Here is a 231,311-nt window from a genome sequence, read left to right as displayed (position 1 = left end):
CTGGAGAAAGAGGGTCAGGTTCCAGGAGGCACCTCATTCAGCCTGATACCTGAGGACTCAGGAATGCAAGACGAGTCCAAACTTCTAACTCTCAAACTCTAGAGCCCCTGCATATAACATGGGCCACTCAGTCTCATCTTACTTAATAAAGATCTCTTTCCTGCAACTCTGCCTCAGGCCTCTCTGCCACATCATTTATTGCTAGTGAAGATTTCCAGGTATTCTAGCACTCAGGCTAAAACTATCTCTTATTTCTTGCTCTCCTGCACCTTCGTAGGATATACACAAAATACTGGAGTCTCATATCTGAAGTCTGATTCCACCTTAATCCCACCTCGCCATGAGTAGTATCAGGGGTTCGTTCTCAAACTACTGGGGGCTCTTTCATCAGTGTATCCCACCCAGACCCCAAAACTATTGGGAATGGAGCTTAGCTCTAACATCATACCAGCCCTGGTACAGTAGAATTTCGAGTAAAGATAATGTAACTCTGCCTCATGCATTCATGGGGCTGTTTCTTGGGGAGCATGTGAAGAGTTTTGGTACTGGGGGTTGTACCATTGTAATGCTATAGGGGATTCAGGGTTATAGGGGACCCCTTCACACACACATGTTATTATAAAGCTCTGGAATATGAAATAAGTAATATCTAATAGATGTTTCTTATTCAATTAAAATTAAACAGATTCTCCCCCCCAAAGTAACCTTAACATGGAACAATGAACTGTCCAGGTGGGAACAACGAGACGATCCAAATGATGACAATGGAAGAGTCCAGTAGTGATTAGCTCTGTAACCCGAGGCACTCTCCCCCGATTCTGGGATTGGAACATTCAGGTCAGCCCCATGACCCACCTCTTCCACCCCACACTGGCTGCTTTTGTCACAATACTCTTCTGTTCTGCTTCTCCCCATTAGGAGACTCCACCTGAATATGACACTGGCTTCCTCCTGCAGTGAGTTCTGTGTGTTCAGCTGTCCCTCTCTCGTCAGTTTGACCTCACAGACATGAGGGAGGTTTGGATGGGCAGAGAGTGAACAACTCATGTCTCCTACCCCTATGCTGCCTTCTCATATAGACATCCAAGGGAAATTGCCCTTGGCTTACCGACCTCCAACTCAGTGACAGAAGGTTAATGGGGGATTTCAGAGTTCTGATTCTGGGGAGTTATGGTGTTTTCCAAGGAAATATCTGGTTTTGTGGGGAATTTAACAGCAATCTTGAGATGGAGTCAGATTTGAATGAGTGGAGCAGCAAAGGGAGGTGTTGATTGGATAAGCTGGAACCAATGAAAATCCCTTATTAGGAATCAATCAATAACCAAAGAGGAAAATTAACACTCAATATGCACATGAAGGTGAAACACCTTTCTCTGCCCAGATACAATGTGAAAGACCCTCTCTCAGTCCTCTTGCTCGCACGATTATTTGGTATGAGTTCAACTCTAACCTTTCCTGCTATAGTCTTTTGGTGCAGAAGCAGGGTTGAAGACGACTCCAGGAACTTCCTGATGGAGAGATATTTAACCTCTCTGTATGGCCGAGTTTTCTCTGTCTCTGTGGTGATATTTCCTCTGCTTTTCAAAGTGTTTGTCCCGCGCCACAAGTTCCTGTTACTCACAAAAGAGAAAATCAACAGAAAGTTTCTTCTAGTGCTCAGGAATTCACCAATGAACCACCATTTGAGCACCAAACTTAACAGGTTCTAGCAGCTATGGTGAGTAATCATTGGTAGGTGCTCCCTGGGGAATGCTTTGTCGAACCATGCTGTTTCTGAATTTTTCCAGAGCCTATGGCACTGACACAACTTAGACAGGTTTCAAGTGTCCCACTCCTATCACTATGTTTTGCTCTGAATCTAAGGGAAGTTCACTTCGTTGCTAGCATTGATCTGGCCGTCCTTAAATCACTATTGGCACCAGGCTGTAAATTCTTAACCAGAGACTGCCTGAGAATTCCTAGTCACTGATCACACCATCCTGGACATTTTAAATCAAAGAAAGCACTGGCCTTGAAGCTCTTTCCTGGAGACAGTGCAGACTTCAGAGTTCTTAACCAGAGACCACATCGGCATCAAGAGAACACATGACTAATGGGGATTAACCCCTAAAGCAGTTTAACTAGAGGAAGTTTTCAGGGGAGTCAGCCACTGTCACTCAAAAAGACACTTGATCCCCATGCTTGTTACACACAGGGACTAGAAGACCAAAGAGAATTAGCTCAAGGATTTCACTGGTGGTGGGTAGCACCCACTTGAGAAACTCAGCTTGAGTGGTACAACTGGACTGACCCATTGCAGGTGCAGGACTCCAGGCAGAGGAGGCAACGGGCTGCTATTGAACTACATTCCTTCGAGGTTTATAGGAAGAATATCTCAGTATTAATTTTAGTTTGTGCTCCCCATCATCTGTCCCCACAGGGGCCACCCGGCATTCATGATTGTATGGTCACCCTACAGCCCAAAGACAAGGGTCCTATCACCCACTCCCCCTTTTCATCATCTGTTCACTTTCAATTTGAATAGACATGTGAACATTTCCTTCTTTCACACAATCCACTCTCTCCCCCCACCCTCAGCAAAATCTCCCTCCCTCCCCCTCTTCTCTCTCTGGAACTTCCCTGCAGCTGCAGAGCTGGCCAGACAATCGGGTGTTTTACAGAAATACATTTTTGGGCTAATTTGCCATGCATAAGTGTTTCTCTTACCCTTTAAAGGCAGAGAACAAAGAGCACATTCTCCAGGCGCTCTGCCCTGTTGTGAGCAGCCCTGCAGCTGTACAGCGCTGTGCTACCCTCCGCTCTCCTGCTCCATTCTCTACTAGCTTTGTAAGGAGACGGGGCACTGCTTTTACCAGTCCCACCAAAGACCATGCCATCTCCTACCCGCTGTTATGTATTTATTTTTGTTTGGAAAGCCAAACAGACCAGGTGGGGAAGGAAGGAGTGTGGTAGCATCATCTCTCCGCATAGGGTGACCACATAAGCCTTTATTTTAAAGCGAAATCCCTTATTTTAAGAGACATCCTTACTGGTGTCTAATGTCCCACATCCTGTACCAGGTTAATATTAGATGCATTTTGCCTCATGTATGTCAACAACAATCATGCAAAGGATCATATACAGTCATACAAATGGACGATATTATGCTGCATATGATTTTGTATCATCAGTGAGTCATAGTGAGGTACTGACCATTAAAAATAAGCTTTGTCTTATATTTATCAGTATTGCCCTTTATTTCCTTAAAATGCAAGTAGGCGGTCACCCTACCCCCACCTTGTTAGTCTGCAGGGGAGGGGAATTTTTCTTCTTCATGTTAGGATGCTGACTGGTGATAGGAATTGATCCAGCAGATTGGCATATGCAGAAGAAGAACAAGTTCTGGTTTGAGTGCCTCACGATTGGCTTAGCCCACAGGTGGGGAAAGGGAGAAAGTTTGGATTAGTTGGGATCTGAAGGACCAAATTCTAGATCCAAACCTATTGTCAATGTTTTGGGGATTCATTTCAGAACTTCATAGCCCTAGAGAGTGGCTTCTGACAAATGCACTCTGACCCAACAGGGCTGGTTTGATACAAGCCAAAGAGCCCCACTTTCTCCCACATACAGCCAATCCAGCGCAATCCAGTTCAACCTCACTGTCCCCAATCCAACTGTGATCCATTCCAGCCCATTCCAGTCCAACCTATATGCACTCAATCCAACCCAAGCCAGTGCCAATTTCAATTCAATCCAAGCTGACCCAATCCAACCCAGTTTAACCCACCCTGACCAAACTATGTCCAATGCAAGCTGCTCTGATTCCTTTTAAGGGCCTCATCCAAAGCCCATTGAAGTTAAATTATACCAAGTCAACTAGATCAAACCCAGTCTAATCCAGTCCAAAGCAACTATGCCTAAAGTATTCCAACACAGCTCATTGATCCTACCTAGTGTAATGCATTCCAACCCCATCCTATCCAACCAAGTCCAACTCAAAAGTCTAATCCAATAAAAGTATGAACTGTGGTGATTGCCCTGGTTGAAGGACTAACGCCAAGACTGGTTCAAACTCAGAGATGTTTTAATGTATGTTTATTTATTAAAGTAAACACTTCCATCAGAAACAGGATCTGTCCTGCAGGACTGGATCAGCATGACCGTTACAACACAAGATATCTAGAGGCGTTCCTCTCTCCCTGTTATGTTCAAACACAGCAATATGGATCCTCCAACCCCTGCTGGTTACTGCACTGATACAGCACCAACCACTTCATCTGCAATCCTCTCTGATACATTGGCACTATTATTTTTCATGGTTTGCAGAAGAGCTCATAGACTAAAATCAGGAGCAGGGACACATTGTGCTGGGCATCATAGAAACATAGGAAAGTGTGGCCCTTGCTCCAGAAAGTTTACAAACTAATTTAAGAGAAGAGGCAAGCAGTGAGTGAAAGAAACAAACGGAATGAATGGGGGAGGGATGACAAAGGTAACAGCAATAAAACCAGGGACCTACATAGGCTGGCAATCTGCACAACCTGGTGTTTTGTAATTATTTAAAAGGATCAGGGATTTGGGGAGTTGGAGGAAGGAGGGGAGTTGAGTGGTTTTATTTTGCCCCAGTCAAGCCATGGTTAATTGAGAGGTTTCAGGTTGGCATTACAGCAGAAATGGGTCTAGAGGAGGTATCTGGCATTGGAAAGGGTAGTGGGTTTATGGACTAGATCAGAGAGGGTGTGCCATGCATAAGGGGCAGCATGGAAAACAGCACAGAGACAGCTGGACAAATGGACAGTCAGGACTAGCATCAGTAGCAGAGCAGTAAGTGTGCAGGACAATACAATAAGAGACACAAGCGCAATGGGTTGTCAATTCCTCTGTGATAGTCTTGGGCAGAGTACCTTGGAGCCTGCCAAGCTCTCTCCAACCAGCTGTGTCACAATTCCACAGATAGCGTGACCAGATGTCCCAATTTTATAGGGACAGTCCCAATATTTGAGGCTTTGTCTTATATAGGCTCCTATTAAGCCCCACCTGCTGTCCCAATTTTTAACACTTGCTGTCTAGTCACCCTAGCCCCACAGCTCGCTGATCCTTCTCATATCATGTCTCACAGAGTCCCACAGAGCCCTTCTGGCCACTGCCATCAACAATGGCCAAGGGCCCACCAATCACTCTGTGATTAGCTCTGGATCTGAACCATGGCATTGGCCAATTTCTCTGTGATCATCTCTGGTATAATGCTATGGACCTTGCTAATCCTTCTGATCAGCTCCAGCATGGTGACAGGGAGCCTGAGGCACTTTTCCTGACTGGTATAATGGAGCTTACCAACCCTCCCCCATCACTTCTGGCACAGCAGTGTGAGGCCTGACCATCCTCCCTGATTATTTCTTGTATAATACCATGATTTCCAGCATGTTCTCCTTGATTGGTTCTGGCGCAGCATCACAGAGTTTTCCCATTTCGTTCCTATTAGTCTTGGTACATCACAAAGGATCTGTCAATCCCTCTCTGATAGCCTTTAGCACAGAGCCCATCTACCTCTCCCCAATCAGTTGCGGTACACAGCCACAAAGCCCACCAATCCTCCCCAGCTGGTACTGTTACAGCGTAAGGCATCTCATCAATTCCTTCCTTAATGACTCTAGCCTACCCTCATGCCTTGTGCTGTAGACATTAACCCTTTACATTATATATGCATTTGGAAGAGAGCTTTTTTTGAACATAGTTAATAAATGGGAGGTAATCACTTAACTGCCTCTGGTTTTATAGCACATATGGCCTCACTGAGAGTCTGAGGGGGGAGTGTCTGAATCAGAGGGATCTTTCAGGGGAACTGTCACTGGATTGCAACCCAGAAGGTTCATCTGGGTTCAGTTCCCACTCTTCCTCCTCACCCACTGGATGGCTGTATCTGGGCAGCCAGCACTGAATTAAGTCTGTGTGAGACTTTGATCCACCAGAATCTCAGAGTCATGACCTATCCCAATTCCCGCTCCATCAGACTCCCTTCTAGGCCCCCTGCTCCAGAGGGATCCCTCCGCACTGTTCCGTCTGTTAGAAGGTGGTGGATGAATACTGCTCTCCTCTTTCTGGCTGCAGGAGAGGTGAATAGGATAATAACCTGGTCCCCTGTCATGCAACCTCTGTAACCCGTGACTCAAGTCATGTGACTGGGACCAGGAAATAAAGTTCAGCAGCTCCTGTGTGTGTGTCAGACCTTTCCCTCATCTCCAGAGTTCCTTCTGTTCTTCATCTTCTCTTACCCACCTGGTCTCAGTGGCTCCTTCTTCTCCCTTTTACCATCTGACTGTGCCTAATTTCTAGCAGAGGAAGCCAAGTATTGACATACTCTGTCACTGACACAGACAGACCCATGCGTGAGTTGTTGATGCTGGTAGTGGATCCCAAGAGTTCAATGCTGTGTGTGTAGTTCTCAATTCAGACACCTCTGAACTCAGTGGGGTTGCCTGGCCCCATTTTCTAGTGGTCCCTCAGTGGAGACAGTGCTTAAAGTCAGGCAGAATTTTCTCAGTCTTCTGGATGACCTCTGTACATGAAGGGAGCACCATTGTGGGCTTGTCCTGGAACACAGGATCTGGATTTTAGTGATCTGAGGATCCTGCCTTAATCTGCCACTGTGAATGGATTTGATGAGGGGTCTTTGGGCTGCTGGAGATGCACTGGGCCACTACATTTCTTCGTTTCCTAGCCTGGATCCCAGAAGACTGGTGGCACAAAGAGTGGAATTTAGTGGCCTTGTAAGTGACTCAACTAAATGCCTGTCAGGTGTAAACAGGCAGTGCAAAGAGAAGGCTGATCTCTGCAAGGGTCATAGAGGCAATCCCCATCAAACAAAGATTTATCAAATTCAGCATCCAAGATGGGGTACAGTGGACAGGAGCACCTTACATCACTCTCTGACTCACCAGAGCATCGTGGATTTCAAAGAGTCATTGAACAGTGTCCTCTTTGTGGCTGTTGTGTTGACAAGTTCTGAAAGGGAAATTCTGCCTCATCCTCCTAGGGACAGCAGCCAGGAGGCATAACGTAAAATTGTAGGATGGGAGATTTTCAGGGCTTCAACGAGGTTTCCAAGGTGGGAGTGGGGAAGGAAACGATGCAGCCCAGGTGATCAGAGTGGCACAGGTAGGGCTGATGCCAGCTGAGATGTGCCAACAAAAACACCCTAAGGCCCAGTACTAAGTTAGTAAGAGCAGAATGCCATTTCAGCCTTTGTGGTTAGAGTCACAGAAAAAAAGAGAGCGACAAAGCAGATCAAGGGTAGGGCAGGGAGAGGGAGCCTGCATATTTATGTTTCCACATGATTTCCTTGGCTGTTTTCAAAGTGTTACTATAACACGCGCATACAAACACACCAGTTCCATGTGATCTCTCATTTACGAAAGCAAAGTCGTAATGTAGTGCTCAGCCTGCATCCTCTCATCATCCCACCTGACCAACATGTTTCAGGGACACAGACTGCAACGCTACAGTCGACTCTGCTGAGGTTCCCTGCCTGGCCTGTTGCTCTCCTAGAACTGGCAGGGCATAGAGGTTCTGGTAGACAGGAAACTATAGCTCTGCACTGTCATGTGGGAAATTAGGTTTTCTTTCTTGTCTGGTGTCACTTCCTGTAAGGGACAGACAGCCAGGAGTCAGGCTTACCCAGGCTTTCTGAGGGCGCAATGCTCAGCAGTGTCACATGACCCAGGTTGCTCTCCATCTCACTCTCCGGGGCTGGGAGTGCTCTTTCTGGCCCTGTGCTCATGGTCCCAACCACATCTCCCAGTGTCCACATGGGGGCTATCAATACAACTTCAGCTTACTCTGATTTGTTCTTTGAATTGTCGGTCTCCCCTCTAGAACAGCATGCAATCAATAACACCTAATGAAAGAGGAAGCTTTGTTGGAAAGGGGTATTGTGGGGTTAATCCACTAGCCTCTCACTTCTGAAGATCTGGGAGTCACTGGTGAAATAAGTGGTTTTGGCTTTGTCTTGTTCCAATTTATGAATATCACAAAGCCACAACCCTTGTGAAATTGGTCATCTCAGCTAACTAGAGGCCCAGGACATGCATAGCAGAAGGTGCTGTGTGTCAGAACTGAGGAGTGTTGGCAGAACTGTCTGGGAGCCCAGGACTGGAATAATGGAGATTGGAATGGGACAGATTATCATAGAAATGTAGGATTAGTAGGGACCTCGATAAGTCATCTAGAACTAGCACAGTCCCCTGCACTGAGGCAGGACTGAATATTATATAGACCAGTGGTTCTCAAACTTGGTCTGCCACTTGTTTAGGGAAAGCCCCTGGCGGGCTGGGCCGGTTTGTTTACCTGCCGCATCTGCAGGTTCGCTGATTGCAGCTCCCACTGGCTGTGGTTCGCCGCTTCAGGCCAATGGGAGCTGCAGGAAGTTGCGCGGGCCAAGGGACATGCTGGCCACCCTTCCTGCAGCCCCCATTGGCCTAGAGCAGTGAACCGCGGTCAGTGGGAGCTGCAATCAGCGAACCTGCAGACGCGGCAGGTAAACAAACTGGCCCGTCCGCTAGGGGCTTTCCCTGAACAAGCGAGGACCTGAGTTTGAGAACCACTAATATAGACCATCTGTGACAGGTGTTTGTCTAACCTGTTCTTAAAAACCTCCAGCGATGGAGATTCCACAACCTCCCTAGGTAAATTGTTCCAGTGTTTAACTACTGTTACCGTTAGGAAGTTTTTCCTTATGTCTAACCTAAATCTCCCTTGCTGCAGTTTAAGCCCATTGCTTCTTGTCCTGTCCTCAGTGGTTAAGGAGCACAATTTATCACCCTACTCTTTATAACAACCTTTTATGTACTTGAAAATTGTTATCAGGTTCCCTCTCACACTTCTCTTCTCCAGACTAAACAAATCCAATCTTTTCCATGTTTCTTCACAAGTCATGTTTTCTAGACCTTTAATCAATTTTGTTGCTCTTCTTCGGATTTCCTCCAATTTGTCCACATCTTTTGTCTCATTGGCAGAGCTGTTTTTCTCTGAGAAGGTCAGGACTCCATCATCCCCAGAAAGAATATCCCAAGGAGGGAAAGCTGAGACACTCCCCACACTGCCAAGATGTCTCCAGTCACCTTGCCAAGACTTCAGAGGGAAACCTTCCTAAAGAGAATGGCTAGCTCACATTTTTAATCTTGTTGTAGTCAAACCACCAACCTCCTCCCCACCTCCCTTTCTGAGATAACGAATCCTGTCTTTAAAGTGCTGAAAAAATAGCACTGCTGCCATCCTTAAAATTCTCCTCCCTCTTCAATGCCTGTCCTGCACCCTCACTGAGTCACCTTCATGAAGGGTTAATTCAGCCAGGACCTTTCACTCCAAGTTGTTTTCCAAGAGGCTGAGATAATAGTTCTCTTGTTACAAACATGGCTTCTGGGCATTTGGTGATGCTTTCCCTTTTTTCTCTCTAAACCACAAAGGAATCTTTTGTTCCTTTCTGAGTCTCTCTTACTCCCCGAACCCTGCTCCCGCCTTTTCCCCCATTGGCTGCCAAGTGACTAAGGAATGGCAAAAAATGACCATAGCACGGTCATGGAGAATATTTCTCCAGCTCTGATTTGATTGGGACATTAAAGAGCTCTGTGAAGGGCCCTACACCTTCCATTAGGCTTCTTCTAGTGATGAGAGGAGGGCAAAAACCTCAGACACACCAAGGTAGGCGATAGGTTGAGTCAGTCCAACATGCTTACAGGAATTTCAGATATATAGTCATGATGCCTGTCTAAGAAGAATCAACAACGGGGACTAAGAACTGGCAGGAGTCCAGTAGTGGCCACACAGAGTCCAGATTTCTACAGGAACTTTACATTTATTAAAACACACTGAATGCACAGAAAAGTCATTTTCTTTGCTCTATACTTATTGTTCAACTGCTTGGAAACAGGAGCTGCCACTCTTTGTTAAATGGATTTAAATGTCATCTAGTTCTCTCAGAACTCCCATTGGCATCTTTGAATCCCTGGTTGCAAAGCTATTGTGTACAAGAAGTCCCTACAGTGAAACCCTCAGTGGCTCCCCACAGATATATCTTCCTCCTGCCTCAGGGTTAGCCCTTCCATGGCTTCTTATAGATATAGCACCACCCCCAAGTCAATAATCGCTCAGTGACTTCCCAAAGTTATCCTTCCGCATCCCGCATCAATAATACCTCAGTAACTCATCATGGAGATCCCTCCACCTCCCACAGTGATAATGCCTCAGTGACTCCCGAGATATATCCCTCCACATCCGATGGCAATCTCAGTGATTCTGCACAGATATTCCTCTATCTTCCACAGTGATAACACCTCAGGTATTCCTTAGTTATATCCTTCCCCTTTCCTTGGAGATAGTGCCATAGTGACTCTCCATATATATTGTTCCACCTCATATGGTGATCACGTCTTCGTCACTCCACACAGACATCCATCTGCCTCCCACAAAGATAACACCGAAGGGTATGTCCACACTACAGAGTCTATGCTGGCAAAGCTATGCCAGCAAAGCTGCCTAGTGTAAACACAGCTACATTGACAGAAGTTGTTTTTCTGTCGGTGCAGAAACCCCACCTCTCTGAATGACATTAACTATGCAGACAGAAGCACTCTCCTGTTGACACAGGGCTTGGCTGCACTTAAAAGGCAGCAGTGATGAAGCTGTGTCACTGTAGAGCTTCAGTGAAGATGCTACAGGTAGATAATCCATCACCCCAAGAAACGGTAGCTATGTTGGTGGGAGAAGCACTGTCAACATATCATTGTCTACCCCAGGAGTTAGGTCGGTGTCACTGCATTGCTCAGAGGTGTGGATTTTCCACATCCCTGAGTGACATGCTGATAGCAATATAAGTTGCTAGTGTAGACCAAGCCATAGCTGTTGTATTTTGTTGGTATAGTTATGTTGGTCAGGGAATGTTTTTTTCTCTTCACTGTTATTGTCTCCCATATGAAACCCAAATTCCTCATTCTTACCCTAAACTACTTTGCTCCTTTCTACCACACTGCTCCTGTTGCCTTTCCCTCCCCCAGTCGCCCTCTTCACTCATCTGACTCCCCCTTCTCTCATGCCCTCCTCTGTACCTTCTGTCAGGTAGTTAAATCAGTACACAAACTGCATGTCACATCCCTTATTGTAAAGCACCATGCCCGTCTCTACAAGTAATTAATAATGACTAAATAATCATCCTCGTCCTTGATCTGCCTTGATACTTGCTGAGTGAATGGCTTCCCGGACAGAGCTAGAACTCTCTCCATTATGGGGATGCCTCAAGGACCCAGCCCAGCGTGCTGGATGCTGGATGAACATAAACCAAGAGGCAGTCCTTGCCAAGAGCATATCAGCTAATAGATAAAGGCGTATTCTCTCCGTTTTATGGATGGGGAAGAGAGGCACACAAAGATGAAGTCATTTGCCTGAGGTTACACAGGGAGCCTGGGGCAAACCCATCTCTCCTGAGTCCCAGTCTAGTGCCATAACCGTAAGACCATCCATCCTCTCTAAACTATGCCTTTCATCTCCACTGCTTGATTCCTCATTGAATCTTCTGAGCTCTCCCTCTGTCTAGGGATGGTGAAGCAAGGAGAGTATTTTCTCCCTGGTCTAATTCTCCTCTCACTTACACCGGTGTAAACCAGGGGTGACTCAGTGAGAGGCTAATTAGGCCCTCTGTTCAGTGGCAGAAGCACGCTGGAGTGCCAGGACTGTGCTCTATAAGGCTGCTCTCTGCTCCTTATGGAGAGTGATAGGTAGGACTGTTCAAGTCACTTTCAGAAGATAATCTGCCATCATTTAATTTCCAGAGGAGGTGGATTATTGATTCCTATTTAGATAATTTTAGATAAATCAAGAAAGGTGGGGGGCTGCGGGGGCTAAATAAAGCCAATGAGATCACATGGTCCGTCTTTTTATTTGCTGTTCTTATTCTGCTTTCGGATAACAAGGCCTCCTTTCATATAGAATGGGAAGGGGGTAGGGCGGGCGGGGAGAGGGGGTGTCACAGTCACCCCAATGGCCCCCGGTCACTTCTCCACGCTCCTTAATGTGATGTTCCCACTGTTGGAGAGAGAGAGAGAGAGAGAGAGGAAAAAAAACAACAGTGATCTCATGATTCCAAAACTGACTCATGCAAACAACACCAGGGGGATGGGATGAGGGAGACAGGAAAGGAGCATCATGGAGGTTGAGAGGATGAGTGTGCAGGGAAAGGGGCAAAGGGGATAGACGTATAGAGGTGAGAGGGATGGGGGAGGGAAAAGGCAGAGGTGATGGGGGACAGAGGCAGAGAGACTGGAAGGAGCTAGGATGGGGCAGGAGAGACAGGGAGAAGGGGCTGGGAGGACTGGAGTGGATGTGGTTGGAGACAGGGGATCAGAAGATGAGGGAGGAGGTATGGAAGGACGGTGGGGGCAGGGTAAACCAGAAGAAACTGGGAGATGGAGGCAGGGCAGATGAGGCAGACGCACTGTGGGACAGGGTTAGAAATGTCATGTAGAAGAGTTGAGGGCAGGGACAAAGATAAGGAATTGAGTGGTTAGGGATGGAGGGAAGAAGGCGTGGGGATGTGGGAGGCTCAGAAACAAAGGGTAGGAGGAGATAGGATATAGGGATGAGGCATGGCTGAGGTGAGGTGAAGTAGATGTGGAACAGTAGGGACAGGAGCAGAGGGGTAGATTAATGCAGGCTGTTATTTCTTTCTCTCCATTAGCACTACAGCATGTAATTAAAATCTGCAAGAGAACAAATTTGCCTCATTCCCTCAGGGCTGGTGAAGCCTGGGAATATTATGAAGACTAGGACTTATTATTACCTTAAAGGACTTCACATTGTCCTGTGGGGGGCAGGGGTTCTGGATTCCATTCCCACATACACATCTTGCTCTGGCTGGAGGAAATGGTTTGAGCCTCCGTTAGGCACAGACAAGAACTGTGGTGTGTAGGGCCCCCCAACACTCCCACAACTGTCTTCCTTGCGTTTGCAGAGAGAAAATGGGGAAGTGGAGTTGCGTAGAGTCAGCAAGAGATGCCCTGGCTCCAGTACTGACTGTTGCCTTTGCCAGTTCCCATCTGGGAATCTGCCACCCAGCAGAGCTCCTCCTGCGCACTGAGCGATCACAGCAGGGCCTGTGCATTTCATCCCACATTTCAGGGTCAGTGCCTAATGATGCCACTTCACGAGGCCCATTTGGGGACTGTTTCTTTGTCCCCAGAGCTGAGACTGGCTGCACACAGGAATCCACCCCTGAAAACCTGAGAACATCCTACGGATTGTGGGACAGAGGTGAGCCCAGCTTCGCAGGGAACAATGGCTGAAAGAAAACAAGGTCCTGCTGAGCAACTACCTTTGGATCCTGGCATGTCCAGGAAGAGCATTCCCATCTGAGTCTGAACTGGCGGGGAGCACATACACAGGCACCCCACCCGTCGAAGTCGCAGCTGGCCAGGCCTTGGACAGCTTCATTTCTGTCAAGGACAGAGGTGTAGGGGTGAGGAATTACTCTTCAAAAATGAAACTCCCATCAGGGAGGAAATCCCTGAACCTTCCCAGTCGTGCCTTATTAAGGGAATTCATTACACTGCAGCCCTCCACCCCCGCAAGGCAGCTAATAGGTGACCCACTGACAGTCTCTGTCCATCACTCATTTCTGTACACAATGGGGTAATTAAACCCTGACCCTTTGCTCTTTTTATCCGCTTCCTCTGTATGGAGGGGGCTCTGCTAAACCCTCCATCTGTAATGAGGATGTAAAGCTCAGGAAGGAATTGCTTTAAAACAAGAGAGAAGGAGAGCAATGAGGAGAGACTCAGAGCATTGATGGGAATGCGGCAGAGAACAGGCTTCCCAAGCACACAGCTCTGCTGGGGCACCCCAAGCCCAGCCCTTAACCCTCCCTGCTATCCCAGCCCTGGGCTGCCCACCCACACCTCTGCTGATGCGTCTCAGTCCTGGGCCACCAGCACCACTGGTTAGTCTAGTCTTAGTTCCTCCCACCCCCATGCAGTTCTGCCAATGTAGATGATTCCTGTCTAGGCACATTGCACAGCTCTGGCAATGCGCCTAGATCCTGACCTCAAGGACCCCTTTTTCTGCCTCATGAAACCTGGAAAGAGGCAGAGAAGGAGGGAGCTATGAGAGTTCCCTACTGGGACGCTAGGGTGTGTGCGGCCATTTTGACTTGTCTGCACTGGGAAGCTTTAGGTGGTTGGGGTGGTGGAAGGAAGAGGTTCACATTCTGAAGCCCGGATGGGTGAGGATGTCATCTCGACCATAAGTGATGCATGAGATGACAGGAAGTGAGGATTTGGGCCACCCCCCTGAAATCACTAGAAATGTACGAGAAATCTCCACAGCTTGACAAGTGCGCTGAAATGACATGGAAATGAAAGAGACTGGTTTCCTTCCTATCCTGAGTGGAGAAACCACCTCCCTCCCACGCACGAGCCAGAGGGGCCGGGGCCACCAGGAGAAGGGCATGATGGGTAGAGCAATGCCCCTGAACAATTGAGCACTGTCCCCAAGCACTGCACACTCCAGCCATCTGAACAAAAGACTCACACACAAGAGACCTGACTGTGAAGCTTCCATCCGCTTTCATCACTGACCCCCGGGGCAGCCAGGTCATGGGGTCAACCCACTTAAATGCCAAACTCAGCCAGAAATAGAGGCGGGAAGTGGGCAGGGGTGGCCAAGTGCAGGGGTCCCAGGCATTTGTGGGGTTCTTTGACTAAGCCATTTAATTTGCTTTTTGTCAAAGACACATTTCCTCTGTAATAAAAATGGAGGGGAGGTTGCAGTGAATTACGACCCACATTCAACAAGAGTCTTTTACAATCTGGAGGTGAAAAAGGGCTGGAGTAATCAGACAAGTTAGAACCAGACATAAGGAGGGCAAGCACTCTGCATGCTTCCCATCACCCCCCAGCTCTGCCAGGGCATAAGTCCTCACCTGGAATACCCCCACTATTCCAGTTCTGGGATTGACAGACAACTTTGCCAGTGAGCTCATCCCTGTCCCACAGCACTCCCTGCTATCCCAGTCCTGGACTCCCACACAGCTTTGCCAATGCACCTCCATCTTGATCAGCAGATCCTCCAGTCCTGAGTCTTCTCCTGAGCCATGCCATACAGTGCAGCGGTTTTTCTGAGCTATACACATGGAGTGGCTATGTTGACAATCACCAAATTACTTTTGTGACTCAAGCCAGGGCCTGGATTTTCCACCTGCAGGATTTGAGTACCTCCAATTACATTTGGGCCCCTGGTTTCTCAAGGCGATGGGTCAATGTACTAACTTGCTTCATCACGCCCGTCCCTTCTATACCACGTTTTCCTTCTCCCATCTGCCAAAAAAAACCCCAAATACCACCAGAACAATTTGTAATACACAAATCCTTGCCGTTCAGGAGAGAGACAAGTGCTCTATATGTGAAGGAAAACACCAGTGGTTTGGTATGATCATTTAGGTAGCTTCCTTGTTGGTAGATGAGTGTATAGATATCTGTATCTAGCTACACTACTTATGTAGATTTGCTATCCATGTGATAAACTGCAGACATGTAGATAAAATACATCTATCATGCATCCACTTCACCTCCATTCTGCCCATTAAACCATCTCCTCTGGAAAAGCTTCTGACATTCAAAACCCCAGACAGCTTCAGAGAGATGAAACTTAAAACAACAAAAGATCATACTTCCACCAAAATACTCACTTCTCCCTGACAAATGTGAAGTTTGCTTCCCTTCCCCCTACCCCAAAAATTACACTGGTCTGAAGCCCAGGACAGCAATATTAAGTTCTAATTGATCTTGTGACTACAGAAGGCTAGAAATGGGAGCATCACATGGTTGGAAAGGAGGAATTCCTAGCTTGCAAATGGGACACACAAAACTTGCTTCTAACCTTGAGATAGTCTTTGAAGTCACAAGATGTATATGTTTAGGAAAGATTGTTTAGATTCTTTTTAGAGGTGGTTTAAATGTATTTGTTTTATTTGTTTTTCTTCTTTCTGAGGTGGACTCATAAGCCTACATTATACACCCATGAGGGCTCCCCTCCATGTGCCACATTCTGCACTGAACAGGACAATGTCACCTTGTCACTGGCTGATTCTTTTCCACACCTTATAGAGGCTTCTCCATGCATCTGGGGCACACTGGTGGGGCGATGCAGATACTGGGCTGGAGGAATGCCAGGGCCAGGGCCAGAGAGGATGCTAATCGTCCCCTCTCCAGCCCCCGAGAAAATCCCCCAAGAGGATAATACAGCCTCAGAGTTGAGAATTTAAGTGCATAAGTGAGCTCAAATTTGGCCAGGCTGACTTTGAGCTGACAGACTCAAAGACTGAGGTATTAGAGAGGCAAAAAGAAATGTGAGACCCAACAGAGAGGGATGGGTTCACTGCAGAGAGAGAGATTTGGGGGGCTAACTAGTTTAAGGCTAACTAGTTTAAGGATGTGATTTGCTTGCAGAACCCTTATTACTGGTGATTAAGTGCAAGCTGAAAAGAAGCCAGCTTGCATCTCAGAACCCAGTGTGAATTTGCAGAGCTGACAGCATGGGAGTGTGTGGAAACTGCTTTACTTGTAACCTAACCTGAGCCCGTTTGGTCTGGAAGCTATTGAGAGACAATAAAAATGGAGCAGAGCTGCATTTTAAGTCTCTGTCCCTACAGTTAATAATCAGGCCCAACCTTAAGCACAAGCAAAGCAAATGTTCACTTGTTGGGACTCATTATCGCATGCAAATTCTACAACTTGTCTTCCCTCTTAGTAGCAGGACAGTGGAGGAGGGAACCCCACACTGTTACCTTTCCGACCCCCTAGTCTAGCAGCAAAACCAGGGTGGGAGGGAATTTGTGCTCTGATCTCTCCTTCTGTCAGTTTGGTGCCCTGCCAGTCATAAGGCCAGCTGTGCTAAACATCCAGAAATGCCTCACAAAATGATTTTCACCAATGCATTGTGCAAGAGCTATTATTCCTCTTGCAATATAATAACAGTCATATACTCACAATCAGCAAACCGTATTTCTTTGATATTGCACCCTCATTTGTCTTCATGGCACTGGGAGTTCTCAGCAGTGTCCACAAGATGGAACTGTTCCCATAGAAATGAAACACCAACCCCGTCAGTCACCTTTTTCTCTCTGTTATTTGGCTACCTTTCATGGAGCAAGAAGCAACAGGGATCTTGTGTATGTAATATAACTTCTCAGTTCACTTCTCTGTAAACCAGGAAGTGTCAAGAAAAGTTCTGAACCATCTCTCTGAATGCATACTTTTTTTCTTTTTGCAAAAGGTGCAATTCAGATCCCCTCCAGCTTTCCTTGTAGCCCTAAATTTACCTCTAGTCTTCAGATTCCAAAAAAGTTCCCTGCAGTGGGCTTATTGACTAAAGAAAATGGCCTTTACAAAATGGGTTTGCTTAACTAGAAGCTAATCCCATATCCTTGCAAGCTGAGTTCTCTATTATTTTATTATTAAGAAAAATTCAACTTTGCATTTCTGTAGCTCCTTCTATCCTTGTATCTCAAAGCACTTTACAAGCATGATTCAATTAACCCTGCCAATGCCCCGCTGCGGTAAGGAAGTACTGTTTGCCCCATTGTACAAAAGTGAAAAGAAACAGACAAGGAGGTGAAGTGACTTGCTTGGTCGTTGATCTAAGATTGAACAGCAATTCGGTGACAGAGCTGCTAATAGCATCCAGATCTCTTGACTGTTGTAACAGGTGTGATCATACTTACTACTAGGCAGCCAATTCCCTGGGAAAGGTATGATTCAGTGTTTCCGAGGGGGACAGGGAATTACGTGATTCTAATGGTATGAAATAAAGCAGGGTCCAATGGATTGGGCACTGGATTGGGACTCAGAAGATCTGGATTCTATTCCTGTCTCTGCCAATGGCTTGCTATGTGACCTTGCACCTGTCATTTTGCCCCTCTCTTTTCCATTCTCCTGTCTATTTGACTGTAAACTCTTTGGGGTCATTAGGAGGTGTCCCTTCTTATGTATTTCTGCAGTGCCCAGCCAGTGAAACTCGCAGATGGGGTCTCTCTTTGTTACTATAATATAAATAACTACAATAACACAATTAGTCCCACTGGTCTTTACTGGGTAGAATGACCAGATGTCCCAGTTTTATAGGGACAGTCCTGAGTTTGGGGGCTTTTTCTTATATAGGCACCTATTATCACCCACCCCTGTCCTGATTTTTTACACTTGCTTTCTGGTCACCCTATTACTGGGGTTACTTTCAAGTTAAAAAAAAAATCAAGTACATTGTTAAACTTCATCAAACGTGATCAGTTATTTTAACCTAAGAACTGAAAGGAATTTGAGTGGTGAGATTTTAATAAGAAAACACTTTCGCAAGTAGAATAGATTCCTCTTATAGGGTCATAGCTTCAGTTGGAGAACATTGAAATCCATGGAGTTATGCAGCTTATTATCAGTTGAGCATTTCACCTTTAGACTCTAGGGGTGAAATCTTGGACTCATTTCAGTCAATGGTAAAATGCCCATTGATTTCAGTAGGATCAGGATTTCACTCTAGTTATTTCTGAGAGGAGAGGATGTTCTGGTCAGAAGTGTTGAGCATCTGCTCATTCTGGTTAACTTGGAAACCAACTCACTTCTCTTACACCCAGGACAGCAAACTCATTCTTAACCTCCACCTATTGTCACAAATTTACTGCAGCAGTGTGAATGGCTTCACCTTCAGGTGTTTTGATCAGTATGGTTACCATGCTCAAGTAACTGCAAGAAAGACATTATACACTCAGAGAGAGAGAGGTAATTGTTATCAAGTCCTTGTTCCTGGTCAGAGAGGAATTTTCAGATCAAAGACCGTTTCTTCTTTGCTATGTGTCACAAAGTCAGGCTTGGTGTCAGAGTCATTTAGTTCTTCAGAAGTTAGTCAATGGCTGGAAGAAATGACTTATGATGCAACAAGTCACTGTATTCTACAAAATCAAAGAATTCTTTCACTTACTGAACCCTCTTTGCAGAGGTAGGTAACTCATTGAAATATTTGATGGTTAAATCCTTCTGCATCCTAGAGAAGAACCTTGTATGAAAGTTTGACAATTGCCATTCTACACATGACAGTTGCAGTAATTTTCATACAGTTGTACTAACTGGCTTTCAAAACGTTTCTCTCCATAGGTCACTGCTGCACTAGTTTCAAAGATGTCTCTCCCAGGTTTGACTGACTGTGCGGAGATGGCATCTACACTTTCATCTGCAGCATCAATCCAGATTTTGTTCACAATCATGATCATCTTCTGAAAAATCCCTCCCTGTTAAAGAGAACCATTTTAAATTACCTTTATCTGACATGCCTTGCAAGTGAAAATGGCTTGTTCTCTAGCTATTAAAGACCACATCAGAAGTATGGGAAATCATTTGCCACAATGTTCTCACACACTGCGTAGCCCCAATGAATTTCCTTATTGATTTTGGATTCCACAGACACTTTGGTGAAAGTGCAGTCCATTGATAAATAATTGTGTTGAGCAGAAAGAGGCCAGTCCCAGTTCTGCCATAGTCACTCCTTAGTGGAAGAAGACGGGCAAGGGTGGAACCAGTTTAAGGATGGGCTTAAGCACCACCTCTTCCCTTCTTCCAATGGGGAGCAGCAAGGAGGTTAGAGGTGGGAGCTAGGTTCCTTGAGCTCTCAGCAGCCATGCTTGCAGGCTCTGCAGCTGCACTGAGGTTAAGCCCCTGAGTGGTACCTGTGCTGTGTGAGAGATGGTGGCAGAATAGGGCCTACTGGCCAAATCCACCCAGATCAATCTGTCACTGACATACTTGGAAGTATATTTTACTGCAGGCAGAAACATAATGTACCTGATGTTAATTTTGTTATATTTTGAAGGAGTAGGAAGTGACAGAAGTAACTTCTCATGCACAAGGGATATTTTGACATCCCACCAAGATCAGTCAGGGACAAGGGACGTTACTCTAGAATTTGAAACAAAGACAATCCTGCAAAATTTGCAATGGTTGGTGACTCTAGTCTGTATAAAATACAAGGACGTTGTTCCTTCAACTGACTGGCATGGCTAAGACAGACATAGGGAGGAACTGTATTGTATAGCTGAACTTATTTCACTTATTAGACCAGTACTTCCCAAACTTCTGAAAGTTGTCCCTCCGTCAGGAAAGAGAAAACCCCTCTCCACTCTGCAATTCTGACCTCTATTGTTAAAAAGCCCACAAGTCTTAATTTATACATTTTCTGTCCCACTGCAGCTAATCTTTTGTTCTCCCACTCCATACACATGCTTTGGAAAATGCTAATGTAGAGCTTTATGATATTATTTCGTCTTTCGTACATGCTTTGCTGAGCAGTGGAACAGGGTGGAATGTGATTTAAATCACAAAGTGGAAAATCTTGATTTAAATAATGGATTTTAAGCAACTTTTCCATTTGTACTTCAATTATTTTCTAAAGAAAGGTGCATTCTCATTGATTGATATAACCATCAAAACATGTTGATTTACAACTAAGTAGAGCCTTTACACTAGAGTTGGTACATCTTTTTGCTATTTAGAAGGGTACATTATAACTATATACATTTATTTAAGCAATTTTATAGCCTAATATTTTCAGATTCTTAATAATTGTACATTTTTAGTATGCTAGAAAATGGAGAATGATACATCGCTTATTTACTAGATACTTAACTTTTTGCTCATGATTTGTGTCAAGCTGCATTATGAGTGTAACTGGAATGTAACTAAACACACAACAGAATATAAAATGTATTTTTATTAAATAAAACAACCTTATGTGTTTTGGATACATAAACTTCTCTGATCAAAGCAGATTCACATTTACAGCTAAATGATTTATTAAAGCAACAGAGGTATTAGCTGTAGACTGGGAATTAAACTGATCATTTCAGGTCAGCCTGGGAAAAAATTCAAATATCCCTAAGTGAAAGTGACTGGAGCTTACGTTTCTACTTGCGTGAGGCAATGGCTGCACTAGAGTTTACAACAGTGCAGCTGCATCGATGCAGCTGTGTTGCCGTAAGCTCTCTAAAGTAGCCACTCTAAGACGATGAGAGGGTTCTCCCATCGACTTAACTACTCCAGCTCTCATGAGCTGCAGTAGCTATGGCAGCAGGAGAAGCTATCCTGCCGACACAGTGCTGTCCACACCAGCACTTATGTCAATGTAATTTATGTCACTTGGGGGGTGGCTTATTCACACCCCTGAGTGACATAAGTTGTGCCGATATAAACTGCAGTGTAGACATAACCTTAGTCTCTTGAAAACGAGACAAGACTTCCTCCTAAGTTACTGAGGCTGTCCATCAGATTTTTAAAACTAAATAGATCCCATCCCTTCCCTCCTCATTTTTATACATACAAGAAAGACAAGTTTTCCTGCTTTTTCAACTTCCAATTGACTTCTCAACTTTGAATGATTTATTACAAATGTAAAAAATATTCTCTTTGTGCCTGCAGAAGAGGCTACTGATGTCAAAAGCTGGTTTAGCACTTCAACACACTCTGGTTCCAGGTGTTAGCTAGTGACTTCCACCAGTTCAGTGGTGTAACTTTCTTTAAAATATCGTCAGCAAACAAGTACTGATTGAATGGTTCATTTCTAGCCCTGACATTATGTTTGTCTTGACTGATGCGTGATTATTAGTCATAGCAGCATCTTCTTCAGCAGTTAGACATCTACCTTGGTACTTTGGGTTGAGAACAGTGACAAGAAAATGAGGTAGAGTAAATGCTTGATCTATCTGATTCTTCACTGCCTGCAATTTAACTTTGTTGCTGGGTATTTCTTTCTTCAAAGTCTCTTGACATTCTTTCCAAATTTCAACAGCATCAACAATATAGCAGCAATTTTTCTGCAGTTTGTCCAAGGGCTATGGAACTAGGTTTCAGTATATTCAGCATATCTTCTACAGTTCCCTTTAGTCCAATGTTGACTACTTTATCGTTTATTAGCACAGTACAATATGGCAGGCAATCCATAAGAATAGTGCAAAAATAAATGTACTGACCAGCTGATCCAGATTGTTCAGACACGTCCACATCATCATCTTCAAAGTCATTTAATTTCTGAGGAGCATTTTTCATAATGTTGTTTCAACAGTCAGGCCTTGTAAACCACGCAACAAAGAGATCAAGTATCTGGCACAAGTTCCTTTTTTACCCAGAGGTACAGGAATTTCTTGAAAATATTCCCAGGTAGGATCTTTTTTATGACCTGCAGCCACGGTAGTTCTTTTTTTCAGAGCACAGGTGTTGAAATCAACACGAGAGGCTGCACTCTGAAGAATACTGATCCCTTCTTCACACAGTCTCCTGCATTGATTCCAGCATTGCTTTCTGGTTGCACATGCCGCTCCTTCTCCCTTGTTCCATAACTCCCCACCCCTACATCTAGAAAAACAAGAGCCATTTGCACTGCACTATGTTATTTGTTGAGAGAGAGAGAGGCAGGGAGGCAGTTGAGAAATTAATGGATTTCTTATTTTGTATTGTCTGTGCACATGCAAGGAAACAGAGCTAGGCCATTTACTTGAAGTGCTCACAACCATCGAGAAGCAAGGGCGGGTAGATTCTGGGCAGATCAGTGTTTTTTTCCATGAACTGCAGAGTAAATTTCCATGGTGGTGGGGTCATAAATATTCATAATTTGAGAACTGAGACAAAGAGAGCTCAGACAGGGAGAAGCTATAAAACAGGAGTATGAGACCACCAAGGAGGCTCAGTGGATGATCCTGATGAGATATATCAGTTGTTCCCAAACTTTTTTCCACCAAGGACCCCATTGCCATCTAAGTGTCCCAGAGCACTTTCATTTTCTGTACATAAATTTCCTGTTGTTGTTGTTCTAGGGCATATACAATTTACTTTATCTGTAGTTCTTTTCCCCCTAAATGAAGGTACTACTTTCCTACCTTGTAGAAGTGTTGTAATTCTTGACATATGTGGCAGAAAAAGTACTTCTAAACCTTCACAGGGAGGGTGTAGTCCTGAATGGGCATCACTGGTTCTAAGAAAACATTCCCACCAGTGTGGGAACACCTCCATCAGCATGACCTCTCATCAGTGCACGAGGTCATGCTGTGTGGAGGACGTCATTTTGAGAACAGCAACAAAGAGTCCTGTGGCACCTTAAAGACTAACAGATGTATTGAGGCATAAGCTTTCGTGGGTGAATACTCACAAACGGGTGTCCATCATGCAGCAAAAGTGCAGGAAAGCTGTTCCAACATGTTCTGGTCCTGGCTTAAGGGATGGACCCTGGCACAAAGGTCTGGGGACCCCACATTGGAAACCACTGAGGTACATGGTGGTGTCTCCTGGAGTCCGAGGCTGGATCCCAATGCTTGTGATGACTTTGTCAGTTTCTTGCACTCAGTAGCACAGGCTCTGGGTAACCCACAGAATCAAGCCCTTAATATAGTACACGTGCCATATTTATAAAGCTTGACCTCAAAAGTTAGAATCAGGGGGAAAGCATATTTCTTTACATAAAAAAGCAGCCTTTAACTCAACTTTTTTTAGTACAGGCTCATGGATTCAGCATATTTTTTACTGAAAAGTTTTGAGATAGGTTTTGTATAAATTTGGATTTCATTTTAAACAGGTTTATTTTTCAAAAGAAAAATATAATTTAAAACAAATAAAAAAACTGATTAAAACATTTTTTTAAATAATCAATTTTTATCCACCCTGCAGCGAAATAATCAACAATGTTGAAATTAACAGTCTAATCACGGGCATCTGAGTTAGCAACATTGAAATGGTTCACACTTCAAAGCTATTGTTTCACAATCTCTGAAAACTGCATCACACTTTGAAGGTTTTCTTTGCAAATATAACAGCTAGAGCGGAGGTTCTCAAACTGTAGTCCGTGGACCCTCAGTGGTCCACAAGCTCCATTCTGGTGGTCCGCAGACAGTTCCCTTTAAGGTGTGCGTCTGGGCAGCTTCACATGAGAGAATGAAGGGCCACTCACCTAATTAGTAGAGTTGTGCAGGCATGGCTCCACTAATTAGGTGCCTGGACCCTGGAGAAGATGCACATGTAAGGTGAGCTGGTGGCCTTGGGGGGAACAGGTGGAGGGGCAGTGGAATGAGAAGAGGAGGTGGGGGGAATTTGGGACATGCAGGGCTGTGGCAGCCAGAGAAAGAGGTGACTTTTCACAGCTCCAGGGCTGCAGCTGCTGGGGAGAGATGGCCCTCCTTCCCAGCCCAAGCTTGGGGACTGCTGAAGCAGGGTGGAGACCCCCACTCAAAGATTCATAGATTCAAGGGTCAGAAGGGACCAATGTGATCATCTAGTCCGACCCCCTGCACAAAGCAGGCCACAGAACCCTACCCATCCACTTCTATAACAAACCCCTAACCTATGCCTGAGTTATTGAAGTCTTCAAATTGTGGTCTGAAGACCTCAAGCTGCAGAGAATCCACCAGCAAGTGACCCAGGCCCCATGCTGCAGGGGAAGGCAAAAAACCTCCAGGGCCTCTGCCAATCTGCCCTGGAGGAAAATTCCTTCCCAACTCCAAATATGGCCATCAGCTAAACCCTGAGCATGTGGGCAAGACTCACCAGCCAGCACTCAGGAAAGAATTCTCTGCAGTAACTCAGATCCCATCCCATCACCAACCACTGGGCATACTTATCTGGCGATAATCAAAGATCACTTGCCAAAATAAGGCTCTCCCATAATACCATCCCTTCCATAAACTTATCAAGCTTAATCTTCCCAGCCCCAGCTCGAGGGCTGCCGTGGCGAGGGAAAGAGGACATATCCATCGCATTAGAAAGGTAAAACTACTAACATTAAAATGAGTTGTGTGCTTTTATTTGTAGAACAAAAAAAGTTTATTAAGGTTTTTTTTTAATACCAAGTGAGGGAGATTGGCTATTTTAGACATTTCTGATGAGGCTGAGAGTGGATTCTGCTTAAGGGAGGGGCTATTTTTTTTGTTGTCACCAATACCAATCCCATACTTAATTTAAGATGCTGTTGGATGGCTCGGCCAACCTCACTCTTTGCTATTTAATTGTAGGCACTTCTGTGGTTGTCATCAGTGTGGGAGCCGAGAGCCTTGCAACCTAGCTTCACAACCAGGCATGGAGAGGTGGGGAACCCCCCGCCCCGTCACAGCCGGATTGACTTGCCCATGACCGCACAGGCCGCCCAGGGTTGCGGAGTGACTTGCCCCTGGTTGCACGGCCCGTGGCAGGGCTGGGAAAAGAGCCCAGACCTCCCAAGGCGCCGCCATGCCGCCCTTCCTCTCTCCACTGCACAGGACGAGACGGGCGCGCTGTGGCCCCAGCCGCTCTAGTCGGGCTGGGACCCGAACCCCCCGGGGCTGCTGCCGCGGCCGCGCACCCCCGTCCGGCTGCAGGGCGCAGGCAGAGCATGTGACGCGGGCGGCCCCCCGGGGCGCTTCTCGCTGCTAAGTGACGCGGGGTTTCGGCAGAGGCTCCCAAGCGGCCCCGCTACGGGGCGGGACAAGGAGCAGCGGCCGCGACCCTCCCGCCCCTTCCCCTCCACCAGAAACCGCTGCTCCCCGCAACATGGCGCGGCAAGGGGCGAGCCAGAGTTAAGCCCCGCCCCGCCCCTTCCTCTATTGGTTGTCTCGAGAGCCGCCGAGCGCTCTCCGTCTCCATGGCAGCCCACTCTCCTTTCCCCCTCTGTCTCCGGGTTCCGGCCCGTCTTATCGCGAGAGGAGAGCGTGGGGGCAGCGGGCGGGTCTCTAGACACGTGCTTCCCCCCTGCACGCGAAGCGGGGGTGAGGGGGAAGAGGGATTAGGTAGGAGGCTTCCGGTCCGGAAGTGACGTGAAGGAGTGGTGTTCTGACAGGTAGAGGCGGCAGGTGGATGCAGGTACCCAGCTCGAGCCAGCTGTTTCCGGTGAGTGACTAACCCCTCCCCCATTCCAGCTTGCCAGACCCCAAAGGGGGGGCGCCTCAGGGGTCCCCATTAGCTCCTGCCCCCCCCCCCCCGAGTCCCGGGCATAGCCTGGGTCCGCTCTCCCCGCCCCCGCCGGGAGCTGTTCCCTCCAGAGCCCCCCCCCCCCCCCCGTGCTAGCCTGGCTCCCTGTGCCTCGTCTGCTGTGTCACCTCACCCCGAGCAGCAGAGAGGGATCCCCCAGTGGCTGGCAGCCATGTCGAGGCCCCACCAACCCCGCTTGGCCCCTTGGCAGCACGGAACCTGGCCGGTCGCCGCACAGCATGGGCATCTTCTCACAGACCCACCCTAGCGCGCAGGCAGGCTCCCCGTATCCAGTGCCAGCCACCCCAACAACGTGACAGAAACTGGGAGACTCCGAACATAGTGCAAACCCAGAGAAGAACCACTGTGCGGTTACTGTGACAGAGGAGAGGGCGAAGCAGAGAGACATTTACTACACTCCTGTCTGAAATATGAGGGAGCTGGAGAAAGCTACTTCCTCAAACTGTCAGAAATTAGACGAATTCCTGTGAAAAAGCAGTGAGGGAAGACTGTGCGTAGCCCCTGGAGGATGGAAGCAGAGGACAGTGTGATACGTATCGACTTGCCCCAGAATGAAGAAGAAACTGAAATAGTAAATGGATGAAGGGGATAAGACTCAAGATACCATTTAAAAGCATTGTGCAAGCAGATACAACACACAAAGAATCAGCTTCCAAAATGGACTGTTTTCTGTCCTAAGCATTGCCAGGACTTGTATAGCTTGTGAAACAATAAAAAAAAAGCATTATTATCTCCATCCCCAACCCAGAGTGGAGAATCAGAAAGGTCTGAAATATCTTTCTTCCCCAAGGCAGGAGAGGGACTGACAGCTCCATCCCCCACTGGAAGAGAGAGAGAAAGGGGCTGACAGAGGGCACAGTTTGAGTCTTCAGTTTTAGTTGCTGAGCATAGATGAATTCAGATAACGATGTTTACTGGGTTTTGTTCTTTTTTTCTCTTCCCAGGCACTTTGGTGTAAACGGAATCTCAGGTCAAAAGACTCCAGCCAGCCAGAGCGATGTTTGGAGACTTGGACTATGACATTGAGGAGGATAAGCTGTGAGAGCTTCACTTCCCTTTCCCAACAACTGACCATCGCTAAGAATATGTCTGCACTACACTGGGACAGCTGCAGTGCTGCTGCTATGCTGTGGTAGTCTAGACACATATTACAGCTATGGCAGGATTTTTTCATCACTGTAGTAAATCAACTCCTTTAAGAGGCAGAAGATAAAGTTGATGGAAGAATTCTTCTGTCAACCTAACTGTCTACAGTGGGGATTAGGTTGACCTGATTGTATTGCATGGGACCTGAAATTTTTCATAGCTCTGAGCAGTATAGCTAGGTCAACCTAAGTTTTAAGTGTAGACGATGCCTAAAGAGCTGCAACCAGGACCTGCTCAAAGCAGGCAGAGTTGTTCACTCCTGGTGATGTGTGTTGGAGATTTAGGTTAATTGTTCAGTCTTGATCTCTTGCTCCCCATGACTAGGGGGAATGAAGCCTTGCAGTGGTGGTGAGCAGAGGGAAGAGCTTTCTATTGCTCTACAATAACTCTTCCTAATTTGCTGATTGCACAGAAGTATTAATATGTTCTAAAGGGGCGCACTCTACTGAAATGGTAGGGAAGGATGTAGGAAGAAATGGCAGGAGAATGTATAGTCCTTAAGGCTTCGAGTTTGTCACGGAGATCAGGGAAGTCACAGATTCCATGACTTTTGCAGCATCCGGTGCACCTGGCAGCCGCTGTGCCAGGCGCATCGGCTGCTGCTGAGGTAATCATGAGCCCCCGCGCACCCACAGCAGCAGAGTTTGGGTGTGAGAGGGGTAGGGGGTTGGAGCACTGGACAGGGTGACGTGGGCTCTGGGCAGTCCTTACCTGGGGGGCTCCCTGGAAGCAGGGACATCCCCCTCGCTCAGTTGATAGACAGAGGTGTGGCCAGGTAGCTCTGTGGGCTGCCTCCGCCCAGAGCACTGTCTTCGCAGCTCCCATTGGCCAGAGGGAGCTGCGGGGGTAGTGCCTGCAAGCAGAGGTAGCAAGCAGAGCTGCCTGGCAATGCCTCCGCCTAGCAACTGAGTGAAGGGGATGTCCCCACTTCTGGGGAGCCCCACAGGTAAGAGCCGCCCAGAGCCCACCTCACCCTGTCCTGTGCCCCAACCCCCCTACCCCTCCCACACCTGAGTTTGATTCACTGGTATATTTAGTTAAAGTCATGGACAGGTCACGGGCCATGAATTTTTGTTTATTGCCCATGACCTGTCCGTGACTTTTTTACTAAATATAGCTGTGACTAAAATGTAATAATATTAATAATCCATAGATCTATGACAGTCATGTGGAGCTCCCACAGCATGACAGCACTAGAATTTTATTTGGAAATAAAAGGGTTTTTGCGGAGTAAATAGAGGGACTCTGTTTTGAGAGTAGTCCTCACTGTCAGTCCTATTTCATCTCGCATATTTGTGTTGTGCATTTATTCACCTAAGTCTTGCACAGAGATTTGAAAAAAATAGCCACCAAAATATTTGAGGGTCTTAAGTATGCTTCACAGTGCATCATGGAGTGTGTTTTCTATCTCTATTCCTCACATACACTCTGAAAAAGATATCTCTCTCTCCATTTCCAGTGACAGAAGACAGGGGCCTGGTTTTGACTGCAGCACTGGATTTGCTCACTAGACTACTTCCATTATCACATATGTAATCATTAGCCTCTTGTTCAACTTAGTGATTTCAAATAAACATGTCTAAATCATGTCTGGGCAAGGTCCTTCCAGTCTGGGCTGGAAGGCTAAACAGCAGCAGTAAGATGATTAGCTCAGATGAGAAGCATCTGGTATATTTTCAGATTACACATTTTAGCTCTTTCACGCAGATACTGCTATACCAATCTGTGTCAGTGATTATTTCTCTCTCTATATTGTTCTAGTGGGATCCCCACCGTTCCTGGGACAGTAACCTTGAAGAAGGATGCTCAGAATCTGATTGGGATTAGCATTGGGGGAGGAGCACAGTGCTGTCCCTGTCTCTATATTGTTCAGGTGGGCACTCATGGAAGAGGAGAGTATTATGATTGTCCTTGTGAAGCAATGTTAAACTTGACAGATGGAAGCTGAGGGGGGACATGGAGAATCTTATATTATCTGCTCTTGTCAGAGTGCGAAGCGTCCTCTTTCTTTGCTATCAAATGGAAGTTTCTCACCATAGCTGGGAATAGTTCTGGAAGGATAGGGTTAAGACTTCTGAATTCACACATCCACCTGAGAATCAGCAGAGTGCTGGAAGCATATTAAAATTCAAAGGGGTCTGAGCGGGGAATGCCATATGTGATGTACTAGATCAGTGGTTCTCAACCAGGGGTACATAGAGGCCTTCCAGGGGGTACGTCAGCTCGTCTAGATATTTGCCTACTTTTACAACAGGCTACATACAAAGCACTAGTGAAGTCAGTACAAACTAAAATTTCACACAGACAATGACTTGTTTATACTGCTTTATATGCTAATCCACTGAAATGTAAGTACAACATTTATATTCCAATTGATTTATTTTATAATTATATGGTGAAAATGAGAACGTAAGCAATTTTTCAGTAATAGTGGCTGTCACACTTTTGTATTATGTCTGATTTTTGTAAGCAAGTAGTTTTTAAATGAGGTGAAACTTGGGGGTACACTAGGCAAATCAGACTCTTGAAAGGGGCACAGTAGTCTGGAAAGTTGAGAACCACTGTATTAGACTTCAAGAAATCCTGCTGTAGATGATGCACAAAGTGGAGATGACAAGCCCCAGAAGGAACTGTGTGCTCAACTCTCCTCGGATCCTTGTGGGGTGTCTAAATGTTATGGGTTGGGAAGGGAAGCGAAGTAGAGGCTGGCCTATAAATAAGACTAATTGCACTCCTTTTTGGCTCCATATTTCTTCTGCTGTTCCTCTTCTCTCCTAGGTGTTTGATAACACTCCGGCAGCCCTAGATGGAACTGTGGCGGCTGGCGATGAAATCACAGGAGTGAATGGGAAGTCAGTAAAAGGGAAAACCAAAGTCGAGGTAGCCAAAATGATACAGGTGGTAAAGGTAAGGAGTAGGAACAGTCCAATGGAGCAGGCTGGGTCACAGTTTATAAACTCTTGTCCTTCAGTAGAGGAGGCCCCTGCTACTCAGTTCCAGAACAACAGCTCTGGCTTTGCTATTCCATCCAGGAAGAAGTGACGATTCACTACAACAAACTCCAAGCCGACCCAAAGCAGGGCAAGTCCTTGGATATTGGTAAGACATGCTGGTTTCTCTCTCTCCCTTGATATGCAGAGTAGGAGGAGGGTGGTGAGGAGATCCCAGCCAAAATCAAAATCAGATTTTGTTTCAGTATTTGCTGTTATTTTATCTCCTTTAAATGGACACAAGCTAAAACTTGGGTGGTTGTTTTTTTTAAGTCCTTCCCTGTGTTACTAATAATACCTGACTATTTAAAATTAATTTAATTTTAATCAGTTTTGCTGTTGCTTGCTTTCTGTATTGTGTTCAGTTTGGACAGTGAAACTCAACAAGTCAGTTTCACATGCTGTCTTTCATTCAGTCTGCCCTTGCTAATGTTTTTGGATTTCTAACAGTGCATGGAAAAATTCCAGTCCAAAACTCCTGTCTTCAGTTAATCTTATTTTAGATAATCATTAGGACATTTCTCTCCATACTGGGTTTTGTAAACATTTTTTTAAACAAAAGCTATATTTTGAGTTTAACCTACCTGAGTGTCGTCTTTAAACGTGACCACGTTCCTGGCACTCTAGAAAAGCTGCACAGGGCATATAGTAAAGGGCAGCCCCTCTTATTTATTTCTTTGGATTTTCTTTTGTTTTCATTCTCCCTTGTCAGTGAAGATGCTGACAAACTAAAGGAAAGTCAGACAAGAGCAGCCAAAAATGCACAGGGGCTGGGAAATGGATTTCTGAGAAAAAATTAGAGCAAAGGGCCTGATTTATCAGAGGTACCAAGTATCCACAACTTCAACTGGCATCACTGGGAGCTGCAGGCACTCAGCACTTCTGAAAAATCATGCCCTAAATACATGTATAGTGGTCATAGGATTACGAAAAGAGCATAATTATCTTCAGGAATCTGAAAGGAATGATCTCCAAACAGGGAAAGGAAATGTTAAGGATGGTACAAATACTTTTAACTAAGGGTATGTCTACAGTAAGAAATTAATTCAGACTTATTCTATTCAAATTTTTGGAAGCGATTATATACATTCGGTGTTGTGTATCCCCACTAAAGCATGTGAATTCGGCGGAGTATGTCCACAGTACCGAGGCTAGCATCGAATGTTGGAGTCCCTGCCACCCATTGAAATTGTGGGTTAAGCTCCCAGTGCATGATGGGGCAAAAATATTCTCGTGGGTGTTTCTGGGTGTGTATTGTCACTCGATCCTCCCTCTGTGAAAGCTATAGCAGACGCCATACTGCCAGCAGATGGTGCAATACGGTGCACCACCTCTCTCATAGACTCATAGACTTTAGGGTCAGAAGGGACCAATATGATCATCTAGTCTGACCTCCTGCACAAAGCAGGCCACAGAACCCTACCCATCCACTTCTATAACAAACCCCTAACCTATGTCCGAGTTATTGAAGTCTTCAAATTATGGTTTGAAGACCTCAAGCTGCAGAGAATCCACCAGCAACTGGTACTATGAATCAACCTCGCATGCCCTCTCGTCTTTCTATCTACTCTTTTATCTAACCATTTCCCACCTTTTTTCGGCTACCGTGAACTGAGCAGCACAGCTTCCGCCGCAAACTCTGCTCTCCTGCTCTTGCATCGCTAGCTAATTTTTCCATGTTGTCTGTCCTGGGCTTGCGTGCAAACTACAGAAGGCAACAATTCCCCGCTGTTTTTCGGCCATCGTGAACTGAGCCACACAGCTTCCGCTGCAGACTCTGCTCACGCTTCCACCGCAAATTCTGCTCTCCCGCTCTTGCAGCTCTAGCGAGCTTCCCAACTCCATGCATCTCACGGTAGAAGCGGAATGTATGGAGCTGTGACCCAGAGCGCCCATTAGTCTCCCTGGCTTTTTGGTACGCTTACCTGAGCTCCTTGGGTTTTGTACGACACTGCTCTGTGTCCCTGGAGTAGCCTCTTTCCGTCATGGCCCTGGAGATTTTAGTGTACGTATTTGCATTCCTTTTTTTGGAATGTAATTCTGCCATAACAGACTTGTCTGTTGCCATAACCAACATGCAATGAGATCCAGTGCCTCCCGTTCGGACCATGCTGGAGCTCGTCTGCGAATCTGGGACTGTGTGATCTCCTGTGATGGTGGACTCTGCATGGTTGCCTGTGATGGTGGACTGTGCGGATGGTCACCTGTGCTGATGGTTACTAAACAGGAAATGAAATTCAAAAGTTCCCAGGGCTTTTCCTGCTTACCTGGCTAGTGCATTGGAGTTGAGAGTGTTGTCCAGAGCAGTCACAAGAGAGAATTCTGGAATAGCTCCCGGAGGGCAATAACGTCAAATTGTGTCAAAAATACCTTTAACCCGGGATTGCTATCTCGATTTAAGCGCTACTCCACTTGCCGAGGTGGAGTACAGAAATCGGATTAAAGAGCCCTTTAAATCAGAAAAAACTGTTTGATTGTGTGGACGGAATCTTTTTTTTTCCGAATTAACTCGTCTAATTCCAAAATAACAGACTAGTGTAGACCAGGCCTAAGAGTCATGAGATAAAATTAAGCTAAGGGAAAATTTTGGCTGAGTACTCAATCCTACTTGCCTTATTCTCACACTATTCTGTTAACTTAATTGGAATTAATCAGTTGAGTAAAGTAAGCAAGATGTGGTCTTGAATGTCAAGACATATTTCCTATGGTGAGATCTATTAGGCTGTGTCTTCCAAAGGAAGTTGTGGAAGCCCCATTGCCTGGGGTATATAGGACTTGAATAGAGAACATATTGTAGGGAACATACCTGCATTGGCCCAGGTTCAGATCTTCCCTGCATCTAATTTCTGTGGCATTCTCTTTCTGTTCAGTCTCCTCTGAGCTCTGCTAAGGTAGGCTCAATCTAGCCAGTTTGGTACCTGAAACCTGAGTTTTGTTAACTATGTTCTTTGTTGCTGTGGAAATTACCCTGATCCTGAGTTTTGACACTTTCTGCTGGGTGTAGTGTTGAAGAAAGTGAAGCACCGATTGGTGGAGAACATGAGCTCGGGTACAGCAGATGCCTTGGGACTAAGCCGAGCCATCCTCTGCAACGGTAAGCAGCCACACAGAAAGACACCTTCTTGTTTGGCTACTGGCAATGTCAGTTAAGCAGGTATCCAATCCATCCATCCTATCCATGGGGGGTAGTGTTTGTTAAGCTGGTGCCCAGTAGTACTGTGGGGCAAGGGGTCTGATTAGGGCAGGCACCTCTCCTGATACTTGTGTGAGACACAGTCTCATGTACTTAGATCACAGGCCAGTGAGCGATTCCTGTGTGTTTTTTGTTGTGCAGCATTGCAGTGTTATGACTGCATGGCAATGCAACCTTGCAGCATTTTGATTCTGTGGCCACAACAGTCATTTTGCAAGGTCAAAATAATTATACCAACAAGCAACAGCCCTCATATCTGCTAGTGTCTTTTCTATCATTTCTTTAACTGTATTCTGACTACAGGCATTTGTTTCAGTTTTGTTGTGTCATGTCACACCTTATAGTAATCCTTGTGAAACACGCTGCCTGCAAGTGTCTCGTGCATAATAAACCTGGATTCAAAAAAGTCTCCCTGACTGAATGGATATGTCCCTCATAATGGTGTCAGTCACACCTAAAAAATGCAAAACTGAAGTTCCCTCTGCAGTCCCAAATGGATATGGCAGTTCTGTACTTCTGTGCTGTTATACAGCTGCCACCTTCAGTCTGGATGTGGCTGCATTTCAGTGGTGAATGAAGTGATTCTCCATTAAGCTTTTCAAGTGTGTTAAGAATGCCTAAATTATTGTGAGATTGGGGCTATAGGTCAAATTTTAAACCTGGTTCCAAGTGTAGGGAGAACAACTTTGCCAATTACTTGTGGCCCAGACTTCAACTTCTAATAGTCAAGGAGTTCATGACTGTTCATATGTTCAAGCCCCAAATAATAAATGAATATGTCAGGCACTGTGGGGTGTCTGGATAAAAAACGTCGTATTAATGGCTGTCAGGCATTTCTTCATGTACAACCTCTTCTGTCTTAGTATAGTGGTAGGTTATGCATGAACCTGGGCATTTCTTGAGAGATTCATTCAGCTTTCTCATCTAAGGGGTGCAGTAATTATCTAGCAGTTACCCCATCCCTCCTTCTAATTTGTCATAGTTAAACACAAACTCTGCTTTCTTCCCTCAGGATTGTGCCTTCTTGTCATTTATTACTGTTGTAAATAGGGCTGCTCCCCTCTGGGAAATCCGCTGTGTCACTGTATATCATGATTGCATCCACAGCCCTTGACATAATGTTGCTGGGGCTCTTTAACTGGTAGCTGGATTGACAGGACAACAGAACAGTGAAAATCAGGGACCCATCCGGTGAATTTCAAATAGGTGATGAGTCAAATTATACAACTCTGAATCCAGTTTGGATTAATTTTTTAAGTTTTACCTGTTGGGTAAGGAGCCAGACTTTTGAGGAGTGGGAAGAGGGTGTTTTCAACCATTCATATACAATAAATGCCTTCTCCTTTCAGCCACTCACATCCCTATGTTCCCCTGGACTTCAGCATCATAACCATGTGTTCTCTGGTTCTTTGCTCCCCTCTAGATGGACTGGTGAAGAGGCTGGAGGAGCTGGAGAGAACCGCAGAGCTGTATAAAGGTAAATTGCCATCTTCTGTCAGACATCTCGATTGGGATTGGAGGAGGGAGGATAATGTGTCAGTGGGATGATTTGTATGTTCTTTCTCTCTTCTCCCACCACAGGCATGACAGAGCACACCAAGAGTCTCCTTAGAGCTTTCTTTGAACTCTCCCAGACACACAGAGGTAAATAGACTGGAAGGAATTCAGTCCTCAAACTTGTAGCAGGCTGACCACCCTAGGATGGGGGAGTAGATGTCTATGATATTATCAGATCTCAGAAGCATCAGGCCTAATCAGTACTTGAACCGTGAGCCGCAACGAAAACTAGGAATGAGTGAGAAAATGGTGCACTTTCTTCTGAGTCAGTTCAGAAACAATTCCCTAGCATGGTGTTAATGGGCACTGTGCTGCCATAGGTACCATCTTTCGCATAAGACATAAAAGTGAGTCACTGACTATTTGTGGTCTTTAAGGAACCTCTGGCATTCTGCAAGAATAGGATTGTTACACTGCTCCTGGCCAAATTCTAACTTGTGGGAATGGTTGTTAATATCAGACATGGAGGTTTCTCTCCAGATAAACCCCTTCTCTGTTTGTATGTATTTTATTAATTTGCTCAGCGTTTGGAGATGTTTTCTCGGTCATTGGTGTACGGGAACCACAGCCAGCTGCCAGTGAAGCCTTTGTGAAATTTGCAGATGCCCATCGCAGCATCGAGAAATTTGGGATCCGCCTACTGAAAACTATCAAACCGGTAAAGAATCAAAGCACAGGAGAGGGGATTGGCATCAGCATACAGGAGAAAAGAGGGGAATTGTGGGAGAGGAGACCAGAAATGGAGGAGTCTGTCTTTGAGGGTATAGTCTTAAAAATTGTGATGGGAAGAATTAGAAATAACACTATAGAAACTTTCTTTAAAGGAACTTTATAGACAGTTAAGACAGAGTAGATGTTGTAAATGTATCTATGGTTTGCAGAGTTATTTGAACATGGTTGTTCAAACTTTCCCCTCTGGCCACCCACCAACTAGACTGTCACACTTACACGCACACTCTCCAGTGCGCCTATCCTCCTCTTGGAGGCTCCACATCTGTTGATAATGTACTTACATCTACATAGTCCCTTCCGTCCTTGAGCTCTCTGCTAAGACTGTCAACAAAAGGGAACAATTAGTACCAATCATGCTGTGACTTCTGTGACATGGACACCTGCCCCGCTGTGAACGAGACTGAGGATGTGCCCTAGCTCATTGCAGCAGGCCATCAAGTCTTTTTAGCTCCCTTTTAATGCTCCTTTTCCTCCTTAGCCCTGCAACTTTACTAACATGTTTTCTCTGCAGATGCTGACTGACCTGAACACGTACCTCAACAAAGCCATTCCCGACACAAGACTGACCATCAAAAAATACCTGGATGTCAAGTTTGAGTACTTGGTGAGCTGTTCTCTCTCTCTTAACATCTGGGAGAGATTAGATTTCAGAGAATCATAGCACGTGAGCACAGAGAAGACCTATTCATTCACATGTACTCCATTTCCCGGTCAAGAGTATTCCAAATCTTATCTTCTTTAGCACTTTCTCTGGTCTCCAGGACCCAAGAAACATCCTTCAGCTACTTCCCTTGAGAGACTATTCTGCAGCCTAATAGACATCACAATTAAGATACATTTCCTGATATCTGCATGACATATTGCTTAGTTAAATTTAACATCCTTATTTGTAAGGGTGCTGCTACACAATTTACTGTCTTGGAATCTCCTAAACACTTCCTCTCTCTCCTCAGCATTAATATCCTTCAGATACTTATAGTTGGCCATTATTTAGCCAAGCTAGACAATTGACAATCTTTCCTCTTAAATCAATCCTTTCAGTCCTTTAATCGTTTCATTGCTTTCTTATTTATTCCTGGTGACATTTTGCTATGGTAGTGCCCAAACAGCACAGAGATTTTTAGTAGATTGTAAGTTCTTTAGAGAGGGACAGAATCTTCCTGTATGTCTGTCCAGGTTCCTATACGTTTTGGGTGCTCCTGTAGTATAAATAACAAGCCCCTTCCTCTTCCTGCCTGCATGCTTCCTAGGAGGGGCATGCTTACCCTCCTTCCCCTTCCTCAAAACAGGGTTCATTCTTCTTCTGAGATATTGCATCTGGTTCAGCTGGGCTTTTCCCAGTGTCCATGGGCGCACCATTTGACAAGGTCTTGAGAAGCAGGGACAACCCCCTACACGTCTGATTGCCTGGAAACTCGGTCACACAGTACTTTGTGTGGAAATGATAGTTTTTTTCTTTTTTTTAACCTTCGGTGTTTTCTGTTCTTTAATCCTTCCTTTGTAGTCTTACTGCCTGAAAGTGAAGGAGATGGATGATGAGGAATACAGCTGCACTGTGAGTACAGATTGCAGGTTGTATTTCTATAGCATTTTGTCCTCCCTCACATGCAACCCACAAAAACACACATGTGCCTGCATACAGCCATACATTAGGCCTGCTAATAATACATTAAAATTGTTAAAGTGTTCAAACATGAAGGTCTTTGAGTGGTATGCAGAAAATATAACTGATACTATTTATGAAACACATCCCATCATCACAAACCATTGAGACCAGTCATCATCTCTATTGCATGCTCACTGAATTGTGTCTCCTACTCTTCTAGTAATACTAGTGTGTGTTACGGATTACTATACAGTATTATCCTAATGGATTTCACTTGAGTATAAGGTGCAGTTTATCTAAAGTCCTGTATTAGATACTCTGCATCCCACACTAATGCAAATTTGTTTGTAAGTTGCATTTGTAGTTGTTTAAGGAAAATTGATTTCAGGAGAATCTCTCCTAGTGACAATGTATTTCAACAAATATTCATAATTATAATTGGAAGACTTCCAAAAATCCAGTAAAATCCTCAAATTAGCATGGAAAATAATTCCTAGCATTGAATATAGCCTTATGAATCTTCAAAGTGCTGTACAAATCTTAATCCTTACCAACAACTTGTAAGGTAAATAAAGATGCCCTGTGGATGCCCCGTTTCCCCAGCTATAAAAGGGGGATGTTGACTTGTCCAGGGTCAGAGCTGGACTCAGGATCAGAGCTGAGATTAGAACTGTGTATTCCTCGGTACCCAGTTCTTTGCTCAGAGGACCAGACAGTGGTGCCTCCTTAGTAACTAGTAAAACTTGAGTAACCCAACACCTAATGATGATGATATACATCCTGCTAAATGGGAAAAGAAAATCTCTCCCTCTGGCCCAGCAGGGTGCCATTGTTGGGCTTTGGCACACATGAATTACGGGTACATTCCAGACCCACAGGCAGAAGCAAATATGTGTGTAGGGAAGAAGCACTATCTGCTGTGCCCTGTGCTGACAGACCCCATTGCTTTTCTCTCAAATATGTGCTGTTGGACAATCAGTAGTTCCACCCTTACTGACTTCCAGTGTCATGACTAGAGGCAGGCAACACACGGACGCCTGGATAGACTTGCCCTATATATTCAACAGGGCTTTAGAGCTGTGCTCCGGCTCTACTCAGCTCCAGGCAAAAACTTGCAGCTCCACTGCTCCAGGAGGGATAGCTCAGTGGTTTGAGCATTGGCCTGCTAAACCCAGGGTTGTGAGTTCGATCCTTGAGGGGGCTATTTAGGGATCTGGGCACTGATCCTGCTTTGAGCAGGGGATTGGACTAGATGACCTCCTGAAGTCCCTTCCAACCCTGATATTCTATGTACAATAGTTAGGCCTCTGGCACCAGTCTTGTTGGGTACTGGTGCCTCTCTCAATAACTCAGCTAAGAACTCCAGTACCAGCTGGCTATCTGTTCTCACCTTTCCAGGTTGAAAGGGACTATAAGTCCCATTCCCTTGTGTCACGGTAATGCTCATTTCATCATCCCTGCTATTATGTGTTTGGCCAGTAGATTTGGATGCCCAGAGCTCTGGACTCCAGCTCGTAGCTTGCCTAGGACAAGCTCCATGTTCCTAGTCATCAGTGGTTCCTGTGCTGTGTTTCAATGGTCCCAAGAAGGCTGCAGCAGGATCCCATGGTGACCTGAGGTTCAGGGGATCACATCAGCAAGCCTCTGGCACTGTGAACTTTTTGGGAGTCTCTAAAATGGTGTGGTGTTCTTGGCAGGCACTGGGTGAGCCCCTCTACAGGGTCAGCACTGGGAACTATGAGTATCGCTTAGTCCTACGCTGCCGCCAGGAGGCACGCACGCGCTTTGCCAGGATGAGGAAGGATGTGCTGGAGAAGATTGAACTGCTGGACCAGAAACATGGTGAGTGTCACTGGCCTCCTTCATGGCCCTTGTGGGCTTCATCCAGACAGGAGTTCTTTTGCCCTTGTGGTCCCTCCTCATCTTAGCCCAGAAACCCCTGCTGCCAGCATCTCACTGACCTCATCCAGTCTGGGTGTCTGGTCCTCACGGACCCTTCTGTTACAGTGCTTGGGAGACAGCTGTGCACAGAGCATGGATGTGACTGCTGCATAGGAATATTTGGCTAATCTCAGGGAGAGAGACTTGGACACAGGCTTGATGGTGAGGGGAGAGATACTCCTGTGGGTTCTGAAAACCCTGGGGAACAGATTAGTTGCAATTAGCTTAATCACATTCTGGGATACACGCACCCCACAAATCCAGGATAACGGGGGGTATGGACATGGTGGTTGGTCACTGAAAAAGCAAGAGTGCATGTGAGAGGGAGAACACTATCTGCAATATTCCCCACTGACACACTCCCAACCCATCCCCTCTGCAGTGCAGGACATCGTGTTCCAGCTCCAGCGCTTTGTCTCCACCATGTCCAAGTACAATGATGACTGCTACGCCGTGCTCCGGGACGCAGATGTCTTTCCCATCGAAGTGGATCTAGCACGCACCACCCTGAGCTATGGTCTGAAGGACGTCTTCTCAGATGGGGCAGAGGAGGAAGAGGAAGCAGGAGAGCGAGAGGCCAGGAGGAAGGAGGAAGCAAATGGTGAAAAACTTATTGATGATGCCTGAATATGCTGACACAGTGGGCAGGAAAGACATTAGAGACTGATAAAATCTATTTCACATGGTGATTCGTCCTCAGTGATTTTCTGTATAAGCTCAGCAAGGGATTCCTCCTCTGCTTCGGATGGGGACAGTTGGGATGACTTGGGCGCAAAGTCCACACTCTTTCCAGCCTCCACTTTTTCCTTCCCTCTCTCTTTGCCTGGATGGCTTTCCCCAGCGTTCCATTGCCCAACTCAGAGGCTGAGGTAGGGGGTTACTGTGGGAAACCCTTTGAGGAATTCCCTCCCTGCACCATATGATTCCACCTGCGGAGGGGACCCTTCTGAGTGTGAAGGGTACATCCCTCCTCTTCTGCTGCCTGCATCTGCTAAAAATAGCACCTGAAGAGGGATGGCTATGGACAGCGAGAACAGCTCCTCCTGATCTGCCCTCACTAGATAGAAGTCAGCAGGATCACTCGCTTCACTGCTGACTACCCTGGGACCAGAAGGTTTTGCCTCTCTACTTTCCCACTTCAAATGTTGTTTACAATTCTACTGCCCCTGCTGGCACTAGGTATATGTGAGGATGCTAGAGGAATCTGCCCCCTCTCCACCTGCTTTGGCTGCTGTTTCCTATGGAAGAGAAAGAGAACCCAGGCAAGCTGAGGTGTAGAACTAGTGGTAGATGTAAACAAGTCATCAACCAACAAGGGACTGATGAAATCCTTCAAGGAAAGGGCTGCCTGGATCCCTTCCCATGTGTAGCATCACCCTCCCCAAAGAAAGAGAAGGGAACTGGCCTTTATCAGAGAGGAACCATCTTCAGCAGGACATGGGCAAAAGGTGAACCTTCTACTAGTCAAAAGGAGGAGGTTTGTGAAATTCACACTGGCTCAGGGGACTCTGGTCCATGTGTTTCTTTGGTCATTTCCCCTCTCACATTTTGCTCCTGGTTGGCCTTAACTAGATTTGCTCCTTGAGGATGCACAGCTTATCACGTGCACCCCTCCCTGTGCATAGGTGCCAAGATGTGTGATCATTATAAAACTTGGGAGGAGGTGCTACAGCCTTCTATCAGAGAACGTGTTGAACAGCACACAGTCTTATGGGGAGGGGAAAACAGTGCCTGCAGATGGAGATTATTTTAGACACGTGATGTAAGGAGCATGGAGTGTTAAATCACCCACCTCCACCCTACAGCTTGCCCTGTAGCTACATGACCATTCAGTTCCCCATTTTGTGCTGTCCTTGGGCTGGAAAGCCCAGCTGGAACTCATAGCTAAGGCTCCTCACCCCCAACACAAGGCAAGGGGAAAAAGAAAAATCAGGGGAAGAAAGGATTCCTCCCAATCCCCTTCCCTTTCTCTCTCCTTTTTGGAGTCCCAGTTCCATAGAGTGGCTTTCTGTTTGTGGCAGTGATCTGTTGGGGGTGAAGGTTTTGACTTCTCCCCACTCTCTAAGGATAACACGTACGAGCTGGCAGTGAGCAAGGCTATTAAGGGCATTAATTTATGATTTATATGTTTTTTACTTGTTTTGTTTCTGGACTCTGTTGTCATCTTCTCTGTGGGTGCCTCAAGAAGGCCAGCTAGGGCTAGGCTCCTCTAGAAGACTTGAATGGGCTTTAATATGCTGATGGATGCCTCTAATAAAGAAAAACATAACATTTCTATTTTCCTTCCCCTTTTCACTGGCTTTTTCGTGATCTGTTCGCTTCTCCTCATCCCTCTGGGACCTGAGGTGGGACATGAAGGTTGTGCATAAGGCTATGTTCCTTTTGTCTTAAGGGGAATATTAACTCCTTGAACAGAATTATGGTGGCCATCACTGTACCGTGCTTTGTGATGTACATGCTACATAAGGCTATTTACACAGGGAGTCCTATGTTCCTAAGTGTGCTATGGCTTGGCTTAGAGGGTGAACACATCCTTGCAGAACACAGTAGTCCACCTCAATCGTGTCCTGCAGCATCCCTTGCTATTCCAGTGGTAGGTTCTAACCACAGACTCAGCTGCCACCCCTCAAGCCTGAGCTAGCAATAAGTCCTGACCTTGTGAGCAGAAGCTGCCAGCTGTGTCAAAGAGAGAGCTTATAGGAATGGAAAATGTCACTGATGGAGCTCCAGCAAACCACATTTCACCAGCTCTGGCCACACACTCTCTCCCTAAGCTCTGAATTCTGACTGGCAGAGATCACAGGGCAGGCTTCTTAGCATCCCATTTGGAGTGTTACAGTGCAATATGATGGCACCAACTTTTCTTTTAAAAAGCACTCCTCATGCTTTGTCCTCCTGAGGGGTTCTAGCGGCCAGGGTGACACTGTTTGAATGGGAGTTGGACAAGAGCAACCACAGTAATCAAGGACCTTGAGGGACCAAATGTATATAGGAAAACGCTGTTGGAGAAGAAGTATTGAGTGCAGTCCAGGTCCTGAGCTATGATAAGCCATATTCAGTGCATCTTGGAAGGGAACGTGGCAGAGGTAGCTTTATACCATCTTCGTGGCCCCTGGGGGGGTCGGGGAAACTGCTCTGCTCCTGGGACTTAGAGTAGCCTGAAGGCTGTTGTAAGTTACAACAAGCTGCCCATATCCCCCGGAGATGCTCTAGTGGCAACCTTTTTCCCTGGCCAGTCCCCTATGCTGAGGCCAGTGTGGAGTAGCTCTCCCTCCTGCTGAGTTCCCATTACAAAAGAGGCCTGCCCAGCTACAGCTTTGTGCTGCCTATGTTGGGAGACAGACTCTGACCACCGCGTTATATAACTAGACTTCATGAGATGAAACTGAATAAAGGAAAATGTTGCCTGGATAGTTGGAATCCTTTACTACTAGTGAGGTCCCTGTAGACTGGATTAGTTTCCCAGAAGATGTGGTGGAGGCTCCATCTCTCGAGTCACTTAAAAGTACAAGATTGAACAAAGCCACAGAGAATATACTCTAAGGAACTAACTAATCTTGATGCTCCAAAAATGGTCAGATTTATTTGGGAGTTCAGATAAATTTTAATGTGAATACAGTGCTGGTTGCAAGTTACAAGCGGAGCCTCCTACAAAGACAGAGGGGGGTTGCTACAGTGCTCTTTGCTCCCTCACCTCCGCCTCCTCTGTCTCAGCTGAGTCCTGGATGGAGGGGCCACATCTTGGTTGCAAGCCCCCTGGCTCATTGAGGTCTTGTCTCATTTTAAAAACTGTCCTTATTGCAGCAAATCAATACCACTTGTGTAGTAGCAGCTGGAGTGCGACCTTCTCTCTCCCCGCCCCCCCCCCCCACCAAATTCCATTTAGCTGGGCTATCAGTAATGTCTCTAATGACTAGTCCCTAGTTCATATTCAAGCCAGTGACCTGAAGTGAAATGCCTGTTCTGCAGCCCTTGCGATCCCTGCCGTACAGCCCTCTGGATTCTGATCCCTTGGTGTTGTAATAGGTCCCTTGAGGTGTTGGCACGGGGTGTTTGAGGTGAAGTAATTCAGGAAACTGGAAGGAAGGGCTTTGGCTAGGAGTGTCATAGTAGACCCAGTTCTAAAGCGGATTAAGTGTGGTTTCAGCATGCGAGGGAAGGTTGTTCTCTTAGAATCCAGAAATCCATCTCTTAAGCCTGATTTACTGCTTGCCCAAACCCCCTCATTCATTGCATCCTGTGGCTGCTGCTTGTTCTGCCTGAACATTGATTCCTTTATATAAGGGGTTTTCTTTTAGTTAACTAACACACACACCATTGCTGCCACATGGATAATCCCTTGGGACATGGTATGTTTTTTAGTGTTAGGGCAGTTGTTAGCTAATGGCATTTAGTTGGACTGTTTCTTTGCTTTGTGCCCTTAACTAGAGCTTTCCCCCCAGTTCCTCCTCCTTGCCCATGAAGCATCACAACCACCTTGCTTTTGGCCTGCCACTCCCTCAGATAATCTCAAGCTGGGGTCAGAATGAAGTCTCTTCCCCTCACTTTTAGTATTGCCTAGGAAGGGGAAGGCCCTACCTTTCTCTAAGGCATTGGTTGTGGTTGGAGGCCAGGTCAGAGAGAGTGACATGAAGTATGGCAATTCCTGTAGCTGCCCTCTAGCTGTTTTTCCCTACACCATCGGCTGCTTCCATGACAGCCTAAACCAACCTCCCTCCAGCCAGGTTCATAGTGTGGCCTCTTCTGCAGTCTATGAAGCGGAGTCTGTCCTGACAGCCGTGGCAGATTAGGAGAGGCATTGAAGACTGAATAAGTAGTAGCAGATATGATCATAGAGAGCCCCTAACTCTCTCTTAGGGTGATAGTGCAGAGGGAAAAGTAAAGTTCTCTGGCTGCCTCTGCTGCTGTTTAAAAATATTTCCCAGGGACAGTTTGTAGGGGAGGCTGGTTTTCAGTGTCTTTGAGCCTGTGTTGAATACATCAGTGTACTTGCAGTATACCGTTACACAGACATTATATATGGAAAAATTCCTTGCAGCTCCCCCCCCCCCCCGCCCACCCAACAGCTTCTTCCCCAGCACACTCTCCCCCTTCAACCCCTATTCCCTCCCCCAAATACTTGTCTCCAAGCCAGGCCAGTCACACACTTTAGCATTGGCTCTTAGTCCTGGCTTTTCACTTGCTAAAATCTCTCTCTCTCCACTGTCTGGCCAGAGTTGCATTCACCTGGGACTAGCACTGCCCCCTCATCCGCAGGCTGCTCAACCCCATCTGCACTATGGTCCTCTGCTATGTGGTTCACCGCATCACTGGTCATGACGACAGCAGTGTTGGTGCTGTGGGACAGGTGGTGGTTGTCAGCAGCATGATCCTCCACTTCCTGCGCATCTGACTCTGCCTCTTCGGTATCACTGCCACCCCCTACCGAAGGGGTCTTCTCTAGCTGGGGTGTCTTCTTCTCTTGATTCAGGCAGCAATAGGTGGCCGTGGCCAGGAAGAGGGAGGAGAGTACAACCTCTGAGCCAGCCAGGTAGAAGATGATTGCATAGTTCTTGAATGCATCCACCAAGCGTCCTGATAGTCAAATGAGAAATAATTAGTGTTAGACTGTCAGCAAGTCTTTTCCAATGACATGGAAGTTGCTGAGATCAGCACCTCAATGAGCTCTCTGTGGCTGGGGAATAATTTCCTAAGGAAAGAGACTGAACCAGGCTTATTGGGATATTCAGAATTACACTTGACAAAACCCTGGACAATATACAACAGAAAGCCATTCTGTGTTGGCTGAGAAAAACAAATGGGATGTGATCCAAGAGGTGAGTCTGTGACACTGCTTGTAGCTACTAATTTGCCTTTGTTCTGTAAGTGTTAAGTAATTGTGACACCATGCTGATGTGGTCTGACACAGCTCCAGTCCATCTTCCCAACATCACTGTATGACGACTCAGAAGAGGCAATGGAATCACATGCAAGGCTGTGGCATAATGCTTGAAACCAATATTGGGGGGTCTTTGAATAGTTCCACAAGTTAGGGCTCATGGCATAACTCTGCAAAAGTCAGGATTGTTCTGTGTGCGTGGTTGGACCCTACATGTGACTGCAGGCTGGGTAAAGAGTAGGGATTAGTAGGGGGTAAATCTTAACACACAGCAAGCCCTGCAGACCAAGCAGCGGCTAAGCAGGGTTATGCCAAGCAAAGTGACACTTACTTTCTTCCCACTCAGCTTCTGCTCCCTTGAGTCAGATCAACTGCGTTTACCAACAGACTCAAGCTTCCCCCACCTTCAGGCCCCTACAGCTGCCAGTCACCATGGGCTAGATTCTGTTCTGCTTGGCATAGGCTGAACACATAAGCTTAGCCACAGTTCCATTCTGCCAAGGTTACGGTGACAGCTATTCCCTGGTTATCCTATTTTACAAACAAACTGCTCTCAACGTATAAAGATGGTCCCAGCTTCATTACTGCAGTATCCCAGGTCCCTCTCTCATGCCTCTATTGTCCTTGTCCCTCTCCACCATTCTGTATTGACTTACCCAAATAACCGTAACCCTCTTCGAATCACGACTGGATGCCTTTCCGGAAGCATATGTTATTGGTCTCAGTTCAGGGGTAACTGGGTGAGGATCTCAAACCAGTGTTATACAGGTCAGATTAGACCTGTCCCTTCTGGCCTTAAACTCTGTGCATAAATGGAGAGGAGACAAAGCATCTCTCCCTCTCCAGGCTGTTCAGATCCCCTCATGGTCTCCTTCTTCCCTTTTCTTTCTGTTGCCATTTCTCCCATGTTCCTTCCTTGAAAGAAGCTGCTCCGGTGTTGCACACAATATTCAGTAAAGGCCTATTTCTCCCCCCTTTGCGTTTTTGGCTGTCATAGCACCAAGCTCTGGATTCTGACAGGCCCACCAGCAATACTGAGCTAATGTCCCCTTCCCCTGCCACCACAGCTGCTTCATGAAGCCCCATGAATCATTACCTCTGTCTCACAAGCTATTTCAGAACTCTCCCTGAAGTGGGCCAGTGTCCGCCTGCTTGGGCCTGCTACTCCCCCTGCGAAGGGAACTAAGCATGTTCCTGTTTGGATCAGCGAAGAGGAGCCAGGTACTGTTGTTGTTAGTGAGGGTTCTCACAGTGACCCAACTTAAGCCATAGGTCTGGTCCTCTCCTCCCTACAATCATAGTGTAGGAGTGGAGGGAACCGCAAGAGGTCATCTAGCCCAGTCCCCTGCTCTGAGGCAGGACTAAGTATTATCTAGACCATCCCTGACAGGTGTTTGTCCAACCTGCTCTTAAAAACCTCCAGTGACAGATTCCACAGCCTCCCTAGGTAATTTGATCCAGTGCTTAACCTTCCTGACAGAAAGCTTTTCCTAATGTCCAACCTAAATCTCCCTTGCTTATGCCTTCAGAGGCTGTAGTGCAGTGGTTCCCAAACGACCCCTTTGGCATCTTACTAAGTGTCCTCAACCCCAATCATTCTGGTGTGACTAGAACACCCGGCCAGTTTGAGCGCTCATGCATGGTGTGTAAGAGGTCATGCTGTGTGGAGGATGCCATCTGGAGAACAAAAATGATGTCCTCCGTGCAGCAAAAATGCGGGAATGCTGTTCTGGCATATTCTGACCCTGGCTCAAGGGATGGATCCCCAAGGGCTGGGGACCCCATTTTGGGAGCCTCTGTGCTAGTGGAGGGTTTACTATGGACAAGAAGCTGGATATGAGTCAGCAGTGTGCCCTTGTTGCCAAGAAGGCCAGTGGCATATTAGGCTGCATTAGTAGGATCATTGCCAGCAGATTGAGGGAAGTTACTATTCCCCTCTATTCGTTATTGGTGAGGCCACACCTCGAGTATTGCATTCAGTTTTGGTCCCCCACTACAGAAGGGATGTGGACAAATTGGAGAGAGTCCAGCGGAGGCCAATGGAAATGATTAGGGAGCTGTGGCACATGACTTGTGAGGAGAGGCTCAGGGAACTGGGCTTATTTAGTCCGCAGAAGAGAAGAGCGAGGGGGAATTTGCTAGCAGCCTTCAACTATCTGAACAGGAGTTCTAAAGAGGATGGAGCTCGGCTGTTTTCAGTGGTGGCAGATGACAGAACAAGGAGTAATGGTCTCAAGTTGCAGTGTGGGAGGTCTAGGTTGGATGTAAGGAAACACTATTTCATGAGAAGGGCGGTGAAGCACTGGAATGGACTACCTAGGGAGGTGGTGGAATCTCCATCCTTACAAGTTTTTAAGGCCTGGCTTGACAAAGCCCTAGCTGCGATGCTTTAGTTGGCGTTGGTCCTGCTTTGAGCAGGGGATTGGACTAGATGACCTCCTGAGGTCTCTTCCAAACCTAATCCTCTGTGATTCAGCATGGCATTGGGATGGTTGGCACAGCATGGAGAGGAGCTCATTCATGCTGTGTTTCATGCACTGCCATGTCATGGCTGGAGATATGGGTTCAAATTTTGGCTTAAGGAAAGGAGCAAAGTGAGTGTCAGTCTGGGCCCTGGTAGGCATTTACCTATAATACACCAGAGACACCTCAGCAAATAAATTATTTAATGAATTTGCCCTTGTTTTCCTGTTTGCATGTTATCCACAAATAGACTTTGACAAGAACTGGTCACGTTCTTCAGACACTTTACTCCCTTCGAAGGGAACAAACTATTCACTATTAGTTACATATTATTGCCACTCCATAGATGCTGGAACTAGGGGTGCTGCCCTACCTGCTGGCTTGAAGTGGTTTCCACCATAACCAGGGTTTACTGTTTGGTTCAATGGCTCTTCGCACCCCCACTGTACAAATTGTTCACTGTACACCCCTTCTCCACTCCCTTATTGAATGAAAGACTTTGAATCTTCTCTCTAAAAGAGATTTGGAGATAGCCCTGTGCACGATTCTGGCAGGGATGTATTGCTCCAAACATTCATGAGACTTGTGCTTTCTGCAAACAAAAATAGTCACGCTCATGAATATGCACAGCAACACAGCAGACGGGCTGTGAATACAAATGAGAAGCTGCTGGTTTTAGTCACATTAATGTTCACAAATGCTTTTTGCAGTTTTTGCCAGGCTTTAAAAACAACATAACCTTCTCTTCTTACCCACGCAAAGCAATAGCAGGGGGTGCTGTTGGTCAGGATAAAGGGACGCAGGGGTAGATCCCACTATAGGTAGCCCTAACTAAATGCTCGTAGCTGCTAATTTTTTATGAGCAAAATTACTAGAATTCACAAAAAGAATCTCTCAGCACACCGGTTATATCAGTTTTGTTGTGCATTGGGTTGGACTCAGATTCTTCATTTCAGATGGTCTTTTTTTATAGGGACAATTGAAATGAAAAACCAGCTCAGTGTTTTGTATATTTTGTGAAAAACTGATTTAAAAAAAAAGAGAGAGAGAGAAGTGTATATACCCGCACACACATAATAAAGCAGGGGTACCTTTTCCCCCCACTTGTGCAAACAGAGGCAATGAAATAGTCCCTCATTCATTCCTCTCTAAAAATAGAAGTTGAACTGTTCAACTCCCTTCAGTTCTTCAGTAATCTGCTTAGATGTCCTCTCCCTCAAGGAATTAAAGAGGTGCAGCCTCATGAACCCTTCAGATGCCAGGTACTGATGCCACCTCGCCCCGCCCTGATATCTACGATGCTATTGGATGACTATGGATACCATTCCACCAATCAAAAGTTAGGGCTAGAAATATGCAGTTAAAATGTCTGGATGCTTCCAAATTCTTGAGAGGACTTAACCATTAGTGTTACCCTGTTGGTCAAGAGTCCCAGTGTCAGGCCAGGAGGGCAGCTGGGTGACCGACATTTCTCTCAAGCACAAACATACCTGCTGAGGGTGGCCCAATGAGCACAGCAATGGCTTCAATGAGCAGGACCAGCCCAATGGCACTGGAGAACTTCTGGGATCCAACAATGGCCATGAGCACCTCAAACTGCAATGCACCCACCATGCCATAGGAGATGCCAAAGAAGACACAGAAGATGACCAGTGCCGTGTAGGTGTTAGCGCTGGCGCTGCAGATGTCTGTCAGGCCATTGAAGAGCATAGCAAAGCTGAATAAGTAGGCGACATGGGGACGCATCCACTTCAGCCCGGCTAGCATCCCACAGGAAGGGCGGGCAAAGATGTCTATGAAGCCAATGATGGACAGCAGGAAGGCAGCGTCTGTGTCTGGCACTCCTATGTCTTTGGCATAGTTGACCAGCAATATGGGGGGCACAAAGAGACCCAAGACCATGATGAACTTAGCAATGGAGTAAATGACAAACCCCCGGTTGGAGAAGATAGAAAAATCCAATAGCTTCTTCCCTTTCCTGGGCTGCTGCTGCTTCTTGGTTTTCTTTGACTTTTTGGCTCCATCCATGGTGCTTATGGCCTCCTCTGCCCTTTCCCCAATGGGCAGCATCTCCTTGGCTTCATATTTGTCCTGAACTCTCTCCATCTTCCGCTTCATGCCTGCCTCGAGAGGTCTCATGACTGCTCCACAGGTGCAGCAATTGAGCAGCAAACCCCCCATGATGAGGAATCCCCCTCGCCAGCCAAACTTTTCGAGCAAGACCTGACCCAGCGGAGAGAGGGCAGAGAGGAAAACAGGGCTCCCAGCTGCAGCAAGCCCATTGGCCAGAGGTCTACGTTTGTCAAAGTAGGTGCCCAGCATGATCAGGGAGGGCTGGAAGTTCAGAGCCATACCTAGACCTATGGGCAGGGGTAGGAGAAGGAGGAGATGGAGACAGTAATGGGTGTGAGACAACAAAGACAAGAGGACCACAACAAATGCAAACCTCTCAGAGATTCTGCTTGCACATGCCTAGCCCAAAGATCCTCTCATGTAGTTCAGTTCTCTTCCTGAGTCTTAGACTCTCCCACATGACTTACTGTATGAAACTCATAGGCAGAGGCAGGGCCAGGTCCCAGAGAGCTTACATTGCACTGGGACCCTCCCACTGCCACCTGCCTTTGGCTACCCCGTTCTAACTGGCAGGCCTCTCCTGAGAGCCTGTATCAGGACTGCTCCACTATCACCTTACTTGCGCTATTACCCTTTAAACTCTTGATCAGTCCCACTGTGACCCTCATCTCAGGCTGTTCCATTGTCAGATTGCATCCCAAAGAGAAAATATTAAATGGACCAGGGTTTTTTTTTCTGTTACTATGGGTTCTTCTTCCTCCTAGTGCATGTGTCTCTTCCCACGTGCCCCCTCAGAGCTCAGTGGTTTCCCCCCACCCCATGCCCCAGTGATTCTGCCTCTATGAAGACGGCTGGGTGGAGTTCCCTCTCTAGCCCATCCAATCTTGCTAAATCAATTGATGAGCCAGACCTTAAGGTGTTTCTTCTGCCAATCACTGAGTTCTGAGCAGATCGTCCTCACAGTGCTCTCAGCCTTTGCCAGCCAGAGAACAAGGGTCCTGGACACTGAGATCCCTGGGCCAGCTCTGATTCCATCTCTGCAGCTCCAGATGGAGGCAGGCAGAAGTCTCAGTCACTGCCCGGACCCCTCCTCTTGCCTCCTCCAGCCTCAAGAGCCAGTGCCATAAAGCTGCTGCCATGGCAGGCTGTCCTCCCAACAGCCACGTCAGCTCCCTGAGCACATCCACAGTAAGGAGAAAAATCCTCTTCCCTTAGCAACCAAACTCTGTTTCTCCAGAGCAAAGGGGGGTGTGGGGGGGAAACCATGTCATGAAGCTGTACAGGCTCCACTTCTCTCCCCTATGGCCATGTAATCCTTCCATGGACTTAGACCCCTTTATTTCTCCATCATCCCTGCCAGTGTTCCTCACAACTCCTGGCTCTGCCTTGTTTCCCTCAGGTAGCAGCTTGCAAGCCTAAACTGCATTTAAGCATGTGTCTTGCTCACACAGATCCAGTGGAAGCACAGACAAGGCCTCTCTATGCCCCGCCCCCCCCCAATCTCTCCCTCCCCTATCTGCCTTCATATATACACATCTCCAGTCACTGTGGTAGTTAGACATCATCTATGTCCCTTCTGTCTCTATCTCTGCCTATGTCATCCACCCCCCGGCCTCAAGCTGCTGGGATCCGACAGGTGCACTCCCACAGCTGCAGTGCTCTCCCCTCCGTAAGACTCTCACCTGTCAGCATGCCCGCGGTCAGGTACAGCTCAATAATGTTGGTGGTGAAGGAGGCTAGGATCATACCGGATGACGCCAGGAGCCCACCGACAAGCATCACAGGCCGGCACCCAAACTGGTTCACCATGATGCTGCTCACAGGCCCTGAATGGAAGTCAAGCAGCCAGAGTGAGAACCAGAGAAAACAAGGCATTAGGGCAGCTACAACTGAGAGACTGCTCCACACGCCTGCAGCACGTGAATGCAGAATGCTGAGGCCAAAGGAAAGCGCCCTCCCTCACCATCAGCTCTGCTCTGGAGGTCGACTGTCAGTCAGCTCTAGGGTCCAGACAGAGTAGCCCTGGCTCCACGCTGCCACAAGGGAGACCTGGCTTTGATGCCGTCTCTCCATGGGGCAAAAAGAGATTTGGTGTAATATGGAGACAGCTACGCTCCGTTTCAGTGAGGGCAGCTAAAGGGGAGAGAGGGACACCCCTCCCCCACCCCCGGCGCTCTGGCTGACCAAGGAATGGAGCTGACGAGCAGGCAAAGAGCACTTCAGGATGCCAACAGAGTCATAGGGGGTGTCTGAGGCATGGGGGACATGGGGACATAAACCAGCAACATTACATGCTCATCCCCCTTCTGGAAGGGGTGCTGGGGACAGAGGTCTCTGTCACCCTGCCCCACCTTCCCATTTGGTTTTAGTGCAGAGGAGGGTTGGGAAGCATAAAGAAACAGATAAAGACCACAGGAGGCGTCCACTCAGTGCCGGGTACGTGTCTGAGCAGGGGAGGGCTAAGGTGGGGGATTGTTGGAAGGGGGCCGGGCTCACGCTAGCGTTCTCACCCGTGCCATACAGCATGGCCAGCATGATGGACGAGATCCAAGCTGTGTCGCTGTAGCCCACGTGGAAGTCATGCATGAGCTCCTTGAAGTAGACGCTCACTGCCTTCGGAAAGGCGTAGGAGAAGCCAGTGATCACAAAGCAGCCCAGCAGCACTATCCAGCCCCAGCCACCATCTGGGGGCTTCACTGAAGCCGGCGACTGGCACTCCTCTGGGTCAGACCTCCCCATTTCCTAATTTGGGGGAGGGGACCCAATGCCAAGTGGGAGTTGGGAATGGGGGGGGGGTGCAGTGGACACAGATCTCCAAGAGCTGCAGGAGGAGAAGAGCATACAGGACACATGGTTACAATGGCAGTTCCAGCCTTCTGCCCAGCGCTTCACCATTGCCTGTTGACATTCACTTGTGCCAATATTTACTCCCACTGTCTCTGACCTCTGTCCCCTCGTCACATGGTGCTGCAGCGTGGGCTAGTGGCTAATGCACTGGAGTGGAAGGCAGGAGACCTGAAGCTATTCCAAGCTCTTTGCCACTGACCTGTTGGGTGACCTTGGGCCTGTCCCTTCATCTCTCCTCTATGCCTGGTTCCCCTCCCATTGGTTGGCTGCCTTGTCTAGTTAGGCTAACGCTCTTCAGGGTCTGTCTCTCAAGCTGTGTTTGCACAGTGCCTAGCACAACAGGGCTCTAGTTTGGGTTGGGGCCTAGACATGCTATATAACACCATGCATGCTCCCTGCAAGCACACTGCAGACAATCCGCCCTCAACCCCCGCCACGCACCCTCTTTTTGAGCTGTCGAGGAGACAAATTTTTGAAGGGGTGTGTGCAAGCTAGAGCTGTAGGGTATTTGCATGCCAGAGAGATTAGGGCTCTGTACCTATATGGTATGGCCAGAACAAAGGCGGGGCATTAGGGAGGGGGACGGGGGGGCTGTCTTGTGACTTTCCCTCAAAAGCCTTAAGCTGGCCAAGAATTTTGCTCCCACTGGCCAGTCTGGGTTTGTTTTTCTCACTTCTGCAGTCTGTGCCAGGGCGCCCATCGGGCCCTTCTCAGTGCTGAGCATGATGGACCCCAGGAGCATGTAACATCAGCACGGGGAGGCCACAGCCTCTCTCCTGGTCACCCCATGTCTCTGCAGGAACAGACTCTATGCTTTGGCTATAACTGCTAACACAGCACTCTCTCACTCCTGGCCAGGGCATGGATAGCACATGGTATGACAGGTTCCAGGGAACAGGTGGATTTCCTCAGGCTTAGCTCACAGCTTGCCATGCTGCTTTCCTCTCCTGACAATGCAGGTTTCCCCTCCCGAAACACCTCTCCCCACTCCAGTGTCACTGGCTGCAGTATATTGGATGGACAGTTCACTCTGTGATGATGTCTCCATTCCCTGCCTCAGTCAGTCCTGGGAAGTCCCAGCCTTCATTATGATCTGGGAGTGCCATATGAGCCAACAAGGTTCTCACTTGACAAGGCACAGGACGGGGAAGTAGGAGATCTAAGCTCTATCCCCAGCTCTGGTGCAGACTCTGTTTGGGTGACCTTGAGCTAGTCATCTCCCCTCTCTCTGCATAACAGAGAGTCTCTTTCAGCCCCTTTATCACAAGGGTGTTATCAGTGATCATATTTGTAAGGTTCTTTAAGAGTCCAATTTGGAGAGCAGCCCCTTCTTCTCCAGCTCCAGCACGAACCAGCCTCAGTAGTTTTGTGAGGTTACTAATTCCCCCCAGGGGGCGAAGAGCTGGTGTTACACAACTAAATAGGTTATGGTGTAGGCTGTCAGCAGGTCCATATGGCACAACTAAAAATAGGGCTAGGTGTCTGCAATCACCACTTGAGTAAGGACTATGCATCACACCAGCCGAAATGGCGAGATTGCCTGTGGTCCTATGGTACGGGACACTGCTATACCCACAATGCACTGTAAGACTGATTTGCGTGAGAAGGCACCATTGGCTTTGGGCCAATTGTCACTAATCAGGTTTCTGAGCCAGGCTCAGCACATACAGGTAGGCTCAGGGCTGGTGACCCCAGATGCCCTCAGCAGAGTCTCCCTTCCCCGACCAGGAGGACCCTTGTTCTGGGAAAGCGTGGTCAGTTGTCCTACCACAACACACTGTTATTGGCAAGTGCCTTGGGCCAAGCTCTGTTGAAGCGAAGCTGGAAAGGCTATTTCTGGCACCTCTCCCACAAAGCCTAGCCCAGTGCCCCCTAGTCAACAGTTGTTGGGAACCTGTCGCACAGGAAATTAATGGACAGAGGGATCTTGCTGTGAGGGTGGTTTTAAGCAGCGTCTCCTTTGGACGGTTCTAGCCAAATGCTTTTCATGCACAGAATAATCGTGTGCTGTGAGCTTCCGAAAACGGGCAGGCAAGAGGGCAGCGAGCTCTGCCTGGTGTTTTAACCCATTTATAGAAGGCTCCAGCTCCCCTACACCAGCTCTAGCATTCTCTGCCTGCAGCCAAGCAGCACTGAGAAACTCATTCCAGACATAAGACTTGGCGCTCATACAGCACCTTAAGTGTTCAAAGTGCTGCATGTACATTAGTCCATTAATATTCATCCCTATACACACACACACACACGTGTTACAGATGGGAAAACTCAGGCACAGAGATGATAAATTACTCGCCCAAGGCCACCCAGTGAGCCAGCGGGAGAGTCAGGATTAGAACTCAGGAGCTGTGACTCCCCCAGTGCTGTGTTTATTTATCTAGACCCTACTGCCAAAAAGAATCTGAGCCTTACAACCAAGTCTCCCTGACTCAGTGCAAATGAGTGACAGACAGCAGTAGAAACGGGCTGTTGGAAAGGCATTTCCACACTAAGTATTCACTGCCTGGGGTGAGGGTAAACCCAGATTCTGCTGTCAACCACCAACAGTTCTAACCTTTTACTGCTCCAAATGATCACTTCAAACAGTGGCACCACGGCAGGTTGATTTAGTGACACTCCAGTCTCCGCTCCGCCCACAACCTGTCTCCAACTTACAAGCAAGCAAGTTACTATTGTCTTACAGGGCATGTGCGTTAATGGAACTAAGATTCCCAGATCAGTCTTGGACCTGGACCACTGGCATCATCTGATGCATGCAGCTGTGTTGGAAGAGTGTCTGCTGCCTAACGCACACCCCCACAGGGACACCTGCCCCAGATTGTTGCTGTTAATTCCCTCTGCCCACCCTTATGTTTCTCAATCTTGTTGAAACCTCTGTGCTCCAGCACCATGATCAGCGGGTTATTGGGAAGCAGGCAGGCAGTGTTCATAAACAACACGTCTCCTCGCTCTAAATGTTCAATAGCTTCTAGGCAAGGGCATTGATTTGGCCCTCTGGCATACAACAGCTCATTTGCAAAACATGGTCTGATGTGCCATTTACTCCAGGGTCTGAGACCGGTGTGGGGCGTGTAGGTTTCCCGCTTGGAAGTTCACAACGAATACACTGGCTGTTCTGATCATTGCTATGGGGGTTGTATGCACTGATGTACGCTGTGTCTGGGCCTTGCACACCACTGCTCACTACTATTTTCTCCAGTGCCAGGGAGGTTTGTTTGGATATTTTAAATACTCAATTCCCAGTTCAAACACACACTACAGTAGATGGATCATTGGCAGGCAGAGACTCCGCCCCGAATGCTAACACCCAACACATCACACCTGTCCCCATAGCACCTGGCACCTTTGTAGCTCAGTGCTGATGTCTCAGTTATGCCAGGGTGAGATTCACCACCAGTGCTAGAAAAACCACATGCAAGGACAGTGCACTAATGGTGAGAGTCACACTCTCAGTCTTTGTGTGCGGGATGGGCTACCCTCCGCCCCTGGGGCAGGCACTGAGAATCGCCCTCCATGCACAACAGGATCCCACCACTGGGGAGCCGTCCCAGACCCAACCTCTGAACGGAGTGGATCCACAACTCGAGCTCACTGGCACTGGGAGTCAATGGGATCCACACACTAGTGCCAGCATTCTCCTCTAGTGTCCCAGCTCAGTGGGGTCCCTGCTCCGGGTGGTGGTGCCAGGGTTCACCCTCCAAAAGCAGCAGATCCACATCACAGAGGGCGAGAGGGTGCATGGGGAGAGCATCCAGAAGAGAATTAGATAAGCTTTCCCTGGCACAGGCTGACCTATTAATAGGCTATGCCCTGAGACTGGCATTAGCCTGAGTAGCAACCAGGAGAACATCCTGCACACACCACTAACCTACCAAATGAATCAACGCTCGTCAAAGTGCATCTGGATACAAACCTTGCAGGATGGCGGCTGCCTGTTCACCCTCCGAGGTCCAGGGGGCTGATCTGGGTGGCGTTGCTTGGCTCCTGGAGGGGCACGTTAGCTTAGATGGTGTTTTTCGGGGTTAGCTCCATGACAGATGGCTGGCAGCAGCCTACTTTCTTTTCCAGGACAGCAAAGTCCCCCCTCCAATCTGGATTGCAGAAAATCCTGCACGACTTCCTGTCCTCTCTTGAACTACCTGCTGCTGGTGGAGTCATGCAGTGATCCACAGCTGCTGCAGAGACCACCCCCACCCAAGTCCTCTCCGCTGGGAGTCCGTGGGTTACAGCTTGCAGCTTGAGCCCCAAGGTGTTTACACTGTGGATGTGGGTCAGTAGCTGCTTATGTTTTAAAGTCGGCAAAGCATCAGAGGTGCTGATCTAGCAGAAACCACCTCCATTTTTAAGAAGCTTTCCCAGCCAATGGGAAGGAGCAGCCTGCATGCCTGGGCCAGAATGCCCCGGTAATCCCACGGCTCAGCACAGAGAGACGGCTGGGAGCCTGCCCAAAGATTCCTTATGGCTTCCCCTCTGCACTCACTTTCCTTTGCAGGGAGGCTCTTAACATTTGTCTCTTGGCTTATCAGGATGGAGCAGCCTAGGCAACAACATCAAGGAGCTTTACAAAGCTGGAGCGTGAATGTGCAGTGCAGGCGACGGGGCAGGGAAGGTGCAGTCCTGGAGCAGGGGGAGCAGAAGGATGAGGCAGGGGGTGCAGTGGTTAAGGAGGGGGATCAGGTATGGTGACGGAGCAGGGGATGCATTGACAGGATGCAGGATGGGGGAGTTTGCAGTGAACGGTGCACAGGATGCAGGGACAGAGCAGGGCATTGTTGGGGTGGGGGTGGGGTGCAGTGACAGGACAAGGGTGCCGTGCTGGAGTATGGAGGTGCTGTGGCAGAGACAGGGTGCAATGATGGAGCAAAGGAAGCAGAGCAGAGAGTGGGCCATTCAGGAAATGCTCTGAAGTAGCAAGCAGGTGCTTGGATTCAATGCTGATGAGGGCCACATATGCTAGTAGATAGACGGGAGGAACATGGAGGCCTTCCTGAACAGCCTCCTTACCACCTGCCTGGGGTAAATTCTCCCTTTAAGAAGTGTGGAAAATCTCATGAGTTATTCCCATCTCCTCGTGGCATATGGCTGGAGGGCTGGTTTGGCCAGGGCTCCCTTCTGTTGCAGACACCACAAAAAAGCCAAGTGAATGCAGGGCAGGGCTGGCCGTCTAGCACACTCCAGACAGCACTCACCCAGAGCAGGCAGAGCTGTTGGCATTAGGATGCTGGGGCCACGCTGGGGAGATCGGTGCACGTAGAGCGCCAGGAGGAATGCTACAGTCACCAACCGTTAAAAAAAGCAAAGCCCCAGGGAGGGCAGAATTCAGGCAGCCTCTGCAGCTGATTGGAGGGGGCGTGGGGCTGCTGGGGTGGGAGTGAGGGAGGGTTAAGCCACCATAATAAAATCAGATGTCTGCTTTCTACCTGAAATCACCACTGAGAGCGGCAAGACTCATCCCAGGTGTGGCCAAAGGATTGAAGACATGCACACCCTGGTTCCCAGAAGTGAAAGGCCTATGGTTTAATCCACTAAGCTTCTTAGCTTCCTTCCCCCTCCTCCGTCTCTAAATTCCTGCGGGGGGGGGGGGGGGCTGGGGTAACAGAGTAGGAGGGAGGAGAGCGGGAGGGGCTTTGGGGAGCTGCAGGGGCGGGCGAATTAATATCTATTAATAAGGCTAATTGGCTAAAGCAGCCACAGCAGGTCTCTCCCCAACGCCGGGAGAGCTCAAAACAACAATGCTGTGTTTGTGTGCAGGCCTCGTGAAGCACCGAGCGCGGGGAAGGACACCCCCTGCCCCCTACACACCACAGCGACCCAGCCGGAGACAGGGAGGCCAGGCATATTTTCAGTAAAGCAGGTTTAAAAGGTGACTCTCAAACTCAACACCTGAGCAAGGGGCTGGTGCCACCGATTCTCCCAGGGGAACCAAACTCTGTGCAGGGGTAACGGGGGAAGCGAGGAGAGTGCCACAGTTCAGTGCAGAGAGGTGGATGGGGAGAGGGTTAGTAGGACCCCCATTCCTTCAGATCTAGATACCCCCCGGTGCCGATGGTCTGTACTGGGAGAGCTCACCTCCCTCCCCTTCCCTGCCATTCTCTGGGCACCACTCACTCCACTCTCCAGCCACATCACCCTCCTCAGTAGTGCTCTGACTGGCTTCCCTAGGAAACCCCACCACCCTGCCTCCCAGATACCCCCAGGCCTTCTCTCAGCAGGGCGGTGCCCTGCGCTCAGCTACGGGAAGGGAGCACAGAACTTTGCTGTCCCCTAGTGGCAGGAAATTACAGGTGCTCAGTGTGAGGTTAGGCGCTCACCCACCTCTTACTCTGCTCTTGAGGGCCTGCCTGCAGGGAAGGAGCAGAATAGCCAAGGTGAGTGGGCAAGGAGCATGTACAAGTTAAAAACACAGCTCTAGCAGCTGCAGGCCTGCCTCTCTCTCTCTCTCACACAAACACTACAGCTTTCCTCTGGGCAGTGGCTTTCACAAGAACCGGACACGGCTCAAAACACGCCACAGCGTTCGGTGCTGCTGTGAAGCTGAATTCAAAGGAAGGAAAGGAGACTTGAGTGAGGTTGCAGCACAGGAGAAGGGAGATTTTAAATGAGATGGAGAGTTGGTGAGGCCAAGTGAAGCAGGCAAGTGGCTCCAGGTAGCAAGAGCTTTGGAGACCTTTCCCACCATTTTACCCAGCACCAAGGGCCATAGCAAGGCTGAGGAGCAAACTCCTGGTCCCTTAGGCAGGTGGAGGCAGCAGACTCAGAGATTTGTCTAGATGGTTCAGCCACTAGAGCCACACGTATTAGCAAGGCTGAGGCACCACGTCTACACAGCCTGCAGCAGCGAGTCTCAGAGCCCAGGTCAACAGCCTTGGGCTCTTGCCACAGCGCTAAAACTAGCCGGGTTGCTATTGCGCCTCGGGCTCTGAAGCCGACCCAGCTTCTTAAGTTTCCACACCAAGCCTGAAGGTCTACACAGCTATTTCTAGAGCCGTAGGGCAAGCCCAAGTCTGTAGATGCAGGCTCTGAGACTGCCGCAGGCTGCCACTTACTGAGTAGACCTACCCAAGGCTAAGCTTTCCCAGGTCTTAGTTTCCGTGGTAGACACCTGCCCCTGGTATCTCTCCAGGGAGGCAGACAGGAAGGACGGTCAGAGGAACCAGGACACACAAGGAGATTGTGTTTTCCATTTTATTTTAAATATATATTATTGTTATGTACAGAACCAAACACAAGGCTGCACAGCTGGGTTTCCCCTCCCATCTTAATACAACCCTGGGACTACCAAACAAGGGGGTGGAGGAGAAGGCACTGTGAACGGGCAGGCATCCTCCCCACAAAGTGCTTTGAAACTCAGTGGCCAGTTGCCAAAAGCTGAAAGGAGAAGACTCCTGCTGTGCAGTTACCTGCTGACCCATCATGCAGGGACCTAACCCCAAACGTAGGTCAGGAATCTGCTCAGTGGCCAAATAACCGTCAGTACTTTACAACAGAGAGTAGGGACTCGGTAGGGTTCTCCTTTTCTCCTGCCAATATCACCCCATGCAGCGCAGGTGCACAGACCAATGAGGGACACTCCTTCCTCCAGCTCCCAGTGCTTAGGTATAAGCAACCCCCTGCCCATACTACCAGCACCAGTATCCTGGAGACGCCTTCCACTCAGCGTGACCAGCATCACACATGCCAATCCACAGAGAACGCTGAAGAAAACCAGGGAATCTATTTACTGCTGGAGTGTGCCAGACACAGGGAGTAAGACTGAGGCGCGGCCTGAGAAACTGCACTAGGTTAGTGCCAACCTGAGGTCACAGTGGCCCAGGAATGGGAAGGGACTGTGTGTTTCTACCACATCTGCTGTTGTCAACCCGCCAGAATCCGCTGCTCTCCACGGCCCCCTTTCACCGGATGATGGGTGCCGACCGGTCATTGGTGACGGTGGGGCGCAGCTTTACCGTGGCAAACGGGTTGGTGCCGCTGGAAGGAGAAAGGGAAGAGGAGAAAGAAAGGCTCAGGAAAGGCTGTTTCAGCACAGCCCGGCCGTAGGGCCCTGGCAGAGGCCCCGTCACAGAGAATGTTGTGGGGGCGCGCAGAAGAGACAGTAGAAAGCTTCCCTGCTGAGAGCGGGAAACGTTCTCATTCGGATGGGGGCCACCAGATGCAAGTTATCAATGCAGTTAATTATAATACATCCCCGTACTCTCTCCTGGTAACCCACCCCCTGCCCCCTGACAGGGCCACTCCCCTTCCCTCCCTGCATGGGACTTCCACACACCCCCTCCTCCTGACAGGGCCATTTCCTTCCTCTCCCTGAGAGGGACCCTCCTCTTCATCCCCTCCTGGTAGAGCCACTCCCCACCCTCTCCCTGGACAGGAACCCCTCCTCCACTCTGGCACGGCCATTCCCCCCTAGCCTTGACACAGTTCACAAGATGAGCAATTAGCCAGTGATGGAGGAGGAGTTGTGGGAGGGAGGGCGGTGGCAAGGGTTCAAATAAGAGAGAACAGGGAGGTGGCTTGGGCATGTGGCTCCTCCTCTCCCCCTGCCCTTTGGCTGGGGCAGCAAGAGCCCCCCTCCCCGCTGTTGGACAGCATTTCCAAGAGTCGCCTCCTGCCCTGCCAGTCGCCCATCCCATCCCCCACTAGAGAGCCCGCCCCACTTTGTATTCTCTGAAAGGTTCAGAGATGGAGAGGAGATGGTGAAAGCCTGTCAGATCTGCCTTGTCATCTCCCTGGGGCTGGTGCAGCTTGCTCGCTAGGATACATTTGCTAGAACCTGTCCAGAATAGCTCATGATGGGGCTTCCATACTGCTTCCTTGGGAAACTAATTGGCAGTCCAGCAGCTCTCACTGACCTGACTTTCCTGTCCTAATTTGCTCTTAGTTACACCTTCCCTTTGGACCCTTCCAACGGGGCAGTTCTGAGGGACCCAATTCATCATCTCCTCAATCTGGGAGCTCTTACTCCAGTTCCGCCGGGAGAGGCCAGAGAGGGGTCTGGGGGCCTTGCTAGAGACTAAGTGTTTTTTCCCTCCTCTCATTCATTGTTCTATTTTTTAAACAGTGATAGGAGTCAGTCGACAAGGCAGTAATTGTCATGCTCACTGTTCCTTCCTTTTTTGGAAGACTGGTACCACATTTATTTTTCTCCAGGCACCTCCCCAATTCTCCAGGACTTTGCAAACAATGAGATAAAACCACCAGTGATCCCAGACTTCACTTACCGGGGGAAGAGTTCTGGCAGCTGCTCCTGCACAGCTGACTTCTGCAACGAAATGAGACAAAGGGTCAAAAGCTGAGAGCAAGCACATTGTGCAGATTAGAGAGAGGCACAAAGAGAGGAGGAGGGAAAGACAGACACACACACGCACACACACGTACACAGATTTTCAAAAGCACCTGAACAATTAAAGAGCCCCAGTCCCACTAACGGGATGATAGACTCCATATCCCTTTCTCCAATCTCCATTAATTGGACTTAGCTCCTAAGTAGCTTAGGTGCTTTTGCAAAATCCCACTAAAGCAGAATTGCAGAGAACAAATATCCCCCTTTCTATGCAGGGGGAAGAGGGGATTTTGTCCCTCCCCCTACAGGCTCCCAGGCCCCCCTCTCTTTCTCAAGGAGCAGGGTGCATTTCTCATCATGGGAGTTTAGGATCTGCAGAGCACAGCAAAGAGCAAACAAACAAAACTGGCACTAGAATTCACAGGCTAGCATGGCCAGAGATGCCCTCTCTGATCACAGGAGGGCCTGGGATACCATCTCCCGCCCCCTGCATACTTCCTACAGCCTCATATATAGGGGCCTACTAAATTCACAGCTGTGAAAAACACGTCACAGACTGTGAAATCTGGTCCCCCTCACCCGTGAAATCTGGTCTTTTGTGTGCTTTTACCCTGTACTATACAGATTTCACAGGGGAGACCAGCGTCTCTCAAATTGGGGGTCCCGACCCAAAAAGGAGTTGCAGGGGGGTCATGATATTGCCACCTTCACTTCTGCGCTGCCTTCCAAGCTGGGCGGCCAGAGAGCAGTGGCTGTTGGCTGGGTGTTCAGCTCTGATGGAAGCATCCTGCCAACAGTAGCACAGAAGTAAGCGTGGCAATGCCTTACCAGGCCACCCCTACTTCTGTGCTGCTGCCTTCAGAGAATGGCGGCTGCTGACTGAGGGCCCAGCTCTGAAGGCAGCAGTGCAGAAGTAAGGGTGTCAATACCATACCAGGCCACTCTTACTTCTGCGCTGCTGCTGGTGGCGGCGCTGCCTTCAGAGCTGGGTTCCTGGCCAGCAGCCACCACTCTCCAGATGCGCAGCTCAGAAGGCAGTGCCACCACCAGCAGCAGCAGAGAAGTAGGAGTAGCAGTACTGCAACTCACCCCCACCCAATAACCTTGTGACCCCCCACAACTCCTTTTTGGATCAGGACCCCTACAATTACAACACCAGAAATTTCAGATTTAAATAGCTGAAATCATGAAAAATAAAAATTTTTAAATCCTATGACTGTGAAATTAACCAAAATGGACCATGAATTTGGTAGGCCCCTACTCATATAATATACAGATACAGCTTTACAGCAAGATCCCAACATACGCTGCCCCAAATTGTGCCTCTGGGCTGCCCTGGAGGGACCAACCCTGGGAGGAGATGCTACAGCCCATTTCATCCTGGTATCTGCCGAGCCTCCGAAGTGAGTGATAACTGATGATAGTGGGGCTTGTGATGCAAATATCTGCCCCACTAAGTACTGGATTAAGACCCCAACTCATTTCACACAGCTCGCTCCACAGCCATCAGCTGGGAACAACTTTCATTGACTGCTGACCTACGGCTGGGTCAGAGCCAGAGGAGAAAAGCTCCCACTCCTCGATCCCCTGAGGTGTCCAGTTTCTCAGCCTGGAGCTGGATTGGAACTAGTGACTTTTAGGAGGTAGGTTACATGTCCCCATCCCAGTCCCCTGAGCCAGGCAAACTGGGGCTTCACCAGAACTGCCAACCCAGAGGTGAAAAGCTACATATTCCATTTCTCAATCCCTTGAACCATCCAGGGCCCTCCAGCCTGGGACTGGAACCAATCACCTAGAGAGGACAGACTCTGTATCCCATCCCCCAATCCCCTTTGGTATCCAAACACACTTCCGCCCTTCACCCTGCCTTCTTAGCCCATTCTGGGTCCAAACTGGAACCTAAGATCTCAAGTGAAAGCCTCTATTCCCCACCTTGCTGAGACCCGAGTGCAGGCCCTCTACTCCCAGGCTTTTATTCACCCTTCCCCATCCTCAGCTGCCTTTAGCAGAGGCACTCAAAAGAGCTATCCCTAGCCCTTCCAGGGAGAGAAGGATGGCATCTCTGTCAGCTGGTCCCCAGCCCAGCTCCATCACTCATGCTCCTACTTTTAGCAGAAAGAGCTGCTGCCCCGGAGCCACCAGAAATCAGGCTGGGATGTCATAGAGAAGAGAAGTAAACTGAAGGGCCTCTGCTGGGTAATAAAGGGAAGAAGTGAGAGGAGAACGGAGGCCAGGGCTCTCCCACAGGATAGGGCACAGAGTTTGCTAGGGATGGGTGGACAGGAGCTGTGCTGAAAATGACTTCATCCTGCAGGGAGGTTCAAAGGGATGGAGGGGAGCAGCTGTAAAGTAGCCCCTGCCCAGCGGAGTAGCTGAGATCAGCTAGGGTGGATTCATAGATGGCCAGGAGCAGCACTAAAGAGGCCCAGCAGCAGGGCCGTCCTTAGCCATAGGCAGAATAGGCAGCCGCATGGGGCACCACTAGGTCTGGGGGCACCGCTCTGCTGGGAGCCTGGACAGACGGGAAGCAGTGGAGCATGTAAGAGCAGGGCTGCTGGGTCCTAGAGAGAGATGAATGCAGCACAGTCTGAGGGAGGGGATTGGCTGCTGGGGTCTCTGGGAAGGGGTGGGGGAAGGAACTCACCTGTAGGGTGACCAGATGTCCCAATTTTATAAGGACAGTCCCGATTTTTGGGTCTTTTTCTTATATAGGCTCCTATTCCCCCCACCCCCATCCCAGTTTTTCACACTTGCTGTCTGGTCACCCTAGGTACGGGTAATTGGTACCTATGTAAGACAAAGCCCCAAATATCGGGACTGGCTCTATAAAATCAGGACATCTGGATCTGGTCATCCTAGCTGGGGAGCACGTCTCTCCCCCGGGCTGGCAGTGATCCATCTCATCCGAGGGGAGCTGCACAGGGCAGGATGAGCTGCTGTGGCTTCATGGGTGCCCTGTCCCTGAGATCAGATGCTGTGCTAACTTCACCATAGTCAGTTGGGCTGGCGGTGGTGCCCATTGGCGTGTGATCGGACCTGAGGGTTTGCTGCTGCTATTGCCACTCTGCACCCCAAGAGATGGATTTTGGGGTCCTGCAGTTTTCCACCTATCTCCTCCTCTACTGCAGCTGTTGGACCAGCAGGCGACGGGGTGAACCAAGCATGAAAGCAGTACTGTGTTGCCATTTAGACTGTAATTTAACAAATTTGGTCCCCAAAAATGCTTGCTAACAATCCTGAATTCAATTTCAATATATATTTTTTTAAAAAATCAATATCTTAGCCAAAAATAGAAAATTAAGTTGTTGACTATTATTTGTGACAAGTTTGGTATGGGGAAGGGAGTGGGCCAGTTTTCATCAGAGAAACAAAAAATGTTGACTGACTTTCCTATAGCCCTGTTACTGCTAAATAGAGCCCTCCAACAACTGTAATATGCTCATCTCTTTACTAATGTATAGAGAAGGGGTCAAAGAATCCTGTGGCACCTTATAGACTAACAGACGTTTTGGAGCATGAGCTTTCGTGGGTGAATACCCACTTTCTCAGATGAGAAGGGGTCGGCAATCTACGGCACATGTGCCAAAGGTGGCACGCGAGCTGATTTTTGACGGCACGCAGCGGCAGGCTGAGCAGCTGAGCCCACTGCTGTTCTGGGGTTCCGGTGGCTGCCCCATTGCCACCCGGGGTCCTGGCCGCTGGCCCCACTCACCACCCACTGCTGGCCTGGGGACCCCCAAGAAACCCCAGGCTGGCAGCGGGCTGAGCAGGCTGGCGGCTGAGACCCTGGCTGAGCCATTCAACCTGCTGTCGGCCTGGGGTTCCATTCACTCAGCTGGCAGTGGGCTGAGCAGGACTAAATTCAACAAAATAGGAAAACAAGAGCAACTAATGACAAAGTGCAAGAACCTAGAGCAGTGGTCCCCAACCTTTTTCGTCTGGCGCCCATCAGACAAAGGACTGTGGCAGTGGACAAGCATCCGTCAAAATGCCGCCAAAATTCAGCAGCATTTCAGCGGCGACGCCTCTGGATGACGCTGTTTATCGGCAGCAAGCATCATCATCCAGAGGCATCGCCGCCTAAATGCCGCTGAATTTCACTGGCATTTCAGCAGATGCTTGTCCGCTGGCCAGTACGCAGGTGCACTGAGAGGCCCCTGCGGGCGCCATGGCACCCACGGGCACCGCTTTGGGAACCCCTGACCTAGAAAGCCTCCTGAAACACGGCTATCATTTTGATTTAAATGGACTTGAACTGTATGAAGAATTGAGTACACTGTCATCAGTGTTGCCACATGCAAAATCGATGATGGACATTGTACAATTTACTCATACCAGCAAACTTGTTGACATATATCCTAATGTGTACATTGCCACTCATATTCTACTGACAATTCCTGTAACAGTAGCATCAGGAGAACGGAGTTTCTCAAAACTAAAGCTCTCTAAAAACTATCTCCGCTCTACAAGGAGTCAGGAACACTTGATTGGTCTTGCTATTCTTGCAATCGAACAAGACATCACTTTGTCTTTGTCATATGATGACATTATTACTGATTTTGCAGCCAAGAAAGCCAGAAAGATTGCTTTTAATTAAAACAAATCCTTGTTTCAATACCTCTTCATAGAAATTTCCAATAAAATGTTGACAAGTTTAAAAAATTATATTATTTGCATCATTCTGTCAAATCAGAATTTTTTCTACAGTGCTACTTCTTTAGTGCTAGTCCATCAGCATTACAGTGTGCTTAACTGTGTTAAACTGGTTTTAATAACATACATGTGGCAAGTTTTCCGATACTGTAAGCTTATGTTTGTGTTGCTCAGAGCAAGACAGGCACAGGGGCACCAGTTTAATAATCCCGCCTAGGGCACCATAAATCCTAAGGACGGCCCTGTCCAGCAGCATGGGCGAGATGGATGAAATCTGTGATGCAGTGAGGTCAGGATGACCCTTCCCTTCCCACTAAGCCTGGCTGGAGCGGGTGTGTATCATGGCATCACAGAAATGTAGGGCTGGAAGGGACCTCGAGAGGTCACCAAGTCCAGCTCCCTGCGCTGAGGCACCGACTAAACCTTGACCATCCCTGACAGGTGTTTGTCCAGCCTGTTCTTAACAACCTCCAGTGACGGAGATTCCACAACCTCCCTTGGCAACCTGTTAACTATCCTCAATTAGAAAGGATGTGAAAGCGAAGGTCAGTGTTGGTTGAGGGACACACCCTAGCCCGCAGATCCCCTCTCACTGCCTTAGCTCAGGTTAGGATAGTGCTGTGCCCACTCACCTTGGAATCCGAAGGAGCAGCAGTGCTAGCCAAGCTGCTCTGGCGGCTGCCAGCACCAAGCGAGGCTGGAGAAGGGCTTGGTGACTGGGGCGAGGCAGCGTTGTGTCGGTAATTTCCTGCTGACGGGACACTGGGGCAATCCAGGCCATCCATGCTGTGACTGCTCCGCAGCGGGAAGGACCTGAGCAACAGGGGAAAGGAGAGATTCCAAGAAGAAAAGACCCGAATCCAGCTCTGGGGAAGAGTGCTCTGGGATCTCTCCATACAGCACATGTGGTCTGAGACTTCCCCTCCCAGGATCTCTCCAGAGGGAATGTGTCCCCTGGGAATCCCTTCCAAGAGGTTGCCATAGGGCAGGGGTTCTCAAACAGGGGGTCGGGAGGGACCCCCTCAGGAGGTCGCAAGGTTATTACATGGGGGGGTTGCGAGCTGTCAGCCTCCACCCCAAACCCCGCTTTGCCTCCAGCATTTATAATGGTGTTAAATGTATAAAATTGTTGTTTTAATTTATAAGTGGGGGGTCACATTCAGAGGCTTGCTGTGTGAAAGGGGTCACCAGTACAAAAGTTTGAGAACCACTGGCCACAGGGAATATGTACCCCTAGGATTTACCTCCTAGTGATTTAAAGGCCCCTGGAAATATTGTGCCATAATGGGAGCAACACGTCACAGTTTCATTAAGAAAAGCCATGTCCAAGGGTGCCAATGGCCCTCAGACAAGTTTTTGAGCATGCCCAAGAGCCATAGCCTTGATGGGCAGCTCCACACAGGACAGTGCGTCACACAGGCACATGCTTGCATGAACGACATACAGACATGCACTTCAGCAGGTCCCATTACCTGGTGGGTGGTTCCTTCAGGTCTCTTTCTCTCCCCAGGGGCTTTATGAAAGCTTCGGGGAACCAGCCACTCCTAAGGCCCCAGAGACAGAGAGGACAATGAGCCTTTGCAGCAACACGTTTCTTAGCATTCTGCTACCCATCGTGGAATCTGGCCAGGGCGCTGGGGCGAACATGCTCATTGCATGGAGGGCCCTGATGAGATCTTAAAATGGCCACCAGCCACCAAGCCCTTTGCCTTGTGTCTCAGCTGAAAGAACAGCACTTCCAGCAGCACGTGGACCCCCATCTAGCACCAGGACAGGGCCTTCGTTCAGGGACGACTTGGAGGCAAGAGCACCATTTACTAAGCCACCGGCACCTGGGTTTTCCTAGGAGAGCTCCCCCCGCACTGTTGGGAGTGGGCTCATATTGGACACTTCTTTGGACAGAGACAAGGCCGACCCCAGAAAGTGAAGACAGTTTTGGAGAATCCCCTGCGACTCTCTCCTGGAAACTCCCCTGCTCCAAAGGTAGACACAGCTGGGATGAATGAACCTCAAATAGAAAGGCAGCATGTCTGGGTAAGAACTATATGGCAAGCAGGTACCCCACAAATTCCAACCCACACCCTGCCCCACATTGCCAGTAAGCCATGCCCCATGTCAGATACCAGGCCAGGGATGGCACCAGTTGTGCCATTCGGTAACTGTTCCCTGTGGTGCCAAGCACTGTGCCATAGCAGTACCTGCTGCCCGTGTAAGTGAGAAACCCCTCGGCTAGACTGAGACTGGCATTGCTTTTTTAAGCAAGAAGCTTAAGGGCAGGGCATTAACCCTTGGAGTCCAGCTCTTCACAGCTGCTTGCTGCCTTCACCAAGATCCCCCATCCAGCCCAGCACCACGGAGACAGACTGAGTGCACTCACGTGGATGATCCCTCTAGCTTGCCGTACAGCCAGCCGTTCTGCACCTCTGGGATCAGCACCGTGATGACGTCCCCGAAGTTAAACCCTAGCAAGGTGCGGTTGGTGCCAGCAGAGTGGGGCATGATTGCCTGGACTCTCAACACGCTGCTGCCTCCTCCCGCGTGCTCCCCGAAGGAGCTGGAGCGTGAGCGCTGGCCGGCGGAGACCGAGCCTGCCAGGAGTAGCCAAGGTGTGAGAGGATTCAGAGGGCTTCTTTCGACCTTAGACTCCCCTAGCGGCCCACCACTGATGGAGTGAGACACCTCCATTGTCCATTCAGACCTGGGCTTCCCTACCCCACTCACAGAGTTTCCCTAATGGGGCCCTGACCCTGCCTGTTTGGCTCCTTGTTCATTCACTCGTGGGCTTCACCCCCACCCTCCATGTACCCTGTCCTCTCACCCTTGCATAGAACAGGTGCCCAAGTGCACCCTGGGACAAATGAATTATGGGCAGCTTTGTCCCTCCCAAATCCAGCATGTATCTGCTCACATAAGGTACAACCAGCCCCACACCGCTGCCCCCATCTACCCAAACTTACCAGCAGATGAAGTCTTCTGCAAGCCTCTTCTGGTTGGCTCTGGCTGAGGAGGGGGTCTAAGAAGTTCTGCAGGCTCCTGGGGGAAGGGGCTTGAATTACATCCAGTCATGGCTGAGCCAAAATCTCCCAGAGGCTTCTGAGGCTGTTGGAAGGAAATGAAGGTGAGCATGAGCACTACACAGAGGAGATCCCTCTTCAAGAGAAGCCTGGTCCCTAAAGGAGTGTATCCCTCTCCACCCCCAACACTCCTCCACACACACAACCTCTCCCCTCCCGCCTCCCACACCTCGTCTTGGATAGCTAATGCCACCAAGGGAAGACAATCAGGTGAGGCCCTGGAGGTACAGACTAATGGAGTACACATGGGATTGCCTCCCACCCCAAAAAAATAACAGACCCTGGGGAAAAGCTGGGCTGACCCTCTGTTCTGGGATCTCTGCCCTGGGAAGGGAGAGATCATTTGTTGGCATTTTTCTCACCATGTCGAGGTGGCTGGGGGTCAGGCGGCCTGACGGATAACCCTGGCCATGGGAGGCACTGAGCAGGCTCAGGGAGTGTCTGCTGCTTGGATTGCGGATGGCCTCCAATTGCTCCTTCCACTTTGGCACCTTGCTCTGTATGATGCCCCAGGCCTGGGGAGAGATAGAGAAGAGAGATCAGGGGAAGAATGGGAGCAGACCAGCTGTGAGGAGGAAAGCTACAACCTGTACCCAAGTGCAGTGTCCTCATAGCCACCAGCAAGGTGAGGCAGGTGAGACACTCTCGCCACTCTACGAGCCCCTCAATGCTGACTGGCAGAGGACCAACTGTTCTGTAACTCCCATCAGGCCTGACACACTCACTACCCCTGACACACTGCCATCACAGCATTTATCTGTGACGAGTGTTGTGTGAAATATCAGTGGAAAGCTGGCGACACACCAGTCATGAATATCATCGAGTGCTGGACGGTGTGTAAAGAGCTATGTACGTGCGCCAGAAATACGTTTTGGGGGCAGACCTCATAAACAAGTTTGTCCTAGACAAAGGAATGCTGATTAGCCTGTTTGCCTGGGTCTGTGGTGTCAATTGAGCATGATGATGTCAGAGACAGTTTGCCTCTGAGGTAAACACCAGTTATCAGGAGGATGAGGAAATAGCTTGGTGCTGGCACACCGCAGGATACCACAGTCTGAACCCCGGCGGGTCGTCCTAACTCTTAAGAAAAAGACAATGAACTTTGAGGGGTATAAAGAGAAGCAAAAGGGTCGCTTATGAACCATCACTTAGTGGACAAAGAGGCAGTGCTCTCTGTATCTTCGAACGGTGGATCCCGGAAAAGCTGCTTTAGGTAAGAAATTTTTTCTGAGACAAAGATTGTAAAGTACACATCCCCACATAGAATCATTGAATCGTAGGACTGGAAAGGACCTTGAGAGGTCTTCTAGTCCAGTCTCATGCACTCGTGGCAGGACTAAGTGACTATGACTATGTCCCTCCCCGCAACCTCGGGCCACACCCCCTCCTTACCCTGCTGTAGACCTGGAGGAAAGTGCTGGAGAGCAGCTGGTGCTTTTCAGCCAGGAAGCGGTAGCGGCGCTTCTCCTCCAGCTCAGCAGCCCTCTGGCTCTCAGAGACAAATACCTGCATCTCCGAGTGCAAGCGCCTCACCTTCTCCTGGGTGGACAAGAGGAGGAGGGATTGATGTCAATGCAGCACCCTGAGTCTGCTCAGAGCAGTATTTGGGGGAATAAACCCAAGGTTCCCCTCAGCTGGCTGCGTCATCAGCCTTTATAACCCCGTTGCTATGCTGAAGCAGCACACAACATTTATAGGGATCGAGCCCCAAATCTTATTTTAGTCTTTCCACGCAGTTTGCCTCAGAAACATCCTGCAGGAGGGAGTTCCAAAGATTAACGGTACACTGTGCGGAAAAGTATGTCTCCTATCTGTGTGTCAGCTTGCTGCCTTTTGCAATCCAAGGAACAACTCCTTGTGTTCTAAGTAAGGGAGAGACAAGCTATAAACTATCTTGGGCTCTGAAGGCATCATCAGCATCAGCTTGTGATGACCACTCTCCTCACTCCAGACTCTCCTGCGTCTCAGGGCCATCCTTGCTTCCACTTCATTTCCCACCTTCATTTCCCAGACGTTTTTGTCCTGAGTCCTCTCCATCCTCCACAGCTCTGACATGCACTTCTCCAGGTTGGCAGCCCTGTGTCGGTACTCCAGTTCGTAGCGCTGATGGCTATCCTGCCGGGAGCATAGAAGGAGACCAGAGACTATGAGGAACATTTTCTAAAGCATGGAAGGGACTTAGGAGCCTAAATCTCATTGAAAGTTAATGGGCCTAAATCCTTTTTGAAAATGGGACTTAGGAGCCCAGTGAATCCTAGCTACCACAAAGGAGAGCTGGCCAAGTCAGCCCATGAGGACATGGCAGCTAGACAGAAGGAAAGTCTCTCTTTCTCCAATTGGTGAGAGACACTTCCCAACCCCTGCCCCAAGGAAAGCCTGGAATATCCTTGGAAACGCCTCAGGGATGAAACAATGATTTAAACCATCGAGAGGGTGAAAGCCTGAGCTGCGCTGAGACTCAAAGGAGGGAGGGGCGCAGCGAGGGTGTGGGGAGAGAGGTCCAGCACCCTGCTTAGGGGCTGGGGAGAGGGAAGCCTGCAAAGAGCTCAGGAGGGACAGGGAAGGGCTGAGGCTCACGCTGATGAACTGCATGTCCAGCTTGGTGTTTTTCTCCATGTGCTGCAGCAGGTCTCCATGGAATGTCTGAGCCTAGATGAGGCAGAGAAGTCGTTAGAAACTGCCCCTAGCAGCTGGTATTATTGGGCACTGCTGACAGCTGGGAGGTGAGGGGACCCGAAAAGGGAGAGATAGGGAGTGCCAAGAGAAAGCCCCCCGTCCTGACTCCTGATGGACATGCTTGGCCAGGCATCTGCAGACAGAGCCGATACTGTTTTTCCTCCCACCTTTTGTCTTGTCTAATCAGACGGAAAGCTCTCTGGGGCAAAGGCTGTCTCTCCATGTCAGGGGCAAAGGCTCTCTGTCCTCTAGACACTGCTGTCATATCAATAACAACCATACAGCCTGGAAAGGGTTAACATCCTTGTTTTTCACTAGTCCTCTCCTTCTCTACTCCACCCCCAACAGCACTATGGGGGGAGGGGAATGGAAATATTGGCACGTCATAACTGGATGCTGCTTAGATCACACATCCCTCCTAGGGTTGCCAGGTGTCCAGTTTTTGATTGGCACGCCCGTTAAAAGTGCTAAGGCAGGCTCCCTACCTGCTGTGGCTCCACATGGCTCCCCAAAGCAGCGGCATGTCTCCTCTCCAGCTCCTATGCACCGGCTCCGCAGCACCCATTGTCTGGGAACCACAGCCAATGGGAGCAGCACTTGCAGATGGGGCTGCACCTCCACGTAGGAGCTGGAGAGGGGACATGATGCTGCTTCTGGGAGCTGCTTGAGGTAAGTGCTACCCATAGCCTGCACCCTGTTCCCCTCTCATGTCCCAACCCCCTGCCCCAGCCCTGATCCTCCTCCTGCCCCTCAAACCTCTCATTCACAGCCCCATCCCAGAGCCCACACCCCTAGCCGCAGCCTGCACCCCCTCTCACACCCCAGGCCCCTGCCCCAGCCTGGAGATCCCTCCCATCCTCCAAACCCCTCAATCTCATTCTGAAGCACCCTTCTGCACCCCAAATCCCTCAACCCCAGCCTCACCCTGCTCGCACCCTCAGCCTGAGCCCTCACACCCCCGCCCCGCACCCAACCCCCTGCCCCAGCCCAGTGAAAATAAGCAAGTGAGGGTGGGGAGAGTGAGTGATAGGGGGGAGGGGGCGGAAAAGGGGCAGGGCCTCAAAGGAGGGGCAAGGCAAGAGTGTTCAGTTTTGTGCAAGTAGAAAGTTGGCAACCCTAACCCCTCCCCCAGTTCTGCTCACCACAAACTGGGAGCAACCCACCCCAAACTCTTGGTATGGAGACAACATATGGCATCTAGCCACTGCAGCTCCATTAGGTCCAGCATACAGCTACGGGCTGCTCCCAGTAGAGATGGGCCATGGCAAGATACTCACCACTACTTCAAGGTCAGAGTTCATATGCCTGTGGGTGTCAGACATCTGCATCAAAATTTGACCTTCAAGGAAAGAGATCAAAGTATCATAGTCAGACCTTCCTCCTTGCGTTTATCATTCTCCTGCAGCAAGTTAAAACAAAGGGGCCATTAGCACTAATCACCACTGTTACATGACCAGCACAGCGTTATCTTGGTGCAAAAGTCCAACCACTATCTCTATGCATTAGCTGTCTGCTGGGGCTGGGTCCAAGGTGTGAGGAGAAGGTTTCAGCCAATCTGCTTCGTTCTATAATAGCTGCTCAATCCCTTTCTATAGTTTCACTGATTATCATCAGAATATGCATGTTACAAACCACACCTGAGGGCTAGTGGCTTAGAGCACCATGGGAAACTGAGGTACCAACTCCCAGTCTTCCAGTCTCTTGCACAGTGCAGTTAGCAAGCGGTTGGAAGGCTGGGATGTATGTCTCAGGGCAAGCCATTGTGTACATTGACTATCTGCCCCAAGGACCCTGGATTCTGCATGACACTGCGGCAGCAGGCCAAAAATTTGGTGACAGCTTTATCTACATGAAATATCCTTGTCATGGTATAATTCCCCACTCTGAACCTTAGCGTCCAAAAGATGGGATACCAGCATGAATTCCTCTAAACTCAATTACCAGCTTAGTACTTGTAGCGCTGCCACCAACCAGGAATACCAGTGCCTGGTACACTTTGGTCCCCCCAAAACCTTGCCCGGGGACCCCCAAGACCCAGACCCTCTGGATCTTAACACAAGGAAAGTAAACCCTTTCCCTCACCGTTGCCTCTCCCAGGCTTCCCCTCCCTGGGTTACCCTGGAAGATCACTGTGATTCAAACTCCTTGAATCTTAAAACAGAGAGGAAAATCCACCTTCCCCCCTCCTTCTCTCTCCCCCTCCCAGACTCTCCCTGAGAGAGAAAGTAATCCTAACACTGAGAGAAAATTAACCTCTCTCTCCCCCTTCCCTCCTTTCTCCCCACCAATTCCCTGGTGAATCGAGACCCAGTCCCCTGGGGTCTCACCAGAATAAAAAAACAATCAGGTTCTTAAACAAGAAAAGCTTTTAATTAAAGAAAGAAAAAAACAGTAAAAATTATCTTTGTAAATTTAAAATGGAATATGTTACAGGGTCTTTCAGCTATAGACACTGGGAATATCCTCCCAGCCTAAGTATACAAGTACAAATTAGTCAAGTATCAGAGGGGTAGTCGTGTTAGTCTGGATCTGTAAAAGCAGCAAAGAATCCTGTGGCACCTTATAGACTAACAGACGTTTTGGAGCATGAGCTTTCGTGGGTGAATACCCACTTCGTCAGATGCATGTAGTGGAAATTTCCAGGGGCAGGTATATATATGCAGGCAAGCTAGAGATAATGAGGTTAGTTCAATCAGGAAGGATGAGGCCCTGTTCTAGCAGTTGAGGTGTGAAAACCAAGTGAGGAGAAACTGGTTTTGTAGTTGGCAAGCCATTCACAGTCTTTGTTTAATCCTGAGCTGATGGTGTCAAATTTGCAGATGAACTGAAGCTCAGCAGTTTCTCTTTGAAGTCTGGTCCTGAAGTTTTTTTGGCCATCCTATTAACTCTTAACTATCCATTCTATTAACTCTTAACTATCCATTTATGACAATCCTGTTTGTAAAGAATGCAGAATTAAATCATCCTGCACACTTAGAGGTGCCCGCCCTATGTGGCTTATTGTGATATTACATTCCATTTAGTTTACACTGTCCCCATGTTTCTGTTTGAGATGTGCCACAGATTTTTGTATGAATACGTTGCGATGGATGGGGGTAGTTAGAGTGACGGGCTGCTGAGTAGGAAGCAACTGGGGATCTGAGGAAGGTCTGGGAGGCAGTTGGGGAGATAAGCACATTAGCTGGATCTTTTTGCTAACGTGATCAGCAGTGAAATAGTTAAATTGCCATCTTTAGGTTTCAGAGATGGCCCATGTAGGTGAATGGGGGCTGTCTCCCGTCTCTCTGAGTTCTCAATTTAGGCTGGCTGCAGACTCACAAAGGCAGGACAGCATCCGTTACAGTTGGTTCATATATTCAGAGTTTCCTCACTGCCATGACAACACAGAACATCGTTTGTGTGAAATGAAAGCTGGGACACTTGGATCAGAATTCTGCAGCCAGGGCTGGATTCCAGGGCAAAGCCCCTAGCTATGCAATCCCCTGGGCTCCGTGCTCTGCTCTACCACGTACAGCAGGAGGCCTGGGCGTCTGTCTCTGAGGCAAGTGGGATACGGGGAGGCTAAGCCTAGTGCTCTGAGGGGGTTAGTGCTCTGCAAAGCCACATACGAAGCCTGGCTTTCAGGCCTTGGGATCAGTGGGGGCTGGGAGTGTTGCACAGACCAGGCCTAGCACATCTGGGGGTTAGCGACGGGTGTTGTCATGCAGGAGACTCAGGCTCCTTTCCCAGTGCAGTCCTTCGTTCCTCATGCCTCTTGGTGCGATGGGAGCACTGGGGCGGGGAAGGGCTGGGCTGGGCTGGACTGGGCTGGAGAGGAGGTCAACATTTCAAATTGACCCACCTCCCAGAGACAGTCAGTAGGAGAAACTTACCCAGCATTTGTGAGGTGGAGCTCTGCAGGGCTTGCTCCCCAATTTTCTGTATTGCCTTAAAATAGACTTCAGCTGCCTGAGACAGTGCTGCAGAAATATAAGGAGAGAGGGCAGCTGGATTAAAGCTTCCCTAAATGACCCTGCTCCATTCTTGTCCTCTGCCCCCTTTTTCTTCAACTCTTCCCTTCTTTGCCACCTCCCATCCTCATCACCTAGTCTCCTGCTACCCACAAACTCAGAACAGCCCCAGGAGCACAGACTGATGCCCTCCACCTGCCAATCAAGGGTGATGTCCATGGACACAATCCAAGCTGTCCCCCCACTAAGCACAGGCGGAGTCCAGACAGCACTCACCATGGAAAGCGCGTAAGTAGTTATTGCCCAGGTAGACCAGGTTCTCCAGGGCAGGGTTAAACTGCTCCAAGATGCTCTGTCATCCATCCAAGTTGGGGAGAGGGGTGAAAGAACACCACAGGTTAACGCGATCCTCCTCCACACCCCGGGGCCTGGGATGAGGCCTGTGCCCTCCTTATGTGATTCATTTGACAGAGCTGCGGCCTACCCATCCCACCAGTCTCTGGTTTCAGGCTCAGGTACCCTTCTCATTGGGGAGGTCCAGTTCTTGCATCTTCTCTTCCAGCAGAAAGCATACATTGGGGTGAGGTGACCAGGAGATCACCCTTCCCTCTGAACTTCCCCAAGTAGCTACTACCCTCACCCAGAATGTAGTAGGCTTCTTTCTGCCCTCAAGGGTGGGTATTACTTCCTGGCAACTATGTCATGATCATCAGGGCCCCATAGGTTGATAGAGTCAAGGCATGGCGCAGTCTTAACCCAGCCTCATATGTCTATGTACTGTATTAACCAAAGGTGGGCAGTGTGCACAGCACCCCTTATTACATGCCATGCAGGGGCAGCAGTCTGGAAATTCGGACGTGGGATCTAAGCACTGCACAAAATTAAGGAGACGGGCCCAGCACAGAAGGAAGTGCCCTCACTTGTACACTCCAGCCCAGCTGGGCATGGTTGTGTGCAGGATTCTTTTAGAAAGAGCTCCAATCCAGGCAGCATATTTACCAAAAAGGTGCATTGTATAATTTGATCTGTACATCAGAGACCAGTGAGATCAGTCTGGTCACTTGGACAAGGAGCTGCACAGCCACTAATCTACCCTCAACTTGCGGTCAGAGAAACTAGTGCCTAGGCATGTTTGATTCACTTGAGAGTTTTAACTCTTGTCTACATGCACTGGAACTCTCTGCTGTTGAAAGGGGTTTTTCTCTTCCCCCCAAATTCACTACAAGATGCCAATTATAAGCAGGTCTCATGCTGTGTGTGCATGGGCAGATGTACACTTGTAACTAGAAAAACACCTGTAACAACTTGCATTCATGGAGAGACACAGTAATTGGCCTGGACACATAGTGGCACTCACTAATCCTTGGTGTCTCTTCAGACATACACAGATTTTCACACCAGTCATGCAGAGCACACACAAGGGAGCTCTCACATGCCTCCCTCAGACACCTTCAATACAGGTGTTCCCCCCTCCCCCCGAATATAGGTGTTAAGAGATGGGCCTTTCCTATTAGGTAACACGCAATTCACCCCTCCATTACCAAGGCAGAATTACTCCCCACAGGGTATTCTCCAGGGCTTTGATCAGTCTAGTTTTACAGGTTCCAAGCAATGGGGCTTCCACCATTTCCCTGGGAGAATATTCCACAGTCCAGTAGATCCTCACTGTCCGGAAAGGGTTCCTAAGATCAGCCAAAATGCTGCTCAGTTTCAGCCTGTTTCTTTCCTGCTTTATCCTCTTGGCTCACTCCCTCCCTCCTTTCTGGGACAGCCCCCTCAGATGAGCCTCTCTAGCTCTCCCATAGTAGGGATTCACTGGGAAACGTGCTCTGCCTTAATACACCAGAATGCCCAGAGGTTAACCCCAGCACTGCTGGGTTCTGCGCTGAATTACACCACGCACCCTTTTGGCCATCACTCTGTTCTCACACCAGGCCAGGATTCATACAGCCTTGGAATTACACTTTACACCAGCTGAGGATATGGCCCACAGATGTTAAAGCAAATTAAATCAATTAATTAATTTAATCTCCCCCCCAGAACACTCTGTTTCTCTTGTGCTTTTAAATCGTTTATGAAGGATCCCCCAACCCCATGCGTCTCTCACCAATTGGGAACAGTCCTTTCACTCCACAGCCTGCAGAGAGGTAACAGCTCACCTTGTAGATGAAGATTGTGGATCTGTAGGACTGCTCCATCTCACCAGTCTTTTGCAGGGAGGTGAGGGGTTCCCAGAGATCAAGAAGTTGATGGGGAGAGGACGAGTTGTCCTCAAAAATCTCCTGAGAATCCAATTGCAAGGACCTAGATGGCTTGAGACACTCTCTACCCGGCACAGCAGGACACCAGGAAGAAACATGTCCAGTGTGAAGGGATGAGAATGCCACAAGGAGGTTTAATAATTCACCAGTCAGGATGCTAGAACTTGATCCTTGAATGTAACCAGACACCAAGGAGAGAGGAACCTTGTGCCAGCCATGAGGGTCATGTGACTTTCTCCTTTACTTATTTATTGCAGGTTTCGGTATACAGCTCACCCCCCCCCCCATACTATCATGTGCTGGTCCAGACATCTTCATTGTGCCTCACCACTGTGACACAGATGCCAATTGGCGCCAATGGGGAAAGGGTTCACTGTTCTTTACAACCACCTCCTGTCTCAGACCTTACAAACTCACTACACCCAATACACCACTTTCATGGTCATTAGCCACAAAGGGTAGCGTGTGAGGTCTCCACTGAAAGCTTGTAACTTACCAATACTCATAATCATTGTGAGACATGTGTGCGAGGGACGTTTAAGGAATAATGTAGCTAAAATCACGCCCTTATGGCCTTGGAGCGAAAGGTGAATCACCAGGAAATAATGTGTCTCAGTGATGGCCCATTCAAGTGGGAGGAAGTTGTCACCCTGTATTGCTCAGTTGTCCCCCTTTGCACCAATCCAGAAAAGTCAATGAAAAACCAGCGAAGTATAAACACTGAAACCACTTGGCACTGGCAGTGGAAAGGATGGCAGGACAGCCAGGGAATCGCCCTGTCTGTGAATAAGGACAAAAGACTGACTGAGGATATCACAGGGTGGAGAGAGACACTCTGCACCCATTCACTGAGGAGGTACCTTGATGAGCGGGGTGCTTCGTGAAAGACAGGATCCTAGCTCCTTGGGGGCAGCAAATGCCTGAAGGATTTTGTTTTGTATGGAGCCACTTGTTTCCATCACAAACTTGTTTCTATTGAATCTCTATTTGTTCTTAAATAAAATGTCCTTGTTTTACTATAATTGAACACAAGTGCTGTGTGATAGGGGAGCAGTGAGCTAAGGTAAAACTGCTAAACTGGGGTACACTCTTCCCTTGAGAATGGAGAGCCTGGGATTTCTGGGGGTATCCAGTGACAAGGGGCTGGACACCACAGGAGGACACTTTGAAGGCTAGAGGCTGGGGAGCATTTATAGTCAACCTGCAGGTCAAAGGCAGGGCCCATACAGCCCAGAGGAGAGCGCCTGAGTGGCTGCCAGGCTGGTTGTGTTAGGGAACTAACACCCAGCTGGCACAGGCAAAGACTCCCCGCATAGGAAGCTACTGGCAACAGCTCTGTGTGCCCCAAGAAGAGTCACAACCACATCCCTTCCCAAGTCTTAGGGAAACAGAATTTGCTCAACCTTACACCACCAAGCCCCACTAGTGGGCTTCTTTTAACTCCCTCATACATGCAACCTGGTCTGGTTGTCATCCCTACTCCAGGACACCAAACCTCTGCCCACAACATATCAAACAGGCCCCAGGCCCAGCACAGTTCTCCGAGGTGGGGGAAGCCCCTCTCTTTACAGGTGCTCATCTTTTGGATGAGATGCAGAATTAACACCCTGATACCTCATGATCATTAGATTGCAATGCACTTTGGTGTATCCTCTGTTCTCCTGACCCAGTTCCAACTGGGGTGGTACAGACTGCTTGCCCAAAACACCCGCACAGCTGTGTGATGTTGCTATGCATTGTTAATCAGCCATTACATTCCACCTGAGAAGAGGCTGCACTTCACTTGTGACTGATCCCTTCATACAGATAGAGGGCAGGATTCTGCTCATATACACACTGGTGTAAATCAAGAGTGACTTCACTGCAATCAGTGGAATTACACTGGTGTACATGGGATTAGAATCAGACCCAAAGCCCTTTGGGATCTTGCAGGATAGAAGACACTACAGAAATACAAAGCTTATGATGATCAAATGGACTTCAAATTTCCCTTTATTTCACACCTTGTAAGTTTCACACCAAACCCCCTCTTTGCAACACCACTGCACCTGGTTAGTTTGTTTTGCGAGGCAAAAATGTTGTGAGATTTAAAAAACAGAGCACAGGAAAGTGGGAAATGACCTGATGAAACGTGAACTCCAAACAGTTCCTACAGACAAATAAATTCACCTCTATCGAAAACTAAACAAAAAGCAGCACCAATGAGTGCCTTTTAAGAGTGCATCGGAATTCCCAACACAGGAGGAAGAGCTGGGGAGGGGGAGAATGAAATAGCGGAAATCCATCTAACAGCAGGGGTCGGAATCCTCAGTGGGAAATGATCACAGAGAATACAGCATTTAAATCATAGTTATCTTTTTATTCTGTGTTATCAGCCAATATATGGCCCCCAATAAATGTGGTTTAATCTTTGTTCCATGACTGAAGCAAGAATTTTGCTCCTCATCACCTGACCCTTGGAAGGGAAGGAAGGGGGAGGGGTTTCCACTTCTCAGCCCATGAGTGAGGACTATCAGTACAGGCCAGGCAGCAGGATTCATTGGAAACCCGGAAGCCTCATCCCCTTCCCCCCAGGTCTGCTCACACCACCCTAGTGGCCAGAAGCTGTTGGGAACTGGGAGGGACACTGGAAGGAGAGATGGGAGGAGCCACTGAGTGGGGAAAAAGGGGCACTGAAGCAATAGAAAGGGGAGCAGTCACAGGCTGTAACAGATCAAGGGAAGATCTTCCAGCATCCCTCACCCCAAGGCTGATAATGGATCACAAAAGAACAATCACAATACTTTGGATCCAAAACTACTGCAGGGACTTTACCCTCTTCCTGGCCCCTTCTCCGCCCAGACCACATGGGGTATCAACTCCAGTTCCCCACACACACGCTTGCAAGAGTGGATAAATCAGTCCTCAAAAGTTTGTCTGTCTCTCACTTTCAGTGTGCCATCCAGGGTGGGAAGGCCCAGCACCACAGATATTCTAGGGGAAGGGAGATCTGTTCCAAAGGTTACCTTACAGAAGGTCTGCTCAGGAGGTGGGAAGCAGTGTGAGGTCTGCCCTTGCTCTGTCAGAGAGATTCAGGACAGGGTGATTTAGGGACTATGCCCATACCTGGGGGAGTACCAGAGACTGCACTCCGAGTACAGGGGACTCAGGCCTCCAAACCAGTTGTAAATTCCCAGCTGACACCACGTGTGTGTGGGGGGAAGAGGGGAGTACTGCTTCATATTAAATATTTCTGATCCCCGAATTCTTCTCCCCAATGTCTCGGTCTGACGGCAAGGACAACCCCTAGACCAGTCCTTCTACAAAGGCTGTTGCTTGTTGCCCACTTCCTAAGTCACTACTGTCGGGATAGGGCACTGGTGCCTTCGAGTCTCCCAGAGAGTCATCGAGTGAGAAGCTCCTGCACCAGCTGCTTGAACTGCTCCTGCTGTTGGCAGATGTAGAGCTGCGTATCCCAGAGTGCGTTCACTAGGATCGCATCATTCACCTCATCCAGCATCACGTCAGACTGCAGCTGTGGGCTGAACCTGTGGATATCAAGATGTCACCAGATGGGACTAGGGAAGACGGGGGCAGCAACACAAGAAGGGACAGGCAAGGATGAGGACACAAGCATCAAATGCAGCACCACATGATGCCTGGGGATAGGGAGACATGCCACACTCTGGTCTTGAGAGAGGGGGAGAACACTGGGAAGAGAGACGACCAAACAGATGGCCCAGCCCTGAGAGAGGGGAAGGGCACCAGCCAAGAAAAGCTCATACCGGAAATAGCGGGTGTCTGTCATCTCACACCAAGCCCTGGCACGGTCCACGGCCGGGCCATCAGCATCAGTACACTGCAGGGGGAAACATGCCCACTCTTAGGTCACTCAAATCAACCTAAACGCTTTTATTCCTCTGCTTGTAAAGTCAGGCTCCCTTGGCACTGAGTCCCACTGAACAGGCCTCCAAGGGACAGAAAACTACATTTTGGAAACTTACCCACCAAATGATGTAGGGGAGCTTTTCTACAGGCCCTGCTGCAGCTCCCTATGGGGCTGAGCTCACTCTTCTAATCCTTTTGGTGTCCCAGGCCTCCTCAGTTTTGTGTGCAAAAAAGGGGCCTTGGCGGTGATTCTAGTTTGGGGCTCTGGGTTCTGAGCCGTGAAATCTCTCGGATTCTGTTTATAACCTGGCTTCTGCTCCAGGAACATGATGCCAGAAGGGGCTGCATTCACTACGAGCCCTGTGAGTTATGCTGGGGCAGCTTTCAAATGAGACCTGAAATGTAGAGCTCTTGGCAAATACAAACTCTATGGAGGTTTTCTGGTCTGTAGGTATAAGGCTGAGAAGAGCCAAGGACAGGTCAAAGTTAAGGTTATTTGGGGAACCTTAACTCCAAATTTTCTTTTCAAGAATTGTTTTTGTGTACAAAAATATTCTAAGCTTCTTTTTGTTTAAAGTGTGTGTGTGTGAGAGAGTGAGTGAGAGACATATCCAATCTTCTCTCTACTATAATAGTTTTTATTCAGGAATTTCCTTAATTTGTTTGTGTTGATGAACGATCATGATGGAAATACAGAAGATTTTTCTAAAAGCAAAATACCCCGTTTTTCTGGGCTTAGTTTTTAAACCAGGCCTCCAATTCTCCACCTGGAATTTTGCACTCATAAGTAAATTGCACCCATTTTTGCATGCACAAAACTGTGGAGCCCAATTTGAAAATTAGGTCCTCTGTGTCCCATCACTTGGAGAGGCTAACCTGGTGAACCACAAACTTTCTAACACAAGATCACCTCTGCCAAGAGACAGTACATATAAAATTTCTGGCAGAAAGCAGTTTGTTTGACAAGGTTATGGTGGCTGGTGTCAAAAAAATCAGGTTTATAAAGGAGTGTTTTATACCCTCTCAGCTATAGTGTCATTAACAGCTCCATAACCCATCACACCAACGCTCCTCAGGATTAATTGAGACTGTGTTTGATACTTACACTACAATGCCCCCTGCTGGTTATCCTGCCTTCTCATTCGCTCCCAGAGATAATCCACCTAATCCCTTTGCAAATCTACATGTATTTGAAGGATACAAGTGCCAAATAGGAAGGAAGAGCAACAAGAATGATTAAAGGTCTTGAGAACATGACCTATGAAGGAAGGCTGAAGGAATTGGGTTTGTTTAGTTTGGAAAAGAGAAGACTGAGAGGGGACATGATAGCAGTTTTCAGGTATCTAAAAGGGTGTCATCAGGAGGAGGGAGAAAACTTGTTCACCTTAGCCTCCAATGATAGAACAAGAAGCAATGGGCTTAAACTGCAGCAAGGGAGATTTAGGTTGGACATTAGGAAAAAGTTCCTAACTGTCAGGGTAGTTAAACACTGGAATAGATTGCCTAGGGAAGTTGTGGAATCTCCATCTCTGGAGATATTTAAGAGTAGGTTAGATAAATGTCTATTAGGGATGGTCTAGACAGTATTTGGTCCTGCCATGAGGGCAGGGGACTGGACTCGATGACCTCTCGAGGTCCCTTCCAGTCCTAGAGTCTATGAGTCTATGAGGCTGGGCCACCTCAGACCATCTCACCCCTAACATTCCGGCTTTCCTGTGACTCCCTCAATACCAACTGACAGGGGACCACCCATACTGTAACTCCCATTAGGCCTGACATACTCATTGCCCCAGCACACTGTCATAATATGTATCTAAAGGTGTCATGAAAGGTATCATATGTAAACTGGTGACAAGCAGGTCCCGAAAGTCACCATGTGATATATGTACAGGGTGTAAAAGAGTTTAGACACATGCTGGAAATATTAGCTTGAAATGTGTTTGGGCAGCAGTGTATAAACTCGGCATGCCTTATACACCGGAATATGCATTTACCCACATGACAAGCTTGGTTACAGGCAGAGGACAATGCAAGTATCTTTACATATAAGGTAAACAAAGCCATCAAGCTAAACAAGTGAGGAGAAGATCATTTAACAATCATGCTGGGGGACAGAAACCCCAGGAAGCCTTCCTGGCTCTCAAGGCAGAGACAATAGACTTTGAGTAATATAAGGGGAGCAAAGAGACCTTTTTAGTGATCCATCTCCGAGGGGACCTAGGGTACAGCACCCTTCGAAGCTGTAAAAGTTGGGTCCCATAGTGTGGAGGGCGAGGGAGACTGGTAACTTGATGTAAGAAAGAAAATGACATAGGTAAAGATTGCAACTTGTGTGGGTTTTTTTGTTTGGAACCACCCATCTCTTTCTTTTGCTTTGTATCACTTCAACTTGTTCTTTGTTAATGAATCTCTTCTCGTTTTATTTAAAAAACATCTCAGCGCTGTGTGGATTAAAGAGAAGTGTGAGTCTTCAGCTAATCTAACAAGCTGATGTGTGCTCTGTCCCTATGGAAGGAGCAAATTTACTAATGTCTGAAAGCGTCCAGTGACAGGGGCTGGACACTGCAGGGAGATGGCTCTGGGGAACTCGGGTTCACTGATTGTTACCTGCAAGGCAAGGCTTTGACTGAGAGAGTTTAAACTAGTTTGCTGGTCAGGCAGGTGTTTCAGGGAGCTGACGCACACAGGGCTGAGCAGCAGCAAAGCTCTCGCTCTTGCTAAGGCAGAGGGGTAACACAGTGGCTCACAGTTCTGGGTACCACAGGCACGGTGTAACAATTCCCATGTCACTGCTTAACCCACTTTCTAAAGCACGAGAGAGGTTTTTGCTGCAGCAATTTGCATTCTCCAAAGTTTAGAGAACAAGGGATTTAAGGAGGCTCTAAGAGGAGGAATGATGGCAGCTGGGATAGGAAGTGATTGTAGACACCTTGCTAGGGAGTAAGACCCTTGTTATTGAGCTCTGTAGGTTGGGGAGTGGTTCATGGAGCTCTTTGAATAGATGTCACAGGTGATCCCCACATCCTTGCTGGAATTTAAAGGGTAACAGCCTGATAAGACCCAACTGAGCATCTTTTCTTTTTAAAAATAGTACGATTTAGCATCAAAAACCACCTCCAGTGTCCCCCCTGTGCCACTCCACAGCTTCATCCCATCCAGCCCACCCCCCTTTACTCACACAATCCACCACCATCTTGCCCAGCTCTTTGGCCCCAAAGACAGTCTTGGCCAGCTCCCAGGGGTTGGAGGGGCGGAAGACATCCACGGATCTTACCGGGACCTGCGGAGGCCTCCCCGTTCCAAGGGAGACCACCACTCCCAATTTCCGCACCTGCTGGCTCTGCCCCTTTGGAGGATGGAGAAACCAAGTTTTGTTAGCATGAATCCGCAGTATTATCCCCCAAAAATACACAAACAGGATGGGGGGGGGGGAGTTTCATAAGTTGCTGTCTGCATTTCATTGCCCAGATTGAGCTGATAATACTGGGGACCTGTATGGATCAAGAGATTGATTACATAAAATCACCCCACATTCCCCATCCTCCTGCACAGTAATTTAGACACATGCAGCAAAGAATCCTGTGGCACCTTATAGACTAACAGACGTTTTGGAGCATGATCTTTCGTGGGTGAATACCCACTTCTTCACATGCATCTGAAGAAGTGGGTATTCACCCACGAAAGCTCATGCTCCAAAACGTCTGTTAGTCTATAAGGTGCCACAGGATTCTTTGCTGCTTTTACAGATCCAGACTAACACGGCTACCCCTCTGATACTTAGACACATGCCTTGCCCATCCTGAACCAGAACCTTTCCTTTCCCCTCCGCGCGACCCAAGTCTTCACTGCCAATTCAGCTCCATGCCAGAAGTGACTGATAGTCATCAACCTCTGTTGAACGTCCCATGTGAAATAACTGGGGGAGGAATCTTGGCTTTGTGCCTACAGCACAGCCGGCAGCATCACACAAAAAGCCATCGCCACATTAGCATGAACTGGCCCTATCTGTTGCTTCCTCCGAGAGGCTAAGAACTGAAGGAGACACAGACAGAATGAGCTGATCCTCCTACAACAGCCAGGTTGGAGCACTATGCTGAGGAGATCCGGGGAGCTTCCAGTTCCGTTGTTTAGGATGCACTACCTGGTCGGTGGCTAAATACAGGACTCTGGTCTCAGAGAGCCACCAGTTACAGCCCCCTTCCCAGGGAGGAGTCATTTACAACCAAACCCCATTGTAATGTCATGCCGGAGAAATCCTCCAGGTAGTAATTAAAGCCCTAGGATTTACTCTCACCTTCTGGCTTAGGGACTTGTTGTACTCATGGATCTCTGTCATGGCATCCAGGGTGGGGTTATTGGCCAGCAGCCCACCATCCAAAAAACGCCCGATTGGTCGGAAGTACGTTGGGGCGGCACCACTGCAGCGGGCAGCGCGCCACACAAGCTGGTCTGTGAAACATGAGACAGAGCATAGGACTGACTGACTTCTTGTGTCACCATGAACAGACAGACACACTGATGAATGGTGAGGCAAGACAGAGTAGATTTTGGGAGGAGGGAAAAAGGGAGAGATCTGTAATTTCAGAGGCCCCCTCCGCCAGTTAGCTCTGCCCTCTTTCTTCATAACACTGTGCGCTTTGCCTGGATTCACTGGAGAATAATGGCTTGTGTAAATCAATGGTCTCCAAAGTGGGGTGCGCAAGAGGATCCTTGGGGGTGCGTGGCAGGAGGAGGAGTTCGAGCGGCTTTGTTCTCTTTCTTTTTTTTTTTTTTTTCCTTTGGCAGTCTGGGCGGGAGAATGAGGTTAGTTTTTTTTTTTTGCTTCGGTGTGGCAGTGGGTGCATGCTCAAAAAATTTTTTACTCATAAGCGTGCGCGATCAAAAAAGTTTGGAGACCACTAGTGTAAATGATGGCCCTGCAATATCCTTGCACTCATCTCCCCCACCACCACCACTCAAGCCTCTTTTAAAGATACTGGGCCAAATTCATCCCTGCTGGGACTCCGTTGAAGCAGTAGAGTTACGTTGGGGATGAGTTTGCCCATTGTATGTAATGGATCCATTCACTAGCCCAGGAGGGATGGAGACATCCCTTTGGATCCCATCCCCATAGACAGAGGCAATGCATAACTGGGGTGGACCACAATTTAAAGGTTCCGGCAGGGGGAGGCATGTGACTTCCCCATGCATCACCTCTGGATCTACAAGCTGTTTCTAAATGGAAGACAGGGCAAGCCCCACCGCTGTGTGAGGGGCGCAGTTTCCCCTGGGCAGAGCTCTGCTATAGGAGCTAGAGAGTGGCCTCTGCCCTGGGACCAGGCCTGGAGCATTCGGCACAGGGTAGTCTGCAAAGCAGGCACGGGGAAGCACTGGGATTCCAGCAGCAGGGAAGGAGAAATAGCCCCATGTAGTGGGGGGGGGGCAGGGAGGAAGGAAGGGCTCAGCCCACAGCCACACACCCTGCTGCTTCCTCCCTCCCTGCGCTGCACAGACATATGGTGAGTGTTGCCACCAGGGGGAGTCTTTGTCTACTCCCTGCTGGGTGTCCCCGCAAGACACGAGGCAGAGTCTGCAGCAGCCCCTCTGGATGTTGCTAAATGGAAGACAGAAATCTGTGGGGGCTCATGACCCCGCGTGCCTGCACCCCCACACATCACCTCCGTTCACAGATGCAGGAAGCCACGTTGTCCTGACCCCTTTCCAAAAATCTGGCGGTCCTTCTGCACCTCTTCTCCCGCAGAGCCAGGGAGAGTGGCTGCTGAATTTGCAGAGTGGGAGAGCATATCCCGAGGTGGCTAGGCCAGCATGCTACAGCTTATTGCTGCAGGAAAGCAGGAACAGTCAAAGCAGGACAGGTGAGAGGGGAGACTAAGAAACTTCCACTAGGACCAAGCTCTAAGGATTGTTAAAGTAGAGAATAACCCACTGCCGGGATATACCATCCTGCTCTTATGATGGGTAATCCACTATTGGGATGTACCATTCTTCACAGAGAGGAGAGGAAGGGCTCGAATCTCTCTCTCTCTCTCTGATAAGGTCCTCTTCTCTGCCAGTCACTTGGACCAGTGGACTCTGGTGTGTGAAAGCATTTACCTTCTGGCTTGGTCAGTGGTTTGAAGGGTTCTGTTGTCTTGACCTCAGGCTTGTTTTTCGTTGCTGGCGCCTTGTAATTCCGGAAGAGGTGGAGCTCAGCAGGTTGCCGGTCACACAGGGTCCCTGTTACTATGACCCTGTGGGAAATGAAATGAGAAACAAAGATTAGTGTTGAAACAAATTTGGTTAGGCATTATCAGCCTCTGAATCAACCTCTGCTTCCTGATCTGGTCCATGGCCTGGCTGAACGCCTCACCACGGAGCCTGCCGAAAGGAGGGGAGGGAACAATCTCAGCAAGTGCAGCTCCAGCTGTGACCCACTTGGGTTTCTGGACATCTGTCATTTTGGTGTGCTCTCCAAATTCCCTCTTCAGGAACTCATCCAGGGGCTCTGACTCGTATGGCCGTGACCCTCGGAAAACCTCATTCTTCATGCGGAAGTACAAGCAGCGCATGTAGTCCACCGGCTTCCCTGAGACACAGAACGGCATTAGCTGTAACCAGCAGTGGGAGGCAGATGGAAAAGCAGAACCAGCCAGACCCAGGGGATCAGAACTCGAATTCCCCAGGGCATCACACTCAACCTCTGCAGTGTCTACCTGGAGCGGGAGCCATGTGCCTAATCCTCTGCAGTAGGCTCAGTGTATGGGAAAGCCTCTGAGGGAGGAGGGCAAGTTCAGAGCTGACTCCTCAGGATTCTCCAGACAATAACCAAGAGCTAATGAATCTGGTCATAGACCCTTGGTGGGGAGAAGACCAGGAATACCTGGTTGCCAGAACACTGCCTGTTTGCTGTGTGACTTCCCAAATTCCAAACAACAGGTCAAACCATTTCCCAGGAGGAGCAAACACCGATCAGAGTTCTGGCATTTGTTTGTTAATACATCCCACTTCCCCTTCAGCTGATAGCAACTTCCCAGAGTGATGGGCTCACAGAGCTGCACCCCCTGCCTTTCCTGCCTGCCCTGCTCGCCACACACCGAGGAACCATTCTGACTCAGGCTTAGCAATGGCAGTGCCTGTTGATCAGTGCTGCCACCCCAGTCGTCCCTTACCATGTACAATAGCCAGTGCCAGGATCCCTCCTGTGCTGGTCCCTGCGATCCAGTCAAAGAGCTCCCTGATTGGCCGGCCAGCAGCCTTCTCAATAGCAATGAGAAGTTGGATGAGCACCAGGCCCCGGATGCCCCCTCCATCCAAACACAGGAGGCGATCGTACCTAGAGAGGCACCAAGAGAACAGGAAGATGGCGGCTAGGTTATGCATTAGGACATACGTATGCTCAGTGCAGCAGACAGGATGGACGTTCCTCTATAAACTGGCCTCTTCTCAAGCACCCTGAACCCCCTCCCTGATGCCCCAACCTCTCTCCCAGCACCTCCCTGCAGCCCCTCAAGTGTCCCAGCTCTCCTCCCAATTGCTAAACCCTCCTGCACCCCAAAAGCACTCAACTGATTTCTCAGCAGCCAAACCATCCTTAAACATCCTCTTTTGCCTTTCAGGTTCTAAAGCAGCCATCCACCACTATAACCAGCTCCCAGACCTCACCTATCGCCAGTTTCCTAAACACACTCTTTTCAGATACCATCCACTGGGAAATCAGGGGGAGTTGCCCATGCTAAACAAGGTCTTTCCACAAGGTGTGAGATATTGGATCTGAGATCAGCAGCCTCACACAGACAAAAGAAATAACACTGTGGAGAGACGCCTTCCTGTCACCAGATGCAGCACTCTCTTATATCCCAAAAGAACTCATCACTGCCCTGTCAACACTGTGAACAATTTCACGGCTGATCATTTTAGCAGAAACACCCAGCTAATGTGCCTTCCCCACAAACTCAAACATCTCTCAGGCACTAAAATCTCCATCTATCCTAGCCACCAAAACCTCTACCTTCCCCCTGAAACATCCCCCACAATGCAGTTACATGTTGCCATGACAAACCAAAGACAGCAGCACCTTGGTAGAGAAAGGACTGATCTCCAGATGATGTAAACTGGTGTCACCCATCCAGTTCAGTGATCAGCAGTTATGTGTTGTTAGGGACAACAGTGCATTCTTGTAGGGCACGGGATGTCATTCCCTTCAATGGACCTATGCTGATTTACACCAGCTGAGAACCTGGCCCTTTACATTGAGATGCATTGTAAAATAGAGGGAATTTAATATTCAAATGTATTACACTGGGGGCCCAGCGTCTTAATCTCATTCTTAGTTAATTCAACAATCCCTCCCCCCTCACACACTTACCAGAAGCTACCACACAATTCCCAATCTGCTGCCCCAGAGTGCCAGGGAAACCAAGGGCCTTGCTACAGAATTTAGGGCCAGCTCAATGCCAGGGTCCTCGGTGATACCAGATCCATGTACATCTCATAAGAACCAGGAGGAGGAGAAGGCCTTCAGCCCCTCAAGAATGACAGGGATCTGCTCCTCTCCTTGGCCTCTGAGAGGACTGGGCATGCAGTGTAACTTCTCCCGATGCCCTGAGTTATGGCTCTCAAGTTGGGCAGGGCTCTGCTATAACCCATCCACTTGGTGGGAGCTATTTCCCTTGAAGACAGGGATTCATTGATGAAGTCCTTCCTGCCGTGTGTGTTTAATAAAGATTTTGGAACAAATGGGTATAGCTCCCAAGCCTTCCACTGCCCTTCCACCAGGCCCCACCACAGCTGTGACTGTCGCCAGCCATTCAGATTCCTTCTCACCAGTACAGCTTGTTTTAATACAATATTCCTTTCGAAACAACAAAGCATAAGCAGGACTGGACACTCCTTTGATTTGCTGAGGACAGTCTCCTTATTTCCCTCCCCTGCCCAGGACCCTGCTGCTTGCCCTCCAATCACACACCTTCCCCACCCCGGTGCATTGCAGCAAGAGTTTGTTCCACCAACATTCCCCCTGCACTCCATGCCATCTTTGTGCCTCCCCTCCCTACCCCACACAAGATGGATGCATCACATGAATCATGATGCTGCCAAACCAGTGCAGCAATTGGCACAGAGCTTTGCAGCCATCAAGTCAATGTGTCGGGCTGAGCTAAAGCCTGCACTAGCTGCTCAGCAGCATTAAATGGGTGATGGTGGGGGCAGAGGTGGCAGATTTTAATCGCCCAGGTTGGGTTCCATTAGGGGTGTAGGCCAATGCATGGGCACCAGCAGGGGGAGAGGGGTCACACATGGGTGTACTGCGCATGAGACTTTAGTCAATGATAATGAGAGCAGAGAACCTCACAAACGCATGCGCCCCCTGCACGGAACTCTGGCTTGTTCCAGGAATGAGGGCGCCACGCATCACAGGGGGAGGAAAAAGTCATTCCCCTCTGTCCCCGTATTCAAGCCGTGCAGTTGTCTCATGAGCTCCACTCCTCGCTTACGTTCTCTTTGCATCGCTGGCAGAGTCCACAACATCCGGCGTCTTCAGCAAGTGGCCAAGTGCTGTGGAAATATGGATGATGCTCTCATAACCTAGAGAGGCACAGACAGACAGTGGGAGAGAGACACACACATTTAGTGTAGTAGAGGGAGGAGAGGAAGATGCAGGAACAGGGCCTTCACTTCACCTGGGGTGCGAATATTTCCCATGGGGTCTCCTGCATCCCTAGAGCTCCCCCACTGCCCTCTAATCTTCTACCCTATCCCTCTAGTTCCCTTTCCCACCCTTCTGTCCCTTATCTCAGAGCTCGTGGCGGAAAAGACCTTTCATGTCTGTCCCTTCCCTGCCAGGGCAGACCTGCTCCCTGCAGTACAATCTCCAGTGCTTCAACGTCCCAGACAATGAAGCTTCCATCACTTCCCTTGGGAGATTCTTTTGCACTTACACAGACCTCCCCATCAGGAAATACTTCATAACAGCCAGTCAAAGTTTTGCTGTTTCATCCAAGCGACATCTCCCTGCTCTTTAGACCCTTCTAGCACTCCTGTGGGACAGATACTTGTCACATCGCCTCAAGTCACTATTTAGCAAAGTTATAGTTAATGGGCTCTCTACTGCAACAAGCCAAGTCTCTCCTCTTCGTTCTGCCTTTCCGTCCTGTCCCCCGGTAGCTGGTTACTGACACAGACACATTCCACCCCTCCAGCAAAGGCCGTGCATCGCGTTATATCAACACTAAGAGCTTCAAGTTCCCACCCCTACCAAACAAGTTCTTTGCCCCTCCTCCCTCGAGCGGACAAGCCACTGCATGCAGTGCCACCAATTCATCCCTTCCTTAGACTCCAGGCCAAATAGGATCAGAAATCAAATCCCAGAGAGCAGGCAGCCAGAGAGCTTTCAAATAAAGATGCAGAGGAGCAGATGGACCACCAGAGTAAGACAGAGAGGAGGCAGGTCCCAGCAGCTGCAGGAAATGAGAAAGAAACCTAGATTTAAGCCTGGGAGATACCCAGACATGGAGGTTTGGGAGCCTCCTCATTACCCATCTGCAGCTGTATCCCAGGCCACAACATGGGAGGGGACAGGGGGGCAATATGGCCCAGATGAGGTGCCAGCCTGTGAAACCAAACAGAAAACGGGAGGAGAAAAAATACATTATTGCCAGGGGCTAGGAGGAAGCAGAGGATCTTTGGAGGAATCTCAGCACTGGATGAGGTTTCTCAGCACACATTCAGGTCCCTGATAAAAACAGCCCTGTTCTGTCAATATATCAGAAGACTAATCCTGGAAGGACACTCCCAGACCTCCACCACTCCTGAGAGAAGAGGGGAATTCAGCCCTGGATCTCCCTCCTTGTACTACTCCAGCAGTGGAACTCCTGGAGGTACAGATACACCTGCTGGGGTGCCATGAATCCATTTTCTCTAGAGAGACCATACAGGAATGGTGCTAAGCTTGGAGTGAGAATCCAGGGTGGCCATTTCTTCAGAGCAGCAGAATTACAGGTAAGTAATTCCTCCTTTGTCCTTCTACCCACCCATTGCTCCATCCTACCAATGAGACCCTAAACTGGCTTAGAGAGAAGCCCCTCTGCTGGGGTGAGAAGGGAATTCATTTTCCACATTCATCTATCCTGAGACCTCAGCCTTTCCCTCCACTAGCTTTCAGCCTTCAGGATTTGGGCCTCAGACACTCCCATGTCTCATTCCTCCCCACCCCTCCCCCACAGCCAGGATGCCCCATCACCAACAAAGAATGAAAAACTCAAGACAAATTTCAGCTGAGCTTTCTTTTCTGCCTCTCCAGCTGAATGGAGGTGGGTGTCACAGCATATGGGGATGGACGGACATAGGTCCCAGATTTATTCCAAGGGTGTGTGGCCGGTCACCCAAAAATACTCCTCCTCGGGCTGGTGCACTACAGGGATGTATCCAAGAATCCAAACAGACCTATAGATGTTTTCCTGGGCCATATAAGAGAAGGGTAAACCTGATCCTGGGAAGAACGGGAGCAGGCTGACAGCTACTAAAGGCAATGAGAGCTGGGAGAAGGGATGGAGCCACAAAAGTGCAGGACAATCCAGAGAGAAGCGCTCAGAGAAGACTGTGAAGAGAGAGAAGGAGTGAGAGAGAGACAGGGCCAGGGAGGGCTTTACCTAAACTGTGGCCGTTGTTCCGTGGGAGCTGTGGTCTTTCTGGGGAGGTGGACAGCGATGGTGATGCTGCGGATGCCATGTGGGGGGATTCGGGGCTAGGTGGGTGGCAGCGTTCCGTCCCTACCATTTGCAGCAGGCCTAAGAGCACCTTCCGGTTAGCACCTTGCGAGGTCGGGGAGTCGCACATATTAAAAAGAAAATCAATACACAAATCACAGGGCCATTCCATACACTCTAGCAAGCCAGTCCTGTTCGTACAGTAACTGAGGGATGAGAAGTGAGGTAGGGATATACTTTCTGCATCCTTCCACAACCAGACTTTAGGGCATGTGCTGTGTTGGGATCCCTCACCCTGCATTTCACAGCTGCTTTACAGGGCAGACGCTGCACACTCAGTGTGCTCGAGGACGGGGGGACTGCACCTTGGTGGTTCAGTTGCCCTGCCTTTCCCCATAGCGCCCCTGCAGCATCTGACAGCATGGCTTGGAGAGGGGCAGTATCAGACTTTCCACTTCTACCTCCTGCTCCCTTCTTCCCCTCTTCTGCGCAGGGCTCACCTTTGCTAGTCCTGGCAGCCACCAGCCCTGGGGTCTCTCCAAACTCATTGGGGATCTCAACATCTGCTCCAAACACAATGAGGGCCTTGATTGTCTCCAGGTGGTCTTGCTGTAAGAGGGGAGAAATCTCTTGTCATAGGCAACACTCCCTTTATCCGCCTGCCGCCGCCTACTTTGCTGAGCCCTTTCGCTCTCACTCTCGGGTGCTCCTGCTAATTAAGAACATCCAGATGAATTCACCTCCTTCACATCACTTGAGGGCCAGGGCCTGTGATGTTCCCGGTGTGGGCACCAGCACAGCTGAACCGACTGAACCCAGCTAGAGGCATGGAGAAGAGTAGTTGTGCATACTAACCCCTCTCTCATAAAAAAGAATAGTGGGGCCTGCTCCAGCGTGTTCTTTTCATGCCCTGGCCTGGAAGAAAAGTTCTCCATCAAATCCCCTTGGAAGTGCAGAACCTGCAGCCTGGGAGAAACTCACCTTCATGGCCAGGTGCAGCGGGGTGTTGCCATCCTGCCCCTTGGCATTAGTGAGAGCCCCATGCGTCAGCAGCACCATGGCGCTGTCAAAGCGCCCACGCTTGACCATGATGTGCAAAGCCATGTCTGCAGTCTTGCTGACAGAATTCACGTCACAGCCATATTCAATCAGCATCCGGGTCATCTGTGCCCCAAAGCCATAGAGAGAGAGGGAGAGAAGGCAACAAGGAAGCGTGATAGCTTCAGAGCAACAGCGTGGGTGGGCAAACTACCCTGTTCTTCCTTAGGTAGAACATGCCAGGCAGTGAGTGCTGGAGCAGCTGACAATAGCAGTGGGGAGAAGAAACAGACTAGCGTAGACAAGGTCTAACAGTTACGTGTCAGCTACAAAGCCCTGGGAATCTGTATTATGACAAGGAGGATCTTGTGAGGTTTCTCTAACACTTGATACTAATACAGCTCTTCACTTCAATGACATGCTTCTGAGTGTCTCGCCTGTGTCTTACAATGAAACACAGGAATAGCGTCAAGCAGAATCAGAGCTAAATGAAAAACGTGATCCCATTTAGGCTAAAATCCTTGGCACATCTGAGGGAAGATTCTGTGCAGATTTTGGCAAAATCCCCCTGTTCATTTTCACTGTCCCACCTTATAAGCCAGGCAGTTTCAAGCCTGTTCAGTACTTGACTGGGAGACATCTAAAGAGAATCTAGATGCTGGAGGAAGGAGTGCTGGTAATTCAACAAGAGGCACTCTCCTCACTAAACTATGCCTGAATCAGTGCCCTGGTATGGCATCAGGGGCGCGTTATACCAGCTTGCCTGGCATTTTTCACAAAAAATAAGGGTACTGGTCCCAGTGGGCAGGCCAATTTCCTCTCGGGGTGATTATAATGTGCCTAGCTAAAATTCCCCTGCAGTGAGAAGTTATTCTTCTGTTTCCTGCCTTACAAACTGCTATATAACGTTGATGGCACAGAATGGCTGCCATGTTCCCCACCCCAGAGGTGGCCTTGTTTTAGAGGCAGCACCAGTACTCCATGAGAAAGACAGAGAAGGAGAGCAAGCTGGCAGTCCAATAACCATGGGTACTCAATGCCAGGATCTGCCCACTTCACTATAAGGGTCCACAGCTCTCTCCCTCCACAGTGGATGGCACTGATTCTCCCAACCAGTATCATGGGAAGCAGCCTGGGGAAAGAGGCTGCTCTACCTGAGAATCTGAGTTGTGGGTGACCAGTGTCTGTCTTTTGGGTGGCTTGCTGGGTTACTGTTCTCTAAACGGAGTCACACACGCAGCAACATGCAGGAAGGTGAATGTTTTCAGCTGGAGGAATTAACGGAGGAAGAGGGGAGCAGAATTTCAAATGAGAAGAAGTGATCCAGTGTGACTGTATGGCATGCTGGCATGCCTCTCAGTTTGCCCCTCTGCCTGGTATCAGCTCTGCTTACCTCAGCGTTTTTGGCCCAGTGGAGCACAGCTGCTCCATAGCGGGGATCCTTGAACTGAACCTGATTGACATCCACTTCAAGAAGGGCCCGCACACACCTTCGGGAGGAAACGAGATGGAGGCATGGAAAAGGAACAGTCATGGATGGGGACAAAGACCCCAGCCTGCCAACAGCATGCAGGTGTCGGCACATCCTTGAGAGCTCACGCTGGGGAACTGTGGGTTAACAGCCTTCTCTCCCTCCACCCCACTTGGGATGCTCTGTGACCTGGGCAGGCCCCTGAACAGCAAAGCATCCAGTGCTCCCTGCTCTTAGACAGAGGAGCAGCTAAGAGTCAATGTGCTACTAAGGCCACACTAGCAGAGAGGACAGCAGGCACCGGGAGAAGATACCTGGAATCCAGGCCATTGGATCATGCCCTGCTAGTGAGGCAAATGGACACTGGGAGGGAACAGAGCATTAGTGCTAGTGGGTGACATTCTGGGGCTGGCCCATCCTCAAAGGCAAACCCACAATGGTAGTGGGCACACAGGATCTGAGCATGTGGTGTCTTAAGAGTGCCTATTCTCAGAGGGGCAAGTGAGCACTAGGCAGGGGCACACTAGCCAGGCATCAACCACGGAGTTCCATTCCAAGCAGGGTGAATGGGTACTAGGCGGAGTCTCAGTCAGCGAGCACTATCCTGCTGTCACTCCTATCCCAGCAAGATAGGCAAGCACTGGGAAAAGGCAGGCGAGTCTATGCTAGTCAGTGATGCCCTGACAGCAGGATAAGCAGGCACCCAGGGAAGAGCACATGGGCTCCAAGCCCGCAGGTGGGGCCCTTCCAGTGCTCCGTTTCCAACAAGACAGGTGAACACTTACCCCTTCTGGGAGTATTTCACGGCAGTGTGAATGGGGTAGCCCAGTGTCCCCATGACGTTGCACTTGGCATGGCATTTCAGTAGAGCCAGAACCATATCCTCTTTGCCCAGCTGGCAGGCTAGGTGCAGAGGCGTCTGTCCCTGATTGCTCAGGTGGTTCAAGCCAACAGATGGCTTTTTGCCCAGGAGCTGAAAAGAAATTGAACAGCAAAATCTCTCTCTCTCCAGGCTCTGAGGACTGCTCCTGGGGACAGTATGTGACTCATCATAAATGGCACAGCTTGTCCCCATCCCCTACCCTAGGATCACCCCACAAGTCCATCCTGGTGGTTATTTAAACTCTCCTTGTTTGTCCAACTGGGAAGTCCATTACTCCACCTTGCGCTCTCCCCTTTGGCTCAAGCTTAGGTTAGAGCCTGAATCCAGATCCTGCTCAACGTATAAACAAAATAGAAATGTTTTCAAGACTTTGGTTTTGGAAATGTCAAACAAAACAGTGTTGTCGGTTTGTTTGTTAAACTGACACCCACACCCACACCCTCTCTCTGCAGGAAACAAAAACCCACCAGAGAGGCAGAAAGTGAATCTGGACAGTTTAATTTCCCTGTTCTTGCTGAATCAAAGGGTAAAAAGCATCCTGGGGGAGGTCAATCCAGTTTCAAATCTCAGGGCAAACCCATTAAGCTACTATTATTATAGTAACATGGAGAGGCTGCCCCATTAAATCAGGATTGTTTTAGGGCCCCTGAAAGGTCCAACACCCTAGATGTGGCGAGGCCTCCTCATCCCACCTTCCTTGTCACAAGTCAAGAAAACCCCTATGGTCTGTCCCAAAACTCTCTTGGATTCCTCCAAAGTCCAAGACCGACATCTAGAAAACTACCCAATCCAAAAGCCAAGAAGTAGGAGAAATGGTGAAGTGCTGCAAGGCTATCTGGCTATGGACATAGAAATACCAGCACTGAAGCACCTTCTCTCACCTCACACAGATCACCATTGACCTGCCATAGAAAGAGAAAGCCAGTAGGAAGAAAACTCTAGTGGTGCTGGTCAGATCAGACCAGATGCGATCAGATACAGCCGGACTTGGCCCTGAGGAATTTCTACATACCAAAGTCAGGGCTGTAAAGGAGGCAGAGCTCTTCCCTCTCCTCTGTGACAGAGGCAGCAAAGTCAAGCCCAGCAGAACTTTCTGGACTGCAAATCACAGTGAGAACTCAGTCTAACCCACTCGACTCCAGAACCTCTTCTTGCAAAGAATCAGCCACTTTTCCCAAAACCCACAGCAAAGTAACCACAGACCAGAAACACACACACCTCCACCCAAGGGTTTGGCCACCTATCACTCTGAACCCTGCCCTTCCTAGATGGTATAAGAATAGAGAACAGCCAGCAAAAAAGAGTCTCCAATGCCACCTGTCAGTGTCCAGTCTTCTTCCCCATCAAGATTCAGGCCCGGGCACAATGCAGAGACAGCACTTGTCTATGGACAGCAGGCAGTCATCCCACAGAGTAACAATGGAAGCACATCTGTAGCCCACAGGTCTATACTCAGACCAAATCCAGAGGGTAGTTATGGGCATCACCAAAACCTCAGGACCACAATCCTTAATCTTAGCCTGTGCAGACGCATTTTACTCACTAACCCTTCAGACCAGCAGGAAGGAACCACATTGACTCAGTCCATAAGGATCTAGATTGTCAAGCCTATCTGGCCAACATACCATAGTAACTAAACAAGGACCCACAGGAATCGTGGTTTGGTCTGACTCAGTCCACACACAGCTCTGACTGTCATGTCACCTGACTCAAGGGGAGGCAGGTTTAAGGACGGACTCTGCAGACTCTGAAGAATGAGGGGAATTGGTCAAGCTAGCCTTTGTCCCTCAGTCACAATGAAAGGCCATGAGAAACTTGGTTTGGTCTTCCCTTGCTATAGGCGCCACAGAAGCAAGAAAGAGAACTCTTGGCCTAAGGCCAGAAGTAGATGCAAATAAATATAGGGTTTTTTTGATGCACTTGTTTTGCACCTCATCCTGTTTTACTCCTGTCCCAGAGCACTCTGGGCTTTAGAGTTCAGTCCTGGAGAACTCTGCAGTCACACAGACAGCAACGTCCCTAAAGAGGGAGGAAATGGGGGGGGGGGGCTGAGATCAAGCCAAAGATTTGCACCCTCCTGTCCTCCTGCAGCAGCAGATCTATTTGGCTTTTTCTCCTCCAAGTGCAGAAAGCCTTGCTTCTATCTCCTCCAGACGTAGAGCACTGGGTTCCTTTCTTTCACCCTCACCCCACAGTAGGAAGAGTACTCAGCAGCCAGCTGGAAAGCCCGCTGCTTCCCCCTCACCTTTACGATCTCAGGGTTACTCCCTCGGACAGCATAGTGAAAGACTGTCTCCCCGTTTTTGTCGGTGACATCCAGCCGGGCATGGCACTCCACCAGCTCACACAGACACTCCATGTTTCCCTTCCGGCAGGCGAGCTGCAGTGGGGTACAGCCATCCTCGCACTCTGTGCTGTTCACACAGCTGCAACACAAGAGAGTAAACAGGAGGGTCCCTGCCCTGAGAGAGGACACTCAGTACAACACTCTCCCAGAGGTTTGCATCAGATTCCCTAAATTACTGTGTTAGAACTAATTGTTTCATGTACTTGGTGTTTATGAAAGCAAGGGGCAGAGCATGGGGAAGTGCTGTGCAAGCTTCCTCCACTCACATCCCTGCCAAAGCACTCATTCCTGCCACCTAGTGCCTCCTGCTATTTCAGTACTGGAACCACCACTTAGCACTGCTAACATTCCTTGCTCCTGATGTGCAGCATCCTCTGCTAGATTGTACCCAATGACCAAGAGGAGAAAGCTCCTGTATTAACCCCTCAGCCCCTGAGCTATCCAGTTTCTAATTCCCCTTGCCCACACTGAATGTTTTCCCAGATAAATGCTGAAAGGGAACCGGGCATCTAGGCCAAAGTGATTTCCAGCACTTTATTATCCAGAAAGAGAATTCCTCTCCCTTCTTGTTGCTTATGTAACATGCCTGCACAGTGTACCACAACCCCCTCTAGTGGCTGGTCCACACAGATTATATAAAAGCCTTACTACTGCTACCAGCTAATAGATTGACTCCTTCAGCTCAAATGCAGGAGGTTGGTGCTGAAGGTAATGAGCTTCAAAGTTCACTAGCTACTCCCAAGGTGAGTGTTAGATTTATACCCTTCAATAATGGGCAAGCAGCAGGTTTAAAACATACAAAAGGAAGTATTTCTTCACATAATGCAGAGTCAACCTGTGAAACTCTTTGCCAGAGGATGTTGTGAAGGCCAAGACTATAACAGGGTTCGAAAAAGAACTAGATAAGTTCATGGAGGATAGGTCTATCAATGGCTGTTAGCTAGGATGGGCAGGGATGGTGTCCCTACCCTCTGTTTGCCAGAAGCTGGGAATGGGCGACAGGGGATGGATCACTTGATAAACCTGTTCTATTAATTCTCTCTGGGGCACCTGGCATTGGCCACTGTTGGAAGACAGGATACTGGTCTAGATGGACCTTTGGTCTGACCCAGTATGGCTGTTCTTATGTAAGCAGTTATCACACTCATCATTTGAACAAGCTAGGCATTTAGGCCACTATCTGCCAATGTGAGGTCAATGGAAGTTGCAGGAGCCAAGCTCTTCCAACAAGCAACCTACTTTTATTTATTTAGGGGCTGGAATAGGGATTTAGGAGCTTGACCTTGAAAGCATGGGCCTGAAGTGCACTCCGGGCCTGAGCTAACTCCTAGTGATACTCCTTCAAGAGAGCTCCTCAGCCCTTGCCTTAGGATGCGATTGTGTTGGAAACTCCCCGGAAGCTCTGTCTCCACTGCCACATGTGCCAGGGACCAGTAGGGGTGGTTACGGAAACAGTCACTCAGTTGCTGGAGGACCTCCAGTTGCAGAGGTTGTGGCGAGCTCTCGTAGAAGGGGCGCAGCCGCCTGGCATACTGCTCAAAGCGCTCAATGGCATCCGTCTCATTGTCTAACTGGAAGAGCCTGGAGAAGAGTAAAGGGAATGAGAATGCAGCCCAGCTCCCCTTGATAGAGGCCAAAAGCCAACTCTCCCTAGCACCAGTGAGACATATTGCTTCTCCAGACCCTAGTGCTAGGCATTTCTCCACCCGCTTGCATTCACTCTTAAGGATTCCTCACCCAGTTGGGCATCCTGTCCCCAATGACAGCACCTGCAGCCAGAAAGACGTTTCCATTCCCCAGGCTGCCACTCTCCCTGTTCTCAGAAAATTTCCACTCTGGCTCCAAAACATAACCCGAAGAGGAAAGGGTCATCTGTCACTCACCGAAAGGCGACCAGATGACTCTGGGGGTTCACCAGCAAGCAGTCCCAGGAGCGAGCGTTTTTGTTCTTGTACAAGATCACCCTGTCGTCCTCTCTCAGGCGTGTGTGAGCCACATACTCTGCCAGGGGCACCTCCTTCACCCGGTAAGGGTTTGAAAACAGATTGCTGTAACTGTTGATGGTGTTTACAAGTCGGCCAAAAAACTGCATCTTTTGGGGAAAACAACTGTCCGCTTCCCCTCACCCTGGAAGAAATCAGAGTCCAAATTCAGCCTAGGTCAGTACCTTCTCCCACTGCCCATATCTGGCAAAGCCAAGAGACTTCCATTCAGTGACCGTAACCCCCAGTTTCCCACTCCCTACCCTCAACGCATTGTCTCAATAGGAGTCCATTGACTCTTCATGTATTCCATGAGACAAGATATGCCATCCCTATCCTCCCTCAGAAAGGTGTGCAATGCGGGGTGAAGAGTTGGTCCCCACATATCAGCTGAACAGATTTCTAGCAGGCACTGCCTGGCCCTGAAATTTCAGCCTCAGTCACGGTCAGGGTCCCATTGTGTTGAGTGCTGTACTGTGAGATGGGCCTCATCCCAAAGAGCTTACCATCTACACAGACCAGGAGTGGGAGAAAGGCCAGGCCTAGTATCTCCATTTTACAGATGGAGAACTGAGCTGCAGACAAGTTAAAGTGACTTGCCCAAGGTCACACAGGGTGTCTGCGTCAGAGCCAGGAATCAAATCCAGATCTCCTGAGTCCCAATCCAGTTCCTTTGACATAGTACAACCATAAAAGGTGTTGAAGCTCTTAGCTAAGTCCTCAGCCATCCCTTACAAACTACGGCCATGATTTTGCCTTATTCACATTACCTCACCAACACCACTTCTGTCGCCTTCCTCAACCTCCATACTAAGATCCCAATCCTGCAAACATAAGGGCTTAATTTTACTACCAGTAGAACTAGTCATGGCAGTAAAGTGTTTGCTATCAGAGCCTAAACATGCAATTTTTAACTTGGACCACATGGAGCGGTATGAAACAGATGTCTGGAGTATAAAATTAGTGTTGTACGGAAGTAGATGGCCATGGGCGTGGCCTAGATTTGAAGTTGACAGTTACATTGAGGTGTGTCCTGGTGTATGATTGTTAACGGAGAGAATTATTTGTTTTTTTTAAGTGCAAGCTGTTTGTACAGCATTCATCATTTTGGGAAGTTATTGTCTGACATCTGTAGTAGACTTTAGGTGACGAAATGAGGAAGCCTGTCTGCTAATGTGTTGTAACAGCTGCTTGTGGATGGAGTTAAACGTTGCATATTTTGCGCAGAGGAGGAAGTTGGAAAAGGCAAATACATCATATTGAGGGTGAGGCAGAGGAGAGAAGGTGAAATCATGGTGTAGGTCACATGAGATGACTGAAGACTTAACTAGGGATTGGATGGCTTTTTTATGGTTATATTTGTGAAAATCACTTGAACAACTTTAACTGGTTTTTAAGGAAGTTGCCAGGTTTTTGAAGTCTACATGAATGCTGATAGTCCTACAGACAGCTGTACACCTTGATACATCCCCTTCCAGAGCCCTGATGCCCACAAACCATCCACAGTCAGTTGCCCTAGTGGCCCCCACAGCTGCAGTCCACCATAACCATGTTCCCCATTCTCTCCATGCATGGCCCAGCTACTCTCCCTGCTATACCTAGCCTTGCTCCTCTGCCCACAGCCCTGATTATAAAACATCCTTGGTCCCCACCAAGCTCCCCACTCTTCCACCACACACCACTTTGAAATATTGGTATGTATTGACATGGGCACATAGTGTCTGTTAAATCTTTAATTTAAATCTCTGCAGTAGGGAGGAGAGAGAGTCAGTATGGATCTACTAAGACAGTACATTACATGGACAAAAGCTTCTTCTGTAAGTAAACTTAGGCCAGGTCTACATTACAGATCTGTATCTAACGAATTTGCTCAGGGATGCAAAAAATCCACAGCGCTGAGCGACACTATACCAATCTAACCCCCCTGTGTAGACAGAGCTGTATCAGTGGGAGATCTTGCTACTGCCTCTCAGGGAGACAAATTAACACCACTGAGATAAGCTCTTCCAGAGCATCTCACTAAAGCACTGCAGCTGCACTGCTGTAGATGAAGACGAGCCCTTATTTTTTTCTTTCCGGATCCTGCTTCCTCACACATCCACTTGAAGAGAACTGAGGTGTGCTCCTTACTGAAGGGAGACTGAAACACTCCTCTCCTGTGTGCAGCATTCAATCTGATCACAAATTAGTATCAAGAATATAGCACTTCGAAGAGGTATGAGTCAGGCTCTAGGTAGCAGCCTTCCAGCTCAACCGTCTGCATGTGAGGAACAGATGCTGCAGTAGCGGATGTTAAGTCCTTCAGGAATTCAGCAAGGACATAGCCTAAGAACTGAATCTGGTCTGCTTAGATTGCCTCTAAACTGAAAGGAATGGCCAGCCCGCCGGCCACCCACCCTCAAAGACTTTGCCCTGACAATGAAACAATGTCCTCTCTTCACATCCACCATGTGCAGCCATGCTAAACCCAGAAGGTCACAGGATTTAGGAATAATATTGGCACAGAAACTACCTGATTTAAATAAAAATCAGACCACCACACAAGAGTTTGGGAGGCTGGCTTAGGACTACTTCATCCTTCTGAAAATTTGTATAAGCATGTCATCAAAGTCTGCAGTTCTGTAACTTTCACAGATATTATAGCCATAAAATGATAGATGCAAGAAAAATCAGTTTCTGTGAGGGTCTAAAGGACCTTAGGAGGACAGCGTTCAATCCCATGAATTTTCAAGTTATGATCTGAACATACAGATTCATCAACTCTTTAATATATTGTTCCCTAAAGGATGACAAGGCACCGAGACGGGTTGCACCAGCATGTGGAAAGCAGAGAAAACAGCCAAGTGAATTTTGTTTACATCCCAGGAGAACCTTAAATCAGTCCAGGGCAAAACCAGTTCTAAAATAACTAGCAAGGACAAGATTGGAGTTCCACAGGCCCCTTCTTCTCAGACAAAAAGCATTCTGGATCAGAGAAGGCCTTCTCTCTCTTGCATTATACAGACTGTGGCTATCCACCGCATAATTTGTCAGGGAAGGGATCCCTGAACCCTGACATTTTCCTCCATCTACCAAAGCAGAGGGATGGCTCAGACACAGGTTTGATACAGGAAAAGTTATGTGCAGGAGGTCAGACTAGATGATCATAATGGTCCCTTCTGACCTTAAAGTCTATGATTCTATGATTCTAACTGAATGGTCAGAAAAAATCCAAACCTAAAAGCAAGAAAAAAAGACCAACTAATTTCTATTATGTATATAATTTAGACTAAAGGCATCTTAGCCCCAATACAAATGCCAACTCAGGGAGAAGACTGGGTCCCACAACCTCACAAGATGGCAGAACAGCTGAAGGGAGTGATGGAGGATTTTATGCCCTTGGTTGGAGAATGTCCAGAGCAGGTGGAATTGATAGAGTGCTTAGAGCGGGGGTAGTCCATCTACACTAGGGTTCCTAATGTTGCTAATACGGATGGAGCTAAATGGGTGTTAGCAATGAAGGGACATATTTAAAAACTTTCTTAGCGTACGTAGGGCCCCAGATCTCTGCTGTAACCATTAGATAATGGTCATCCCTTTTTAGCAAGAGGGGGAAGTTAGACAGGTGAGTTCAGATACTGAACAGCTCCTATGCACATACCTTTTGGGGGAAACATAACAGCCTAAAAACAGGATCTACAAAACAAATAGCAGGACAAGGGAAATTTGACACAGGGTATCTAACGCAGCATTTCACCACGCTCCCAAAAGAAATCTCAGACAAACCCCAGCCATTTCCAAGCTGGGGAAAAACCAGAGATAGAGGGGAAGCAGGGGAATTTCTGCTAGTTACAGATCTCTTTTTTGGATTCACTTCTAGAAGAGAGGGAAAATGCTGATTGGAGAGAAGGAAACAGAACATAAGCACAAGATAAACAGCCTGCACAAGGTGGTCTATCTTTTATCTCCACCCATCCAAAAAGGAGATACAGGAAATGAATTATATGCAAAAAGAGGAACAGAAAACCGCCTCAACAAACACACACACCCCAAAGAGGAAAGCAAACATGAAGCTGAGGCTCTTTTGTTCCTTTACTAACAGCTGACTTCAATCTCGTCTGTCAGTCATTTCCAGGAAGGGCATGTGGGGTTTTCGCTGAGCCCCAAAGACACCCACTGGCCTTGCTGCAGTTTGATCCCTTGTGTCGAGGCCCTGCACTGCGCCATCCCTCCAGCTGAGGCTGGAAATCCCCCTTCGCACGGCCACTCGGCCCCACGCCTGCCCTGGGCGGAGCGGGCTCAGCGCTTCATTCCCCTCCGCCAGGCAGGGAAGGAGGCAGCACCACGCGGGGTCGCGGCACGGGCTGGGGTGGGGAGCCGCCTGCCTGGCCGTCCGGCCCCGGAGGGTGCAGTGGGAACGGGGCGGGGGACGCTGAGCCCAGCTCCCTGCACGGCAGCACTGACTGGGCGCGCACCCCCCGCCCGCGGAAGCGACAGACCTCGAGCCCGGATAGCCCGCGTGCTCGGGCGGCTCCTGCGGCCCCCACAATCCTTAGCGGGAAACCCAGGCCCGTGCCCCTCCCCCAGACTCGCTTATCGAGTCACTCACCCACCGCTAGCTGCTACCCGCCGTCCGCAAAATAGACTGCAACGTCACGTGATCCCCTCTTCGCCAACCACAGCGCTCGCTCCTTCACTCTCCTGCCCCGCCCCACCCCCTGGCCAATCACAGGCGCCATTCCATCTGGGCGGGGAAGAGGGCAGGACCTGGGGCCCGGATGACTTTTGTTTTTGAACGCCCTGTCAGAGTAATGGAGTTCCGCTGGCGGCCATGTTTGAGCGGGGCGGATGTAAAGGCAAAGACTGATGGTAGCGTGATAGGCATCTTTGTGAGGGGCAAAGGACTTCCTCACACACATACACCCCCTCCCCATTAAAGAGACAGTGACCTGAAAACGTTCCCCATTTCCACTGAGCCGTCGTGACTTTCCCGTTCAGTGGCAGGGGGAGGGCTCTAGATTCTGTGCTGTGGGGAGACCAACCTCCTGCTCTGGGCCACACCTCATTTCTCTGATGGAACAAGAGTCGCTTCATGGCTCTGGGGGCTGCATAGCGCCCCCGTCCCTGAACCCACGTTGCAAAACGTCCCGGACAAAATTAATTGTCCTTTCCCGCCTACCTCTAAGCATGAAACCAGCCTTGTGGCCGGTCTCATGCTTCGAGCTGGGTGGGGATGGAAAAGGACAATCAGTTCTCACTGGGACATTTTGCAAATCTGATTTTTATTTCCCTACATTTTTCTGTGAAAACGTTTCAGTTTGGGGTAAAAAAAGTCCAGTGTCAGAAAATGTTTCCATCTTAAAACACCCAGAACCTGAAAAATGAACCTTCCTACCACAAACAGACCTTTTTACTGAACGTCTTTCAGGTTTTGTATTTGTCAACCACAATTAAAATGCTCGTGTTGAGCCAAAAGCCCCTGCTCTTTAAAAAGAAAAGGGTGCGGGGGGGTTAACTAAAATATTTCAATTACATTTCCTAAAGTCATAGATTTTAAGGCCAGAAGAGGGATCATTAGATCATCTAGTCCAGGGGTCCCCAATGTGGTGCCTGCGGGCTACTGGCTGGTGGACGAGCATCTGCTGAAATGCTGCTGACAAGCTGCGTCATCCAGAGGCATCGCCGCCAAAATGCTGCCAATTTTCGGCAGTATTTCGGTGGCAACGCCTCTGGATGATGCTGCTTGTGGAGAGCATTTCGGTGGAGCCGCTTGTTGGCAGAATTTTGGTGATGTTCATCCGCCGCCACGGTCCTCTGTGGCTCATTGTCTGGCGCCTGCCAGATAAAAAAGGTTGGGGACCACTGCTCTAGTCTGACCTCTTGTAGATCACAAGCCATAAAATGCCACCCAGTCACCCCTGTACTGAGCCTAGTAACAAGTGTCTGACTAACATATGTTTTCCAGAGAGGCATCCAGTTTTGATCTGAAAATAACAAGAGATGAAGAGCTCTAGTCACTGTGCAACAACGTGATGTCCAGGCTGAAGTCAAAAAGACCCTTTTTACAGTGTTGCCCACTCTCACAATTTTGTCATGAGTCTTATGATAATTACTGTTTTCCTTAACTCCTCAGATCCTGGAGTCACATGGATACGTGATGATTTCAGCCTTCATTCTGAAAGAAAAAGTAAATTTCTAGCCCTCACGGCTGTGGAGAAAGCTTCAAAATGTGACTCCAGTGCCTGCTAAAGCAGTGGTTCTCAACCAGCGATACGGGTACCCCTGGGGATGCACAGACGTCTTCCAGCGGTACATCAATCTTATCTAGATAGTTGCCTAGTTTTACAACAGGCTACATAAAAATCACTAATGAAGTCAGTACAAACTAAAATTTCATACAGTGACTTGTATATACTGCTCTGTACCTATACACTGAAATATAAGTACAATATTTATATTCCAATTGATTTATTCTATAATTATATGGTAAAAATGAGAAAATCAGCACTTTTTCAGTAATAGTGGCTGTGACACTTTTGTATTTTTATATCTGATTTTGTAAGCAAGTAGTTTTTAAGAGAGGTGAAACTTGGGGGTGTGCAAGACAAAGCTGGACCCACATCAGCAGTACAGTAGTCTAGAGAGATTGAGAGCTACTGCCTTAAAGTCTCAAAAAGCGGAAGGGAAGGCAAATAAAAATAACACCAAATCTATTATTTTTACACAATCTCATGATTTCAAAACCAATCTTGTGATTTTTGGTGAGCCTGACTTATGATTTTTGAACATTTGGTGTTGGCAAAACTGGACCCATGAACGGCAGGACTATCCTCTCCACTTTTAATATATACTCATCGAACATTGTAAAAGAAGCTGTTTAAAATTCATTCCTAATCATGAGTGCTTTGAAGTCCTCAGATGCAAGATACTATTAATAACACAGTAATAATACTGCCCACAGCGACAATGCTTTCCACCCAAGGATATCAATGCACTTTGCACAAGTTAATTAATTTAGCCTTACAAGAAGTCTGGGTGGGAGGGGAATGATCAATATCCCCAGTTCACAAAGGGGAAATATGAGAGACTAAACGGTTTGCCCAAGTGCGACAAGATGGGTGAGGTAAATAACGCTGTTAAGTTTTGCTTTCTTTTTCTTCATGTCGTGGAGTTGCCATTTCGGATGGTAACATTCCATATCGTCCATTGTTGTATGCAGTGCAGTTGCAGCCCTGCTGGTCCCAGGATATTAGAGAAACAAGATGGGTGAGGTAATATTGCCCAAGTGACGAAGCCAGGACTACCACCTACACCTTCTGATTCCCAGTGCTATGCTTTAACCACAACAAAATCATCTCTCCCTATAAAAGTACACATATCATTAGTAATGATTAACGCCAAGAGTCACGATGGTTATTAACACATACAAGAACAAACGTACTTGGCCCTTTAAGATTAATGCCCAGCACCAAGATGGCAGCTTCCTGTCGCTTCCAACGCCTGTGCTGTGCCCTTTGCTAAGATGGGGACGGAGGGAGGGGAAACAATGATGTCATCGCATGACTGTGTTTTTATGAATGAAAAGAATCCTGTGAGTGAGTAATTCCAGGAAACTCATATTACAACTCAGCAGATCTCAGCGCAGAGCCCAGCTCCTCTCCAGACAACAACTTCAAACAAGCAGGTTACAGAGAAAAAACATTAAGAAAAAGGTTCTCCAAGGGGATAAAGAAGGGAGGAGAGCAGCAACAAAGACTCGAACCAAGGAACACAGCGCAGTAAGTCAGAATTCTACTTATCTCTTTCCTACCCCTCCATAGGAGGGGTGTTTACAGACTTCAGAGAGCTTGGGGTGGTGTGTTTATGTTGCTGTGTATGTGTGTATCTAACCAGTGTGGGCTTTTTGTTTTCCTTGTGCCCTCCCTACCCAGAGAAGGATAAAAAGGCTGAATGATACAGCTCTTCTCTGTGGCGTGTTTATTTTAGGAGTGCGTGTGTACAGCTAAAGGGAGGGTTGATGTCAGCTGAAATTAAGGCGGGCGAGAGTGTGTCTGGTGATGGTCATGGTTTTATCAGTTTTGGATATTATAAGGGGTTTATCTTCAGAGAAGCATGTGAGGCGAGGAGCAATGGAGAGGATCAAGTGTTCAAAAGCACGGAGTGTCTCTGTGAGTGTGCATTCATGTCTGTTTTATACACACTCATTGCTGAGCTTAGACAGCTGTGAAGGCAGGAAATCTCTCAATAACAGAGAAGTTACTCATGGCACAAATTAACTTTGTGTGGGGCGTGTGTGTATGTGAGTGAAAGAGAGGTACAACTGAGGCCCTGATCTATTGAGAATCCGCTGGCACATTTAATAACACTAGAGATGTTAGCTCTTCTATCCTGGCCAAATCTAGGATTGCCATCTGTCCAGATTTTCTCAAGGTGATCCCTTTTTTAAGGTAAGTATCAGAGGGGTAGCCGTGTTAGTCTGGATCTGTAAAAGCAGCAAAGAATCCTGTGGCACCTTATAGACTAACAGATGTTTTGGAGCATTAAGGTAGTTTTTTAAGGTAGTTGTCCTGGGAAATCTGTATGGGTGCGCAGTATACACTGCCAGCTGTCCAGTTTTATGGGCTCAGGATCATCCCAGATATCCCATGTGTTTGTATCTCAGAGATACACAATCACAGCCAAATGCCACCTGGAGTAAACTATGAGGACCACATCTTGTGTTCATCTTGAGCTCCCATTGACTTCAGTGGTAGTGTTAACTATGCAACAGTTGCAAAATTTAGCCCCTAAATTCCCTCTGAGGTTTCGTTTGGATAAATATTCTTCTTCCTTTACCTTCTGTCCTGAATTATTGTGTAGTATTGCTGTGCACTGTTGAGCAGCTGCTGAGTTTCAGCCCAGAGGTGACTGCATTTCAGTGGCAGATGAAGTAATCCCTGTGTAAACAAACAGCATAACTTGGAAATGATTTTACAGAGCACTTCGAGTTCTAGGGATAAAAGGTGCTAGTTACTTTTGCCAGCAGATGCCATACAAGTACCAGGCTTATTTCTTATTCTAAGGGTATCTAGGGTGGGGGGAATGACACGGTCACACATGTCAACATGTGATGACTTGTGGGGAAATGCTGAATTTGTAATGAGTACCACTGAGTATACATTAAGCATAGATGATACTTGTGAGGAGACGTGTGTACTGTTTCTTTAAATCTATAGCAGGAAGCCAGGCAGGAAGGGCAGGGGAAAGTTCGAGGCAGAAACTCTATTAGGAAAGCAGAGAGAGTAGCTTAGGGTTAATACTTTCTTCATGTTCAATGTTAGAATTAAGCGACTCATTATCACATGACAAATGTTATATCAGATCCCACACAAATACTTGGAGATAAGGTTGCTAAGATGTGAATCCTGCTAATGCAAGCCATAAAAAGCAAGGAAGTAGCAGTTAAGGCATTCACACCCTCCCACTTCACGACACTCATTAGTTCCTCTTCTGAACCTCACATACCCCCTCTACCACCCACAGGTCATACACTGGTATCTTCACCCTCCTCCAGTGTTTGGGACGCTGCTTAACGCTCAACATAATCAGCATTGCTGGGATCTGCCTCTACTGAGCTAGGTTGCGGAGGGATTCCCTTTGGAGTTCTCCCTCTCCCACAACACTGAATGGAGGTTTCTCCAGGCAGATGCCTCCCTTTAGGTGCAGCTATTGCTCACCCTTCAAAACCTGGTGCAGAGGGAGAGGAAAAAGTCCAGTTTTCCCCTACTGGGACAGCCTAACGCACTGTCCCAATGAGGAATTACTGCTAGAATTAGATGCTACTAGCAATAGTTTTACCGCCTCCGCACACACTTGTGACCATTGCTGCCTCCTCCCACTCAGTGTCAACCAGCGTATCTGCCTACTTCTAGCACACCCATCACAATGGTATCGACAGGGCCAGCTCCAGGCACCAGCGAAGGAAGCAGGTGCCTGGGGCGGCCAATAGAAAGGGGCAGCACTTCGTCCGTTATTGGGGTGGCAAGTCCAGGTCTTCGGCGGCAATTAGACGGCGGGTCCTTCACTCCCTCTCTTCCTCTTTGGCGGCAGCTCAATCAGGTTTTTTTTTTCTTCGCCGCTTAGGGTGGCAAAAAAGCTGGAGCCGGCCCTGGGTATCGAGGCACCTTTAGCTGCCAGGCCAGCTCGCTTCTCTCCCCCATCTAATCACAGAATTACAAACCTCCTGCCACCTCCAAATGGTGGTAAGGGAAGAGAAGAAGCTACTTCTCTTCCTCTATTGGGGGAGGGAACCTTTTTTTTTTTTCCTTCCTTAATCTAAGTCCAGTGGAGCTACATGCTACAATGCTGGGCATGAATCAATACAGTGAGCCCAATCCTGTTCCCAGTGGAGTCAATGGAAGTTTTGCCCCTGAGTTCAATAGGAGCAGCGTCCAGCTAAGTGGGATTGCTGTTGGATCCACAAACATTGAAGCATGGGAGTTTGGCAGCTAAGTACCTTGGAGGACTAGGCCTGAATTTCCTATCCCTTGTGTGTGTTAAATCACACTCCTAAAGCAGGGAGGACTGGAGGTAGTTTATAGCCATTCCAACATGTGGGAAAAAACAGGGACTGAAAAACACTGATCAGCTAAACATGGTGTTTAATGTTCTGCGTTAGCATGTGAGGCACAATGTAGCAGAGTTACTGCCACTGGGGGACCCAGATAATTGAATTTCCTGACATTTATGCACAAGGTATCTTAGCTGTAACATCTCACCCACGCTTCTTAAAGTAGCAGAAGACTGACTCTGGTAACCACAGGTGGGAGCCTGCTACCTGTCTCTAATTCCATCTTTGCCAGATCAGAGAAGTCCTACCCCAGTTTCCTGTCTGGGACAGTGGGCATCTCAAGCCATGCTTCTCAAGTGACTATTCTTGTGAAGTTGAATTAAAGTCCTTTCACCTATGACAACGGCAGACTGAGTCTGGGCAAGTGTTTCTGTACTTGGCTGCAATGAACTCAAGTTACATGAGGATCTGATTTTTTTGTCTTAGTTACTGTAACCTCTTAGAGCCATAGAATATTAAGGTTGGAAGAAACCTCAGGAGGTCATCTAGTCCAACCCCCTGCTCAAAGCAGGACCAATCCCCAGACAGACTTTTACCCCAGTTCCCTAAATAGCCCCCTCAAGGATTGAACTCACAATGGTGGGTTTAGCAGGCTAATGCTCAAACCACTGAACTATCCCTCCCCCCAGTTTGGCCTCTCTGCCTCTAACAGCCGTTGCCGCCTTCAGCCAATCAAATATTGAACTGTTCAGGTCATCCACCTCTCCCATTGCTCTGACCATGTCACTCCATCCATGAACCCCATTTTTAGTATCTCTCTTATTGTATCCGATGCCAGCTCCTCACCCACACATCCAGAGCCCTGCATATTCCACCCCATTTCCAACTCTGCTCTCATTTCCTTCTCCTTCACTCCCTATACTTCTCCCGACCCTTTCTTCCCTAGGGCTCTTTCTCATGCTCTTGTATCTCCAGCTTCCCTTGTACTGCTCCCTGCGGTTGGAGCAGTCTGCCTCTTCTCAACCATCAGGCAGCATCCCTCTGCCTTCAAAGCCACCTCTTCCAACACCTCCTCCTCTTTCTCTTATCACTAGCCCTCACACCCTCCCTTACCTGGTCTGTCACCCCTGTCCTGTCTTGCTTACACTGGAAGCTCATTGGGACAGAGAACGCGTCTTGCTGGGTGAATTCACAGCGCTCTATGGCTGCTGTTCCATGATAAGCATGGTCACATTTCAGCCTTGCAACCCTTCCCCACCCTGCCACAGTGGGAGAATTACCGAGAAGGGAGCATGTATAGCCTTGGTGACCTTGCTGCTCTCTGTGCTGAATCACAGTGAGATGGCTTTTCTCCCTCCCACACTCCTGCTACTTCCCTCACTCCTGCTCCTCCTGCTCTGGGACTCTCCAGACATTTGATTCACTCAGCCACAGAGCAGAGGAGTCTTTGCCACCTGCCTGTTCTGCGTCAGCCCCTAGCATGGGAGAGTAGGGCAGAAAGCATGAGGTGTCCGTGAAGTGAGGTGACTCCTGGCACTGACACTGTTTCGTTTCTTTTGGTTCGTGTTTGAATGGGCTTTGTCAGAGCCCCTGGTTTCATGGCTCTGCTCACATTTCACAGGCAGGGCAGGTAGCAAACTTGTGCGTGGTTGTGCAGGTACATCTGGGCACATCCTTGTTGTGTATTAGACCCATGTGCATGTAGGTGGGACAAAAAAAGTGTCCGTATTTCTAGTGCCTTCTGTCCCAATTGGCTTTCTAGACAGTGATCGCTCTGCCCCCTCATGAGATGGAAGGTGGCTGCTCTGCGGCAGTTTAGGGCAGGTAACGAGAACGATACCTCTCAGCCAGGTGGAAGTCTGGGTGGTGTTTCTGCATGCAGGCCTACGTGAGCGCGTTGGCAGGAGTCGCCTGTATTTGTATCCTCACAGGGGGCGTGTGGAGGTGGATGGCAGGAAAGAGATCACTTGATCACTGCCTGTTAGGTTCACTCCCTCTGGGGCACCTGGCATTGGCCACTGGCAGTAGACAGATACTGGGCTAGATGGACATTTGGTCTGACCCAGTACGGCCGTTCTTATGTTCTTATGGTGGGGTGGGTCACAGACTAACTCTGGTCCCCAGAAGAGGGCTCTGCCTGCCACACGGCAGTCAGGTCAGCCCATGAGGGAGCTGCCCCATTCCCGATTTGCTCTGGCAGTTACTCCTAGCTCAGACCAGCCTCCTCCATCCCCTGTGGCATCTACATGAACCCCTGAGGTGACGTCCTGCTTGCTGCCAGGGCTCTGGTTGGGGTTCAGGATTAAAAGAGACGTGCCTCAGTCCCCTTCCGCCTCCAGTGCTGGGCCCTTGTGGAGAGTGTTCTCCGTGAGTCTGGCTTGCCCCAGCTTGTGGGTTCAGTAGGATATCATGTCTGGGTATGTCTCAGCAGAGCAAAGCGAGTGATCCTTCCCTCTGCTGCTGGCCTGTCTGTCCCACATCCCGAGGGAAAGACCCATGGCTCAGCTCTGGCAGCTGAGCCCCGGGGGGCTTTGGGTGGAGAGACGGCTCAGACAGACACGTGAACCCTGAATGGCTTTTGAGAGGGGCAGGGGAGGCCGAAGGAGCCCTTTGCACTGCTTGTGACAGGGACTCCTCTCAAATCCTCTAACTCTAGGGCACAGGACTAGGGTATTTCAGCAAGTTTGTAAGTTTCGAATGGCCACCTGCTCTCCCCTACTCCTCCTGGCCAGGCTCAGACAATGATTTTTGGTCCCTGGCTTGAGCCCCCTTGTGCTTGACCTTTCAGTGGGGCTAGGCCTTGGCAGCTCCCATTGACTTCAGTGAAATCTCCGTTCCCCACCCCTCTAGCCCTGGGCGCCCATCTGTGGTCCCCAGAGAGAGTGGGGGAGGGGGAGCACATCCCCCTGCACATGCAGATGCCCCAGCGGCGTCAGTGCTGAACGCTGCTCCCCTCCCTGCTCTTCGGTTTTGTGGGGGCCTGTGCCACAGCAACATGCGCAGCTACCACAGTGGATCCCTTCTCTTATGCCTGTCCCCCCACCCCCAAAAATTTGCCTGCATCCATCTGCCTCTTGCCCCCAGCCCTCCCTCTCCTACGCTCTGTAATCTGTCAACAAAGCTCTGCTTCCTAACCTGAGATCAAGGGAGGGAGTTTAATCTCTGCCGGGGCCCACTGAGTCAGACAGGGCAGGCCAGGTGCCTGCAGGTGAGAGGGGGGCCTGGAAGAGCAGAGCCCCTGGGCAGTTTCCTGGGTCACGCCGCAGCCCTACCAGCCAAACATCCCTTTCCCTGTCTTCCCTGCTGATCTCTGGTCCTGCTGCTGCCTGTGTTGCTTTTACTTTCCCTTTAGCCATCCTTTCCAGGCACGGACATTTCAGTGACACACACACCAGCGGCCACCCCACCATGTTTCCTCTCAGTCAGGAAAGTTCTTGCCCTCTTGCAGTTCCTGGTGAAGGCAGGGGCTGGGGCCATCTATTTCAGGAGGGACACCATCTATTTCAGGAGGGACAGTGTGGGGCAGCGGGGAACCGTCTATAACCTTCATTGGGGGACAGGTGAGGGGCTCTCAGAGGGAGCCCTGGGTTCTGGCTGCTGCTGGTCATTTGGGGGAAATAAGGGAGGGGAAGGAATTTTGGAATGTTTTGCTTTTAAAATGAAACGACTCATTCATTCAGTGCTGGGTCTCTGCGCTCCCCTGACCCCCATCTCTCTAGCAGGACAGAGGGTGCACCCACACCCCCATGAACATGTCCTTCTTGGGGAAGAGACCAAGTGATTTGTGTTCCAGGCTTATGGGGCTGGGGCAAGAAATGCTGGGGAGCAAAGAAAGGATGTAGGGGGGGAATTTATAGGGCCAGGCTGTCTTGCCCCTTCCCCCCACTAACGGAGCCAGAGGTGTGAAATGAACAGAGATGGAGGGGAATGACATGTTGCCTCTGGCTTGTTTGCAGGGTCCTCGTTTGGGGAGCACGACTGCAGGAGACAATGTCTGCAGACAGCTTATCGAGCAAGGCCCTGAAGGTACGAGTGAGTTCACACCAAAGAACACAGCCAGCATCACCTCCTCTCTCCCTGCTGCCCCATCCTGCCCTTCCCCATTCCTCTCTCCCACCGCTTAGCCCTCCCACTTTTAAAAGTGATAGGACCATGGTCCCCTGGTCCCCCCTCTTCCGGCACCCCTGCCCACCTTGTACTCTCTTTTGTTCCCCCACCCGCCTTCCTCCTCTCTCCAACACACTCTTTGCTCACCCACTGTCCTCTCTTGGCCAGATCAAGCGCGAGCTGGGGGAGAACACGCCCCACCTGTCGGACGAGGAGCTGATGGGGCTGTCAGTGCGGGAACTGAATCACCACCTGCGGGGCCTCTCCAAGGAGGAGGTGGCGCGGCTGAAGCAGCGCCGGCGCACGCTGAAGAACCGTGGCTACGCAGCCAGCTGCCGGGTCAAGCGGGTGTGCCAGAAGGAGGAACTGCAGAAGCAGAAGACGGAGCTGGAACGGGAGGTGGACAAGCTGGCCCGAGAGAATGCTGCCATGCGCCTGGAGCTGGACGCCCTGCGGGGCAAGTACGAGGCGCTGCAGGGCTTTGCCCGTACAGTCGCTGCCCATGGCTCTGCCACCAAGGTGGCCACCGCCAGCGTCATCACCATCGTCAAATCCGGCACCAATCAGGCCACATACTCCTAGTGCCTGCCCAATCCCCCACAAACTGCGTCCTCCCTCCATGGCTGGGCCCAGCTCTTTACCCAGAATGGACAGTGGCTGCCCTGGCTTCTCCCACAACCCCTGCAGGAGACAGAATTGACTTGAAGACCTTAAAACAAGTGGTCCCTCGATTTCTCCCCACTTTGAACCAAGCGGTGGTTCAGCCCTCTATCCACCCCCGCACCCCAACTTGTCAAGCTGGGTGAAAATGTTCCAACAAGAATCTCCTAGCTGAAATATTCCCTCCCCGACCAATTGTGTACTGTATAAAAAGTTTCCTCTTAGATTCTCCTGCCCATCGGTGCCCCTCCCCCTATATTGGTAGGGGTACAGCTCCACTGATGCCAAGATCTGTGAGATAAGGGGGGTGGGGGGGAGAAGAGAATCAGGAGCCAGACCAAGGACCTATTCTGCTTTGTCAAGCACAGAGCAGGGGATGGGATACCTGTCCAGAGAAGACCCAGGAGTTGCCAAAACCTTGCTGCCCTCTCTCCCTAACTCTGGCCTCTCTATTCCAGATTTTCTGTTGTGGCTTCCCCTGAGGCAGATAAACTGCAACCCTCCCTGCCCCCTTGTCAGTTGCATTTCAGGGGTCTTCACTTCCCCAAGCTGCCACACATTTTCAGGAAGGCCCCGAAACAACTGCTATTGAGAGCAAATGGCAGAGGCTCTGCTAGCTGAGTTAAGCCTGTCTTCCAGGGATTGGGCATTAAGGGGAGCCAGGGTAGTGCTAGGGGAAAGAGAGGTTGCAGTTTTATGGAGATGGGGAGAAAAAAGAGAGGACAAGTGTGTGAGTGATGGAGAGATGATAGGCTCTCTGTAGCACGTGTCAGGACTGACTCAGCTCCTGGCTATTATAACGCAGAACTGTGCTAGACATCCAGGTGATGAGCACACTAGAAATGCAAAGACTCAGCTGCAGGGGTGAATTTCAATTTAGCAACGGGGCTACATTTCCAAGATCTCCTGCATGGCAGGGAATTGGTTTTGAGAGAGTGACCAGGATGAGAAAAGAAGAGGGAGAGAGAGAGAAGGAAAGAGAGGGAGAGTAGAGACACTAGAAAGAGGAACAGAGCAAGTGAAGCAGTTGGATAGAGAAGTAGCAGCAGGACTATGTTTGAAATACTGGAGGGAGGAGAGACTGTTTCAATCACGTTTTGTGACCACAGAATTTAGAAGCTCTGAAAAGAACAAAGGAGGCACAGCACGTTTCAGTGCGGCCCTGGTTGCGTAACTGGGAGCTGGCACAATTGCCAGATGAGCTGCAGAGATAAGCCACGCAGAAGGAAGTTGTAGTATCAATCTGGTTTTTGCTGGGCTGGATCCATTCATACAAAAACCAGCACAGCCTAAAAAGGCAGATGGAGCCAGTAACCAGCTGAAATGGGTTGGACGCTCACGTTTGATTCTTTAGCTTTAAAGATGGAATTTTATTTGGGGGGGGGCAGGGGGAGCGGGGGGAAGAGAGCAGTGTCCTTTTATCTCTACTTACACACATGCTCACACCCTTTCCTTCCAATGGTGACATTTCCTCCATGGCATGGTGGGACTCTTCAAAAGGCCAGCAGGAAGGAAACAAATACAGCTGTAGTAGAGATAAAATTACTAGTTACATGACAGTAGCACCTGGACATCCCCACTGAGACTGGCACCCTGTTGTGCTAGGCACTGTACAAAGAGAGGGAGAGCGGGGCATACCTTCTGGGGGGGGAAGGGGGAGAAGCAGAGCCACACAGGTGAAGTGACTAACTCAAGGTTGCCGAGCAGGTTGGGGGTGCAGCTGGGAATTGACAAGCCAGGTCTCCTGACTTCCAGTTCAGTGCCTTTTCCCCTGAACTAGGCTGGCTCAACCCCCTAGCTGAGGGAAAGCGGGAAGGTGGAGAGCCCAGATGGTGGCTCAGGGAGCAGGGGATAGTTCCTCGCTCCCTACCAGTCTCAGGCACCTTTTCTAGTATCATTGAAATAGGAGGTTGGGCACAGGAAGGAGGCGGATCCATAAATAAATACGGACAGTGTAGGGGTCAGTAAAGGTAATACCAGGCAGTCACCATTAGGCATCTGTTAGGTTAGAGAAGTAACCCCTTCGCTTCCCCCACATCTGGTTGGTTGTCCCTGTAGCTTGCCCTGCCACCCACCATAGTGCCGCAGCCAGCTCCAGAGCCAAACTTTCTGCTCCCTCCTCAGTGTACTTTGTGGGAGGTTTCATGGTTAGCCTCTCCCTTCCCCTTCCCCACCTTTGGTTTATTTATTGCACGAATGTAAGTTATTTTCACGTCCTCTTTGCCATTCCACCTCTCGGCACAGCCAGGATGTTGGTACAGAGCCGTACTTTATATTTTATATATGCAAATCACATTTTATCTTATACTTATATAGAGCAAAAAAAAGGTATTTATTTTCTGACGTACAGTAAGTGATCTACCCAACTCCTCTGTATTTTGTAACTTTACAAATAAAGTAAGTTTTTTTCCACAGAGAGGGTGTGTTTATTACGTTGTAAAACAGATCTCTGGGCTTATCAAACTGAATAAGTATTGCCAACTCTTGTGGTGCTCTGTTGGCTATTTTTCTCAAAGCCCCACTTGTTGGAGTCAAGAGCTTGGGTGGAAAATATAATTTTAATTAAAGAAGTAAGTTACTAGCTCCGCCGGTTGGCCAGAAAAGGCTCAGTAAATGAACCGCTGTACCCAAAGTGCTCAGAACCTGGAAGCTGAATAAAAAGAACTTGTGTTCTGTGTAGTCACATGATTTGGGGGTTTGAGGTCTTTTAAAACACTTAGGGTTGTAGATACTAGTGATTCCGGATCCTAGTGGCAGTGGCAGAGTGATAGGCCTCAAGGTGGACTTCACTTTTATACACAGGACAGGTCCAACATGGGAGGCAGCAGCACAAATGTGTACAGTGCCTAGACAAGCTGTCTCAGCCCTCAGGTTACCACCTGGCTGGTATTTAACCAGCCTGGCCATTTTTTTTTAATGGATTTGCAATTTCCCAGAAAAATAATTTAATCTGCCTTTTTTTTTTTTTTTTTTAAATGTGGGTCTACAGATTTGCATTATCATCACAATACACTGGGATAGCTAATGTTTAAAGTTTCTGTGTCTGGCTAAAGATGCTGCAGTGTTCCCACTTCTGCAGTTTAAGTCATAACAGTTCAGTACGGGTGAAACTACAGCAGCTGTCTGCCCATCAACACGCAAGCACACTGCATGTGTGTGCGACAGTGTGTTTGAGTCATGCGAGAATGAGGATACTGGTATGTTATCAATCTCTCTAGACCAGCAGTTCTCAACCTGCGACCCCCATGCGGCCCAATTTGCACAAAGCTGTGGCCCAGCTGCGTGCTCAAGGCCACCATGCTGTGTGGCAGGTGCGGGTTCCCAGCTGCCTGACCGCCCAGCGTGGCGGGGATCTGGGGCTGCCTGCCAGCCCTGTGGGTCCAAGGTCCAGGGCTGCTGCCCAGCCCTGTACAGTTTGGGGTCCAGAGCTGCCAGCCAGCCCCACTGGGTCAGAGGGCTGCCCCATAGCGTTGGAGCTGTTGGCTGGCCCTGTAGGGTCAAGACCCAGGCTGCCACCCAGCCCTGCACAGAGGCTCTGGGTCCCTGCTGCCGTGCCCAGGGCTCCACACCTGGCCCCACTCTGTGGAGGGGTCTCTGGGCAGGAGGCGTTGGACACAGGGGTCCATCTGTGGGGGGAGGGGTGCGCTGTGGTCCTCAACCTGTGGCCCAGCGGCCCACAATGATAAATAGGTTGAGAACCACTGCTTTACACACTGTACATGGCAGTTGAAGTGGGGTGTGGGGGGTGTTGCAGAGTTGCTTTGGGGACTGGGGTTGTGGCAGGCTTGACGTGTGTGTGTGTGTGTGGAGGGAGGGGTGCTTTTTTTTTTTTTTTTTGCCTTTCAAAGGTGGTAACCCTACTCAGCCCTGCCCTGCAGCAGCCACCCCTAGGGGCAAGATGACAATCTGGTCACCCACTAACTGATGAAGGGGGCAATTAGTGCCAAGGGCTGCCAGGGTTCTGGAGCTGGAATGGGCTGGAGCCTGAGTGCAGCTAGATGGCCTCTGGAAAATACAATCAGGTCGTAACAACTTTCAGTGCTTTTTGAGGTGGAAGGATCTGGATACTGAGACCATTGGCTGGTGTACATAAAGTCATGGGGGCTGTAGGGATGGAAACACTGTGGGTCCATTCTGCTGCCTACACAGGAGCCTTGGAGCCAGGAGACCACACCACCTTAGTAATTGACTAAAGGGTGGGGAGGGGGAAGAAGGAGAGGGTCCTTCCTGATGGGGAACCTACAAGGAAACAGGAGGCCCCTGTGGCAGGAATGCAGAGTGCAGCAGGAAAAGCAGGTGTAAGATGGAATTCCAGGAATGTTACCTAGAGGTCAATGACTGTTTGGTAGTTGGTCCCACCCGCTCCACATTCCACAGAGCTGCCATCACCACAGGAAAACAAGGATTCTTTTAACCTACATGGACAAACATGTGAAGACTTCTGCTGCCAGAGCCCAGGTGAGAGGGATTACCACAGAGCTTTGCAATGTGCACAGGTAAGTTCCCAGCCTCCACGCAATGTTGAATCCACAGACCTGTTCTGCATCAGTCTCCATCTGCTTCCCACTGCAGCAGCCTCTAGTGCACTCCTGCCAGAATTTATGTTCTCAGCCTCCACCAGCCTACCAGGATCCCTCCTCTAGCATAGTCTCACTATTGGTTGGGGGCTGGGGGGGGGGGCGCTCCTCCATTCTTTGGGGATGCGTCCATACGAAGTAGAGAGGGGGCCCCTGTAACACAACTACCACATTTATCACCAATTTCATGCTGGCTAGAAGCGCATGGCAAAAATACTACAGAAGCCTATAACCAGAGTGCACTTGGTGTTTTAAACTAAACTCAGTTACCTTACTGTAATACTTTGTAATTATATTTCCCTTTTCCCATAAACAGATAATCTCAAAGCATTTAGCTTTATCATACTATTGTACCAACAGGGAAATGGAGGCATAGAAAGGTTATGGCCTACTTTTCTACATAGAAGTGTAGGACTGGAAGGAAGCTCGAGAGGTCATCTAATCCAGTCCCCTGAACTCATGGCAGGACTAAAAGTATTATCTAGACCATCCCTGACAGGCATTTGTCTAACCTGCTCTTAAAAATCTCCAATGACAGAGATTTCACAATCTCCCTAGGCAATTTATTTCAGTGCTTAACCACCCTGACAGTTAGGAAGTTATTCCTATGTCCAACCTAAACCTCACTTGCTGCAGATTAAACCCATTGCTTCTTGTCCTAACCTCAGAGATTAAGGAGAACAATTTTTCACCCTCCTCCTTGTAACAACCTTTTATGTACTTGAAAACTGTTATCACGTCCCCTCAGTCTTCTCTTCTCCAGACTTAACAAACCCAATTTTTTCAATCTTCCCTCATAGGTCATGTTTTCCTTTAATCATTTTTCTTGCTCTTCTCTGGACTTTCTCCAGAGAAAGGGCTTCTCCAGGACTTTCCTTGGACACAATACTCCAGTTGAAGCCCAATCAGTGTGGAGTACAGCAGAAGAATTACTTCTCGTGTCTTGCTTACAACACTCCTGCTAATACATCCCAGAATGATGTTTACTTTTTTTTGAAATATAGTGTTACACTGTTCACTCATATTTAGCTTGTGATCCACTATGGCCCCCAGATATCTTTCCTAGTACTCCTTCCTAGGCAGTCATTTCCCATTTTGTATGTGTGTAATTGATTGTTCCTTCCTCAATGGAGTATGCTACATTTGTCCTTACTGAATTTCAACCTATTCACTTCAGATCATTTCTCCAGTTGGTCCAGATCAATCTGAATTTTAATCCTAGCCTCCAAAACACTTGCAACCCCACCCAGCTTGGTATTGTCTGCAAACTTTTTAAGTGTACTCTCTCTATGTCACTATCTACATCATTGAAGATACTGAACATAACCGGACCCAGGATCGATCCCTGCAGGACCCCACTTGATATGCCCTTCCAGCTTGACTGTGAACCACGGATAACTACTCCCTGGGAATGGTTGTTCAATCAGTTATGCACCCACCTTATAGTAGCTCCATCTAGGTTGTATTTCCCTTAGTTTATGAGAAGGTCATGCGAGACTGTACCAAAAGCCTTACTAAAATCAAGATATACCACATCTACCACTTCCTCCCTAGCCACAAGGCTCGTTACCCTGTCAAAGCTATGAGGTTGGTTCAACAGGATTTGTTCTTGACAAATCCATGCTGACACGTCCACTAATTTTGGGTGCCAGGCCCTAGCAGCACGATTCTCAGAAGGGCTGACCTCCTGCAGCCCCCAATGCCTTAAATAGGACTTGTGGGTGCTCAGGATCTCTGAAAATCAGATTCCATCTGTCTCACATTGGGAACCCAAAATTAGGGTCCATTTCTGTTCCAAACAATTTGCCCAAGGAACCACCAGTCTCAGTGGCAGAACCAGGAATAGAAAGCAGGTCTTCTGCCATCCAGCCCTGTGCTTAGCTTGCTGAGGTACCACTACTCTTCAGTGCTTGTGTTTAGACACATACACATCGCCATCACATCTGAGTGCTGCCAGGAGGAAGCGGAGATGGATGATACAGACAGTAGTGAAGAGCTTTTGTCTTGCAAAGAAGACTGACAGAATACGAACTACTGACTGAGGCCATGTCTACATCAGAGAGCTTACAGCTGTACCGATGCAGCTGCGCTGCTGTAAGATCGCTTGTGTAGCCACTCTATGCCGGCGGGAGAGTGCTCTCCTGTCAACATAATAAAACTACCTCCACGAGTGGTGGTAGCTATGTCAGTGGGAGCAGCTCTCCTGTCGCCATAGCGCTGTCCACACCAGTGCGTCTATCAGTGTAACTTATGTCGCTCAGTGTGTGTTTTTTTCACAACCCCAGAGTGACAAGTTATACCAACAAAAGCAGTAGCGTAGACATGGCTTGAGGGGCTCGATCTAAGAGAGGTCACAAGATCAGGCCAAGGAATGAAGCGGGGATGGGGGCGGACCCTATACACCATGAGGCAGAGGCAGTTTAAGTACAATCTATATATTTTTATTTGTCATTGTATTTGCTTGTTTCTGCAGAGTATTATAACATCACAAAGACCAAAATAGAGAGCGGCTTGTTGCTGAGCTCACATCAGTTATACACGATAAGTACAAAACTAGGTGACTCTGTCTTATTTATCATACACTTTTTTCCAGTCATTTATATACAAAGAACTACTCTATATGGAAAAATAATAAACAAATTCCATGGGTATGTTACATGGTAAAAAAGGGAAGGGGAGAGAGAGAGCAGGAGAGGGAGAGGACAGCATTGACGGCCTACTGGTGGGACTAGCCTGGGTGCTAGGGTTCTGGGCTACCATTAGCTAGGTATATGTGATCACTGGGCCAATTAGCCTAAACCTCCAGCACTGAGTTTTATTGTTTGTTTCTTATTAGCCAGCCAGTCATCGTCACCTTCCGGCACTTGTCTGTCCTCAAGGAGAGCAGCAAGCTTTGCACAGAGGTTTTCGTATGGTGCTAAAAACAGGTATATGGCAGCTGGCTGTGACGCCGCTCTAGTGTCTATCATATTTCTTTGATTTTCCAAAGGCAGCTAATGCCAAAAAGGTTATACTTTAAACCACTAAGCACAGGAAACTTCAAGAATATCCAGATCCTACACACAGCATATGCAGCATCCGCTTTAAAATAAAACACCACCCATCCTCAAATCTGGAACATCTCAGGGTCAAGGGCACTGCCCCAGGCCACTCCAAACTTCAGCCATCTCCCTTGACCCAAGGGAGGGACATCAAGAGACTCCCCACAAATAAATTAAAATGGGATGGGGGGTTGGGGACACATGGCAGCTGGAAATACTGGGACTGGACAGCCCCGCAGAAACAGAGATGGGGACATGTGCACCCAGAAAAAAGAGTTAATATAAAATCAGTAATGAGAGAGAAGAGGGGTGGTTGTGAAATGAAGGTTGGTGGAAGGAAGGCCCATGTGAACTTCAGCCCTGCGTCACAGTAGGATTGCAGGTGGAGAAAGGCCTGATAATTAGTGGGTGTTTTGTTTCAGTTTAGCAATGACTGATTTAAAAAAAAAAAAAAAAGCAGCACGCTATATTGCATGGGACTAGAAGGTGAGGGGAACCTAGTATTTACAGAAGCCCATTTGCTTTTAGACGTCCTGCTCCCATTTCCCACCCCCCATTGTCCCCAGGCCCTTTGGCAGCTTTGAGGTAGGGGAGCAGGTGGTGTTGCACTGAACGGACCCACCTCTCCTCTAGTATATTCTCAATAGCAAAAAGTGAAGTGCAAAACACCCCGCACTGACATCCCAAGGAGAAATGGGCTCACCTCCAGCCCCCATCCATCCTCCTCCACCAGACAGGCCTCTGAATAGGTAATTTCTGAGGGTGCTGCTGGGATCTTTGCTTGTGAAAATTAAGGCACAGACGAGAAAGGGAAGCCACATGCAAAAGAAGTCAAGCCCTAGCTCCTCCCATCAGTCCTCTCCTGCTGAGGGGCTAGACACACTGTGACAGAGTGGGTGCTTACAGACCCCAACTAGCCAAGGGGCCTTAAGCCATAATAGCAGCTTAGAACTGGTCCTAGTGATGGGGGAAGGAATGAACAGAGGCCCAGCTGGGAGGAAAGCAGCAGCTTAATGTCAACCTCCTGGTTTCCGTTCCCTTTTGGTGGCACATGTAACCACAGCAGCAGGGAAGTCCAGTAAGATGCATTTCTTGGTGCCTGGCAAGATTTTTGGCTCTTCTGGGAGCTTTTTTATCTTCACTCTGCTGGGCCTCTAAGGCCAGATTCACAGCCCACTGAAGTTAATGGAAAGAATCTCATTGACTTCAGTGTCCTTTGGCTCAAGACTTTACTGCATCAGTTACGACAGGGATTATAGCATGTGCAGTGGCAGCTCCACCCTGGGGGGGATCATGGGACAACCCAGATGCATGACAGACTGGCTGCAATGTGTAAACAACTCCAACCAGCCCAGTCAAGCCCTGAACAATAAAGAGGAAGATGAGGAGGGAGTATTTAACATCCCATCCTAGTAGCAACATGCCTTCAATTCACAAGGCAGATCAATGGACAAGATTGGCAGAAGGCTATCTGTAAGAAGAGTGGGGAAGGTGCATGTTCTGAAATGTAACTGGAAGATACCCCATCTATCCCTTCCAGAGCTGTTTCTAAGAGAGAGACTGTTCAGAGTTAAAATGTCCCCACTGCACAGAAATCCAAGAGGAGGAAATGAAGGGCCAGAATTCTGCAAATTAATATATATTAACTTCTAACCACAAGTATTTAACTTCACTAGTAGGGACAGCCAGACACTCCAAGGAGGAATCCTGCTTCTATAATGCAGGAGAGAGATGGGAAGCTGACCATCCATGCGATTGTAAAACCCCTTACCCACAAAGAGAAAAAATGGTTCAAATCAGCCCACCCTGCAGGACTTTACTCTATCACCAGCGGGGGTCAGAAGGAAATCTCTTTCTCTCCACCCACACCTCTAAAAGTACAATATTGCATAATCAGGTGCACTAGGGGATAGGAAGGGTTCCCTTCTGAGGCCTCCAACTGTGGCCACAGAAAACAGAGAAGCTGATAGGACTGATGGTCTCATATGGTCATCAGGAATTCGTACAAGTGTGTCTCTATCGCACTGCCCAAAGGGTACAGAGAAATTAATATTGAGGAGCTAGTAGAGAGGGGAACAAAGGGGCAGACTGTGTCCTCATCAACCACTACAGAAAAATGGAGCACAAAGTAATTTAGTTGTTCAGCTAGAACGCAAGCTTTTTTGGCTACTTCTTATTCCAGCCAATCATGTTCCACAAAACTTGCCTGGTGGTGGGAGGATATGACCTCACACCCCTCCCCCCACTCCACAAAAAAGAAAACGAAAACACCGTCCACTCTTTCCCAGGGCTCCGCCTCCCCTTCACCACGTGTGCTTGATGCTTTTTAAACGGTTATTTGTGAAGGGGAAAAAACCTGGTCCAGTTGATCTTTGCTTTAGAAAATGGTTTGAGAAAATGAAATCCCAGCCAACTCCGCCCTCCCCCCCGCCCGAGTCATGACACTCACACCCACAAAAGCTACTTGGAAGTGCCCAATTCTGCACTGAGCACCAGTCAGGAAGTGACATGACTTCTGATTCAATAAATAAAAAGGAAGGTTCCAGGCTGTGCTGGGGTTGTTCCAGCCAGTGCCCTCAGGGAAGAACTCTGGGGAGGGGGCCTCTATTAGAACTCGTCGTCGGAGCTCAGCAGAAGGGTCTTCTCATTGTCCCGGGCACCCGAGCAGCTGTGGGAGCGTGAAATGATGTGGCTGCCATTGCGCCAGGGTGGGCCATGCTCCAGCGTTGACTGTTGGGTGTACTGCTGGTAGGCGGGGGAGAAGTTGTGGATAGCGTCTTGGACAATGTCATGAGGGTTCATGGTCTCCTTGAGGCTGCTAGAGATGCTCTTCATGGGGGCGCAGCGACCTGCCAGGCAAGATGGGAGAGTGCTTTGAGAAAGACAAAGCCTTAAAACTCAGAGAAGGGAATGTTCACACAGTGACCCACAGCCCTGGACACCCTAGCACCTTTTGCACAGGCTGCCTTCAAGTGTCTTCAAAAGAAGTGCTGTAAAAATGGTACAAGCTTTCAGGGGCACACTCCCAGCAGTTGGAAGAGGATTGGTCACAACTGGCTGAGCAATTGCACTTCAAAACAGCAGACTGGAGACATGCAGTAGGAATGGGCCGCAAATAAATTGCTGACAATCCCACCCTGCATCCTCACCCTGGTTAGTAGAGGGGCGTGATCGCAAGGCACAGATTGAGAAGCATTTCTGTAAGGGATTTGGAGAAGGCACAAAAGAGCAAGAGGAAGGTTCTAGGAATTTAGGGAAAATACGGGGCTTGCATTCATTAGGAAGGACAGTGGCTGCAGACAGGACTGAGGGGTTCACCACTGTGATGGGCGGCAGAAAACGTTTACAAAGAGAAGGGAGATGGGAAGCTAGGAAGGGAGGGAGGGAGAAAGCAACAGAAAAGGGCCCTCTGCATAGGGATAGGGATGTGTGCGTCTCACAGAGCAGCAATGAGGGAAGCTGTAGCTGGGCCAACTCCATATGGGAGTTAGTCAGGCCTGAGGGATGTGGGGAAATTACAGGGTGCCAGAAAGAGAGGTACAAAGTTAAGGTGACTGCCTCCTATCTTGGAATGCTATGAATCCCATTCCTCTCTGAACTGCCAGGGGCATCAGTACCCACATGAGCCTCTGAATTTGCTCCCTGCCCCAAAGGATGAACTCCCCAAACCATCAAAGCATGCTGCTTATTTTTGGGGATAAAAGGGGGACTGTCTCACAGGTGAGACTGATTGCTTCAATATACACGGCCCCACTCCCACCCTTAGACCTGCGTACAGAGCACGTGGCATTGTTCACACAGCCCATGGTTTTAGCTAGACCTAAAACAATTAAGTGTTTCAACGCAACTGATAAGACTCTCAATCTGGTAGCCCCACCAAAGGCACTCCAGGCTATGAAGTTATGCCACTGCCCTGTTAGGCGACCTGCGATATAGGAACTCTGAAGAAGCTGCATTGAGGAAGGCAAGTTCCACCCATGGGATGGCAGCAGGAATCTGCCAGCTAGTGCTTCATAGGGAAGGGTTAGGATATTGGTGGAGAGGGGTGGGAAACCAGTCCGAGCAGTATCTCGTTTAAGAGCGACTGAAGAATACACAGAGAACACAGCACCTACCGTATGGCCCATACGATGGAACAGCTGCGTCAGAAACCAGTAGCCAAAGCAAGAGAGACAAAGAGAGAAAGGAGAGAGAGAGAGAGAAAAAGATAGGAAATAACAGGCTGAACAAGCAAGTTATTCTCAGACCCGCCACCAAAACATCCCCGCAGTGCTGGGCAGCAATTTAACCATCCATTTAACACATGCAGACTCTATGGCTGAGGGTGGGCAGGACCCCTCTAATTTCCACCCTAAAGCCCCCTATTGTTGGAGTGACCTGTCCTTCCAGAGCCTCTAAGCTTTCTGGGATGGAGTGGTCATGCCATGACCTTCGCATGCCATTTGCGCATGATGCGGATCCCAGCTCTAAAGGGAAGGAAGCCACACTCCTTTATTTAGGGAAGGAGGGAAAAACACCATGACAAACTGGTACAGTGATGGACACAAGAACATCCTCTCTTCACTGGCCAGCTTCCAAGTCCCTCTTCTGATGCTTTTCCTTTTCCCAAGAGCAGAGTCTCTGACCCCCCTGTCCTCAGAATGCCTCTGCAGGAAGATCCCCCTCCCTCATGCCAAGGGCACACACCTCCATCTCCCTCAGTTTGAGGAAAACAGGAGCTTCCTCAGACCTCTTCCCCGACTCCCTTGTGTCTGATGCCCAATCTGAACATGTGGTGTTCCCCCATAGAGGAGCACAGGAAAGAGGCCATTAAGCCATCCTCTGACAGGAGACTAATTCTTACAGGTCTGAAGTCTGTAGTGAGCTGTTCTGGGTGGAGTACTGGGAATTGAAAAGGAAACATTGAAAATCAAACTGTGTTCTGCTCTGTAGGGCCCTTGCACATAGTGCCTGTGCAAACGTAACTGGAGAGAGAACACGCTTTCCTGAGTATCCAGATTGGGAGCCTAGGACCCAATAAACCAGCTACACCAAAGCGTACGCATGTCCTCCCACGGAAGCTGACTCCTTTACCTTGTGCGTCAAGACGCTTGTCTGCATAGACCTTATAGGTGAAGGCATGGCGCAGGGCGAGGGCTGCGAAGAACATCTCCACGCAGATGATGAAGTCCTGGTAGCCGGCGGCCACAGTACCTTCACCCACAGACACGTTGGCCGAATGGATCTTGGGAATGGCACCACACTTCTCAAGAATAGCCAACAGCATCCCTGAGCAGGGCAACAGATTCAAAACACAAGTGAGGGGGGAAAAAAGTCTGACCTCACAACTCCCACAGAATGAGCATGGCCAATTGTCTGTGCACATGTCCAGGCAAACTCGTTTAACAAAATGACTGCTACAGGAAGTTAGCTGGATGCTCCCATTCATCCTGTTTTGTAGTACAAGGGAAAAGCAGCACCGTGTGAAATTAAATAGCAACAAATTTGAGCACAGATAGCACTTAAATAGGAACATTTTCCTAATCACAATGTATAAATGAATCGCACACGTATTGCACAAGTACATGAAGTGAGTTTTCTACTCTCTCTGTAGCACGTGACAACGTTGCTAATGCCATAGCAATATAGTGGACTACGCAGACAATTAGTTTGTTCTGATGGAGTAGCTCCTTATTTCTATGTATCTTGCCCTGATCCATTGGGAGTTCTGCAGCTACCTGACACGTGTTTCAGTTGATGTGTCATTTAGCAAAAAAGGTATATGCGCCTGTGACTGAAGATTTGCTGATAATCTTTAAAAGAGACCCATGATTTCAGGTTTGTCACTTTAAACAATACAATTGTAGTATGCAAATAAACTCATGCCAGCAGCATCTTGCCACTGGTGGAGCTGCCCAAGGCCACCATGAAACAAACAGCTGGTTTGTGAGGCAGGTGTGTGTCAAAGACAGTGGGGGAGGAACAAAGATGACAAAGGGGGTGAGAGCTTCTCCTGGGACGAACAACCACGTACTAAAGGATCACAAGAGAGAGACTTGGTGGCTACGTAACACTTGTTCCATCAGCTTTTACTTCCCCGGAGCCTCTCCAAGGAGATCTGCAGGTTAGGGAGAGGAGGTGCCGCACCTTGCCAGAAGGACAGGAAGATGACGGACTTGACCATGAAGAACTTGAGAACGGGGCTGTAGGGGCTGAGCAGCTCGCGTGTGGCAAAGTAGAAGAGGAAGAGGGCGTAGAGCGCCAGGCTGACTGAAATATTGTAGATGATCGTCACATAGAGGTAGCCGCGGGTGACACTGAAATGAGAGGAAACACAAACCCTCTGCAGCTCACACATATCCTCCATCCCTCACCTCTTCGAGACAAGGGTACAGTGTTCCTTTCCCCTCTGGCACCCCCACTCAACCCCTTCCCCGAGGTAACACGAAACCCATCGGCTCCACTCTCACATGCCTCCTTTCCCCGCCACAATGCCCTCTCTCTTCTCATGCACAGCCCAAGAGCCCCCTTTCTCCATATACGCCGTCTCCCAATCAGGACCCTGTGCAGTGACTCAGATCCCAGGCAGCCAGACCCTTTCCTTCACAAATGCATGGAACGTCAGGCCTGTGAGAGGCTTGCCTGCTGGAGAAATCGTATGATGCTAAACAGTTTGCTTACTCGAAGTCACCGTCCCGGTACTTGCCAAAGGCCTGGAGGATGACTGTGCTGATTGCCATAAGGGGCTTCACCACACAGAACTGCAGGGTGGCCTAAGGGAAAGAGGAAAAAGGAATGAGATGGAGAAGGAGAGAACAAGTGCCATATACATACACACAGGCTTTGATCCAGAGGCAACCAATACCATGCATCAGTCACCATCAGAGCAGTTCAACAGCATAGTGTGGTTCCAGTCCTAACAATTACACTGGTCCCACTGTTCTTTAACTGCAGTTCTCTGGGAGTAGAAGATGAGAAAGATTCAGATCGTGTGTGTCCATGTGGCTGCCCCTCCTCCATCACGAGAGGCGAAGCCCACTCCTGAGCTGGAGGTGGCAAGAGACTGCTCACTGACAGAGTCGGTTCAGAGGCTGGGTTGCAGTAGAGGTAGGGAGACCACCCATCCTGTTATTTCAAGTGAAGGTCTTTAACTGGGGCCTAATGTTCTGTGTCCAAGTCCAGTGAGGAGCTACTGAGAAACGTTTGATCAGATAAAATGCACGTTTCCAGGCAATAACCACACATGATCCTACCCTGGGCCATGGTACACACACAATTCTGTAAACCGAACAAAACGTTATGAAATGGAGACCTAGGATATGGGCGAGGAGGGGAAGAAAGGACTCTGGTCCATATTTTTCATCACCATATTCTCAGTCTGCTTGCAATGCAGGTGGTCACCTTACGTGGGAGAAAAGAGGAAACAACTCCAGACTCTTCTTAGAAAGGGATATCTCGGCAAATGAAACCGTGTAAGCTGGTTTTAGATACCACAGTGACGAGTGCTGTCTAAATGCCTAGTTAGCTTAGAGCCGTTCTGCTTTCACTTGCATGAACTTAGAGTCAGTCTGGAAGGGAGAATTGCCCTGGAGGCTCTCTAGGACTTGAGAACAGTTCTGTCTGCTCCATCAAGTGTTCCAGCACTGAGCATGGACTCTGAACCTCCACCCCCTCACGATTCCCTCCCACCCCAAACCTCAGCAGTAAGAAACATTTAACTTCCAGGAGAGAGAAGAAGTTGAACTTCATAAAGATCAGAGGGTGGGGAAGACCTTAAAATTGTCACTGGAGTCTCCCTAAAGCAGATGAAGTAAGAGTTTTGCAAGGTGCTGAGGGAGGTAGAACAAAGGTAAAACCAAAGGGAAGGATGCTGTTGGTAAGACACAATTTGCTTGTGGTCATAAGATTTCAAGGAGATAAAAAACCCAACACAAGTCAGTGGGTGAGTCACCAAGATGAGAATTGAATAAGGTCAAGCTAATTGGTAAACAACAACTCTGAGCTTCCTCCCCCTCCAGTCCAGCAATTGTCTAACTATTTCCCTGCAATCCAAACCACACACTTTTGTTTTAGGCACTTCCTGGGGAAGAAAGCATAAGACATATGGGAAATGCACTGAGGGCTCATGACCCAGACATCATGAAGGTCACTGGAAACAAGTCGGGAAAGAACCTCTGCATAATACCCTGCTGTGGAGATAAGTGCCTGCCCAGGCTTTTAAACCACACCCACCGCTGTGGCCTCTGAGGAGATCTACAATGCAACAGAAAATCCACAGCACCAAGTCTCAGAGGCCAGGTCAATTGACTTAGGGTATGTCTACATCTACAATTTTGCAGCGCTGGTTGTTACAGCTGTATTAGTACAACTGTATAGGGCCAGCGCTGCAGAGAGGCCACACTCACAGCAACCAGCGCTGCAAGTGGTGTTAGATGTGGCCACACTGCAGCGCTGTTGGGCGGCTTCAAGGGGGGTTCGGGGAACGCGAGAGCAAACCGGGAAAGGAGACCAGCTTCGCCGTGGTTTGCTCTCGCGTTCCCCGAACCACCCTGCAAACCGCAGGGAAGGAGACCTGCTTGCTCGGGGGTTCGGGGAACGAGAGAGCAAACCGGGAAAGGAGACCAGCTTCGCCGCGGTTTGCTCTCGCGTTCCCCGAACCACCCTGCAAACCGCAGGGAAGGAGACCTGCTTGCTCGGGGGTTCGGGGAACGCGAGAGCAAACCGCGGCGAAGCTGGTCTCCTTTCCCGGTTTGCTCTCGCGTTCCCCGAACCACCCAGCAAACCGCAGGGAAGGAGACCTGCTTGCTCGGGGGTTCGGGGAACGCGAGAGCAAACCGGGGAAGGAGACCAGCTTCGCCGCGGTTTGCTCTCGCGTTCCACGAACCACCCTGCAAACCGCAGGGAAGGAGACCTGCTTGCTCGGGGTTCGGGGAACGCGAGAGCAAACCGGGAAAGGAGACCAGCTTGATTACCAGAGGCTTCCTCAGGTATGCTGGGATACCTGCTTATTCCACGGAGGTCAAGAAAAGCGCTGGTAAGTGTCTATACTTGATTACCAGCGCTGGATCACCAGCGCTGGATCCTCTACACCCGAGACAAAACGGGAGTACGGCCAGCGCTGCAAACAGGGAGTTGCAGCGCTGGTGGTGCCCTGCAGATGTGTACACCTCCTAAGTTGCAGCGCTGTAACCCCCTCACCAGCGCTGCAACTTTGTGATGTAGACAAGCCCTCAGACTAACAGGACTCAGGCTGCGGCGCTAAAAACTGCAGTGTAGACATTTGGGCTCAGGCTGGAGCCCAGGCTCTGAAACTCCACAAGGGGGGTGGGTCTCAGAGCCTGGGCTCCAGCCCAAATGACTACACTGCAGTTTTTAGCCTCACAGCCCAAGCCCCATGAACCCGAGTCAGCCGCATCTGTGCCACGGGTCTTTCATTGCAGTGTAGATGTACCCTGAGTGCCCAAGCTACACATGGCCAATACAGATGGATACAGCAGATGCCTGTCTGAGAACAGCCCAGTTCAAGAGAGGGGAGGGGAAGAACAGTTGCGTGCTGAACAGGTCTTCAGCACTAACAAGGCTGACAAGACCCGACAGAGTGACACCACTACCAAACAGGCTCAGAGTGGGGCCAAGAATGGCCAAGGTGTTCCTTTTGGGTTTCCCTCAGTGGGTCATCACGGAGATAAACTGGGCAGTCAGGTGGCCCTGGAAGTTTTCGTGCTCCCCAGTGCTGGAATCCCAAGAAGGTCCCAGAGGCTGGGCCTGGTGTCACTGATTGCCCATTGAACTGCTGTCAGGCCAACTTCCATGGAGTGAGAGGGAAGTGCCTCACATCCCTCTGGCAGGCTAGAAAGCGGTGCCAGCAGTTTGCAAAGGGCAGTCACATCTGGAAGAACTGCTACCACGATGTAGGGAAGCAAGGGAGCCTAGAAAAAAAGTATCCATCTAAGACAGAATTGTCAAAGCCTCAGCCCGCTTGATTGATTTGTGGAACCTGCACAACATACTGAGAGTTAACAGAATTTCAGCTTTCATTAAACAAAACAAAAAGTTGCTAGTCCTCCTGGTTGAGATGAAAACCTTCCACATATGAACCGAGTGTTACCCACGTAGTGATGTAGGCATAAGTCTGCAGATGGTCTGAAACAACAGCGCTGAGAGGGGTGATCTACCCTACGCCCTATTAATCTCACTGAGGTGTTACTTGAAAGCCAACTGACGATACTTTAAATGTCAACATTAGCTATTTCATTGCTCATAACCGTAATGGGGGGGACTGGAGAATGGGGTAGGAGTGAAGCCCAGGTGAGGAAGGAATTAGGAGTTCCTTAGGGAAGGAAAAAACAGAGGGAAGAATAGAAATACATTAAGGAGGAAAGAGGGAGAGAAACAAATGAGGATAAGGAAGGATGAAATAGTCACAGTCCTAAAGGTCACTATGCTTCCCAGGGAGTAATGCTGAATGCGATAATCAGGCTGTTTTCACTCTTGATCTTAATGCAAACTTTTCATTGAGCTCAGCTGGAGCTCTGGTGTGGAGTAAGGGCAGCAAATGGGCCTAAATTCATAGCAAGACCCAAAGACTATAATTAAAAATGGAATTCGGCTCTTTTTCAGAGAATGAAAGCAACGCCCCAAGCTAACCAAACCTGTTTCGGTCACGATCTACAGAGAGATCCTGCATGTCACTCTCAGCAGCTTAGCAAATCTCTACCTTTACTGCTACCTTGTGGCAGCCAGCAGTGACAGCCTCCTGGACCCCATGACTGAACACATGACGGATTTGTCGTCATTTAGATTTCTCTCTCTTCCTGACATACCCTCTTCATCATGCACACCCCTGGAGTGAGCAATAGCTGGAGAAGTTCCTCCTGCAAAGTGGTGTGTCATGATGATCAGACTCCATACTCCCACTCCTAACCACACTGGCAAAGCTACACCCTTACACAACTACTGGGGGTGTCTGGGACCCAAGAAGGCACCAAGTTCTCATAGGGGATCTGGGACCTGCCTATCCTAGGAGGGAAAGAGGAAACAAACATCAGTTCTTAGGGACTCCTGGGGCTTGGAGTAGATCCTGTAGAGAACACATGTCATTTCCCTTGCTAACCGCCTTTCTTGTTTTTGGGTGGGCAGAGCAACATGGTATAGCTGCTTCAGCGCTATTACAACATGATGATAACAGATTTATTCTCGCCCACCAAGCTATGTGCCTTTCTCAGCTCAATCTCATAAATCCACTAAACAGAGGTTGGTCCAAAGGAGCCCTCATCTCAGAAACTCCATGGGCCAGGCATTACTGCCTCCTCTCCTGCTCCTTGCACACAAACCAGCTTTCTTCAGCTCGTACCTGTTTGCAGAATCTCAGGAATCCGATGGAATACGTCTTCCCCCACAGGCAGCAAGTCCCATACATGCAGCTGGACCTGAAAACGCAACACAGCAGGACAGCCAGAGAAAGAGGAGTCAGAGGGTAGAGCTCAGGATATGGCAAGCAGTGAGATGCAGGCCCTTGCCTGCTCATCTTCTCCCAATGAAAATATAAGATTCTTGCTTTCACCAGGCCTAATTAGTCATCACCATTGCGACAGCCTTAGTCTCCTTCAGAGATGGAGACAGGAACAGAAGTGTGGTCTTGCACTCCTATCTCTACCCCCCAAAACCAATTTTTGGCAGGGAAGTTGTTAGCTAACATGGTATAGCACTAGAAAGGAGGGCAGGCAGCCACAACCAGCATCGGCTAGGGAAAGGAAACACATACTGGGGGGAGGGGAGAAGAAACTACAGGGGAGCCAGGTGAACATGAAAGCTCTACGCAGGTAGGTTCCGTTCACACGTGATGATCTGAATGGCCTCATCCAGTGTGAGTGGATGCTTGTAAATCCGTTTGAGTCCTGTGTGTAATGAGCTAGGTGGTATCATCCGATCCAGTTCCAGGGTACACTTATTGCATCACACAGTTCCCAGTGGCAGGGGTTAAAACAAATCCTGTGATACAGAAGCATCCAGGGAAGGATGGGCGAGAGTGCTGTAAATAAATAGACTTGGAGTACTCACTCGATAGATTTCCCTCTGATCTCAGACATGATGGAGCTCTCCCCCCCAAGATACTCATAGCAGAGGCTGAGGAAGTTGTAGATTACAAAGGCTGCAAAGACAGATTAACCAGATCAAAATCATGACACCCACTGAACGAGGACAAGCAGCTGGGGTGCAAATAAGAAGCAAAACCAGCAGCAATGACAATCTGCGCAGCGCCTCTCATTCTGAGAATCCCAGACTGTTTTTACAGGGTGCACTCCTCCTCCTGCTGCTGCTTCAGCAGTTACATGTCAATCTGCATTGAAACCCAGCCAGGGCACCAAGGCTAATACCCCTACTCTTCCCAAAAGCGCCATGGGACTTTTAGCCACCACCACTGTGGTCAAGGCCTGTTTTACATCTCCTCTGTAAGATGCCCTTCCCAGACTCACAGCGCTCCCTAGCACTATTCTGGGGCATTAGCCTAGTACTCACTCACCTGGAAAAGCATCCCTAATGAATCATCCATCTCACTTCTTTCCACACCCTCCATTCACCTTTGAGGTCTCTAAACCAAGGCTATGATTTTGTTACAGAAGTCACAGAAATCATGGAATCCGTGACTTCCAAAGCCCTTCATGACTTCAGCCCCCAGTGGCTGAGGAGATCCCCACAGCTTCCTGCCACCATGGGCGGCAGGGGGACTCTGGAGCTCAGAGCCCCCATAAGTGGTGGTGGCCCCCAGAGATCCCAGCCAGCCTCCACAGCTGCCCAGCGGCTTCCCATTTTGTCATGGATATTTTTTAGTACAAGTCAGGGACAAGTCACAGACTCCTTGAATTTTTTTTTTTATTACACGTGACCGATCTGTGATTTTTACTAAAATATCTATGACAAAATCTTAGCCTTACAAATGAGACCCTACCCTGCTTAGCTTAGGACAACTAATGAGCAAACAGTCTCTACTATGTGATCTGACTGCGGGCGCTCCCCCCCCCCACCCCCCACCCCCCCCGCTCCTCACAGGGAGAGCCAAAGAAATGGAGGGGTGATCCAGTGACTGAAACTGTGTTTCACAGTTTATGGCAATCATTACAACCTGCAGCCTGCCTATTATGCTCCATAGAAAATTGTAATATTTTTCAGTAACTGAGGAGATGAGTGAGGGCTTTACATCACCCACCAGGATGCATCCCCCATGCAGTGCATTTGCTCCTTCTTCTGGATCACCTCTTACATGAGGAATGCTCTCCCCTCTTCAAGACTCGCCTCTGCTGACACCTACAGTATATTGACAAGTGAATGGCGGGGGCAGTGCCAGACTCTTCCTTGCCATGAGGTTCCACCTCTCTCTGTGGCTCCGCCCCTTCTCCTCCCACCCCCCACGGCTCCCTCCCTTTCGCCAGACCAGAAGCCAGAGCTGGGCAGTCTGTGGTGCAGGCTGCAAGAGCCTCCCAGGTAGGGAACCAGCTCTGGGGCTGACAGAGCCCTCTGGCACTTGGGGAGCAGCAACTGTGGGGGAAGTGCCCCTGGAGCCTGGACCAGTGCAGGTCATGTGCAGGAGGTCAGACTAGACGATCATAATGGTCCCTTCTGACCTTAAAGTCTATGAGTCTTGGCTGCTGTGGGGAGCTCCAGCCAATCCATCTGCCCTGGGTGGCACCCTTGGCGGGTGGGGACACAGGCTGGGGGCTGCTGTCTGGCACCCCTGCCCCCTTCCCCTGGCTTCATTCTCCTCTGCTGCTAGAGCTGGGTGCCCAGCCAGCAGCCACCAGTCTCTCTGCTCTGCCTTCAGAGCTGGGCAGCTAGAGAGCAGCAGCTGATACGGGGTGGCTACAGGGGGGCTAAGGCAAATGTTGGGGTGGCTATGGCCCCTTCAAGCACCACCCAATGAATGGCTGGTAGGGACTTTCATTTATCATAGATCATGTAATAAATAAATTAATAAATGACAAGCATTTAGCAATGCACATAGCTAGCTTATGTTAACCTGTTCTCACTGCCGTTTCCCTGTTACAGCCACTCTTGTACCCTGATTTAAATTAGACTGTGAGCTCCCTGAGGCAGGGTCTGTCCTACTCTGTTTGTACAGCACCTAACACAACGGGGCCCAGATCCTGATTGTATTACGGTAATATCAACATGCCTTGAGGAAATAATAAACTCAGGGGAGAGACCCCGTACCCAGGGAATTTCAAGATAAGAACAAAACAAAATCAAATGCATAAGGCCAAGAATCTGTCCTCAGCAAGGAGCTGGATACCAGACATCAAAGAGGTTATCCCACTTGAATAAAAGGCATCCATGATCAGACACAGCTCATGGACTTTCACCTCCTCTGGGCCCTTGTAATCACCCAACTATGCCCTTACACAAAAGGGACACAGATCCCAAGAAGAAACACCTCTCAAAAATCTAACAACAGGATTAGACACAATGTAAGTATTTCCAGACATTTTTAGCACAACAGAATAGTACAGTGCATAAATGGCCATGGTCTACCTGCTTCTATTTATATAATAAGGCAAACTTGTATTCCACCTGTAATCCTGGTTATTGAACAGGTCCATTGACTATATTTCTGTAATGATTTGGCGTACTGGTATCGATGAAATAATTAATTAAAAAGACAACATAGAAAACATTTATTTAAAAAACCTGTGGTAAATTACCTGGTCTGTAAACTTCCTGCATCTCCCTTAACTTTAGGCCTATGAAGGCAAATCTCAGCTGCTGGGGGAGGAGAAGCTTAGCTTCTCATATTGTTCTCCAGTGGGGCCCTCCACTACTCTCCAAAGTGGTCACTGCAACACCAGCTGCTCATCCAAAAGCGTTGGGAAGGAGGTGAAATCAGAGGGAGAAGAATGGGGACATTTGCCCCCACTATCCCTCTACAGTCCCCAAAAGAAACAAGTGCTAATTATTAAAGATGGCTGTGCTAGAACAACAGCGCTTCCCCTCCTAGTCCATATTCATCTTTGTCATCAAAATTACTTATCACCACAAAAGAACACAAACTCTTATGTCACAGACTGAGGCCCCAGGGTTTCATGTGTGTAGAGGCAGGATAAAAGAGCAGGACCAAAAAAGTCACCCCACCCACCAAAAGACACACCACAGAGAATCACCCATGATTGGTACAACATAGATTCCAAGTTTAGTGATGGATTTTTTTATTCGTTACTATTTTTATTGTTTTCAAGTGGAGCTATTCCCCAAGAGTAAAAATCTCCACTGAACACGAGAAAGATATCCCTCCCACCCTCTCCAATCTCCTGCCTTTCCTGAGTATAGTTTTGAAACTGTTCAGAGAATACAGAGGGGCAGGGGAGGCACCTCCACACAGCACAACAGGCGGGACAAGCGGGTGAACTTTAGAACGCAGGCCCACCCCTTGAGCAGATGTTGCGATGTTTGCAAACTCCCTAGGCAAGGCGGAGGGGACAATAGCTGTTGCTAGGAGAGGAGTTTCTCAGAGTAGCAGGCTTCCTGCTAGGCCTTTACACACAAACACAGGGACAGAAAAAATGGCCTCTGGATTGTGTTCATGAGTTTGCCATCTGCTATTGCATCTCAGTGCATTGTCACTGGTCCCTTGAGCAGATTAACTTGTTGACACACGAAGGGGCCTCTTCTTGCAACACAGATCTCACCAACAACAAACCCTATAAACAAGGTGAAATTTAGTCAGGACAGACAGACACACAATAATAGTGGTCCAACAGGATATTCTGCCACAGAGTACAGCCTCTCCCAGGATGCTGGTTGGGGGTGGGGGGAGGGCTCCTTTTTTTGAAAGGTGGGAGGGGGTAGAATTTAGAAGAAGTGTTTATTTCAGAGACTGACCATTTCTTTCTCATATGCCTCAAAGGTGAGTTTTCCTTTCCTAGCTGGGTGGGTCACATTCTTAGAAAAGTGCAATAAATAACCGATATTGATCCTCACACCTTTCTGCCCAAAGCACATTACAGCTCTCACACACACACCACTGAACCACAGTGGCTACTGTAGTGGAATGCAGCAGCCATTCTGTGCTGGGGAAACGATGCAAACAGTTACAGGATGGGAAGAGAGTAACAGTGCCAACAGAAACTGTAATGGGGATTTAGGGGCCATGCGAGGAGGGGCAGAATACAATTGCTCAGGTGTTTGGGAGACCTCTGGGATCTTTAACATTGATGGGTGTTCAGACCTTCAGTTTTACACCTCCTCTGAAAGAATGAATACAAGACTGCCATGTGAGAAAATCTCTTCATAAGCTTTGTGTCTTTCTAAAACGTATCCTAGGGGAATCCCAATATACCCTGCCACTCCTACAGCAGCCAGGAGGACAGAAAACATTGTTCCCCAGTCACTAACCAGGCTTCAAACCATGGTTCTAGTTCGATATCAGTACAAATCATAGCCATAGGACAGAAGTACACCCCCTCCACTACACTTCTTGTCCACATGCAGGCCCAGTCCCTGCGCTCCAGCCTGTAACAGAAAACCCCCATGCTCCGCCATCCCCGCCTTACCTTCGTAGCAGTCCCGCACAGTGCCAAAGTAAACATAGTACTGGTCATTGGTGAAGAAAAGGAGGCTGAGCCATGAGTCGAATGCATAAATGGGCACAATGAAGAGGATCCGGACAATGTAGCGCTGCTCATTGGGGCAGCTGTAACAGCGTAGATGCATGTAGATCTGAATGGGGGAAGATGGAGAACAGGATCAGTGACAATCAAACAGAGGAAAGGGTAGGACTGGATGGCCATGGGGGACCGAGAATGGAACACAGAACTCCTCACTGGAGCAGGTGATCTAACACGGCCTTAAAACGGCAGGGATTAAAAAAAAACTGTTCCTTTCTTATGGCTACTTGCAGTGGCCTGTGTGAAGTGAATTGGGGGCTGCAGTCCAGTTTCTAATGAGATGGGATTAAATTCATTTTTATTATTTTTTGCTCTTTATCATTAAGTGTGGCCTCACATTCTCTTGTTCGTATTTAATTCCCAGATAGTCCGTCCCAAGACCCTGCTATCTCCTTTCAGGCACTTAAGATTTCCAACCCTGCAGCCTCCTCTTTTCCTCAGCCATATAGGACTGAGCACATCAGGTTGTCACCATGGTTAAAGCCCTCTTTACCTTTGAGCAGTTTTATACACTTCCCCATGACGTTTCCATGAAAGAACCCCAGAAAATTCCTTCATATGTTTTACGTAGATGGATAAGCCCCAAACCCCACTGCCTGCTGGCAAGAGTCATACTACTGCTTTAACATAAAGCCATAAAATGCCAGCCTCTTGCCCTCCTACCAGAGCAGTACAATTCACAGCTCTGAAATTGGACTCTCTACAGCGCAATAAAGTCATAAAACTTGTGCAGCCTGATAACCAATAGAACTGCAAATTCTCTAGTCACCCAGGAACATGGGTTAAGACAACTATGATGTCAATCCTACCCACTCCCTCCAAAAATCAGGGGGTTCATTAATCCTCAAAATTAAACTGTCACACCCTTAAAAGAATTCTCCCCCAGAATATCCATCTTCTAACAAAGTTCACCTTTGCCAAAAAAATATACACCCAGTATGGCAACACTGAATTTGTCAAGTTGAAATATACAATCAAACTTCCTTAATGGCCAGGACAAGTAAAGGACTCCAGGCAAAAGCCTGCATAAAGAAAAAGGTCTGAAAGCATGTCCTGATGGTCAGTGGACACAGGTTTGGTTGAACCAGCAGGGAATAAGTTCTTCAGAGGCAAAGTCTTTTACACGTAGTTTTAATTTAAACAACAAAAACCAGAACACATACAACCAACTGGTATGATTTTTTCTTCTTACAATCCAATTACACTCCTTCAAATTCCTCTCCTCTCATTCCATATCACACCCTTTCCAACGTGGCTCCCACCTCTTGCACTCAACTGAAACTGATTTCACCAGTCTTTAAAGACCTCTTCCTAGCCAAAGCTCAAAACCAGTACAGCATTCTCATTCTCCTTGACTTGTCAGGCACCTTCAACAGTCAACCACTCTCTTCTTGAAATTGTGTCCCTTCCTTGCCCCCACCCCCGCCAATTCTCCTGCTACCTCTCTAATTGCTCCTTCAGTGTCTCTTCCTTATCCTTCCAGCTTTCTGTGAGGATTCCACAGGACTCTGTCCTTGGTTCTCATATCTTCTCCCTTTACACTTTGTCTATAAGCAATCTCACCTGCAAACTCAAACTGAACGAACAACTTCATGCAGATGATTCATAGTTCTACCTCTCTACTCCAGACCTATCTCCTTCTGTCCAGTCTAGAATCTCAGCTTCCTCTTCGACCTCACCTCATGGATGTCTAACTGCCAGCTCAAACTCAACAGGGCTAAAAGAATTCTTCATCTTCACCCTCAGTCCCTCCTTGCTACCTCCTTTTTGGACGACTACAGACATCACTACCATGCTGCCCATCACTTGGCCCCTTAACCTGGGTGTCCGTCATCTTTGACTCAGACCAACGTCCTCACATCCAGGCTAGGTCTAAATCATGCAGATTCTTTCTGCATAACATCTCAGATACAGCCTTTCTTATCTGTCCACATGGCTAAAACTCCTCCACGTTCTCATCATCATCTCATATCTCAATTACTGCAACATCTTTTCCTCTGGCCTTGACAAATGCAATCTTCCCCTGTTCATCCATTCAGGATGCTGCTGCAAAGATCGTTTTCCTAGCTCGTCACTTGGACCACGTCACCCCTCTCCCTGAATCCCTCCACTGGCTCCCTCTTTTCTACCATATCAAACATAAGCTATTTGTATTCACTTTCGAGGCTCTTTATGACCTATCCCCCCCATCCCCCATCTCACCTCTCAAAAGGTCAGCTCTCGCCTGCCATCAGTCCATGCCGCCAGCCTCCATCCCCCACTTGTTAAATTCTGAACCAAGCACCTTTGTGCACCTCACACTCGGCAGAAGCTGCCTGTGAACATTCACCAAGCTACCTTGTTATCCACCTTCAAATTCTTCCTCAAAACTCTCCTCTGCTAGGATACCTATAAAATACTTGATTGTGAGGCAGCTGGTATGCTAAGACCACAGTCTGTCATACTGACCAACATGGTCTCATTATTTCTTGTACTACCGTTTCACTTCTTATACTTAGATTGTAAGCTCCTTGGGGCAGGGACCATCTTTTTGTGCTGTGTTTGCCCAGCACCTGGCACAGCGGGGTCCTGGTCCAGGGCTGGGGCTCCTAGGCGCTATGATCATACAAATAATACATAATACCCACCCATCCCCAAGGATACTGAGCATCACAGTTCAAGTGACTCCAGGTTTCCCTCTCAGAGTTACAGGGATGTCACTAGAGCCTTTCACTGTGTGCATGATCACAAGAGCATGTCAGGCAGGAAATGCTAAATGTCAGAGGCAGGGGAATGGGTTAAATGTGTCATTGGTCTGTCATATGGCAACAATGGATTCTGAAGAGCAGCATTTCTCAAACTGGGGTCCCTGAAGGTACCCCAGGGGGTCCACAGGCCTCATTGATCAATTCCTTCCCCTCCCTCCACTCCTCCCCCTCCCTCCCAGCACCTCCTGCATGCTAAAAGTCCGGTGGTGCAACAGGGCTATGGCAGGCTCCCTACCTGCCCCAGCTCCGCAATACTCCTGGAAGCAGCCGGCACATTCCTCCAGGGCAAGGGCTCTCTGCGCACTGCCCCTGCCCCTGCCCCGAGTGCCAACTCTGCAGTTCCCATTGGCCAGGAACTGCAGCCAATGGGAGCTGAGGGGGCTGTGCTTGTAGGCAAGGGCAGTGCATGGAGACCCTCTGCCCCCCCACCTACCTAGAAGCCGCTGCCAGAGAGTTGTCCTGGTCTCTTTCAGGAGTTGCCCGAGGTAAGTGCCGCCTCACCCCCCTCCTGCACCCCAAACCCCTTTCTCAGACCAGAGCCCACACCCAAACTCCTGCCCAGAGCCTGCACCCCGAGCCCCCTCCAGCACCCAAACTTTCTCCCAGAGCCCTCACCCCCCCACCCAAACTCCCTCCAGAGCCTGCACCCCCTCCTGCACCCAAACTCCCTCCTAGAGCCCACACCCCCTCCTGTACCCCAACATGGTGAAAGTGAGTGATGGTAGAGGAGAGCAAGTGAGTGATGGAAGGAGGGGGGGATGGAGTGAGCGAGGGCAGGACCCTGAAGAAGGGGTGGGGCCTCAGGGAAGGGGGCATGGCAAGGGCTGAGTGAGGAGGTGGGGTCCACAAAACTATTTACATTAAAATAGGGTTCCTCAGGTTGCTAAAAAGTTTGAGAACCGCTGCAGTAGAGAACAGCAGAAAACCCTACCTGTACCAGGGGAAGAATTTTTCCCTACTCCCAGCAGGTGATCAATGTGCACCCTGAAGCAGTAGGATGATAGCACTTATTGTTACCTAAGCTAGTGGCACTACAGGTGTTACTCTTATTCATCAGTGACTAATCTCTTTTCAAACCTCCCTAGACTATTTGCCTCTACAATACACTGTCATTTTCCAACTCTTACTCAGCTCTCTGGAATCCAACAACACAGAGGTACAGAACACAGGCTGATACATTTCAGGGCATGTATTTCCCACAGTGTTACAGTCCACATGACGACTACATTAGAGAAGAGGATGTTGGATTGGACTTGCGCTGGCACTCAGAGAATACTGGATGAGATAGGGTACCTATTGGGTTCCCGGGAAGTGGGCGGATGAGATAGGGTAGCCAGGCGTTGCCCCAGAAAGAAAAGGAGAAAAACCAAAACAAACATTTCCTGCTACTCCTTTCCGTAGTAGAATTCAGCTAGTGGAATTCACTGGCACGGAAGGTCATCAAGGCAGGCACTGCTGGCTGGATGATTTAAAACAATAAACGGCTGATCATCTAATGAACTAACAGCTGACATAACTACAAAATGGCCAGCTAAGAACAGAGGGTAATTAAGCCTCATAAATCACGGCACAATCTCATCACCTACATATCCTGCCCTGCCATGGGATGTGCACCCCACACTGGCCCTGCAAGAGCTGAGTTGGACCAGATGGGTCCAATCAGCTAATTAGGCAGCAAAGGAGGAGAGAGCTTTAGGCTGGAGGCAGCTAATTAGAGAGATGCTCACCTGCGAGAAACAGCCAGGGTTCCTACAAAAAAGACAGAAAAATGGAGACAAAAGAGGCAACAGGGAGAAGGCTGCATTCGTTTCCTGGGAGATGTCTGAGTAGCTGCAGAGATGAGTTGTCCACAGCTACTCCCTGGGAGGAGGAAGTGAAGAGACTGGCAAACCTAGAGGAGTGCGGAGGGCAAAGAGGTATAGAAGTGGTTCAGGGAATGGACCTTGGCTACTGGGTAGAGGGTCCCTGGGCAGGAACCTGAAGTAGAGGGTTCGCTGGGGTTCCCTGCCAGCCATTGCATTAGTGGTACTGTGAGGCAGTGAAGCAGAAGACTGCCTAAGCCTGCTGGACAGCAGGAACCTTGATACATTTCCTCTGTGGAGGGGAAACCACAATAGTGACTTGACTGAAGGGCTGAGTCAGGAAGATGCCAGCTGTGGCTCCTGGGAGTGAGAGAGGAGCTGCAGAGGAGAAATGGATGGGGGGTAATTGCTGGAAGAGTGTAACTGAACTAATCTCCAGAGATGCCAGGAGGTGGCACTATGCAGTGGTGAGTAGAGCCCCTTATCACATGCCCCCACCTCCACTTATAGCACTACTCCACAGGCCAACTGTATTATTGAAGGGGTGGTGGGTGTTCACATTCTTCTAAAAGAACAGGTGTGATGGATTTGGAGCAGTTCTGTAATAATGCATAAAGACCATATGGTGGTCTGGTAATTGGCATGTTTTCTGTATGATTATATTGGTTTGACACAACAGAGGCTGTCAGGAAAACAGGCAGGAAGGAAAACAGCAGCTCAGGATAAGCCACTTCTCTGCAAACACTTAAGAGGTGTTAAGAGACAATGCCAGGACTACTTGCTTTGAAGATAACCATACAAAACAGGCTTGAACCAGGACAGGAAAAGGCCTGCAAAACACTGAAGGACTCTGGCAGGTTTAAAAAGGTACACTCTCTCAAGAAAGGGGAGGAGTTTTTCAGGGGAAACAGACTCAGATGCCTGACAAACTGCTGTAGGGGTCTGAAGAAGTTAGGCCTGCCTGGATGGCCCTCAGGTGGTGGCAGGCCAGCAGGTAAGAGATGTATGTAGACTGTTTAGTGTTTAAATCCTTGTTCTCTAATTTTGTTGTTAAAATAAACAGTACCTTTGCTTTAAGAAGCTGACTGGTCACAGGCTCCCCAAGTGAAGAACTGCAGGTGCCAGAACTCCATCAGACTTGCCAGGCAATAATGGCAGGAAGAACTGGCCTAAAAGTAGGAACAGGGCTGGCTTTAGGATGTGCGGGGCCCAATTTGGAAGAGCTGCCGCTGAAATGCTGCCAAAGACAGCGGCAGCAATTGAGCTGCTGCCGAAGATAGCAGTGGCAATTCAGCAGCAGCTCAATCAGTTGCTACTGTTTCCGGCGGCATGTTGGCAGAGGGTGTGGGACCTCTCTTCTGGACGCTGCAGGGCCCTCTTAGGCGCAGGGCCTGATTCCCAGGAAGTGGGTGAATCCCCCTAAAGCCAGCTCTGAGTAGGAAAGCTGCAGAATTCCTCCCCAGGAGAAGTAAGGCATGAGGCTTACGACCTGAAGGGGTGCACTCGGAGACCAGAAAGGGGACCGATTTGCAGCTAGCTCAGTAACTGAGACAACGGGTACTAGCTGCTGCTAAAAGCAAGATACCAGACTGAATGGGCTAATGGCCTTACCTGGTATGGCTATCCCCTTGTGGCTCTAATGAGAACCAGGCAGAAAGGTGTTTGATCCTCCACATCCTTTATAATGCCCTCCCTTTCCTCACCTGCCAGTGACCTGGGGCTCCTTGCTAGGCAAAGTTTGATTATTAGAAGTCTGAAGACAAAGGGAAAGACGAGACATTTGTATAGGCAGCTACCTGGCCACTACATTCTTAGTTACAGAATGGTGCCATCTGCACCAAGCCTCAGACTCACATGTTTCTCTTCCCCAAACACACACAAACACTGCTCCTCTCCAGGGAGGTGGAGTTCTGTTTCTCTTGCTGCTTCATCCCTACATATTAGCATACTCCCAGGGAACAGAGCTGATCATTGAGCAATGCAGAGTAGACATCTCCACAACTCACTTAGCCCTTTTACCAAACCCCTGGATCCACCTGAAGCAAAAGAACCCTTCTCAAACATTCCCTTGGTACAGTTTTGTGCAGTACTGAGCACAGTTACCTTTACTGAGTTATAGATAGGGAATAATTTGCTAGCCTAGTCCTGTCGCCAAGATGCAAGATTAGCTCACACAGCGACTCCTCAAAGAGTCATAAGCTGTGCTAGTGACAACAGGAGCAGACCTTAAGGTGGCCATCCTGCAGCAAAAAAACTTCAGGACCAGACTTCAAAGAGAAACTGCTGAGCTTCAGTTCATCTGCAAATTTGACACCATCAGCTCAGGATTGAACAAAGACTGTGAATGGCTTGCCAACTACAGAACCAGTTTCTCCTCTCTTGGTTTTCACACCTCAACTGCTAGAACAGGGCCTCATCCTCCCTGATTGAACTGACCTCGTTATCTCTAGCTTGCTTGCTAGCACACATATATATACCTGCCCCTGGATATTTCCATTACATGCATCTGAGGAAGTGGGTATTCACCCACGAAAGCTCATGCTCCAAAACGTCTGTTAGTCTATAAGGTGCCACAGGATTCTTTGCTGCTTTAACAGGAGGAATGATTCTAACAAACCCCCACAGCTGGCAGAGACACCCCTCACACCATGTGTATTCACCCAGTTTGGGGGGGCAGACAGTTACAGGGATCAAACACTAAGATTCTTACCTGATGGCAGGTGATAAGCAAAGCTGTCCACACAAAGAAACCTGAGATGGCCTGAGCAGCAGTGGTCATTAGGAATATCGGCTGCTCCATAGCAGTGGGGCTGCCGTCATCAGACATCCAGGAGAAGTTTGGGGCTGCAACTGGGGTGGCGGCAGTGGAACCCAGCTCGGGCGCTGACATGATTCCAGTCACCACTATCATTGTGTCTTTTGGGAAGTGGTTCCACCGGGGTTAATACAGAGCCACCTCCAAGCTGAGCCCTGTCAAACCCAAAAGAGAGATACAAAAAGGTAGAGATTAATCTCAGCTGAATGGATGCAAAGATAAGAACATTCTGCATTTATACCATGCTTTTCACATGAGATCTTAGAATGCTGTCGAAATGGAACTCAATTAAGCATTCATAGCACCCTGTGAGATGGTTAGGTAAGGACATATAAGGATCACTCACACCCACCTCTTGGGTGAAACCCAGCAGCTATTTAACAGCACAACCACCAACACCCTCCTCCTACAAAACAGTTTAGGCAGGAAGTGAAGAATACTGTATCCATCTGGCACTACAGAGGAATTCAGGTAGGCAGAATTTAAATTACCCAGACTGGAATGTCGCCAGGACACCCCAGTAAACATCCCCAACTCTTTAGAGATGTCTGAATCCTCTTACTCAATAGCCAGAGCCTTAGAGTATAGCTACACTTGCAGCTGTACAGCGCTGGGAGTTAAAGCTGTCTTCGTACAGCTGTGTAGGGAAAGTGCTGCAGTGTGGCCACACTGACAGCAACCAGCGCTGCATTGTGGCCACATTTGCAGCGCTGTTGGGAGTGGCTGAACAGGCATTCTGGGATACCTCCGAATACCTCTGGAGGCCAATAACTGCGCTTTTGGTGGCCACACTGGCAGTGCAGCGCTGCATCACCAGCGCTGCAATCGTTATACCCCAGGCAGAGCAGGAGTACAGCCAGCGCTGCATCAGGGAGATGCAGTGCTGTATGTGCCTTGCAAGTGTGGACAGTGAGTAAGTTGCAGCGCTGTAAACCCACCACCAGCGCTGCAATTCTCCAGTGTAGCCAAGCTCTTAGACTTACATCTTATCAGAAACAGAACCACAAGCAGCCCAACACACAGTAATACAGAGAGGAACTTGTTCACCACCAACTACAAAGGCAAGTGTCCTTTATTAATTATCAATACCCTTGTTGGGTGGGGGGGGGGTAAACACATGCCAATTGCACATATTCCTAGGGTCACGTTGCTAAGGCCACACTGCTTCCAAATCAGCGACTTGCATGTGTGACCAATAATGTGCCTGATGTTACCTATAGAAATAATTCTACCTGTTTTCTTCTCCCTTTGTAAGGAGAAGGAAAACAAAAAGGTAAATTGGGGGAAATAGCTGGGGGTTCTTTTTAACTAGTTTATTCATGAATATAGGTCACCAATTTGAAGGAACTTAAATTTATTAATCTCTAATGAAATGCACTGAACACTAGCTGAGAAGAAAATGTACATGGATCTGCAGAAGGATTGGAATTTTTTTCTTCTCCCAGTTGCTGCACTTTTTCTGAAACATTCTCCTTTCAGGCTGAAATTTTCTATGCTTGGTCTCTACCCAAGAGTGATATTTTTTTTTTTTAAAAAGTTCAGCTATTTTTGAGCATGAGAACACACTTTTCCCATTTATATAAAAAAAATCCTTGTGACTTTTTATTCAAACAACCCTGCAGGAAAAAATGGCTGAAGGTTTGAACACAAACTTGGATGGAAGCTGTCCTCATTAAGCAGCAGGACCTTTGCTGATTCTGGAGGAAACTGGTTTTGATTTGAGAGCGATCTAAGCCTTTGACAAGCCCATATTAAGACAAGCAATAGATATTTCTACAAAGCTCATAAGGTGGCTATCTAGAAAGGGTTCGTGGCAGCTGCATCCATGGTTAACTCCGTGACAAGTCCTGTCAGCCATGATATTACAAAGCTGTAGGGACAGAGGGGGCTCATAAGAAGTTTTTCTACAGATCTTGTAACATGCAAAGGGGTTGAAAGAGGGCTCCTGCACACCAGCGCAATCTATGCTAAGAAACTTTAATAACCACAAAATTCCCACCCTAGCTAACACTGCAGCTGCACCAGTACTAGCAACACTGGGAATCTTAGTACAGATAGGGTTTTAATTGTGCCCTCCCACCCCATTTTTTTTTTTTTTAAGTCCCATGTCCTCTGCAGGAATCAAGTTTAACCAAAACGGTGCTAAAAACCACATTGGCAGCCTTAACTACATCCATTCTAGGGATTCCAACACTGCTAATGCCGACCCAGCTGAGCTTGTGTTAGCCACAGTGTGGAAGTTCAGACAGATATTCACCTAGTGTAAAAGGACAATTGCAAAATGAATTAGGACCACAATAAGAACCGCTGCCACCCCTGCAGACCTTGTAAGCCATGCAAGTGGCAAGGGAGGGTCTGTGGACTTCATTAGCTGCAAAGTAGGGATCCTTGCTCCAATGCGCTTCAGGGACTCTGCAGATGAGGAAGATGCTAAGCACCTTTCCAAACTACAGTGTTCCTAAAGGGCACGGGACTGGCTCTCTATGGCGGAACTTGTGCAGCATGCAGGAACGGGGGCAGGGGTTTCTATTATCTAACCAAACTATATAAATTCTGTGATCAGCAACATGTCTTACAATTTTTTGCAAGCCAGCAAAATTTCAAAGGCCTAGTAAGTGAAAATTCTCCTCCCCCTCCCCCCCATAAAGGGGAGAAGTCTGCCCCCCCTCAAATTTCCTATTATAACAGAATATAAAGGTTGTATAGTTAAGCACTCAAATCAGGAAAATGCTCAAGTTGAGGCTGTATGTGCAATCTTAATACTGCCCCCTTGTGATTATACATTACTGCACAGTCTAATTATAGGATTAGTTACCATTTTTCAAACTGTATTTTGTAATCTTTTCTCCTACAACCTTAAACACATGTAACATTTTGGAGTAGTGTGTTCTTCTGTGTATACCAGAATCCAGAAAAGTCATTTATATGAAAAGTGTGCAGTAAATTTGAGAAGTGACTACAGAATAAGAAATAGTGCAGTGTTGCTAGCCTATATAGGTCACCAAAATGTGCAGGTAAATTAGCTTCACAGCTAACTTTCTCTCTACTGAAAAGCACCAAAGGAAGGCTGTGCTGCTGGCTGAGGAGAAAACATAGCATATGGCTCTTGCAAAATTAACAGAATACATAATTTAGAGGAAAGAAGTTTACTAAATTAGACAGGATAAAGGTATTGTGAAAGTAGAATGAATTATATTGTGAAAATAGAAAGGATTAAAGAAATGCTGTCTGTACCTTTAAGAAAAACTGTTGGAATGCTGCAATCCAGGTGTCAGGAATACAGACATTCACATAGAACAACTGCACCATTTAAGGGCAATTGGTGAAGTATTAGCCTCAGATCCATAAAGAGTTAGTAAGGAAGTAGGATATGCATGCTGTGCCCCAGGTGAATTTTACAGTTTTGCTTTCTTTGTTCCTTTGTCTGATTCCCGCTCTTTTATCTGTATAAATAAGACTGTTTTGGCCTTGCATGGCCGCTCACATATTCTGAATGTTATTGGCAGAGCGCTGTGCTAATAAAACAGAGTGGTCTGACAAATTGTGAGTCCTGATTCTAACTTTGACAGTATAGAGCAGGGATAGGCAAATTTTTTGGCCTGAGGGCCACATCAGGTTTCGTAAATTGTATGGAGGGCTGGTTAGGGGAGGGGATCGTGGCCACCCCCCACCCCCGGAACTCCTGCCCATCCAACCCCGCTTCCTGTCTGCCCCTGTACCCCGCTGCACTATCTAACCCCTCCTCTCATTCCTGATGCCCCCCCCAAGATCCCTGCCCCATCCAATCATACCTTCTCCCTGTCCCCTGACTGCCCTCCTGCCTTCCCATCCAACTCCCCCTCCTTCCTGACTGCCCCCCCGGGACCCCTGCCCCCATTCAACCCCCTGTTCCTGCCCCAACCCCTATTCACACCCCTGCCCCCTGACCTCCACCTCAAGCTCTCCTGCCCTCTATCCAACCCCTCTGCTCCCTTATTGCACTGCCTGGAGCACCGGTGGCTGGCGGTGCTGGAGCCGGGCCATGCCGCCGCCACCACCACGCAGCACAGAGACTGGGTCGGGCACTGCCCCAGAAGCTCACAGCCCCACCGCCCAGAGCATTGTGTCTGTGGCGAAGCGAGTGAGCTGAGGCTGCGAGGGAAGGGGAACAGCAGGGGAGAGATGAGGGCTAGCCTCCTGGGCCAGGAGCTCAGGGGTCAGGCAGCACAGTCCCGCGGGCTGTAGTTTGCCTATCTCTGGTATAGAGAATTGTTACAATGACACTAGCGTGAATAGAAAAAAAATGAGAAAACCACTATCAGTCCGACACGTAAATCTTTGCTTGCAGCAAGAATTGTTTATTATATTGCGTTATTTGAGAAATAGGAGGTGATGATGTAATTCAAGACTTAATTGTAAACTATACACACGAGGGGGAATCTTAACTTTGGAGCTATTCCCTAAGTCTGCTCAGTCTTCTGCTCCAGTCTTGCCTTCTGTAACTCTCCCTCACTCTGGGGCTAAAGGGGAGCAGATTCGCGCTCTCCAGAATTCTCCCCCATTTCCTGCCTCCGAGTCACTTCCTCTCTTTAAATCTCACCTTAAAACCTTCTCCATTTTCAATTCACAACTACACTCCCTCCCTGGAACGGGTCTTTGCTATACAGTGTGTGAAGAACACGATAGAAAAACCATGCACATTTCCTGGTGAATGGAAAATCCCATTTCTGTAACAAGAATTCATCGAGGTGGGTGCATAGGCCTCTGTCTGCAAGGGATGTACCTAATCTCCAATTCCTAACCCTCATACAGGATTCTTCAGACAACTGCTCTGAGTCTCTCTGCCACATAACAGTACTCAGGGGACATCAAAAGCAGCATAAGGGAGAGGGGGAAGGAGTAGGATGTTATTTCCTGGACACCATTGCCCTCTACTCACTAAGTTATTCTTTACAATGGGATAGGAACCACTTCACTTCTCAGGCACTGGTTTAGATACAAACCATATTGGTAGTGGTTGAAGTTATCATCCAACATCCACATGAATTCAGTTTGGGACTATCTGGCTATGCCTTCACTACAGAAAAAAGTGGGTTTTCATCAAACACTGTAAAATCCTACTGGAAACAATGCAGTGTAGTTTTACCTGCATGCAGCTAACCAAGGTAAAGTGTGTGTGTGTGTGTGTGTGTGTGTGTGAGTGAGTAAATATAGGGGTAGAAGGGATCTTGAGAGGTGATCAAATTCAGCCCCGTGTGCTCAGGTGGAACCAAGTAAACCTAGACCATCCCTGTCAGGTGTTTGTCCAACCTGTTCTTAAAAACCTCCAGTAATGGCAATTCCATGACCTCCCTTGGAAGCATGTTCCAAAGCTTACCTGCCTTGATTATAATTTTTTCCTAATATCTAACCTAAAGCTTTCTTGCTGCAGATTAAGCCCATTTAATTCTGCCTTCAGTAGGCAGAACAATTTATCCCCATGGTATTTATAATATCCCTTAATGTAGTTGAAGACTCATCAGGTGTGTCCCCCTCCACTCTTCTTTTCTCAAGACTACACATGCCCAGTTTTGTTTTGCTTGTTTTAATAGATCTGTTTTTTTAAACCTTTTACCATTTTTGTTGCTCAAGGGTTGACTTTGACTAACTACACTGAGGTAAAACTACCTGTCCCCGACTACACTAGGATTTTACATCACCATAACATGTCAGGGCTTAGGAACATGTACACTTTGCTACAGTCAATCCCATACCATGTCTGGAAACAGGGGGAGCCTTCACTCCAATACCATCAAACTAGCATCTTTCACCAAAAGCAAATTTAGAATTCAAAGCAGTTACACGCAGATACTCCTTTTAGTTATCACACTGCATTCATTACACAAAGCACACTTCCGGTGTAGCAGCCTAGCAAAACAAGTGCAACAGGAAAGGGGAATCTGAGCTCAGAAACACGTCACACAGCAGACTTCCTCAAACCAACCAGGCATGCACAGGGTCCTGCAGAACTTAACTCTGTCCTCCTATGTCCCATTTGCCCTGCTCTGAACTGGACCCAGTTTGTACCAAGAGTAGCTGGAGTCTGATCACCACGGAGAGCTAGCTTTGCCCCTGAAGTCATTAGGAAAAAGAGAACAGGGAATTACATGTGGCTCTTTGCCATCTGCAAATGCAATCTGTGTTTTTAAAATAGATCGTCTCAGCTGAGGTTAAAGCATTTCCCCTCAAAGAGCTGAAGGAGCAAAGAGAGAGACTCCAAGCTAGCCTGAGAAGGGAATCGTACCAGCTAAGCCTCCTTCCGGCAAGTGAAACTTGATCTGACAAGATACTCCCACCCCATCAGTATTATTATCCTGGAAACCCCATATGGGATTCCTTGTGGGTCATATTCCACACTTCAATCTTGCCCATATTATAAATTTGGGCATGTCTGCATATATGCACACATGGCGATGCCCATGGGACAAACAGAACCTCTCATGCACTTCTCACCTGTTCTCTGCCCACTAATCCATCTCCACTGCATTCCAAACTTCTAAGCAGCTTCAAACCATCATCACATTTAATTTGTTTAAATTAACTAGCCACAAAAAAGTTTCCTTCTCTCTCTCCTTCCCCTGCTAGTGGGATTTCTCCCTAAAATTACCCTGGTCAGAGGCCCAGTAGAAACAATACTCTGTCTACCACCAGCAACCAGTCTAAGGTTGGAATTCTTGCAATTAGAAAGCTCTCAGTTTTAGGCTATCACTGGAAAAGGGCACTTTACAGCTTTCCAGTGGGCAGGGTGGATTGATTTACATCAGGGTGATTTAAATCACTGACTTAAAAATTACCAAGTAGAAAGCCTTGACTTAAATCATCAACTTTAATCAACTTTTCCATTTGTACTTCATTACTTTAAAAGGTGCATTCTTATTAGTTGATATAACCATTAAAACATGTTGATTTACAGTTAAATACAGCTTTTACCTAAGAGATAGTACACCTTTCTGCTAGGAGGATACATTAACTATATACATTTGAGCAATTATATAGCTTAATATTTTCAGATTCTTAATTGCACATTTTAGTATGTTAGAAAATGGTGAATGATACATTGCTTATTTACTAGATCATTTTTGCTCGTGATTTGTGTCAAGCTGCATTAGGAAGGTAGCTAGAATTTAAACACACAACAGCATACAAAAAAATTTATTAAACAAAATGAGCCCTTAATACATAGCTTGACCTACTGTGCCAAATTTATAAAGCTTGACCTCAAAAGTTAGTTGCATCCCTCCCCCAATTCCTTCTTTATACAGAAAAACAGCCTTTACCTCAGTTTTTGATGAAGGCTTATGGATTCAACATTTTTTTTTATTTAAATGTTTCAAGAGATTAAGTTTAGCCTTAATGTATTTATATTAAATTCAGATTTCATTTAAAAAAAATACAATTTAAATTTTTTTTTTATCTACCCTGCTAGTGGATCACACAAATCCACTTTTACCTCTGATTGATCCTCCTGAATTTGGACTTTAAAAAGATTTTTATATATATAACTTCTAAAAGTTACCTAATATAGTTATTTTCATTATAGCAGTGCCTAGAGTTGCCCACTAGTTATCAGGGCCTCATTGTGCTACGTATTGTACAAATATATAGTAAATAGCAGCCTTTGGCCCAAACAGCTTACACTTTAAAAAGATATAAGAACGGCTGTATTGGGTCAGACCAAAGGTCCATCTAGCCCAGTATCCTGTCTACCAATGCCAGGTGCCTCAGAGGGAATGAACCTAACAGGCAATGATCAAGTGATCTCTCTCCTGCCATCCATCTCCATCATTCTGACAAACAGAGGCTAGGGACACCATTCCTTACCCATTCTGGCTAATAGCCACCTATGGACTTAACCACCATGAATTTATCCAGTTCTCTTTAAACGCTGTTATAGTCCTAGCCTTCACAACCTCTTCAGATAAGGAGTTCCACAAGTTGACTGTGCGCTGCGTGGGCAATAATATATTCTCAGTCTTATTCTCTATCCCCTTTTTAATGATTCTTAACATCCTGTTTGCTTTTTTGACCACCTCTGCACACTGCGTGGACATCTTCAGAGAACTATCCACGATGACTCCAAGATCTTTATCCTGACTCGTTGTAGCTAAATTAGCCCCCATCGTATTGTATGTATAGTTGGGGTTTTTTTTCCAATGTGCATTACAAGACAAATCAGTGGATCACACAAATGAGCAGACCAGAACAAGGGAGAACAATGTAACAACAAGAGGATGTTTTAATACAAATTAGCTGTGTACATTTCATAGGCGGAGGCCTTGTCGACATGGCAAGTTCCTGTGTTGCTAGCCAAGGTGTGAGTATACTTGCTGGCCACACAGTAACATCCAGGACTTTCACTGTGCTGTAGCAGTGTCCACATGGGATGTTTACTGCAAGGCAAGCTGGTGCATTATAGATTCACCCTCGTAGACTTCAAGGTCAGAAGGGACCATCATGATCATCTAGTCCAGTGGTTCTCAAGAACTTTTTTTACTGGTGCCCCCTTTCACATAGCAAGCCTTTAAGTGCAACCGCCCCATAGATATATAAAAAAGTGTTTTAAACTTATAACACCATTATAAATGCTGGAGGCAAAGCAGGGTTTAGGGTGGAGGTTGATAGCTCACAACCCCCCATGTAAGAACCTTGCGACCCCCAGTTTGAGAACGCCCTGATCTCGTCTGACCTCCTGCATGTTGCAGGCCATAGAACTGCACCCTCCCACTCCTGTAATAGACCTAGGCTGACCAGTTGTCCCATATAGACAAGCCCAGAGTCAGCCAAATAGGTAGCAGCAATCAAAGAAATCAAGAGAGTTTTAAACTTATTACTAGTTTTGATTTTTCTCCCTCCGAGTCCTGTACAATTGGACTCACAAAGGCACCAGGTTTTACAAGTGGTGAGATACAAGACAGTCTCAATAATGTTATTTAAAACTCTCTAAAACAGTGTCAGTTAAATATATGGTCTATGCAGACTACCTGATCGCATGGTACAAAAGTTTGATTGGGATGATCCATGTAACTCACTCACTGATTAACCACTCACAAGAAATAAAGCCATCCTAACCTCTCAGCCAATAAGAGAGTCATACCACATCTATTTCACATACTTAGGAATTCACACGTTTCCGAACATTTACACATATTGAACTCCATCCAAGCAGATGTACTTAAATACATAACTTGCATAAACATATAAGAATTCTGTGGTTCCTAACTGCATAATAAATAGCTGTCCAAATGTGGCTTTTTACATTGTTATCCCTCTAGAGGACTGAACAGTCTGAATTCTCAAGATATTCTGTCCATTCATCATTTCCTTTCTAAACAGCTATCAGTACATGCAGTAAAACAAAAGACAGAAAAAACATGGTTGGAACAGGACCATTTTTTCCTGTAAGGGTGAGACAAATGAGCAAAACCTTAGCAGAGAGAACATACAACTATTCAGTCTAAGTGCACATTCAGAGGATGATCCCATGACTATGCATATAAACAGAGTTCATTGTACACAAACAATTTAATCTTCCACAGAGTGACAATTTCTTTCCTGATTTCAATTAATCAAACTCAGAACAAGCAAATCCTACCTCCCTTCACCTAACACATCAAAGTCCTCTCCCCTTTGCCCATCCTATTGGTCGTACCTCAATTATTCTTTCTTACTAATCAAATACACAAAGTCATGCTGAAAAAAGAACTCCCACTACCCCCACCTCAGAAACTCAGGATCGACAATAAATCCCTTTTATCCGAAGCCGCACTCTCATTCTCCCACGGAGTTCTTTCTGCTCTATTAATTTCTGTTGTCTCTCTCATGCCTTTCTTTTTTTGGTGGACTGACCCACATTATAATAGGTCAGCATCCCACAACCAGTCCCTTTTTTGGAAGGAGACAGGAAACAAGAGAGGAGGAGGAGGAGGAGGAGATATCTCCCCAGCCTTCCAGTCCCTTTTCAAATGGGATAAAAACCACATTTGTGTGGTGGGGATATCCTCCAAACCCACATATACACTCCAGTCCTCAGTCCCCCCTCCACACAAGGAGACAACAAAGTAGAGGTTCCATGATGGCAGGTGGGAAGACAGAATTCAAGAGGGTGGTGTTTGAAATGAGTATTTACAAAACATCACAGGAGGTTTCTGTTCAATTTTCCAAATTCTCACAAACAAAAGATGTGACAGGAACTTAATCCAGATCCCCTTTCACTTGTATCATATCCCCTTCCACATTGCTCCCATTCATTTCTGAGAAGGTAGATGAAGGGACCGTGGAGAGGGTTGAATAAAACGGTCAACAGCATTTAAACAGGCTAGTATGCTATCAAAAGTGAAATAGTTCAGTAGCATGCAACTAGTGGCAGCCACACATCAAGTTGCACAAGGCAGTAACTTCTTCATACTGGAGCAGGTGTTTACTCCAATTGCCACACTGGATCTGCTGTAGGAGATCCAGCCGTCATTTTATCAAACAGCTTCCAATGCCTCAGAACAAGCTAGATACCTCATTATGCACCTAGTCAACTGTGTAGCGATGTACATGGAGGAGAGCAGGGGCAGGAACACCCCTTCCAACTTCTGTGGCATGAGATTCCCTGATGCAAAGGCGCTCAGATACTACAGTGATATGCGCTATAAACATCCCTACAAATAAATTCAAATGCCCTTTTCTTAGCGCACACAGCTACAAACGTTATTACTAATCATAAAATCATCTTGTTCTTGTTATTTTTAATATAGCATTTGAGGTACTTATTCTTGAGGACTTTAGGACAATAGGGCTCAGAGTACATGCCCTCGGTAATTCCTGGGAACACTAGGCTCCACCAATTTCTTCAGTCCTGTCTCTCCCTCACTTGATCAAGAACAATGAAAAAGATCAAACTGTACTATAATTGACGTTAGTTTCTAATAGCAAAATAAGGACCCCCTGGGCTCTTGGATGGGAAATTCTTTCCCCATAGAGATGAACAAGACTAGATGTGTCCCACTTTAAAAGATAAGCCAGTGGCCCGTCACTGTAGGATGTCATCCTTTAAATACTTAAGTTTAGACGTTCAAAAACAGAAGGCAACTCTTGAAAGCAGAAACTATTCTCATAGCTCAACAAGGATAACAGAGAAAGACAACACCAGTGGGCCAATCACAGCCAAACATCCAACAAAAAGTCCTAGGCCCAACCCCTTGTTCTTCCCAGGGCAACTTGCACTGAGTGGCTAGAAGCAATTTAATCTTTCCTGCCAGCCACAGCACGGCAGACTAGAGAGGTTGCAGATCTGTGAAAAAGACAAAGATATTGTTTCTCAAGCTGACAGACACCAATAGATATAGTGATATATTCCAAAGCAATTCTACATCCCCCACTATGCCAGATGTAAGCAATAATAATCCATTTGTTAGCCTCAGAAACTATATACTGGGAAAGTGGGGGGAGTGGGAGATATTTTTTAAAAAAAATTAAGTTCAACATTTTCAAACATGGGTGCTTGATCAGACCCCTTTTGATGTAGGCACCTAAACAGGAATTTAAGCGACTAACTTTAGGCAGTCAAATTTGAAAATTCCATATAAAGTTATTGCCATTTATAGTCTGAGCGAATGTAGCAGGGCAGGTGGCCACAAGTCTAAACTCCTCTCACAATTAGCATTAAGTGATACCCTTGTTGACAAAGGCATATAGAGTCAACAAGGACTGGATAAGCCATGGAGTCAGAAACACCTGCCTCATCTGTCATTGGAGATGGTTCATCCAGAGCCACTTGAGATACACTGGCTGAGGGCAACATGGGTGCAGCTTACATTATCCACAGCACAGGCAGCAGTAAACAGACAACTGCTACTGTAGACGCTTCCACCCCACCATCAACCTCAGCCTGGACCAATCTACACGGGAGGTCCACTTTCTTGACACTACGGTGCAAATAAGTGATGGTCACATTAACACCACCCTATATCGAAAACCTACCAACCGCTATGCCTACCTTCATGCCTCCAGCTTCCATCCCGGACACATCACATGATCCATTGTCTACAGCCAAGCACTGAGGTACAACCACATCTGCTCTAACCCCTCAGACAGAGACCAACACCTACAAAATCTCCACCAAGCATTCTCAAAACTACAATACCCGCACGAGGAAATAAGGAAACAGATCAACAGAGCCAGACGTGTACCCAGAAGCCTCCTACTACAAGACAAATCCAAGAAAGAAACCAACAGGACTCCACTGGCCATCACATACAGTCCCCAGCTAAAACCCCTCCAAAGCATCATCAAGGATCTACAACTCATCCTGGACAATGATCCCACACTTTCACAGGCCTTGGGTGGCAGGCCAGTCCTTGCCCACAGACAACCTGCCAACCTGAAACATATTCTCACCAGTAACTGCACACCGCACCATAATAACTCTAGGTCAGGAATCAATCCATGCAACAAATCTCGATGCCAACTCCGTCCACATATCTACACCAGCGACACCATCACAAGACCTAACCACATCAGCCACACCATCACTGGTTCATTCACCTGCACATCCACCAATGTAATATACGCCATCATATGCCAGCAATGCCCCTCTGCTATGTACATCGGCCAAACTGGACAGTCTCTACGGAAAAGGATAAATGGACACAAATCAGACATTAGGAATGGCAATATACAAAACCTGTAGGAGAGCACTTCAACCTCCCTGGCCACACTATAGCAGACCTTAAGGTGGCCATCCTGCAGCAAAAAAACTTCAGGACCAGACTTCAAAGAGAAACTGCTGAGCCTCAGTTCATCTGCAAATTTGACACCATCAGCTCAGGATTGAACAAAGACTGTGAATGGCTTGCCAACTACAGAACCAGTTCCTCCTCTCTTGTTTTTCACACCTCAGCTGCTAGAACAGGGCCTCATCCTCCCTGATTGAACTGACCTCGTTATCTCTAGCTTGCTTGCTAGCATATATATACCTGCCCCTGGAAATTTCCACTACATGCATCTGAGGAAGTGGGTATTCACCCACGAAAGCTCATGCTCCAAAACGTCTGTTAGTCTATAAGGTGCCACAGGATTCTTTGCTGCATTTACAGATCCAGACTAACATGGTTACCCCTCTGATGTAGACTCCTGAGCAATCAACTCAGCAGCTTCCAATAGTACTAATTTCATGTTTTTAAAACCCCACAAGTGGCATGGGGAGCATCAGCCCTTAGGATGTTGGTCGGCCCCTTCTCCTTCTTAAGGCTTTACTGCAACTCTAGACAACACACTGCAATTATTCATTCATTCCTAAACTGTGGAGACTGCCCTTTGCCATCAAATCCAGGTGGGGATGCTAGAATCACAACATCCGCAGAAGGAGGTGAGTCTCTTTAGGTTGGAATCAGGAAGGCGAGACAATGACACCATCACTCCCTGCTCTTGGTCACCCTCTATTATACAGCAGTTCCTACTGGCTGATCATAGAAAGGGACCCTGAGAGGTCATCTACTCCACTTTCCCCCATCTCACTACCCCATGCTGAGGCAGGACCAAGTAAATCTAGATCAGGGGTCGGCAACCTTTCAGAAGTGCTGTGCCACGTCTTCATTTATTCACTCTGATTTAAGGTTTCATATGCCAGTAATACATATTAACATTTTTAGAAGGTCTCTTTCTATAAGTCTGTAATATGTAACTAAACTATTGTTGTATGTAAAGTAAATAAGGTTTTTTGAATGTTTAAGAAGCTTCATTTAAAATTAAATTAAAATGCACAGTCCCTCGGACCAGTGGCCAGGACCCAGGCAGTTCGAGTGACACTGAAAATCAGCTCACGTGCCGTTTTCAGCACACGTGCCATAGATTGCCTACCCCTGACCTAGACCATCCCTGACAGGTGTTCGTCTAACCTGTTCTTAAACCTCCCGTGACGAAGATTCCACAACCTTCCTTGGTAACCTCTTCCAGTACTTACCTATCCTTACAGTTGGAAACTTTTTCCTAATATTTAACCTACCTCTCCCTTATTGCCATGGTGGATTGATTTAAATCACCAAGAGGCAAGCCTCAAGTTAGTCAATTCTAATAAACTTTTCCATTTGTACTAATTTTCTAAGAAAGGTGCATTTTCACTGGCTGATATAGCCATTAAAACGTTTGATTTACAGTAAATAGAGCCTTTTAACGAGATTTTGTAGATCTGTTTGCTATCTCAAAGGGTTAATTATATATAATTGCTTAAATAAATGTGTAGCTTAATACTTTCAGATTCTTAATGGTACATTTTAGTATGTTAGAAAATAGTGAATGATATTGCTTATTTACTAGATAACTTTTTGCTCATGATTTGTGTCAAGCTGCATTAGGAAGGTAACTGGAATTTAAATATTATATGTTACAGTATTTAATTTGTTTATTAAATGAAACAACCTTAAATGTTTTGGATACATACACTTCTCTTATCAAAACATGTTCCACATTTACAAATAAATGATTTATTAAAAGGAAGAGAGGGATTAACTGTAGTCTGTGAATTAAACTGATTATTCCAGGTCATCATGGGAGAATTGTCATAGAAACTGACTGGAGTTTAAGTTCCTACTTGCCTACGTCTCTTGAAAATGAGACAGTCTCCTAAATTACCTAGGCTATTCTTCAAACTTTTAAAACTAATAGATCTCATTCACTCTCTCCTCATTTTTATTCATTTTAAACAGGTATACTTTTAAAACAGAAAAAAATATAATTTAAACAATAAAAAAATCTGATTTAAATAAAAAGATTGATTTTCATCCATTCTGATGAATATTAAGCCAATTGCTTCTAGTAATACCTTCTGTGGATATGAAGAACAGCTTATCCTGTCCTCTTTATAACAGCTCTTAACATATTTGAAGATTTATCAGGTCCCCCACTTCTTTTCAAGACTAAATGTGTCCATTTTTTTAAACCTTTCCTCATAGGTCAGGTTTTCTAAACCTTTTATCATTTTTGTTGCTCTCCTCTGGATTCTCTGCAATTTGCTCACGTCTTTCCTAAAGTGTGGTGTTCAGAACTGGGCACAGTACTCCACTGAGGCCTCACCAGTGCCAAGCAGAGTGGAACAACTACCTCCCATGTCTTACATACCACACTCCTGATCCCTCAGATATTGCGGCTGTCACTGTTCAGTGACAACCTTGAGTGGGAGGATGGGAGGGAAGAAGGGGGAATAAAAATCCAACACCACCCATTGTGTGGTTTAAAGAATATTTGATGCTGCAGGCAGAATGTGTTAGCTATTTCCCCTTTCAAGTTTCCTGTAAATTATGCACCTCAGGGGTTATAAAGGCATTGTCATGCCCAGCTGCAGTGAGGTTCTCAGGGACTTGTCCGCACAATGCATCATCCCTGGATACAGGTTGCTCCGTTGCCTACTCAGCCACTTCACTTGTATTATAACAACAAACAAAAACACCCTGTTTTTCAAATCGTGAGAGACCAAACAAGATCTTCTGCTTGAGTCTCATTCCAATTGATACTGGTGGGTGTTCTGAAACACTACTCACTTTTCAGAAGTCCCACTATCATCGCTTAAACTGACTGAGTTCATGTTGCAATGACCGTCAGGGGGTGGAACATGCAGCATCTAGATATGGGCCTCAATCTCTCCCTCCCAATTTTTAGACTATATCTGGAAAAGCTTTACTAAGTGATGGTTTTTAGTCACAACTGCTGTTATGTTTTAATGGCTATTTTAGCTAAATATTTTGTTTAAACTATGTTATGACTATAATCTGTTTCAGATTACTTTAATCAAGTCCCAAGTGCTTTGGCAGGAAGCTGCTCTTCTAGCACAGGGGTCATGAGAGAAGAAAGAGGGATGAGATGTGGCACCTAAAATCAACAGAAAAGGTAAAACTGATGGGTGGGCAAAACAGCAGAACACTGTTCCCTAGAACACCCAGACCATCAAGAGGCTGGTATCAGAGTGCAGTCACTGTAGCCATCAAAAGGCAAAGAGGCTTTAGTTTCTAGACCTCTATGTACAATTACACACAGAAGCTTTGTTACAGTCGTGTTGATATGCACGAGGAAAGTTCTATAGCAGGGGTGGCCAAACTGTGGCTCCCAAGACACATGCGACTCTTTTACTGTTAAAGTGAAGCTCACGGAGCACCCCATGTCCCCCACATTCTCCACCTACCAGATGGGGGAGGGGGAGCCTGGGACCTCTGCCTTGCAGCAGGATGGTGAGCAGGGGCCTTTGTCCACCAGGGAGGGGGGTCTCAGGGCTTCTGCCCCATAGGGTGCACCTGCCAGGGATCGGGGCTTCAGCAGGAGCAGGGCTGAAGCCCGGAGTCCTATCAAGCGCCTCCCACGGGGCTGAAGCTCCAAGCCCCAGCAGACGCACCCTGGGTTTCAAACTTCTGAAGACTGTTGCATGCAGCTCGAAGGCTCAGTAAGTTTGGCCACTCCTATTCTATAGCACAGCAGCAAAGTACAATTACTCAGTGAGGTGATGCTATACAATCCATGCTTGCACAGACCAACCTGAAGCTTCAGACAAGAGAAATATGTAGTGCTTCATAGCCTCAGGTTCCTCAATGCTATGGAATATTCATAGCACAGTCAGAAAAGAGGTGAAGGATGGCAGGAATGGAAAAGGAGCATTCACATTTCACTTTTTTTTAAAGGTCATCTTCTTCATGCCGCTTTTCCTGGTGAGGGTCATGGCGACAGCATGGAGAGTAGGAAGGAACAGACCTCCCTTACATCCACACAGGTTCCAGCTCCTCCTGGGGGATTCCCAAGCGTTCCCAGGCCAGCTGGGAGATATAATCCCTCTAGCGTGTCCTGGGTCAGCCTTGGAGCCTTCTCCCAGTGGGACATGCCCTGTAGATTTCCAAAAGAAGCCTCCTTATCAGGTGCCTGAACCACCTCAGTTGGCTCCTCTCAATTTGGAGGAGTACCAGCTCTACTCCAGGCTTTCCCGAATAGCCGAGCCCCTCATCCTGTCTCCGAGAATAAACCCAGCCACCCTGTGAAGAAATCTCATTTCCACTGTTTGTACCTGTAATCTCATCCTTTTGGGCATTACCCAAAGTTCATGACCACAGGTGAGGATGGGGACATAGACTGGCCTGTAAACAGAGAGCTTTGTCCGAGAGCTCTCACTTCACCACCACAGTTCGGTACAGCGCCTGCATCACTGCCGCCACCACACCAATCCGCCAGCCAATCTCCCGCTCCCTCGTGAACGATACACCTCGATACTTGAACTCTTCCACTAAGGGCACCTGCTCCCCACTCACTTGGAGAGAACAGTGCACTTTCTTACAGGAGAGGATCAAGACCTCTGACTTGGAGGTACTGATTCTCATTCCAGCAGCTTCACACTCAGCAGTTAAATGTCCTAACTTTAAGTGAAACAGATTCCTTAAAAATCACAGGAAAAGGCCTATTGTCAGTAGGCCACGTTTTACGCCCCCACGCACACACACATACCTAATTGTTCTGTGCAGCACATTCTCTAGTGCTCAGTCTAGTCTTAATGACTTAGACATTTGAGAAGCAGCCACAGTAGATTCCTGCACGATTGACACGTGATAACGCTCATCTTATCTGACTTCAATATATAACCATTACTAGGATAGGGTTGTGGGTTAAGGCACTGACCAGGGACTTGGGACACCTGAGTTTAATTCTCTGCTCTGCCACAGACTCTCTGTGTGATCCTGGGCAAGTCACTTAGGGCTTCTCTATACAAAGAATTAGTGCACAGCAAGCTGGGGTATAAATCTACCTCACACTAGTCTGTGTGGACCTTGCCACACCATGCACTAAAAGCTCTGGAGTATGCTTTGCTCAACGCCACTTTGAAACGTGCACATGCAGAGGGTGGCTATGGCTAGAGGATGCTCAGCCCTCCACAATCAATATCAGCCTTGTCATTTTCTGAGCCACCCAGGTTGGCTGACGAAGTCCCACATCTGGTGATGCCAGAGCCAGGAAGGGGGCAGAGTGGGATGGAGCAGTGGTTCTCAACTAGGTGTCCGGGGCCCCTTGGGGGGCTGCAAGCAGGGTTCAGGGGGCCCATCAAGCAGGGTCAGCATCATACTCACTGGGGCTCCAGGGGAGAAAGCCGAAGCCCCACTGCATGGAGCTAAAGCCCGAGGCCCTGAGCCCTACCGCCTGGGACTGAAGACAAAGCACGAGCAGCTTAGCTTCCGGGGGCTCACTGTGGTATGGGACCCCAAGCAATCTCCCTGTTTGCTACCCCCTAACATCCGCCCTAGCTTTTATATACAGAAATTAGTTGCTGTGACACAGGTGGGCCACGGAGGTTTTATAGCATGCTGGGGGAGGAGGGGCTCAGAAAGAAAAAGATTGAGAACCCCTGGGATGGAGCACTGCCAAGGGAGGGCCCTGCCTGTGGGCTGGATTGCCAGCAGGTGCAGCTAGATACCTCAGTCCCAACAGGGGGTATTGGCTCCTGGCTCTCAGCAGCACTTCCCTGGAAGGCTGAAGTTTCAAGAGTGCCATTTGCAGAAGGCTCTGCCAGGCAGGGAGGCTCAGGAGCAATGTCTGGAGCAGACCATGGGGAAGAGGAACTGTGGTGTCTAGGAAGCAGCAGCAGGTGAGCCAGAGAGACCTGTCCAATGGGGCTCCTGGCGGGCGGGCGGGGGGGGGGGGAGGGTTCCAAAGAAGAGGAATTGGGGTTGGCATGGAGTAGAGTCTCCTTGTTGAGGATTGGGATGAGGTTTGCTGGGACAAGGCAAGAGTCCCAGGGGAAATCTGAGGCCCTGCATTCACTGACACCAAGATCAGGAAGGGGGCAGGGTGCTGGGGGGGGGAGGATTGGTCCTGCCCACATGCAAATTGCACATCAAGTGACACTGTGTTATGCTCTTTCAAAACTTGCAAGCAGTGAGAGCCAATGGGTTGAAACAGGGAGCTGGACCCAGCCCTGTGGGACAAGGGTTGCTAAGGTGGATGAGTGCAGACAGGAAGCCTCCCCCAAAAAATATTTTCACAGCTGCCTTTGGAAACTGGAGTAGATCAAAGCGAACTAGAAAACTTTTAGCGTTCAGCAGCAGGGTTCATACAGTCAGTCAGTGCATGGCAGGCCAGCATGAGATAGATTTACACCCCAGCTTGCCATGCACTAACTGTTCATATAGACAAGTCCTTACCCTGCTGTATGTTAATTCCCCATCTATAAAATGGGGATACTCACTCTCACCAGTCTTGTTTATTTAGACTGTATTCTCTTCTGGGCAGGGACCCTCTCTCTCTTGCTATGTGTTTGTGTAGCACCTAGCACAGTGGGATCCTGAACTAAGCTAGTGCTAAATAGCAATAAAAATGCTAAATAAAATTCATTTCTCCTACCAGCAATTTCTGTAACTAGCAAGAACTTTGTGACTTCCTTTGAACTGCAGGAAATAGAAACAGACACTTCTACTAAGAGGAGCATGCAGGTAAAGAAAGGGGCCCATCTCCATATCCATCAGTGCAAATATAAACTATTTAAAATGAGGACATGAAATGAAAGAATAAGACCCCAATCACAGAACTCAAAAGGCCATTGGTTTAAGATGAGCATAGCTAGTAAAGTGCTTTACTAAACCAACAACAAAGAACTGGGTACAGAAAGGTAATTCCATTTCACAGAGGACTGGTATCTTGAAATTTGATTTCATTCTGATTAGGAACCAAAAATTTCAAAATTCTCTGCAAAAAGGAAAGAAATCCCAGCCCTGCAGCAGTCTGTGTGGCAGGCAGCTCCAGCGCCACAGACCCTGGAAAGCCCAGGCTCCCCACACTCCTAGGCAAGTTGCAGAGAAGCTGGACAGGCCGACTGGCAGAAAATTTGGTGAAACTGAATCATCTCCACAGAGTGTTTTGATTTTTCCAGCCAGCTCCACACACATCATTTGCATTGCTCCTCTCTGAGCCTCTTCTGTTTTTACTGTGTCCTTTTGTTAGTATTCCATATGATTACATATATGGATTTATACCAGCACTACATTTTCAATGTTTTTCTTAGTTATCCCAGCTCCCCTTCTTCCCACACCTGTTTTGCTGCATACAGACTAGAAGTTTTTATGAAGCTGTCCACAATGCTCAGGTCCTTTTCCTGAGTTACAGTTAACCCATGAGTTTTTCAAATTATTCCTTCCAAAGTACATCACCTTGCATCTGCCAGCACTGAATTTCATCTTACATAGCAACCGAAGTCCTCTAAGAACACAGTAGTGCTCCACTAGATTGGTTAATTTAAACAGGCAATATGAGTACCATTACCATAGGTCCATACTACCGTTTCTCTGGCTGCATGCTATACATCAGATAGCACATATACAATTCATAGTGTCTGTCACATCGTATATCACTCCCATATGTCACAAGCACACATCACACCGTTACATACTTACTGCACATACACAGCCCTCTTATTGTTCTAAATACACACCTTCTAAATCTACAACTCATAGATAAACATAGACCTGACTAATAATACAGTTTACATCGTGTTCCACACACCACTCAGCATTATCATGCCACGCTGCCCTGTACCTCTATATACCACTCAGTGCAATTCAGAACCAAGCTGTGCCACACAGCACCATGCTATGTAATTCAGTGTCACCCCGCCACGGGTCACCTGACCCCATGAGCCAACCCTACCACTCAGGGCCAACCCAGTACCACACACTGTGCCAGCCAGCCAGCATCCGTAGTATCCAGCATCACATTTCGCAACTCAGCACCCTGCGCTATACCAATCAGTACCACACTGTACCCCCCAGCACCACATCACACCGCCAAGCCCCTTAGTGTCCAGCATCACATCATGCCACACAGCACATCACACATACCATTCTGTACCATACCATCCTGCACCGTGCTATCGAGCAACACATCATGCCACCCAGCACCAAGCCAGTCAGTACTATACAGCACACCATGCTATGCCACCCAGCACCACTGCACTGTGCCAATCAGTGCCCACTGTACTACCCAGCAGCTTACAAGCCAGTACCATATTGTGCCACTCAACACTGTGCCAATAACTACCATGCCATAGAACCCATCACCACACCGTGCCATCCAGCACCACACCAATCAGTACTATACTATACCGCGTAGCACCATGCCACAGCGTAGCACCCAGCCAGCACCATGCTATCCAGTGCCATACCATGCCAGCCAGCACCACCATGCACTGGGCTGTTCAGTGCCAGCCAGCATCACTGCACCGTGCTAACCACTACCATCGCTCTGTGGCAGCCAGCACCAGCTTGTGCCATACCAGTGCCACACCAGCTTGTGCCATACCAGTGCCACACCAGCTTGTGCCATCGTGCCATATCGTGCCAGCCAGCACCACTGCTCTGTGCCAACCACTACCACTGCTCTGTGCCAGCCAGCACCATGCTATCCAGTGCCATATCGTGCCAGCCAGCACCACTGCTCTGTGCCAGCCAGCACCGCCGTGCCGTACCAGCCAGCGCCATCGAGCTGTGCCAGCCCCGTGCCCGCCCGCCCGCGCCGCGTCCCGCCCGCAGCCCCCAGTCTCACCGTGCGGCGGGGCCGGGCTCCCCCCGGGGCCGCTCTGTCCCGCTCGCTCAGGGGAGGGGAGGGGAGGGGCGGGGCCCTCACGAGCCCATGCCGCGGCCGCGCGCCCCCGGTGGGTCCCCGGCTGCTCCCGGCGCTGCCCGTGTCTGTGTCTGCGCCGCGATCCGCGAACAGGGTGAGCCGGGTCTCTTGGGGAGTCAACGCGGCGCAAGCGCAGAGAGACCGCGAGACCCCGCCCAGCCGGGGAGGAGGAGCGAAAGGATGACATAACCACTGCGCTCTTAAAGGGGCAGCGCCTCTTTCCCTCGCTCTCTTCCCCCCGCCCTACCCCGGAGCTCTTAAAGGGGTAGCGCCCCCTTTCCCTGCACTACCCCTGCCTTCCCACCCACCCTGAGGGTGGTGAAACGGAGGCAGGAAGGGTTTGTATTCACATTCACAGGACTCCACCTTTATTTATTGCAGCGTTCAACCCCGACCCATGCGCAGCTAGGCCATGTCACCCCTAGCCTGCCACCCAGGGGAGCCTCGCCATGCTTTGCTGCTGGAGCTCCCACCAGGGCTCCTCACAAACAGGCTGCAGATCACTCCCTGAGCCTCCAGCTACAGCCACAGCCTGGTCCAGCTACGGCTGCCAACTTTCTAATTCCAGAAAACCAAACACCTTTGCCCTGCCCACTGCCCCATCCCTTCCCTGAGGCCCCACCCCTGTTTGATGCCCCCCCCCCGAATTCCCCCTCCCTCTGTTGCTTGCTCTCCCCCACCTTCTAGCAGGCGCTTATTTTCACCAAGGGATATTTATTATGTTAACAGATGTATTATGCTAAGTTTAGGTTTGATTTGTTACAGGATGCCAGAGCTGTCAGCAAAATAGTCAAAAAGGGTCCTTTAAAAAAAATTTTTTTTCACAAAGGTTTTTATGATTCGTTCTCTCCCCTCTTCCCATTTTTCATAACCAGCACCGTGGGTTTTGTTCACTAAAGTTATTGCAATTCTGTGTGTGGAATTAGGACTACACATTATCACATCTGCCATGGGTCTATAAAAGACCCACGGCCAAAGCCCAAACACAAACCCACAGAGCACAGCTACAGCAACGCCCACTTGTTCACATACCTCTCGAAATAAAGCTGTAGAACTGACTCCCACACCTACATGCAGATACACACATGTATTCATATGCATGCATCTAGCATGCACTAACACAGATACTTCCACATTCTTTATTATTACACTTGTTGTTTAGTTTAGTGCCTAGAGACCCCAACTAAGATCAAGGCTCCACATTAAAGGAGAGAGTTTCTAACAAAGAGTTTATAATGTGGCTAGACAAAGGTGGGGAAAAAAGGTAGGCTACATTGGCTCTTCTGCAATTACTAGTCAGCAACATTCACTTTAAGAAATAATACATTTCTTTTAGAGTTCCCTACTCTTTTAAAAATTTGTTATGAAAGGAACACACACATTTTATGTCATCCATTTTTTGTGTGCAAGCCAGCAAAAGGAATAAAAGTCAGCAAATTTTATTCACACAGGTATACACACATACATCTCCCTACACAAATATCAGAGGGGTTGCCGTGTTAGTCTGGATCTGTAAAAGCAGCAAAGAAGCCTGTGGCACCTTATAGACTAACAGACGTTTTGGAGCATGAGCTTTCGTGGGTGAATACCCACTTCCTCAGATGCATGTAGTGGAAATTTCCAGGGGCAGGTATATATATGCTAGCAAGCAAGCTAGAGATAATGAGATTAGTTCAATCAGGGAGGATGAGGCCCTGTTCTAGCAGCTGAGGTGTGAAAACCAAGGGAGGAGAAACTGGTTCTGTAGTTGGCAAGCCATTCACAGTCTTTGTTCAATCCTGAGCTGATGGTGTCAAATTTGCAGATGAACTGAAGCTCAGCAGTTTCTCTTTGAAGTCTGGTCCTGAAGCTTTTTTGCAGCAGGATGGCCACCTTAAGGTCTGCTATAGTGTGGCCAGGGAGGCTGAAGTGCTCTCCTACAGGTTTTTGTATATTGCCATTCCTAATGTCTGATTTGTGTCAATTTATCCTTTTCCGTAGAGACTGTCCAGTTTGGCCGATGTACATAGCAGAGGGGCATTGCTGGCATATGATGACGTATATTACATTGGTGGATGTGCAGGTGAATGAACCAGTGATGGTGTGGCTGATCTGGTTAGGTCCTGTGATGGTGTCGCTGGTGTAGATATGTGGGCAGAGTTGGCATCGAGGTTTGTTGCATGGATTGGTTCCTGACCTAGAGTTATTATGGTGCGGTGTGCAGTTACTGGCGAGAATATGTTTCAGGTTGGCAGGTTGTCTGTGGGCAAGGACTGGCCTGCCACCCAAGGCCTGTGAAAGTGTGGGATCATTGTCCAGGATGGGTTGTAGATCCTTGATGATGCGTTGGAGGGGTTTTAGCTGGGGGCTGTATGTGATGGCCAGTGGAGTCCTGTTGATTTCCTTCTTGGGTTTGTCTTGCAGTTGGAGGCTTCTGGGTACACATCTGGCTCTGTTGATCTGTTTCCTTATTTCCTCGTGCGGGTATTGTAGTTTAGAGAATGCTTGGTGGAGATTTTGTAGGTGTTGGTCTCTGTCTGAGGGGTTAGAGCAGATGCGGTTGTACCTCAGTGCTTGGCTGTAGACAATGGATCATGTGATGTGTCTGGGATGGAAGCTAGAGGCATGAAGGTACGCATAGCGGTCGGTAGGTTTTCGATATAGGGTGGTGTTAATGTGACCATCACTTATTTTGTGGGATGTTTGTGTAGAGAGCCTCTACGTCCATGGTGGCTAGGATGGTGTTTTCTGGGAGGTGATCAATGCATTGTAGTTTCCTCAGGAAATCAATGGTGTCACGGAGATAGCTGGGAGTGCTAGTGGCATAGGGTCTGAGTAGAGAGTCCATATATCCAGACAGTCCTTCAGTGAGAGTGCCAATGCCTGAGATGATGGGGCGTCCAGGATTTCCGGGTTTGTGGGTCTTGGGTAGTAGATAGAATAACCCTGGTCGGGGCTCTAGGGGTATGTTGATTTCTTCTGGTGTTAGTGTAGGGAATGTCCTGAGTAGATGCTGTAGTTTCTTAGTGTATTCCTCAGTGGGATCTGAGGGAAGTGGCCTGTAGAATTTGGTATTGGAGAGTTGTCTGGCGGCCTCCTTTTGGTAGTCAGACCTGTTCATGATGACAACGGCACCTTCCTACACAAAGTCTCTTACCAGGGCCGTCCCTAGCCATTTGGGTGCCCTATGCAGCCCCAGGCCTCCCAACCCCCAGTCTGGGAGACAGGAGCTATAGGGGGGAGGCAGTTTTGGGGCCCCACAGGCCCAGAGGATTAGCGGGGGTCCAGGAGCAGCCTGCTCTGCTTCCCTCACCCCAGGTCCAGCCATGTCACTCCAGGGAGGGGGTTTGGGGGAAGGAATCTCCCGCACTCACCGGCAGTGGCGGGAAGCGGAGCAGCCCGGCCCCGGCCCGCTCTACTCCATCAGCTCCCAGCCGTGGCGCTCCGCTTCCCGCTGCCGGTGAGAGCTGGGGGTGGTCCTTTCCCCAACCCGACCAACATGGCTGGGGCTGGGGCAAGGGAAATGGAGCAGACTGGGGCTGCGTCTCTCCGCTTCCTGCCAGCGGTGAATGCGGGGAGCGAGTCTTTCCCCGCACTCACCGGCGGAGGGAAGCGGCACTCCTGGGCTGGGAGCTGGCAGAGTAGAGTGGGCTGGGGCCGGGTTGCGCCACTTCCCGCCGCTGCTGGTGAGGGTGGGGTCACTGGGGATGAGCCGGAATTGGGGCGGGCCAAGGGCAGGTCAGGGTGGAAGGCAGGGCCGTAGCAACAAAGAACGTGGCCCCCTCCGAACATATGTCCGGGGCCCCTTACAATGCAGAAACTGGAATGCGGTATTTATTTTATACAATATACAGGGTTCATATTATGTATACATAGGCCTACAGTGTACATGTATTCCGTATTTACGCAAAGCGCTTCTTTCGAGCCTTGTTCTCTGCAAATTGGTTTATCAATGCGTCATAGTCCAGAGACCTGGCAATCTTGCTTTCGATTGAGATAACTGCAAGCGCAGAAAGCCTGTCATCTGTCATGGTTGAGCGCAGGATATTCTTGATCAGTTTCATTCTGCTGAAGCTCCTTTCAGCACCAGCGACAGTCACTGGTGTGGTCAGAAGAACTCTGATGCAAATGCAAAGATTCGGATATATCTCCTGAAGGCTGTTCTTGTATATGTACGTTAAAAAATTGTTTGCCGTGACAAGTCCTCTCTCTTTCTTGATTATATAAATAAAACAATTCAATTCCATTATGAGTTCGTTGGCATCAATGTCTCCCATTTTTCTTTTAAAATTTTTGCTGTGATTCTCCAGTTCATTTTCTCTGTGACACTGCTTCAGGCTTTTAGCGTTCTACAGAAATCCAAACAACTTATACCACTCCACGAGTTGGTCAAATCACGATGAAACAGAAGATATGGCCTGATCAGTGAGAAGAAGAAAGAACTGCAATTTGAATTTTTCTTCAGCAGAAAGACGACTCGAATCATCAGCACATTCGTAATCAAACATTCTCTTCTTATTCGAAGGATCACCGAGCTTTTCATTACTTCCTCGAAATGCCAAGTTTCTTTCGGACAAGAAAATAAACCACATCAACCATGCGTTTGACAACATTTCTCCAGAAATCTCTCTTTCAGAAAAGCCTGCAATTCGAGTTGGTCAATAGATGTACGGTTTACTATGCCTGACCAAAGGTCAAACCATTTCACCATACAGTCTCGATGACCTTTGCTTGTTTCATGCTGCTGAAGTCTTTTTGACAGTGCTTTCCAAGCAGATGTTCCACGACGTAGTGGTATGTCGCCAGTGCCAAATAATTTACAACAAAAACAAAAAATGGCATCTTTCTGAACTGAGTACATTAACCATGAACGTCTTATTTTCTCGCCATTTGCCATGGTTCGATAGAAATGAGTACTTGTGAACCTCCGTCTTTCCTCGTTAAATGGAAATTCTTAACTTTCATTCTGCTGCGGTGGGCCACGTGCAACAATGTCACACACCTGCCTGTCCGATATTATAGACGGCCAGTCTCCTGGATCATCAGTCAGTGGTTCAGATTCAGATACTTCTTTCCTGGCAGCAGCTGGAATATCTGTCACAGTTTGTTTGGTAGAACAACTGGCTTCACCTTCGACCTCACTTGAAGCACTTCTGGATACGATTTGTCGCTGCTAGCGCTGTCTGTTTCATGTGCCTGTACCTGTACGTTGGATTGCAGCGCAAAACATGTTGACAACTTTGGAATTTTCTCAAGTTCCTTCTCGGCATCTTTTGCTGCCTTTCGTTTACTAGCTCCGCTCTTATACATTCTCTTAGACATCACAAAGCACGCTTCTGCGTTGGAAATGATAAAAAACTAAACAACTAAATTAATAACATTTATCCGCCGACCGCCATTATGAACTCAAATACACATTCTTTGAATGGGTCCAACTAAAATTCGAAACTGACCGACAGACAACTGATGTAGCCAATAGCATTATGACTTCACGGTTTTGTCAGTAAAACCGACATGGATTGTGCAATAGCGTCAATAAATGTCACTTACCTAGTTATACCTTACATTTTTTTTGCCACTTTTAGGGGCCCCCTTCCTTGCGGGGTCCCCTCCAGTCGGAGGGTATGGAGGGCGCTCGCTACACCTCTGGTGGAAGGGGAAGATGCAGGGCTGAGGGAGTTGTCCAGGGACCCACCCCAACTAGGGTTCGTGGGGGGGGGGCGGCCGAGGGGTAGGGCTGGTCACCGGGGCTGGTGCTGTTGCGTATGCAGCACGCAACTGCCTAGGGCACCATGAAATTTGGGGCAATTTGGTGCCCCAAATTTCATGGCGCCCTAGGCAGCTGCGTATGTTGCATATGCCTAAGGATGGCCCAATCTCTTACACACATACATGTATGCACACATTTGCCTGCACACATTTTTTTCATACACTTTTTCAAGGGGCTGCCTACATCACCCAGCCAGGAAGGGAGAAGAGGTGGGCTGGAGGGGAGAGGATGGGGAGGAAGAGAAGCTAAGGACAAGAGCAGGGTGAGGATGTGGGGAGTAAATGAGGATGCTGGGGGATGCAAAAGGCTACAGGTGCATGAGGATGTGGGTTGGCACAGGGGTGTATAGGGACATAATGGGAGTGCAGCAGTGTATGGAGGTGAATGGGGTGCAGAGGATGTGTGGGGGAGTGCTGTAAGGTGTGGGGGGCAGGATGGGATGGATACAATGATGGGGGATGGAAGGGCAGGGGGTGGGACAGCAAGGGATGCAATGACAGGAGGGATGGGAGTGCATGGCGGGTTTGGGACAGGGAGGGATGCAGTGAGGGGGATGGGGTGCAGCCCCATTACCAGCACTCAGAGACAGGGATACACATACCTCCAACTACTGGGTGCTGGCGATGGGGCAACAGACTGCGGTTCACAGCAGGGTGTGCCCCGCAGCTCGAGCCCAGCCCCACGAGGAGCATGAGGAGAAGAGGGCTGGGCAGCAGTGGGAGATGCACATTCCACACGACCTCTCAATAGCTGCCTGCTGTGTGCTCGCAACTGGCGCTAGTTCCTCCCTTGCCCTGACCCAGACAATGGGAGCTGCGCCTGAGGGCAAGGCAGCATGCGGGCCCCCGGCAGTCCCTAAGGCTAGGAGCCAGACATGCCAGCTGCTTCCGGACCTGGGAGCCATGGCACAGCACTAGTAGGGAGCCTGCCAGTCCTGTTGTGGCACCATGAATTGGACATTCAGTGGCCTGGTCAGCAGTGCTGACCAGAGCCATCAGGATTCCTTTTCAATGGGGTGTTCTAGTCCAACACCAGACACCTGGTCACCCTAGGGCCAGCAGCCCTGATCCCAGCAGCCTATCTGCAAACCACCAGTCACATACAGGTTTCCAGCCACCTTGGTTGCAGGGTTATTTCAACGTACTCCCACTACTGGATTTTCCCCAGCCCTCTCCTGGACAGTCTGGATATATTAGATCTGTTACCCCTAACGGAGTCAATATACAACAGTCTGTTACCCTAAATGGAGTTACCCACACAGTTCACAACACTGGATTAATTTTGATTCAAGACTAAAACACGTATATTTATCTACAAAGAAATAGATTTTAAGTGAATACAAATATAAGGAATTAAAGAGAAAAAGAGAGTTAAGTGCTAAATACTTAAACTAGACTTTTTCCAAGATAAAATTCCTGCCACAGATTTCCAGCAATATTACTGATCAAGTTTCAACTCCCATAGCCCATGCTCTTCTTAGGTAAAGGAAATAGAGAGATGGCTAGGGAGACATAAAAGACGGTTACTCACCTTTGTAACTGTTGTTCTTCGAGATGTGTTGCTCATATCCATTCCAGTTAGGTGTGTGCGCCGCGCGTGCACATTCGTCGGAAAACTTCTACCCTAGCAACTCAGTGGGCCGGCAGGTCGCCCTCTAGAGTGGCACCGTCATGGTGCTCGATATATACCCCTGCCGGCCCACCCGCTCCTCAGTTCCTTCTTGCCGGCTACTCTGACAGTGGGGAAGGAGGGTGGGTGTGGAATGGATATGAGCAACACATCTCGAAGAACAACAGTTACAAAGGTGAGTAACCGTCTTTTCTTCTTCGAGTGATTGCTCATATCCATTCCAGTTAGGTGAATCCCAAGCCTTACATAGGCGGTGGGGTCGGAGTGAAATGTGGCAGAATGAAAACTGCTGAGCCAGAGGCTACAGCATCTCTTGACTGTTGAACCAGGGCATACTGCGAAGCAAAGGTATGGACCGTGGCCCAATGGAGCTGCGCGACAGATCTCGTGGGTAGGAACACGAGCCAGCAAGGCGGCAGATGAAGCCTGAGCCCTGGTAGAATGCACGGTGATGTGGCTTGCGGAAATATGAGCCAAATCATAACAAGTGCGGATGTACGCCATCACCCAAGATGAGATCCTCTAAGAGGAAAACAAGCAAGCCTTCCCTTTGGTCTGCTACCGTGACAGAGCTGGGGCACCTTATGAAATGGTTCTGTCAGCGCAATATAAATGCGAGCACTCTACAGATGTCCAGGGAGTGCAATTGTTGCGCCCATTGCGTTGAGCTGTGGGTAACATGAAAGGCCGAAACCACCTTAGGGAGGAAAGCCGGGTGCGGTCATAACTGCATCTTGTCTTTGTGAAACCTAGTGTACGGCAGAACCACCGTAAGAGGTCTGAGCTCGGAGACTCGTCTGGCCGATGTAACAGCTACGAGGAAAGTTGTCGTCCAAGACAGGTATAGCAGAGGGCCGGTCGTGAACGGCTCGAATGGGGGAGACATAAGTCTGGTTAAAACTAGGTTGAGGTCCCAGGTTGGGGCTGGGTGGCGCACCCGAGGGTGCAAGCGCTCCAAGCCCTTGAGGGACCTCGAACCCATAGAGTGTGAGAACACGGAACGTCCACCTTAGCCTGGCTGGAAGGTAGAGATGGCTGCCGAGTGTACCCTCAGCGATGATACCGCCAGGTCCTGCCGCTGAAGGCCAGAGGCAGGCCAAATAGAGGGGATCGAGACCTCAGTAGGAGCAAGATCGAGCGTATTGCACCTGTAGAAGAAACGCTTCCACTCGGCCTGGTACGTTGACCAGGTGGAAGGCTTCCTGTCACCCTGGCTCAGTTACGCAGCAGCCACACCGTGAGGAGAAGAGGCTGCAGGACCGGGTGACGAAGCCTGTCGTGGCCCTGAGTGATGAGGTCTGGGTGGGGTGGCAGGGTAATTGGGTCGGTTATTGACAGGCCGAGCAACGTGGTATATCCGTGCTGCCTGGACCACGCTGGAGTGATCATGATGATGCGCGCTCTGCCCCTGCGGAGTTTGAGTAGGACCTAATGAACCAGTGGGAACAGTGGGAAGGCATAAAGGAGTTGGCCTTTCCACGGCATCAGGAATGCGTCCAAGATCGATCCCGAGGAGAGACCTTGGAAGGAGCAGAACATCTGGCATTTTCTGCTCTCGCGGTGAGCGAACAGGTCTATGTGAGGAAAAATCTCCACTTCTGGAAAGCAGAACGCCTCACATGGGGCAGAGTGACCACTCGTAAGACAGGAAAGACCTGCTGAGTCAAAGCGCCAAGGCGTTCCGAACGCCTGGGAGAAAGGACGTCACCAGCTCCATCGAGTGGGCCATGCAAAAGTCCCAGAAATGGATGGCCTCCTGACAAAAGGGGGGGAGGACCATGTCCCTCCCTGGTTATTTATGAAGCACATGGCCGTTGTGTTGGCTGTAAACACCGAGATACCATGGCCTCGCAGCTGCCGCTGGAACCCCTGGCACGCCAGGCGGACTACTCTCATTTTTGGGGCATTGATGTGGAATGCCAGCTCCCGAGAAGACCAAAGGCCTTAAGCTCGGAGGTGACCATGAGCACTCGAGCAGAGAGATGACGCATCCGCTGTCAGGGGCAGTGAGGGCTGGGGCGGATGGAACCGCATCCCTGCCCACACCAGGGAGGGAGTTAGCCACCACTCTAGGGAGCCTAAGGTGCTCGAGGGAACGGTGACTACCATGACCATTGGCTCCCTGTCCGGGTGGTACGCCGAGGTGAGCCGGACTTGGAGAGGACGGAGGCGGAGCTTGGCGTGTTTGGTTACAAACTTGCGGGCAGCCATGGACCCAGGAGACTGAGACAAGTGCGAGCCGAGGTCGTTGGGAAAGTCTGCGGACCTCGGATGATTGTTGCCATCGCCTAAAACCGCAGTTGTGATAAGCAGGCTCCGGCTAGGTCGGAGACCAGGATAGCCCCTAGGAAGTCCAACCTCTGCGTGGGAACCAGAGTGGATTGCTCTATAGTAATCATCAGGCCTAGACCTGTGAATAAGACCGTGACGATGCCCACGTGCTGAGTGGTTTGTGTCTCGGAGTCTCCTCGGATAAGCGAATCGTCCAGATACAGAAAAATGCATATCCGACATCAGCGAAGGTAGGCGGCGACTATGGCCATAAACCAGAAGTACTGACGGTTGGCTAGAAAGCGGAGGTATCTCCTGTGCGGAGGGAAGATGGCGTTGCAAAAGTACGCGTCCTTCATATCGAGGGCGGCATAGTAGCCCCCAGGAGGCGAGGACGGGATAATGGTTCCCAGGGATACCATGCGGAACTTCAACTTTATCCTAAACTGGTTGAGTCCGTGCAGGACTAGGAAGGTCTGAGACCTCTGTTTGAGTGGGGGACTAGGGCATAACGGGAGTAGACCCCCTTGCCCCTTTCGTCAGTCAGCGTCTGCACCTCTTGTACGAGGAATTGCTCGTGAGAGGGGTCCCTGAAGGGGGACAGGGCTGGAACAAATTAGAGGTGGTACCTATGCTCCACCGTGAGCAGGACCCAGCGATCTGAAATTAACTGGGGCCACGCCAGGAGAAAGCAGGATTGGGATCCCGGCCTGTGATTGGTACACCGCCCTCAGGCGCACCTTGGAAGGTTCGTCTTTGGTCCCAGTGGTAATTGCAAGGGACCTTGACCTTGGCTCTTTAGGGGTCCTGACGTTCGTCTGCGACCACCTTGGCCTCGCCGTTTGCCAAAGTCCTGTCTCTGGCTAGGCACAGAGTATGGCGGCTGGGGACAGAAAGTCCTGCGTTTGGTCGCTGGCATATGCATGCTGAGAGAGCGCATTAGGACCCTATTGTCCATCAGGCTTCGCAGCCTGGGGCTGTCTTTGCCGCAAAGAGGCCTTTACCAACAAAGGGTAAATCTTGAATGGCATACTGCAGCTCCGGCCGGAGGTTTGAAACCTGAAGCCATGAGATGCACCTCATGGAGACACCAAAGACCAGAGTCCTGGCTGCTGAGTCTGCTGCGTCCAACGAGGCCTGGAGGGACGCTCTGGGTACCTTTTTCCCCCGTCCTCCAAGACGGCAGCGAACTCTTGGCGGGAGTTTTGAGGGAAAAACTCCATAAACTAAACTACCTTCACCCAGGTGCTATAATTATAGCAGCTAAGCAAGGCTTGTTGCTTTGCTACCCAGAGCTGCAGGGCCTCTGCAGAGTACACCTGGCGGCCAAGTAGGTTCATTCGCCAAGCCTCCTTCGGTTTCGGGGCTGGCGCCCGCTGGCCATGCCAATACCTCTCCTTAACAGACTGAAAGACTAGTGAGCAGAGAGGAGAGTGGACAGACGAGTAGTCGTATCCCTTAGAGGGCCCCATACCGGGTCCTCTACCTCTGGGACCTCTTCCACCTCAGGTTGTCGGGGGGCATATCAGAATCGTGGTCCTGAGCATAAGATCTGCGCATGTGGGATGACACGGATGCGTGTCTGGATGGCCATGGAGGTACTAAAAAAAGGCATGGGCAGAGTCTCTGACTCTATCGGACCTTGCCCAACTCGGCACCGGGGACTGGCACTGGGAGGCGTACCGGTACCTGGAACGAGATTCAGACCTGCAACCAGAACGGTGCCGGGAGGTCGACTGAGATCTCGAGGCTCGGGGAGAGGCTACGGGAGTCACGGTACCTGTCGCGGTGCCGGGAGTTGGAACGGTGCCGATAGTAGCGGGTCAGCGAATGGGATACCGACCGGTGCGGCGAGTGCGACCAGTACCGATGAGGAAAACAGCACCGGGACTGCAAGTGGTGTCGGGTGTGCCGACGGGACCTGGAGCGTCTGCAGGACCGTGATCATGAACGATGCCGCTCTGCTGTGCTGACAGAGGATGGTCATATGAAGAGACTGTATTACCCGCACCGGCGGTGCCGGGGTCAGGCAGCATCGACTCCATCATGGCAATGAGATCCCTCGCTGTTGGTAATGTCTCCGGCGTGGAGGGAACAGCAGGCTCAACCACAGTGCATACTGGGGAGCTGTCAGGCACCGGATTCGACGGCCCTCGTGGGACCGGGATCGACGGTACCGAGGTCGTCAGAGCTTCGGTAGATGTTGGTGCCGGGCGATCCGACTTAGACGAGCTCTCTGGCTGTGGTGCAGTTGGCACGGAAGCAGCAGGAGCAGTAAGCTCAACCATGGCGTGTGCCGGGGAGCCGTCAGGCACCGGATTCGACGGCCCTTGTGGGACCGGGATCGACGGTGCCGACGTCGTCGGTGCCTCTGCAGGTGTCGGTGCCGGGCAATCCGACTTAGACGAGCTCTCTGGCTGCGATGCAGGTGGCACGGAAGCAGCAGGAGCAGGGGGCTCAACCACGGCACGTGCCGGGGAGCCGTCAGGCACCAGCAGGAATTGTAGGCTCTCTCGACCTCGGAGGAAGGGAGCAGTGCCAAGTCGACTTCGGTGCCGGCGACGGCCAGTGCCAAAAGGCCTTGGCAGTACCGGCGGGGTCCGGTGCCGAGGAGGCGCTTCTGCCAGCCGCTTGATCATCGCTCGGTGCCAAAGGTGGAGGGGTAAGTGAAAGTCCCGCTCCTTTTTGTTCTCGGCTTAAAAGCCTTGCAAATGGGGCACTTAGCTGTCAAGTGTGATTCCCTGAGGCACTTCAAACAGGAGTCGTGTATATCTCCCTTTGGCATCGGCTTCTGGCAGGCTGTGCCCATTTTAAAACCCGGTGAGCCGTGCATGGGCTCCGGCACCGGGTGCAGGGAAGGGGCTACTTCCTGAACCCCGCTAACTATTACTAAACTAACTATGTTTGCAAAGAAAAAACGTATAACTATACAAATATATATATAAAAGGATTATAACTGTGTAACTATATACGAGAACTACGAGTAGCTAGGGAAGTGGAGGTCAGCTAAGCCGCGCTCCACTGTTCCAACGACCGACACGGGCGGTAAGAAAGAACAGAGGAGCGGGTGGGCTGGCAGGGGTATATATGGAGCACCATGACGGCGCCACTCTAGGGGGCGACCTGCCAGCCCACTGAGTTGCTAGGGTAGAAGTTTTCCAACGAATGTGCACGTGCGGCGCACACACCTAACTGGAATGGATATGAGCAATCACTCGAAGAAGAACTGGGAGTGTTTTACCCCTCATTTAACTTCAGTCACCCTCTGAAATGCATTTTTCTGAGGGTTACCCCTAGATAAAGTTCATTCTTGCTGTGGAGCTAGAGACCAGGAGTCAGGCGATGAAAGATTCCACGCTGCTGTTTGCGAAGATGCAGATGTTTGTTGCTGCCCCCCTTCCTTGCCAACGACTGACCATTTGATAGGTGATTGCACATCAGTTTCAATGACAGCTGGCTAGAGGCACCAGCTTGTCATTTGTCTCTGCAAAACAGGTTTACCCCCTCCCCAGACTTGTCTGGTAAACTGAAATCACGACTGAAGTGTGTTTATATCTATAACTTTACATACAGTGCTGCCACATACATTTCACCATGATATTATTAACCAGCAAGTTATTAGTCTTCAGATACCTCTCACAGCATATTTTCTACAACGATTACAATGGTGTATAGAGAGTGTGAATATAGGGGTGAATTGGCCCACATTTAAGAAAATAATGAGTGTAGGAGGTGGTCTGGGCTGTTTTTTCCTGGAGCACCTGTGGACATTCCCCCCAGAATGTGCCGTAGGACCCCTCATTCCATCCCAGAGGGGCTGAGCCTTTGACAACTTCCTTCCCTCACACTGTTAGTTACTACCATTAAATGAGTTTCTAATATATATATTAGAGAGAGATCTCCTGGTAATGCTCCACACATAACGGCAAAGTGGCCTTCCTCAGCCATTGCATGCCTAGCTGCACAGGATGCAGAGAGAGGAAACATTAGAACTGAGAATCCATTTACCATACCTTGGCTTTCTTTGCTGCTACCCATCGGATGCCTCCATCAACAGATACTGCTGCCTACTTATTTACACTGTCACCTGAAAGTGAGAACACGCGTTCACATGGCACTGTTGTACCCAGCATCACAAGATATTTACATGACACATGCGCTAAAGAGTCATGTGTCCCTTCATGCTTCAATCACCATTCCAGAGGACGCTGATAACGGTCCAAAGCAGTGCAGACCGATGCATGTTCATTTTCATCATCTGAGTCAGATGCCACCAGCAGAGGGTTGGTTTAGTTTTTTGGTGGTCTGGGTTCTGTAGTGTCCACATCTGAGTGTTGTTCTGTTAAGACTTCGGAAAGCATGTCCCATATCTAGTTCCTCTCAGATTTTGGACAGCACTTCAGATTCTTAAACCTTGGGTGGAGTACTGTAGCTGTTTTTAGATGTCTCATATTGGTACCTTCTTTGTGTTTTGTCAAATCTGCAGTGAAAGTGTTCTTAAAACGAACAACATGTGCTGGGTCATCATCTGAGATTGCCAAATATTTAATGTTCTAGCAAAGTGTGTAAAACAGAGGAGGAGACATATAATTCTCCTCCAAGAAGTTCAGTCACAAATTTAATTCATGCATTATTTTTTTAATGAGTATCATCCGCATGAAAGAGTGTCCTTTGGAATGGTGGCTGAAGCATGAAGGGGCATACTAATGTTTAGCATATCTGGCACATAAATACCTTGAAATGCCAGCTACAAAAGTGCCATGCGAACGCCTGTTCTCACTTTCAGGTGACATTGTAAACAAGAAGTGGGCAGCATTATCTCCTGCAAATGTCAACAAACTTGTTTGTTTGAGTGATTGGCTGAACAAGAAGTAGGACTGAGTGGACTTGTAAGCTCTAAAGTTTTACATTGTTTTGGTTTTGAATGCAGTTATTTTTTGTACATAATTCTACATTTGTAAATTCAAACTTTCATGACAGAGATTGCACTACAGTACTTGTATTAGGTGAATTAAAAATACTTTCTTTTGGGTTTTTTATAGTGCAAATATTTGTAATAAAAATAAAGTGAGCACTGTACACTTTGTATTCTGTGTTGTAACTGAAATTGATACATTTGAAAATGTAGAAAACATCCAAAAATATTTAAATAAATGGTATTCTATTATTGTTTAAACAGGACGATTAATCGAGATTAATTTTTAAAAATTGCTTGACAGCCCTAATTTAGATACAAGTTAATACAAAAATGCCAAGAATTTCAAGCAGTCTAAGATTCCCTACCTCTCATCATAGCTGTTTTAACTCCTAAAATATCACTGCACTACTTCTGTCAAGTTAATCGTCCAGGCTAACCAGGACCTGAATTTCTAATATAAAACAAGCAATCAATAAATTAAAAACCCTTCTAATGTCAATATTTCATAAAGTACAAGCCCAACTTTTGTATGTTTTATCTTTAAAGAGGCAGTGTCCCCTCATGCCCTGAGCATCCAGATGACCACCACGGCTGCTTAAGAGGGACATCCCCCTAATTTCCCCCTTGCATCCAGATGTCACCAGTGGCTTCACTATAAAAGGAAGTTACCCCAATAACACTCTCTCCCCAGAACCAACCAACCTATTATTTGACTACACCTTGGTACCTTTCTCCCTGCAAAAGCAGGCAAGCACTACTTAAAGAGACAGTTCACCACTTCCTATTTTAAAAGGTGCCCTTCATAATCCATTCAGCAGTAAACAGGCACTTCTTAGAAGAATACCATACCCTTCCCTAGAGCTATTTTGTCCAAACTTGTCCAGATATAGCCACCATCCTCCACCTGCTGAAAACATGTTTGGTCCCTTGTCTATTTCTGTTCATCTCTCTCTCCCTTTGACAAAGTATTTTGAGATACTTGAACTCCTTACGATTTTTATATATATAAAAAACAGCTGTTTCTCAAGAGACAATAGGTTCCCCACTAACCAAATACTCCCCCTAATCCATGCACACATAACTAGCTGATCTTTAAGACAGTGCGCACACCTATATATATAATTTTTTCATATTCACCAACCAGAGAAGGAATGTACAAGGAATACCTAAGAGAAACTCAGTCATGCTGAACACAAGAGCAAGAATGCAGCAGTCTCCCAAACACTACAGCATCACAGGCAGAGGGAACACGCAGAGCACAAGATGCTAGGCCTGCAGATTTTGGGAGAGGAATATTTAGCTTCATGGTCTGAAATCAGCATTAGTTATAGCATGTGCAACTGAATGAAGCATCACCTAGATGACGGATTCTTTTGAGATGTGTGTGTTTTAATGTCTAGGAAGTGTGTTAAGGGTTTTGGGATTCTGCAAAGAGACTGGATTTCCAATACCTCATGCCCAAGCTCTTAGCATATAGATCCTGCCTTTTCCCTTCCCACCCTGTCTGATAAAGATTTACTTCCAGAATAATCCAGCTGGATTACTGGTATAGCACAGGCATCAAAATACACAAACAGGAAGGATGTGACTGTGTATATAAATTTCTATAAAGGATGTAAATGGTGTGTGTGTGTGTGTGTGTGTGTGTGTGTGTGTGTGTGTGTGTGTGTGTGTGTGTGTGTGTGTGTGTGTGTATATACACGCACGCACACACACTTCAGATGCTCATCATTAAGTAATAGAATTACTTCATGGAACTTCTTAGTAGCCTATAATAAACCTGTGGAACTCACCACCACATGAAATTATTGAAGTAAGATTCTAACAACGATTAGTTGTTTCTTTGACTAAGAATAGCATTGGCAATGACACGTGCCAGGATAGCAATTACACAGGCTATTAATCCACCCATTCCTTGGCATACACTGATGAGCATTTGATGTCAAGAAGACACTCACCTCCTTCACTTCAGCAATATAACATTGCCCTTTTAGGTGTGTTGAAACTGGAAGTAATTTTCCTCTGAAGCAATCTGCATTGTCATAGTCAGAGACAGGCCAGTGGACTAGAAAGATCATTGGTTTGGTCTCATGTGGTGTTCCCTACGTTCCTAATAAATTTAAAAATGTATTAAAGCTAATGTTTAAAATCAAATTAACACAAGTTAAGACGGAAGGTACTATATATCCGGGGTCAGGCATGAGCTGTAAGAGATTACAAGTATCGGTTACAAGGTTCACAAGATACATACATAGTATATAACCAGCATAGACCCAGCTTGGGAGTGCTGGAGTTTTTTTTGCTACACAAATTGGAGACAATTTGCCTGTCTCGCCATCTTAGCCTTCCTCTGCCACCTTCAATTGTTTTTACCCTTTATTCTTTTTCTTTATTATGTATTAAGGCTGCCTCACCACTCAGCCCCGCTCCTCCTGATGTCCCTGCACACGTGAATTTTTAGTTAGAAATAGCAGGTCTTCCCTTCTTGTTTGCTGGAGGACCTTGGGGATATTATTGGGAGGACCTAGATTGTGAGGAGGCTGCAATGCAACCACAGCTCTCTCGGACTACAACCAGAGACTCACCATCTGCTCTGCCCTCAGCTAGGAGTGGCAGCTCCACTCCAGGGGCCAACCACTATTCTCGTCCTCCAAGGATCTGACCAAGGTCCTTCCAGCAAAGAGCGATACAAGAACCCCACTGCGGAATCCTACATCTTTACAGAAACAGTAAGAGGAAACATTTCTTTGCATTTCACCTTTAACACTGTCAGCAAGTTCCACTAAAAGAGAGAACCAAACCCAGCCCAGCTGTTCCCTTCCACCAAAGGGCAGGACAAAAGCCAAAGCTGATTAGCTGTGCTTTATTGCTGGTGAGAGCAAACAAACCCATTTCCAACCTATTCCTCTAACAAGGATGATAGATCCCTAAGCAAATATTGTGGCTGCATTTATTTGTGATTTTAAATTGGTACCCAATTCATGGCAGCAGCTGGCCTGCAGCTCCTTACTGTCACAGAGCTCTCTCAGCTCTTTTGCACAGTGGGTGAATACTATGGACATCTAGGTAATTTTAATTAAACATCTGTAAAATGTACTAGCACTTATTACACTGCTCTAAACTTCAATTACATTAAAACCTGCAACCTCCGAGTGAGACATTTCCATTTGTGTCAGATGAATTCCTCCCATGAGCAGGTGGGAGTGGGCATATCTGAAAGACAAAGTTACAGAAGAACAGTAGAAAAAGAGGATCCTCTGCCCAAGCGATAAAGTATAAATAGATTTTGATCCATCCTTTTGGGACAAAAAAAAAATAAAGTGTTGCTGAGCCCCAGGACTGGACTAGCAAGAGGCGCTCCATGTCAGGACAGAGGTGCAGTGACGGTGCTTTCTGCTGTTGATGCTGCTTTTAGAGACTGGTCCTTGTCACTAGCAAGGAAGAGGTGAACTTTACAGATATAGTCTTATTATCCAAATAATTATATGAAAATTGGAAGTGCCCCCCAGAATGGGAATTGTGATTATCCAAGCTGTGGCACTGCCCTCTGAGCCATTCAGACAAGATGTACCACCACAAGTCTAGATAATGCTTTTCATCCGTAGATCAAGGGACTTCACTGAGGGAGGTAAGTATCTTTATCCCCACACATCCCAAGTTTACAGGAATAGAGAACATGCAGAAAGGCAGCAGTGAGGGGCTAAATTATCTCTGAGCCCCCACCAGGCCTTCCACAGGAAACAAACGTTAGAAAAGGAAGGAGTCAAGTTTCACTCCATTACCTTAAAAAGCACAGGGAGGGGCGCTACGGAGGTTCCAAAACATACCTGTGAGTCTCCTGATTTTGGGGATGGTTTCTAATGCTCCATGGCTACCACGCACAGAAGCTGTCAGAGCGAGCTACTAAAATGGTCCAACAAATCAGGCTTTTAAGTTGAAGGTGCAGCTGCAGGAGCGGTGCCAGGGTTTTTGGAGCCCTAGGCAGGGGTCCTTCCGCACTCCCAGTCGGCGGCGGCAATTCTGCGGCAGGGGGCTCCTTCCACGCTCCTGGTCTTCGGGCACTTCAGCGGCGGGTCCCGGAGCGCGGAAGGACCCCCCGCTGCAGAATTGCCGCCGAGAGCCGCAAAATGCTGCCCTCCCAAATCCTGGCACCCTAGGCGACTGCCTAGGTCGCCTAAATGGAAGCGCCGTCCCTGTGCAGCTGTCTTCACATGGCTAACAGATGAAGCTGGAAGGATTCATGAGCTGACAGTCATTTAGTCCCAGGTTTTTGTTTTAAAATCAATTTTAAAAGTTTGATGACTATCAGGAAATTGAACTCTCATCCAGTTGTTTATTTAGAATGGTGTAACTGTAGGATTCAGTACTTAGAAATAAAATATTTCAAAATTAAAATTGACTCCCGGGCAGACGAGACAGCAAGATCGCCACAGGGACCAGATGCAGACTTGGAAGAATGAACTTCAAGAGCAGTTAGTCCCACTTACACCAGGTCCAAATTTGGATCTCAGTTGTCTGGAACTACAACATGGACTTTCCCCTTCCCCGTACAGTACATTTATATTCATGACAACATTTTTCAGGCTAGAGGGAGAAACTGAAATTATCTATAGCAGGATTTGATTTTGATCGATCAAAGCCTTGACAGAGACAAATCATGTTTAACAGGGGACAACAGTGTGTACATAAATTCACAAGGTGGAAACCTCACTATCATTCTTTCCTGGAATCTAAAACACACTAAACTTCTCCAGTCCAGGTATCAAAAGACCCCTGAATCATATTTCTCACAGCTTTCCCCACACCAAGGCCACAGAGCTGGCTGCACCATGACTCTGAAGACCAGATGAGCTTTATTTTTAGGTGCTCTGGCCATGTGCTTTTTTTCCAGTAATTCTAATCAAACATGTTCCTGGAACTTGGGAACATAACCAGCAGCAAGATGACACCTCCTGCCTGTATATCACATCACCAGAACAGCGGTGGGGAGGAGAGAAGAAAGGACAGATACTTGCGTCACTTTATCATTTTCTACTTTATTACTTCAAATTAACAACCACGATAAAGCTCAAAAAAGTCCAATATTTACACAGGAAAAAAGTACAAAATCCCCCCCACCCCCAAAGTTCTTCAGGTTTTTTTTTTTTTTCTTCAGTTTTTTTAAATTACAAAGTAATAAAAAGTTTTGCTCTTTAATTAAAAAAAAAAAGAGAGAGTAAGGGGGTAAATAAATTAGGGAAAAAAAAACCAGTGTTAAATAGAAAGGAATAAAACCAAAACCAAATCCCCTCCCTCCCCCACCCACACCCCCATCGGCTCCACACTAGTGTCAATGCGCCAGCTAGAGGCCATATGTCACAGCGGTGATCATTGCATTTTAAAACCCAAGAACCATGTGGTGTCTTGAGCATTCCTAAAATACATTTAAAACAACTAAAGTGGGGGAAGAAGGAGGCGGTCAGGGATAGTGCATATGCACCGGGATATCTGATCTTTTATTTGGGGTGGGGGGGGTGGAGCTGAAAGAGGAAAACCATCCCCCAAGTTTCTGCACATCCCTCTCTTCTCCTCGGATCCCACACTTTTCCCTCAGTAATTAAAACAAAACAAAAAACAAAACCTAACATCACGTGCAGCCTGATGTAAAAGACCCCACCCCCGGTATGGGAAGCGGGTTACAATCTCCCTGTCCTTCAGCTTCACTTTCACCTCCTCCACTCAACTGCTCACCCCCTCTGGAAAGAAACCCTTGGCGTGCCAGGACCATTTGTCTTATTTATACATGCCTGGTGCTTCCGCTTACTCCCCACATGGTGCAGAGGTGCCACTGGGGAAAAAGGATCCCTGAATAAGTGGCAGGCCTTTCGTGTGACTCCTCTCACAGCTTGCCATCCATTTCTTTTAATGCTTGTAAACACAGTTTCTACCACCAGCCATGGCTGGAATCAGAGATTTTCTACCTGCCCAGGAGATTCCTGCAAAACAAGTGCAGCCGCTCCCTCAAAAAATTGCATTAGAAACCACTCGATCTTAAAATCAACCAAAATTAAAAAAGACAGGAAGTTGTTTTAAAAACAAAACAAAAGAGCAGAGTCAAGGGAGGGCAGGGTGCAGTCAGCTGGGAAGACGGTGCGCTGAGGTGGGGCTGGGGGGAAAGCTGCACAAAGGCAGCAGAGGCATTTCTGCAGGGCTCCCGTGTCGTTGGCTTCTCGGAGGCGCTCATGTTGGGGAACGCAGGCGGCGAGCTCAGAAACGTTTCATGCCAGCATGGGGAGGGCAGCTCATCTCCTCAGTGTTGGCAAAAAAACAAACAAACAAACAGTTTTGTGGGGTTTTTTAAGTTTTTTGTTGTTGTTGTTTTTGGGGTTTTTTTGTTTAAAAGAAAAATACAGTGAAGACACTAAAAGAAAAAGAGGGGAAGAGTGTTAGAGAAAGGAGGGCTCCCCTGGCCATCTCCTATGATGACAGCTTGGTACCCCAAATTACCCATTTCTTTTTCCCTCTCCCCACCCCACAGAGTAGCCCTCAGAACTACCCTGTGAGTATCTACTTCCCATTCAAAGATATATGCACTGGTTTAAAAAAGGCTACAAACATATCTTGCCTCTTCTGGAGCATACCCTTTCCAGATCCCCACTCAAGCCCAAACCTTCCTCCTCAGCACTATCACACTGCCTCAAAGATGAATCAGGAGAGCACGAACTGGAAAGCAACAAAATGGCTTTCTGGTCTTAACACCCCCACCCCCCCCAGGCATGGAGAAGTGGTGTCTACAGCATTCCCACCCCTCAAGAGCAATGGAATGAATTCCAAAACACGCACCACCACCAAGCGTTACTGCTGAACCAGACATATGGATCAGTTTCTCCACGGAGCACCATAGTGCTGCTCTCCATCCCCAGCTAATGAAGCTCAAGCATCCCATTCCAAGACCAAAGGGCTTCCTCCCAGGATAAGAGAGGGAAGGGAAGTGCACTGACCCACCACAGCGGCACTCAGGCTTCAGGCCAACAGCTGGCACCAGCATCTCGGGGCACCAGGGAGAGCACTCACCTAAGCAAACACTGGTCCGGGGACATCTTCTCCTCACTTCCCAAGGTGATCAAATGGCACGCTCGTCTGGGAATAAGCGAGAGTGTGTGTGAGTTGACAGAGGAGGCGGAACCAGAGAGAGGGTTGGGGAGAAAGCAGGAGACAAACCAGAGTGCTCTATACATTCCTCTATTGCAATGGGTTTGTTGATCCCCCACTTCCCCCGAAACCATTATTTCCCGGGAGCCACTCAGCTCAACAGTTTAGCCAGCAGCTTCTGTGGCCACTTTGGTGTCACCAGAACTGCAAGTGATCTGGGGCACGGTGCAGACAGGCCGAGGCCACATGCAACAGGCAGGGACTCACCTGTGACGCTGAAATCCGTGACACCTCTTGCCGCCCTGTGAGGTCGGAGGAAGAGACGTTGGCAGGAGCTCCCCTGTGTAACCTCATGCTGACCTTCCGCTCCCTGTCCACTCGTGAGATTGCCCTGGGGGACGTGTTTCCTGTCCGAGGGAAGGAAGTAGAAAGTGAGAGAAATGCATTCAGCACCCTCACCTTCCAGTCACTCCCAACACACCCTGGGTTCGCACGGGCCTTGGCTCCCCTCACCGGACTGCTGGATTCGGGAGGCGGGCGTGGAGGCCATGGGCTCCGCAACGTTGCGAAGACGGTTGGCTGTGGCTCCAGCAGGGGGGCCGGGTGGCAGTGCCCGTGTGGCGGAACCCCGGAGTTGCCCCATCCTCTCTTCTCGCTCGTGCTCTCGCCGCTCCCGATCCATGTCCTCAGGGTTTCGGGCTGCTCCCTGAAAGGCAGATATCGCCCCCTCAATCGCAAAAGGTTCAGCCTTCAGAACAAGCCGGAAAACCCTGTGCCCACCCATGCCAAGAAACAAGTCTGGCCCAAGGACTAGGCAAAGGAACAGAGGGGATCCCATCTCTAGAACCTTCCATCCCGTGAGGAGGCGGCTCTGATCTCCTCCCCCTCGCTCGTTTCCTCAGGGAGGTGTGTGTTATTGTTTAGACTGCAGTAGCAGCTAGAAGGTGCTAGGTCAAGGGTGGGCAAACTACAGGCCATGGGCTGCATCTGGCCCGCCAGCTGTTTTAAGCTGGTCCTCAAGCTCCTGCAGGGGAGTTGGGTCTGGGGCTTGTCCTTCTCCGGCATGCCAGCCGGGGCGCAAGGTCAGGGGCCATTCCAGAAGCCGCATATTGGCCCCCCTCTGGCTCCTATGCACGCCAATGGCTCCACTCCAGCGCTCCAATGGGAGCTGCAGGGGCAGTGCCTGCAGAGCTGCCTGGACGAGCCTCCACGTAGGAGCTGGAGAAGGGACATGCCACTGCTTCCAGGAGCCGCTTGAGGTAAGCGCCGCCTGAAGCCTGCACCCCTGAGCTGTTCCCTGTGCCCCAACCCAAGTTAAAAATCACTTAGAAAAGTTAGATGCCTGCAAGTCACCAGGGCCTGATGAAATGCATCCTAGAATACTCAAGGAGTTAATAGAGGAGGTATCTGAGCCTCTAACTATTATCTTTGGAAAGTCATGGGAGACGGGAGAGATTCCAGAAGACTGGAAAAGGGTAAATATAGTGCCCATCTATAAAAAGGGAAATAAAAACAACCCAGGAAACTACAGACCAGTTAGTTTAACTTCTGTGCCAGGGAAGATAATGGAGCAAGTAATTAAAGAAATCTTCTGCAAATACTTGGAAGGTGGTAAGGTGATAGGGAATAGCCAGCATGGATTTGTAAAGAACAAATCATGTCAAACCAATCTGATAGCTTTCTTTGATAGGATAACGAGCCTTGCGGATAAGGGAGAGGTAGTGGATGTGGTATACCTAGACTTTAGTAAGGCATTTGATACGGTCTTGCATGATATCCTTATCTATAAACTAGGCAAATACAATTTAGATGGGGTTACTATAAGGTGGGTGCATAACTGGCTGGATAACCGTACTCAGAGAGTAGTTATTAATGGCTCCCAATCCTGCTGGAAAGGTATAACAAGTGGGGTTCCGCAGGGGTCTGTTTTGGGACCGGCTCTGTTCAATATCTTCATCAACGACTTAGATGTTGGCATAGAAAGTACGCTTATTAAGTTTGCAGACGATACCAAACTGGGAGGGATTACAACTGTTTTGGAGGACAGGGTCAAAATTCAAAATGATCTGGACAAATTGGAGAAATGGTCTGAGGTAAACCAGATGAAGTTCAATAAAGACAAATGCAAAGTGCTCCACTTAGGAAGGAACAATCAGTTTCACACATACAGAATGGGAAGAGACTGTCTAGGAAGGAGTATGGCAGAAAGAGATCTAGGGGTCATAGTGGACCACAAGCTAAATATGAGTCAACAGTGTGACACTGTTGCAAAAAAAGCAAACGTGATTCTGGGATGCATTAACAGGTGTGTTGTAAACAAGACACGAGAAGTCATTCTTCCGCTCTACTCTGCGCTGATTAGGCCTCAACTGGAGTATTGTATCCAGTTCTGGGCACTGCATTTCAAGAAAGATGTGGAGAAATTGGAGAGGGTCCAGAGAAGAGCAACAAGAATGATTAAAGATCTTGAGAACATGACCTGTGAAGGAAGGCTGAAAGAATTGGGTTTATTTAGTTTGGAAAAGAGAAGACTGAGAAGGGGACATGATAGCAATTTTCAGGTATCTAAAAGGGTGTCATCAGGAGGAGGGAGAAAATGTGTTCACCTTAGCCTCTAATGATAGAACAAGAAGCAACGGGCTTAAACTGCAGCCAGGGAGATTTAGGTTGGACATTAGAAAAAAGTTCCTAACTGTCAGGGTAGTTAAACACTGGAATAAATTGCCTAGGGAGGTTGTGGAATCTCCATCTCTGGAGATATTTAAGAGTAGGTTAGATAAATGTCGATCAGGGATGGTCTAGACAGTATTTGGTCCTGCCATGAGGGCAGGGGACTGGACTCGATGACCTCTCAAGGTCCCTTCCAGTCCTAGAGTCTATGAATCTATGAACCCCCTGCCTCAGCCCTGTTCCCCCTCCCGCCCTCTAAACCCCTCAATCCCAGCCCAGAGCACCCTCCTGCACCCCAAATCCCTCATCCCCAGCCCCACCCCAGAGCCCACACCCTCAGCCAGAGCACTCCCCTCCCCACACCCCATTCTCCTGCCCCAGCCCGGAGCCCCCTCCCACACCCTGAGCTCTTCATTTCTGGCCCCACCTGGAGCCTGCACTGCAATCCCAATTTTTTGAGCATTCATGACCTGCCATACAATTTCTATTCCCTCAGGCCAAAAAAAGTTTGCCCACCCCTGTGCTAGGCACTTGCCAGACACAGACTGAGTCAGAGTCCAGCCCTCAAGAACATACAAGGCTGCAACTGGAGAGTCAGACCTGATGCCCCAGGGGATAGCAGCAGTGATTCCCAATTAACGCTGCTGAGTGCCACTCCCGCTACCCATGCTGCACGCCTGTCCCGCTTACTGCTCACTAGGGCCAAGCACCTAATGTGCTTTCAGTAAGCGCGGTCACAGCTTCCGCCCCCTGTCCTCCCCAGGGAGTACCATGCCCCTCACAGAGGCCTGCACCACTCACAAATTTGAGCATGTTCCAGTCGAAGACATAGTCGTAGGAGAAGCCCTGGCGGTGGAAGAGGTTACGGAAGAGCTGCCGCAGGTATGAGTAGTCGGGTTTGTCATCAAACCGCAGTGAGCGGCAGAAATTGAGGTATGTGGAAAACTCAGCTGGAGAGAGGTAGAGATAATGGCTGATCGTTACACACAACTCCACCCTGGCGAGGCTCCTCCATTACCCAACTCCACTCTCCCTGCAGCGAGCCACAGGTACAGCCACAGGACTAGGCCCCCCCCAGACGCATTGCTTCAGACCAGAGGGGCAGCACTGCAGAGCCAGACAATATGTGCCTTCTCCACTAAGGAACACTCTGCTTTGGGCATTGAGGATAGCCACCCAATTCCTCCGGGGGAAATCCTTGCTTGCCTCCCCTCTTTGGCTGTTTTTCAAGCCAGGGATGGCATGCAGGTTGCATGGGATCCCCAGAGTGGAGAACATTTCATTAACAAAATAGGCAGAATGGAGATTTGGGAAGCAGGATCCCATGTGGGGAGAAAGTGGCCACAGCAGTCCAGAGCAGCATGGGCTGCACACTGGCATCAGTATCCCACACAGATCCAGACACTTCATCATCATTAGACATCAGCAGCATGAGCCCTGAAACAAACTTCTCATCGCAGCCTGCCTCTAAACTGGGTCACCTCAAAAAGACCAAGACCACCCAAAACCAGCTCCCTAGGAATTTCTAAGGGGGTCGCACTTCTGTGCCAGGACTGCAGTGCCATGGTTCTCTCATCCCTTCGAACTGTTGCCATTAGCAATACGCCAGGTTCCTTCCCCAGCATCCCCCTGTACAGGACCGGCGCTAGGGGTTTGAGCGCCCTAGGCGGACGGTAATTTCGCCGCCCCGTGCACTGGTCCCGCGGCTCCGGTGGAGCTGCTGCAGTGGTGCCTGCAGAGGGTCCGGTGCTCCGCGGCTCCAGTGGAGCTACCGCAGTGGTGCCTGCGGGAGGTCCACCGGAGCCGTGCGAGCAGTCGACCGTCCGCAGGCACCACTGCGGCAGCTCCACCGGAGCCGTGGACCAGCGGACCCTCCGCAGGCACGACTGTGGCAGCTCCACTGGAGCCGCCTGCCGCCCCCTCTGGCAAAACGGCGCCCATCAATTATTCTGGCGCCCTAGGCGATTGCCTAGGCTGCCTAAATGGTAGCGCTGGCCCTGCCCCTGTACCTCGATGACATGTGCCATGCCTCCCGCTGCTAGAAGGGGTCAGATTCCATAGGGTTCTAGCATGAGAGAGGGAGTGTACATGCACATGTGTATTACGAAGGTACCCATCAGGAGCGCACAGCACTTACAAGGGTACCCTTTGCAGAGGACCTCAATGGGTGTCGACATCTTCTTCTCGCTGATACGCTCATACTTTTGGCGCTTGGTGGCAGCCTTGAGGCCCTGCCAGGGCAGCGAACCCAGATTGAAGTACATGAGCACATAGCCCAAGCTCTCCAGGTCATCACGGCGACTTTGTTCTGAAGGAGAAGGAGAAGAGAGTTACACAAGGGCAGGGAGCGAGATGTGACTGGAGTTGCTTAATTGGTCTCTGTGGTTAGGGGCAAGCAAGAGGAAACAAGAGACCATCTCTTTTTTGCTTCCAATACACAACCAATTGCCCACTTGCTTCAGGCTCAATTTTTCTGGAAAGTTTAACCAAAAATGGTTCAGTCACTTCAGAGAAGACGCTTAGGGCAAAACACCACATTTTTGTGTATTTTTAAAAAACAAGAGCAAAACAATCTTCCAAGTGCTTTTTCTGAGAAACTCAAGAGCCTCCATAATTCAGAGCAGGGACTTGAAATTTGGTATTGGAGGGGGATGTTCACCCTGGTGTTGGGATGTGCCTCTTGCCATCCCATGACAATCTGCCCAAGTTATAAGCCTCCGAATAACTGCAGTTCGCACATGATCACTAGAGAAGTGGTAGAGTTTGGCAGCTAAATTCTATGAAGATTCTCTGCAGTGAGCAGGTTCCTACCCCGGGCTGCTGGGGCGGAGCAGGACTTTCCCTTCAATGGCTCCTCTTGGCAGCTGGGGATCACTGTGGAATCAGGCACAGGAACTGAAAGTGGGAAGACCACCTCTCCTAGGTTCTGATTGCTCTCGGTGCTGGCAGCGAGAGCAATGAGGAAGATAAGGCAAAAGGGGCTAACTAGAACATGGTGAGGTGAGGAAAGGAGGGGTAGGTGGAGAGGGAAACGGGGAACAGAGTCATGCTAGGAGCAGAAGTGTCTGAAATCACTGAAGCACACTCCCCTACAGAACCCGCAATCGAACCCTGGAATCCTCAGACTCTACATTGATCTGCTGTCGGGAAGTAGCTGTGAAACTCACTGGCAGAGTGTGTCTCATTCCCCACTAGCGGGTTGCCCACACAGAGGATAAGAACCTACTACTGCTACCATTTACTCTGTGAGTTCAAGTGGCGGAGGTCTGTGTTGTGGATCTAAACCCTGCTGATGAGCCAAGCTGGGGGGTCAATATGGTTTCATGTGACGGAATTCCTGGTTTTTCAGTTTAAAACAAAACATGTTAAAAAGATCTAAAATAGAAGAACATTAAGGTTGCAAAGTCAAGCTCTCAGGCATTAAGAAATGTCAGATTTAAGGTTGCCTTTAATTTGGCCCTCTTTGAGTATGCATTAGGAGACCATCTTTAATGACATGATCACATACTACTTTTTGCACAGGACCCCTGCCCAATTCAATATTTATTTTTCATCCTCCACATTTAACATGCAGCCCAGGCCTTACTGAACACACAGCATTCAAACCTGACACTGAATACAAAAAGCGACAGAGTCCTGTGGTACCTTATAGACTAACAGAAGTCTTGTAGCATAAGCTTTTGTGGGTGAATACCCACTTCTTCGGGCGCATGTGGTCTGACAAAGTGGGTATTCACCCACGAAAGCTTATGCTCCAATACTTCTGTTAGTCTACAAGGTGCCACAGGACTCAGTCGCTTTTTACAGATCCAGAGGAAGGCGGCTACCCCTCTGATACTGAATACGAAGTTATTCGTTTCCTTATGGGCACTTCTGTGGCGTTCTTTCCATAGTATGTGAGTATTTCTCAAACATTAATTGATTTATCTTCAAAACACTCCTGTGAGATTAGATGCTATTATGCCATTTTTGTAGTGGAAAACTGAGATGGAGAAAGAATAAGGCCAAAACTTTTCCAGAGTGCTTCACACTTTATGTTTGAAACATCGCTCCCATTGATTTTGCAGGAGTGAAGAGTGCTCACAGCTACAAGTGAAATCAGGCCTCAGCTATCTTTGGTTGGGCACTCAGAAAATGAGGAACACACAATTTGTGACCACCTGTGAAAAATTTGGTTTAACAATCACTTTCCCAGTATCTCACAGAAACTGTGTGTCAGAAGCAGAACTAATTTTCCCAGGGCAGCAGTCAACTGCCTAGCCCATGATTGCATCCTCTCTCTTCCTGAAATCCCCAGCTTAGTTTACTGCACACCTTCCAACTTCAGCAACAAATTAAGCAGGTGAACTATCGACCAAGCCTCCTTCACTACAATCCTGATTCCTCCTCAGAGCAGATCTACTCTGTGCACTGAATGAGATGCAGGGTGGAGGGGGTCCTCAGGAAAAAAGAATATGTCATCATAATTAGAGACTATTATAATGCAGACACACCAAGGACTGAATTAAGGTTGCACAGGTAATTATAATACAGGAAACTCTCAACTTTTGAGTGCTTGACTTTGCAACTTTCACATAAAAGAAAGTAGCTTTTTGTTGTTGGATTTTTTTCTTAAATGGCCTGGGGAAGTGAGGCCTATGCTCAGCCTGATGGCATTTAACTTTTCTTCAGATGCAGTGTTCAAGTCCAAAATTTCAAGGAATGTTCTAAGCACCACTGGACATAATGTTGTTGGTTTTGGTGGTGGTGGAGGGAGGTTGGCGGGGGGGGGGGGGGGGGGGGAGAAACACATCAGAGAAACCAAAAGGGTGAAATGGAGAACACCTGGAGACCCTGGCACCTGACAGCTTCAACCACCTCTGAAATTGTCTATGGCTCCAACAGATTGATGGCTGCCATTAAAACACCTTCCACCACATTGGCACCTCCTCCCATCAACCCACAGTCTCAGCTATGTCCGTACAGTTTAAAATGTTGACCTCCTGAATTACTTAAATAGTAATGGAGGGGATAAATGAGAATTCACAGAGCTCCTGGCATGGGGGAAGAGAATGGGATACATAAAGCCCTGGCATAAGAGGAAGGGGTAGGGAATTGCAGGGAGTCCCTGAAATAGAGGAGGATGGGGAAAGTGGTAAGAAGTCCCCAGTGAGTGCAATGAGCTAGGCCTATAGAAGCAAAGAAGTGTGTAAACCTCTAGTGTCTATTATACAGATGAACACATCCCCTTAACCCTGCCCTGAAGTGACACCATGATTGGGGGAAGTGGGGGGAGGGCAATATGAAAAAAAGTCTGATTTGTCTTCAAAAAAATCAGTTTAATTTAATTTCGATCCATAAACACTAAAACTACCTTCATCATAGTGGTAGGTGGTTGTTTGTTGCGGTGTCACCAGAAGGCAGATGGACAAATTTTAATTTATGAAGAACAATGAGGAAGTGACCATTAATCCTTAAAAGTACAACTTTAAACATAGCCTGTGCACAATATTTCAGTGAGTTTTAATTCCATGGGAAGTCTGAAGAGCACAACAGAGCAGGCCCCAGACCGTTTTGGTGCCCTGACCACATTTCAGTAACTTCACGTTTAGATTTCTTTTAAGTGTAACTTTAACTGTGAGCTTCCTGGGTTTATAACTCTTGGTTCTGGGATAAATACAACAGCCCTATAATCTATATCACCCTAAACTGACAAGTACTCTCAACTTTAACTCCATTTTAACAGTTTCTGCCTGGGAATATGTATTAAAAGAAAAAATAAAATATAAATAAGATAGAACAGTACATCAGACAACACAAGACAGCTTCAAACTTTGCAATATCCATATTCAGTACACTCAGGAACATTTCTTTGCATGCACACTTTTAGTGTTTACAATAATCACTTTAGCCTCACACGGTCCCCGAGAGGTAGGAAAATCACATCTCCATTTTACAGGCAGAAAGCAGGGGAAGAGAAAGATTTACTCATGGTCTCAGAGTGAATCAGTGTCAGAGCTAGGATTAGAACACAGGAGTTCCTGGTTCCCAGTCCCGTGTTTAGTCTACTACATCACACTTTCTCTTTGTCTTTTACTCATCTTCAGCACCTCAGTCTTCTCTTGGACACCTGGAACAGCATCCACACATTCTCCAACCTACTGATCCTCTTCTCTACAAAATAACCTCTGACCCACACCTCTGAAAAGCCCCCAAAGCCATTCTTTCCGTTCCCATTTCTAAGACGGCTGTCCTACTTCCATGCCAATTTCCTCCCTCTCACAGACACAGGCTACTAGTCACTCCTTCCCTCCCCCGAGATGGTGCCCAGACAAAGGCTGGGTCAGCAACTGACAGCAGGGAGGCAAACTGCATGGGGACCAGATGCCTGAGCAGAGGGAGGCTATTTAGGATTTGCACTGGATAAGATTCATGAGCTGACCTGCTTCCCTGCAGCCACAGAGGCTCCCTGATTCCCAGCACACTGCTACCCACCTGACCCTTCCAAAAGCCATGCTATTTCCATGCGTTTGTGACTGGGATAATCCTTGGGAAGGGAGCCAGACTCCCCCAAACCCTGTTCATTCCTCACCAAATTATGTTCTTCTGATTACACATTCATATCAGATTTTGTGAACTCTGAGGTTGCACAGCCCAGAATTAGTGTCTTTAATAGCACATGAAACTGGAAATAGTGGCAGGGGCAGGACCAGCAGAAAAACAGGGTCCATTCTGATGTCATCTATAAAAGGAATTTAGGGTGGTGGCGGGAAGAGTTATTACCCTCATGCTTCCCATACTCACTATTCAGACAGAATATGCTAGGCCCCTTCTGTGTCAGTCTCCTGGGCACCCCGGGTGTCTATTTCAGACTTTAGATGCTCTCACGGGCACAGGGGATTCTCACCCCCCGAGCATGTGAAAATTGATTGGAATGTATGAACCAAGGGCCACATAGTCAAATGACTCCCCTGGTAACCAAGGAAAACCTCCCAGATCTCCCCACCCAGTCTCTGGGAAAGGCGGGGGGTGGGAGAACTGCACTCTTTCCAGACTCTGGAATGTACAATCCTTAGCTTGCAGAGTCAAATATAAGGCTCTCATTTGATTGCTATTCCACTCAGGGGTTCCTCCCTTGCCTCTCAACTGCATAAAGGCAATGGTAACACCAAGTATTTAGTAACTGAAAGTCAAAATTCAGAGTGAAGGTTCTCTGTTAACTCAAACACGTCAGTTGTCCAGTGGACAGGTCTCATGGCCTGGGCACAGCACTGGGAGCCAGGAAGTGCAGAGTTTTGATTGTTGTTCTGACACCAACTTCCCAGGCAGCCTTGGACACATCACTTACTCTCTCTGCAACTCCACTTGTTAAATGGACAGTGATTCTGGGAGTTGTTGCAAGGATTAATGTTTTCAGCTTCAACATTTTGTGCTGAGTGCTGTGAGAGAGTCACAAGTTTATAGCATATGCAATCTGCACTTTGAAGAGCAAACAAGATCTAAAAATTCAGCCTGATAGGCAAGCTAGACTCCAGAATCAAAGGCTAAAGATTTAAGACCATGGTGGAAAATTAAACAAGCAAAACAGACATATTAGTCCTTCGCTCACTCAGGTCTGACAGAGTAGCCCCAAAACCCAGTCCGATAGACACAGTAGATGAAGCATGCATGAAGTAATCCCAATGTGGCAGTTACCCTGGTTATGGGAACCCTCAGTAAGCAGGACACTGAACTTCAATTTGTATGTATGTATGTATGTATGTATGTATGTATGTATGTATGTATAAACACATACACAAGTAGGGGTGGCCAAAATATGGTCCATAGGGTTCATAGGCTGGCTCAAATATGGTCCATAGGCTGTCTGTATTTTTAATACAGAGCAGAGACTAGGAGAAACCGTCCCACTCCCAGCTATGACAGTGCTCCCTGTTCTGATACATAGCCTCCATAGGCTGCAGCTACATATTATTAAAGATGAAGGCAATCCAAATCTGCTCTATTTCTGCAGAATAGATCCAGACTCTGTGGCTTCTAGAAAATCATCACTGCCAGTGGAGAGGGGAAAGTTTTCCTGGGTGACTTTGGGGGCCCAAGCCACCAGTTTCTGGAGGATTTAAGTTCTTAGCCCATAAGAATCTGGAGAAAACCTTCCAAATGTGAATCAAATGTAGCCGACAGCTGCCTTCCCGAGCCTGCAGGCAGATAGCTTCAAATCTTCTGTTGCTCACAGCTTTGCCAAGCAGCAGCATAGTTATCAAGGATCTGATCATTTTTATTGTGGGTATTCAGAATTCCATGGGCAGCTGTGAAACTGTCAGAGAATCATGTAAATTTCACTCTGCTATTGACTGACAAAAGTTATGACTAAGGTTGCGAGTCTGTCATGGAGGTCACAGAAGTTAGATTCCATGACTTTCTGGGTACTCTGTGATTTCTGCGTTGGACGGTGCAGCTTGCCCGGGGGCCACCTGAGCAGCTTGGGCAGCCCCCAGGGCCAGCCGCACCAACCCCTGCTGTGGCAGTCTTGAGTCACTGTGCCCCTCTCCCACCACCAGCAGCAGGAGTTTGGGCTGAGGCAGGGGATCGGGGTGTGGGAGGGGGTGAGGGCTCTGGGCGGCGCTTATCTCAGCGGGGCTCCCCGGAAGCAGCAACATGTCTGTTGGCTCCTAGGCGGAGGTTCGGCAAGGCGGCTCAGTGTACTGTCTCTGCTCGCAGGCACCGCCCCCGCAGCTCCCACTGGCTGCGGTTCTTGGCCAGTGGGAGCTGCGGAGAGGGTGCTCGGGGCGGGGGCAACGCATGGAGCCCCCGCAGCCATGGCTCCGCTTAGGGGCTGCAGGGACTTGCTGACCACTTCCGGGAGCCACATGGAGCTGGGTAGGGAGCCTTCCAGCCCCTCCCCCAACAGGGGTCCCGGGCCGCGCACCACCACCCAACCCCCCACCCCAGCTGCAGCAGGGGTCCTGTGCCCCCAAGTTTTAGTCAGGGGTATATAGTACAAGTCTTGGACAGATCACAGGTGGTGAATTTTTGTTTACTGCCCCTGACCTGTCCATGACTTAGTCATAGGTATTTTTAGTAAAATGTAGCCTTAGTTATGAGCAACTGAAATCCAGGGATTAGGAAGGAAACCACTATGCAACCTTCACTATGGCACCTGCTGCCCCTCCCATGATACTGCAATCTACAGCACATGATACACACGGACAGACATGCAGAATCCCCACAGACACACACACATGCCACAGTAGGCTCACCAATTCCCAAGTGGGTGTTGATGGAGGCATAGCGGGCTGTGCCAGTCAGGTTCTTGTTTTCCCGGTATGGGATGTGCTGGTGGGTCCGGGCGTCTCGGTACTTCTTGGCCAGGCCAAAGTCGATGATGTACACCAGGTTGCCCTTCTTGCCAAGCCCCATGAGGAAATTGTCTGGCTTCACATCCCGGTGGATGAAGTTCTTGGAATGAATGTACTCTATACGGCTGATCTGGAGGGGGAGGGTGAACACAGCAGAAGAAGTGGGAAGGAAGTTTGTTATGGCTGTAGGCATTACAACTCCCACACTTAAAAGAGAGCATGGGCAGATGGGCCTGGCAAGTATCAGTCATAGGAGTGGGCTTGAACTGCTAGCTTTCTGGCGCTCTGCAATGAGGGTCACAGCCCAAGAAAGGACTCTTCTCCTCAACTCATGGGAACTGAGAAGCAGATGAACAGGAAACACATCCATTCCCACCAACGCTCCCCCTCTTTCTCAGAGGGGAAGTTACTGTTAACACTCCAGGGAGGGAAGGGAAGACAGTTTGGCAGGGATATTAAGCTTCAGGGTGTTGAGCCAATCTTTAACTATTCAAGACCAGGATGAGCCCTAACTGGGTGGGGAGGGGCACAGATTATCCCATATCTGCCTATTTGCGGCTCTTAACCTTCCTGTGGGATTTCTGGTGCTGATCACTGTCAGAGGCAGGATGCTCAGCTACATGGACCTTGGGTTTGATCCAGTCTGGCAACTCCTGTGAGTGGGTAGCCTGGCTCTCCAGCCTCTTCAAGCAAACACCCTGGAAGCCACTTGAGGTCCCTCTCCATCTTCATTCAGACAAATAGCCTGGGCTACAGCAGCTCAGAACTGCTACTGAGTGGAGGGGGTGGGAAAAGCCAAAAGTAAGGTATGGGGATGGAGCGGAGGTGCTGACACCTTTAGAAGAAACTCACCATCTGGTCTGCCAGGAGCAGAACAGTCTTGAGACTGAACTTGCGGGAGCAGAAATTGAAGAGATCCTCCAGGCTGGGTCCCAGGAGCTCCATCACCATCACATTATAGTCACCCTCTGCCCCACACCACTTAATGGAGGGAATACCAACTGCAGAAAGGGAGACCAACTCCACGAATGAGAGGTAGACAAGAGACATCCACAGTGACTCCCCACTGCCCAGAGTATTCCTTGCTGAGAAGGGCATATCCAACACTAAGATACCCAGCAGTAATTTCTCTTCCTCCTCCCCAAAACGCCCTGGAACAATTTCTACTTTTACTCTCACTAGGTATAGCAACCTCCCTGAACTCACCTCCTCCCTGCATCATTTTGTAGAACTTGCTCTCAATGTGGAGCTGGGGGTGCTTGGTTTTGACACATTCCAATTTGATGGCAACTTCTTCCCCAGTGGCAATATTGGCACCTGGCACAGGAAAAGAGGGCAAAATGAAGATTAGAAACATGCTTGGAATAAAGTGAGACACCCATGATGAGGTTTATGCAAATCCCACGCTGCCACTGCAGAATTTGTCCTGGAATCTACCCTTTGACACAGAGTTGTGAACCACAATTTAAACTTTCATTTTAAATCACACATGCAGTGTCTAGCTCTTATGTTTGCAAAGAAAATCTTGAGGTGGCAAAATAAACGGAAGCCAGTGCAGACTCTGCAGACAGCCTGAAACAACAGTTCTAAGAAGTGCAAACTGCCTCACTATATCACCAGGTTAAGTCTACAGTGACAATTCATAGCTCAACATGGCTAAAAAAAATTGACACTGAAATAGTTAAACATCCAATTAATGTGCATATCCCAACATTCCAAACTGCCCAACAGGTGACAAAACACACACACACACACTCTACAGTGCAATTATTGTTCATCAATCCAATTTTGGATATGCCAAAGACTTTCATAAGTGTCAAGAAATAAACAGAATGCAATAGTAAAATAAACCACACAGGGACTCCTATACTCAGGGTATTTCTATATCTCTGATGTAAATAATTAAAAAACCCCTATATTTTTAAAACTGAATCTAGCTGCCACAGAATAGAGGAATCTTGCCGAGGAGTACACAGGGCCATCAGCTGAGATGGATTTTCTGTTGGCTGTGCGAGGAGGACTGAAGGGGAGAGGGAAGAGGGACATTCCATCCCTTCCACATATTAACAGAGATGGGGTTCCATTTGTTTCCTGCCATCCTAAAAGGGTAAGAACTGAAAGATCTGTGCACAGGCCACAAAAATGACATCCCAGACCTCTCTCTAACCCCAGCCCACCCCTGTACTGGAATTAGGGACTACTAAAGTTCACACAGACTAACTGCCTGTTGCACAGGTGACTGGCAGTCAAAACCATCGCCCTAGGAATCACCCCAGAACACACGTACCAACCAGAAGATGGAGTGGGAAGGAAAGGGATGGTAGGAGGAATTTATTCAGCCATAGGAATAGAAGAGACATGGACAAGATAGCAAAAAAACAAACAAAACCCAAACAAACCCCTGACCTTAAAGCTAGTCTTGGCAGGTAAAATTAATTCTTGCCTTCCACTCCAGGCTTTAGGAAATACAGAGCCCCTGCTGAGGGACACAGAAAGAGCACCTTCTATCTATCCATCCACCTGTTGACACCCCTCATCCAAAACTGGGACCAAGTAGGGGGAAAACGGTCAAAAGAGAAAAAAAGCACCACTTGATTTCTTCTCCCATCCTAGAGCCACAAGACAAAGCAAATGCCTCCAGAGTCCACTCCCTCTGGGGCAGTTCTGCAGAACACAAATTAGTCTGAGGCAGCCTGTAGAAGAAAGGTGTCACTGAGACACCACAGTATCAGGGCTGAGACAGACAAGTTGTTAGGAATCTGTGAGAGAGACAAATGTTATTAAGGGCCTGGAGGGACAGATTTATGAAGAACAATTAAAAAGAGCTAAATACATATCTCTTGTATAAGAGACAACTAAGCAGGGTGGGGAGGGAGTATGGGACATGACAACAGCCTGCAAATATCTGAAGGATGTAAACACCAAGGAGGGCAAGGAATTATTTATGGTGCTCTGAGGGAGTGGAAATAGGATCAACAGGATGAAATTAAGAAATATTTTTACTCAGTATCTGGGGTTGGAGGAGAGGCCTTCCTGAGACTCATTTGGCCAAGGGTCCTTTTTGGACACAGACAAATTCCATGTTTAAATTATGATACGTGAGCCAGATGTAAATTTAGGACCATGTACTCCCTACACTTTTATATATACACCTCTACTCTGATATCACATGAATTTGGATATAATGCAGTAAAGCTGTGCTCTGGGAGGGTGGGTCTGTCCACTCCAGTGGATCAAAGCAAGTTTGATATAATGTGGTTTCACCTATAATGCAGTAAGATCTTTCGGCTCCTGAGGACAGTGTTATATTGGGGTAGAGGTGTATATGGAGATATACCTATCTCATAGAACTGGAAGGGACCCTGAAAGCCCCCAGTCTTCACTAGCAGGGCCAAGTACTGATTTTGCCCCAGATCCCTAAGTGGCCCCCTCAAGGGCTGAACTCACAACCCTGGGTTTAGCAGGTCAATGCTCAAGCCACTGAGCTATCCCTTCCCCATTCACAACAGAACCCCTCCTACTAATATCAGAGGGGAGTGTGCTCAAGGATCAAGGTTACAGCATAGCCCTTGCATAGTCACTAAGGCCTTGTCTACCCTTAAAACACTGCAGCACTGACGGGAGGGATCACTGATGGGAGAGATCATCCCATGGGGTAGCTACTCCACCTCCCTGAGAGGCAGTAGGTCGGTCAACAGGAGAATTCTCCCATCAACCTAGCACTGTCTAGGAGGTTAGGTGGGTGTAGTTGCATCACTCGGAGTGTGGAAGTTTCACAACCCTGAACGATGTAGTTATACCAACCTAATTTCCTAGTGTAGACCAGGCTTAAGCTTTCAGTTAGTTATTGCTTGTTCAGTCACTTAGTGGCAGGTTCATTATTACGCAATGGGAAACACTCAGGGCTATTTCCAATTTGTCTCTCTGCCTTCACTTCGACTCTCTTCCTTTCATTCCTTTCCATTTCATTCCCTGCAGCAACTCCCTGTGCCCTCTCAAGTCCACCCACTAACACAACGAGCCATGAAAGTTAATGCTGACATTAAAAAAAATCATGACAGCTTAGATTCTGCAAAACCTGGGTATGCCAGATAGGTAAACATCTCAAGAGGGCCAAACCTGGCCTTTGGGGCCAGTGTTTTCCAAAGACTTCTCCACAGGTGTCAGTCTCCATGGGAAGTAGAAACAGCCTCACTGCTTGGGGCACTTTAGAACTAGACTGGACAAAACATAAAACAGGGAATCATAGATTATTAGGGCTGGAAGGGACCTCAAGAGATCATGTAGTCCAACCCCCTGCTCAAAGTAGGACCAATCCCCAAATTGCCCCCCTCAAGGATTGAACTCACAACCCTGGGTTTAGCAGGCTAATGCTCAAACCACAGAGCTATCCCTCCCCTCAGAATAGTCCTTTACTTATCAGAGTGACTGATTAAACACTTTTCACTCAGATCCCTGTACATCTTCATAGCACTCTGTGGGCATCAGCTGATAATCCTCACTGCCACGCTGCTGAAGTAGGTGCATATCCTTTCAAAGACATAGACATGGAGAGGCTACATGACTTGCCCAATGCTAGTGAGGGAGTCAATGATAGACCTAGGAGAAGAATTCAAGAGTTCCTGGCCCTTTGCTCCATGCATTAACCATGCAGCCTCTTTTACTATCCAACAGACTTGTGGAAGTTGCAGACAGCAGACATCTGATTCTCCTCCTTCCCCAGATGTTGCTCCTAGATCTCAGAGTCTGAGAAGATTGCGTTTCAGACACAAATGTGCTATGTATACTTCTAGCTTCAGCCATTGGAGAGATTTAGGAATTATCCACAATCCTATGTAACATCCACCCCCAGTCTCGCTCAGCTGTAGGGGCTGTCTGAACTCAGAATTCATTCATCTGGAGCTTTTTAAATGGGGAAGAGATGGGGGAGACATCACCTGCAGAACAAGGAGACATTCTCCACAAGGGGTCCTTTTAGAGAAGTAACAGATGTAAAGAACTAACACACAATGCATACAGAGGATGGTGCTTATTAGCCACGTTCTTCCTTCTCCCCACATCCTTCCCCTTCCACCACCTTCTTTTTTGCCAGCTTAGTGAGGGAAGAAAGGATGGCTGCTGAACAGATGGGAGAAGTCAGCTAGGGCAAGAAAGAGTTAACAGGCAGGGAAACAAAGGGAACTCCCTCCATGCGAGGGAGGGGCATGCAACCAGGAACTGTCCAAGCATACAGCACCAGCATCCCAGCATGCTTTGCCTGACAGTCAATCCTCAGCTCATATTCCTTTCTATGGTTCCTCTCTGAAGCAATCCAGTCCCTTCACCACCACAATCAGCTTTGCCAATACATCTCATTGCTGACTTGCGATAGCTCCTGTATTCCAGTCCTGGGCCCCCCACCCCAGTTCTGCTAATACATCTCACTTCTACTCATCCAATCAAAACCACTTCCTCACCAAGCCCATTATAAAGCAAATTGCACATTCTGCACAAATGTTTACACCCCCACTGATTACAGAACTATGGAAATTAGTTAAGGCCTACTGGATTGTCGGGGCCATCTTCAGCCAATGTGGTGCTGTTCCCCACATCCTCAAGATGGGGGAGGGGACACCACTGTTTGAAATCACTCAGTTTAAGATGCATGTATGTATATGCAAGTGCAAGTGAGAAAAAAATAATAATATTTCCCCTCTTCCAAAAAAAGATCCATGACATGTATTTCCCACAGCACCATGGTTCAGGGGAAAACACATTGCTGCACGCGTGGTCAGGTGAAAGAGGAGAGGTCAGGAGTTTAGCTGTACAAACCCAGGTTCCTCATCTCACACCGAGACAAAGTTTATTTGTTTCGGTTCATTCCCTCTATCTCCAGGCCACAAAAGAGAAATATTAGGCAAATCTTGTGCAGCACTGACAGATCTGTGAACAGAGAGATTCACTAAGGAGAGAGAGAGGCTGGGTAAGCTTCCTCTGCCCACACCATTCTACACTAAAGCATGCCTAACCCCAACTGAAGGGACCACCTAGGCTCCAACATAGCCAGCTAACACGGCTTCGTGTTGAAGCAACTTGATTGAGTGAAAAACAATTTAAAAACCATACCCCTTTTCCCTATCAGGGCATCACAGCCTCCACTGCTTTGTTCAGCAGTTACCACTCAGGACAGAGATCTTGGAGTATTGTTTTCAGTGAACTATCCACATCTGCTCAATGTGCAGAAGCAGTCAAAAAAAAATCTAACAAGATGTTAGGAACCATTATGAAAGGGATGGATAATAAGACAAAGTATCATAATGCCAATATTTCAATCCATGATATACCCACACCTTGTATACTGCGCGCAGTTCTAGTCACCCATTCTCAAAAAAGATATTAGAAATGGAAAAAGTTCAGAGAAGGGTAACAAAAATGATTAAAGCAACGGAACAGCTTCCATATGTGGAGAGATTAAAAAGACTGGGACTGTCCAGCTTGGAAAAGAGACACCTAAGGGGGTATTACAGAGGTTTATAAAATCATGAATGGTGTAGGTCAGCAGTTCTCAAACTGTGGGTAGGGACTCCAAAGTGGGTCACGACCCCATTTTAAGGGGTTCGCCAGGGCTGCTGTTAAAACTTGCTGGGGCCCAGGGCCGAAGCCCATGGGCTTCAGCCCTGTATGCAATGCTCAGCCCTGGACCGCGGGACTCCGGTTACAGCCCTGAATCCCCAGGACTGAAGTCCTTGGAGTTCGGCTTTGGCCCCCCGGCCCGGGGCAGCAGGGCTTGGGTGGGCTCAGGCTTCAGTCCCTCATCTTGGGGTCTTGTAGTAATTTTTGTTGTCAGAAGGGGATCGTGGCACAATGAAGTTTGAGAATCCCTGGAGTAGAGAAAGTGAATAGGGAAGTGTTATTTATCCCGTCACATAACACAAGAACCAAGAGTTACCCAACGAAATGAACAGGCGGCAGGTTTAAAACAAACAAAGGAGGTACTTCACAAAATGCAGTCAAGCTGTGGAACTTGTTGCCGAGGATACCGTGAAGGCCAAAGTATAATGAGGCTCAAAAGAATTAGGTAAGTTCATGGAGGAAAGGACCAGCAATGGCTATTAGCCAAGATGGTCAAGGATGCAACCCCATACTCTGGGTGTCCCTAAGCCTCTGACTGCCAGAAACTCGGAGGGGACAACAGGGGATGGATCACTCAATAATTGCCCTGTTCCGTTCATTCCCTCTGATGCATCTGGCACTGGTCACTGGTGGAAGACAGGATACTGGACTAGATGGACCATTGGTCTGACCCAGTATGGCTGTTCTTATGTTAGACACTAACACCTTGCGAAGTGAGTGTGCAACAATTCCACAATGTTTTACACCCACTTTGCACAGGTGCAGGTGACTACATGAACTCCAAGGGAGTGAAGGATCAGAACTATTACCTCTCTGTATCGCCATTCTCCTCACCCACATACACACACGCTCCTGAGCTACTGCAAGAGGTACTTACCTGCCTCAAAAGGGAGGTTTAGACTGCGTAACATGCTTGAAGGCAAAAGTTATTATTGCTCCTTGTTCCCTGCTTCACTCTGTTACAAACACTGTCACCTGAGTTGGCAGCTAACGAGAGGACCATAAACAAATGACATACACCCATATATTGAGGTGGAGCTAGTGTCCAGGGGGATACAGCAGGGAACCTCACTCTGCTTTTACCCATCATCTTTATTAGAGACCTGGGCAAACGCAGTAAATAGCCATTCATGACATTCACAAGACACTAAACATGGAGGAGTTAAACACCCATGAGGACAGAGAAATAATAAAAATGGACTAGAAACATGGGCAGAAAATAAAAACAGATTCATCTTGGAGAAAGAATCTGAAAGCGATGTTCAACAGGAGGAACTGAGGAGCAGTAAAGCTGAGAGAGAGCCTGTGGTGATAGCCCAGGAGTAAGATAGAGAGGAGTTTGCAATGTGATACAGTAGCAGTGGTGGGGAAGCCAAAGAAGCCCTCTATGCAGAGGCATCACATTACAGAGCACTCAGGAGAGCCCTTTGCGTGACCACATCTAGAATACTGCATTGGCTTCCAGGCATCTCAGCAGGTCAACAAAATGGAGGGAATTCACAAAAGAGCAACAATAACGGTTGAGTGGCTGGGTGGACTGATTTATGAGGAAAGCTGGAAAGAGCTAAACATGTATCACCTGGCAACATGACAATCAAGGGAGTGTATGATAATCACCTACAAGTATCTGAAGGGTGTAAATATCAAGAGAGAGGGGTATTGTTCAGAGTGGTCTCTTAAGAGTCTGTAACTAGAAGTAATGAGGGAAAAACTTAGTGAAGGGTAAATTATGGCAGTTCTCAAGAAGTTATTTCTTTATCAGAGGGGCTTTAGTAGACTGTGGAATAGACTTGCAAGCAAATCCCTATTGTTTGGGCCACTAAAAACAGAAGTGGACTAAGGGGCAGCATACAAGTTTGGAAGAGGAATAGACAAGATGTAAGCTAGTATTGGAGGGCCTCTCTTCATCCTGGTATCCCTCCCTGCCTTTGTTCCTGAGCGATGCAACAGTGGGAATCATACTACTGCTTGGAGGTCTTCCCCACGGCCCTGAACAGCTCTGTGCTCAGACACTCCATCTGGTGACTGGCGTTATAAGTATCTTTCTACTCAACATGGAACCAGCAAACCTCCACTAGAGATTTTACCAGGACAGCCTTTCTGTCCTGGTGTAACAGACCGTCCCTTCGCCAAACCACCACTTCCACAACCAATAATCCCCATAGGTTAACACACACAAGCTTGCGAGAGAAGGGGACAGGGTGGGAGTCTGATAAATATGATCACTACAGTCCACTTCGTAACCAGTTTTTGGCCAGAAACCCAGTTCCCTTCACCACTCCCTGGCCCAAATTGGCTCTTGGCACATCTCGGCATCCTCACTTAGGGAGACTGCCTGCAGCAGGGAAGGCAAAAGAAGCAGCCAGCATCCTCAGCATAATCCTTGAGGATCAGCCTTAGAATCCTTCCCCTCACAAGCCAGCTTTGCCCCATTAGCGGGGAAGAAACATCAGAGTTTAGAAGATACATCCTGAAGGCTAGAATGGCCAACATAGAGACTCACCCAGGTAAATGTCTCCAAAGGAACCACTGCCAATCTTTCGGCCCAGACGATACTTGTTCCCCACTCGGAGCTCCATGGTTCAGTCGCACTAGGGAGGAAGCAAAGGAAATGCAGAGTCAGAACAGAAACAGGAACTTAATGAGTACCCCACATGCGACTGCACAGGAGATCTGGAGTTTATTGGCAGGTCCCTTTCCCCAGGGCTGCAAGTTCTGCAGGGGGTCAGGCTTGGTGTCCTAGGGTTTAGTCTTCTGAACTGCCACGTAGGAAAACTGGGATCCATTTCCTGTCCCAGCCTGTTGGCTGTCCAAGGCCAGCAGAGCCAGGAATGCTGCAGGGACAAGACCCAAACCCATTCACTTTAGCAATCTGCACAGCCATGTAGGAGAATCAGAGTGAATCCCTGCTCTATTATTTCTTCAGAGATGTGAAAGGGGTGGAGGGGGAGGACCACTGGAGGGTTTAATGGTGTGGAGAGAGGCCCCAGAGAAGCAGCATTAGCCCCAGGACCAGCCTCACACATGGCAGCCTAAAGTAACCTGAATCGGGAAGAGTTCTGGTCTCCAGCATCAGAGACCAAGCTGGCTAGGTACGAATCCCATAGCAAGGAGTCCAAGCTGTGCAAGGAATGGGACCAGCACCCCTGTGGCAGATGTACTTTGGAACCTACAGCTCCAAGAGACCGACCCACTGTCACTAGCAAGCTGTTCCACAGGGGGCTGTGGAAGGAAGAAAATGAATGAATAAATAAATGAAATGTTCCATTAAAATGAAGTCAATCTATGCATTACTTTCCTATTTCAGTGCATTTCTATGACAGACTGCAGCCTCCATTGCTCTATTGGGTCCCTCTGTCTGCACTACAATGCACCACAGTGGGTGTCCTTTACTGCTCCCTCCGCCCCCCACACACACACCTTGGCATGGTCTAGGAACACAAGGCTCTTACCTGCTACCCCTATAAATGCACAGCAGGACACCAGACTCAACCTAGTCACTTTCCTTATACTTGGCTCTGGGTGGAAGGCCCACAACCATGGCACTCATTCGCACCAGAGATCCAGCCTGAGCCTTACCACCTTTAGGGTGCACTGCAGGACCCATCTCTTTGCGCACGCCTTCGCCAAATGGAGTTCTGCAGGCTCCCCGGCAATGTCACCCTGGATGGCCACCACCTCGAGCTTTCCCCTGTTCAAGTAATGTGGCTCTGTCTAAAGGAGGGGAGGAGAGAACGTGGCTCCTTTTAGAGGATTCTGCTGTACAGTTAGTTGATGTAATGCCATATTATTAGTGTACAGAACGCAGGCTCTGGGTGTATTGGGGATGGGCACCTTGGAAAGGGAGGCAATGAGTCAGATGTTCAGAATAAGGTAAGAGGAACTTTCCCTCGCTGGGGCGCAGGGTATGGGAAGTATCTTCGAGAGGGGAATGTCTCCTTCTCTGGCAGAGACAAAAATAATGCCAGTGACAGGGGTTCTGGGCACATCATAAACCCCAACCCAGAGCTGTTTCTGTAATCCCATCTCCTGGGGTGGGAGAAAGAGGAACAGACTGGCTGCATAGACACACAGGACAAATTATCCCACCAAGGCATTCAGGAGGTATCACAAATCCTGAAAGCAGAGAGTGTGGCCACTAGAAGCCACATGCAAATACCAAGAGGTGGAGTCCCCTTGCCTGATATTTACCTACGCGCCTGGGATTCTTTATGCTTAGAGACTACAAAGCCCCATTACTATTGAAAACTTCTGCAGAATGAGAAATAAGCACAGCCCTGGGAACAGACCTGTGAGGCAGGTGTGCCTGCACAAGGGCACAGCACCAGCCTCGGTTTTATCCGCTGCCTGCTATTCCGAGACTACAACCACATGTACGTACACCTGACTCACCCTCTTGCTCCAGTATAGGAGCAAAGGCACAAGCTGCATTAAGGACACTGACACTCTGAACCCACCATCCACTGAGGCTGAGCACGGCCAGGCTTGGTGCCACTAAAGGGTTAGTGCTCTGCTCAGGTTCTGGTCCCAGTGCTGGTCAGCAGGCCCTATGAACACTGCAGAGGCTGGGCCTCATGTCTTAGTAGGTAGTGCTCCACACTGCTATGCAAGAGACCCAGGCTCAGATACCAGCAGCTCACCAAAGGCTGTGCCCAGGGGTTGTACCAATGCCCTGCTGTGGTACCTCATTTCCTGGGACGGACAGGGGCAAAGTTCAGGGACTATCTCACACAGGTGTGCAACAACCTCCTCGCTGACTAAGGAACAAGGTCAACAGTCTCTAAAGGGGAATCCAAGAAGGGAGAATGGAGACCCCCATAAGGGCTTGGGGCGGGGGGGGGGGGAAAGAAGGTGTAGGGAGAGCAAAGAAGGATGGATATGTCCCTTCCCCCCCTCCAGCCCAGCTGCAGTATTGGAAAGAGAGCCTTGCATAGAGAGTACACTGCAGTTGGGAACACAGACGGTAGCAGGATGAACATATGCCAAGGGCCAAAACATACACTCACCCCCTGGAATTGCTCCAGGGGTTAGAAGGTTTACCAGCTCACCCCCACACACCCTACAGTTTCCACTTTCCTTCCTGGTCTGGCCTCCAGATCTGCCATAAAAAAGACACCTTTGCACCCTTCCTCCCACCCTGCCAGTGCTTTCCAATCAATCAAAGCAGTATTCCCTGGGGCCAGAGGACAACCATTTAGTTCTCCATAAGGAATTCACAGCCCCTTCCCCATGAAACCCGAAAGCAAGAATGCACTCTGCATGAGTGAATGTATAGTATATATTAATATCCTCATTACACACATACACCTACAGTACACTACACAACCCTAGAAATACTATATTCCCATCAGTGTTGCATACCCACAGATAGGTTCCAATCCTATTTTATAGTACACATGTACATACACAGAGGACATTATGTAAACACATGATACGCACACACAAGCTGCAGGACCCCCCCTTCCTCTCCACTTACATGTCAGCACAGACTCTACCAGGAAGCACACAAACCATTTACAAATAAAACAGATAAATACAAATGACAATACCCCCGGCCCCGCGTGAATAGCTAGGAGACCCGAATGTACCCAGGGATACCACAGGTCAGAGAATATTAAACACACAGTGAGAGTTGACCGCTACATAATGGAGGCTGCTAGGCTGAATCTGGCATTAAGGGGAAAACTGAAAGTGGGGGGCGGGGGGCAGCTGCCTAGTACACAGACCATAAAGGCTTTACATAGCTTTTTCTTAAACGGGAGGGGGGATAAGGAGAGACGCAGAGAGAAAATAGAATTTAAATAGGAAAAAAATATGACATTTTTCTTTGCATAAAAAATATCATATATAAATACAGGTCCCTCCGGCCTCTGTCCCCCTTTCAGAGTTACAAAAGGGAGGGAGATAGAAGACAACACAACAAATACAGGCATTAAAATAAAGGGAGAAAGAAATAAACAAGGTAGAAAAATTCCTTGTCACCCCATGGTTCTCCACAAACAAAATACTAAATTAAGTCAGATTCTAACACTGGATTTATTTTTTTTAAATGCACCAGCCAATTAAAAATGACACAGAAGTTATATTTTCTATCCATTCCTAGCTATGCTCATTTTAGAAGATGAAATAATGCCAGATAAACAGTTTCTCTCCCCTCCCTCCCCCACCAATCTTTTCAGTGCACAAAAGGAAATACTTATTTTCCCAGCTGATTCTCAACACCATCCCCCCCTACCTCAAAAACACACCCTGTTTGTCAGAGATAATACTTTATAAATATACAATGCAGGGGCTGCCTCTATGGTGTATGGCCACCCGTAAAATAAATAACACCCAGAAAAGCGAGAAAGGAGTATCAGTTACTCAAGGCAAAATGTTTTAAAATTATGGAAAGATATTATTAAAAGTGGCAGAAATGAGCAGATTCCCTTGCTCCCTTCCCCAAAGACAACAGTCTAGCAACACACGAAGATCTAATCCCTCCACCAAAATATAATAAATAAGAGCCACTTCAACATGCATAGAGCAAAAAAAAAAAAAGAAAGAAAGAAAAAAAAATCCCTTCACAGCTCTGACAGTGGGAAATCGGGGCCCCTAAAATGCCCTTGCAAAAGCTGGGAGCAGGGGGCTCTGTTGGGTGTCCCCCCGGCTTTGTCTCCGTAAAAAAGCTTTTGTCCTCCTTTCTTCCAGTTTGTCTTATTTGCCTGTGTCACATTCCCCCAGCCCTGTCTCCCTCCCCTCCCCCAGCCTCCTCCTCCCTCAGCAAAAACAAAGAGCCAGAGGGGCTGCCTTTCCCCCCGGATTTGCACCCCAAGATAGATACAGATGCGTGCAATATTTACCCTGTCTGGAAGGGGTCTGTGTCCGGCTGCTGCTCTGGTGGCTGTCAGGGAGGAAGGTGGCTGGGATGGGAAGGATGAAGGAGGATTGGAACAGGGTGTTCGCAGCTGTACCCAGCTCCAAGCCCTGAGCTCCCTCCTTGCCTCTCTGCTCTGCCTGCTGAGTGCCTCCCTCCCTCTCGCCTGCCCCTTCAGTCTCTGAGCGCTTGCTTCTCTCATTGAGTTTCCATTGAGTCTCACGGCCAAACCCACTGATGTCATCCTGCGAAGCTCCGGCCCGCCCTGTGAGATTTAAAGGGGCAACACGGTGTTTTTCCGGCTGTGTCTGCTTCCGGCACAAAGTAACACACGCAAATAGATGAAAGCACACACACAATACTGTAGACGGACTCCTATGTACAAACAAAACTGACACGCACACTGGAATAAATATGCACATCTTTCTACACTCCAGCATCTACAGCACACAGATACACAATAACACAACACTTTTCAGCTATAGCTCTCGCAGAGTGCTTAGCAGAGGTAGATAAGTAGCATTATCATGCCCCCTGGTCACAAAAGGGAAACTGAGGCACTGCACGGTCGAATGACTTGCAAGTGAATAACATAGCTGGGCCTGCAACTTGACGCCAGGCTGCCTAGGCCTGATTCTCCATGGCTCTGCAACTGGAGTCATTCACCCCAATGCAAAGCATCTGTCAAACTTAATGGTAGCATTTTACAGACTCTGTGCACTTGTGCTGGTGTACATGACTACACAAGGCACAGAGTAATGAAGAAACAGACTTCCTGTGTCTTAGTCCTGTGGCCTATGTACTGCACCCCACTGTCAAATTTGCAGATGAACTGAAGCTGTTGGTGGGAGGGTAACAGCACAAGAAGAAGAACTCCATGTGGACTCCTCCTGAGGGTCGAAATGACAGTCTGGACCTATACACTGAATGCTTCCGCCGACGTGCACAGGCAGAAATTGTCGAAAAACAACATCGCTTGCCTCATAACCTAAGTCGTGCAGAACGCAATGCCATCCACAGCCTCAGAAACCATCCTGACATTATCATCAAAGAGGCTGATAAAGGAGGTGCTGCTGTCATCAAGAACAGGTCTGACTACCAAAAGGAGGCCGCCAAACAACTCTCCAATACCAAATTCTACAGGCCACTTCCCTCAGATCCCACTGAGGAATACACTAAGAAACTGCACCATCTACTCAGGACATTCCCTACACTGACACCGGAACAAATCGACATGCCCTTAGAGCCCCGACCAGGGTTATTCTATCTACTACCCAAGATCCACAAACCCGGAAATCCTGGACGCCCCATCATCTCGGGCATTGGCACTCTCACTGAAGGACTGTCTGGATATGTGGACTCTCTACTCAGACCCTATGCCACCAGCACTCCCAGCTACCTCCGTGACACCACTGATTTCCTGAGGAAACTACAATGCATTGGTGACCTTCCAGAAAACACCGTCCTAGCCACCATGGATGTAGAGGCTCTATACACAAACATCCCATACACAGATGAAATACAAGCTGTCAGGAACAGTATCCCTGATGATGCCACAGCTGCTGAGCTCTGTGCCTTTATTCTCACACACAACTATTTCAAATTTGATGACAATATATATCTCCAGATCAGTGGCACCGCTATGGGCACCCGCATGGCCCCACAATATGCCAATATTTTTATGGCTGACCTGGGATAACGCTTCCTCAGCCCTTGTCCACTCACGCCCCTTCTCCACCTACGCTACATTGATGACATCTTCATCATCTGGACCCATGGGAAGGAGACTTTGGAAAAATTCCACCACGATTTCAACAGCTTCCACCTCACCATCAACCTCAGCCTGGACCAATCTACATGGGAGGTCCACTTCCTAGACACCATGGTGCAAATAAATGATGGTCACATTAACACCACCCTATATCGAAAACCTACCAACCGCTATGCCTACCATCATACCTCCAGCTTCCATCCCGAGCACATCACACGATCCATTGTCTACAGCCAAGCACTGAGGTACAACCACATCTGCTCTAACCCCTCAGACAGAGACCAACACCTACAAAATCTCCACCAAGCATTCTCAAAACTACAATACCCGCACGAGGAAATAAGGAAACAGATCAACAGAGCCAGACGTGTACCCAGAAGCCTCCCACTGCAAGACAAACCCAAGAAAGAAACCAACAGGACTCCACTGGCCATTACATACCGTCCCCAGCTAAAACCCCTCCAAAGCATCATCAGGGATCTACAATCCATCGTGGACAATGATCCCACACTTTCACAGGCCTTGGGTGGCAGGCCAGTCCTTGTCCACAGACAACCTGCCAACCTGAAACATATTCTCACCAGTAACTGCACACCACACCATAGTAACTCTAGCTCAGGAACCAATCCATGCAACAAACCTCGATGCCAACTCTGCCCACGTATCTACACCAGCGACACCATCACAGGACCTAACCAGATCAGCCACACCATCACCGGTTCATTCACTTGCACGTCCACCAATGTAATATACGCCATCATATGCCAGCAATGCCCCTCTGCTATGTACATCGGCCAAACTGGACAGTCTCTACGGAAAAGGATAAATGGACACAAATCAGATATTAGGAATGGCAATATACAAAAACCTGTAGGAGAACACTTCAACCTCCCTGGCCACACTATAGCAGACCTTAAGGTGGCCATCCTGCTGCAAAAAAACTTCAGGACCAGACTTCAAAGAGAAACTGCTGAGCTTCAGTTCATCTGCAAATTTGACACCATCAGTGCAGGATTAAACAAAGACTCTGAATGGCTTGCCAACTACAAAACCAGTTTCTCCTCCCTTGGTTTTCACACCTCAGCTGCTAGAACAGGGCCTCATCCTCCCTGATTGAACTAACCTCATTATCTCTAGCTTGCTTGCATATATACACCTGCCCCTGGAAATTTCCACTACATGCATCTGATGAAGTGGGTATTCACCCATGAAGGCTCATGCTCCAAAACGTCTGTTAGTCTATAAGGTGCCACAGGATTCTTTGCTGCTTTTACAGAGAACATGAAAAGGTGGAAGTTGCCATACCAACTTGAAGTGGCTAATTAATTAAGATGAGCTATTATCAGCAGGAGAAAAAAAATTTTTGTAGTGATTATCAAGATGGCCCATTCCAGACAGTTGACAAGAAGGTGTGAGGATACTTAGCATGGGGAAATAGATTCAATTTGTGTATTTGCCACTGTCTTTCATAACACATACACACAAATCCAAAATATATATAAAGCTGCATAAAAATTGACCCAAATATACAAATAAATACATATATAGAAGTATATACATGCATTCAAAGAAACACAAACCCACCAACATAAACACAAATAAAAGTACACAAATAAACACATATACAAGCTCACATAACCATACACACATAGATGCTAACAGAGACTCTCTCTTTAGTGGCATGAATCTGCTTTTTGGAATCAGAGGATCTATGTTAGAGGTGGGCAAACTCTGGCAGCCTGTGGGACCCTCCTGCCCAGCCCTTGAGCTCCCAGCCCCTCACCCGCTGTCCTTCCTCTCCCACAGCCACACCGTCGCACGGGCAGCGCTCTGAGTTGCAGAGTTGTGTGCTCCTGCTGAGCAGAGCGGCAGCATGCCTAGCTCTGGCTGGGCAGTGCAGTTGCCAGACATGCTGCTCTGAGTAGCATGGTAAGGGGGCCAGGGCTGGGGGGTTGGATAAGGGGTGGGGGGTCCCAGGAGGCAGTCAGGAGACAGGGAGCAGAGGGGGTTAGATAAAGGGCACGGAGCAGGGGGTGGTTGGATGGAATAGAGGTTTGGGGGGAGCTCAGGGAATGGGGAATGGGGGGGTTGGATTGGCGTGGGGTGCCGGGGAGCCTGTCAGGGGTCAGGGGTGTGGATAGGGGTCAGGGCAGTCAGGGGACTGGGACCGGGGGTGGTGGATAGGGAGTGGGGTCCTGGGGGGGTGGTTAGGGTCAGAGGGTCTCAGGAGGAGGTGGTCAAGGGACAAGGAGCGGGGTGGGTTGGATGGGTCGGGGATTCTGAGGTGGGCAGTCAGGGGCAGGAAGTGGAAGGGGGCAGAGAGGGGATGGGGGCCAGGCAGTTTGGGGGGGCACAGCCTTCTCTACTCGGCCCTCCATACAGTTTTGCAACCCCAATGTGGCCCTCGGGCCAAAAATTTTGCCCACCCCTGATCTAAGTCCTATCCTTGCTGCTGCGACACTCCAACACACCATGGCATGCAGAGCAGTGACAAATATGAAGTCCTGCCAAGGCTATGGATTTACAAGATAGTTACAAATATTTACTCTTAGTCATAAACATTAGGGCTGTCAAGCGATTAAAAAAATTAATAATGATTAATCATGCAATTAATCACACTATTAAACAATAATAAAATACCATTTATTTAAATATTTTTTGATGTTTTCTACATTTTCAAATATATTGATTTCGATTAGCACACAGAATACAAAGTCTACAGGGCTCATTTTATATTTATTTTTTATTACAACCTAATACAAGTATTGCAGTGTAATTTCTTTATAATGAAAGTTGAACTTACAAATGTAGACTTCTATACAAAAAATAACTACATTCAAAAATAAAACAATGTAAAACTTTAGAAGCTAGAAGTCCACTCAGTCCTACTTCAGCCAATCGCTCAGACAAACAAGTTTGGTTACAATTTGCAAGAGATAATGCTGCCCACATCTTGTTTACAATGTCACCTGAAAGTGAGAAAAGGCATTCACATGGCACTGTTGTAGCCAGCATCGCAAGATATTTACATGCCAGATGCACTAAAGATTCATGTGTCCCTTCATGCCTCAATCAGCATTCCAGAGGACATGCATCCATGCTGATGAAGGGTTCTGCTTGATAATGATCCAATGCCGTGCAGACCGATGCATGTTCATGTTCATCATCTGAGTCAGAAGCCACCAGCAGAAGGTGTATTTTCTTTTTTGGTGGTTCGGGTTCTGTAGTTTCTGCATCGGAGTGTGGCTCTTTTAAGACACGTGAAAGCATGCTCCACACCTCGTCCCTCTCAGATTTTGGAAGACAGTTCAGATCCTTAAACCTTGGGTCAAGTGCTGTAGCTATCCTTAGAAATCTCACATTGGTACCTTCTTTGCATTTTGTCAAATCTGCTGTGAAAGTGATCTTAAAACGAACGTGCTGGGTCATCATCCGAGACTGCTATAACATGAAATACATGGCAGAATGTGGATAAAACAAAACAGGAGACACACAATTCTCCCCAAGGGAGTTCAGTCACAAATTTAATTAACACATTTTTTTTTAATGAGCATCATCAGCATGGAACCATGTCCTATGGAATGGTGGCCGAAGCATGAAGGGGCATATGAATGTTTAGCATATCTGATATGTAAATACCTTGCAATTCTGGCTATCAAATTGCCATGTGAACGCCTGTTCTCACTTTCAGGAGACATTGTAAATAAGAAGCAGTCAGCAGTATCTCCCATAAATCTAAACAAACTTGTTTGTCTTAGCAATCGGCTGAACAAGAAGTAGGACTGAGTGGAACTGTAGCCTCTGAAGTTTTACTTTTTTATTTTTTTGAGTGCAGTTATGTAACAAAAGAAATCTACATTTGTAAATTACACTTTCAGGATAAAAGGGTTGCACTACAGTACTTGTATGAGGTGAACTGAAAAATAGTATTTCTTTTGTTTATCATTTTTACAGTGCAAATATTTGTAATAAAAATAATAATATAAAGTGAGCACTGTACACTTTGTATTCCGGGTTGTAACAGAAATCAATATATTTGAAAATGTAGAAAAACATCCAAAAATATGTACTATGTTTCAATTGGTATTCTATTGTTTAACAGTGCGATTAATCACGATTAATTTTTTAATCACAAATAATTTTTTTGAGTTAATCGTGTGTCTTAACTGCGATTGACAGCCCTAATAAACATAAAAAACTCACATAAATATATTACCACAAACATGTCACAATAACATTTGACAAAGCACAAAGAAACATGCACTCAAATGCAATCCTTCTCTCCTGCTTTACTTTATTTACTTGGCATCCAAGCCCTGTAATCACAAAAATCAGCCAGAATACCTCCTCCCACTGCAAAAGGGAACCCGGAGGTATTCTGTGAAGGGTGGAGGGTAGCTGTAGGACAGGAATACCAGGAGGAGCTATGCGCTAGAACTGAGGAGTGCTGGAAGAGCTGAGTGTGAATTTCAGGATTGTGATAGCAGAGGCTGGAGAAGGAGACTCCTGAGGTGACTTAGAAGAACTACTGTGTAGGGCCCACAGAAATGGAAGGCCAGATCAGCATTGGATTGCAATAACAGAACTGTGTGGGCTATTCTAGGGCTAGAATAGAAGGGATTGTACAGATAAAACTTTGCATTGGCAGAGGAGTGGGGGGGGGGTGTCAAGACTGGAAAATGACAAGAAATATGACTGCAGGGAAGGACTGAAGTGCAACCATAGACTGGTGTGGGGAGGCAGGACTAGACTAAGAAGGGGTGTTGCAGACAAGGACTAAGTTATTTCGCTAGAGCTCTAAGATTTGAGGCCAGGAATATTAAGCCAAATGAGGAGCCAGGTGCTTTGGCAGAATGACCTAATAGTTGCATGAGTGGAAGAACATGGGAGCAGAGGAACAGGGCTGAGGTGTGTTGAGTACCAGTACAGTGCTTGCTTGGATTTTATTAACAAGGCGTAACGTCTATTAAACACAAAAAGAAAGACTCCCAAGGAATTTTAAAGAATAAAGAGCAGCCTCTGTTACCAGCACTTCCTGCACCTTTGCATGCAGCCTATCCCAGACTCAGACTAAATTACTTGTACACACAAGTGCGGGCTACGACATGTTGTAACACCGCACTGTGTTACCCTGGAGTATTCCCAACCCTCTGTCACCAACAGGAACACAGCAACTCACACGAACTCTGCAACTCATTTAACCCTTTCATTATTGGACTAAAGCTTTGTGCAAAATACCTGTCTGACAAGGTGCGTCACTAGAGCAATGTGGCTGTGCCAAGAGTGATAGATGCAGTGTTGCAGGTCCGGATCGAGGCGCATTATCAATGCGTGAGTCAGCAGGACTGGTATGGCAAGGGGCGATGTAGGTAAGAATTCAGGTGCACAGGCAGAACGGTGTGAGGTCCCAGTGTTCTGGTTTTGAAAGGTCAGATTGAGGTATATTTGTAGAGGTGGTCAGAGGGCCCAGGAAGGAAATAGCACTCTGTGCTGCAAAAGAACTGAGTGCATCAGTGGAAGTACAGGAGGGTGCAGTGGGTCACCACAGAGATGTATTAGCAAAGGTGTGGGGAGGGCTGGAGTAGAAGTGCTGCAGATCAGGTTTGAGATGCATCAACCTGTGCAGATGGCTAGGGGCCTGTGAACAGCATATTCAAGTTAGGATTGAGCTGCATAAGCAGAACTACTTGGGAAGCAGCGGACTGGAATTGTGGGGAGGGTCAGATTTTAAGGTGACTGGCCCAGGGCCTACTGCTTTCAGGTTAATTTAATCTCAGAAATTTTCCTCCACTCTTAGACGTTAAACATGTTTTCTTTTTATATTGATGGCAGTTTTTAAATAGCTTTATTGAATTTTGACTGTTTTATTGCTAATGTAACAGTAAACGGATGAAAATGCAACTTATAAATTGTATAGCTCCATGCAAAAGCCTGGGGGCTCAATTCAACCCAACCTATTCCCGAGGTTGAAGTTCCTCGCAGAAGAAAGTTAGCCGGGGTGAAGCTGCAGCAGCTTAAAACATCTACAACTGTCCCTTTGCTGGGAAGCTTGAAGGCCAGCAAAGACAAAAAAACAGTGGGTGGTACTGAGTAGAAAGGGGGTGGGGCCAGGGAATGATTCATATCCCCGCAGATTCTAAAGCTGTCCATGCAGGAAAGCAAGCAGTGCCAGTATCATTATGGAATTCTCCCACCTGTGCAGCTCCATCGGTGCCAGTGGTAGTCGGAGTGCTGGTGTTGCTCTCAGGTTTAGACAACTCAGTTGCATGGGTGCTCTTAGGGTGACCAAATGTGAAAAATGGGGACGAGGGTCAGGGGTAATAGGAGCCTATTATAAGAAAAAGACCCAAAAATCGGCACTGTCCCTATAACATCAGGACATCTGGTCACCCTAGGTGCTCTGAGCAGGGTTGGAGGACGCTGCAGCTAACGTGCCTACACTCTGTCTACATTAGCACTTTCACTGTCACTAGCACTGGTGGAGCGGAGGCAGTGCTAGAGCAACCGGGGGAGAATATGAAGAAATCCCGAGTGTAGATGCAGCCCATTGGGGAGAATCTCCCTCCAACACTGTGAACCAGAGGGGTGTAATTTACCCTGTGTCAAGTTCAGTGAATTTGGCCCTAAGTCTTTCACATTAATTAAAGATATTGCAATCTGTCTGTGTGTGTGTGTGTGGACTCTTCTGTGCTTTTCTCTTAAATGATTTAAAGGCTTAAAACAAATGCTTTATTTTTTTTAATCCTTTAATTGAATCATAATCAAGCTGTGCACACTAACCCTGTGATCTGATCACTGCTACCCTTGTTCTCCCACCCCTGCTCTCTCCTATATATTTGTTTGCTACACCCATTTGTTGCATCCTAACTTAGACTTAGATTGCAGTGTTAGTTCCTCTGGGCAGGGACCATACCTTGATTTGTATTTGTCCCACACCCATACAATGGGGACCCTCTCTTGATTGGGACTTCAACTGCTACAGTAATATACATAATAATAATAATTAATAATTAATGGCTGCCCCAGTGTTTAAAATACAGAGGCACCTGAATAAAGGCAGCTGTCTCAAGCTGAATGCACACTAGATGGGCATGATAGTTATAGGGAAAGGGAAGCATTTAAAAGAACTGGCAGAATCCATGACCAAATCCTCTAGCAGGGGCATCTCCACTCCCCCCAAGTTGTCAAACTGGGGCTCAGTCTTGCAGACCTATTTCACTCATCACTAAAGAAAGGCACTTAAAGACTAATGGTGACCAGAAATGTATTTTGCTATCTACACAACCCTCCAAGGATACCTGGATCCCCAAGGACACCTTGACAGATGGCACAGGTTTAAAACAAACAAAAGGAAGTATTTTTTCACACACCGCACAACCAACCGGTGGAACTTCTTGCCAGAGGATGCTGTGAAGGCCAAGACTATAACAGGGTTCGAAAAAGAACTAGATAAGTTCATGGAGGATAGGCCCATCAATGGCTATTAGCCAGGATGGGTTGAGAGGGTGTCCCTAGTCTCTGTTTGCCAGAAGCTGGGAATGGGCAACAGGGAATGGATCACTTGATTGTTACATGTTCTGCTCATTCCCTCTGAAGCACCTGGTATTGTCCACTGTCGGAAGACAGGATACTGGGCTAGATGGACCTTTGGTCTGACCCAGTATGGCTGTTCTTGCGCTCTTATGCCCAAAATGCATCTCTTATCTGCTTGGGGAAGGATCTGGGACATACAGGAAGTCAGTCAAGATGATCTGGTGGCCTCTTCTGGACTTAAATTCTATGACATTTTTGGAAGAGGCTCCCCAGGTATGGAACCCTCTACCACCTGAGATCAGGATGATTCCATGTCTCTCCTCTGTTAGGCCTTGTCCAAAGCCCATTGAAATAATTGAAAAGACTCTCATTGCCTACAATATGCTGTGGATCAGGCACTCAGAACAAAATGCAAGACACACCTTTCCTTCTCCGGAGGAGTCAGCACACACACACTCAATTCTGTTCTCTTCCTCTAGATACTGACACCCACAAGATGCCATAGATGTTCCATATATTCTCTCTATCCTGTGGGAACAGCAGAATTAATGGCCTGTTTGCAGACTAGCAACTACCAATTCTTTATAATTGCTTTTTAATTGTGGCTGTCTTATTTATGCAGAGTAGCATGTTACTCCACCTGTGGCCCCACTGGAGCCAGTGAGACCACCTGTGGAGTAAGGCGCTATTCAGAATTCAAGGAATCTGGTCCTGTAACAGATGCCAAGATACTATGATGAAGGGCACATTAAAAGTCCTAAAATAGATAGACAGAGTGTTGAATGCAGCTAACAGGAGGATGGGAGGAAAGAGGTCTGTGCGAGGTGGATGTGTTGATTGACTTCCTATTTTCATGGGACTGTCTTCAGAAAGAGACCAGTATTTATACTCTGAGGGTTGTAGATTAAATCTATGATGGTGAATCTACCTGGACTGGACCAGGTGAAAATCTGCTTAAATGGAACATTCTTATGAAATGAGAACAGCTAGACCTCCTCTTTTAGAATGGAGTTAAATAACGTATGAAGGGCAGGGACAACTAATTTTCTTTTAAAATGTTCTCCTTCTGGGATAAAATGAGTTTCTTAGAGAAAGCCAATGCTGTTGGAAGAATATTAGATCATTCACAGGAATTATTTAGACCTCTCACATTCCAAAAGACAAATTCGGAGAGATCCATCAGGTAGTGAAATTAAGAAGCCTAACTGGGTTGTCTCAGTTTAATTTTGGAGGCACGATTGCATAAGAAGAAGCTAGAGGATGATCTGGCACAGACAGGGCTTAGATTGCACTGGTGCATGGCAGTACAGCATGTAAAATATGGCTGTTATCTTGTTCTCCACAATCTCAGCTTTCATTTTTACAAACAGTAAGGCTCTAGGTGTTAAACCTCAACAACCTGAATCAGTGCAGAGGTGTCTAGCTTAGTAGCGAGCCTGGAACAATAGCTCTGAGAAGTGTGAGCAGCCCTTCTCAGCTCTTTGAGGTGTTAACTCATACGCCCAGTGAATCATTCTTCATGTAAGAAAGGAGAGAGAAGCTCACAGATCTGCACAAGTTACTGTCAGTGCCTCAAGTTAGTGGCATTTGGGAGATATCAAATATCTTTTTTCCTCAATCAAGAAGGAACTAAGCCCAAGAAGCCTAGCGGAGCTGATGAATATATTCAGGCCCCAATGAGAGTTAGCCAAGCTTAAGGAGCTCGATATTAGTACAATCAGCAGGGGTGAAAGTGAGCCAGTAAGGCCAGTACTCTGTACCGGTAAGAACCCGCACCGGCCCATACCCCGCCCACATTAAAGTGCAGCCATGGCAACACTTTAATGTCCATGCCCCTTTTGCCTCCCCTGTTGGGGGCCCTGCCGGTAGGGTCTGCACCAGCAGGGCAGCCAACGGGGGGGGGGGGGAGAGGAGAGGCAGCAACGTTAAAACGATCCTTTGCTGCAGCAGCGCTTTAACGTTGCTGCGCTCCCCTACCCCCCCGTTGGTGGGGCCGCAGATGGAGGGGAGGGTTGGGGCCCAGCAATGTTAAAGCGCTGCTGTAGCAAAGGACCTTGCAGTGTTTTAACGTCCCTACCCCTTTTGTCCCCCCCACCCCGCTCCGGCTGCTGATGGGAGGGGGGGGCAAAGGGAGCAGCTGCCCTGGGGCCGATTTAAAAGGGCGCAGGACTCTGGATGCCACTGCCTCTACTGCAGCAGCAGAGTCTGGAACTCCAGGCCCTTTAAATCAACACAGGAGCCCCAGGGGGTGCAAGCCAAAGGCTGGCTGGGGGATGCTGACCCCCAGCCCCGTACTGGTAAGTGTCCTCGGTTACTTTCACCCCTGACAATTAGAGTTCTGCAAAATCATATTTTGAACAGCTGCACAATCTACAACAAGCAGAATCCCATTTCATCCACTCTCTTGGGAACTTGGAAGAGTAGCACCACTTGTTCCCTTCCCCCTCCCACCCTCCAATTTGACCCCTGAGTGAAGGAGAATTCAGTGTAGAAAGTATGAGAAATAGAGTGGAAAACTTCAGAATATGTTGTGATAGACTGATAAAGAGTAGATTTAAGCGATAAGGATGTTAAGTGAGATGAAACAGACATGTCAGAGTGAATTCAAGAAGAGAGGTTCCCAAAGAGGCACAACAGCCTAGACCTCTCCCACCAAGGGGTACAGAGCAAGAGAAACATTTAGGAATGACAGAAGAGGTGACTGAGGTAAAGCCTGTGGATTTTCACTGATGTATGGCTGCTCAGGATCTGGCTCTGAGTCAATGTCATCAGCAGTATATCAGATTACAATCTTGGATCAGACTCCCATCACAAACTTTGTAGAAATGTATCAGAGGGGTAGCTGTGTTAGTCTGGATCTGTAAAAGCAGCAAAGAGTCCTGTGGCACCTTATAGACTAACAGACGTATTGGAGCATGAGCTTTTGTGGGTGAATACCCACTTCGTCGGATGCATGTAGTGGGCATGGTGTTGTCCACTCAAAATCCAGCATTGGGAGATTTAATTTATCCCTACTTAAGGGCACAACATTCATGCAGCAGCAGTTTCTCCTCCCTTGGTTTTCACACCTCAACTGCTAGAAGAGGGCCTCATCCTCCCTGATTGAACTAACCTCATTATCTCTAGCCTGCTTCTTGCTTGCTTATATATACCTGCCCCTGGAAATTTCCACTGCATGCATCTGACGAAGTGGGTATTCACCCATGAAAGCTCATGCTCCAATACGTCTGTTAGTCTATAAGGTGCCACAGGACTCTTTGCTGCTTTAACATTCATACAAACAATTTCAAAGAGCATCTCAGACTACACATAATTCATCCTGGGAAGCCCTCAAAGCCAATTTCAGAGGGATGGCAACTTCTACCTTTTCATGTTCTCCATATGTACACCTCTATCTCGATATAACACTGTCCTCGGGAGCCAAAAAATCTCACCACGTTATAGGTGAAACCACGTTATATCAAATTTGCTTTGATCCGCCGGAGTGCGCAGCCATGCCTCTCTGGAGCGCTGCTTTACCGCATTATATTTGAATTCGTGTTATATCGGGTCACGTTATATTGGGGTAGAAGTGTACATTAGTTCAGTGCACACAGTACCAGAAAGAAGCAAACCAGTCTTCTCCAACAGACAAACTTGGGGAATGAGATTAAATCTGTGGAGACCCAGATAACGACCACCTCCAAAACAGTTTAGTAAAACTGAGCTATGATTTAAACTCCCTTTTATCCTCCAAAAGAGAGCTCTATATAAAAATGATATAACAAAGCTATTCACTGATTGGCAAAGAGCATGCAAACAGGATTGAAAAGCAGCAGACTGTTTCCATGATTACTTCAATCCTCACTCATCAAAGGCCTTAAAGGACATTGCCAAAGCCTTTGGAAACGATTTACTGGTGATGAGATGAAATGCTTACCTGCTGGCCATTGACAGCAAGAAGGTGTTTCATGGAGTCAGGAGGTTGTGCCTACTTATTACACTAAAGGAGTTTGGATTTGGTCAGACCTTTTTCAAATAGGTTTCAGTAATCTAGAACTTCTAGCTAAGACACTGTTTCTCAAAGGGAGGTGCATGCCCTCCCTCCACTCCCCCAACCGGGCGTGGGGTAGTGCCAGACAAAGCTCTATTGTCCTCTAGAATCTCAGCTTTCATTTTAAAAAAGTCTCTAGCTGTTATGGTTGTGAAGAAAACCTTCTAAACACAAAGCAAGATGTCTGGCTTAGTTTGCAGAGCATCTGAAACTATAGCTCTGAGATGTAAACTGCTCTGGTCATTTCAGTGGATGTTAACTCAGATGTCTGCTCCTCATCTAACATCCCATCTTAGAATAACATGGCAAACTGATGCTACTCCAACTTCACTACACTAATTCATAATATACATTACTTAGGAGATATGTTTACAAAAAACAAACTCTTGAGCTCACGCAAGTGAACAAAAAATATCAGCTTCATGACTCACATCTCCTGTTTGTCATGTATTACAGCCATTTATAGAATCAAATCTTGGACATCAGCTCATCTTTAGAAGACATGGCTGTCAGTCTTGGGGACTCGGTCTACTCATTTTGTTGACAATTTCTACCTTTGGCTCAATAATTACAGTATATGAACTCGCCCCAATCCAGAGAAAAATGGGATGCAAAATTTAGCCTTACTGCGCCAGAAGATTGGGCTAAGATATCATGAAAGACTCTCACTCTC

The 231,311-nt window shown here is 48.2% G+C and overlaps 7 protein-coding genes across 15 annotated transcripts; 2 read left to right on the top strand and 5 right to left on the bottom strand.

The window, feature by feature from the left end:
* Window positions 1–25,636: 25,636 nt before the first annotated feature.
* On the top strand, window positions 25,637–41,456 carry PICK1 (protein interacting with PRKCA 1). Of its 4 annotated transcripts, none has more exons than XM_050932368.1 (13): window positions 25,637–25,898; window positions 26,945–27,038; window positions 28,908–29,019; window positions 29,925–30,053; window positions 30,179–30,245; window positions 33,141–33,230; window positions 34,753–34,806; window positions 34,911–34,973; window positions 35,411–35,544; window positions 36,130–36,222; window positions 37,123–37,173; window positions 38,922–39,066; window positions 39,553–39,705. In XM_050932368.1, exons 2-13 carry the CDS (start codon window positions 26,998–27,000, stop codon window positions 39,603–39,605), a joined length of 1,032 nt encoding a protein of 343 aa, XP_050788325.1. In that variant the 5' UTR covers window positions 25,637–25,898; window positions 26,945–26,997; the 3' UTR covers window positions 39,606–39,705. The 4 variants fall into 4 exon arrangements, with proteins under 4 accessions (XP_050788325.1, XP_050788316.1, XP_050788299.1 ...); XM_050932342.1 differs by having other exon boundaries at window positions 25,641–25,898; window positions 39,548–41,456; XM_050932349.1 differs by lacking the exon at window positions 25,637–25,898 and adding an exon at window positions 26,423–26,444 and having other exon boundaries at window positions 39,548–41,456.
* A 73-nt stretch (window positions 41,457–41,529) lies between these two features.
* Window positions 41,530–52,332, bottom strand: SLC16A8 (solute carrier family 16 member 8). Its single transcript, XM_050932287.1, has 4 exons — window positions 52,090–52,332; window positions 51,262–51,405; window positions 48,997–49,866; window positions 41,530–44,739 (listed from the first exon to the last, which is right to left on the bottom strand). The coding sequence occupies exons 1-4, from the start codon at window positions 52,316–52,318 to the stop codon at window positions 44,348–44,350; spliced, it is 1,635 nt and encodes a 544-aa protein (XP_050788244.1). The 5' UTR covers window positions 52,319–52,332; the 3' UTR covers window positions 41,530–44,347.
* Window positions 52,333–59,795: 7,463 nt separating this feature from the next.
* On the bottom strand, window positions 59,796–78,534 carry BAIAP2L2 (BAR/IMD domain containing adaptor protein 2 like 2). The gene is made up of 14 exons (XM_050943044.1): window positions 78,213–78,534; window positions 76,330–76,405; window positions 75,976–76,062; window positions 73,381–73,442; window positions 72,005–72,076; window positions 71,426–71,542; window positions 70,820–70,966; window positions 69,790–69,942; window positions 69,311–69,452; window positions 68,731–68,941; window positions 67,826–67,897; window positions 66,986–67,166; window positions 61,639–61,679; window positions 59,796–60,391 (listed from the first exon to the last, which is right to left on the bottom strand). The coding sequence occupies exons 1-14, from the start codon at window positions 78,249–78,251 to the stop codon at window positions 60,316–60,318; spliced, it is 1,476 nt and encodes a 491-aa protein (XP_050799001.1). The 5' UTR covers window positions 78,252–78,534; the 3' UTR covers window positions 59,796–60,315.
* Window positions 78,535–80,288: 1,754 nt separating this feature from the next.
* On the bottom strand, window positions 80,289–106,376 carry PLA2G6 (phospholipase A2 group VI). 4 transcript variants are annotated; one of them, XM_050916989.1, is made up of 17 exons: window positions 106,172–106,374; window positions 101,485–101,728; window positions 100,967–101,182; window positions 99,500–99,680; window positions 97,157–97,344; window positions 96,294–96,390; window positions 94,844–95,026; window positions 94,363–94,471; window positions 93,806–93,967; window positions 91,652–91,742; window positions 89,330–89,493; window positions 88,596–88,746; window positions 88,275–88,411; window positions 86,476–86,630; window positions 85,360–85,527; window positions 82,079–82,152; window positions 80,289–81,841 (listed from the first exon to the last, which is right to left on the bottom strand). In XM_050916989.1, exons 2-17 carry the CDS (start codon window positions 101,691–101,693, stop codon window positions 81,697–81,699), a joined length of 2,430 nt encoding a protein of 809 aa, XP_050772946.1. In that variant the 5' UTR covers window positions 101,694–101,728; window positions 106,172–106,374; the 3' UTR covers window positions 80,289–81,696. The 4 variants fall into 4 exon arrangements, with proteins under 4 accessions (XP_050772946.1, XP_050772955.1, XP_050772964.1 ...); XM_050916998.1 differs by lacking the exon at window positions 93,806–93,967 and having other exon boundaries at window positions 106,172–106,376; XM_050917007.1 differs by lacking the exon at window positions 94,844–95,026 and having other exon boundaries at window positions 106,172–106,375.
* A 2,774-nt stretch (window positions 106,377–109,150) lies between these two features.
* Window positions 109,151–119,286, top strand: MAFF (MAF bZIP transcription factor F). The gene is made up of 3 exons (XM_050917705.1): window positions 109,151–109,340; window positions 116,068–116,137; window positions 116,387–119,286. Exons 2-3 carry the CDS (start codon window positions 116,102–116,104, stop codon window positions 116,798–116,800), a joined length of 450 nt encoding a protein of 149 aa, XP_050773662.1. The 5' UTR covers window positions 109,151–109,340; window positions 116,068–116,101; the 3' UTR covers window positions 116,801–119,286.
* A 4,594-nt stretch (window positions 119,287–123,880) lies between these two features.
* TMEM184B (transmembrane protein 184B) lies at window positions 123,881–186,672 on the bottom strand. Of its 3 annotated transcripts, none has more exons than XM_050917463.1 (10): window positions 186,656–186,672; window positions 148,390–148,649; window positions 141,017–141,182; window positions 136,536–136,626; window positions 135,829–135,904; window positions 131,157–131,248; window positions 130,623–130,792; window positions 129,570–129,764; window positions 128,612–128,635; window positions 123,881–127,345 (listed from the first exon to the last, which is right to left on the bottom strand). In XM_050917463.1, exons 2-10 carry the CDS (start codon window positions 148,588–148,590, stop codon window positions 127,104–127,106), a joined length of 1,257 nt encoding a protein of 418 aa, XP_050773420.1. In that variant the 5' UTR covers window positions 148,591–148,649; window positions 186,656–186,672; the 3' UTR covers window positions 123,881–127,103. The 3 variants fall into 3 exon arrangements, with proteins under 3 accessions (XP_050773420.1, XP_050773412.1, XP_050773429.1); XM_050917455.1 differs by lacking the exon at window positions 186,656–186,672 and adding an exon at window positions 170,053–170,243; XM_050917472.1 differs by lacking the exons at window positions 128,612–128,635; window positions 186,656–186,672 and adding an exon at window positions 170,053–170,239.
* A 3,048-nt stretch (window positions 186,673–189,720) lies between these two features.
* CSNK1E (casein kinase 1 epsilon) lies at window positions 189,721–217,501 on the bottom strand. The gene is made up of 11 exons (XM_050917484.1): window positions 217,288–217,501; window positions 212,949–213,036; window positions 205,040–205,150; window positions 204,686–204,834; window positions 203,735–203,963; window positions 196,636–196,806; window positions 195,300–195,448; window positions 192,342–192,534; window positions 192,096–192,235; window positions 191,751–191,816; window positions 189,721–191,097 (listed from the first exon to the last, which is right to left on the bottom strand). Exons 2-10 carry the CDS (start codon window positions 213,022–213,024, stop codon window positions 191,784–191,786), a joined length of 1,251 nt encoding a protein of 416 aa, XP_050773441.1. The 5' UTR covers window positions 213,025–213,036; window positions 217,288–217,501; the 3' UTR covers window positions 189,721–191,097; window positions 191,751–191,783.
* Window positions 217,502–231,311: the final 13,810 nt, after the last annotated feature.

The sequence above is a fragment of the Gopherus flavomarginatus genome, chromosome 1, assembly GCF_025201925.1.
Source record: "Gopherus flavomarginatus isolate rGopFla2 chromosome 1, rGopFla2.mat.asm, whole genome shotgun sequence".
Classification (NCBI taxonomy): domain Eukaryota; kingdom Metazoa; phylum Chordata; order Testudines; family Testudinidae; genus Gopherus; species Gopherus flavomarginatus.
Note: the sequence above shows the minus strand (reverse complement) of the source record. Positions and strands in the feature narration are given on the sequence as shown.

Bases quoted from the DNA above. Each gene is read 5' to 3' on its own strand.
- BAIAP2L2 (XM_050943044.1), bottom strand. From the start codon at position 78,251: ATGGAGCAGTCCTACAGATCCACAATCTTCATCTACAAG. The intron at 76,406-78,212 runs GTGAGCTGTTAC...GATGGATGACAG, and splicing joins CCACAATCTTCATCTACAAG to AGCATCTTGGAGCAGTTTAA. The intron at 72,077-73,380 runs GTGAGTATCTTG...TGCCTCATCTAG, and splicing joins ACTCTGACCTTGAAGTAGTG to GCTCAGACATTCCATGGAGA.
- SLC16A8 (XM_050932287.1), bottom strand. From the start codon at position 52,318: ATGGGGAGGTCTGACCCAGAGGAGTGCCAGTCGCCGGCTTCAGTGAAG. The intron at 49,867-51,261 runs GTGAGAGTCTTA...CCCTGCCCATAG, and splicing joins GACCGCGGGCATGCTGACAG to GTCTAGGTATGGCTCTGAAC. The intron at 44,740-48,996 runs GTATGTTTGTGC...TTTGACTATCAG, and splicing joins CATTGGGCCACCCTCAGCAG to GACGCTTGGTGGATGCATTC.
- TMEM184B (XM_050917463.1), bottom strand. From the start codon at position 148,590: ATGATAGTGGTGACTGGAATCATGTCAGCGCCCGAGCTGGGTTCCACT. The intron at 131,249-135,828 runs GTACGAGCTGAA...TCTTTCCCTTAG, and splicing joins TCCTGAGATTCTGCAAACAG to GCCACCCTGCAGTTCTGTGT. The intron at 129,765-130,622 runs GTGCGGCACCTC...TGCCCTGCTCAG, and splicing joins CTTCCTGTCCTTCTGGCAAG to GGATGCTGTTGGCTATTCTT.
- CSNK1E (XM_050917484.1), bottom strand. From the start codon at position 213,024: ATGGAGCTCCGAGTGGGGAACAAGTATCGTCTGGGCCGAAAGATTGGC. The intron at 205,151-212,948 runs GTGAGTCTCTAT...TTCCTGTGCCAG, and splicing joins CTTTGGAGACATTTACCTGG to GTGCCAATATTGCCACTGGG. The intron at 196,807-203,734 runs GTGAGCCTACTG...CTTCTCCTTCAG, and splicing joins CAACACCCACTTGGGAATTG to AACAAAGTCGCCGTGATGAC.
- MAFF (XM_050917705.1), top strand. From the start codon at position 116,102: ATGTCTGCAGACAGCTTATCGAGCAAGGCCCTGAAG. The intron at 116,138-116,386 runs GTACGAGTGAGT...TCTCTTGGCCAG, and splicing joins TATCGAGCAAGGCCCTGAAG to ATCAAGCGCGAGCTGGGGGA.
- PICK1 (XM_050932342.1), top strand. From the start codon at position 26,998: ATGTTTGGAGACTTGGACTATGACATTGAGGAGGATAAGCT. The intron at 35,545-36,129 runs GTAAAGAATCAA...TTTTCTCTGCAG, and splicing joins TACTGAAAACTATCAAACCG to ATGCTGACTGACCTGAACAC. The intron at 39,067-39,547 runs GTGAGTGTCACT...TCCCCTCTGCAG, and splicing joins ACTGCTGGACCAGAAACATG to TGCAGGACATCGTGTTCCAG.
- PLA2G6 (XM_050916989.1), bottom strand. From the start codon at position 101,693: ATGCAGTTTTTTGGCCGACTTGTAAACACCATCAACAGTTACAGCAAT. The intron at 91,743-93,805 runs GTAAAGCCCTCC...GTGCCTCTCTAG, and splicing joins GAACAACGGCCACAGTTTAG to GTTATGAGAGCATCATCCAT. The intron at 81,842-82,078 runs GTATGAGCTTTT...TGATATCCACAG, and splicing joins ACAGACACCCGCTATTTCCG to GTTCAGCCCACAGCTGCAGT.